Source organism: Amblyomma maculatum, chromosome 4 (genome assembly GCF_055883805.1).
Source record: "Amblyomma maculatum isolate TAMU_Amacu chromosome 4, ASM5588380v1, whole genome shotgun sequence".
In the NCBI taxonomy this organism is placed as follows: Eukaryota; Metazoa; Arthropoda; class Arachnida; order Ixodida; family Ixodidae; genus Amblyomma; species Amblyomma maculatum.
In genome coordinates, this window is record NC_139347.1 from 129923270 (window position 1) to 130187158 (window position 263889).

At 47.0% G+C, this 263889-nt stretch overlaps 11 protein-coding genes, 1 long non-coding RNA gene, 179 other non-coding genes and 2 pseudogenes across 191 annotated transcripts; 184 read left to right on the forward strand and 9 right to left on the reverse strand.

Annotated features, from left to right (window-relative positions):
- Positions 1-9440: 9440 nt before the first annotated feature.
- On the reverse strand, positions 9441-9513 carry TRNAA-AGC (transfer RNA alanine (anticodon AGC)). The gene has a single exon. It is a non-coding gene; the product is annotated as a tRNA-Ala (tRNA).
- Positions 9514-10493: 980 nt separating this feature from the next.
- TRNAY-GUA (transfer RNA tyrosine (anticodon GUA)) lies at positions 10494-10585 on the forward strand. Its single transcript is given in 2 exon segments — positions 10494-10530; positions 10550-10585. It is a non-coding gene; the product is annotated as a tRNA-Tyr (tRNA).
- Positions 10586-32449: 21864 nt separating this feature from the next.
- TRNAT-AGU (transfer RNA threonine (anticodon AGU)) lies at positions 32450-32523 on the reverse strand. Its single transcript has one exon. It is a non-coding gene; the product is annotated as a tRNA-Thr (tRNA).
- Positions 32524-32619: 96 nt separating this feature from the next.
- TRNAT-AGU (transfer RNA threonine (anticodon AGU)) lies at positions 32620-32693 on the reverse strand. Its single transcript has one exon. It is a non-coding gene; the product is annotated as a tRNA-Thr (tRNA).
- Positions 32694-32789: 96 nt separating this feature from the next.
- Positions 32790-32863, reverse strand: TRNAT-AGU (transfer RNA threonine (anticodon AGU)). The gene has a single exon. It is a non-coding gene; the product is annotated as a tRNA-Thr (tRNA).
- A 96-nt stretch (positions 32864-32959) lies between these two features.
- TRNAT-AGU (transfer RNA threonine (anticodon AGU)) lies at positions 32960-33033 on the reverse strand. Its single transcript has one exon. It is a non-coding gene; the product is annotated as a tRNA-Thr (tRNA).
- A 96-nt stretch (positions 33034-33129) lies between these two features.
- Positions 33130-33203, reverse strand: TRNAT-AGU (transfer RNA threonine (anticodon AGU)). Its single transcript has one exon. It is a non-coding gene; the product is annotated as a tRNA-Thr (tRNA).
- Positions 33204-35652: 2449 nt separating this feature from the next.
- Positions 35653-35726, forward strand: TRNAT-AGU (transfer RNA threonine (anticodon AGU)). Its single transcript has one exon. It is a non-coding gene; the product is annotated as a tRNA-Thr (tRNA).
- A 96-nt stretch (positions 35727-35822) lies between these two features.
- Positions 35823-35896, forward strand: TRNAT-AGU (transfer RNA threonine (anticodon AGU)). The gene has a single exon. It is a non-coding gene; the product is annotated as a tRNA-Thr (tRNA).
- Positions 35897-35992: 96 nt separating this feature from the next.
- Positions 35993-36066, forward strand: TRNAI-AAU (transfer RNA isoleucine (anticodon AAU)). The gene has a single exon. It is a non-coding gene; the product is annotated as a tRNA-Ile (tRNA).
- Positions 36067-36162: 96 nt separating this feature from the next.
- TRNAT-AGU (transfer RNA threonine (anticodon AGU)) lies at positions 36163-36236 on the forward strand. The gene has a single exon. It is a non-coding gene; the product is annotated as a tRNA-Thr (tRNA).
- Positions 36237-36332: 96 nt separating this feature from the next.
- Positions 36333-36406, forward strand: TRNAT-AGU (transfer RNA threonine (anticodon AGU)). Its single transcript has one exon. It is a non-coding gene; the product is annotated as a tRNA-Thr (tRNA).
- A 96-nt stretch (positions 36407-36502) lies between these two features.
- TRNAI-AAU (transfer RNA isoleucine (anticodon AAU)) lies at positions 36503-36576 on the forward strand. The gene has a single exon. It is a non-coding gene; the product is annotated as a tRNA-Ile (tRNA).
- A 96-nt stretch (positions 36577-36672) lies between these two features.
- Positions 36673-36746, forward strand: TRNAT-AGU (transfer RNA threonine (anticodon AGU)). The gene has a single exon. It is a non-coding gene; the product is annotated as a tRNA-Thr (tRNA).
- Positions 36747-36842: 96 nt separating this feature from the next.
- Positions 36843-36916, forward strand: TRNAT-AGU (transfer RNA threonine (anticodon AGU)). Its single transcript has one exon. It is a non-coding gene; the product is annotated as a tRNA-Thr (tRNA).
- Positions 36917-37075: 159 nt separating this feature from the next.
- LOC146192402 (uncharacterized) lies at positions 37076-38332 on the forward strand (annotated as a pseudogene).
- Positions 38333-42181: 3849 nt separating this feature from the next.
- Positions 42182-42255, forward strand: TRNAT-AGU (transfer RNA threonine (anticodon AGU)). The gene has a single exon. It is a non-coding gene; the product is annotated as a tRNA-Thr (tRNA).
- A 96-nt stretch (positions 42256-42351) lies between these two features.
- Positions 42352-42425, forward strand: TRNAT-AGU (transfer RNA threonine (anticodon AGU)). Its single transcript has one exon. It is a non-coding gene; the product is annotated as a tRNA-Thr (tRNA).
- A 96-nt stretch (positions 42426-42521) lies between these two features.
- TRNAT-AGU (transfer RNA threonine (anticodon AGU)) lies at positions 42522-42595 on the forward strand. Its single transcript has one exon. It is a non-coding gene; the product is annotated as a tRNA-Thr (tRNA).
- Positions 42596-42691: 96 nt separating this feature from the next.
- TRNAT-AGU (transfer RNA threonine (anticodon AGU)) lies at positions 42692-42765 on the forward strand. Its single transcript has one exon. It is a non-coding gene; the product is annotated as a tRNA-Thr (tRNA).
- A 96-nt stretch (positions 42766-42861) lies between these two features.
- TRNAT-AGU (transfer RNA threonine (anticodon AGU)) lies at positions 42862-42935 on the forward strand. The gene has a single exon. It is a non-coding gene; the product is annotated as a tRNA-Thr (tRNA).
- A 96-nt stretch (positions 42936-43031) lies between these two features.
- On the forward strand, positions 43032-43105 carry TRNAT-AGU (transfer RNA threonine (anticodon AGU)). The gene has a single exon. It is a non-coding gene; the product is annotated as a tRNA-Thr (tRNA).
- Positions 43106-43481: 376 nt separating this feature from the next.
- Positions 43482-49664, forward strand: LOC146192409 (uncharacterized). The gene is made up of 2 exons (XM_084600459.1): positions 43482-44001; positions 49169-49664. Exons 1-2 carry the CDS (start codon positions 43482-43484, stop codon positions 49621-49623), a joined length of 975 nt encoding a protein of 324 aa, XP_084456585.1. The 3' UTR covers positions 49624-49664.
- Positions 49665-51871: 2207 nt separating this feature from the next.
- On the forward strand, positions 51872-53322 carry LOC146192410 (uncharacterized). The gene has a single exon (XM_084602482.1). It carries the CDS (start codon positions 52324-52326, stop codon positions 53260-53262), a length of 939 nt encoding a protein of 312 aa, XP_084458608.1. The 5' UTR covers positions 51872-52323; the 3' UTR covers positions 53263-53322.
- Positions 53323-53368: 46 nt separating this feature from the next.
- On the forward strand, positions 53369-53442 carry TRNAT-AGU (transfer RNA threonine (anticodon AGU)). Its single transcript has one exon. It is a non-coding gene; the product is annotated as a tRNA-Thr (tRNA).
- Positions 53443-53538: 96 nt separating this feature from the next.
- TRNAT-AGU (transfer RNA threonine (anticodon AGU)) lies at positions 53539-53612 on the forward strand. Its single transcript has one exon. It is a non-coding gene; the product is annotated as a tRNA-Thr (tRNA).
- A 5167-nt stretch (positions 53613-58779) lies between these two features.
- On the forward strand, positions 58780-58853 carry TRNAT-AGU (transfer RNA threonine (anticodon AGU)). Its single transcript has one exon. It is a non-coding gene; the product is annotated as a tRNA-Thr (tRNA).
- A 96-nt stretch (positions 58854-58949) lies between these two features.
- Positions 58950-59023, forward strand: TRNAT-AGU (transfer RNA threonine (anticodon AGU)). The gene has a single exon. It is a non-coding gene; the product is annotated as a tRNA-Thr (tRNA).
- Positions 59024-59119: 96 nt separating this feature from the next.
- On the forward strand, positions 59120-59193 carry TRNAT-AGU (transfer RNA threonine (anticodon AGU)). The gene has a single exon. It is a non-coding gene; the product is annotated as a tRNA-Thr (tRNA).
- Positions 59194-59289: 96 nt separating this feature from the next.
- On the forward strand, positions 59290-59363 carry TRNAT-AGU (transfer RNA threonine (anticodon AGU)). Its single transcript has one exon. It is a non-coding gene; the product is annotated as a tRNA-Thr (tRNA).
- A 5026-nt stretch (positions 59364-64389) lies between these two features.
- TRNAT-AGU (transfer RNA threonine (anticodon AGU)) lies at positions 64390-64463 on the forward strand. The gene has a single exon. It is a non-coding gene; the product is annotated as a tRNA-Thr (tRNA).
- Positions 64464-81959: 17496 nt separating this feature from the next.
- On the reverse strand, positions 81960-82032 carry TRNAA-AGC (transfer RNA alanine (anticodon AGC)). The gene has a single exon. It is a non-coding gene; the product is annotated as a tRNA-Ala (tRNA).
- Positions 82033-87022: 4990 nt separating this feature from the next.
- On the forward strand, positions 87023-87114 carry TRNAY-GUA (transfer RNA tyrosine (anticodon GUA)). Its single transcript is given in 2 exon segments — positions 87023-87059; positions 87079-87114. It is a non-coding gene; the product is annotated as a tRNA-Tyr (tRNA).
- A 12604-nt stretch (positions 87115-99718) lies between these two features.
- LOC146192420 (uncharacterized) lies at positions 99719-100943 on the forward strand (annotated as a pseudogene).
- Positions 100944-101491: 548 nt separating this feature from the next.
- Positions 101492-106883, forward strand: LOC146192421 (uncharacterized). The gene is made up of 2 exons (XM_084600461.1): positions 101492-101510; positions 103991-106883. The coding sequence occupies exons 1-2, from the start codon at positions 101492-101494 to the stop codon at positions 105046-105048; spliced, it is 1077 nt and encodes a 358-aa protein (XP_084456587.1). The 3' UTR covers positions 105049-106883.
- A 4806-nt stretch (positions 106884-111689) lies between these two features.
- Positions 111690-111763, forward strand: TRNAT-AGU (transfer RNA threonine (anticodon AGU)). The gene has a single exon. It is a non-coding gene; the product is annotated as a tRNA-Thr (tRNA).
- A 1456-nt stretch (positions 111764-113219) lies between these two features.
- TRNAT-AGU (transfer RNA threonine (anticodon AGU)) lies at positions 113220-113293 on the forward strand. The gene has a single exon. It is a non-coding gene; the product is annotated as a tRNA-Thr (tRNA).
- A 96-nt stretch (positions 113294-113389) lies between these two features.
- On the forward strand, positions 113390-113463 carry TRNAT-AGU (transfer RNA threonine (anticodon AGU)). Its single transcript has one exon. It is a non-coding gene; the product is annotated as a tRNA-Thr (tRNA).
- Positions 113464-113559: 96 nt separating this feature from the next.
- On the forward strand, positions 113560-113633 carry TRNAT-AGU (transfer RNA threonine (anticodon AGU)). Its single transcript has one exon. It is a non-coding gene; the product is annotated as a tRNA-Thr (tRNA).
- Positions 113634-113729: 96 nt separating this feature from the next.
- On the forward strand, positions 113730-113803 carry TRNAT-AGU (transfer RNA threonine (anticodon AGU)). Its single transcript has one exon. It is a non-coding gene; the product is annotated as a tRNA-Thr (tRNA).
- Positions 113804-114069: 266 nt separating this feature from the next.
- TRNAT-AGU (transfer RNA threonine (anticodon AGU)) lies at positions 114070-114143 on the forward strand. The gene has a single exon. It is a non-coding gene; the product is annotated as a tRNA-Thr (tRNA).
- A 96-nt stretch (positions 114144-114239) lies between these two features.
- Positions 114240-114313, forward strand: TRNAT-AGU (transfer RNA threonine (anticodon AGU)). The gene has a single exon. It is a non-coding gene; the product is annotated as a tRNA-Thr (tRNA).
- A 1456-nt stretch (positions 114314-115769) lies between these two features.
- TRNAT-AGU (transfer RNA threonine (anticodon AGU)) lies at positions 115770-115843 on the forward strand. The gene has a single exon. It is a non-coding gene; the product is annotated as a tRNA-Thr (tRNA).
- A 96-nt stretch (positions 115844-115939) lies between these two features.
- Positions 115940-116013, forward strand: TRNAT-AGU (transfer RNA threonine (anticodon AGU)). Its single transcript has one exon. It is a non-coding gene; the product is annotated as a tRNA-Thr (tRNA).
- Positions 116014-116109: 96 nt separating this feature from the next.
- TRNAT-AGU (transfer RNA threonine (anticodon AGU)) lies at positions 116110-116183 on the forward strand. Its single transcript has one exon. It is a non-coding gene; the product is annotated as a tRNA-Thr (tRNA).
- A 96-nt stretch (positions 116184-116279) lies between these two features.
- TRNAT-AGU (transfer RNA threonine (anticodon AGU)) lies at positions 116280-116353 on the forward strand. The gene has a single exon. It is a non-coding gene; the product is annotated as a tRNA-Thr (tRNA).
- A 96-nt stretch (positions 116354-116449) lies between these two features.
- Positions 116450-116523, forward strand: TRNAT-AGU (transfer RNA threonine (anticodon AGU)). The gene has a single exon. It is a non-coding gene; the product is annotated as a tRNA-Thr (tRNA).
- Positions 116524-116619: 96 nt separating this feature from the next.
- Positions 116620-116693, forward strand: TRNAT-AGU (transfer RNA threonine (anticodon AGU)). Its single transcript has one exon. It is a non-coding gene; the product is annotated as a tRNA-Thr (tRNA).
- A 96-nt stretch (positions 116694-116789) lies between these two features.
- On the forward strand, positions 116790-116863 carry TRNAT-AGU (transfer RNA threonine (anticodon AGU)). The gene has a single exon. It is a non-coding gene; the product is annotated as a tRNA-Thr (tRNA).
- Positions 116864-117129: 266 nt separating this feature from the next.
- TRNAT-AGU (transfer RNA threonine (anticodon AGU)) lies at positions 117130-117203 on the forward strand. Its single transcript has one exon. It is a non-coding gene; the product is annotated as a tRNA-Thr (tRNA).
- A 96-nt stretch (positions 117204-117299) lies between these two features.
- On the forward strand, positions 117300-117373 carry TRNAT-AGU (transfer RNA threonine (anticodon AGU)). The gene has a single exon. It is a non-coding gene; the product is annotated as a tRNA-Thr (tRNA).
- A 96-nt stretch (positions 117374-117469) lies between these two features.
- Positions 117470-117543, forward strand: TRNAT-AGU (transfer RNA threonine (anticodon AGU)). Its single transcript has one exon. It is a non-coding gene; the product is annotated as a tRNA-Thr (tRNA).
- A 946-nt stretch (positions 117544-118489) lies between these two features.
- Positions 118490-118563, forward strand: TRNAT-AGU (transfer RNA threonine (anticodon AGU)). The gene has a single exon. It is a non-coding gene; the product is annotated as a tRNA-Thr (tRNA).
- Positions 118564-118659: 96 nt separating this feature from the next.
- Positions 118660-118733, forward strand: TRNAT-AGU (transfer RNA threonine (anticodon AGU)). The gene has a single exon. It is a non-coding gene; the product is annotated as a tRNA-Thr (tRNA).
- Positions 118734-118829: 96 nt separating this feature from the next.
- Positions 118830-118903, forward strand: TRNAT-AGU (transfer RNA threonine (anticodon AGU)). The gene has a single exon. It is a non-coding gene; the product is annotated as a tRNA-Thr (tRNA).
- A 483-nt stretch (positions 118904-119386) lies between these two features.
- Positions 119387-121595, forward strand: LOC146192442 (uncharacterized). The gene is made up of 2 exons (XM_084600055.1): positions 119387-119768; positions 120676-121595. The coding sequence occupies exons 1-2, from the start codon at positions 119403-119405 to the stop codon at positions 121522-121524; spliced, it is 1215 nt and encodes a 404-aa protein (XP_084456181.1). The 5' UTR covers positions 119387-119402; the 3' UTR covers positions 121525-121595.
- A 3893-nt stretch (positions 121596-125488) lies between these two features.
- LOC146192443 (uncharacterized) lies at positions 125489-129188 on the forward strand. Its single transcript, XM_084600462.1, has 2 exons — positions 125489-126364; positions 129174-129188. The coding sequence occupies exons 1-2, from the start codon at positions 125489-125491 to the stop codon at positions 129186-129188; spliced, it is 891 nt and encodes a 296-aa protein (XP_084456588.1).
- Positions 129189-130991: 1803 nt separating this feature from the next.
- TRNAT-AGU (transfer RNA threonine (anticodon AGU)) lies at positions 130992-131065 on the forward strand. Its single transcript has one exon. It is a non-coding gene; the product is annotated as a tRNA-Thr (tRNA).
- Positions 131066-131161: 96 nt separating this feature from the next.
- Positions 131162-131235, forward strand: TRNAT-AGU (transfer RNA threonine (anticodon AGU)). Its single transcript has one exon. It is a non-coding gene; the product is annotated as a tRNA-Thr (tRNA).
- Positions 131236-131501: 266 nt separating this feature from the next.
- On the forward strand, positions 131502-131575 carry TRNAT-GGU (transfer RNA threonine (anticodon GGU)). Its single transcript has one exon. It is a non-coding gene; the product is annotated as a tRNA-Thr (tRNA).
- Positions 131576-131671: 96 nt separating this feature from the next.
- TRNAT-AGU (transfer RNA threonine (anticodon AGU)) lies at positions 131672-131745 on the forward strand. The gene has a single exon. It is a non-coding gene; the product is annotated as a tRNA-Thr (tRNA).
- Positions 131746-131837: 92 nt separating this feature from the next.
- TRNAT-AGU (transfer RNA threonine (anticodon AGU)) lies at positions 131838-131911 on the forward strand. Its single transcript has one exon. It is a non-coding gene; the product is annotated as a tRNA-Thr (tRNA).
- Positions 131912-132007: 96 nt separating this feature from the next.
- On the forward strand, positions 132008-132081 carry TRNAT-AGU (transfer RNA threonine (anticodon AGU)). Its single transcript has one exon. It is a non-coding gene; the product is annotated as a tRNA-Thr (tRNA).
- Positions 132082-132179: 98 nt separating this feature from the next.
- TRNAT-AGU (transfer RNA threonine (anticodon AGU)) lies at positions 132180-132253 on the forward strand. Its single transcript has one exon. It is a non-coding gene; the product is annotated as a tRNA-Thr (tRNA).
- Positions 132254-132349: 96 nt separating this feature from the next.
- On the forward strand, positions 132350-132423 carry TRNAT-AGU (transfer RNA threonine (anticodon AGU)). The gene has a single exon. It is a non-coding gene; the product is annotated as a tRNA-Thr (tRNA).
- Positions 132424-133385: 962 nt separating this feature from the next.
- On the forward strand, positions 133386-133459 carry TRNAT-AGU (transfer RNA threonine (anticodon AGU)). Its single transcript has one exon. It is a non-coding gene; the product is annotated as a tRNA-Thr (tRNA).
- A 264-nt stretch (positions 133460-133723) lies between these two features.
- Positions 133724-133797, forward strand: TRNAT-AGU (transfer RNA threonine (anticodon AGU)). The gene has a single exon. It is a non-coding gene; the product is annotated as a tRNA-Thr (tRNA).
- A 265-nt stretch (positions 133798-134062) lies between these two features.
- On the forward strand, positions 134063-134136 carry TRNAT-AGU (transfer RNA threonine (anticodon AGU)). The gene has a single exon. It is a non-coding gene; the product is annotated as a tRNA-Thr (tRNA).
- A 96-nt stretch (positions 134137-134232) lies between these two features.
- Positions 134233-134306, forward strand: TRNAT-UGU (transfer RNA threonine (anticodon UGU)). Its single transcript has one exon. It is a non-coding gene; the product is annotated as a tRNA-Thr (tRNA).
- A 95-nt stretch (positions 134307-134401) lies between these two features.
- On the forward strand, positions 134402-134475 carry TRNAT-AGU (transfer RNA threonine (anticodon AGU)). Its single transcript has one exon. It is a non-coding gene; the product is annotated as a tRNA-Thr (tRNA).
- Positions 134476-134571: 96 nt separating this feature from the next.
- TRNAT-AGU (transfer RNA threonine (anticodon AGU)) lies at positions 134572-134645 on the forward strand. The gene has a single exon. It is a non-coding gene; the product is annotated as a tRNA-Thr (tRNA).
- A 96-nt stretch (positions 134646-134741) lies between these two features.
- On the forward strand, positions 134742-134815 carry TRNAT-AGU (transfer RNA threonine (anticodon AGU)). Its single transcript has one exon. It is a non-coding gene; the product is annotated as a tRNA-Thr (tRNA).
- Positions 134816-135081: 266 nt separating this feature from the next.
- TRNAT-AGU (transfer RNA threonine (anticodon AGU)) lies at positions 135082-135155 on the forward strand. Its single transcript has one exon. It is a non-coding gene; the product is annotated as a tRNA-Thr (tRNA).
- Positions 135156-135251: 96 nt separating this feature from the next.
- Positions 135252-135325, forward strand: TRNAT-AGU (transfer RNA threonine (anticodon AGU)). The gene has a single exon. It is a non-coding gene; the product is annotated as a tRNA-Thr (tRNA).
- A 96-nt stretch (positions 135326-135421) lies between these two features.
- Positions 135422-135495, forward strand: TRNAT-AGU (transfer RNA threonine (anticodon AGU)). The gene has a single exon. It is a non-coding gene; the product is annotated as a tRNA-Thr (tRNA).
- Positions 135496-135759: 264 nt separating this feature from the next.
- TRNAT-AGU (transfer RNA threonine (anticodon AGU)) lies at positions 135760-135833 on the forward strand. The gene has a single exon. It is a non-coding gene; the product is annotated as a tRNA-Thr (tRNA).
- A 96-nt stretch (positions 135834-135929) lies between these two features.
- On the forward strand, positions 135930-136002 carry TRNAT-AGU (transfer RNA threonine (anticodon AGU)). Its single transcript has one exon. It is a non-coding gene; the product is annotated as a tRNA-Thr (tRNA).
- A 96-nt stretch (positions 136003-136098) lies between these two features.
- On the forward strand, positions 136099-136172 carry TRNAT-AGU (transfer RNA threonine (anticodon AGU)). The gene has a single exon. It is a non-coding gene; the product is annotated as a tRNA-Thr (tRNA).
- Positions 136173-136268: 96 nt separating this feature from the next.
- On the forward strand, positions 136269-136342 carry TRNAT-UGU (transfer RNA threonine (anticodon UGU)). Its single transcript has one exon. It is a non-coding gene; the product is annotated as a tRNA-Thr (tRNA).
- Positions 136343-136437: 95 nt separating this feature from the next.
- TRNAT-AGU (transfer RNA threonine (anticodon AGU)) lies at positions 136438-136511 on the forward strand. Its single transcript has one exon. It is a non-coding gene; the product is annotated as a tRNA-Thr (tRNA).
- Positions 136512-136607: 96 nt separating this feature from the next.
- Positions 136608-136681, forward strand: TRNAT-AGU (transfer RNA threonine (anticodon AGU)). The gene has a single exon. It is a non-coding gene; the product is annotated as a tRNA-Thr (tRNA).
- A 96-nt stretch (positions 136682-136777) lies between these two features.
- On the forward strand, positions 136778-136851 carry TRNAT-AGU (transfer RNA threonine (anticodon AGU)). The gene has a single exon. It is a non-coding gene; the product is annotated as a tRNA-Thr (tRNA).
- Positions 136852-137117: 266 nt separating this feature from the next.
- TRNAT-AGU (transfer RNA threonine (anticodon AGU)) lies at positions 137118-137191 on the forward strand. Its single transcript has one exon. It is a non-coding gene; the product is annotated as a tRNA-Thr (tRNA).
- Positions 137192-137287: 96 nt separating this feature from the next.
- TRNAT-AGU (transfer RNA threonine (anticodon AGU)) lies at positions 137288-137361 on the forward strand. The gene has a single exon. It is a non-coding gene; the product is annotated as a tRNA-Thr (tRNA).
- Positions 137362-137457: 96 nt separating this feature from the next.
- TRNAT-AGU (transfer RNA threonine (anticodon AGU)) lies at positions 137458-137531 on the forward strand. Its single transcript has one exon. It is a non-coding gene; the product is annotated as a tRNA-Thr (tRNA).
- A 264-nt stretch (positions 137532-137795) lies between these two features.
- On the forward strand, positions 137796-137869 carry TRNAT-AGU (transfer RNA threonine (anticodon AGU)). Its single transcript has one exon. It is a non-coding gene; the product is annotated as a tRNA-Thr (tRNA).
- Positions 137870-137965: 96 nt separating this feature from the next.
- Positions 137966-138038, forward strand: TRNAT-AGU (transfer RNA threonine (anticodon AGU)). The gene has a single exon. It is a non-coding gene; the product is annotated as a tRNA-Thr (tRNA).
- Positions 138039-138134: 96 nt separating this feature from the next.
- On the forward strand, positions 138135-138208 carry TRNAT-AGU (transfer RNA threonine (anticodon AGU)). Its single transcript has one exon. It is a non-coding gene; the product is annotated as a tRNA-Thr (tRNA).
- A 96-nt stretch (positions 138209-138304) lies between these two features.
- On the forward strand, positions 138305-138378 carry TRNAT-UGU (transfer RNA threonine (anticodon UGU)). The gene has a single exon. It is a non-coding gene; the product is annotated as a tRNA-Thr (tRNA).
- A 95-nt stretch (positions 138379-138473) lies between these two features.
- On the forward strand, positions 138474-138547 carry TRNAT-AGU (transfer RNA threonine (anticodon AGU)). The gene has a single exon. It is a non-coding gene; the product is annotated as a tRNA-Thr (tRNA).
- A 96-nt stretch (positions 138548-138643) lies between these two features.
- Positions 138644-138717, forward strand: TRNAT-AGU (transfer RNA threonine (anticodon AGU)). The gene has a single exon. It is a non-coding gene; the product is annotated as a tRNA-Thr (tRNA).
- A 96-nt stretch (positions 138718-138813) lies between these two features.
- On the forward strand, positions 138814-138887 carry TRNAT-AGU (transfer RNA threonine (anticodon AGU)). Its single transcript has one exon. It is a non-coding gene; the product is annotated as a tRNA-Thr (tRNA).
- Positions 138888-139153: 266 nt separating this feature from the next.
- On the forward strand, positions 139154-139227 carry TRNAT-AGU (transfer RNA threonine (anticodon AGU)). The gene has a single exon. It is a non-coding gene; the product is annotated as a tRNA-Thr (tRNA).
- A 96-nt stretch (positions 139228-139323) lies between these two features.
- On the forward strand, positions 139324-139397 carry TRNAT-AGU (transfer RNA threonine (anticodon AGU)). Its single transcript has one exon. It is a non-coding gene; the product is annotated as a tRNA-Thr (tRNA).
- Positions 139398-139493: 96 nt separating this feature from the next.
- TRNAT-AGU (transfer RNA threonine (anticodon AGU)) lies at positions 139494-139567 on the forward strand. Its single transcript has one exon. It is a non-coding gene; the product is annotated as a tRNA-Thr (tRNA).
- Positions 139568-139663: 96 nt separating this feature from the next.
- On the forward strand, positions 139664-139737 carry TRNAT-AGU (transfer RNA threonine (anticodon AGU)). Its single transcript has one exon. It is a non-coding gene; the product is annotated as a tRNA-Thr (tRNA).
- A 436-nt stretch (positions 139738-140173) lies between these two features.
- On the forward strand, positions 140174-140247 carry TRNAT-AGU (transfer RNA threonine (anticodon AGU)). Its single transcript has one exon. It is a non-coding gene; the product is annotated as a tRNA-Thr (tRNA).
- A 96-nt stretch (positions 140248-140343) lies between these two features.
- On the forward strand, positions 140344-140417 carry TRNAT-AGU (transfer RNA threonine (anticodon AGU)). The gene has a single exon. It is a non-coding gene; the product is annotated as a tRNA-Thr (tRNA).
- Positions 140418-140515: 98 nt separating this feature from the next.
- On the forward strand, positions 140516-140589 carry TRNAT-AGU (transfer RNA threonine (anticodon AGU)). The gene has a single exon. It is a non-coding gene; the product is annotated as a tRNA-Thr (tRNA).
- A 96-nt stretch (positions 140590-140685) lies between these two features.
- On the forward strand, positions 140686-140759 carry TRNAT-AGU (transfer RNA threonine (anticodon AGU)). Its single transcript has one exon. It is a non-coding gene; the product is annotated as a tRNA-Thr (tRNA).
- A 792-nt stretch (positions 140760-141551) lies between these two features.
- Positions 141552-141625, forward strand: TRNAT-AGU (transfer RNA threonine (anticodon AGU)). The gene has a single exon. It is a non-coding gene; the product is annotated as a tRNA-Thr (tRNA).
- Positions 141626-141721: 96 nt separating this feature from the next.
- Positions 141722-141795, forward strand: TRNAT-AGU (transfer RNA threonine (anticodon AGU)). The gene has a single exon. It is a non-coding gene; the product is annotated as a tRNA-Thr (tRNA).
- Positions 141796-141891: 96 nt separating this feature from the next.
- Positions 141892-141965, forward strand: TRNAT-AGU (transfer RNA threonine (anticodon AGU)). Its single transcript has one exon. It is a non-coding gene; the product is annotated as a tRNA-Thr (tRNA).
- Positions 141966-142229: 264 nt separating this feature from the next.
- Positions 142230-142303, forward strand: TRNAT-AGU (transfer RNA threonine (anticodon AGU)). Its single transcript has one exon. It is a non-coding gene; the product is annotated as a tRNA-Thr (tRNA).
- Positions 142304-142399: 96 nt separating this feature from the next.
- On the forward strand, positions 142400-142472 carry TRNAT-AGU (transfer RNA threonine (anticodon AGU)). The gene has a single exon. It is a non-coding gene; the product is annotated as a tRNA-Thr (tRNA).
- A 96-nt stretch (positions 142473-142568) lies between these two features.
- On the forward strand, positions 142569-142642 carry TRNAT-AGU (transfer RNA threonine (anticodon AGU)). The gene has a single exon. It is a non-coding gene; the product is annotated as a tRNA-Thr (tRNA).
- A 96-nt stretch (positions 142643-142738) lies between these two features.
- TRNAT-UGU (transfer RNA threonine (anticodon UGU)) lies at positions 142739-142812 on the forward strand. Its single transcript has one exon. It is a non-coding gene; the product is annotated as a tRNA-Thr (tRNA).
- Positions 142813-142907: 95 nt separating this feature from the next.
- On the forward strand, positions 142908-142981 carry TRNAT-AGU (transfer RNA threonine (anticodon AGU)). Its single transcript has one exon. It is a non-coding gene; the product is annotated as a tRNA-Thr (tRNA).
- Positions 142982-143077: 96 nt separating this feature from the next.
- Positions 143078-143151, forward strand: TRNAT-AGU (transfer RNA threonine (anticodon AGU)). Its single transcript has one exon. It is a non-coding gene; the product is annotated as a tRNA-Thr (tRNA).
- A 96-nt stretch (positions 143152-143247) lies between these two features.
- On the forward strand, positions 143248-143321 carry TRNAT-AGU (transfer RNA threonine (anticodon AGU)). Its single transcript has one exon. It is a non-coding gene; the product is annotated as a tRNA-Thr (tRNA).
- A 266-nt stretch (positions 143322-143587) lies between these two features.
- Positions 143588-143661, forward strand: TRNAT-AGU (transfer RNA threonine (anticodon AGU)). The gene has a single exon. It is a non-coding gene; the product is annotated as a tRNA-Thr (tRNA).
- Positions 143662-143757: 96 nt separating this feature from the next.
- TRNAT-AGU (transfer RNA threonine (anticodon AGU)) lies at positions 143758-143831 on the forward strand. The gene has a single exon. It is a non-coding gene; the product is annotated as a tRNA-Thr (tRNA).
- A 96-nt stretch (positions 143832-143927) lies between these two features.
- Positions 143928-144001, forward strand: TRNAT-AGU (transfer RNA threonine (anticodon AGU)). The gene has a single exon. It is a non-coding gene; the product is annotated as a tRNA-Thr (tRNA).
- Positions 144002-144097: 96 nt separating this feature from the next.
- On the forward strand, positions 144098-144171 carry TRNAT-AGU (transfer RNA threonine (anticodon AGU)). Its single transcript has one exon. It is a non-coding gene; the product is annotated as a tRNA-Thr (tRNA).
- Positions 144172-144607: 436 nt separating this feature from the next.
- On the forward strand, positions 144608-144681 carry TRNAT-AGU (transfer RNA threonine (anticodon AGU)). Its single transcript has one exon. It is a non-coding gene; the product is annotated as a tRNA-Thr (tRNA).
- Positions 144682-144777: 96 nt separating this feature from the next.
- TRNAT-AGU (transfer RNA threonine (anticodon AGU)) lies at positions 144778-144851 on the forward strand. Its single transcript has one exon. It is a non-coding gene; the product is annotated as a tRNA-Thr (tRNA).
- A 98-nt stretch (positions 144852-144949) lies between these two features.
- Positions 144950-145023, forward strand: TRNAT-AGU (transfer RNA threonine (anticodon AGU)). Its single transcript has one exon. It is a non-coding gene; the product is annotated as a tRNA-Thr (tRNA).
- A 96-nt stretch (positions 145024-145119) lies between these two features.
- Positions 145120-145193, forward strand: TRNAT-AGU (transfer RNA threonine (anticodon AGU)). Its single transcript has one exon. It is a non-coding gene; the product is annotated as a tRNA-Thr (tRNA).
- Positions 145194-146155: 962 nt separating this feature from the next.
- On the forward strand, positions 146156-146229 carry TRNAT-AGU (transfer RNA threonine (anticodon AGU)). The gene has a single exon. It is a non-coding gene; the product is annotated as a tRNA-Thr (tRNA).
- A 266-nt stretch (positions 146230-146495) lies between these two features.
- TRNAT-AGU (transfer RNA threonine (anticodon AGU)) lies at positions 146496-146569 on the forward strand. Its single transcript has one exon. It is a non-coding gene; the product is annotated as a tRNA-Thr (tRNA).
- A 90-nt stretch (positions 146570-146659) lies between these two features.
- TRNAT-AGU (transfer RNA threonine (anticodon AGU)) lies at positions 146660-146733 on the forward strand. Its single transcript has one exon. It is a non-coding gene; the product is annotated as a tRNA-Thr (tRNA).
- A 96-nt stretch (positions 146734-146829) lies between these two features.
- TRNAT-AGU (transfer RNA threonine (anticodon AGU)) lies at positions 146830-146903 on the forward strand. The gene has a single exon. It is a non-coding gene; the product is annotated as a tRNA-Thr (tRNA).
- A 96-nt stretch (positions 146904-146999) lies between these two features.
- Positions 147000-147073, forward strand: TRNAT-AGU (transfer RNA threonine (anticodon AGU)). The gene has a single exon. It is a non-coding gene; the product is annotated as a tRNA-Thr (tRNA).
- Positions 147074-147168: 95 nt separating this feature from the next.
- On the forward strand, positions 147169-147241 carry TRNAT-AGU (transfer RNA threonine (anticodon AGU)). The gene has a single exon. It is a non-coding gene; the product is annotated as a tRNA-Thr (tRNA).
- Positions 147242-147337: 96 nt separating this feature from the next.
- On the forward strand, positions 147338-147411 carry TRNAT-AGU (transfer RNA threonine (anticodon AGU)). The gene has a single exon. It is a non-coding gene; the product is annotated as a tRNA-Thr (tRNA).
- A 96-nt stretch (positions 147412-147507) lies between these two features.
- Positions 147508-147581, forward strand: TRNAT-UGU (transfer RNA threonine (anticodon UGU)). The gene has a single exon. It is a non-coding gene; the product is annotated as a tRNA-Thr (tRNA).
- Positions 147582-147676: 95 nt separating this feature from the next.
- Positions 147677-147750, forward strand: TRNAT-AGU (transfer RNA threonine (anticodon AGU)). Its single transcript has one exon. It is a non-coding gene; the product is annotated as a tRNA-Thr (tRNA).
- Positions 147751-147909: 159 nt separating this feature from the next.
- On the forward strand, positions 147910-150031 carry LOC146192514 (uncharacterized). Its single transcript, XM_084600056.1, has 2 exons — positions 147910-148275; positions 149183-150031. Exons 1-2 carry the CDS (start codon positions 147910-147912, stop codon positions 150029-150031), a joined length of 1215 nt encoding a protein of 404 aa, XP_084456182.1.
- A 4030-nt stretch (positions 150032-154061) lies between these two features.
- LOC146192515 (uncharacterized) lies at positions 154062-157799 on the forward strand. The gene is made up of 2 exons (XM_084600463.1): positions 154062-154700; positions 157776-157799. Exons 1-2 carry the CDS (start codon positions 154062-154064, stop codon positions 157797-157799), a joined length of 663 nt encoding a protein of 220 aa, XP_084456589.1.
- A 1527-nt stretch (positions 157800-159326) lies between these two features.
- TRNAT-AGU (transfer RNA threonine (anticodon AGU)) lies at positions 159327-159400 on the forward strand. Its single transcript has one exon. It is a non-coding gene; the product is annotated as a tRNA-Thr (tRNA).
- Positions 159401-159665: 265 nt separating this feature from the next.
- Positions 159666-159739, forward strand: TRNAT-GGU (transfer RNA threonine (anticodon GGU)). Its single transcript has one exon. It is a non-coding gene; the product is annotated as a tRNA-Thr (tRNA).
- Positions 159740-159835: 96 nt separating this feature from the next.
- TRNAT-AGU (transfer RNA threonine (anticodon AGU)) lies at positions 159836-159909 on the forward strand. Its single transcript has one exon. It is a non-coding gene; the product is annotated as a tRNA-Thr (tRNA).
- Positions 159910-160005: 96 nt separating this feature from the next.
- TRNAT-AGU (transfer RNA threonine (anticodon AGU)) lies at positions 160006-160079 on the forward strand. Its single transcript has one exon. It is a non-coding gene; the product is annotated as a tRNA-Thr (tRNA).
- A 96-nt stretch (positions 160080-160175) lies between these two features.
- Positions 160176-160249, forward strand: TRNAT-AGU (transfer RNA threonine (anticodon AGU)). The gene has a single exon. It is a non-coding gene; the product is annotated as a tRNA-Thr (tRNA).
- A 5260-nt stretch (positions 160250-165509) lies between these two features.
- Positions 165510-165583, forward strand: TRNAT-AGU (transfer RNA threonine (anticodon AGU)). Its single transcript has one exon. It is a non-coding gene; the product is annotated as a tRNA-Thr (tRNA).
- Positions 165584-165679: 96 nt separating this feature from the next.
- Positions 165680-165753, forward strand: TRNAT-AGU (transfer RNA threonine (anticodon AGU)). The gene has a single exon. It is a non-coding gene; the product is annotated as a tRNA-Thr (tRNA).
- A 96-nt stretch (positions 165754-165849) lies between these two features.
- On the forward strand, positions 165850-165923 carry TRNAT-AGU (transfer RNA threonine (anticodon AGU)). The gene has a single exon. It is a non-coding gene; the product is annotated as a tRNA-Thr (tRNA).
- A 264-nt stretch (positions 165924-166187) lies between these two features.
- TRNAT-AGU (transfer RNA threonine (anticodon AGU)) lies at positions 166188-166261 on the forward strand. The gene has a single exon. It is a non-coding gene; the product is annotated as a tRNA-Thr (tRNA).
- Positions 166262-166357: 96 nt separating this feature from the next.
- TRNAT-AGU (transfer RNA threonine (anticodon AGU)) lies at positions 166358-166431 on the forward strand. The gene has a single exon. It is a non-coding gene; the product is annotated as a tRNA-Thr (tRNA).
- A 96-nt stretch (positions 166432-166527) lies between these two features.
- On the forward strand, positions 166528-166601 carry TRNAT-AGU (transfer RNA threonine (anticodon AGU)). The gene has a single exon. It is a non-coding gene; the product is annotated as a tRNA-Thr (tRNA).
- A 266-nt stretch (positions 166602-166867) lies between these two features.
- On the forward strand, positions 166868-166941 carry TRNAT-AGU (transfer RNA threonine (anticodon AGU)). The gene has a single exon. It is a non-coding gene; the product is annotated as a tRNA-Thr (tRNA).
- A 96-nt stretch (positions 166942-167037) lies between these two features.
- TRNAT-AGU (transfer RNA threonine (anticodon AGU)) lies at positions 167038-167111 on the forward strand. Its single transcript has one exon. It is a non-coding gene; the product is annotated as a tRNA-Thr (tRNA).
- Positions 167112-167207: 96 nt separating this feature from the next.
- TRNAT-AGU (transfer RNA threonine (anticodon AGU)) lies at positions 167208-167281 on the forward strand. Its single transcript has one exon. It is a non-coding gene; the product is annotated as a tRNA-Thr (tRNA).
- Positions 167282-167377: 96 nt separating this feature from the next.
- On the forward strand, positions 167378-167451 carry TRNAT-AGU (transfer RNA threonine (anticodon AGU)). Its single transcript has one exon. It is a non-coding gene; the product is annotated as a tRNA-Thr (tRNA).
- Positions 167452-167547: 96 nt separating this feature from the next.
- On the forward strand, positions 167548-167621 carry TRNAT-AGU (transfer RNA threonine (anticodon AGU)). Its single transcript has one exon. It is a non-coding gene; the product is annotated as a tRNA-Thr (tRNA).
- A 265-nt stretch (positions 167622-167886) lies between these two features.
- TRNAT-AGU (transfer RNA threonine (anticodon AGU)) lies at positions 167887-167960 on the forward strand. The gene has a single exon. It is a non-coding gene; the product is annotated as a tRNA-Thr (tRNA).
- A 98-nt stretch (positions 167961-168058) lies between these two features.
- Positions 168059-168132, forward strand: TRNAT-AGU (transfer RNA threonine (anticodon AGU)). The gene has a single exon. It is a non-coding gene; the product is annotated as a tRNA-Thr (tRNA).
- Positions 168133-168228: 96 nt separating this feature from the next.
- On the forward strand, positions 168229-168302 carry TRNAT-AGU (transfer RNA threonine (anticodon AGU)). Its single transcript has one exon. It is a non-coding gene; the product is annotated as a tRNA-Thr (tRNA).
- Positions 168303-168908: 606 nt separating this feature from the next.
- TRNAT-AGU (transfer RNA threonine (anticodon AGU)) lies at positions 168909-168982 on the forward strand. The gene has a single exon. It is a non-coding gene; the product is annotated as a tRNA-Thr (tRNA).
- Positions 168983-169078: 96 nt separating this feature from the next.
- On the forward strand, positions 169079-169152 carry TRNAT-AGU (transfer RNA threonine (anticodon AGU)). Its single transcript has one exon. It is a non-coding gene; the product is annotated as a tRNA-Thr (tRNA).
- Positions 169153-169248: 96 nt separating this feature from the next.
- On the forward strand, positions 169249-169322 carry TRNAT-AGU (transfer RNA threonine (anticodon AGU)). Its single transcript has one exon. It is a non-coding gene; the product is annotated as a tRNA-Thr (tRNA).
- A 266-nt stretch (positions 169323-169588) lies between these two features.
- On the forward strand, positions 169589-169662 carry TRNAT-AGU (transfer RNA threonine (anticodon AGU)). Its single transcript has one exon. It is a non-coding gene; the product is annotated as a tRNA-Thr (tRNA).
- A 96-nt stretch (positions 169663-169758) lies between these two features.
- TRNAT-AGU (transfer RNA threonine (anticodon AGU)) lies at positions 169759-169832 on the forward strand. Its single transcript has one exon. It is a non-coding gene; the product is annotated as a tRNA-Thr (tRNA).
- Positions 169833-169928: 96 nt separating this feature from the next.
- TRNAT-AGU (transfer RNA threonine (anticodon AGU)) lies at positions 169929-170002 on the forward strand. Its single transcript has one exon. It is a non-coding gene; the product is annotated as a tRNA-Thr (tRNA).
- A 96-nt stretch (positions 170003-170098) lies between these two features.
- On the forward strand, positions 170099-170172 carry TRNAT-AGU (transfer RNA threonine (anticodon AGU)). The gene has a single exon. It is a non-coding gene; the product is annotated as a tRNA-Thr (tRNA).
- Positions 170173-170268: 96 nt separating this feature from the next.
- TRNAT-AGU (transfer RNA threonine (anticodon AGU)) lies at positions 170269-170342 on the forward strand. The gene has a single exon. It is a non-coding gene; the product is annotated as a tRNA-Thr (tRNA).
- A 95-nt stretch (positions 170343-170437) lies between these two features.
- On the forward strand, positions 170438-170511 carry TRNAT-AGU (transfer RNA threonine (anticodon AGU)). The gene has a single exon. It is a non-coding gene; the product is annotated as a tRNA-Thr (tRNA).
- A 266-nt stretch (positions 170512-170777) lies between these two features.
- Positions 170778-170851, forward strand: TRNAT-AGU (transfer RNA threonine (anticodon AGU)). The gene has a single exon. It is a non-coding gene; the product is annotated as a tRNA-Thr (tRNA).
- A 159-nt stretch (positions 170852-171010) lies between these two features.
- On the forward strand, positions 171011-173201 carry LOC146192545 (uncharacterized). The gene is made up of 2 exons (XM_084600057.1): positions 171011-171376; positions 172284-173201. Exons 1-2 carry the CDS (start codon positions 171011-171013, stop codon positions 173130-173132), a joined length of 1215 nt encoding a protein of 404 aa, XP_084456183.1. The 3' UTR covers positions 173133-173201.
- Positions 173202-176198: 2997 nt separating this feature from the next.
- On the forward strand, positions 176199-192856 carry LOC146192546 (uncharacterized). The gene is made up of 3 exons (XM_084600464.1): positions 176199-176215; positions 177053-177960; positions 192849-192856. The coding sequence occupies exons 1-3, from the start codon at positions 176199-176201 to the stop codon at positions 192854-192856; spliced, it is 933 nt and encodes a 310-aa protein (XP_084456590.1).
- Positions 182425-182498, forward strand: TRNAT-AGU (transfer RNA threonine (anticodon AGU)). Its single transcript has one exon. It is a non-coding gene; the product is annotated as a tRNA-Thr (tRNA).
- TRNAT-AGU (transfer RNA threonine (anticodon AGU)) lies at positions 182595-182668 on the forward strand. Its single transcript has one exon. It is a non-coding gene; the product is annotated as a tRNA-Thr (tRNA).
- Positions 182765-182838, forward strand: TRNAT-AGU (transfer RNA threonine (anticodon AGU)). Its single transcript has one exon. It is a non-coding gene; the product is annotated as a tRNA-Thr (tRNA).
- Positions 183105-183178, forward strand: TRNAT-AGU (transfer RNA threonine (anticodon AGU)). Its single transcript has one exon. It is a non-coding gene; the product is annotated as a tRNA-Thr (tRNA).
- Positions 183275-183348, forward strand: TRNAT-AGU (transfer RNA threonine (anticodon AGU)). The gene has a single exon. It is a non-coding gene; the product is annotated as a tRNA-Thr (tRNA).
- On the forward strand, positions 183614-183687 carry TRNAT-AGU (transfer RNA threonine (anticodon AGU)). Its single transcript has one exon. It is a non-coding gene; the product is annotated as a tRNA-Thr (tRNA).
- On the forward strand, positions 188934-189007 carry TRNAT-AGU (transfer RNA threonine (anticodon AGU)). Its single transcript has one exon. It is a non-coding gene; the product is annotated as a tRNA-Thr (tRNA).
- On the forward strand, positions 189104-189177 carry TRNAT-AGU (transfer RNA threonine (anticodon AGU)). Its single transcript has one exon. It is a non-coding gene; the product is annotated as a tRNA-Thr (tRNA).
- A 1740-nt stretch (positions 192857-194596) lies between the features above and the next one.
- On the forward strand, positions 194597-194670 carry TRNAT-AGU (transfer RNA threonine (anticodon AGU)). Its single transcript has one exon. It is a non-coding gene; the product is annotated as a tRNA-Thr (tRNA).
- Positions 194671-194766: 96 nt separating this feature from the next.
- Positions 194767-194840, forward strand: TRNAT-AGU (transfer RNA threonine (anticodon AGU)). The gene has a single exon. It is a non-coding gene; the product is annotated as a tRNA-Thr (tRNA).
- A 266-nt stretch (positions 194841-195106) lies between these two features.
- TRNAT-AGU (transfer RNA threonine (anticodon AGU)) lies at positions 195107-195180 on the forward strand. Its single transcript has one exon. It is a non-coding gene; the product is annotated as a tRNA-Thr (tRNA).
- A 5294-nt stretch (positions 195181-200474) lies between these two features.
- LOC146192558 (uncharacterized) lies at positions 200475-202783 on the forward strand. The gene is made up of 2 exons (XM_084600058.1): positions 200475-200856; positions 201764-202783. Exons 1-2 carry the CDS (start codon positions 200491-200493, stop codon positions 202610-202612), a joined length of 1215 nt encoding a protein of 404 aa, XP_084456184.1. The 5' UTR covers positions 200475-200490; the 3' UTR covers positions 202613-202783.
- Positions 202784-205679: 2896 nt separating this feature from the next.
- Positions 205680-230005, forward strand: LOC146192559 (uncharacterized). The gene is made up of 4 exons (XM_084600465.1): positions 205680-205696; positions 206535-207453; positions 229205-229492; positions 229634-230005. The coding sequence occupies exons 1-4, from the start codon at positions 205680-205682 to the stop codon at positions 230003-230005; spliced, it is 1596 nt and encodes a 531-aa protein (XP_084456591.1).
- On the forward strand, positions 212081-212154 carry TRNAT-AGU (transfer RNA threonine (anticodon AGU)). Its single transcript has one exon. It is a non-coding gene; the product is annotated as a tRNA-Thr (tRNA).
- On the forward strand, positions 212251-212324 carry TRNAT-AGU (transfer RNA threonine (anticodon AGU)). The gene has a single exon. It is a non-coding gene; the product is annotated as a tRNA-Thr (tRNA).
- On the forward strand, positions 212421-212494 carry TRNAT-AGU (transfer RNA threonine (anticodon AGU)). The gene has a single exon. It is a non-coding gene; the product is annotated as a tRNA-Thr (tRNA).
- Positions 212761-212834, forward strand: TRNAT-AGU (transfer RNA threonine (anticodon AGU)). The gene has a single exon. It is a non-coding gene; the product is annotated as a tRNA-Thr (tRNA).
- Positions 212931-213004, forward strand: TRNAT-AGU (transfer RNA threonine (anticodon AGU)). Its single transcript has one exon. It is a non-coding gene; the product is annotated as a tRNA-Thr (tRNA).
- On the forward strand, positions 218599-218672 carry TRNAT-AGU (transfer RNA threonine (anticodon AGU)). The gene has a single exon. It is a non-coding gene; the product is annotated as a tRNA-Thr (tRNA).
- TRNAT-AGU (transfer RNA threonine (anticodon AGU)) lies at positions 219108-219181 on the forward strand. The gene has a single exon. It is a non-coding gene; the product is annotated as a tRNA-Thr (tRNA).
- On the forward strand, positions 224428-224501 carry TRNAT-AGU (transfer RNA threonine (anticodon AGU)). Its single transcript has one exon. It is a non-coding gene; the product is annotated as a tRNA-Thr (tRNA).
- TRNAT-GGU (transfer RNA threonine (anticodon GGU)) lies at positions 224598-224671 on the forward strand. Its single transcript has one exon. It is a non-coding gene; the product is annotated as a tRNA-Thr (tRNA).
- TRNAT-AGU (transfer RNA threonine (anticodon AGU)) lies at positions 224768-224841 on the forward strand. Its single transcript has one exon. It is a non-coding gene; the product is annotated as a tRNA-Thr (tRNA).
- Positions 228023-228096, forward strand: TRNAT-AGU (transfer RNA threonine (anticodon AGU)). Its single transcript has one exon. It is a non-coding gene; the product is annotated as a tRNA-Thr (tRNA).
- TRNAT-AGU (transfer RNA threonine (anticodon AGU)) lies at positions 228189-228262 on the forward strand. Its single transcript has one exon. It is a non-coding gene; the product is annotated as a tRNA-Thr (tRNA).
- TRNAT-AGU (transfer RNA threonine (anticodon AGU)) lies at positions 228359-228432 on the forward strand. Its single transcript has one exon. It is a non-coding gene; the product is annotated as a tRNA-Thr (tRNA).
- Positions 228527-228600, forward strand: TRNAT-AGU (transfer RNA threonine (anticodon AGU)). The gene has a single exon. It is a non-coding gene; the product is annotated as a tRNA-Thr (tRNA).
- On the forward strand, positions 228697-228770 carry TRNAT-AGU (transfer RNA threonine (anticodon AGU)). The gene has a single exon. It is a non-coding gene; the product is annotated as a tRNA-Thr (tRNA).
- A 3916-nt stretch (positions 230006-233921) lies between the features above and the next one.
- TRNAT-AGU (transfer RNA threonine (anticodon AGU)) lies at positions 233922-233995 on the forward strand. The gene has a single exon. It is a non-coding gene; the product is annotated as a tRNA-Thr (tRNA).
- Positions 233996-245935: 11940 nt separating this feature from the next.
- Positions 245936-246008, reverse strand: TRNAA-AGC (transfer RNA alanine (anticodon AGC)). The gene has a single exon. It is a non-coding gene; the product is annotated as a tRNA-Ala (tRNA).
- Positions 246009-247773: 1765 nt separating this feature from the next.
- Positions 247774-247865, forward strand: TRNAY-GUA (transfer RNA tyrosine (anticodon GUA)). Its single transcript is given in 2 exon segments — positions 247774-247810; positions 247830-247865. It is a non-coding gene; the product is annotated as a tRNA-Tyr (tRNA).
- Positions 247866-252687: 4822 nt separating this feature from the next.
- TRNAY-GUA (transfer RNA tyrosine (anticodon GUA)) lies at positions 252688-252779 on the forward strand. The gene is given in 2 exon segments: positions 252688-252724; positions 252744-252779. It is a non-coding gene; the product is annotated as a tRNA-Tyr (tRNA).
- An 8469-nt stretch (positions 252780-261248) lies between these two features.
- On the reverse strand, positions 261249-261627 carry LOC146192579 (uncharacterized). Its single transcript, XR_014706401.1, has 3 exons — positions 261530-261627; positions 261398-261457; positions 261249-261325 (listed from the first exon to the last, which is right to left on the reverse strand). It is a non-coding gene; the product is annotated as an uncharacterized LOC146192579 (long non-coding RNA).
- Positions 261628-263889: the final 2262 nt, after the last annotated feature.

A 263889-nucleotide genomic window follows, 5' to 3' on the forward strand; every position in this document is an offset into this window, starting at 1 on the left:
GCGGTAGGAAAAAACAGTCAGACGTTCCACCAATTACGAAGGACGAGGTCAAGAAAGCATTAGAAACTATGAAAAGTAGGAAATCAGCTGGAGAGGATCAGATAACTACAGATTTGCTAACGGATGGGGGGGGGGGGGGGGTATATCGTGTTAGAAAAGCTTGCCACTCTGTATACGCAGTGCCTGGTTTCATCGACGGTACCGGAACCATGGAAGAATGCAAACATTATCCTCATTCATAAGAAAGGGGACTCTAAGGACCTTAAATATTACAGACCAATCAGCTTACTGTCTGTTACGTATCAGGTAATTACTAAGGTAATCGCTAATAGAATCAGGACAACCTTAGACTGCAATCAATCAAAGGATCAAGCTGGTTTTCGGAAACGGTACTCTACTCGATCATATCCATACCATCAATCAGGTGATAGAAAAATGCTCGGAATATAACCAGCCCTTATACATAGCATTCATTGATAACAAAAAAGCATTTGACTTAGTTGAAACCTCGGCGGTGATGCAGGCACTGCGAAATAAAGTGGTAGACGAGCCGTACGTGAAAGTACTGGAAGATATATATAGTGACTGCACAGCAACCATAGTCCTGCATAAAGAAAGTAACAAAATTCCCATAAAGAAAGGTGTTAGGCAAGGCGACACAATCTACCCAGTACTATTCATAGCTTGCTTAGAGGAAGTATTCAGAGACTTGGAATGGGAGCAGTTAGGGATAAGGGTAGATGGAGAGTACCTCAGTAATTTGCGATTTGCTGATGACATTGCCTTGCTAAGCAACTCGGGGGATGAACTGCAAAAAATGATTGGTGACCTCGACAGGAAAAGTAGAAAGGTCGGCTTGAAAATGAATATGCTGAAGTCTAAGGTAATGTTCAACAGCCTCGGAAAGGAACAGCAGTTCGCATTAGGTAGCGAAGTACTGGAAGTAGTAGGCGAATATATCTACTTAGGACAGGTAGTAACCGCAGATCCGGGCCATGAAAAGGAAATAACAAGATTGGGATGGAGCGCATTTGGCAAGCACTCACAGATTATGACTAGCAGCTTACCGGTATCACTAAAGAGTAAAGTATATAACAGTTGCGTCTTACGTGTACTCACCTATGGGGCTGAAACGTGTAGGCTAACCAAGAGAGTTCTACTTAAGTTGAGGACAACTCAGAGGGCTATGGATCGAAAAATGGTATTGGTAACATTAAGAGATAGGAAGCGTGCAGAGTGGGTCAGAGAAATAACTCAGGTTACCGAGATTCTAGTGGAATTTAAGAAGAAGAAATTGGCATTGGCAGGACATGTAGGGCGAGGAGAGGATAACCGATGGTCGCTTAGGGTAACAAACTGGATTCCAAGGGAAGGAAAGCGTAGCAGGGGGCGGCAGAAAGTTAGGTGGGCGGACGAGGTTAAGAAGTTCGCAGGGGTCAAGTGGATGCAGCTAGCACAGAACCGGGTTAAGTGGAGAAATGTGGGAGAGGCCTTCGCCCTGCAGTGGTATAGCCAGGCTGATGATGATGATGATGAAGTGGCTTGTTCCATGACTAGTATGCCTATTACGCGTCAACGGTAATCGGGTCTGCATTTTATGGTGATTACGGTGAGCACATTCTGAAGCTTTAATGGTTACATGTGACCTTTGAGTGTAGTTCAGGCTGTAGTGGTCCCAAATGAAAGACTGCACAATAAGCGGGAAGCGTCGATGTGACCCTGTCCGGCAAGCAAGCTGTCGACGCCGTTTGTGGGCACCCGGCTCGGGCAACAGATTGAATCGTCCGCGCTTCTTGTAGCGCTGCTATAGCTTGTAAACAAATAAAACTGCATCTGGTTGAAACCAGAAGAAAATATGTGTGGTGTAGCTCGCTTAGCTTGCATTTTGTTTTCTGCGTGCGAACAAGCAGCATACAGTCGTTTATGTACAAAAACTATCTGAACAAAGATACTGAGGGCGAGGTCACTGTCAGCGAATTGGCGCATTCCCGCGAGAGTTTGGACGCACACACTAAACAATATTTGTCGTAGGTTTACGTTGCACTCTCGCCTTTGAACCGGCAGCAGAAAAAATCAATTGCCGGCTCGGGAACCGGTCGCAGTCGCGCGTGCGCGGCTGCTGTGGAGCTGAGACTGAGAAGGCAGCGGGAAGTGTAGCATTCGAATAGCGTTTGGCCTCGCGCTGGCTGTTCGGGAGCGGCGGCGGCGCATGCTTTCGTGCGCTGGATATGGCAAGACTGAGCATAGTCTTACATAAAGGCTTTAACCAGCCAAATGTTTAAAGGGAAACTGCAGCACTTTTTGCAAAAGTTCGGCTTTCAGCAGAAGGCCATAGTTTTTCATGCTGCGAGCTCGAATATCAGATTAAAATTAAGCAGAATAAAGCAGAAATAGCCTTTTTTCAGCAGAGATACGCAGCCCGCGCGACGGGGCTCACCGCGGTTAGCGCCGCCGCCCGGGATTGGCCAAGACGTCGGGTGACGACATTCTGAGAAGCGGAAAAGCTGCCGATGCGGGTCCTTCGCTGCGCTGGGTTGATCGCAGCTCTCTGCGGCTTTGTGAATGTCATTATGGCATGCCATTTCCACACGAATTGCCATCGGGATTTTTACCGCATATATCCGTACAAGATAAGCCCACAAACGATGCAGCACTTCTGTTGAGGGGAGCGTAGATTTGGCATGAAAACTTGCTTTAGTAACAGGCATTTTGAAAAATAGTGTGTGTCATTATTAGCAGAAACTACATGGCCCTCAGCGAAACCTCGGCCCGCATTTCCCTGAGAAGGAAGGGCAGTGAACAATGGCCTAGCCGACTACCTCCGTCTCAGGCCTCTCGCCCCGCCGGAAAGATCATTGTTGTGAAATATGAACCCAAAGCTTGGTGTACCAAATCCTGCTTTGAATGCCAGTCGTGGTACCTTGGGAAAACCAAGAATGTTATAGAAAGGGTGAAGCAGTACTCAGCTACCACCAGACAAATGAACAATAGGCGAAGCGCGGTTGCAGAGCTCGGCAATGCATGCGAGGCATTGGCGGGGCCATTGTGCTGGAGACCAAGTCAAATGCGCGCAGAATGCTGCTCGAGTCATACGACATTTAGCAGACGTTGAAAGCCTTTCCTTTTTATCGTACTGTCACAATACACGTTTAGTGAACTGACGGCTGAGGTATGTTGAAAGCCAAGCTGCAGCTCCTCAGCACTCATACCTTCATGAGAAAGCCGTGTTCCGAAATGTGTTTTCTTACAAGAGCTTCTTCGTTTTCATTTCCAACTTCATTTGGTCGTTTTCATTTCCAAACAAGACAGGGCTATGTAAAATGACGAGGCAGCAACGGGTGCAAAATCGCAAGGCCATGTATGATCAACTTTGATGATTGATTGCTTGGACGCACCGAAGGAAACTTCGCTCTTTGCGCTCCTTACCTGAATGTGCCTCTACCCATGCTGAGCGGTACTCTCCTTATCTTCTAATAATGCCCCCGTAAGGGTTCCACGAACATATCAGGCACGTGCCGTGCTGGAAAAGATCTCGCAGTCTTCACAATCTAGCTCGACACAGCAGTGGACTCTTACCAATCATCTGCTAGTTCGCAAAAATCAACAGCACGTGCTACTTATGCGTTGTTCATGTTTAGCACAGAAGCTGTAGCGCGAAGCTTTCGCGCAAAAAAAAAACATACACGCGAATACAACCATGCGCCCATGCTGTCGTATCGTCCCATCAGGAGATAGCAGTCCAAGAACGGATCGCAATTGACTGTCCCGACTGTTTTGTACAAGGAAACAGAAGGAACAGTGATGGTTCAGCTATGCCTTTTTGTCAAAGCCCTATGAAAATCGCATTACAAACAAACTTCATGTGGTCACAGTTACGAAAATGTTTCGAGTAGAATGTTTCCTTTGGTCGGCTTGAATTTATCTCTCTTCTCAGCAACACCACATTTCGCCGAGGGTTTTTAATACAATGGAAGATCACATCGTAGTGTCCTTAGCTGTTCGTGCATCCGAACACATGCAGAGCTGTGTTGTATCAGGTGCACAACACTAAGTTGACGTGCTATGTCCGTCCTTCACGTGATATGGAATTGCAAAGAGCAATTAGAGAAATATAAAGCTCGGGCGCTCAGCCAAGCGGAGTGGGAGGCAGAGCTGGCCCACACGGGTCTCTCTGAGCAGCGCAGCCTGCTCACCAGGGCCCGGGAGACAGCCCAGACCAATGGTATCCTGGACTGAGGGAACCATGCTAATCCGTCAAACAATTAAAGTTTACTCTCTCTCTCTCTCTCCGCAACGTACGCAAAATGAGGAACAGCGCCCGCCGAAAACCCCCTCCGCTGTCTCTGAATGACTCCGTCTCCTAACGGTGACGTCACGACGGACGGAGAAGCGAGGTTTCTCCCTCCGCTTTCCTCCTCTGTAGCTGTCGCACGGGGCGCGGAAATTTGAATTGCGCGCTTTTAGTCAACGATTGCGCAGGTTTTTTTATGTATAATCGAAAAAATAACTTCACAGGCATGATCAGCAAATAATCTACTTCAAAAGCCTATAGTATTGGTACATTTGAAAACCGCTGCAGTGTCCCTTTAACTAACATGCGCACACATACATCACCTATATCTTATCTAGCGAGGAAACCACTTCGCTCAAACGTTTTCTCTGCTCCTCCAATGCAGCAACGTGTGCTCACTAAGATTTATCTTTTTTGTTTTTAATTGAAAGAGCGGCGACGAATAATTCCACTCCTACCCTCTCTTCGCGGCTTAGATGGAGGGAGCAAACACTGGACGTGTTGTTTTTCATATGCGGGAGTGCTTCATCGCTAAAGCACCTTTCATAACATACGAGTAACATACGCTTTTCAAAGTTTGCAAAAATATTATAGCATGTGCACATCAATTGCTGTCTCCTCGAAAATCTCTAAACGGAAGCCGGAATGAGAAGGATTCTCCGAGGATCACTATAGGCTCGCATACTTAGTGAAGGCTCGTGAGAAAAAAATAAAATATTAAAATAAAATAACTTTGACAAAGAAAAATCTTTCTCAGTGGCCACCGTCCACGGCATACATGCAAGCACCTCAGTGAAGCGAATACCGAACAGCAGGGGGACATGGGAAGGATACGCCATTATGACTTCAGAGATCAACGGTTGCCAGACCAGCAACCTCCTTCGTAACAACCCAAAACATTCATTCTGAAAATAGCTACTGCACGGAATGAGCTGAAATTTCGAGAATTATAATATTGTCACTACCCCGTAACAATATATTGCTTGTGAGGTGAAATGCAATAGTAAACGTATGTTACAGCTGTCATATGACTGCTTTAAGAGATAGCTTTGCAGAGAGCTCCGAGTTTCACTCCTTTTATGTATAAGTCGGGATATCGCAGAATAAAAAGCCCTTGTTTCACTTCAACCGAATGAATTAAGTAATGATTCATGAATCTACCCTTGCCATTAGACTCATTATTGGGCGAACGAGTTTGTTAACTACCAAACTTTTGAAGACGCACTGATTGGTCATTTCGACTCTGCTATGAAATGTTAGCTTTCTAATTTTTCAAGCTTTAAATAACTACATGCGGTAAAACATGTAGACGATTGTCTTCGATGACCTGTAACTGCATGAGTATTCAGCTGGTTGCATGTGTGTATGTGGTCAAAAATCAAATAATAGATATCTCGGCCAATTCTATCTAATCGACCAGACCAGATAGAAGTGGCCGAGATATCTAAGCTAATCAATAAGCTCAAAGTGGCCGATATAAGAAAGTATAACATGGAGAAAATTGAGCATGCTGTAAAGAACGGGGGAAGCCTTAAAGCGGTGAAGAAGAAGAAATCGGGCGTGTGCAAAAATCAGATGTATGCACTAAGAGACAAGCAGGGCAACGTCATCGCGAATATGGACAAGATAGTCAAAGTAGCCGAGGAGTTATGTACTGATCTCTACAGTAGCCAAAGTAGTCAGGACCTTAATGAGATTGGCGGTAGGGAAAAGCAGTCAGACGTTCCACCAGTGACGACAGACGAGGTTAACAATGCAATAGAAACTATGAAAAAGGGGAAAGCAGCTGCAGACGATCAGATAACTATAGATTTGTTGAAGGACGGGGGATATATCGTGTTAGAAAAGCTGGCCACCCTGTATACGCAGTGCCTGGTGTCATCGACGGTACCGGAACCATGGAAGAATGCAAACATTACCCGCATTCACAAGAAAGGGGACGCTAGCGACCTTAAAAATTACATACCAATGAGCTTACTGTCTGTTACGTATAAGGTATTTACTAAGGTAATCGCTAATAGAATCAGAACTACCTTAGACTGCAATCATGCAAATGATCAAGCAGGTTTTCGGAAACGGTACTCTACTATCGATCATATCCACACCATCAACCAGGTGATAGAAAAATGCTCGGAATATAATCAGCCCTTATACATTGCATTAATTGATTACGAATAAGCGTTTGACTCAATAGAAACCTCGACGGTGATACAGGCATTGCGAAATCAAGGGGTAGACGAGCCGTACGTGAAAGTACTAAAAGATATATATAGTGGCTGCACAGAAACCATAGTTCTGCATAAAGAAAGTAACAAAATTCCCATAAAGAAAGGTGTTAGGCAAAGAGACATAATCTCCACAGTACTGTTCACAGCTTGCTTAGAGGAAGTATTCAGATACTTGGAATGGGAGCAGTTAGGGATAAGGGTAGGTGGAGAATACCTCAATAATCTACGATTTGGGGATGATGTTGCCTTGCTAAGTGACTCAGGAGATGACCTGCAAAGAATGATTGGTGGCCTAGACAGGAAAAGTAGAAGTTAGGCTTGAAAATCAATTTGCAGAAGACTAAGGTAATATTAAACAGCCTCGGGAAGGAACAGCAGTTTACGTTATAGGTAGCGACGCACTGGAAGTAGCAGGCAAATATGTCTACTTAGGACAGGTAGTAACCGCAGATCCGGAACATGAAAAGGAAATAACAAGAAGAATAAGATTGGGATGGAGCGCATTTGGCAAGCACTCGCAGAGTATGACTAGCAATTTACCGGTATCGCTCAAGAGGAAAGTATACAACAGTTGCATCTCACGTGTACTCACCTATGAGGCTGAAACGTGGAGGCTAACCAAGAGAGTTCTACTTAAGTTGAGGGCGACGCAGAGGGCTATGGTACGAAAAATGGTAGGAGTAGCATTAGGAGAAAGGAAGCATGCAGAGTGGGTCAGAGAAATAACTTAAGTTAATGACATTCTAGTGGAAATCAAGAAGAAATGGGCATGGGCAGGACATGTAGTGCGTATGAGAGGATAACCGATGGTCGCTTAGGGTAACAAACTGGATTTCCAGGGAAGGAAAGCGTAGCAGGGGGTGGCGGAAATTTAGGTGGGCAGATGAGGTTAAGAAGTTCGCAGGGGGTCAAGTGGATGCAGCTAGCACAGAACCGAGTTAATTGGAGAAATATGGGAGAGGCCTTCGCCCTGCAGTGGGTATAAGCTTGCTGCTGCTGCTGCTGCTCATGATGATGATGATGATGTGGTCAAATCCTCAAACCGCAGTCGTGAGTTAAGTAAATTTCCAACTGTCACAGGCCGTATTGAGGGCAAAAGTCTCTGGACCGCACATGTGGAGATTTTGGACTAGAGCTCATTTCTCTAGCAAAAATGAAATAAAAAAATTCCAACTTGTATATCGACAAGTATGGTCCGAGACGACTGACCAATGCAAACGTAATGCTCTCTGTTTGCCGTTTGCATTCTTCAAAGACTTAAGTCCCCAATAGTAGGTTATTCGCGATCTGAAATTCTTGTTCGCTTCCTTTTCTTCACCCTTATCTTCGGTTTCACATATGCTTCCTGCTGACAACAGTTGCGAAACAAGTACTGCAATTGCGCATGTCATGTCTGAAAAGAAATGGAGACAGATGGCATACCGCCTGTCTGTTTAGTAAGGGCTCTTATTTCTTTAAGAAAAAACTCTGGCTTTGCTTTACCATATGAAAAGCTTCGGACAGCAAGCACATTGCTCTGAGGGAATATAATCCTGAGTTTTTATGTCGTCGTTTAAAGTATATGGTGCGATCTAGAAAGAACACCAGTATAAACACCTGACAAGCTGCGCGTATACAGGTATCAGTCACAAATGTTGTCGACAGAGATGAATGCGACGTATGGTAGGTTTATCTAGTGTCGGGAGATGTGGGTCACATGCTCTGCATGTGTTGATGTTAGTAGAAAAACGTAGTTGATTTTAATAAACCTAGGACGCCTGTGTATTCGTATACTACATTCTCGTAGATAAAATAAAGTTGAAAGTGTGTCAGGCAGGTTGTAGCCGAGGTATAAATATATAGAAAACATTATTTCTAGCAATTCCGCTGTACTGCATGTTTAATCCCATCCGTGATGTAACCGATGTAACCGTAGAGTGCGTACTCTCACGTGAGGAGACTGCCCGATCTAGTGTGAGATGTCGCCGGTATGGACGTGTTTCAATTAATGGAGGCTTTGTTTTCATCACTTCTACCAGCTCTGCAACAGAAGACAGGGAACAAGAAGAGACGCAAGGACAAGCGCTACTAACGACTGAAAGTTTATATAAACATACATGGTAATATACTCTCATATGACCACCAGAGGCACATGCGCTACCCCTTCCCGCCCAAACCACAAAATATACTGCTTTGAATACAAATGTGAAACTTCCCAATCATAGATGATTACTGACGGTGTGCTTACACACATATCGTTTTTTTTTTAGGAATGCAATAAGCTTTACTTAGTTCCCTGGTCAATTTATCTTGATGCCTGAAAAAAAAAAGTCACTGGTAAAAGGAATGAAGATGAAGCAACCAGCTCATATTTCCGTGTCGAGGTTTTGTTTTTTGTGATTTGGTTATAAGGATTTGGGCATGATTAGAGATAGCCAATGACTGAATAACAGATTCGTAAGAACCTTACCTCCACTTGACGCTTCCTAAACGAACGGATTCTTGCTGTTAGCCTCCAAATCGACCGTCGTACTAGAAGCGGAACTTCACGTCATAAAACATTCATCGGTATCTGCGACTCCCAACGCAAGGAACCCTACACGTGGCAGTGATCTGCGATTCCTCTCTCGCCGAGAAGGTTCACTCACGCGAAGGTTTCTTGGCAAATATCACATAGATACAGCGCCGTACAGTACTCATAGTATATTTTATTTCTTACCCAGTGAACATCGTCTCGAAAGCGCGAGCATATTACAGGAACCAATCCGCGGTGTTTTGTCACGCAAAGACGCTTTCACTCTCGCTGTGCATGAAACATCCAACCTACACCGAAATATACCACTCAAACTGCAGCTCGAAACCTTTATTTCTCGAAAGAAATGAAAAAAAAAAAAAAGAAACTGCACATATTGAGCAACAGTTTACTTGAAAAACATTTTTTGTGGAGGTGCTGGGTATCGATCCCAGTACATCTCGCATGCTAAGCGAGCGCTCTACCATCTGAGCTACACCCCCTACGGAAAAGCAATTGAACAAGGCGCCATATTATACTGGGAAAGTAGCGCTAAGAATCTAGGCCGCGCGCGAGGAAACCGGAATGAGAAATGGAATCGAATTTTACTCTCCCTCTACTCTCACTCACCCGCTCTCTCTCCTTTAAGCTGCTCTAAGGCGCAATCTGCGTTTCCGATCAGAGTCACGCAGCCGGTATACCTTCACGCATTTCCCCGTTTTCCTCATTCAAGTTTCCACACCACAAATATGTCGCCTACCGAGGTGTTCGCTTTGTTTGATTACTGGTTTACTCATTCTCAGAACCGATTCAGTGGTATTCTTAACGTTATCAGTTCAAGAAATGATTAATGTTCAAGACTCCTTCGAAAAAAAAAAAAAAAACAACCGACATTATTACTAGTTTACCCAAATATTGCCATGGATAAAGAAAAAACACGACGAGAACGAACTACCTGCTCTTGGTAACTTTGCTCTGTCCTGGGCTCTCTTGAAGGGAAATGCTCTGGGACCACATCGTCATAACGCCTGTCGGGATTTGTAGCATCATTTTGTTTTAGTAGCTTTTCTGCTTACCTTTCCATATGAGTGGTCCCTCAATCGGCATGTTATCTCCATTGTATGCTCCGCTGCTTCAAGGATGTAGACATCGCATTCCAGGTCGCTAACAAATTTTATACGCTTTAAAGAACTAAAAAATCTTTATGGTGTCCCTACTTCTCATCAGTCTCTGGTCTCCTCTTGGAGTTAGCGCAGAAAGGCGATTTTAAGTTCTAAAAAAAAAAAAAACCGGCAATGAACCGCAGGTTAATATTCGAATAACGAAAAGAAACTGCTCCCTCAAATGCTCTTACGCTATTAAGAGCTATTACGTAATGCAGCAGCTGAACTACTCTTGAGCGGCGCACGGCACCATTCTAGCATTCTTTAATGTTGGCACTCGCCTCACAGCGTCAGAGACAAATCGTGCGACTGCCCAAGTTCCGTCGATAGCTCAGTTGGTAGAGCGGTGGACTGTAGAGGAATTCTCAATGCGGACATCCATAGGTCGCTGGTTCGAATCCGGCTCGACGGAGATTTTTCCTTCTTTTTTTTGTACAGCTTTAGGGTGGAGATGCCACATGGTATATCATATTAAGCTCCTTAGCGGCGTTCACTCATACATCGTGTACAAAGAGCAATTTTTAGCTCTCATAAAAACGAAACAAGCGTCTGACGTTTATTCGGCAAACTTCAAAGAAACATTCTTATTGATAACACTTTAATGTGCGAGTCATTTTCGCATCCTACTACTTTATCACTGCTGTAAGCATCTTTGTATTGTGGGTTCAAGGCAACAAGCAATGCATTAAACTGTGTTGCCTTAAATGCACATTACCCTGCCTTCAGTGTCTTAGCACCGCTAGGAAAGTACCTTCACCAATGAAGAGGCTGAAAATATTCGTTAGAGGCTTAATGCCAACTATGACACCAGAAACACAGTGGGGATGACAGCTAAGCGAGAACGTTGGGCTTTATCATGCAATCAACGTAAAAGCTAAGACTGATTGAGGCACTAGACTATCTTGCCGAACCTAAAACAAAACCCCTTTGTTTTAAATTAGGCATAGAAATTGTTTATTTATATTATACCGCCGCGGCGGCGCGCTGCCCTGGCTCCGATCGCTGGCGCGTCGCGGGGTGGAACAACTTCGTCTAGTACACATAACTCTTATCCCAACGGTTTTTTGAACACCTGCACCGCTGGGGAGCGGGCCGTCCTGGTATGCATGCTCGCGTTGTCTGTTTTTCACTTTTTTCTTATGTTAATCTGAACCTTTGCTCAATTTCTGGCTTCCTTCGAGGGAGACGTGTCTTGCTGTAGTGTCGTCTTCGTGGAAGCACGGCGCGTATGTAACATTCGTCGGCTCTCCACTTTCTCTTTTTGCCCTTTTCTCTCTCTTCCCCCCCCCCCTTTTTTTTTTCTTCTTTCTTTTCTTCTCTCTCCACCTTTGTTGCATCACCAGCCAATAATCAACGGGAGCTTTTCGCCCTTTCTATCTATTCAGTAATGTTTGCTTCTCCAAAGATGGAGAGCGAGAATTCCTTCTCCCTCTCCTAAGAGTGGCGTAATGTGCGGGCTTATTCTCCATTCTCAACTCTACCTTGAAGAAGGACAATCCACCGTCCGAATACACTGGAATGAAATAGATAACCGGGAAAGTTGTGTGACATCCTGTGTGAATTTAACTCTGGGCCCATTTGTAATAAGCAAACCATGTCTATATATATATATATATATATATATATATATATATATATATATATATATATATATATATTTATAACATGCAAGACAGCTCGGGCCTACTGCTAGTCTACCCGTTCTATAAACATGATTTCTCTTACTATTCACCAGTTCCACAAGACGTGCACATTTCTTTAAATATGACGAACCTAGAAACGCCCATATGTGTGCCATCGCATTCCTCCAATTCTTCAAGTATTTTCGCAATCGACGTAAAGGTTTGTTCATTAGTATTCATTCGTTTCGCTCTGTAACTGAAAGAGATTTTATTTAACTCCGGAATAGCTGGGAGCAAAAAGAATATCAAAGTTTTACCACTATTTTTATGAAGGTTTCATTTGCTTCTTGAAAAAAATGCTAATGGAGATGTACTTAGGGAAGTTCCAGTTCCTTCAACAGTGATGTTCACTTTTATAATGTACAGACGAAACAGTTAATCCTACGTTCTCTCTACGGTAATTGCCGTTTTGTGGCTAAACCTTGACTGGTGACCTTGCAAATCCCTATGGGTGAGGTTTCACACAGCAGAGCAAACATTCGTATGAGCAATATTGTATGCACTTCTCCGGGCGGTGCAGCTGGAATTGACTCTCTCAAACAGTGATTACAGGCCAACGCTACAGTATCTTCTCGAAACCCAGTCTAGAGAACACCATCGCTATCCTTTTCATTACCACGCGCGGTTAACGGTAACGTTGTTCCGATGGAGCTTAGTTCTGAGCGGTATTTGGTAGGAGGTAGCCGGCAAGAGGTTCTCTGCTAAATACAAGAATAAGACAGCGAAGTATGTTACCCTATAAAGAGGGAGGGGAGTGTTGCAACGAAGGCTGCATGGACGGCGTGAGCGTATAGTACGAAGCTCGCCGGTCAAGTTCTCGTTCATCCGACCTCTCCGATAGATTAGCGCAACTAATGCAATATGTGTAAGGTTTCCACGACAAAACGAGTAAGAAAGCACTGATGAGATTCGAACTTACGTTGTCCTGTTCATTAAACCGGCGTTTTAACTAACTAATCCAAGGCGTCATCGGCATAGAAGGTAACATTCTCAATATTCTCGGAAAACCGTCAGACAACCTATCAAACAGCTTTTTATGATTTAAAAAAAAAAAACGGGCCAAAGGTAGTTCTTTTAAATGCGCTAAGCCGTCCAAGAAGCGCTTCGCTCTCTATCCTTCACAGCCTTACCACCTACCGCCAAAATTGTCATCCGCACCGACGTCCTACAAGCATTACGTCTACTCCGACGCGTCAGTCGCAGCCCAGAAATCTGCCTGAATATACATCGTCTGGCGGCTCGCATCTCGCAAACCATTCGAAGTGAGAGGGTCCCACGTGGCCTACTCAGCTTGCAAACCTCTGCAGATTCCGCAGTCCGCCAGGCAACTCTACCTTCAGCAATGACACGCTTCTTCACTATGAAGGACGCCGCTCTGCTTCTCACAAGATAGGAGCGCATCCGGCACCGCAAACGTGCTCTTGTCTCACCGTGTACGGTAACCCTCCCCAGCGGTTTTAACCGCGCAGAGGAGGTTGCGCTGCGGAGAATCCGGGTCGGGGTTACCCTCACATCTACTTTAACACGAACATGCCTCAATATCTATATTTATGCCAACGTCCAGGATGTCCTGTCTGCAAGTCAGAAAATGATGAGGCAAATATTCACCACTTGTGGGTTTGCCCGGCATTGAAGCCGAATTCGGCACCTGATGGCAGTGGGCCTTTTGCCGAAAAACTCATCATCGTACATTGCCTGGACGCAAGGGCTTTATCATCAGTCTCTTTTGAACTTTATTAGAACAGCCAACCTTTTTTCTTTCATTTATTAACCCCTTAAAAATTTTTGCAATAACCCATTATGCCCTCAGGCAACAAAAAAGGTTATTAAAAAGAAAACTAAATAAGTATGATATAGTTAACGCGTTTACACTGTTAACCACTAGGCTTGGATGGGGTGATACAGACGGTAGGAAACGTGTCGATTATGAGTAACGGCAAACAGTGCTGATAATACAAATACGTCTACACGTCAATTGAGGAACGCAATTTCACAGACACCGCGTTGTCATCTCGCAAGAACAATATAGCCGGCCTATTTTTATTTTGAGTTTACAATCAACATTAATATCAATCAAATGCAGCGATGTACACGTAACGTGTTACAAGAAATTGATAATATTATTATTGCTGGTGGTATTCGCTGGTCATGCTCCAGAGGACGAAGGGCGACAGCTGCCAAAAGACGACGACGCTGAGCGTGGACATTTCTGAGCTGCGTCAATGCTAGTGGTACAGATTGTTATCGCTTGTAATGCTCCACGCAACATCTCTTGGTGGAGTTGAAATAATCAGTCCCGTACAACAAGCTGGATCTCCGCCGTGGCCGCTAGTCGCCTAGAGACGCCTACCTCTCCATGTTCGTCGCCCCAGCTGTCGTGATGTCTCAACCCCGGGGCCCTGACACCTTCTGCGTGACCGATGATGCTGATGTGGATTACTAGCTGGCCCTCTACGAGCGAGTAAGCAAGCACAACAGCTGGGATGCAACACTCATGCTGGAAAATGCCATATTTTCATATCTTATTTGGCTGGACCGCGCGCGTCTGGTCTGAAACTCACGAAGACGAGCTGACATTGCAAAAGAACTGTGAGTTGAACTAGTTGGTGCATCATTTTTGTTTAAATACACAGCGCAACAAACATAGGACAAGCGAGTAGAGGGGAACAGCGGGAATCCGTCTACTCGCTTGTCCTATGTTTGTTGCGCTGTGTATTTTTAAACAACGAGCTGACGTCTTTGGACGTATGAAAGCAAAAGCTCCGCAAACCTATTGGACGCAAACTTAGCTGCAAGAAAGACCCGGCATCTTACACCCAAACTTCGTCCGAATCCTATAAGCTTACATACAAGATGTCCAGTTCCTGTGTCGGAAAGTTGACACGGCCATGACTGAAGCTGCCAAAGTATAGCCACATACTAAAGCGTATTGCCGACGACGCTTTCCACCTCCTCTTGTGTAAAGACTGTTCTACTGTGGGCTCTGTTATTCAGGTGGGTCGGCGCTTCGAGCAGGCGAAACAAACACATATGTCACCGTTTTGACTACCTGCCGAGTTCCAGTTTAAGATTTTATTAATACTGGCACCAAACTGTCCGTTGTCAGCTCCTCATTTTGCCGTCGCCTCAAGAAAGTCCTCACGCCAGCCATCTCGTTCACAGTTTGCGTCGCCAATGGCAGCCCTGCTGCTGTGGTTTGCACGCGTGCAGCGCGAGTTACAATGGCTGGGCGTTATGCCCCACTGTTGGTCACCATCCTGCAGGAATGCCCCCATGACATTATTCTTAGGATTTACTTTTTAACGAACCACTCTGCCCTTATTTGACTGCTCAACAGCTCTACTTCGCTTTGGCCTTCCACTCTGCTCTGAAGACGGCGCCTGATCACCCCGCTTTCGCTCAGCACAGTTCTGCCGCCTGCCTCCTGAAGGTGCCATTTGCGTCCCTATGTCACCATTATCACCCGTCCCAGACGGCGACTATCTCGCTTGTCTCGCTTGTCCCGTTACTGATGTCATCCAGCAGCGGCACGCCACCTTTCCTCATCTAATTTTACATATCTCCCAGAACCGCACCACTCTCCCTGTCCTTAGCTTCAGCTTGTCAACTCGAGTTCTGCCCGAAGGAATTTCAGTAGCTGCGCAGTTCCCGCTGGCCGATTAGGCCATTTCAGTTCTGACTACAGATCATCCAACTGCCATACTTGTATCCCATCCCTCGTCCTCCACATCGCGTTCTGATCCTGTTAACAGCATGGTTGCAGCTCATCTTCAACCTTCAGTCCCCGCGGAGTTACAAAAGCTTTTTCTCACCTATAGTGACCCGCCCATTGGGTCAAACTACAGTTGTCACCCACCGCATCGACGCCGCTGACGCCAGTCCGTCCTATTCACATGCGGGTCTACCGTGTTTCGCTTGCTGAGCGATGCGTCATTCAAACGGAGGCCTAGAAGACGTTGGCGAATGACATAACCGAGCCTTCCAGTAGCCCCTGGGCATGCCCTGTCATGTAGATTCTGCGTTGATTACCGCAATTTGAATAAGATAACCATAAGAGATGTGCATCCTTTTCCGTGTATCGACGATGCGCTTGATAGTTTGCACGGAGTCAGCTACTTCTCATCCATCGACCTTCGTTCCGGCTACTGGAAGATCTCTGTCGACAAGAGACAATGAAAAAACAGCTTTCATCATCACTGACGGCCGCTATCAATTTTGTATTACCTTGACGACGTAATTGTTTTCTCCTCTACATTGGACAACCACCTCCATCTGCTTTCTACAATTCTAGCGCTTTTTCGTCGAGCCAGACCTCATCTAAGCTCCAAGAAGTACAGCTTCGGTCACCGAGAAATCAAAGTTCTTGGTTACTTGGTTAATGCTGCCAGCGTTCAGCCTGACCCTGACAAGATTCGCGCTGCCAGAGATTTTCCGACTCTGAGTTCGTCCAGCAATGTTCGAAGCTTAATTGGCTCCGACGATTCATTCCAAACGTCGCAGCCCTTGCTCATCATCTCACTCACCTCTTGAAGATGTTTCATTCTCTTGGTGGCCGGAACAAGTTGCAGCTTTCTCGGAGCTTATTGCTGATCTCACTACTCCATCCGTCTTGGCCAATTGGAACCCACCCGCCCGTACTAAACTCCGCACCGAAGCAAGTGGTCATGACATTGGAGCTATACTCGCTCAGCGACAACACGACCACACAAAGGTGACTGCGTATGCGAGCAGCCTCCTATCTACGCCCGAACAAAATTATTCTATTACAGAGCGAGTTTGTCTGGTGCTTGTTTGGTCTATTACAAAAATCCACCCCTATCTGTTTGGCCGCCCCTTTACTGTTACAACAGACTATCATGCATTGTGCTCGCTTTCCTCCCTTAAATATCCTGCTGGCCACTTAGCACGCTGGGTGCTACGATTGCACGAATATACATTTTCCGTCATCTACAAGTCCGAACGGCTTTACCAAGATGCAGACTGCTTTTCTCGTCATCCCGCCGACTCCCCTAGTCCTACCGACTCTGACGATGACGCATGTGTTTTGTCTGTCTCGGCCTTTCCTTACATTGCCCACAAAGAACACTGAGATCCTTCGCTACATTCCCCTATCCTCCGTCTCACCTCCGACCGCCCTGATCCATCTCCCGCCTTAATTTATACTCAACGAGAACACCCTATACCGGCGCAATGTGCGACTAGACGGCGGAGATCTTTTGCTCGTCGTTCCTCAACATCTGCGTTCCAGAATCATTGACCACTTCCATGATGCTCCCCCGGCTGGCCACCAGGGTGTGTCTCGCACATACAAAAGCCTGCGCCGACGTTTTTACTGGCCGGTGCTCTACCGCTCCGTCCAGCAGTACCTTTCTGCATGTTAATTGTGTCAGCGTCGAACAAAGCCCACAATTTCGCCTTCAGGCCATTTGCAGCCGATCCCCATACCTACTGACCTGTTTTCCCGTGTAGGCGTTTACCTTCTTGGGCCCTTCCCTGTTTCTGCCTCAGGGTATAAATGGATTGCCGCCACCACCGATTACGCTACGCGGTACTATTACCCGAGCCATCCCGACCAGCTGCGCCACAGACGTCGCTGCCATTCTTCTGTAACGTCTAAATTGCACGCTGACAGACATGCTTTCTATGTATGTGTCTGACGATCACCGGGATTGAGACGTTCATCTACCATTTCTGACATTCGCCTACAACTCGTCTCTTCATTCTACAGCTTGATATTCTCCATTTACCTGCTATTTTGTCGCTACCCGTTGCTGCCCTTCGACACCTCACTACTTCCCGTGGTAGACGTCACCGGTACTTACGCCTGTGATGCCGTCGCCCACGCTTATGATGCTCACCGCATTGCTCATGCGAGGCTCTCTGCATCCCAAGAATCCCAAAAATGCCGGCACAGCAGTCGCCACCGGGAATGCACTACAATCCTGGATCTTTAGTCTTGCTGTGGCCCTTGTGCCGTCGAGTGGGGTTGCGAGAAAAACGTTTTCCACCGTTACACCAGCCCTCACCGTGTTGTGCGCTACGTGACTGACGTCACATAAGAAATTGAACCTGTGCATCCGAAGTCCTCGTCTGCAGTGCCATCCTTCGAAAATGTGCATGTGTCCCGTATCAAGCCCTACAAATCACGTTGTATTGCCCTTATGTACAAAGCACCGGAACTGTGCTTTTCCCTTTTGGGGGTTACTAGTGGTATTCGCTGGTCATGCTCCAGGGGATGAAGAGCACGCTGAGTGTGGATAGATCTGAGCCGTGTCAACGCTAGTGGTGCGCAGGCTGCTATCGTTTGTGAATCTCCGCCGTAACAATATTAACGAAATCAATTTTTTAATATTATCGCTTGTCTTATCTTTTTTAAACGGCAACATTCCGGATAATTGAGTTCCTCCTTCCTTTCATCCATTACATTTAATCAGTTATTTTTTACTACAATACAAGGTGTAACTTAAAATCCTCTTTTGAGAAACTCAAATAGGCGTAAAGGATTGGTGCCAATTGGTGCAAAGTTGCAAACTGGTATGTTCTCTTCGTTACAAAGGTACAACGGAGCAACTTGGGAGGAGCTGCACCGTCGAAATCATCTTTGAGTCACGCCAAGGAAGCCATAGTCCTCGACCAGTTCCTGTCCCGGTAATTATCTGCCGTTGGTTTCGTAGGGAGCCCCGTAGTGCAACTTACATTCCAGAGCATCCAACTAGACTGCAGCTTCCACACTGATGGTCTAATCCTCAGGTAAATTTCAACGCGCAAAGCAAAAATTCTGTTAAAACTAGCACTATTATATAACCGGATAAAACTCGTCTGCAAAAGCAACACACAATTCCTTCGTTACTTAAAGTAGTCAGCTGTTAAGGCTTTTCTGGGTACCTAAATGAAGGTAGAAAAATTGCCAGCGCACACAGGACAGGGGCTGGGAAGAGAACACTGCAAGAGCTGACTTGGAACTAAGCGTTTATTCGCAAACGCAGAAAATATATGCTCAAAGCAAAAGCAAAAACATACAAACTTATGCAACCACGGAGGCGCGTTCAGAAATGCGTGGGTATGCTTTGAGTATATATTTTCTGCGTTTGCGAATAAACGCTTAGTTGCGAGTCAGGCTTGTGGAGTTTTCTTCCTTGTGCGCTGGTAATTTTCCAACATGCTGCACCAGCTTTCTCGAATGTCAGTTTGAAATAAAGCTAATCATGAGATCACATTATCAGCACTAAATTTTAATTGCTCGGGTCTGTTACGAAGAGCAATCTGTTTGCTATTCAGCGATGTAGTATGCACGCCGTGTATCACTGTCGTAGTTAGCAACTGCAGTTTTTAAGTTGAATCCTAATACAGTTGTGTTTTTGTTTTTTGTACAAGTTGGTACCTAAGGCATACATACTTTATTATATTGCTCTATCCACAAGTGCGTACATTGAGAGATTATTGAAAGTAGCAGCTAATCTTTTGACAAGGTGGCGCGGAAAAAATTAGGGATGTGTTTATATATGGAACGTAAAAATCTTATATGGAACCTAAAACTGTATCAAATGTCGAGCAAGCCACACTAGTTCTTTGTAATCCAAGAAACATTTATTACGGTAATGATTAAAGGTTAAAAATAAATGAATGCAATAGTAATCGATAAATTTTCTGCTATTTTTCTGCTACTTCAGTAAGTTACTGTTAGCAAGTTACATTCTACATGGACTTATTATAATCATTCACAGATATATTTGGCTACGTATTCGTCGCGTAGACACGAAATACGAGCATTCAGGCGTTTCGTTCTCGGCAGAGACTCTGCAGACTAGCCTTGCCCCTGTAACCTGAAGATCCGTGTCCAAATCAGATCGTGCCTTATATGCCTTGGCTCTCGCTAGGCGAATAAGTGGTTTGAGCGGTCGCCGCCGTAGCGTTAAAACGTTGTCCTCGCTGCGGAGGGCATTGGTCCAGGTTAGTCCTATCACATACAGTATATATTTCGAGAACAGTTCTAGCCAGCGCGAGACATAACACTGGGAAACCACGCCGCAGTTTTCTTGTATTGAGGAACGAAAGCTAAGCTCGTGCCAGGTCCTTGCGAGTTTGCGCATAAAATTTCTAACAAAAATAGAAATTATTCGAAAGGTTGTTGTTCATGTGTGCTCGAATCTCCAACAGGGCCAAACTACCGGCTTCAGGGCTTTGTAGACTGCAGTTAAAATTATGCTGCGAGTTTCAGTACGCTTGTCAAGCGCAGCTCAATTCCTTCGCTCTGAACCCGTGCAAGCTTTGCGATATCGCCAGAAATCTAGAACGTGCCTGGTCACTGCGGTGGCTCCGATTGAAACCACAGTTTTGTATGACAACAGCCAAGACACATCGGACTTGGACAGGCACCCTCAAACTTGCTGGCCGACGTATAGGCTGCCTCTGACTGTGCAGAATGCTTCGTGCTTCGTTGTTCGCTTTTCTTTTCAGCCTCTAGTATACAACGTAAGGTAGTCAAGAGTATAGGCAATACAATATGTCGATAATTGTTTGCCCCTGGTAGGATTCACATGCCACTTCACCTCAATGTCGTACCGACGATTGCCTCTCATATTCCACCTTAACTGTTCTATGTAGACATAGGCTACTAGATTTCTAATCCGGAGGAATACACCACCACCCACGATCTGTACAACGCTAGCGTAGATAAACGCCTCTCAGGCGGTCTGAATTAATTGCACCACGTTCCTCAAAGTAAATGCCGCACTTTGGCAAGTTAAATGCCACATACTTACCTTAACTGCCGAATACTTTACAGATAAGATACGATTGTCATTATCGGCTCCCACAGTGTCCTGAAGCGGTGCATTGTTCGCACTAGAAAGGGGCTCTAAATCTTCGAAAAAGAGCCCGATTTTTGCTCCAAGCAATGACGACAGCATTAAGAGAGACATGGCACATGGTGAGACCCTAAATCAAGAACTTAGTTTAGCACGCGAAGAAGTTTGGAATCGATATTTAAGCTCTTGCTATATATATAACCTGTTATTCAGGAAAATAATAAAAAACACGAGCAGTAAACACTAAACAATAGTACAGCTCTACGGAGCAGAACGGCACAAGTTAACGTGAAGAAACTTCATTGTTTCGGAAGGAAAATGAGAAACGCTGAAAAAACAAGCTCACAAGGGGTGAAAAATGTACTGCTGTGTCGCCATTGAACGTGCTGACAGAAGCTGCTATGACTTTTTGCCGGCAAAACAACAGTCAATACCACGCCCGCGCGCGTGTGTGTGTTCGTGTGTGTGTGTGCGTGCGCGTATGTGTATGTGTATGTGAGTGTGTATGCGTGTGCGTGTGTGTGGGTCTGTGGGTGTGTGTGCGCATGGTTTGGGTTATTGCATTTAACGTCCCAAAGTGAGTCAGGTTTTGAGAGGCGCCATAGGGGAGGGCTCCGGATATTTCGACCGCCCAGGACTTTTTTGCGTGCACTGACGCCGCACAGCACACGGACGCGCATCTCTGTTTCGCCTCCATCCAAAGCGGCTGTCGCGGCCTGGATTCGATCCCGCATCCTTGGGTCGCCTTATCAGCTGCACCATCGCGGGCGGGTACAAATGAATGATTACACGGCAGAGAAAGAACACTTGTGTATAGACATCACGTGGCTATAATACACCGTAGTTAAAAAGCACCTGAAGTCTTTCTCCCTTCGAAGCTGGCAGAACCCACTGAATACACTACATTCGTAAGCCCCTGATTATGCTGTAATTGAAAAAAAAAATGTACAGTGGAGGAGCTGGGTATCGCTCTGAGTACGTCTCGCATGCTAAGCGAGCGCTCTATCATCTGAGCTACACCCCCCTATTAATTTTTTTTACGATGCTTGTGTGTGCCATGCTTTAGTTAAATCAGGGAGGTGTCTTCTCCGAAACTCAATTGGCATTAACATGGAGAGTGTGACAGTATGTCAAAGTGCCGCTTTATAGTTTGTGACTTTACCTGTTCTGGTTCCCAGTGGAGGGTTGTTTGTGTGTATGCGTCGAACAGAAAGCAGGAACGCAAAGAGCTGTTCGAGCGGAATGCTCCTTATGGGAGCATTATAGGAAGAGTGATTGGAATGTGATCTTCCTTGCAGATTTCAATTGTGTTCGTGCGTCAGAGGATAGAGTTAAAAAACAACCTGTTCGTGACAGCAGTACTCATTTTTTTAAACGAGCTTGTCCAAGAGTGTTACCTCGAGGATGCTGCTAATTTATTGTCGAATTTTGATGTGCCGCAATTCACATATTGCCAGAAAGACAGTCAGGCAAGGTTAGAGCATATGCGTCTGCTCAGCTTGCGGCTCTCTGCAACAACTATATGATAAAGCCTGTTTCTTTTAGTGACCATAGCCTGGTTGTGTGTACCACTGGATCCCAAGAAGCAAAGCCGCGGTTTAGCTGGTAGTTATGGAAGCTTAACGACAATCTACTCACAAATTACAGTTTTGTAGATACTGTGCAGCGACGCATAAAACCCTTGTTAGAAGTGGAACCTTAAACAGTACTTGAATCATGGGAGAAATTTAAGGAGGACTTTTAGATACACGCAATTGATTGGTCCGGTTCCTTATATAGAGAACAAAGAAGTAACGAGAAAGAATTGCAAGCAGAGCTTGACATTTAGTTAAGCTTAGAAAGAGTACAACCAGGGCAATATATGAAGAAAACCAGAATGCTTAAAAACTACCTAGAGGCTATCGATATACGCAAGTACAAAGGGGCTGCGTCCGAGCACGTGAAGAAAGATTATTTTCTCAAGAACCGCCCGCCAAGCGTGCATTAGGAGAGGAAAAAATGATACGCGATGTAGAATGAAATAAAAGAGATAACACTAGCAACGCGATCACAAATGACAGGATGGAAATACAACAAGCGTTCGTAGAATATTTTCGCTCTCTGATAGGCCACGCAAGGCGAGTGGAGGAAGGATTTGAAAAGACGTTTTGCCACTGATGCCAAGATTCGATGACACCGTGAAAGCAAGCTTGTAGAAGCTCATCAGCATGCGAGAGATAGAAATTGCTATAGATTACCTGATCGCTGGAAAGTCGCCTGGTCCTGATAGATTGGGCGAAGCTTTTTATAAAGCTTTCAAGGAGCAAGTAGCGCAGGCATTTCATCGACTTTTGAGCGAGGCATATGATAAAGAAGACACGCCACCGTCATTTAGAAGGACGCACGTGGTATTGATACCAAAGTGCGGTAACCCCGTCAAATTGCTCTCAGTGATGTCACCGGCCTATAACACTTGTGAATGTGGATTACAAAATATTCATTAAGGTCCTAGCGAAATGATTGCAGAACGTAATTAGAGATATTGTTGGGCTACATAAAACATGTGGAGTTAAAGGGAGAAGCATATATATAAACATTCACGTAGCTAGAAACATTTTGGAACGTTGTGACGTGTTTGAAGGTCACGTTGCAATGTTGCAACTAGACCTGCGGAGAAAGCTTTTGACCACGTTAGTCACGAAATGTTATTTTTATTACTAGATCATTGAAATGTAGGCTCAGTTATATTAGAGGGAGTTAAAATGGCATATGCAAACTCCTTCACTAACGGTCTTGTAAATAAGAAAGTCGCAGAGAGCTTTCAAATAATATCGTCCGTAAAACAACGATGTCCACTTTCTCCTCTGTTATTTGCCAATTATATAAAACCGTTTTGCTTAAAAGTGAATAAAAGTAAAAAGGTCTGAGAATTATGGAACTTATGAAAAGCGAAACAAAGATATTGGCATATGCTGACGACATAGCCGTTTTCTGTCAAGATCAAGACAGCGTTGCAGAAGCAATCAAGGATGCTAGTCGATTTTGTAGGCAAACGGTCAGCGAAGTCAACTGGAACAAATGTTTGGGGCTGTGGCATCGGGTTTGGTGCTACGCACCTTCCCTTTTCGAAAATGTTTTTTGGTCTCTCACACCTGCGAGGTACCTTAGAGTGCCGCTGGAACACTACAAGATTACGAACGATTACTGGAATGCTGTACGTGAACGTGTGCAATATAAAAAACAACAAAGTGGGGTGGCCTTCATTTATCAATGTTTGCGCGTTAAACTGTATGCCGTTTGTTCACAGTCGCGAAAGTCTGGTATGTTTTGCAACCATTGCCTATGTCAAGGCGTCCAGAAATTTCACCGATTGCTGGCGGTTTTCGTCTGGGGTTCACTTTTGGAGAGAACAAGTCGTACAAATTTGTTTCGCTCGGTAAAAAGTGGAGGAATTGGTCTGGCCCATATATTTTTACGACACATAGTATCCCGGTTTATGCTCTTACGGAACCAAACGGACCCTTTCTGCATAGAGTTTTTCAACCAAGACTGAGTTAAGACTTTCCCGTATTTTTGGTATCCCCTAGCAACTTTAAACACAGATGACTGAGTGTTTTCTTCGTGAGGTTGTGGCTTCCTTTGACATTTTAAAAGTGAGATTCTCAATGAAATACCTAAGCGCTGTATCCCAAAAAGCAACTGTATAAGGACCTGCTTGATTTAATGATGTCAATGCCGCTGTATCGATCACTACACTGTAGAGGGGAAGGTAAGGTTGTCATAAAAAGAGTTAAAAAGGTGTGAGCAGGATCATTAGCAAAAAGTTTGTTCTTCCTATTACACAGTGGTACGTTAGATGTTAAACCGTGGTTGAGGGAAAAAGGTGTCTTCGTTCTGTGGTTGGTGGACTGCTCGATTTTCTATAAGCCGGAAAATATAGACCATATTTTTCTTGTTTTTCCTAACTGCTGGGATGCAGTCTTTCTGTGGGATATCCTGTAGAGGACTTTCAAAAAGGACTTGCCGAAACACCTTGTGGTATACGGTTCCTGCTGGTCCATAATCAAGGGGGTGTGCCATATGACTTATTCATGTTGCTTTGCCTCCACAGAGTATGGAAAAAGAGAATGGCTGTGAGGCACGCGGACGTGGATGCTCGCTCAGCGAGGGAGTATTTCATTGAGAGTATCAGCAACCTGACCGCTATCTATAATACCCAAAGTGAGAAACCTGAGTGGATGCCAGTTTTGAGTGAACTGGCCAACCTAAAGCGTTTTTGAAACTTTGTGAACCTTTACTTTTGCTAGAGCTCTTTGTGGTATTATACTTTTACTTTGCCCCACTGTAAATGTCATTGTTAACAGGAAATAAAGAAAAAAAAACTGAGCGACAACCCCGGACGCGGTTTTGCGGAGGAAAGGCAGCAAGCCAAGAGCGACGACCAACATATCTAGGTCAGACGGTGGCACTCGAAGAAATCAATAGAAACCGGTTGCCACCGGAATCCCCAGTCGCGTTCGAGCGCAATTCGTTGAGCATTTATTCTGTACTCATTAAGTGCGGCAACTGACAATACAGGTCGAGTCCATAATATGATGCATTGAGGCCAATTGTCCAGATATTTTCGTCCAGGTGTATGGCCTAGCCTTAATGATGTGCTCTAATAAAGACCCCGAGAGTAATTTAGAACAACGGGTCATTCGACATTGCCGAGGACATACAGAAAAAAGACACATGTGACATCAATAACATGAGAAAATAAAAGACAAGCATTGACTTAAAGCTTCAGCCTTCCTTAGCTGAAGTTGTCGGATTAAAAATCCCTCATATGTGACAACCCTTCAAAACTAACTAACCATTCTGGCTCTAGTTTTAAAGCTTTCTGTTCGTCCACATATGCCCGTATGCTCTCTCTACAGAGCTGTCTCGCTGAACGTGCATCGAAGTCACCGTGCTCTACAGCCATTCTGCTTTTCCATATGCTGTGGAGAGCCAGTAGCATCAAAAGATCCAACGGTGTATCATTGTTCGCTTCTACTGGCAAGAATCGGATACCATGTGGGCTTATGGGTAGTTCTTTTTTAAGCGTCCTCTGGAGCACGTCCCATAAAAATACGGCATCCCAGCATTCGAGAAACACGTGTTCAATCGTCTCCTCTTTCCTGCAAATTATGCAGTGGACACCCCAGGGTACAAAAAGCCCTTTCTGTTCCTTCCATTTCTTTAACTCCAATGTTCCAGTGTGCAGCTTAAAAAAGAACGTTTTCACCCCTGCCAGCACCATCATCCTCTTCACTCTTTTAAGAACATTTTTGCCCCCTGTGGACGAGTACACAGCTCTGTACAACGGTTCTGGAAGCACCACATCGCACACGTCTTTATACAGTTTTTTCCGGTTTACACTCCACAAATAGTCTAAAGTAAACCGCACCATCAAGAACCTGTACGCCAAGACCACTTCCCTTAGATACCCGTGGACACCCCCTGACATGCGGTCAGAAGAAACGACAATTCCCGGGAGAGCTTGACCCAGGCGTAACTGACAGACCGTACGAAGAAATGGATTTTTCACATTCCTCAAAAACATGAAACGATTGACTAACTGGCGCAGAAACAGATGTACCAAACCAAGCCCGCCGTCCTTCACCCGACGGAAGAGATTTGTCCGACTTGTCCGTTCCCACGAAGACACCCACACAAAGACGGCAAAGATACGATGCATCTTTTGGACATTAGCTCTTGAACAATATAACACTTGAAGCACATACCAAACTTTTGTCACTAAAAACAAATTACAGATCGTGGCCTTAGCAAACACCGACCACTGCCATCCATTCCATTTGTCCACTCTATCTTTCAATTTACCGACTTGGTTTTTCCAGTATGGGTCACTGTCCCGATGCGATTCAAGAGGGGCACCAAGGTAGCTGACAGGGTTGGTAACAAATTTCATGTTAGCAAAAATGCCTGGGGTCGCTGGCCAGTCACCGTGCCAGAAGCCCAGGCACTTGCCCCAGTTAACAGCACTGCCGCTTACAGCGCAAAAATCTTTTACAGTTTTCACAACTTCTACGATGCTTTCGTAGTCTACACAAAACATCGCGACATCATCGGCATAAGCCAAAAGCTTCACTTCTGCTTGATGCAGCTTGAAGCCCCGCATTTTCTCATGCTTGATAATGCTTAAACATAAACGTTCACGATAGATACAAAAGAGAAGAGGTGAAAGGGGGCAACCTTGACGAACTGAGCGTTGGACAGCAATACTGTCACCGACAGATTTGTTCACAATTAGCCTAGTTGTACAAGCACTGTAAGCCATAGCCACTCCTTCTCTGATGACGCATCCGACCTTGACATAGTCTAATATACACAAAAGCAAGTCGTGGGGCACTCTATCAAAAGCCTTTTCAAGAACTATTTGGAGCATTGCTACTCCAAGTCCACCAGCATCGCAAACATTCAAGAATGGCCCTCGCGATGTGAATGTTCGTAAAAATGGACCTGTCTTTAATACCGCATGTTTGGTGGTCTCCAACAATATCTTTAATAACTGTTTGCAGTCTTTTAGCTAGTATTTTCATAAAAAATTTATAGTCGACATTGGTTAAACATTGGTTAAATGAAAGTAAAAAGGCACCGGTGAGAAATGAACTCACGATCTCCTGTTTACTAGACAGGCGCTTTAACCAACTAAGCCACGGCTTTTTTTTTTTTTTTTTCTTTATTGCCGTGAAACACAAAACAAAATACACATGATAAAACACGTCAACTACACTTGAGCTAACGCGTACGCGGCTAAAATCTTTTCAGGTTCACCAACTCATCAAATAGACATTGCCATTGTGGTGGATCCTGCTGCATCCTGAAAGATTCGCGTATATACACCGCACTTTCAATGAAGTTTTCACGCGCAGATCGTGTATTTATATCTGCGTGACGCACCTGCATTCGTGTTTTCCACAAACTATGGAGGCCAAGAAGCATAATTAAATCATAAGGTGCATCATCGTTCTGCACTGGTAGAAATCTGATACCGTACGGAGTTAGGGGAAGTTCCTTTTTAATTGTCCTTTGGAGGACGTCCCATAGAAAAACAGCATCCCAACACTGTAAGAAGACGTGTTCAATTGTCTCCGGTTTTTTGCACAACAGGCAGTTCGTTGTCCATGGGACGAAGATACCTTTTTCATTCAGCCAGGTTTTAACAGGGAGCGTATTAGAGTGAAGTTTGAAAAGGAACGTTTTAGCAGATGGCCTCAAGGGCATCTTCTTGACTCTTTTCAAAACGTCCTGCCCTGGGCCTCCACAGTGTAATGCCCGGTAAAAAGGCACCGGCAGCATCACGTCAATGAGATCTTTATACAGTTTTTTTTTTTGGGAACATTGAAAAGGTAATCAAAAGAAAACCGCACTTCCAGCAACTTGCACGAAAAAACAACCTCGCGCAGGTAGCCAGTCACAGTACCAGGCATGCTTTCACATGACACTATCCATTCAGGGAGCAACCTCTGCAATCGCACTTGCATCACAGTTCTTAGAAAGATATCTTTTTGATCACGCAGGAATATAAATCGCGAAACCACTTGACGCAAGAACAAATGGACAAGGCCAAGCCCGCCCCTTTTAACAGAAATAAACAAATTCGTCCGGGCGGTTTTTTCCCATGTGGATGCCCAAATAAAAACAGCAAAAACGCGGTGCATTTTCTGAATTGAGGTTCGTGAGACACACAACGCATTCATGAGGTACCACAGCCTCGAAATAAGAAAAACATTGCAAATAGAAGCGCGCGAAAACATTGAGAGTTGCCTTCCTTGCCACGCATCCGCTTTTTCTTTCGCTCTGGATGTTTCTTCCATCCAGTGCACGTTGGGATCTCGATAACAATCTAAAGGCACTCCTAGATATCGCGTTGGGAGAGCAGACCATCGCAGCTTACAGAAGAAATCAGGTGTAACGTCCCAATCACCGTGCCAAAACCCAGAGCTTTTCTCCCAATTGATCTTACATCCGGTTTGATCACAAAATGTTTGAACGACACCCGTGACTTCACAGATGCTCTTTCTGGTTGCACAAAAGACTGCAATGTCATCAGCGTATGCTAGCATTTTCACGTGTGCTGATTGCAGCTTGAATCCTAAAATGCGATCGCTATCAATGATAGCCAAGCAAAGTGGCTCTAAGTACAGTGCAAAAAGCAGGGGTGAGAGCGGGCAGCCCTGCCTTACTGATGACCGTACTGCAATGCTGTCAGTCAGTTCACCATTCACTATAATACGGGTCGTGCAGTTCGCATAAGCCATTTTAAACCCCTCCACTATGACTTCACCAAGGTTAGAATGCTCTAAAATGGAAAAAAGAATTTCGTGAGAAACACGGTCAAAGGCTTTCGCCAAATCTAATTGCATCATGGCTATCTGACCCCCGAGTGCATCAACGCATTCTAATACGGTTCTTGCGACATGTATATTCGTGGCAATGGATCGACCCTTGATGCCGCACGTTTGATGAGGCCCAACCAAAGTTTTTATTGCGCTTTGCAGTCTTTTTGCTAAAACCTTCATGTGCACCTTATAGTCAACATTGGTGAGGCTTATCGGTCGATATGACCCCACCAACTGTCGTTTCTCCGGATCATCTGTCTTGGGTATTAGAACAATGTGCGATGTAGAGAAAGACAATGGAACAGTATTACGTTCATAAGCTTCAGTGATTACATCGAGCATAAACTGAGCCACATACTGCTGAAAGGTTTTAAAGAAGGCAGCGCTTAGACCATCCGGCCCAGGGGCCTTCCCAGGTGTCAGGTCATCTATTGCAGATTCTATCTCCTGCAACGTTACCGGTGTTTCTAGGCGCGCTTTACTTTCGTCATCCAGTGCAGGCATCAGTCTTAGAAAATCTTTTCGAAAGCCACCTACAGTCTCAAGCTTAGCGCTAAGCAGTTCTTCGAAGTGCTCTGTTACCGCACGCTGAATATCTTTAGCATCTTCAGTGATATGGCCGGCATATCTTATACTCCTTATTTCTTTCTGGCAGGCGTATCTTTTCTCGTCTGCTAGCGCTCGTTTTGTCGGTACTTCTCCAGCCCAAAGTTTTTCAGCCCTTGCACGTATAACAGCCGCTGTGTATCTTTCACTGTCGATTGTTTCCAACTCACTTTTTATCTCTCGTATTTTACTGGAGAAATGCCCTGGCACTGAACTTTCCATGCTCAAAAGAAACTGGAGTCGTTCATTCAGTTCCCTTTCTTTTTCTTTCTCTTTATGCCGCACCTTACTGCTCTTTTCTATAGATTTCAATTTGACCCACTCTTTGAAGCTGTCCCATTCCGCTGCAAAACTTACTGGTCGCATAGCAAGACGATTTTCAAACTCGGTCTTAACTTCCATAAGGAACTCTTCATCGGCGAGAAGCTTGGCATTCAGTTTCCATAGGTGCCAGTTAAAGCGCGATATCTTTCCTTTCCTACCAAACACTGCACTCACGAGACAATGATCACTGAAAGACACAGGCTTGACCTCATATGCAGTACATAGGGAAACAAGATCAACCGAGGCATACACCCTGTCCAATATAGCATGGCTATCTCGCTGAAAGTGCGTGAACTCTGGCTGGTTTCCAGTGGAGAACACACTGCCAACATCCTGAAGGCCATACTCATGCACAAGTGCATTCAACAGGTCGGAGCTTCTGTCTGTTCGAGGTTTACACTTCGCCGCTCGGTCCACAGCTGAGCACACACAGTTGTAGTCACCAAGTACAAGCAAGATTTTGTCAGTCTTCAGCCACAATTCAATAGACTCAAAAAACGATTCACGTTCGCATTTTGAATTGGGAGCATACACACACACAACACGCCAGCATAAATTACAGTAGGTAAAATCAGTAACCAAAAGCCGACCACTTGGACAGGCAAAAACGGACTCTACGCTTACTCTCAGCGTGTTACGTATAAATAAAAGGCATCCACCCGATACACCAACAGAATGGCATACACACACATAAAAGTTTGCTTGAAAAGAAGCCACCATACGGTCAGTGCTTTCTTGGCTCTCAATCTTTGACTCTTGCACAGCTGCTATATCTATGTCATTATCCAAAAGGAGGCGACTGAGCTGGCATTGTCGCCTTCTCGCTCCCAGCCCTCTGACATTCAAAGTAGCTACGTGTAACGGCGAATTAAGCTTAAGAGTCATGAATTAGAAAGAGACGCCCGTACCAGCATGGTGCCTACCTTCATGGTTGCGTGGCCTCCGCTTCTGAAGAACAGCGGCGTATGTGTGCATGTAATGTCCTCCCAGCAGAACATCGGGCTGCATTCAAACGAAGTCCAAGCACCGTCTGTCATTTTTGCTCACACACGCCCCTCTTGGTTGCAGAATGTTCCTGACGCTGGTCGGTAGGCAGCCGACCCACAAATCGTTCAGGACACCACAAAACTACGGAGGCGGTTTCCCCGCCTGCCGCGTGTCGGCCGAGAAGTTCGGCTTCGGTCGCAAAGTTGCTCTTCGGATGCCCGCAGTTTTCGGAGGCGGCTCACCACAAACACCGCCTGGCAGCTGAGTCTCCTCGACGCTCTCCTCGTGCGGACGTTTCGCGGCAATTAAGGCTGCTGTCTCCGGCCCAACCTCCATGGCATCAGTACAGGAAGGCTCAGTACTGAGATGGTCCTCAGCAACAGAAAATTTGATTACGTCTTCTGACGCTTCCTTTGACGCGCTTTCATGGTCCTGGGATGAAACGTTCAAGACATGCAGAGTTTCATTCTGTTCATTAGAGACCGCCACCTTATTCTTCTTTAAAACCGTCATTGAAGGCGCGTCCTGTTTCGTTGACTGACCTCTAATGTCAGCAGCCTCCTCCGCATCCGCCTCGTCCATAATTAACTCGGACGAGTCTTCGCTGGTCCCAGGTCCGGCAATGCTAGCGTAGGTTCGTGCACACTGGCTGTCTTCATGCCCGAACCGTCGACAGGTTCCGCAGCGAGGAACCCGGCACTCTTTGCGGATGTGACCCGTACTCCGGCAGCGTAGGCACAACGGGGGTCTGCCTGGCACAATCACTAGCGCCAGCTCGCCGCTAACATTCAACTGATGCGGCAGGTCGTCGAGCTTCAAGCCAGCTTTCAGCTTCAGCGTGACGAGTCTAGTGGTGGAGCCCTTTTCTAGCATACCTTTAACACGCCAGCGCTCCCGGGAAACCTCCGACACCTTTCCGTACGGCGCAAATGCAGCGCGAACATCCTCGTCTGGCACGTTGTGTAGCAGCCAGTGGAGTTTCAGCCGCACGTCCTGGTTCGCCGGGTCAATCACCAAGCAGCGACCGTTTTTTACACACAGCTCACCTACACTTACAATCTTGTTCACCGCTTCAGTATCTTTGAGGGTGACGGCCCAGACGTGGCTCATCCGATACGCCCCCATTGCGATAACGTCGGGGATTAGCGAGTGTTGCGCCAAAGCATCCCGGAAATCTTCCACCCGGTACGGGCGGGCCCTGATATCGGCATGCAAAAAAACAGTATTCAAAACAAACCGACCTGTTGGCAGTGCAGGCAAAACAACCTGGTAAGTATTGTCCTGTTCAGCAGTCCTGTTACCGCGGCCTGACATGGCCGCTGAAGCCGCTCCTGAGGAGCCCTGCATCCTGCGTCCGTTCACTGGCGTGGCCGGAAGCAGAATCCAACTCCAACTAAGCCACGGCGCCGACTGGAACAATTAGAAACAACGAGTTTCTACGAGCAGTCAAGGCTATGAATGCAGTTAACGAACGATGGGGTAGGAAAGAAAAATGAAAGTAAAAAGGCACCGGTGAGATTCGAACTCACGATCTCCTGTTTACTAGACAGGCGCTTTAACCAACTAAGCCACGGCGCCGACTGGAACAATTAGAAACAACGAGTTTCTACGAGCAGTCAAGGCTATGAATGCAGTTAACGAACGATGGGGTAGGAAAGAAAAATGAAAGTAAAAAGGCACCGGTGAGATTCGAACTCACGATCTCCTGTTTACTAGACAGGCGCTTTAACCAACTAAGCCACGGCGCCGACTGGAACAATTAGAAACAACGAGTTTCTACGAGCAGTCAAGGCTATGAATGCAGTTAACGAACGATGGGGTAGGAAAGAAAAATGAAAGTAAAAAGGCACCGGTGAGATTCGAACTCACGATCTCCTGTTTACTAGACAGGCGCTTTAACCAACTAAGCCACGGCGCCGACTGGAACAATTAGAAACAACGAGTTTCTACGAGCAGTCAAGGCTATGAATGCAGTTAACGAACGATGGGGTAGGAAAGAAAAATGAAAGTAAAAAGGCACCGGTGAGATTCGAACTCACGATCTCCCGTTTACTAGACAGGCGCTTTAACCAACTAAGCCACGGCGCCGACTGGAACAATTAGAAACAACGAGTTTCTACGAGCAGTCAAGGCTATGAATGCAGTTAACGAACGATGGGATAGGAAAGAAAAATGAAAGTAAAAAGGCACCGGTGAGATTCGAACTCACGATCTCCTATTTACTAGACAGGCGCTTTAACCAACTAAGCCACGGCGGCTTTTTTTTTTCTTTATTTCCTGACCGAGGACGTTTAGAAAAAAGACACATGTGACATCAATAACATGACAAAATAAAAGATCAAGCATTGACTTAAAGCTTCAGCCTTCCTTAGCTGAAGTTGTCGGATTAAAAATCCCTCATATGTGACAACCCTTCAAAACTAACTAACCATTCTGGCTCTAGTTTTAAAGCTTTCTGTTCGTCCACATATGCCCGTATGCTCTCTCTAAAGAGCTGTCTCGCTGAACGTGCATCGACGTCACCGTGCTCTACAGCCATTCTGCTTTTCCATATGCTGTGGAGAGCCAGTAGCATCAAAAGATCCAAGGGTGTATCATTGTTCGCTTCTACTGGCAAGAATCGGATACCATGTGGGCTTATGGGTAGTTCTTTTTCTGCCGAAGTCCCTGCCGAAGTCAGGCAATAAAGAAAAAAAAAACGTTGGTTAAAGCGCCTGTCTAGTAAACAGGAGATCGTGAGTTCGAATCTCACCGGTGCCTTTTTACTTTCATTTAACCAATGTTTAACTAATGTCGACTATAAATTTTTTATGAAAATACTAGCTAAAAGACTGCAAACAGTTATTAAAGATATTGTTGGAGACCACCAAACATGCGGTATTAAAGACTGGTCCATTTTTACGAACATTCACATCGCGAGGGCCATTCTTGAATGTTGCGATGCTGGTGGACTTGGAGTAGCAATGCTCCAAATAGTTCTTGAAAAGGCTTTTGATAGAGTGCCCCACGACTTGCTTTTGTGTATATTAGACTATGTCAAGGTCGGATGCGTCATCAGAGAAGGAGTGGCTATGGCTTACAGTGCTTGTACAACTAGGCTAATTGTGAACAAATCTGTCGGTGACAGTATTGCTGTCCAACGCTCAGTTCGTCAAGGTTGCCCCCTTTCACCTCTTCTCTTTTGTATCTATCTTGAACCTTTATGTTTAAGCATTATCAAGCATGAGAAAATGCGGGACTTCAAGGTGCATCAAGCAGAAGTGAAGCTTTTGGCTTATGCCGATGATGTCGCAATGTTTTGTGTAGACTACGAAAGCATCGTAGAAGTTGTGAAAACTGTAAAAGATTTTTGCGCTGTAAGCGGCAGTGCTGTTAACTGGGGCAAGTGCCTGGGCTTCTGGCACGGTGACTGGCAAGCGACCCCAGGCATTTTTGCTAACATGAAATTTGTTACCAACCCTGTCAGCTACCTTGGTGCCCCTCTTGAATCGCATCGTGACAGTGACCCATACTGCAAAAACCAAGTCGGTAAATTGAAAGATAGAGTGGAGAAATGGAATGGATGGCAGTGGTCGGTGTTTGCTAAGGCCACGATCTGCAATTTGTTTTTAGTGACAAAAGTTTGGTATGTGCTTCAAGTGTTATATTGTTCAAGAGCTAATGTCCAAAAGATGCATCGTATCTTTGCCGTCTTTGTCTGGGTGTCTTCGCGGGAACGGACAAGTCGGACAAATCTCTTCCGCCGGGTGAAGGACGGCGGGCTTGGTTTGGCACATCTGTTTCTGCGCCAGTTAGTCAATCGTTTCATGTTTTTGAGGAATGTGAAAAATTCATTTCTTCGTACGGTCTGTCAGTTACGCCTGGGTCAAGCTCTCCCGGGAATTGTCGTTTCTTCTGACCGCATGTCAGGAGTTGTCCACGGGTATCTAAGGGAAGTGGTCTTGGCGTACAGGTTCTTGATGGTGCGGTTTACTTTAGACTATTTGTGGAGTGTAAACCGGAAAAAACTGTATAATGACGTGTGCGATGTGGTGCTTCCAGAACCGTTGTACAGAGCTGTGTACTCGTCCACAGGGGGCAAAAATGTTCTTAAAAGAGTGAAGAGGATGATGGTGCCGGCAGGGGTGAAAACGTTCTTTTTTAAGCTGCACACTTGAACATTGGAGGTAAAGAAATGGAAGGAACAGAAAGGGCTTTTTGTACCCTGGGGTGTCCACTGCATAATATGCAGGAAAGAGGAGACGATTGAACACGTGTTTCTCGAATGCTGGGATGCCGTATTTTTATGGGACGTGCTCCAGAGGACGCTTAAAAAAGAACTACCCATAAGCCCACATGGTATCCGATTCTTGCCAGTAGAAGCGAACAATGATACACCGTTGGATCTTTTGATGCTACTGGCTCTCCACAGCATATGGAAAAGCAGAATGGCTGTAGAGCACGGTGACGTCGATGCACGTTCAGCGAGACAGCTCTTTAGAGAGAGCATACGGGCATATGTGGACGAACAGAAAGCTTTAAAACTAGAGCCAGAATGGTTAGTTAGTTTTGAAGGGTTGTCACATATGAGGGATTTTTAATCCGACAACTTCAGCTAAGGAAGGCTGAAGCTTTGTGTCAATGCTTGATCTTTTATTTTGTCATGTTATTGATGTCACATGTGTCTTTTTTCTGTACGTCCTCGGTCAGGAAATAAAGAAAAAAAAAGCCGCCGTGGCTTAGTTGGTTAAAGCGCCTGTCTAGTAAACAGGAGATCGTGAGTTCGAATCTCACCGGTGCCTTTTTACTTTCATTTTTCTTTCCTACCCCATCGTTCGTTAACTGCATTCATCGCGTCGACTGCTCGTAAAAACTCGTTGTTTCTAGTTGTTCCAGTCGGCGCCGTGGCTTAGTTGGTTAAAGCGCCTGTCTAGTAAACAGGAGATCGTGAGTTCGAATCTCACCGGTGCCTTTTTACTTTCATTTTTCTTTCCTACCCCATCGTTCGTTAACTGCATTCATCGCCTTGACTGCTCGTAGAAACTCGTTGTTTCTAATTGTTCCAGTCGGCGCCGTGGCTTAGTTGGTTAAAGCGCCTGTCTAATAAACAGGAGATCGTGAGTTCGAATCTCACCGGTGCCTTTTTACTTTCATTTTTCTTTCCTACCCCATCGTTCGTTAACTGCATTCATCGCCTCGACTGCTCGTAAAAACTCGTTGTTTCTAGTTGTTCCAGTCGGCGCCGTGGCTTAGTTGGTTAAAGCGCCTGTCTAGTAAACAGGAGATCGTGAGTTCGAATCTCACCGGTGCCTTTTTACTTTCATTTTTCTTTCCTACCCCATCGTTCGTTAACTGCATTCATCGCCTTGACTGCTCGTAGAAACTCGTTGTTTCTAATTGTTCCAGTCGGCGCCGTGGCTTAGTTGGTTAAAGCGCCTGTCTAGTAAACAGGAGATCGTGAGTTCGAATCTCACCGGTGCCTTTTTACTTTCATTTTTCTTTCCTACCCCATCGTTCATTAACTGCATTCATCGCCTCGACTGCTCGTAAAAACTCGTTGTTTCTAGTTGTTCCAGTCGGCGCCGTGGCTTAGTTGGTTAAAGCGCCTGTCTAATAAACAGGAGATCGCGAGTTCGAATTTCACCAGTGCCTTTTTACTTTCATTTTTCTTTCCTACCCCATCGTTCGTTAACTGCATTCATGGCCTTGACTGCTCGTAAAAACTCGTTGTTTGTAATTGTTCCAGTCGGCGCCGTGGCTTAGTTGGTTAAAGCGCCTGTCTAGTAAACAGGAGATCGTGAGTTCGAATCTCACCGGTGCCTTTTTACTTTCATTTTTCTTTCCTACCCCATCGTTCGTTAACTGCATTCATCGCCTTGACTGCTCGTAGAAACTCGTTGTTTCTAATTGTTCCAGTCGGCGCCGTGGCTTAGTTGGTTAAAGCGCCTGTCTAGTAAACAGGAGATCGTGAGTTCGAATCTCACCGGTGCCTTTTTACTTTCATTTTTCTTTCCTACCCCATCGTTCGTTAACTGCATTCATCGCCTCGACTGCTCGTAAAAACTGGTTGTTTCTAGTTGTTCCAGTCGGCGCCGTGGCTTAGTTGGTGGGGATTCTACTTCCGGCCGCCGAGGCGAACGGACGTGCCATCATGTGCTCCGACGGAGCGGTAACAGCGGCCCAGCTGGGTCGCGGAAACAGGATTGCGGACTTACCGGACCAGGATTATCAAGTCATTTTGCCTCAACTGCCATCAGGTCGGAATGTTTTAAATACTGTTTTTCTGCATGCCGATGTGAGATGTCGGCCGTATCGCGTGGAAGACTTCCGCGATGCGTTGGATAGTCTGGATATGCTCCCCGAGGTGATTGCCTTGGGGGCGTACCAGATGAATCACGTCTGGGCGCTTACATTCAAGAGCGGAGACGGGATGAAGAAAATGTTGGCCCTGCGTGATTTCAAGGTGAAGGAACGACGATGCGTCATCATCGACCCAATGAACCAGGACGTAAGGCTGAAGTTGCACTGGCTTGTCTACGGTGTCCATGACGACGACGTGCGATCTGCCCTGGCACCTTTTGGGAAGGTAACGGACATTTCGAAAGAAAAGTGGCGTGTCAGTGGCGTTGCGGACAAAGCATCAACGACAAGAGTAATTGGGCTCAAGCTGAAATCCGGTGTTTCGGTGGATGACCTCCCGCACCAGCTCCGCGTAGCAGGCGAGTTGGCTCTGGTTGTAGTGCCGGGCAGAGCTCCGCTTTGTCTCCGGTGCCGGACTGCGGGGCACATTAGACGCGAGTGTCGTGTTCCTCGTTGCACCCGATGCAGGCGCTTTGGTCATCGGGAGGACATGTGCGTTAAAACTTACGCGAGTGTTACTGGACCACTGCAACAATAGGACGCTTCAGACCTCATTATGGATGAAGCCGACGCCGAGGAAGCAGCGAAAGGGAGGCTAGAAGTGTCCACGCGATGCCCTAACGCGTCTTCCGAAAATTCTGAAGGCTCCACGCAGGCCGCAAGCCGCGACACGAAAAGCCAGTCACTTGCTACACAAGTAAAGACGCCTTCGGAGGCTGCTGAGAAGTCCTCCGAGAGCACCTTGTCGGAGGGCCAGCCAGACGAACACACCCAGGACGGCATGCAGTCACCTGAAGTTACGAAGGCTGCGTCTAGTAGTGACCGAAGAGCAGCGTCAGCCGCAGGCAATGGAAGTCAGCGGGAGCCGATGGAATTAACTGTGAACTCAAAAAGAACGCACGGGGACAGCGTGGGAGCAGGAGACGGCCTTGACTACACTAACAACGAGGGACCGCCCCCCAAAGCCGTCATGCCACGGCGACCTAGCTTCAGACCGAAGCCAAACATCTCCCTCGACCGGAATACGGTCGGGACACCGCCCTCGTAGCAAAGAGCGATTGTGAAGTTTGTGCTCAAGGAACTGGACAAACCCTTCAAGGTGCTTCGACCGAGAAGCAAGGCCTCTTCGCAGTGGCTACGGGCTCAACCAAAAAAGCAAGTGCACATGCTCAACTGCTTCCCAGACTGCCGTGGTAAGCGCTGTGCGGTCCTTTTGTTTTTCAATTAAATGGCAGTAAACCTCCAGTCTGCGTTACGTATAGCCACCTTAAACGTTCGCGGAATGACAGCGAGGCGGCGGCAATATCAAGTTAGTCGGCTATTTCTTGAAAACGAATTGGACTTGGTCGCTATACAAGAAACGAAGGTAGAAAGTGAAGAACAAACGGACCGCATGGTGCAACCATTCAGAGATAGGTACAATGTATGTGTGTGTCATGCTGTTGGCAATTCGGCAGGATGTGTTATTTTTATTCGCAACAGTCTGGGCATTGTCGAGGAGGCAGTCACAGTGTGCCCTTCTGGACGCCTGATTGTTGTTGACTTTTCCTTCTCTAATTTGAAATGGCGTATGATATGCGTCTATGCACCTAATAAGGAAGAGGAGCGTAGGTTGTTCTTCGAGCAGCTCGAACAGCATTTGAAGGGTGAAAGATGTGTTGTTATGGTGGGTGACTTCAATTGTGTATGTATGCCTGAAGATCGCGTAAAACTTCAGCCTGTGAAGGACCCCAGCGCACACTTATTAAGGACGTTAACCACAGAGTATCATCTAGAAGATGTTGGTTGGCTTCTGTCACCTAATGGACAATGCCAGTACACCCATTTCCAAAGAGAAAGCCATGCGAGGCTAGATCGTGCATACATTTCCCTAGAACTCGCGCCTCTGTGCCGAAGTTATGAAGTTAAGCACGTGTCTTTTACAGATCACAGCCTAGTAGTTTTTTGCATAGGAGCAAAGGAAAATAAATCTAAATTTAACTGGGAGCTTTGGAAATTTAATTCTAAACTTTTGGATGATGAGAGCTATGTGAACGAAGTAAAGGAAATGTTCAACGCACTGTTTGCGACGAAATCAGGGGACTGGATGAGTGAGTGGGAAAGTTTTAAGAACAATATAAAAATGAAAGCAATAGAAAGAGCAACCATTTTACGACATGTCAGTAAAGAGAACGAGCAAGATCTGCACCGTCAACTCAACTTGTTGCTGAACCTAGATAGCGGGACGCCTGGATTGTGGTCGAAGCAGATTAAAGAAGTTAAGAATAAACTTGAGCTTATCGATGAAGAAAGATATAGGGGAGCTATTGTGCGAGCACGAGCAGAGCGATTATGGGTTGGCGAGACACCGAACAAGCGCTCACTCGGAGACGAGAAAAGATACGCGGAAAAAAACAAAATTAAAAAGATACTTCACCATAACGAAGTTGCAACAGAATGCGAGGTTATCAAAGAAGCGTTTGCAGAGTACTATAGTGAGCTACTTGGGCGGGCTAAGCAAAGGAAAGAACAATTCGAAAGTCAGTTTTTGCAGACCATGCCCAGGCTTGAGGATGAAGTTAAAGCCAGGCTTGAGCAACCAATCAGTGTACTTGAAATTGAGCAGGCTATAGAAGAAATAAGCGCTGGAAAATCACCCGGTCCTGACGGATTAGGGGCTGCTTTTTACAAGAAATTCAAATCAGAAGCCAGCAGGGCATTGTACTGCGTAATAAAGGAAGCATACCATGTTAAACAAATGCCGCCATCTTTCAAAGCGTCACATATTGTCTTAATTCCTAAATCAGATGACGCAGTCAAACTTCTATCGGTGGAGTCCTATCGGCCTATAAGCCTCACAAATGTGGATTATAAATTGTTTATGAAAGTGTTGGCAAGGAGGGTGCAAGGGGTCATTAAACAGTTGGTAGGTCCACACCAAACGTGCGGCATTAAGGGCCGCACTATCTGTACGAATGTACACACAGCAAGATGCGTTTTAGAGTGTTGCGATGCAGACGGAAGACATGTAGCAATGATGCAGCTTGACTTGTCAAAAGCATTTGACAACGTTTCACATGACGTCCTTTTCACCATTTTAGAGCATGTAAATATCGGAAGCGTTATCGTAGATGGAGTCAAAATGGCATACGCTGGGTGCTCTACCCGTATTATTGTAAATAAAAGTCTTACTGACGCAATAGCCGTGCGATCGTCAGTGAGGCAAGGATGTCCATTGTCCCCTCTTCTATTTGCCTTGTATCTAGAGCCCTTTTGTTTAAGCCTGATTAATAATGAAAGAATCCGTGGATTCAAGCTACAAGCATCTGAAGTGAAAGTACTTGCGTACGCGGATGATATAGCCATTTTCTGTGTGAACCGACAAAGCGTAAGTGAGGCAGTCGAGGTTGCTGGCGGTTTTTGCACCGCAACTGGCTGTGAGATTAACTGGGAAAAATCGGCTGGCTTTTGGCATGGTAACTGGTACGAAAGACCGGAAACGTTTGCAAACATGCGATGGACATCGTTGCCTACGAAGTATCTAAGTATGCCACTTGATAGCTATCAAGATAGCGAACAGTACTGGCGTCAAGAGACAGAAAGGGTCAGGGAAAAGGCGCAAGGCTGGCAAGGCCGTAATTTGTCCATGTTTGCCCGCGCGACTGTCTGCAATCTTTTTTTGATATCCAAGGTGTGGTTCGTACTCCAATTTTTGTTCATGAAACGCACAAATCTGCAAAAAATTCACAGAGTGTTCGCGGTTTTCATTTGGGGGGCAAGTTGGGAACGTACTAGTAGGACGAATTTGTTTCATTCTGTTTGTAATGGTGGATTAGGCCTGTCTCACCTGTTTTTAAGACAAATTGTGTCGCGATTTATTTTTCTGCGGGACCAGAAAGACTACTTTTTGCGCACAGTAATGCAAGTGCACTTAGGCAATGCCTTACCTGAATTTATTGTTTCATCATGCAATGACGGTGGACGCGCAGTAACTGGGTTTTGGCGAGAAGTTGTACTTGCAGTACAAATCTTAAAGGCTCGATTTTCCCTTGAGTACTTAAGTTCAGTGCAAAGGAAAAAACTGTACAGAGACCTACTGGATACAATGTTGCCAACACCCAGGTACCGAACAATATACTGTGGAAGCCCAGGAAATGATGTTTTAAAGAGAGTTAAAAAGATGAATATTAAGCCCAGCATTAAAACCTTCTTCTTTAAACTTCATACAGGCACGCTCCCAGTTAAGACTTGGTTAGAGGAAAAGGGAATATTCGTTCCATGGACAACTAACTGTATATTATGCAAGAAACCAGAAACAATAGATCATGTATTTATTGATTGCTGGGATCCAGTCTTCTACTGGGACATCTTGCAAAGGACTCTAAAGAAAGACCTACCAATAACACCGTACGGAATCCGTTTTCTACCAATTGAAAACGATGGAGACATTCCTTATGATCTAATCATGGTTCTGGGGCTCCACAGCATATGGCGAACAAGGATGGCTGTTAGGCACGCCGATGTAAACGTCCGTCCAGTCAAGGAGAATTTCATTGAAAGCATTTTGTACTTACGAGATGTTTACCGTACATTGCCAGAACCTCCAGACTGGATTGGCGTCCTAGATGAACTTGTTCATTTTAAGAAGTTTTAAGCATTCACGCTGACCACGGCATGGTCACCGTGTTTTATCTGTATATATTTGCAGTGTATTTGTCAAAGCAGGCAATAAAAAAAAAAAAAAAAAAAAAGCCGTGGCTTAGTTGGTTAAAGCGCCTGTCAAGTAAACAGGAGATCGTGAGTTCGAATCTCACCGGTGCCTTTTTACTTTCATTTTTCTTTCCTACCCCATCGTTCGTTAACTGCATTCATCGCCTTGACTGCTCGTAGAAACTCGTTGTTTCTAATTGTTCCAGTCGGCGCCGTGGCTTAGTTGGTTAAAGCGCCTGTCTAGTAAACAGGAGATCGTGAGTTCAAATCTCACCGGTGCCTTTTTACTTTCATTTTTCTTTCCTACCCCATCGTTCGTTAACTGCATTCATCGCCTTGACTGCTCGTAGAAACTCGTTGTTTGTAATTGTTCCAGTCGGCGCCGTGGCTTAGTTGGTTAAAGCGCCTGTCTAGTAAACAGGAGATCGTGAGTTCGAATCTCACCGGTGCCTTTTTACTTTCATTTTTCTTTCCTACCCCATCGTTCGTTAACTGCATTCATCACCTTGACTGCTCGTAGAAACTCGTTGTTTGTAATTGTTCCAGTCGGCGCCGTGGCTTAGTTGGTTAAAGCGCCTGTCTAGTAAACAGGAGATCGTGAGTTCGAATCTCACCGGTGCCTTTTTACTTTCATTTTTCTTTCCTACCCCATCGTTCGTTAACTGCATTCATCGCCTTGACTGCTCGTAGAAACTCGTTGTTTGTAATTGTTCCAGTCGGCGCCGTGGCTTAGTTGGTTAAAGCGCCTGTCTAGTAAACAGGAGATCGTGAGTTCGAATCTCACCGGTGCCTTTTTACTTTCATTTTTCTTTCCTACCCCATCGTTCGTTAACTGCATTCATCGCCTTGACTGCTCGTAGAAACTCGTTGTTTGTAATTGTTCCAGTCGGCGCCGTGGCTTATTTGGTTAAAGCGCCTGTCTAGTAAACAGGAGATCGTGAGTTCGAATCTCACCGGTGCCTTTTTACTTTCATTTTTCTTTCCTACCCCATCGTTCGCTAACTGCATTCATCGCCTTGACTGCTCGTAGAAAGTCGTTGTTTCTAATTGTTCCAGTCGGCGCCGTGGCTTAGTTGGTTAAAGCGCCTGTCTAGTAAACAGGAGATCGTGAGTTCGAATCTCACCGGTGCCTTTTTACTTTCATTTTTCTTTCCTACCCCATCGCTCGTTAACTGCATTCATCGCCTTGACTGCTCGTAGAAAGTCGTTGTTTCTAATTGTTCCAGTCGGCGCCGTGGCTTAGTTGGGGGATTCTGCTTCCGGCCACGCCAGTGAACGGACGCAGGATGCAGGGCTCCTCAGGAGCGGCTTCAGCGGCCATGTCAGGCCGCGGTAACAGGACTGCTGAAAAGGACAACACTTACCAGGTCGTTTTGCCTGCATTTCCGACAGGTCGGTTTGTTTTGAATACCGTTTTTTTGCACGCCGATATCAGGGCCCGCCCGTACCGGGTGGAAGATTTCCGGGATGCTTTAGCACAACACTCGCTAATCCCCGATGTTATCGCTATGGGGGCGTATCGGATGAGCCACGTCTGGGCCGTCACTCTCAAGGATACTGAAGCCGTCAACAAGATTGTCAGTGTAGGTGAGCTGTCTGTGAAAAACGGTCGCTGCTTGGTGATTGACCCGGCGAACCAGGACGTGCGACTCAAGCTTCACTGGCTACTTCACAACGTGCCAGATGAAGATGTTCGTGCTGCATTTGCGCCGTACGGAAAGGTGTCAGACGTTTCCCGGGAGCGCTGGCGTGTTAAAGGTATGCTGGAAAAGGGCTCTACAACCAGACTCGTCACGCTGAAGCTGAAAGCTGGCATGAAGCTCGACGACCTGCCGCATCAGCTCAATGTTAGCGGTGAGCTCGCGCTCTTCATTGTGCCAGGCAGACCCCCGTTGTGCCTACGCTGCCGGAGTACGGGTCACATCCGCAAAGAGTGCCGGGTTCCTCGCTGCGGAACCTGCCGACGGTTCGGGCATGAAGACAACCAGTGTGCACGAACCTACGCTAGCATTGCCGGACCTGGGACCAGCGAAGACTCGTCCGAGTTAATTATGGACGAGGCGGATGCGGAGGAGGCTGCTGACATTAGAGGTCAGTCAACGAAACAGGACGCGCCTTCCATGACGGTTTTAACAAAGGGTAAGGTGATGGTCTCAAATGAAAAGAATGAACCTCGGCATGTCTTGAACGTTCCATCCCAGGACCATGAAAGCGAGTCAAAGGAAGGGTCAGAAGACTTAACCAAATTTTCTGACGCTGAGGATCATCTCAGTACTGAGCCTTCCTGTACTGATGCCATGGAGGTTGGGCCGGAGACAGCAGCCTTAATTGCCGCGAAACGTCCGCATGAGGAAAGCGTCGAGGAGACTCAGCTGCCAGGCGGTGTTTGTGGTGAGCCGCCGCCGAAAACTTCTGGCATCCGAAGAGCCACGTTAAGACCGAAGCCGAACTTCTCGGCTGACACGCGGCAGGCGGGGAAACCGCCTCCGTAGTTTTTGTGGAGACCTGAACGATTTGTGGGTCGGCTGCCTACCGACCAGCGTCACGAACCTTCTACAACCAAGTGGTGCGTGTGTTAGCAAAAATGAAACAATGGGCTTGGACTTCGTTTGAATGCATCCCGACATTCTGCTGGCAGGACATTACATGCATGCATACGCCGCTGTTTGTCAGAAGCGGAGGCCACGCAATTATGAAGGTAGGCACCATGCCGGTACTGGCGTCTCTCTCTAGTACATGACTCTCAAGCTTAATTCGCCGTTACACGTAGCTACTTTGAATGTTAGAGGACTGGGAGCGAGAAGGCGACAATGCCAGCTCAGTCGCCTCCTTGTGGATAATGATATAGATATAGCAGCTGTGCAAGAGTCAAAGATTGAGAGCCAAGAAAGCACTGACCGTATGGTGGCTTCTTTTCAAACAAACTTTTATGTGTGTGTATGCCATTCTGTTGGTGTATCGGGTGGGTGCCTTTTATTTATACGTAACACGCTGGGAGTAAGCGTAGAGTCCGTTTTTGCCTGTCCAAGTGGTCGGCTTTTGGTTACCGATTTTACCTACTCTAATTTATGCTGGCGTGTTGTGTGTGTGTATGCTCCCAATTCAGGGCGTGAGCGTGAATTGTTTTTTCAGTCTATTGAGTTGTGGTTGAAGGTCGACAAAATCTTGCTTGTACTTGGTGACTACAACTGTGTGTGCGCAGCTGTGGACCGAGCGGCCAAGTGTAAACCTCGAAGAGACAGGAGCTCCGAGCTGTTGAATGCACTTGTACATGAGTATAGCCTTGATGATGTTGGTAGTGTGTTCTCCACTGGAAACCAGCCAGAGTTCACGCACTTTCAGCGAGATAGCCATGCCAGATTGGACAGGGTGTATGCCTCGGTAGATCTTGTTTCCCTATGTGCTGCATATGATGTCAAACCTGTGTCTTTCAGCGATCATTGTCTCGTGAGTGCAGTGTTTGGTCGCAAAGGAAAGAAATCGCGATTTAACTGGTACCTATGGAAACTGAATGCCAAACTTCTTGCCGATGAAGAGTTCCTTACTGAAGTTAAGACAGAGTTTGAAAATCGTCTTGCTATGCGACCAGTAAGTTTTGCAGTGGAATGGGACAGCTTCAAAGAGTGGGTCAAATTGAAAGCAATAGAAAAGAGTAGTAAGCTGCGATACAAAGAGAAAGAAAAAGAAAAAGAACTGAATGAACAACTTGCTCTTTTTTTGAGCATGGAAAGTACTGTGCCAGGGCATTTCGCCAGTAAAATACGAGAGCTTAAAAGTGAGCTGGAAACAATCGACAGCGAAAGATACACAGCGGCTGTCATACGTGCAAGGGCTGAAAAACTTTGGGCTGGAGAAGTGCCGACAAAACGAGCCCTAGCAGACGAGAAAAGATACGCCTGCCAGAAAGAAATTAGGAGTATAAGGTATGGCGGCCATATCACAGAAGATGCTAAAGATATTCAGCATGCGGTAGCAGAGCACTTCGAAGAACTGCTTAGCGCTAAGCTTGAGACTGTAGGCGGCTTTCAAACAGACTTTCTAAGACTGATGCCTGCACTGGATGACGAAAGTAAAGCGCGCCTAGAAACACCGATAACGTTGCAGGAGATAGAATCTGCAATAGATGACCTGACACCTGGGAAGGCCCCTGGGCCGGATGGTCTAAGCGCTGCCTTCTTTAAAACTTTTCTGCAGTATGCGGCTCAGTTTATGCTCGATGTAATCACTGAAGCTTATGAACGTAATACTGTTCCATTGTCTTTCGCTACATCGCACATTGTGCTAATACCTAAGACAGATGATCCGGAAAAACGACTGTTGGTGGGGTCATATCGACCGATTAGCCTCACCAATGTTGACTACAAGGTGTATATGAAGGTTTTAGCAAAAAGACTGCAAAGCGTAATAAAAAAACTGGTTGGATCTCATCAAACGTGCGGCATCAAGGGTCGATCCATTGCCACGAATATACATGTCGCAAGAACCGTACTAGAATGTGTTGATGCACTCGGTGGTCAGATAGCCATGATGCAGTTAGATTTGGCGAAAGCCTTTGACCGTGTTTCTCACGAAATTCTTTTTTCCATTTTGGAGCATTCTAACCTTGGAAAAGTCATAGTGGAGGGTGTTAAAATGGCTTACGCGAACTGCACGACCCGTATTATAGTGAATGGTGAACTGACTGACAGCATCGCAGTACGTTCATCGGTAAGGCAGGGCTGCCCACTCTCACCCCTGCTTTTTGCACTGTATTTAGAGCCACTTTGCTTGGCTATCATTGATAGCGATCGCATTTTAGGGTTCAAGCTGCAATCAGCACACGTGAAAATGCTGGCATATGCTGATGACATAGCAGTGTTTTGTGCAACTAGAAAGAGCATCTGTGAAGTTACGGGTGTCGTCCAAACATTTTGTGATCAAACCGGATGTAAGATCAATTGGGAGAAAAGCTCTGGGTTTTGGCACGGTGATTGGGACGTGACACCTGATTTCTTCTGTAAGCTGCGATGGTCTGCTCTCCCAACGCGATATCTAGGCGTGCCTTTAGATTGTTATCGAGATGCCAACATGCACTGGATGGAAGAAACATCCAGAGCGAAAGAAAAAGCGGATGCGTGGCAAGGAAGGCAAGTCTCAATGTTTTCGCGCGCTTCCATTTGCAATGTTTTTCTTATTTCAAGGCTGTGGTACCTCATGAATGTGTTGTGTGTCTCACGAACCTCAATTCAGAAAATGCACCGCATTTTTGCTGTTTTTATTTGGGCATCCACATGGGAAAAAACCGCCCGGACGAACTCGTTTATTTCTGTTAAAAGGGGCGGGCTTGGCCTTGCTCATTTGTTCTTGCGACAAGTGGTTTCGCGATTTATATTCATGCGTGATCAAAAAGATACCTTTCTAAGAACTGTGATGCAAGTGCGATTGCAGAGGCTGCTCCCTGAATGGATTGTGTCATGTGAAAGCATGCCTGGTACTGTGACTGGCTACCTGCGCGAAGTTGTTTTTTCGTGCAAGTTGCTGGAAGTGCGGTTTTCTTTTGATTACCTTTTCAATGTTCCCAGAAAAAAACTGTATAAAGATCTCATTGACGTGATGCTGCCGGTGCCTTTTTACAGGGAAATACACTGTGGAGGCCCATGGCAGGATGTTTTGAAAAGAGTAAAGAAGATGCCCGTGAGGCCATCTGCTAAAACGTTCCTTTTCAAACTTCACTCTAATACGCTCCCTGTTAAAACCTGGCTGAATGAAAAAGGTATCTTCGTCCCATGGACAACGAATTGCCTGTTGTGCAAAAAACCGGAGACAATTGAACACGTCTTCTTACAGTGTTGGGATGCTGTTTTTCTGTGGGACGTCCTCCAAAGGACAATTAAAAAGGAACTTCCCCTAATTCCGTACGGAATCAGATTCCTACCAGTGCAGAACGATGATGCACCTTATGATTTAATTATGCTTCTTGGTCTCCATAGTTTGTGGAAAACACGAATGCAGGTGCGTCACGCAGATATAAATACACGATCTGCGCGTGAAAACTTCATTGAAAGTGCGGTGTATATACGCGAAACTTTCAGGATGCAGCAGGATCCACCACATTGGCAATGTCTATTTGATGAGTTGGTGAACCTGAAAAGATTTTAGCCGCGTACGCGTTAGCTCAAGTGTAGTTGACGTGTTTTATCATGTGTATTTTTGTTTTCTGTTTCACGGCAATAAAGAAAAAAAAAAAAAAAAAGCCGTGGCTTAGTTGGTTAAAGCGCCTGTCTAGTAAACAGGAGATCGTGAGTTCGAATCTCACCGGTGCCTTTTTACTTTCATTTTTCTTTCCTACCCCATCGTTCGTTAACTGCATTCATCGCCTTGACTGCTCGTAGAAACTCGTTGTTTGTAATTGTTCCAGTCGGCGCCGTGGCTTAGTGGATTCCACTTCCGGCCACCACTGTGAACGGACGTGTTATCATGAGCTCCGTCGGAGCGGTGTTAGCGGCTCAGCCGAGCCGCGGAAACAGGTTTGCTGCTGAAGATAACGACACAGGCTACGAAGTTATGCTGCCCCACCTCCCAACAGGTCGTATTGTTTTTAATACCGTATTTTTGCACGGCGACGTTCGAGCGCGGCCGTATAGGGTCGAGGACTACAGGGATGCCCTTGCCCGTTTGGAATTGCTTCCCGAGGTTGTGGCCTTGGGAGCATTCCAAATGAATCATGTGTGGGCAGTCACGTTTAAGAACACGGAAGCCGTTAAGAAAGTTCTTGCTGCCGGGAGCATGACTGTGAAGGAGCACCGGTGTCTTGTGGTTGACCCCAACAAGCAAGAGGTTCGCATTAAAGTGCACTGGGTCCTTCACAACGTGACTGATGAAGAAGTGCGTGCGGCCTTCCTTCCGTACGGCGAGGTGACCGAGTGTTCGAAGGAGCGCTGGCGTGTGCACGGCGTCACAGAAAAAGGGTCAACGACCCGTGTACTAAGCCTGAAGCTGAAATCCAACGTGACAGTTGAAGACATACCTCATCAACTGCGAATAGCCGGTGAACCTGCACTTTTGGTTGTAGCTGGGAGGCCTCCGCTCTGCCTCCGCTGCCAAGGGAAAGGCCACATTCGCCGCGACTGTCGGGTACCTCGGTGCTCGCGCTGTCGCCGGTTTGGTCACGACGAAAGCGAGTGTGTACCTACGTACGCAAGCAAGACCGGACCAGGAAGGAACGCCGATGTGACTGAACACGTTATGGACGAGGTGGAGGCTGAGGAAGCATCAAGGGCAGCTGGAGGCAAAACAGCAACCGTCGAGAAGGGCACGCAGCCTTCAAGTGTTGGGCCTAGCGCCACAAGTCCGGCCGAGGCACCTCCAGTACCACAACGCGTCTCGGAGGAAAAGACGAGCCAAGAAAAGCAGCCGCCTACTCTCAGAGCCCCTGCTAGAACACTTGACGAACCGCACGTCGAACACCCCCATAATGAGGTCTCATTGGAGGAAGCTGCTGTCACGGCCACAAAACGCGCTTACCTCGAAACTGTGAAAGATGACCGACAAATTGATGGAGCACCCGCGGAGGAGCCGCCCACCAAGGCGGTAATGACGCGACGGTCTCCCTACAGGCCAAGACCAAATATTCCACCAGACATACGACCTGTGGTAGAGGCGCCTGAATAGCGCTTCTACAGCTGTAATGTGCTGCCGTCGCTTTCCGGATCAGCGTGCCATGGTGGAGACGATTACCATGGAAGGGAACTGTGAGCTTGACCGTCAAACTTTGGCCATGGACTGTGAAAGTGCGTGTGATCGTTGCGAGGCGGTGCACTTTGTGGAGCTCCAGCACACGGAATCCCCTTCAGCGCCACGGTACCCTGAGGTGAGCACTGCGCGAGCAGTGGGTGCCTTTAAAAATGAACAAAAGGTTCAACTGCCACTACGCGTAGCCACACTGAACGTGCGTGGACTGGCGGCGAGGAAGCGCCAGTGTCAGGTCAACCGCCTCTTTTTAGAAAATGAATTGGATGTAATCGCATTACAAGAAACTAAGATTGAGAGCGAGGAGCACAAAGATCGCATGGTTGAAATTTTTCGGTCCCGATACAATGTCTGCGTATGTCACGCGGTTGGAAAGTCCGGAGGTTGCGCGTTATTTTTGAGAAATAATCTTGGAATTGGGAATGAAACCATTGTCACATCCGAAGAGGGTCGATTACTGGTTGTCGATTTCACTCTTTCTGGATGCTCATGGAGAGTGATTTGTGTGTATGCCCCTAACAACTACAAGGAACGTGTTAGTTTTTTTTGAAAAGGTCGAAGTGTTTTTGAACTGCGAGAGAAGCGTCGTTTTGATGGGTGATTTTAACTGTGTCTGCATGCCAGAGGATCGAGTGCCGATCACCCCTGTGCGTGATCAGAGTGCGCAGTATCTCGATGCAATAATTCAAGAACACGACATGGAAGATCTGGGCTGGGTGTTGCTTCAAGGCTCGCAGCCATGTTTTACGCACTTCCAACGCGGTAGCAATGCAAGACTAGATAGAGTATACGCAAGCATAGGATTTGTGACAATGTGTTCCAAACATGAAGTGAAACATGTTTCTTTCAGCGATCACAGCCTTGTTATTGTAAGCTTTGGGAAGAAACACAGTAGGACTCGTTTCAACTGGAAACTTTGGAAATTTAATGTTAAACTGCTGGAGGATGAAACCTTTGTTAAACAAATTATAGACTTAATCAAAATGCCTTGCGTCGAATCAGCAAGCTGCGCAGATAAGTGGGAAAATTTTAAGAACACAGTCAAGATGAAAGCGATAGAACGAGGAACTATCTTTCATCAAAGCGAAAAGAAACGAATCAAAGAATTGGAGTGCAAATTAGACTTTTTGACAAGTATGGAAACAGCAGTGCCCGGTTTGTACATGAAAGAAATCCGAGAAGTCAAAAGCCAGCTAGAAGCTCTGGAGGCAGATAAGTACCGAGCGGCTGTGATAAGGGCGCGCGCCGAAAAGTTGTGGGCTGGTGAAGTGCCGAATAAGCGTGCATTGTGTGATGAAAGAAGATATGCAGCACAAAATGAAATTCAACAGATCCGCTACCGCAACAGAATAACGACCGACCGCGAGGAAATCGAGCGAGTGTTTGTTGAGCATTACGAAGGACTGATAGGGAATGACAGAAGCGCAAAGGGCAGTCTGTGGGACGAATTTTTGCACCTCATGCCTCGATTAGACGAAGAGAAACGTGCGCGCTTAGAACAGCCTATTAGCTTAGAGGAAGTTCAGAAGGCTATTGAGGACCTGCCACTTGGGAAAACACCAGGACCGGATGGGTTATGCGCTGCTTTCTATAAAACATTCAGGGAAGAAGTCAGCCTGCTGCTATATGATATGATTGCAGAAGCATACAATGTAAAACAAATGCCACCTTCCTTCTCTACTGCCCACATTGTGCTTATCCCCAAAACATGTGACCGAGAAAAAATGCTATCTGTGGGGGATTATCGCCCGATAACCCTCACAAATGTCGACTACAAGATCTATATGAAGATCCTTGGTACACGTTTACAGAGTGTCATCACGGACCTAGTTGGACCGCACCAAACGTGCGGAGTGAAAGGGCGTACCATCTGCACAAATGTGCACATCGCTCGAAGTATCCTTGAGTGCTGTGATGTGTTCGGTGGCCGAGTTGCAATGGTACAGCTAGACCTGTCGAAGGCGTTTGATCGCGTGGCGCACGATGTCTTGTACTCAGTTTTGGAACATGTAAATGTGGGCAGCATAATACAAGACGGGCTTAAAATGGTTTACAGCAGCTGTACAGTTCAAATAATTGTCAATAAGAACCTGTGTGAACCCATCCCTGTGCGGTCCTCCGTACGGCAGGGATGTCCGCTTTCACCATTGCTTTTTGCACTTTACCTTGAACCCTTCTGTTTAAGTCTTATTAACAACGACCGAATAAATGGCTTCAGGTTTCAGTCATCTAATGTTAAAATTCTTGCGTATGCGGACGACATTGCTGTATTCTGCAGTGACCGCGAGAGTGTACAAGAAAGTGTTGACGTCGCCAAGCGGTTTTGCCAGCAAACTGGGGCTGAGATCAATTGGGAAAAGAGTGTGGGCTTTTGGCACGGAAGCTGGGGAATTACACCACCGTTGTTCGCGAATCTGCAGTGGACAAACATGCCGTTGAACTACTTGGGTGTGCCTCTTGAGCACTATAACAAGAGCGCAGATTACTGGAACGAGGCGACGTCAAAAGTGAGCGAGAAAGCAAGGGCATGGCAAGGACGAGACTTGTCGATGTTTGCGAGAGCAACAGTATGCAACATTTTTTTTAATTGCCAAAGTGTGGTATGTTTTGCAGTTTCTGGCTATGTCGCGTGTAAATGTGCAAAAAATGCATAGGGTATTTGCTGTGTTTATCTGGAATTCAAGTTGGGAGAGGATCAGAAGAACCAATTTGTTTCGAACAGTTCAAGATGGTGGTCTGGGTCTCGCACATTTGTTTGTTCGCCAGGTTGTGTCTCGTTTTATGTTTATGAGGGATCAGAAAGACCCCTTCCTGCGCTCAATGATGCAGGTGCGTCTGAGCAGAACTCTTCCTGATTTTATAGTGTCCACTGTGAGATTGTCAACTTGTGGCGCTAGAGGTTATTTGAAGGAAGTTGTCGACTCTGTGCAATTTCTCAAGGTTCGGCTTTCACAAGAGTATCTCAGCACTGTAAAGAGGAAAAGACTGTACAAAGATCTTATAGATCTAATCATGCCAGTGCCTCTGTACCGTATAATAAACTCTGGAGGCCTAGGTCAAGATGTTCATAAAAGAATTCAAAGGATGCCAGTTAAAGCAAGTACAAAAACATTCTTTTTCAAACTGCACACGGGAACCTTGCCGGTTAAGACATGGCTATCTGACAAAGGCATTTTTGTACCATGGACAACGAACTGCTTGCTGTGCAAAAAGCCAGAAACCATTGAACATGTGTTCATTGAATGTTGGGACGCGATCTTCTATTGGGATGTCCTGCAACGTACACTAAAAAAGGAACTACATTTAACACCGATTGGAATCCGCTACTTACCAACAGACACAGATGACACAGGTGTCCCTTATGACATGATTATGCTCCTCGGCCTCCATAGTTTATGGAAAACACGTATGGCGGTGCGCAATGCAGATGTAAACGTCCGAACTACAAAGGAAAACTTTGTGGAAAGTGTATGTTATATACGTGATGTGTACCGAGTGCAGAAAGACCCACCAGCGTGGATGTGTGTGCTTGACGATTTAGTTCAAATCAAGTCATTTTAACTTTTGACCGGCTGAAGCAGCCGGGGTGCTTTTAACAATGTATCGTGCTTGTCTCAATAAAAAGGTATTAAAAAAAAAAAACTCGTTGTTTCTAATTGTTCCAGTCGGCGCCGTGGCTTAGTTGGTTAAAGCGCCTGTCTAGTAAACAGGAGATCGTGAGTTCGAATCTCACCGGTGCCTTTTTACTTTCATTTTTCTTTCCTACCCCATCGTTCGTTAACTGCATTCATCGCCTTGACTGCTCGTAGAAACTCGTTGTTTCTAATTGTTCCAGTCGGCGCCGTGGCTTAGTTGGTTAAAGCGCCTGTCTAGTTAACAGGAGATCGTGAGTTCGAATCTCACCGGTGCCTTTTTACTTTCATTTTTCTTTCCTACCCCATCGTTCGTTAACTGCATTCATCGCCTTGACTGCTCGTAGAAACTCGTTGTTTCTAATTGTTCCAGTCGGCGCCGTGGCTTAGTTGGTCATTCTACTTCCGGCCACCGGCGTGTACGGACGAAGAATGATGAGCTCCGGCGGAGCGGCGATTGCGGCCTAGGCTGGCCGCGGTAACAGGCTTGAGGAAAACGACGATAAGGAATGTCAGATTATTTTGCCGCATCTGCCCACCGGACGTGTTGTTTTCAACACAGTTTTTTTGCACGGTGACGTACGAGTGCGACCCTTCAGGGTTGAAGATTTCCGGGACGCCCTGGCCAAGATTGGTACGCTCCCAGACGTGGTGGCCTTGGGGGCTTACCAAATAAACCATGTCTGGGCGGTGACTTTGAACAGCACGGAAGCAACCAAGCGGCTGCTAGCATTCAAGGAGCTTCAAGTGAAAGGTCGACGGTGTATCGTCATTGACCCGGAGGACCAACAGGTGAAGCTACGGCTCCACTGGATGTTGCACGGCGTGGCGGATGAAGATATCCGAACAGCTTTTGCGGCGTTCGGCGAGGTGACGGAAGTGACCCGTGAGCGGTGGCGAGTCCAGGGAGTGCACGAAAAGGGCTCAACAACGAGAACCGTGCTTCTGAAGTTGAAGCCTGGGATGAAGATAGAAGACCTGCCTCACCAGATAAGAGTAGCAGGGGAGTTGGCCCTTGTTGTGGTGCCTGGGCGGCCCATGCAGTGCCTGCGCTGCCGCGGGACCGGTCATGTGCGCCGGGAATGTAAGATTCCGCGGTGTGCGACGTGTAAGCGGTTTGGCCACTCGGAGGAAGACTGCGTACGAACGTATGCAGTGGCTACTGCACCAACAGCGATGGCGGACATGACGGAACACCGAATGGATGTCGCAGAGACGGAGGATGCCGCAAAAGGGGTCGGAGAGGACGAGAGGGTGACAGCAACGACAGGCATGTTAGTGCCCCCGGGGGGTGGTGACAAGATGCTCGGTGGACCAGACAGGGAAGTGACACTGCCAAGCAACGGACCGTCGGAAGAAGAAAAGGTGAGCGATGCCGAGAGCTCAAAAATTGAACTTCCGGAGTCTGCGGGCAGAAGGGGGACCCTCGAAGGGAGCAGCGGCCGAGCGACCAACGTCCAGGGCCCTGCGAAGCGTGCCCACGACGGGAGCGCCAGTGAGACGAATGAGGCAGATACAGCTAGCAACGACGAGCCGCCGATAAAAACGCCAATAGGGAGGAGGGCGACCTTCAAACCAAGACCGAATGTCTCGACGGACAGGAGAGCTGCCGAAAAGCCGCCCCCGTCACAAGGTCTGCCAGTCCAACCTCATGGCTCTGGCGTCAACGAAAGCGTCTAGCGCCATGCTAGACGTGAAGGGTAAGCACCATTCTCTTGGCCTCTTTTCACTCTAAGAAAATGGCTTATGTACTGTCACTAAAGGTTGCGACCCTTAACGTGAGAGGTCTAGCAGCAAAAAGGAAGCAGAGCCAGGTCCTGCGCCTTTTAAATGAAAATGACATCGATATACTTGGAGTTCAAGAGACAAAAGTCGAGGGTGAACAAGAGACCGAGAGCATGGTGCAACGTTTCACGTCGCGGTTTTACGCAGTTGTCAGCCATGCAGTCGGTACATCTGCTGGATGCGTCCTGTTTGTGAAGAGGTTGCCGGGTCTTGTAGTGCAGTCGCATGCTTCTTTTCCGTCGGGTCGGGGCGTGGTCCTCGATTTTAGTTTTTGCTCGGCTGAGTGGCGTGCTGTTTGTATATATGCGCCTACGGTAGTTGATGAGAGGGCTGCTTTGTTTGATTTTGTTGAAGATTATTTAAACACGGATAAGCAACTTGTCTTTCTGGGAGATTTCAATTGTGTACTGAGCTCCGGTGACAAAACTAGCCATCGTACATTTAGGGATCGTAGCACAGAGGTACTTTCGCGCTTGATTGACGAGTTTGCACTGGAAGACGTTGCAGAGTGTCTCACGAGCGAGCGACGGGTTCAGTATACGCATTTTCAGGGTGCTAGCCACGCCCGCCTTGACAGAATTTATGTGGCCGCAGAACTGGCTCCAAAATGTCAGGATTATTATGTTTCGGCGGTAACGTACTCAGATCACTGCATGGTTCAGTGTACAATTGGAACAAGAAATAGAGGTAGCGGTTTTAGTTGGGAATTGTGGAAGTTAAATAATAAGCAGCTGAATGACGAGCAATTCACCAGACTAGTAGAAGAAGAAATTGGTAGGATTTGTCAGGAGGACAGCCACGAACTGGGTCAAGAATGGGAACTGTGTAAGCAACAAATAAAAATCAAAGCTATAGAAAAGGCCAGCTGCATAAGGTTTCAAGAAAAACAAAATGAAATGCATTTAAGATCTTTGCTAGATAAATTGTTAGGCCGGGAGTGTAACACGCCAGGGTTATACATGGACGATATTAGAAAAATAAAACAAAGACTTCAACTGAATGACGAAGACCGTTATCGCGGAGCACTGGTGCGTGCGAGAGCGGAAAAACTTGCCATGGATGAGACGCCGACAAAAAGATCGTTGGGAATAGAAAAAGCAAATGCAAGGCGAAATCACGTGGAAGAGGTAGATTGGGCAGGACACACAGAGACCGATAACGAAGGAATCGCGAAAGCTTTCCGGGAGTATTATGAAGAGCTATTTTCGTCCCGAGAGGTTAATTTGGACCGTTTCAAAGAATCCTTTCTTGACGCGATGACAAAAATTGATGACGAACAAAAAGAAAGACTGGAGCGGCCAATAAGCGAAAAAGAAGTGCAGCAGGCAATAGAAAATTTAAACCCTGGGAAATCACCCGGGCCTGATGGCCTGAGTGAGGCTTTTTATAAAGCGTTCAAGGAACAGCTATCTCCTTTGTTGTGTGCCTTATTTAATGAAGCGTATGAACTGAAGGCACTGCCTGCGTCTTTCGGATCGTCGCACACAGTACTTATTCCGAAAACTGACCAACCAGATAAGCTTAGGCAGTTGTCGTCTTACAGGCCCATTGCTCTGACAAACGTTGATTACAAGATTTATATGAAGGTGCTTGCTGGCAGACTACAAACGGTTATATGCGAACTAGTGGGCCCTCACCAAACGTGCGGTATCAAAGGGCGATCCATCTTTCAGAACATTCACAAAGCGAGAAGTGTGCTCGAATGCTGCGATGCAAATCATGCGTGTGTTGCTTTACTGCAGTTGGACTTGGAGAAAGCTTTTGAATGTGTGGCGCATACTATTCTGTTCAGCATATTAGACCATGTTAATGTCGGCTCTGTTATTCGAGAGGGAGTGGCCTTGGCGTACCGTAACTGCACTACGAGATTAATTGTCAATAAGTCACTGGGGGCCCCCATCAACGTACGACGTTCGGTGCGCCAAGGTTGCCCCCTCAGCCCTCTTTTGTTCGGCATTTATATTGAAACATTGTGTTTAAGCATCCTACAAAACAATGACATTGATGGTTTTCGACTGCAGGAGTCAGAAGTCAAATTGCTGGCTTACGCAGACGACGTTGCGGTTTTTTGTGTGAATAAGGAGAGTATAAAGAGGACAGTGGATGTGGTAAAACATTTTAGCAAAGTCACAGGGAGTAAAGTTAACTGGGGTAAGTGCCTGGGATTTTGGCACGGAGAATGGCAGCTGACCCCCGACACTTACGCTAATGTGTCGTGGGTTACAACGCCTGCAAAGTACTTGGGTGTGCCCTTGGAATTTTACAAGGAAAGCGAGCCATACTGGCTAGAGCAGGTCAGAGAAACCCGTGAAAAAGCGGAGAAATGGAAAAGCGCTCAATTATCAATATTTGCAAGAGCCGCAGTTTGCAACCTTTTTTTAATTAGTAAGTTATGGTATGTAATGCAAGTGTTGCATTGCTCCCGTGTAAATGTGCAAAAATTGCATCGAGTTTTTGCGGTGTTTGTTTGGGCCTCGAGTTGGGAGAGGTGCAGTCGGACAAATTTGTTCCGGCAGGTGAAGCATGGGGGGCTTGGTCTGGGTCATTTGTTTGTGCGACAGATTGTAAACCTGTTTATGTTTTTTAGGGATGCCAGTGATCCATTCCTGCGCACAGTGTGTCAACAAAGACTTGGTCGAGCGTTGCCTGATTTCGTAGTTTATACTCAATGTATGCCGGGCTCTCTTTTTGGATTCTTTAGGGAAATTGTTGTGAGCGTGAAATTCTTAAGCACACGTTTTTCGAAAGAGTATTTAAGTAATGTTAAAAGGAGAACATTATACAAGGATGTTTGTGAAGTGGTGTTCCCGGTGCCCTTGTACCGAGCTTTATACTATGGAGGCACAGGAAGTAATGTATTAAAACGCGTAAAAAAAATGCAAGTTGCTACGGGAGCTAAAACGTTTTTCTTTATGCTACATACCGGTACTTTGAGTGTAAAATCATTTATGGAGGAAAAGGGTATTTTCCTACCGTGGGGGGCCCAATGTCTCATCTGCAAACAGCCAGAGACAATAGATCACGTGTTTTTGCATTGCTGGGAGGGGGTATATTTGTGGGATGTTCTGCAAAGGACAATAAAAAAACAGTTGCCACTTGATTCCCATGGCATTAGGTATTTGCCATTGGAAAACCACGATGATATGCCGTTAGACCAGGTTATGTTAATGTGCCTCCACAGTATATGGCGCGCACGAATGGCTGGTTATCACTGCGATCCAGATGCACGGCCAGCCCGCATGTATTTCCGTGAAAGTGTGCAGCGATGGCTCGACGTGCTTAAATTGCAACCATGTGCTCCTGAGTGGCTGTCAAAGCTGGAACCTTTAACGGTGCTCAAGGAATTTTAAAATGACAATGCCTGCCTCTCAGTGGGGGATAGGCAACGCGAACTAGCTTTGTGTACATATATTATTCCTTTGTTCCTGTTGTTTTGTTTTCCAGTGCGTTGTATTTGTGTCAAAGTCAGGCAATAAAGAAAAAAAAAAAAAAAAGCCGTGGCTTAGTTGGTTAAAGCGCCTGTCTAGTAAACAGGAGATCGTGAGTTCGAATCTCACCGGTGCCTTTTTACTTTCATTTTTCTTTCCTACCCCATCGTTCGTTAACTGCATTCATCGCCTTGACTGCTCGTAGAAACTCGTTGTTTCTAATTGTTCCAGTCGGCGCCGTGGCTTAGTTGGTTAAAGCGCCTGTCTAGTAAACAGGAGATCGTGAGTTCGAATCTCACCGGTGCCTTTTTACTTTCATTTTTCTTTCCTACCCCATCGTTCGTTAACTGCATTCATCGCCTTGACTGCTCGTAGAAACTCGTTGTTTCTAATTGTTCCAGTCGTCGCCGTGGCTTAGTTGGTTAAAGCGCCTGTCTAGTAAACAGGAGATCGTGAGTTCGAATCTCACCGGTGCCTTTTTACTTTCATTTTTCTTTCCTACCCCATCGTTCGCTAACTGCATTCATCGCCTCGACTGCTCGTAAAAACTCGTTGTTTCTAGTTGCTCCAGTCGGCGCCGGGGCTTAGTTGGTTAAAGCGCCTGTCTAGTAAACAGGAGATCGTGAGTTCGAATCTCACCGGTGCCTTTTTACTTTCATTTTTCTTTCCTACCCCATCGTTCGCTAACTGCATTCATCGCCTCGACTGCTCGTAAAAACTCGTTGTTTCTAGTTGTTCCAGTCGGCGCCGTGGCTTAGTTGGTTAAAGCGCCTGTCTAGTAAACAGGAGATCGTGAGTTCGAATCTCACCGGTGCCTTTTTACTTTCATTTTTCTTTCCTACCCCATCGTTCGTTAACTGCATTCATCGCCTCGACTGCTCGTAAAAACTCGTTGTTTCTAGTTGTTCCAGTCGGCGCCGTGGCTTAGTTGGGATTCCACTTCCGGCCACCGAGCGTGACGGACGTGATTATCATGGGCTCCCAAGGAGCGGATTCAGCGGCCCAGCTGGGCCGTGGTATCAGGAGCACGGAAAGGCCTACCAAGGATTATGAACTGGTTCTGCCGCATCTGCCTACAGGTTCGAGTGTTTTACATACTGTTTTTTTGCATGGCGACATAAAAGCCAGGCCGTACCGGGTGGAGCACTTTCGAGACTCCCTCGCTCGTCTTTCACTGCTGCCGGAAGTGGTTGCCCTCGGGGCATACCAAATGAATCACGTGTGGGCGGTAACGTTTAAAGGTGAAGAGGCGAAAGCGAAGATTTTGGAAGCCCAAGCTATTGAAGTTAAGGAACACCGCTGCGTAGTAATTGACCCCTGTAACCAAGGCATCAGGTTGAAGCTTTTCTGGCTGCTTCACGGCGTGCAAGACGATGATGTGCGAGCGGCGTTGGCAGCCTTTGGAAAAGTGACTGAAATTTCAAGAGACAAGTGGAAGGTGCAAGGATGCGTCGACAAGGCTTCAACGACACGAACGGTCACGCTGAAGCTAAAAGTGGGCGTTACCATTGAGGACCTGCCTCATCAGCTTCGGGTCGCCGAGGACGTCGCACTCGTCCACGTCCCAGGCAGAGCCCCGCTTTGCCTCCGGTGCCGCGGGAAGGGCCATTTACGGCGTGAGTGTCGTGTGCCGCGCTGCGGGCTGTGTCGTCGCTACGGCCATGACGAGTCCCAGTGTGTGCGCACGTATGCCAACGTTGCAGGCCCCGTGCCGAGTGAAGTGGCAGGCGAGCACTTGATGGACGCAGTGGACGCCGAGGAAGCGAGCAGTGGAATCACTGAGGAGGCAGAACAGAACGAACAGTCCTCTGAGAAGACCCCTGCCCCTAAAGAACACTGTGAATCAGAGTTGATAGTTCCGTTGTCGAATGTCGCTGGGACCGAGACACCCCCGAAAGAAAACGGCAATGCCAGTGCAGCAAGCCCAGCGTCGGCTTCGCAACACAGTGAGGAACAGGGGGACACTGAAGCTGAGATGCCAGCTGCTTCTACCTTGCCTGTGAAGCGGGTGCACGAAGACAGTGTCAACGGGGAATCAACCCAAGGAGGAGCGGAAAACGGACAGCCTCCACTGAAGGCGGCGCCCCTTCGCCGGGCGTCCTTCAAGCCAAGGCCAAACGTGCCCCCAGACCGGAGAACTGTGTCACCTGTGCCTCCGCCATAGCGGGGGTACCCTTTCCGGTCGAGACGTTACAAGCCCGGTCCATGATCGGGAGCAGCGCTTGGAACGACGGACGGACTCGCCAAAAAGGAAGAATGGTCATCCCATGCAACAGTTGAACCGCAATGCTGTCTTTCTGCAGAAGAGATGTGAGTGAAATGTTTCGCGATTTATAATTTCTTGAGATGGCGACCAATTTATCCACTAGCTTGCGCGTAGCCACGCTAAATGTGAGGGGGCTGTCAACGCGTCGGAGACAACTGCAGCTGAACCGCATTCTGCTGGAAAATGAAATTGATGTGCTAGCAGTTCAAGAGAGCAAAATGGAAAGCGAACAACAAACAGATAAAATGGCTGAAATATATCGTTCTAGATATAATGTTTGCGTTTGTCATGCTGTTGGAAGATCGGGGGGATGTGTCATTTTCATCCGAAATTGCATAGAGTGTGTACAGTCTGTGTTCTCGTGTGAGAGTGGACGGCTTTTGATATGTGATTTCAGTTTTTCTGGATTGGACTGGAGAGTGATCTGCGTTTATGCACCGACTAGAACGTTTGAGCGCGAAGAGTTCCTTCACTATATGAAATCCTTCTTAATACTTGAGAGGCGTGTTCTCCTGCTTGGAGACTTCAACTGTGTCTGTAGACCGGAAGATAGAACAACAGACCGTGTCCTTCGTGACAAGAGTGCAGAGTTACTTATTGACATTGTTATTGAGGCAGAGCTTGAAGATGCTGGCTGTATAATGACGCATGAAGGCCAAGCAAAGTTCACGCACTTTCAAGGTAGCTGTCATGCAAGGTTGGATCGAATATATGTTCCCATTGATTGTGTGCCCTTGTGCTCGGAATATCAAACACTTCCCATGAGCTTTAGTGACCACTCCCTCGTAATGATTACTCTAGGCATGAAAAGTAAGGCAACAACGTTCAATTGGGAGTTATGGAAATTTAATGAAAAACTGCTGCTGGATGAAGAGTTTACCACTAAAGTTAAAGAATATATTAAGCATATGTTACAAAATGACTAATTTTATACAAGCATGGGAGCAGTTTAAGTGCGAGATAAAGATAGCTGCTATTGACCGAGCATGCACTCTCCGACGTAAAGAAAGAGAACAAGAAAAAGAACTTCGTAGCACACTTGAATACATGCTTAGCATGGAGAGCGTTAAGCCTGGCTTGTTCGCCCAAGATATTAAAAAGATAAAAACCAAACTTGAGGTGATGGACGAAGAGAAGTATCGCGGTGCGGTGATAAGGGCACGCAGCGAAAAATTGTGGCTCGGAGAGACGCCCACGAAAAGGGCACTTAGTGACGAAAAAAGGTACGCAGTGTCAAAAGAGATAAAAGAAATCTGCTATCAGAACGTAGTTACCCTTGAAAAAAGAAAACGATTGAACGGGCGTTTGTAGAATTTTACAGCGAATTGTTTAGCCTGAAAACACCGGACATTGAACGCTTCAGAAAAGACTTTCTGTCGCTGATGCCAAGAGTAGAAGACGAAGTGGCGCAGACACTTGAAGCAAGTATTACTTCTGAGGAAATTGAGGCCGCTATCGGGGAATTAAATTCCAGTAAGTCACCCGGACCAGATGGTCTTGGTGCTGCCATATACAAGGCCTTTCCAGCTGAAATGGCTGTTTTACTGGAAAGAGTTATTAGTGAATGCTACGAAAAGAACGTACCTCCTCCGTCTTTTCGAATGTCACACATTGTATTAATCCCGAAATCAGATGAGCATGTTAAGCTTCAGTCTGTAGCGTCTTACCGACCTATAAGTCTAACGAATCTTGACTATAAAATTTACATGAAAGTATTAGGGCGATGACTCCAACGTGTAATTACTTCTCTTGTAGGCCCACATCAGACATGCGGTATAAAAGGAAGGACCATTTTTACTAACATACACGCAGCAAGGAGTGTACTAGAATGTTGTGACGCGATGCATGACCACGTAGCCATGATGCAATTAGACCTCCACAAAGCATTTGATAAAGTGGTACATGAAATTTTGTTCTCTGTTTTAGAGTATGTCAATGCTGGTTCCGTGATTACAAAGGGCGTGAAAATGGTTTACGAGTGCTGTTCAGCGAGACTGGTCGTGAATAAGCAGTTAACTGATCGTATACCTTTTCAGTCGTCAGTAAGGCAGGGCTGTCCTCTGTCTCCCCTTTTGTTTGCGCTTTATCTGGAGCCTTTCTGTCTAAGATTGCTTACAAGGCCAAACATACGCGGTTATAGATTTTTTCAAAGTGAAGTTCGGGTTTTGGGCATACGCGGACGATATTGCGGTTTTTTGTACTGACCATGAGAGCGTGCAAGAAGTTGTAAAAGAAGCCACTGCTTTTTGCCCTGCAAGTGGAAGTGAAATTAGTTGGGCAAAGTGTTTAGGATTTTGGCACGGAAACTGGCAATACGCGCCTGCATTATTCTCCAGTATGCAATGGACAACAACGCCAGGCAATTACCTTGGTGTGCCACTAAAGCATTACCGTGAAAGCAAGGAATGTTGGGCCGGTGAAGTTGAGCAAGTGAAAACCCAAACAAACAAATGGGGAGGACATAACTTTTCTATGTTCGCAAGAGCTACCGTTTGCAATATGTTCCTAGTTGCAAAAATTTTTTACATCCTGCAAGTGTTATCTATGTCAAGAATCTCTGTTCAAAAACTGCATAGGGTATTTGCCACGTTTGTGTGGGCTTCAACATGGGAGCGTACCAGTCGATGCAATCTTTTTCATACGGTGCATAACGGTGGACTGGGCTTGTCACATTTATACTTAAAGCAGATTGTAACAAGGTTCTTTTTTTTGCGCGAACAAAGCGATGTTTTTCTTAGAACGGTAATCCAAGTGCGATTGCGGGATTCACTGAATGAATATGTAGTTTCCACTATGTCTACAGGGACAATGGCTCTAAGTGCTTTTCTTCGCGAAGTTGCCGCGTCCTTCCAAATAGTGAAGGCGAGATTTTCAAATGAGTATATGTGTACTGTTACGCGAAAACGGCTTTACAAAGATTTATTGGAAACCTTTTTACCTGTGCCTCTTTATCGCGCTGTATATGCTTTGGGTCCGGAGCGGGACGTGTTGAAGAGAGTGAAAAGAATGCCCATCAGATCGTCCGCTAAATCTTTCTTTTTTCAATTGCATACCGGCACTCTTCCGGTGAAGCCATGGCTGGAAAGCAAAGGCCTTTTCGTGCCTTGGTCTGCTGACTGTTTAATTTGCAAAAAGCTGGAAACCATAGAGCATATTTTCCTTGATTGTCACGATGCAGTTTTTTTGTGGGACGTGCTACAGCGTACTATTAAAAAGGACTTACCAATAACGCCGTTTGGCATACGCTACCTTCCATGCGCCCAGCCAGGAGAAGTGCCCAGGGATTTATTAATGGTCTTGTGTATGCACAGCATATGGAGAACGCGCATGGATGTTCGCCATGAGCATGTTGTCGTACACCCAGCCCATCAATACTTTGTTGAAAGTGTAATGTACACGCGTGATGTTTTCGGAGGGCAATCTGAACCCCCAGATTGGCTGCCAGTCTTGGACAAGCTCATGTCACCTAATCCATTCTACCACAAGAAACCTGTAAGAAAGTGACTTGTGTTTTTAATTCCATGCGACTTTTCATCGTTCTTTGTAGTTGCCAAGTCGGTAATAAAGAAAAAAAAAAGCCGCCGTGGCTTAGTAGGTTAAAGCGCCTGTCTAGTAAACAGGAGATCGTGAGTTCGAATCTCACCGGTGCCTTTTTACTTTCATTTTTCTTTCCTACCCCATCGTTCGTTAACTGCATTCATCGCCTCGACGGCTCGTGGGAATGAGAGCAACACATTCTACTTCCGGCCACCGGCGTGTACGGACGAAGCCTGTTACCGCGGCCCAGGCTGGCCGCGGTAACAGGCTTGACGGAAACGACGATAAGGAATATCAGATCATTTTGCCACATCTGCCCACCTGACGTGTTGTTTTCAACACAGTTTTTTTTTTGCACTGCCACGTACGAGTGCGACCCTTCAGGGTTGAAGATTTCCGGGACGCCCTGGCCAAGACTGGTACGCTCCCAGACGTAGTGGCCTTGGGGGCTTACCAAATAGACCATGTCTGGGCGGTGACTTTGAGCAGCACTGAAGCAACCAAGCGGCTGCTAGCCTTCAAGGAGCTTCAAGTGAAAGGTCGACGGTGTATCATCATTCACCCGTAGGATCAACAGGTGAAGCTACGGCTCCACTGGATGTTGCAAGGCGTGGCGGATGAGGATATCCGAAATGCTTTTGCGGCTTTCGGTGAGGTGACCGAAGTGACCCGTGAGCGGTGGCGAGCCCAGAGCGTTCACGAAAAGGGCACAACAACGAGAACCGTGCTCCTGAAGTTGAACCCCGGATGAAGATAGAAGACCTGCCTCCCCAGATAAGAGTAGCAGGGGAATTGGCCCTTGTGGTGCCTGGGCAGCCAATGCAGTGCCTGCGCTGCCGCGGGACCGGTCATGTGCGCCGGGAATGTAAAATCCCGCGTTGTTCGACGTGTAAGCGTTTTGGCCACTCCGAGGAAGATAGCGTACGAACGTATGCAGTGGCTACTGCACCAACAGCGAGGGCGGACATGACGGAGCACCAAATGGATGTCGCAGAGACAGAAGAGGCCGCAAAAGGGGTCGGAGAAGCTGAAAAGCTAGCAGCAACGACAGGCATGTTAGTGCCCCCGGAGGGTGGTGACGAGATACTCAGTAGGCCAGACAAGGAAGTGACACTACCAAACAAAGGACCGTCAGAAGAAGGACGAGTGATGCCGATAGCTCAAAAATTGAACTTCCGGAGTCTGCGGGCAGACAGGAAAGCCTCGAAAAGAGCAGCGGCCGAGCGACCAGCGTCGAAGGTCCTGCGAAGCGTGCCCACGACGAGAGCATAAGTGAGACAAACCAGGCAGAGGCAGCTAGTAACGACGAGCCGCCGATAAAAACGCCAATAGAGAGGAGGGCGACCTTCAAACCAAGACCGAATGTCTCGACGGACAGGAGAGGTGCCGAAGAGCCGCCCCTGTCACAAGGTCTGCCAGTCCAACCTCATGGCTCTGGCGTCAATGAAAGCGTCTAGCGCCATGCTAGACATGAAAGGTAAGCACCATGCTCATGGCCTCTTTTCACTCTAAAAAATGGCTTATGTACTGTCACTAAAGATTGCGACCCTGAACGTGAGAGGTCTAGCAGCGAAAAGGAAGCAGAGCCAAGTCCTGCGCCTTTTAAATGAAAATGACATCGATATACTTGGAGCTTAAGAGACAAAAGTCGAGGGTGAACAAGAGACCGAGAGCATAGTGCATCGTTTGACGTCGTGGTTTTACGCAGCTGTCAGTCATGCAGTCGGTACTTTTGCTGGGTGCGTCCTGTTTGTGAAGAGGTTGCCGGGTCTTGTAGTGCAGTCGCATGCTTCTTCTCCGTCGGGTCGGGGTGTGGTCCTCGATTTCAGTTTTTGCTCAGCTGAGTGGCGTGCTGTTTGTATATATGCACCTACGGTAGTTGATGAGAGGGCTGCTTTGTTTGATTTTGTTGAGGAGTATTTAAACACGGATAAGCAACTTGTCGTTCTGGGGGATTTCAATTGTGTACTGAGCTCCGGTGACAAAACTAGCCATCGTACATTTAGGGATCGTAGCACAGAGGTACTTTCGCGCTTGATTGACGAGTTTGCACTGGAAGACGTTGCAGAGTGTCTCACGAGCGAGCGACGGGTTCAGTATACTCATTTTCAGGGTGCTAGCCACGCCCGCCTTGACAGAATCTGTGTCCGCAGAACTGGCTCCAAAATTCCAGGATTATTATGTTTTGGCGGTAACGTACTCAGATCACTGCATGGTTCAGTGTACAATTGGAACAAGAAAGGGAGGTAGCGGTTTTAATTGGGAATTGTGGAAGTTAAATAATAAGCAGCTGAATGACGAGCAATTCACCAGACTAGTAGAAGAAGAAATTGGTAGGATTTGTCAGGAGGACAGCCACGAACTGGGTCAAGAATGGGAACTGTGTAAGCAACAAATAAAAATCAAAGCTATAGAAAAGGCCAGCTGCATAAGGTTTCAAGAAAAACAAAATGAAATGCATTTAAGATCTTTGCTAGATAAATTGTTAGGCCGGGAGTGTAACACGCCAGGGTTATACATGGACGATATTAGAAAAATAAAACAAAGACTTCAACTGAATGACGAAGACCGTTATCGCGGAGCACTGGTGCGTGCGAGAGCGGAAAAACTTGCCATGGATGAGACGCCGACAAAAAGATCGTTGGGAATAGAAAAAGCAAATGCAAGGCGAAATCACGTGGCAGAGGTAGATTGGGCAGGACGCACAGAGACCGATAACGAAGGAATCGCGAAAGCTTTCCGGGAGTATTATGAAGAGCTTTTTTCGTCCCGAGAGGTTAATTTGGACCGTTTCAAAGAATCCTTTCTTGACGCGATGACAAAAATTGATGACGAACAAAAAGAAAGACTGGAGCGGCCAATAAGCGAAAAAGAAGTGCAGCAGGCAATAGAAAATTTAAACCCAGGGAAATCACCCGGGCCTGATGGCCTGAGTGCGGCTTTTTATAAAGCGTTCAAGGAACAGCTATCTCCTTTGTTGTGTGCCTTATTTAATGAAGCGTATGAACTGAAGGCACTGCCTGCGTCTTTCGGATCGTCGCACACAGTACTTATTCCGAAAACTGACCAACCAGATAAGCTTAGGCAGTTGTCGTCTTACAGGCCCATTGCTCTGACAAACGTTGATTACAAGATTTATATGAAGGTGCTTGCTGGCAGACTACAATCGGTTATATGCGAACTAGTGGGCCCTCACCAAACGTGCGGTATCAAAGGGCGATCCATCTTTCAGAACATTCACAAAGCGAGAAGTGTGCTCGAATGCTGCGATGCAACTCATGCGTGTGTTGCTTTACTGCAGTTGGACTTGGAGAAAGCTTTTGATTGTGTGGCGCATACTATTCTGTTCAGTATATTAGACCATGTTAATGTCGGCGCTGTTATTCGAGAGGGAGTGGCCTTGGCGTACCGTAACTGCACTACGAGATTAATTGTCAATAAGTCACTGGGGGCCCCCATCAACGTACGACGCTCGGTGCGCCAAGGTTGCCCCCTCAGCCCTCTTTTGTTCGGCATTTATATTGAAACATTGTGTTTAAGCATCCTACAAAACAATGACATTGATGGTTTTCGACTGCAGGAGTCAGAAGTCAAATTGCTGGCTTACGCAGACGACGTTGCGGTTTTTTGTGTGAATAAGGAGAGTATAAAGAGGACAGTGGATGTGGTAAAACATTTTAGCAAAGTCACAGGGAGTAAAGTTAACTGGGGTAAGTGCCTGGGATTTTGGCACGGAGAATGGCAGCTGACCCCCGACACTTACGCTAATGTGTCGTGGGTTACAACGCCTGCAAAGTACTTGGGTGTGCCCTTGGAATTTTACAAGGAAAGCGAGCCATACTGGCTAGAGCAGGTCAGAGAAACCCGTGAAAAAGCGGAGAAATGGAAAAGCGCTCAATTATCAATATTTGCAAGAGCCGCAGTTTGCAACCTTTTTTTAATTAGTAAGTTATGGTATGTAATGCAAGTGTTGCATTGCTCCCGTGTAAATGTGCAAAAATTGCATCGAGTTTTTGCGGTGTTTGTTTGGGCCTCGAGTTGGGAGAGGTGCAGTCGGACAAATTTGTTCCGGCAGGTGAAGCATGGGGGGCTTGGTCTGGGTCATTTGTTTGTGCGACAGATTGTAAACCGGTTTATGTTTTTTAGGGATGCCAGTGATCCATTCCTGCGCACAGTGTGTCAACAGAGACTTGGTCGAGCGTTGCCTGATTTCGTAGTGTATACTCAATGTATGCCTGGTTCTCTGTTTGGCTTCTTTAGGGAAATTGTTTTGAGTGTGAAATTCTTAAGCGCACGTTTTTCGAAAGAGTATTTAAGTAATGTTAACAGGAGAACATTATACAAGGATGTTTGTAAAGTGGTGTTACCGGTGCCCTTGTACCGAGCTTTATACTATGGAGGCACAGGAAGTAATGTACCAAAACGCGTAAAGAAAATGCAAGTTGCTACGGGAGCTAAAACGTTTTTCTTTATGCTACATACCGGTACTTTGTGTGTAAAATCATTTATGGAGGAAAAGGGTATGTTCCTACCGGGGGGGGGGGCCCAATGTCTCATCTGCAAACAGCCAGAGACAATAGATCACGTGTTTTTGCATTGCTGGGAGGGGGTATATTTGTGGTATCTACTGCAAAGGACAATAAAAGAACAGTTGCCACTTGATTCCCATGGCATTAGGTATTTGCCATTGGATAACCATGATGATATGCCGTTAGATCAGGTTATGTTAATGTGCCTCCACAATATATGGCGCTCACGAATGGCTGGTTATCACTGCGATCCAGATGCGCGGCCAGCCCGCATGTAATTCCGCGAAGGCGTGCAGCGATGGCTTGATATGCTTAAATTGCAACCATGTGCTCCTGAGTGGCTGTCAAAGCTGGAACCTTTGACGGTGCTCAAAAAATTTTAACATGACAATGCTTCTCCCTCAGTGGGTGTTAGGCAATGCGAACTAGCTTTGTGTACATATATTATTCCTTTGTTCCTGTTGTTTTGAGTTCCAGTGCGGTGTATTTGGGTCAAAGTCAGGCAATAAAGAAAAAAAAAGGAACGAGAGCAGTTACGGAGTCTTGATTCCACTTCCGGCTTCGCTAGCGAGCGGACGTGTATTCATGGGCTCCCACGGAGCGGTGTCAGCGGCCCAGCAGGGCCGCGGTAACAGGTTTTTGTCCTCTGACAGTGAGTACCAGGTTATTTTGCCCAGTCTTCCCACAGGTCGGTTCGTTTTAAATACCGTATTTTTGCACGCTGACATAACTGCCCGGCCGTATAGGGTTGATGATTTTTGAGACGCCCTCGCTCAGCTTGCGGTGCTCCCCGAAGTTATCGCTTTGGGGGCGTATCGAATGAGCCATGTGTGGGCTGTTACACTCAAGGATGCCGAAGCAGTCAAGAAGGTGGTCAGCATTGGCGAACTGCAAGTGAAGAAGAAGCGATGCCTTGTCATTGACCCGGCCAACAGGGATATACGCATGAAGGTGCACTGGCTCCTGCACAGTGTACCAGACGAGGACGTGCGTATCGCCTTCGCTCCTTTCGGCAAGATCAGTGACATCTCTCGAGAGCGGGTGGCGTGTTCAAGGAGTGACAGACAAAGGCTCTACCACGAGAAACATGACCTTGAAGCTGAACGTCGGTGTGAAGATTGACGATCTACCTCATCAACTGAGCGTGTCCGGTGAGCTAGCTCTTGTTGTTGTGCCGGGCAAGGCTCCACTCTGCCACAGGCCATATTCGCCGTGAGTGCCGTATCCCGCGGTGCTGTGTCTGTCGTCGCTTCGGCCACGACGAGAGCCAATGTTCGCGGACCTATGCCAGCTTAACCGGACCCGTGGGCAGTGAGGATGTATCTGACCTGCTCATGGACGAGGCAGACGTGGAGGAATCATCAGCTGCAGCAAGTGCGCGAACCACTGTGGCGACGTCGAATAAACCTATACCGCAAGCGGGGTACAACACTGTACAAGAAGCCGTGGTTGAAGAACCGCAACAAGTGCCTTCACGAGACGTCGCGGAGACGCCGAAGGGCACGGTCGAAAAGCCTGCAGACACCGACGTGGCCGTCAGCCAAGCAGACGCCGACAGCATGGACACTGCGTTCGGAGTGGCTAACCTCCCGGCAGGGAAACGGCCGCACGGTGATACCGACAGCAAGCAATTGGATCAGGAAGGACCTGGTGGAGACGAATCACTAGCGAAAACGCCAGGACCAGGGATGCGGCGACCATCCTTCAAGCCACGACCGAGCATTCCCGTCGAGGCTCGGCAGGCAAGTAAGCCGCCTCCGTAGTTTTTTTGCTGTCAGGGTCGTAAAAGGGTTGGGGGAGAAGGGGGGATATTGGTGACAACAATGGCTGAAAAACTGTATAAATTAGCATTTGAACGGATGCAGGATAAAGGCGTTTACGTTCCATTTAAATCCAAGGCAGAATTTTGGTTGAGAAGCCTGCGGTTTCAATGGTATCGCAAATGTATCAAAAGAGAAGCATTTGCATTGTGATGGGCACCATTCTTTCGTGTAGCCATGGGAAGCATTCTTGAAACAGCGTTACGGGTAGCCACTCTAAACATAAGAGGGCTTTGTGCAAGGAGACAGCAGTGCCAACTTAGTCGCGTTCTTCTTGACAATGACCTACATGTAGTTGCCGTCCAGGAGACAAAAATTGAAAACGAAGAAGCGACTGATCGAATATTGTCCAATTTCCGTATGCAGTTTCATGTATGTGTATGCCATGCAGATGGTGGATCAGGTGGTTGTGCCCTATTCATACGCAATAACATTGGGATTTGTGTGGAATCAGTGCTTTCTTGTTAAGTGGGCGCCTTTTAGTCGTTGATTTCACCTATTCTGGTCTGTATTTCCGTGTCATTTGTGCCTATGCACCGAATGTTGAAATAGAGCGTCGATACTTCTTTGAGCGTTTTGATGCTTACATACACTGTGACAGAGTGATAGTACTGTTGGGAGATTTCAACTGCGTGTGCTCAGCTTGGGATCGCCCTAAGCGTGCACGTGTCCGAGACAAAAGTGCAGAGGTGCTAAATGCAGTGGTACATGAATGCAATCTCGAAGACATAGGAAGCGTGCTGACCGCGAAAATTGTCCGCAGCACACTCATTTCCAAAGTGAAATTCACGCGAGACTAAACAGAATATATGTATTCACTTGAGTTGGTGTCCTTGTGTACTGCCTACAAAGTCAAGCCCGTCCAGTTTAGTGATCATTGCTTGGTGATGGCAACGTTTGGGGAAAGACAGAGGAATGTTCGATTCAACTGGGACCTATGGAAATTAAATGTGAGGCTGTTGGAGGATGAGGTCTTCGTTAACGCAGTAACGGAAGAATTCGAAAAGTTACTTGAAATGCAACCCCCTGTTTTGCAATCGAATGCGAGGAATTTAAACAGAGAGTTAAAATGAAAGCTATCGAAAGAAGTAGCCTCATAGCATACCAGCAAAGAAAGAACGAAACAAAACTTCAGCAAGAACTGGAGTTCTTGATAAGCATGGAAAACATTCAGCCAGGTAATTACACGAAAGAAATAAGGGAAGTTAAAAGCCAGCTGGAAGGTGTGCATGCAAAAATATACAAAGCGGCCATTGTATGCGCTAGATGAGAGAAGCTCTGGGCAGGAGAAACGCCAACTAAGCGAGCGCTATCTGACGAAAAACGATATGCATGTCAGAAAGAAATACGCCAGTTAGCAACCGGGAACGCAATCACATCGGATAACATCGTTATCAAGAAAATAGTTGCCGATCATTTTAAGGATCTGTTTAGTTGCTCACGCGAGGTAAAAGACGGATTCCAGGAATTTCTTTCGCTTATGCCACGTCTGGACGAAACAGTCAAGAAGCAACTGGAGCAGCCAATTACTGAGGGCGAAATAGAATGCGCAATCGATGGCCTCGCCCTAGGTAAAGCACCCGGGCCTGACGGTCTAGGAGCGGCTTTTTACAAAGTTTTCAGAACGAAGGCAGCCCGCATGTTGCATAAGGTACTGGGTGAAGCTTACGAAATAAAAAGAGTGTCCTTGTCGTTTGCAACTTCGCACATTGTGCTCATACCAAAGAGTGATGATGCGGATAAACGTTTGTTTGTAGGGTCCTATCGTCCGATCACTCTTACCAACGTAGATTACAAGATTTTTATAAAAGCTCTGGCCAAACGCTTGCAGTCAGTATTAACAACTTTAGTTGGACCGCACCAGACTTGTGGCATAAAAGGCAGAAGTATAGCAACTAATGTCCATGTTGCTCGAAGTATTCTTGAGTGTTGCGATGCATTTGGTGACCGCGTGGCTATAATGCAGCTCGACCTGGCGAATGCGTTCGACCGTGTATCGCACGAGGTTCTGCTATGCGTTTTGGAGCATTCGAACGTTGGTACTGTTATAACCGAGGAAGTGAGAATGGCCTACACGAACTGCTCAACGCGAGTCATAGTAAACAGAGAACTCACTGGCAGCCGGCCAGTTTTGTCGTCCGTGAGGCAAGGATGTCCGCTGTCACCCTTGCTGTTCGCTGTTTACCTCGAGCCACACTGTTTAGCCATTGCAAATAGCCAACTTATAACAGGTTATAGACTACAGGCGGCCCATGTTAAAATCTTGGCTTACGCCGATGATATTGCCATTTTTTGTTTAGACAGAGACAGTATTCAGCATGCCACAACTGTTGTACAACAATTTTGTGAGTGCACCGGGGCCCAGATAAACTGGGAAAAGTCATGGCGTTTAGCATGGGGACTGGGGAGCCACGTCATCTGTTCCAAGACGTTATCTTGGTGTACCGCTTGATGCCTATCGCTACCCAGATCCATATTGGGCTAACCAAGCATTGTTTGCAAAAGAAAAGGCTGACGCGTGGCAAGGAAGGCAATTGTCGTTGTTTTCCCGAGCCACAATCTGCAATCTCTTCCTTGTATCTAAGATATGGTATGTCATGAATGTGTTGGGTGCCATGAGGATCAGTGTACAAAAACTTCGTGTTTTTCCTGCATTCATTTGGGCGTCGACATGGGAGAGAACAAGTCGAACCAATCTTTTCCTTCCTGCCAAGAAGGGAGGACTAGGGCTTGTGTATTTATTTCTGCGCCAGGTTGTATCGCGCTTTATTTATCTACGCGATCAAAACAATCCATTTCTCCGGACAATGATTCAAGTCAGGCTCAGCAGACTCCTTCCAGGGTTCGTGGTGTCATCATGCCAAAATATGTGCAGTGCCGTGACTGGATATCTGCGTGAAGTTATGCTTGCTTATATGTTGTCAAATGTGCGTTTCTCTCATGAGTATCTGTGCAATGTCACCAAGAAGAAACTCTATAGAGACTTCACTGACATCACGCTTCCCCAGCCATTGTACCGTTTGCCATACCGTGGAGGCCCCGGACAAGACGTCCTTAAAAGAGTTAAAAGATTGCCGGTATTATCTTCAGTCAAAACATTTTTCTTTAAATTGCACACTAACACGCTACCCGTTAAGACATGGATTCATAGCAAAGTCATTTTCATACCCTGGACTACCAATTGTTTTTTATGCAAAAACCCTGAAACAATAGAACATGTTTTTTTTTTGACTGCTGGGACCCAATATTTCACTGGGATGTTTTACAGCGCACGCTTAAGAAACAGTTACCACTCGATCCATATGGAATAAGGTTCTTGGCGATAGAAACTTCACAGGATATACCATATGATTTGATTATGCTTCTGGGCCTGCACTCAATATGAAAAACGAGGATGCAATTCGAACATGCTGACCTTGTCGTGCGTCCTGTTCGCGAGCATTTTGTTGAAAGTGTCGTTTCACTAAGAGAGTGTTACCGAGCACTCCCTGATCAACCAGAATGGATTACCTTGCTTGATGTTCTGGCGCCGCTGAGAGAATTTTAATCTGTGTTTGCCGAAGCCTGGCTTACGCGTTTTATGCACTGTATCTCAGATTTCACTTTCATATGTCAAAGTCGGCAATAAAGAAAAAAACAACTACGGAGTCTATTACAAGTTCAGTGCGGACTGCTTAGCGACTTTTCTATGCGATCAATTTCTGCAACAAAAGAAAAGAGAGGAACGTGGGAGTCCTATCATTGTATTCCCACTCATAACCTTCTACCTCTTCTTTTTTTTTTGCTTACACTAAACAGCATGCCTCTTAAATCTATTCTGTACGTGAAAAATATACCGTTTGCTGTATTGGAACATACCTGCAAAAAAGAGTGGTGGCTCTAAGGACAATGCTTACTAGAGTTTCCCTTTATAGAAAACGAGAGCATGGAGCACCTTTCGTTAACGCTATTGCTCCGCAGAAGTCGGATGGACTCGTGGTGGTTCACAGGCTGCCCATTAATCATGATCCTGCCAGGACAGTTCACGTTGTGACGTCACCAGTCTGTCAACCAATCAGGAAATTTCGTCCCCGGTTTGAAAGAGGTCTGACAATTAGCATGTGATAACGGCAGTGTTGGTGGCTGCGGAGTGTAGACTGAAGCCAAACAGCATTTACGAACACAGCACAAACAAAAGAAGTACTTTATATAAAACAGGATGCGGCCAAGAGCAACATTACATTCACGCCTTGAGATGCTAGCCGGGGGCGCTAATTATACACAGTCGAGGAGCTCTCGTTCAGCTTAACACTTGATAATTCACATGATGTCGCCTTATGCCGTACGCAGAGCTGACGGAACACATTATATGACAACACTCTATTTAGTACTACTACGCAAGCCCCTAAGACGAACAAATGCTTAGTCTATACTATTTAGCAGCCATTCGATTCAGCGCGGCAACAAAATGCTGTATATTAGCATTAATAACTGAATACCACCCATTTCAAATAATAACGTCCATAACTAAGCAACAACGTGCACGAGAATGCTCCTGCATCCGATGTAATAGATACTACTCAACCTTTAGGTTTGTCCTATCATACCAAATCACACGTTACATGTCGCATCAGATGACAGAGCATACGTTATCAAAACCATACCGTTGACATCCCCAATGAGCCACTGCAGAAGGGTTCTTTCAACCAACGAAAAAAGCTGACTGTGCGAGCTTACTGCCATTAGTGCCTTGCTAAGATGAAGTAAGAAAAAATACGCGGCAAATGCACTAGTACGAACATTTTGCAATTTTCGTTCTTGATTGTCCTTGCAAAATATATGCCTGCAAACAGATAATGTCCCTCCTCCAGTGCGAATTGTTTTATACGTCGTACTAGCAGTACTTCATGCTTGCGAGCGAAAATTGGTAACGTCCCAAAACAATTATTTTTTGTGCAAGTCAACAGAGCGCGTCATCAACTTTAAAAAAATAGGTCATACCTCACCGAAAGTTGCAATAACCGTTACTTAACTTTGCTCTAAACAGCGCTTTTAGCAATAATCCCTCTTAAAGGGCTTAGACTAAGATGCTAAATGAAGATCAGCCTATTTCTCCAAATTCCGCAATAATGATCAGTAATAAATCATGCAACGTTTGGTTGATACGCCCATAAAACGGTAAACCCATCGATCACACGTATTGTGCATGTGAGGGTTTATGATCTCAATCGTGCGGTATCTCCCTACCTTAGCTGATTCTGGATGTGCACTGTGGATATCTGGAACATGAATCTATCGCCGGGAACAAGACCCCAACGCAAAGCTGTTGACTCCTCTTAATCGGCGCAAAGTGAGAAAGCGACATCTGCTCCTCGTTCCGTTTTTCTACTAGCAATCTGGGGTGACCTTCAAAAACGGACAGTTTCTCGACGCCAAGTAAGAGCTCTCAAAATTACTGATAGGAAAATATTTCCAATTTCTGCTTCTTCAGAGCTAATACACCCAATCATCGTTGAAGCAGGGAAACAAATCTACTCTTCCGAAGTAAGGCTGCAAATTCTTGAAATACGTGATGTCACACTCTGGATGGCCGTAATGATTGACTGTATGTAAATACTGACTGACAGCATACAGTTCGCCCAGAACGCATTTGCAAGATTTCAGTATGCCTTGGCACTTCGACTTGAAATGGAAGGACACCTACCCACAAGTGTGGCGAAAAGAAATAAGAACTGGGCCAGCCAGATGAAAAAGCTCTATTCTGCATCACAGAGTGCAGCAGCAAGAGACGACCGAAAACATCGAAATAAAGAATACCGTGGACGTGAGACGTGCCACGAACCAAACACAATTTTTCGGATGAATGAATGTGAATCGGGCTATGCGTGCTGGTGGTAAGAAGAGCAATTACGCTGGAGAAAACTGTGCACACACAAAAATGTCCTCCAGCAACATGGAGCCGTTTTCAACAGGAGCAAGGACTATGTCTAAGCGTTTGCCAACAAAGTCCTGAAAGCACGTACGTAGCATATACCATGGTAATGGTGTTATTCAAGGAAATGCATGAATCTATTAATGGCCGTACTTGATGCTTCCAGATCACGTCTTTTCTGGGACGTCTTGCAACCATGACATGGCGATATAGTCTCCATTCTTGGGAAGCGTCGATTCTGGGACTTTCTTGTGACCAAGCAGAATTGCCTGCGAAAGCGCTTGACGTTTGCAAATTTTATGATAACCGCTTGCGGGGCACTCATATTAGCCTTGGTGATGATAACTACTTGGCAAAGATAATTTCTAAAACTAGCTGGAGAGAATTTTGATATGCGTTCACGAATAGGACGCAGAGGTTCCTTTCCATACGTTCCATTAGTATTTCCAATGAAGCTCTCTCATTTTTTGGCCAAGGGAAGAAGTCGGGCGCGAACATGATCTTCGCTTGGTAGTGAAACTGGTAGCAGTCGTCCTCAGATGTGCCAGAGAGCCCAGAATGTGGCGCATAAAATAAAACATGTACTCGCAGATTAGCGAATTACATGACGAACTAATACGTTTTAGCGGAATCGGTAGATGTTTAATACCGACTCTAAGATGAGACACGTAAGATTTTCTGCATATCAGTATTATCTGGGCATGGAAGAACTTTGAGGCAGCCACGATGTCCAGGACTAACGGATGCAGGCACCCGACACATAATGCAGCAAAATGTTAGCAATGCCGCGAGAAAAACTAATGAAATATTAACCCACTGACAAGAGCCGTTACGCAAACTGCTTGAGAGGTGCTCTCCTCTGCATATTAGAAAAGGATAGCTTTAGAATTCAAATGCTGAACAAACAGATGTTACCGCCTTCGATCTGTACGTCGACCCTCAATTTGTGGAATGCTGCCTTTAACAAGCCTCATCACGGATTATTCTTACGAAACCGCGCTACATTCGCAAAGCAGAGATGTCGCCAATGCTTGGAAACGATGGAAGTTGTGCGCGCCAAGTGACAAGAAGGAAAAGTTTGGCTCGGATATGCCCGATGTACAAAGTTAGACAAAAAGTATAATTTTTTTCTCCAAACAATGGTGGCAGAACTAAATGCATGGCACCAGCGGATACATGCAAATTCATGCTCGCATTTCACAACGCGAATAATTGATAAGGCGTACGAATTCAGGTAGTGTACTGGAGAAAAAAAGACAATAACGAGAAAATACTCCGTATGTGACACCTAGCACCAAAAAAAAAACAATAAAAAGATGTAGATGGCTCAGAGTGTCAGAGTTCATGGCAATGAAGCCTTGTGTTTGCTGGCCCCCGTGTTTGCATTATAAGCCTTGTGGTTGCTATAAAAAATGAGCACGAATTCGGAAGCAAAGGGGCCTCAGACAAAATAACAAAATAAAGAATCGGGGAAGACCGCTTTGGATGACGCTGTTATCAGTGTTTTTTGGCAAACAAAAACAGAGCAAGCGAAAAACAAAATACTGGGCGTACATACATTGGTGAAGAATACGATATTTTAAAATTCGTGCAAATTGAATGTATATAAAATAAACTACCATTTCACTATTTCTGTGTACATTTTGGCGCAATAATACTCTTTTGTTCTTAAAAGACTAGTTTGGGGATTGATTTTATGTCTTTTTTTTTTTGTTGGCGTCTTTTCAAGGGTACTTGCAACTGTATTCATTACTCGGTTTTCCTAAATTAGCATTTAACTGCCGCCACTTGCGAGTTATACGTATGCGGTACTAGCATCAATGCATATTTTTATTAGCACGAGACTCGAAATAGAGTCTCTAAGACTGCTCAAATGACAATATCCGGAACCACAGCTTATTGTGAAACACTATCAGCTTTCGGTCTTTTCATGGTACCACTGTCGGGAATATTTTCATGATTTGACGGTATAGAGACCCATATAAAGTTTTGTTTTTTTCAGCTTCTCCGTGGCAGGCCATAGTTACAGAGTAAGTTGCCAAAAAAAGACGTTTATGGGAACTGAGAGAACTCACAGCTCTCGATTATTGACGCTTACGAAGCTGTTTTACTGAAGTCAAGATCTAAATTGGCCCTTTGGGCAGTGAGATCTTACCGTCAACAGCGAATGAAATGAGGATCAGCTGAGTGTCTCTACACTTGCGGAAATAATCGGGATTCGGGGATGTCATAAAGAAATGCAGACCTGGTGTCAGTGGTCAGTGGTGTCAGTGGATATTTTTCTATGCTTCAGATTTTGCATGTGTAAATGCCGCTGTTCTTTTATAGTTTTTCCAAAATAATTGTTTTTGAACCTCGTCATCAACTCTCCGCATTTGATCATAGAGGTGTCAACGTTACGGCATGGGATTGGTTCACTTGTCAGGCAGTTGGAGTCCTTCGCTAAAATCGGTGTGGAATAGTCAAAGTTGATCAGAACAATTTGTTAGAAGTAATGATTTTATAAGTATACTGTGTGCAAGATTCTGAGATTTGGAAAAAAGCCTAAGCATACCAGGGACCTGAAGAATGTAAAATGAGAGGAGAGTTGACCGTATGAATTGGTGAATCCAGTGTGCTGAAAGTATTCGAATAAGGTATACTTTTTGCATAGGCTTTGTAGGTCGTTTGCGGTACAAGAGCAAGCACAGTAGAAGAGAACGCTGATCAGCAGCTGTAAAAGCGATGAAAGATACTAGATGCACTTTTAAAGCTTCCTGGACTCAATGCCTCGGCTATGTCAAGTACTGATCAGCAGTACGGCAAGCGCTCTACGCATGGACGGCGGTACCTTACTATGAAAAGTTAGCAGTTTTCGAATTGATGCTTTCTTTAGCAATCAAAACACAAATCATAGCCAATATTTTCACTCTGTGCCGCAGTTGTTGCCTTAATTTACTGTGAGAACAAAATCTGGCTTAATATGATGATAAATTTTGTGGCATGTTGTGAGAAATATATTTGACGCTGTCTTCCATTTGGTTCGTGCTCCCATTTGAGTGTGATAAAAAAAGCTGAAAAACTGAAATATCTTTGTGTTCACCACTGTGAATGAAGCGTGCGTTCCCAACAGGAGACAAATATATAATGCAAATACAATATGGTCATTTCGAAGAGATATTGGTAGTGTTATTATAAAAACATTTACAATTGGCCAGCATACTTACCATTTTTGTTTAGTTTCTAGAAACAAAGTGCATGTTTTGTATTTTTGACCAGAATTGGATACAAAAATGTCATCTGCTGAACTACAAGCTATTGGTTTAGTGTCCAGGGTTTAACGCCCAAAAGCGAATCAGACTATTAGTGACGTCGTATTAGAAAGCTACAGAAAATGGTTGACCAGCGGGTGTTACTTAGAGAGACACGCACGCTTTGCAAAAATCAGGGTTTCTGCACAAAATCGCACAGTTTCAGGATGCGAACTCGAATATCAGAGTGAAATAACCAGAAAAAAAAGCAGTAAATATAGTTTCTTATTTCAGCAAAAATAGGTAGCCCGCGCGATGAAGCTCATCACGGGGTGCACCGTCTCCTGTGATTGACTAAGACGTTGCGTGACAATATTTTTAGGCCCGGGCAAGCTGCTGATGAGACTCCGTTGTGTTACGTGGTGATCGCAGCTCCTTGCGGCTTTGTGAAAGTCATTTGTCACGCCGTTTCCACTAGAATGACCGTTGGGGATTTCACCACATAAACCCGTGTCAGATGGGCCTACAAACGATGCAGCACTTCCGTTGTTGGGAGCGGAGGCTTTAAATGAAAACTTGCTGTGGTATAGAGTAAGGCATTTTGAAATGTAGTGCGTGTTATTATTAGCAGAAACTATATGGTTCTTTCGTTCGGAACCCGCCGCCGGTCACTCACCGGTAAAAAAATGGGTACAAGCATCCCCATGCCTGGCGCCCGGCTATCACAGGGGTGTGCGTTTGGAAGAGCCTACGCAAACCCCGCTGCGCTCCTTTTGGGGAAAAATAGTTGCGAACACTTCAGCCTGCAAAGGTGGTTCGAGTTACCGTGTTTCACGGGGTTCGGAACTGAAAAAAGGGCCACATAATGGGCTTTTGCCGCGCCAGGCGGACTTATTGTTGTACGATGGCGGAACTGATCACTGCCACATCGGAGCAACTGTTTGAGACCTATGACCCCTTTCCCAAACATCATCATCATCATCATCATCAGCCTGATTATACCCACTGCATGGCGAAGGCCTCTCCCATATCTCTCCACTTAACCCGGTTCTGTGCTAGCTGCATCCACTTGACCCCTGCGAACTTCTTAATCTCATCCGCCCACCTAACTTTCTGCCGCCCCCTGCTACGCTTTCCTTCCCTTGGAATCCAGTTTGTTACCCTCAGCGACCATCGGTTATCCTCTCTTCGCACTACATGTCCTGCCCATGTCCATTTCTTCTTCTTAATTTCCACTAGAATGTCGTTAACTTGAGTTATTTCTCTGACCCACTCTGCACGCTTTCTATCTCTTAATGTTACCCCTACCATTTTTCGTTCCATAGCCCTCTGGGTTGTCCTCAACTTAAGTAGAACTCTCTTGGTTAGCCTCCACGTTTCAGCCCCATAGGTGAGTACAGGCAAGATGCAACTGTTGTATACTTTCCTCTTGAGCGATACCGGTAAGCTGATAGTCATAATCTGCGAGTGCTTGCCAAATGCGCTCCATCCCAATCTTATTCTTCTTGTTATTTCCTTTTCATGATCCGGATCTGCGGTTACTACCTGTCCTAAGTAGATATATTCGCCTACTACTTCCAGTATTTCGCTACCTAATGTAAACTCCTGTTCCTTCCCGAGGCTGTTGAACATTACCTTAGTCTTCTGCCTTTCCCAAACATTTCACCCCAAAGAGCCGAGCACCAGGCCATGGGAAAGCTGGTACCCATTGAAAAGCCGGTGGGTATCCGGCGGCACTAGGGATCGATCCCGGTATCTCCTGAATGCGGTTTTCGAATTCGAATATTCAGCGGTTTTCGACACCCTCGAGATAGGCAACTGAATCTGTGGCGATTATCTGAGATCCTCTGTCCCCGATAAATTTCCCTCACACGAAGTTTTCTTGGCTATTACAAATAACGTTTCCTCTCACACCAAGTGCGCATCGTCTGGAACTTACAAGTCAATGTTGGATTCATTGACGGTGTTCCAGCAAAGCGCGGGCTATGCCGTTATTGTAGTGCATCAAAACCTCCGAACTACATCGAAAGGAAAGTTTTTTTTTTTTTTTTTTTTTGCCGTAAAGGCTATTTTCATAAAACATTGGCTTCCTTAAGAAATGATTGTATTGAATAAAAATGTGGAGGTGCTGGGTATCGATCCCAGTACCTCTCGCATGCTAAGCGAGCGCTCTACCATCTGAGCTACACCCCCTTTTTTTTTTTTTTTTTCTTTATTGCCTGACTTTGACACAAATACAACGCACTGGAAAACAAAACAACAGGAACAAAGGAATAATATATGTACACAAAGCTAGTTCGCGTTGCCTATCCCCCACTGAGAGGCAGGCATTGTCATTTTAAAATTCCTTGAGCACCGTCAAAGGTTCCAGCTTTGACAGCCACTCAGGAGCACATGGTTGCAATTTAAGCACGTCGAGCCATCGCTGCACACTTTCACGGAAATACATGCGGGCTGGCCGTGCATCTGGATCGCAGTGATAACCAGCCATTCGTGCGCGCCATATACTGTGGAGGCACATTAACATAACCTGGTCTAACGGCATATCATCGTGGTTTTCCAATGGCAAATACCTAATGCCATGGGAATCAAGTGGCAACTGTTTTTTTATTGTCCTTTGCAGAACATCCCACAAATATACCCCCTCCCAGCAATGCAAAAACACGTGATCTATTGTCTCTGGCTGTTTGCAGATGAGACATTGGGCCCCCCACGGTAGGAAAATACCCTTTTCCTCCATAAATGATTTTACACTCAAAGTACCGGTATGTAGCATAAAGAAAAACGTTTTAGCTCCCGTAGCAACTTGCATTTTTTTTACGCGTTTTAATACATTACTTCCTGTGCCTCCATAGTATAAAGCTCGGTACAAGGGCACCGGGAACACCACTTCACAAACATCCTTGTATAATGTTCTCCTTTTAACATTACTTAAATACTCTTTCGAAAAACGTGTGCTTAAGAATTTCACGCTCACAACAATTTCCCTAAAGAATCCAAAAAGAGAGCCCGGCATACATTGAGTATAAACTACGAAATCAGGCAACGCTCGACCAAGTCTTTGTTGACACACTGTGCGCAGGAATGGATCACTGGCATCCCTAAAAAACATAAACCGGTTTACAATCTGTCGCACAAACAAATGACCCAGACCAAGCCCCCCATGCTTCACCTGCCGGAACAAATTTGTCCGACTGCACCTCTCCCAACTCGAGGCCCAAACAAACACCGCAAAAACTCGATGCAATTTTTGCACATTTACACGGGAGCAATGCAACACTTGCATTACATACCATAACTTACTAATTAAAAAAAGGTTGCAAACTGCGGCTCTTGCAAATATTGATAATTGAGCGCTTTTCCATTTCTCCGCTTTTTCACGGGTTTCTCTGACCTGCTCTAGCCAGTATGGCTCGCTTTCCTTGTAAAATTCCAAGGGCACACCCAAGTACTTTGCAGGCGTTGTAACCCACGACACATTAGCGTAAGTGTCGGGGGTCAGCTGCCATTCTCCGTGCCAAAATCCCAGGCACTTACCCCAGTTAACTTTACTCCCTGTGACTTTGCTAAAATGTTTTACCACATCCACTGTCCTCTTTATACTCTCCTTATTCACACAAAAAACCGCAACGTCGTCTGCGTAAGCCAGCAATTTGACTTCTGACTCCTGCAGTCGAAAACCATCAATGTCATTGTTTTGTAGGATGCTTAAACACAATGTTTCAATATAAATGCCGAACAAAAGAGGGCTGAGGGGGCAACCTTGGCGCACCGAGCGTCGTACGTTGATGGGGGCCCCCAGTGACTTATTGACAATTAATCTCGTAGTGCAGTTACGGTACGCCAAGGCCACTCCCTCTCGAATAACAGCGCCGACATTAACATGGTCTAATATACTGAACAGAATAGTATGCGCCACACAATCAAAAGCTTTCTCCAAGTCCAACTGCAGTAAAGCAACACACGCATGAGTTGCATCGCAGCATTCGAGCACACTTCTCGCTTTGTGAATGTTCTGAAAGATGGATCGCCCTTTGATACCGCACGTTTGGTGAGGGCCCACTAGTTCGCATATAACCGATTGTAGTCTGCCAGCAAGCACCTTCATATAAATCTTGTAATCAACGTTTGTCAGAGCAATGGGCCTGTAAGACGACAACTGCCTAAGCTTATCTGGTTGGTCAGTTTTCGGAATAAGTACTGTGTGCGACGATCCGAAAGACGCAGGCAGTGCCTTCAGTTCATACGCTTCATTAAATAAGGCACACAACAAAGGAGATAGCTGTTCCTTGAACGCTTTATAAAAAGCCGCACTCAGGCCATCAGGCCCGGGTGATTTCCCTGGGTTTAAATTTTCTATTGCCTGCTGCACTTCTTTTTCGCTTATTGGCCGCTCCAGTCTTTCTTTTTGTTCGTCATCAATTTTTGTCATCGCGTCAAGAAAGGATTCTTTGAAACGGTCCAAATTAACCTCTCGGGACGAAAAAAGCTCTTCATAATACTCCCGGAAAGCTTTCGCGATTCCTTCGTTATCGGTCTCTGTGCGTCCTGCCCAATCTACCTCTGCCACGTGATTTCGCCTTGCATTTGCTTTTTCTATTCCCAACGATCTTTTTGTCGGCGTCTCATCCATGGCAAGTTTTTCCGCTCTCGCACGCACCAGTGCTCCGCGATAACGGTCTTCGTCATTCAGTTGAAGTCTTTGTTTTATTTTTCTAATATCGTCCATGTATAACCCTGGCGTGTTACACTCCAGGCCTAACAATTTATCTAGCAAAGATCTTAAATGCATTTCATTTTGTTTTTCTTGAAACCTTATGCAGCTGGCCTTTTCTATAGCTTTGATTTTTATTTGTTGCTTACACAGTTCCCATTCTTGACCCAGTTCGTGGCTGTCCTCCTGACAAATCCTAACAATTTCTTCTTCTACTAGTCTGGTGAATTGCTCGTCATTCAGCAGTTTATTATTTAACTTCCACAATTCCCAACTAAAACCGCTACCTCTCTTTCTTGTTCCAATTGTACACTGAACCATGCAGTGATCTGAGTACGTTACCGCCAAAACATAATAATCCTGACATTTTGGAGCCAGTTCTGCGGCCACATAAATTCTGTCAAGGCGGCCGTGGCTAGCACCCTGAAAATGCGTATACTGAACCCGTCGCTCGCTCGTGAGACACTCTGCAACGTCTTCCAGTGCAAACTCATCAATCAAGCGCGAAAGTACCTCTGTGCTACGATCCCTAAATGTACGATGGCTAGTTTTGTCACCGGAGCTCAGTACACAATTGAAATCTCACAGAAAGACAAGTTCCTTATCCGTGTTTAAATAATCTTCAACAAAATCAAACAAAGCAGCCCTCTCATCAACTACCGTAGGTGCATATATACAAACAGCACGCCACTCAGCCGAGCAAAAACTAAAATCGAGGACCACGCCCCGACCCGACGGAAAAGAAGCATGCGACTGCACTACAAGACCCGGCAACTTCTTCACAAACAGGACGCATCCAGCAGATGTACCGACTGCATGGCTGACAACTGCGTAAAACCGCGACGTGAAACGTTGCACCATGCTCTCGGTCTCTTGTTCACCCTCGACTTTTGTCTCTTGAACTCCAAGTATATCGATGTCATTTTCATTTAAAAGGCGCAGGACCTGGCTCTGCTTCCTTTTTGCTGCTAGACCTCTCACGTTAAGGGTCGCAACCTTTAGTGACAGTACATAAGCCATTTTCTTAGAGTGAAAAGAGGCCAAGAGAATGGTGCTTACCCTTCACGTCTAGCATGGCGCTAGACGCTTTCGTTGACGCCAGAGCCATGAGGTTGGACTGGCAGACCTTGTGACGGGGGCGGCTTTTCGGCAGCTCTCCTGTCCGTCGAGACATTTGGTCTTGGTTTGAAGGTCGCCCTCCTCCCTATTGGCGTTTTTATCGGCGGCTCGTCGTTGCTAGCTGCCTCTGCCTTGCTTAACTCACTTGTGCTCTCGTCGTGGGCACGCTTCGCAGGGCCTTGGACGTTGGTCGCTCGGCCGCTGCTCTTTTCAAGGGTTTCCTGTCGGCCCGCAGACTCCGGAAGTTCAGTTTTTGAGCTCTCGGCATCGCTCACCCTTTCTTCCTCTGACGGTCCGTTGTTCGGTAGCGTGACTTCCTTGTCTGGCCTACTGATTATCTCGTCACCGCCCCCCGGGGGCACTAACATGCCTGTAGTTGCTGTTAGCTTTTCAGCTTCTCCGACCCCCTTTGCGGCCTCTTCTGTCTCTGCGACATCCATTTGGAGCTCCGTCATGTCCGCCCTCGCTGTCGGTGCAGTGGCCACTGCATACGTCCGTACGCAATTTTCCTCGGAGTGGCCAAAACGCTTACATGTCGAACACCGCGGAATTTTACATTCCCGGCGCACATGACCGGTCCCGCGGCAGCGCAGGCACTGCATTGGCCGCCCAGGCACCACAACAAGGGCCAACTCCCCTGCAACTCTTATCTGATGAGGTAGGTCGTCTATCTTCATCCCTGGCTTCAACTTCAGGAGTACGGCTCTCGTTGTTGAGCCCTTTTCGTGAACGCCCTGGACGCGCCACCGCTCACGGGTAACTTCGGTCACCTCACCGAAAGCCCCAAAAGCAGTTCTGATATCCTCATCCGCCACGCCATGCAACATCCAGTGGAGCCGTAGCTTCACCTGTTGATCCTCCGGGTCAATGATGATGCACCGTCGGCCTTTCACTAGAAGCTCCTTGAAGGCTAGCAGCCGCTTGGTTGCTTCAGAGCTGCTCAAGGTCACCGCCCAGACATGGTTTATTTGGTAGGCCCCCAAGGCCACCACGTCTGGGAGCGTACCAGTCTTGGCCAGGGCGTCCCGGAAATCTTCAACCCTGAAGGGTCGCACTCGTACGTCGCCGTGCAAAAAAACTGTGTTGAAAACAACACGTCCGGTGGGCAGATGCGGCAAAATGAGCTGATATTCCTTATCATCGTTTGCGTTAAGCCTGTTACCGCGGCCTGCCTGGGCCGCAATCGCCGCTCCGCCGGAGCTCATGATTCACCGTCCGTACACGCAGGTGGCCGGAAGTAGAATGATCTGAGCTACACCCCCAGCGGTAGAGCACGCTAACAAAACCCCATATTGCGCGGGGTCCGCGCAATATGGGTCCGCGCCCGTTCCTCAGGGGTCCGCGCCCGTTCCGTCGATAGCTCAGTTGGTAGAGCGGTGGACTGTAGAGGCTCCCTGACTGCGGACATCCATAGGTCGCTGGTTCGAATCCGGCTCGACGGAGTGTTTTTTTTTTTTTTGAGTGAAGAAGCATTCGTTAGTAGTTTATTTACTGAGGCTGCAGATGCCACATCGGTATAATAAGCTCCTGAACTTCTGAAATTGTTTATGTGAAGTAGTAGTTCCAACACATTACCTGTTAAAACCTGGTTACATGAAAGAGGCTTATTCGTTCCCTGCACAACAGACTGTCTCCTTTGCAAAAAAACAGAGACAATCGAGCACGTCTTTCTGGATTGCTGGGACCCAGTCTTTCACTGGGATGTTCTCCAGAGAACACTAAAGAAAGACCTTCCGTTAGATTCGTACGGCATACGGTTCCTTCCAGTCGAGAGTGAGGGTATTCCTTTGGATTTAGTCATGGTCTTGGGCCTCCACAGCCTGTGGAAAACAAGGATGCAAGTGCAACATGCAGATGTCAACACGCCTTCTGCACGCGAGAACTTTATCGAGAGTGTGCTGCTCCTTAAAGAAACGTACCGGGTGCTTTCTGATCCACCTGACTGGATCAGTGTGCTCGATGAACTGGCTGTCCTCAAGAAATTTTGAACCTTTCGTGACAGCCGAAGTCTGGTTGTTGCGAGTTTTACCATTATTGTGGATCTTTTTTGAATTGATGTCAACTCAAAACAGGCAATAAAGAAAAAAAAAAGGGAAAATAATAAGCTTCTTAACTGCGCTCAGTAAGGAAGTGCACGCTGCTCAAAACTACACCCTTGTGCGAAATTGAAATTCAAGCAGCGGCGGGCGTTAACTAAAAAGTTGCGACGAAACGTACATATATAAAGAAAGGTAATGACCGAGCCCTTTTTCTCTATGCTACATTTTCTGCGCTCGAAGCTCAGTTCTATGTTTGCGTTTGCAGCAACAAGCGTCGTCATGTGATGCCTCCCATTACAGCCACAGGTAGGCATATTATTCTGATTTTCACAGTCATTGGGTTGCAATGAACGTAGCTTGACTCGAGAAGACGCTGGTTACGACTGCCAGAAGTGGCTCAGTCCAGAAGAAAAAACGGCGTCACAGCCCAAGCAAAAACACATGACATTAGTTTAAGGTATGCGTTACAGTAAAGGCTACTTCAAGCAGTAGGCTCGTTTGCTCAGCCTAAAAATCTTTGCAGCCTCTTACAAAGCTCCAGTGGTTTGAAGCAGCTGTGGGTATTTTTCATAGAAATGAAAGATTCTGGATAGCTCTAAATATGTGGTTGTCTAATCTTTATAAACAGCTCGCAAGATTCGTTGGGAACAAGCCATTATCCCCCTATACTCTATTGACACAATGCAGGCTGAGCATTTCAAACATAATGAACATAGCATTGGTAGTGTAATTGTTTATTAATTAGGGGAATATATAGATCATTCAGACAGCTTTTGCGCCACAAGTGTTCGTACGTTTTGCTGTACTGTTCAAAAAAAAAGTTTTTTACTCGTAAATAGCAAGCAGTAAATAGGAAAACCACAGTTGTCCACTCTATTTTTGCCGGTATTCTTAGTTTATTGCACAACGAATAAAGGATGTATATTTAAATGCGCTCTATAGGCGCTGAAAACATTTACAAATTTCTCCTTTTTTTTTTTTTTTTCAAAGAGCACAATACTTCTCTCTGAAGTGTAAAACACGCAGATATTATCATCTTTATAGCTCGTTCTTCAGCTTCCGCTGGGGCAGCATCATGGCAAGTGGAAGGAAGGCTATACTTAACGAAGTACTTAGTGTGATCGCAATGTAGACGACATATGACAGAGCAGCTGAATATTCTTGGAGGTGCGGTGGTGGAGCCATTGCAGCATGGGGATAGTTAACTCTAAGCCACTCAGTCACGAGAAGGATTAGTAGCGACAACGGCTTAGCGAAAGCATTTGGCTTGACCTGAGGAAAAATATTGCAGTAAAAGACTCCTGAAGTGGTTGCCACATCGCTGATCCCAAAGCCTATTGTCGACTCTCTGAAATCTCACGCTTTTTTCGTATTTTCTTTTATGGCGGATTGTTTCGGCACAGGAGAGCAAGCTCACTTCAATGCGGATTATTGGTTGCTACTGCCATCTCTTTTTCAGTGCGTTCACTGGTCGTTAAGTCAGTTTGCAGATTTTCACTCTGCATATTCCTCTCACTTCAAGACAAGTGTTAACGATAACTCTGATCAGCGCTAGATTTCGATGGACGAACCGATCGTTTTTATCCTTGGCGAGGACTCTTGTTTCGTCTCCAGACATGAAGTGCTCGGGTGTGTATGCTTTATCCGTCCAAAGTTTCTCTTGGTCTCTATTCTTTCGCAATCATTGTTCACGAACTCAAACAGCAATGCAATTTATGCTCGATGAAGAGCGGTGATTTGTTAAAAACTATGATTTCGTTTCTTAAACAGGAATTTCGCACAATATCAAAAGGTCCGTATTGCGTTCTCGGTTGCGTCCGATATAATAAAAGTGGGAATTATTTTTTCGTGTATTTGAAAGCCGCGATTAGAATCCAAAATGGCGATCGTTTGTATAGACCAGTAATTTACTTTTTGTATAATATTTAACATACCTCTGAACTGAACTCACAACTGAGGGCCTCCTTAGAAGAACTGTCGCTGTTTACTAAGTAAGCGGCCCTTTTGGTTTTCAATGGTAATTCCATACCATGACATTTTCAGCGGATTTTCACATCCACGAGACAGGGAACTCAGTCGGTGACAATGAAATAGGATTCTCACTCACCGATAAATTTCCCCTGCACAAAGTTTCCTTGGCTATTGCGAGTAATGATTTATCTCACACCCAGTGAGAATCATTTGGAACTTAGAATTCCATCTAGGATTACTTGTGTGCTGTTCTGTCAGCGCTCAGTCTGTGCCATTCTTGTAGGATATCAAAACCTCCGAACTACATCGAAAAGTAACTTTTCTTTTTGCAAAATAAGCTTTCGTTAAAAAAAAAACATTGGTTTGGTTTAGAAATGACTGCATTCAATAAAAATAAAAAAGCCTCTCGCATGCTAAGCGAGCGCTCTACCATCTGAGCCACACCCTCTACGGTACAGCACGCTAACAAAATGCGATATTGAGCTGGAAGAGGTGCGACAAGAATCTAGGCCGCAGCTGAGGAAACCGGACTGGACCGAGAAATGGAACCTCCTTTTATTCGCCCTCCACTCGCAGTCACCCGCTCTCTAATTGGGTCGTTAGACATCGAAGGCACAATCTACATTTCCTATGGGAATCACGTAATTCTATGCCTTCATACACGGCGGACCTTTCCTGGTATAAGTTGCCGCTGCACTCATATATCTCCTACTGAGTCATTAGCTTTCTTCAGGTATTGGTTAACTCATTGTCAAAACGCATTCGGTGGTAATCTACGAACCAATTCAAGCAGACGAAATAATTACAAGTGAAGGCTCATCTAAGAAAGAATTTCCGACATTTGTACCAGCTAAGCAAAAATTGCCACCTATAAGGAAACAATGAGAACGTAGTTCCTGGTCTTAGAGTCCTCGCCCTGTCATGTACTGTCAGGGAGGTCAGTGCTCTTTGTACACTTCTTCACGGTGCCTACGCTCCTTCGTTCAGCTCATCATTGTTGGTTAACCAGTTAGCTTCTTACCTTCTCAATAATATCAAGCTGGCTCATTTGAATGCCATATTGGCGTACAAATTTGCAGTGCTTTTCGAAAACTGTTTCACCGAAGTTAAACTAATAACATGTAGTCATTTCTCCTAATAGTACTTTTTCCTAAAGGCGCTTGTGGCATCTGGCAAAAACGTAAGCAAAATTTAATGTCCAACAACGTGCTCATGAACCTCAGGCATCAAGCAGCCACCCTGTAAACTTTAGCCTCGTAGGAATTTTTCCTAGCTTTCTTAAGCTTATCTGCTTATTAAGTCTTATGAGACATGATAGTGAATATACCATAGTACTTACCCAGATTAGGACCGGTGGTGAAAATTTTTGAAGGGAGTTCAATGGGCGCGTCTTTTCAATATATATGCCTGCTTTAAGAATGCAGACCATTGAATCCATAGACAGCGCCTAAAATTCCTGTAGGCTTTTCAATAACTGAGGATGCGTAGTGGGGTCATTCCTTATTAGCCGCTTTTTGATATCTCTTGGAGTTGGTTTTAGGTGAAAAGCGCATTTTAGCAGTGAGCTCGAGATAATTTTCTACCAAGTGATGAAAAAGGAATTGAAGGATGTAATCGGTTTCAAAGTTGAAAGAGGAAAACTGACTTTGCAGTTGCGAAAAGAAATGACGCGCTACAGCCACAATCCCGTTCGGCAAAAATCGACGACATCAGCCTTTGAGGATGCTATTTTTTTGTGCGGCACATGTTCACAACACCTGAAATTCGTAAATGTAGACATCGGGCGCTGATTACCAGTGTACATTACATTGCTGGCCATGCAGGTTCCGTCGAAAGCTCAGTAGTTAGAGCGGTGGACTGTAGAGGTTCCCTGACTGCGGACATCCATAGGTCGCTGGTTCGAATCCGACTCGACGGAGGTTTTTCTTTTTTTGTGTAGCAATCCTTTGTACTTTATTGATTCTGGATGCCTATGCCACAGCGTTTTAATATGTTCCTAAACTTCTCGAATTGTTTTAGGAAACTAGCGTTGCCTAATCCTTCACTGAGGAGACAGACAACTCAGACGTAAAAATATTGTTACCGGGAAACGCGGGACCAAAGTGATGTGCTCACAGACAAAGACGACGATCGAGGAACGCGGGCACGACAAAGCGTTGAGAAAAAGGACGACGCTGAAAGAGTGGATTCTGCACGGCTGCTGAAGTCTTAGCATCGAGTTCAGTCCATTGCAGTGCCGTCATATTAAGTACACCCCCTAACATCTTGGTGGAGGTGAAATCTTCAGTCGACACTGAAGCTCCTTGCATTCCTCCAGACTCTGAGGGCATGGACATTCTTCCCGGTGCGGCTACCTTGGTGGCCGGAAAACGCCCCCACGACGCCGTTGACAGCGGGACGCTTCAACAGGACCACAACGGATTAGACAGACCGCCGCCCAAAACTCCAGGTTTGAGGCGGTCTACCCTGAAGCCGCGGCCGAACATTTCGGTCGATTCAAGGCAGGCGGGGAAACCGCCTCCATAGTTTGTTGTGCAAAGTGTCATTTTGGGCTAAGGGTATTGGGGTGTGGCGCGAGGGCAGACACCATTTTATAAGGCGTTTTTTTTTTCTTTTGGATATGGCGATCACAATAAGTGAAGCACTGCGTGTAGCATCTATTAACGTGAGAGGCCTTGGAGGAAGAAGGCGACAGTGTCAGCTCAGTCGCCTTCTTCTAGATAACGACCTACATGTAGTCGCCGTGCAAGAATCGAAAATTGAGAGTCAAGTTGCTACAGACCGAATGGTGTCCGCTTTCCGTAGGAATTTTGATGCATGTGTCTGCTATTCTGTAGGTGCCTCTGACGGTTGTATACTTTTTCTTCGCAATAATCTTGGTATTATGGTACAGTCGATTTTCTCGTGTCAAAGCGGCCGTCTCCTTGTCGTTGATTTTTTGCACTGCGGCCTTGATTTCCTAGTTATTTGTGTGTATGCACCAAACGCAGAGACTGAGCGAAAATTATTTTTTGAAGGATTGGAGTCATATTTAAACAGTGACAAAGTGATAATCTTACTGGGCGATTTCAATTGCGTTTGCCAAGCTTCAGATCGCGCCATTAAGTCAATTGTACGTGATACAAGTGCTGATGTTTTGAATGAAATGGTCCATGGCCATGATTTTGAAGATATTGGAAGTTTATTTACTAATGGCACCTATACGCAGTATACCCATTTTCAGGGCAACAGCCATGCTCGATTAGACAGATTGTATGTCGCAGCTGAACTTGTACCACTTTGCACCTTGTACGAAGTTAGACCTGTGGCTTTCAGTGATCATGCCTTAGTGATTGCAACCTTTGGAAGAAAACAAAGCCAGAATCGGTTTAATTGGCATTTATGGAAACATAATAATACGTTGTTGGAGGACGAGAGCTTTTTTAACGAAACAGACCAATAATTAAATATTTCACTTACAGCGAAAATGTTGAGCTTCGCTGTAAAATGGGAGGATATTAAGCAGGGGGTGAAAATGAGAGCGATAGAAAAAAGCACGAAATTAAGATACGCAGAGAAGCAAAAAGAAGCAGAGCTTCGTAAACATCTCGAATTTCTGACGTGTATAGAAAACGCCCAACCAGGCGCATGATTTAATGAGATCAGGGGTGTCAAAGCCCAACTTGAAAAAATGGACACAGATAAGTATAGTACGGCAGTTAATCGGGCGCGGACGGAACAGCTGTGGGCGGGAGAAACACCAACAAAGCGTGCGTTATCAGACGAGAAACGATACGCTTGCCGAAAGGAAAGACGAGAAATAAGAACTTGCACAGGTATTTCGGCGGACAGTAGTGTAATCAGGAACGCAATCTGTGATCATTTTGAAGATACGCTTTGTCAGTCGCGAAAAACTGAACTGGGCTTCTGTAGTGAATTCCTTCCACTTATGCCGAAACTTGAGGAAGAAGTTAAAACCCGGCTTGAGCAGCCAATTTCCGTGAAAGATATTGAGGCTGCAATAGATGCCCTGCCAGCAAGTAAAGCCCCTGGCCCTGACGGACTGGGTGCAGCTTTCTACAGTGTTCAAACCTGCAATAGCCCAGGCTCTGCTGAAGGTTGTTGACGAAAGCTATGAGAAAAAACGTGTTCCGCTGTCTTTCACAACATCCCACATAGTGCTAATTCCTAAAACCGAAGACCCTGATAAGCGCCTGTTGGTGGGGTCTTATCGCCCGATAAGCCTCACCAACGTCGACTACAAAATTTTCATGAAGGTGCTAGCGAAAAGACTGCAGGGTGTTATAACAACGCTCGTAGGCACGCACCAAACATGCGGCATAAAAGGGCGAAGTATCGCCACTAACATACACGTGGCACGATCCATACTAGAATGCTGTGACTCATTTGATGATCGAGTGGCGATGATACAACTAGACCTGGCAAAAGCCTTTGACCGCATTTCTCACGATGTTTTGTTTGCCGTACTAGACCATGCTAATGTCGGCCGAATAATATTAGATGGTGTTAGAATGGCATACGAAAACTGTACCACACGGATTGTTGTGAATGGAGAACTCACTGAAAGCCTCCAAGTGCGATCTTCTGTGAGGCAGGGTTGTCCACTGTCGCCATTGTTATTCGCAGCATACCTTGAACCGCTTTGCTTTGCCATCCGGAATAATGAATGCATAACGGGCTTCACGCTACAATCAGTGCATCTGAAAATCCTGGCTTCTGCCGACGACATCGCTGTCTTTTGTGCAAATAGAGAAAGTAGTACAGAAATTTTGCAGCTGCACAGGTGCCCAGATAAACTGGGAAAAAAGCTGCGGTTTCTGGCATGATAGCTGGGAGGTCACACCCGAACACTATTCTCAGATGCGCTGGTCAGTCACTCCAGCATTGTATCTAGGAGTGCCCCTTGATTCTTACCGGGACCCAGATCCGTTCTGGCATGACCAAGCATCGAGGGCCAAGGAAAAAAGTGATGCGTGGCAAGGAAGGCAGTTATCCATGTTCTCGCGTGCCATTATATGTAATCTGTTCCTTACTACTAAAGTGTGGTACGTGATGAATGTGCTCAGTGCTTCGAGGACAAACATACAAAAACTTCACCGTGTTTTTGCCGTTTTCATTTGGGCGTCAACCTGGGAAAGGACGAGCCGAACAAATTTGTTTCTCTCCGTACAAAAAGGAGAGCTTGGTCTGGCGCATTTATTTTTGCGACAAGTTGTCTCGCGTTTCATGTACCTTCGTGACGAAAATGATGTCTTCCTCAGAACAGTAATCCAAGTTCGGCTTGGTCGACTCCTTCCTAATTTTCTTGTCAGTTCGTGTCTCAATGTAGGTGGTACAGTAAGAGGGTACTTGCGAGAAGTGGTGCTCGCGTACAGATTGCTGCATGTGCGCTTTTCCATGGAGTATTTGTGCAATGTTAAGCGGAAAAAATTGTATGCGGAGCTAATGGACACAGTGCTTCCTGTACCTATATACCGTTTGTCGCACTCTCCAGGCCCATGAGATGATGTACTCAAGGGAGTTAAGAAGATGCCAATATCTCCACCAGTCAAATAATTTTTCTTTAAACTCCACACTAGCACATTATCAGTCAAAACATGGATGCATGCTACAGGCCTGTTCGTCCCTTGGTCAACAAAATGTTTCTTGTGTAACAGACCTGAGACGATAGAACACGTGTTTTTGGACTGTTGGGGTGCCATTTTTTCTGGGATGTGCTTCAGAGAACTTTAAAAAAAGAGCTACCTCTAGATGCATATGGCATACGATTTTTACCATTTCCTAATACAGAGGAGTTTTCCTTTGATACAGTAATGCTCATGGCCCACCACAGCTCGTGGAAAACCAGAATGCAGTTTAACAATGCAGATATACAAGTCAACCCTGTACGAGAACACTTCATACACTGACACTCCCCGAGCAGCCACAATGGATTCATGTGCTTGACAGTTTGCTAAAACTGAAAAAGTTTTAACCCTCCGTGTCACGCGAAAGTGTGCTGGCATGTTTTATTGTTAATCGTCTTGTTTCGAATGTCTAAGTCAGCAATAAAGTTATAATTTCTTGAGATGGCGACCTATTTATCCACTAGCTTGCGTGTAGCCACGCTAAATGTGAGGGGGCTGTCAACGCGTCGGAGACAACAGCAGGTGAACCGCCTTCTGCTGGAAAATGAAATTGATGTGCCAGCAGTCCAAGAGAGCAAAATGGAAAGCGAACAACAAACAGATAAAATGGCTGAAATATATCGTTCTAGATATAATGTTAGTGTTTGTCATGCGGTTGGAAGATCGGGGGATGTGTCATTCTCATTCGAAATTGCATAGAGTGTGTACAGCCGCCCTGATTTTTAACAATATAGCGCGAGCATCGACTAAACTGCTGGTCAGCGCCTTATAACGGCGATAACCATGCAACACGGCGAGAGTTCGTGCATGCACAAGAATGTGGAAAGTCGCAATCAGATATTGTGACAGGGCGTGTGTCTTTGTGATCCGAACAGCGTAGCAGAAGACGCTCTCTCTTCGTGCGCCTGCGCGAACTCTCGCCGTGTTACACGCTTATCGCCGTTACAAGGCGCTGAGCAGCAATTTGGTCGACGCTCGCGCTATGTTGTTAAAAATCAGCGAGGCTGTACAGTCTGTGTTCTCGTGTGAGAGTGGTCGGCTTTTGATATGCGATTTCAGTTTTTCTGGATTGGACTGGAGAGTGATCTGTGTCGTTTGAGCGGGAAGAGTTTTTTCACTATATGAAATCCTTCCTAATACATGAGAGACGTGTTCTCCTGCTTGGAGACTTCAACTGTGTCCGTATACCGGAAGATAGAACAACAGACCGTGTCCTTCGTGACAAGAGTGCAGAGTTGCTTATTGACATTGTTAATGAGGCAGAGCTTGAAGATGCTGGCTGTATAATGACGCATGAAGGCCAAGCAAAGTTCACGCACTTTCAAGATAGCATTCATGCAAGGTTGGACCGAATATATGTTCCCATTGATTGTGTGCCCTTGTGCTCGGAATATCAAACACTTCCCATGAGATTTAGTGACCACTCCCTCGTAATGATTACTCTAGGCATGAAAAGTAAGGCAACAAAGTTCAATTGGGAGCTATGGAAATTTAGTGAAAAACTGCTGCTGGATGAAGAATTTACCACTAAAGTTAAAGAATATATTAAGCATATGTTACAAAATGACTCTAATTTTATACAAGCATGGGAGCAGTTTAAGTGCGATATAAAGATAGCTGCTATTGACCGAGCATGCACTCTCCGACGTAAAGAAAGCGAACAAGAAAAAGAACTTCGTAGCACACTTGAATACATGCTTAGCATGGAGAGCGTTCAGCCTGGCTTGTTCGCCCAAGATATAAAAAAGATAAAAACCAAACTTGAGGTGATAGACGAAGAGAAGTATCGCGGTGCGGTGATAAGGGCACGCAGCGAAAAATTGTGGCTCGGAGAGACGCCCACGAAAAGGGCACTTAGTGACGAAAAAAGGTACGCAGTGTCAAAAGAGATAAAAGAAATCTGCTATCAGAACGTAGTTACCTCGGAAAAAAAAAACGATTGAACGGGCTTTTGTAGAATTTTACAGCGAATTGTTTAGCCTGAAAACACCGGATATTGAACGCTTCAGAAAAGACTTTCTGTCGCTGATGCCAAGAGTTGAAGACGAAGTGGCGCAGACGCTTGAAGCAAGTATTACTTCCGAGGAAATTGAGGCCGTTATCGGGGAATTAAATTCCAGTAAGTCACCCGGACCAGATGGTCTTGGTGCTGCCATATACAAGGCCTTTCCAACTGAAATGGCTGTTTTACAGGAAAGAGTTATTAGTGAATGCTACGAAAAGAACGTACCTCCTCCGTGTTTTCGAATGTCACACGTTGTACTAATCCCGAAAACAGATGACCCAATTAAGCTTCAGTCTGTAGCGTCTTACCGTCCTATAAGTCTAACGAATGTTGACTATAAAATTTACATGAAAGTATTAGGGCGACGACTCCAACGTGTAATTACTTCTCTCGTAGGCCCACATCAGACATGCGGTATAAAAGGAAGGGCCATTTTTACTAACATACACGCAGCAAGGAGTGTATTCGAATGTTGTGACGCGATGCATGACCACGTAGCCATGATGCAATTAGACCTCCACGAAGCATTTGATAAAGTGGTACATGAAATTTTGTTCTCTGTTTTAGAGTATGTCAATGCTGGTTCCGTGATTACAAAGGGCGTGAAAATGGTTTACGAGTGCTGTTCAGCGAGACTGGTCGTGAATAAGCATTTAACCGATCGTATACCTGTTCAGTCGTCAGTAAGGCAGGGCTGTCCTCTGTCTCCCCTTTTGTTTGCGCTTTATCTAGAGCCTTTCTGTTTGAGATTGCTTACAAGGCCAAACATACGCGGTTATAGATTTTTTCAAAGTGAAGTTCGGGTTTTGGCATACGCGGACGATATTGCGGTTTTTTTTACTGACCATGAGAGCATGCAAGAAGTTGTAAAAGAAGCCACTGCTTTTTGCACTGCAAGTGGAAGTGAAATTAGTTGGGCAAAGTGTTTAGGATTTTGGCACGGAAACTGGCAATACGCGCCTGAACTGTTCTCCAGTATGCAATGGACAATAACGCCAGGCAATTACCTTGTGTGCCACTAAAGCATTACCTTGAAAGCAAGGAATGTTGGGCCGGTGAAGTTGAGCAAGTGAAAATCCAAACAAACAAATGGGGAGGACATAACTTCTCTATGTTCGCAACAGCTACCGTTTGCAATATGTTCCTAGTTGCAAAAATTTTTACATGCTGCAAGTGTTATCTATGTCAAGAATCTCTGTTCAAAAACTGCATAGGGTATTTGCCACGTTTGTGTGGGCTTCAACATGGGAGCGTACCAGTCGATGCAATCTGTTTCATACCGGTGCATAATGGTGGACTGGGATTGTCACATTTATACTTAAAGCAGATTGTAACCAGGTTCTTTTTTTTGCGCGAACAAAGCGATGTTTTTCTTAGAACGGTAATCCAAGTGCGATTGCGTGATTCACTGCCGGAATATGTAGTTTCGACTATGTCTACAGGGACTATGGATCTAAGTGCTTTTCTTCGCGAAGTTGTCGCGTCCTTCAAATAGTGAAGGCGAGATTTTCAAATGAGTATATGTGTACTGTTACGCGAAAACGGCTGTACAAAGATTTATTGGAAACCTTTTTACCTGTGCCTCTTTATCGCGCTGTATATGCTTTGGGTCCGGAGCGGGACGTGTTGAAAAGAGTGAAAAGAATGCCCATCAGATCGTCCGCTAAATCTTTCTTTTTTCAATTGCATACCGGCACTCTTCCGGTGAAGCCATGGCTGGAAAGCAAAGGCCTTTTTGTGCCTTGGTCTGCTGACTGTTTAATTTGCAAAAAGCTGGAATCCATAGAGCATATTTTCCTTGATTGTCACGATGCGGTTATTTTGTGGGACGTGCTACAGCGTACTATTAAAAAGGACTTACCAATAACGCCGTTTGGCATACGCTACCTTCCATGCGCCCAGCCAGGAGAAGTGCCCAGTGATTTATTAATGGTCTTGTGTATGCACAGCATATGGAGAACGCGGATGGATGTTCGCCATGAGCATGTCGTACACCCAGCCCATCAGTATTTTGTTGAATATGTAATGTACACGCGTGATGTTTTCGGAGGGCAATCGGAAACCCCGGAATGGCTGCCAGTCTTGGACAAGCTCATGTCACCTAATCCATTCTATCACAAGAAACCTGTCAGAAAGTGACTTGTGTTTTTAATTCCATGCGACTTTTCATCGATATTTGTAGTTGCCAAGTCGGTAATAAAGAAAAGAAAAAGCCGTGGCTTAGTTGGTTAAAGCGCCTGTCTAGTAAACAGGAGATCTTGAGTTCGAATCTCACCGGAGCCTTTTTACTTTCATTTTTCTTTCCTACTCCATCTTTCGTTAACTGCATTCATCGCCTCGACAACTCGTAGAAGCTTGCTGTTTCTAGTTGTTTCTGTCGGCGCCGTGGCTTAGTTGGATTCCACTTCCGGCCACCGAGCGTGACGGACGTGATTATCATGGGCTCCCAAGGAGCGGATTCAGCGGCCCAGCTGGGCCGTGGTATCAGGAACACGGAAAGGCCTGCCAAGGATTATGAACTGGTTCTACCGCATCTGCCTACAGGTTCGAGTGTTTTGCATACTGTTTTTTTGCACGGCGACATAAAAGCCAGGCCGTAGCGAGTGGAGCACTTTCGAGACTCCCTCGCTCGTCTTTCACTGCTGCCGGAAGTGGTTGCCCTTGGGGCATATCAAATGAATCACGTGTGGGCGGTAACGTTTAAAGGTGAAGAGGCGAAAGCGAAGATTTTGCAAGCCCAAGCTCTTGAAGTGAAGGAACACCGATGCGTGGTCATTGACCCTTGTAACCAAGGCATCTGGTTGAAACTTTTCTGGCTGCTACACGGCGTGCAAGACGATGATGTTCGAGCGGCGTTCGCGGCTTTTGGAAAAGTTACTGAAATTTCGAGAGACAAGTGGAAAGTGCAAGGGTGTATCGACAAGGCTTCAACGACTCGAACGGTCACGCTGAAGCTCAAAGTGGGCGTGATCATTGAGGACCTGCCGCATCAGCTTCGGATCGCCGAGGACGTCGCACTCGTCCACGTCGCAGGCAGAGCCCCGCTTTGCCTCCGGTGCCGCGGGAAAGGTCATATACGGCGTGAGTGTCGTGTGCCGCGCTGCGGGCTGTGCCGTCGCTGCGGCCATGACGAGTCCCAGTGTGTGCGCACGTATGCCAACGTTGCAGGCCCCGTGCCGAGTGAAGTGGCAGGCGAGCACTTGATGGACGCAGTGGACAACGAGGAAGCGAGCAGTGGAATCACTGAGGAGTCAGAACAGAACGAACAGTCCTCTGAGAAGACCCCTGCCCTTAAAGAACACTGTGAGTCAGATGTGAGTGTTCCGTTGCCGAATGTTGCTGGGACCGACACACCCACGAAAGAAGACGGCAATGCCAGTGCTGCAAGCCCAGCTTCGGCTACGCAACACAGTGAGGAACAGGGGGACACTGAAGATGAGATGCCAGCTGCTTCTACCTTGCCTGTGAAGCATGTGCACGAAGACAGTGTCAACGAGGGATCAACCCAAGGAGGAGCGGAAAACGGACAGCCTCCACTGAAGGCGGCCCCCCTTCGCCGGGCGTCCTTCAAGCCAGGGCCAAACGTGCCCCCAGACCGGAGAACTGTGTCACCTGTGCCTCCGCCATAGCGGGGGTACCCTTTTCGGTCGAGACGTCGCAAGCCCGCTCCATGATCGGGAGCAGCGCTTGGAACGATGGACAGACTCGCCAAAACGGAAGAATGGTCATCCCATGCAACAGTTCAACCGCAATGCTGTCTTTCTGCAGAAGAGATGTGAGTGAAATGTTTCGCGATTTATAATTTCTTGAGATGGCGACCAATTTATCCACTAGCTTGCGTGTAGCCACGCTAAATGTGAGGGGGCTGTCAACGCGTCGGAGACAACAGCAGCTGAACACCCTTCTGCTGGAAAATGAAATTGATGTGCTAGCAGTTCAAGAGAGCAAAATGGAAAGCGAACAACAAACAGATAAAATGGCTGAAATATATCGTTCTAGATATAATGTTAGTGTTTGTCATGCGGTTGGAAGATCGGGGGATGTGTCATTCTCATTCGAAATTGCATAGAGTGTGTACAGCCGCCCTGATTTTTAACAATATAGCGCGAGCATCGACTAAACTGCTGGTCAGCGCCTTATAACGGCGATAAGCGTGCAACACGGCGAGAGTTCGTGCATGCACAAGAATGTGGAAAGTCGCAATCAGATATTGTGACAGGGCGTGTGTCTTTGTGATCCGAACAGCGTAGCAGAAGACGCTCTCCCTTCGTGCGCCTGCGCGAACTCTCGCCGTGTTACACGCTTATCGCCGTTACAAGGCGCTGAGCAGCAATTTGGTCGACGCTCGCGCTATGTTGTTAAAAATCAGGGCGGCTGTACAGTCTGTGTTCTCGTGTGAGAGTGGTCGGCTTTTGATATGCGATTTCAGTTTTTCTGGATTGGACTGGAGAGTGATCTGTGTCGTTTGAGGGGGAAGAGTTTTTTCACTATATGAAATCCTTCCTAATACATGAGAAACGTGTTCTCCTGCTTGGAGACTTCAACTGTGTCTGTAGACCGGAAGATAGAACAACAGACCGTGTCCTTCGTGACAAGAGTGCAGAGTTACTTATTGACATTGTTAATGAGGCAGAGCTTGAAGATGCTGGCTGTATAATGACGCATGAAGGCCAAGCAAAGTTCACGCACTTTCAAGGTAGCTGTCATGCAAGGTTGGACCGAATATATGTTCCCATTAATTGTGTGCCCTTGTGCTCGGAATATCAAACACTTCCCATGAGCTTTAGTGACCACTCCCTCGTAATGATTACTCTAGGCATGAAAAGTAAGGCAACAAAGTTCAATTGGGAGCTATGGAAATTTAATGAAAAACTGCTGCTGGATGAAGAATTTACCACTAAAGTTAAAGAATATATTAAGCATATGTTACAAAATGACTCTAAATTTATACAAGCATGGGAGCAGTTTAAGTGCGATATAAAGATAGCTGCTATTGACCGAGCATGCACTCTCCGACGTAAAGAAAGAGAACAAGAAAAAGAACTTCGTAGCACACTTGAATACATGCTTAGCATGGAGAGCGTTCAGCCTGGCTTGTTCGCCCAAGATATAAAAAAGATAAAAACCAAACTTGAGGTGATAGACGAAGAGAAGTATCGCGGTGCGGTGATAAGGGCACGCAGCGAAAAATTGTGGCTCGGAGAGACGCCCACGAAAAGGGCACTTAGTGACGAAAAAAGGTACGCAGTGTCAAAAGAGATAAAAGAAATCTGCTATCAGAACGTAGTTACCTCGGAAAAAAAAAACGATTGAACGGGCTTTTGTAGAATTTTACAGCGAATTGTTTAGCCTGAAAACACCGGACATTGAACGCTTCAGAAAAGACTTTCTGTCGCTGATGCCAAGAGTTGAAGACGAAGTGGCGCAGACACTTGAAGCAAGTATTACTTCCGAGGAAATTGAGGCCGTTATCGGGGAATTAAATTCCAATAAGTCACTGCCATATACAATAAGGTGCTGCCATATACAAGGCCTTTCCAACTGAAATGGCTGTTTTACTGGAAAGAGTTATTAGTGAATGCTACGAAAAGAACGTACCTCCTCCGTCTTTTCGAATGTCACACGTTGTACTAATCCCGAAAACAGATGACCCAGTTAAGCTTCAGTCTGTAGCGTCTTACCGTCCTATAAGTCTAACGAATGTTGACTATAAAATTTGCATGAAAATATTAGGGCGACGACTCCAACGTGTAATTACTTCTCTTGTAGGCCCACATCAGACATGCGGTATAAAAGGAAAGACCATTTTTACTAACATACACGCAGCAAGGAGTGTACTCGAATGTTGTGACGCAATGCATGACCACGTAGCCATGATGCAATTAGACCTCCACAAAGCATTTGATAAAGTGGTACATGAAATTTTGTTCTCTGTTTTAGAGTATGTCAATGCTGGTTCCGTGATTACAAAGGGCGTGAAAATGGTTTACGAGTGCTGTTCAGCGAGACTGGTCGTGAATAAGCATTTAACCGATCGTATACCTGTTCAGTCGTCACTAAGGCAGGGCTGTCCTCTGTCTCCCCTTTTGTTTGCGCTTTATCTAGAGCCTTTCTGTTTGAGATTGCTTACAAGGCCAAACATACGCGGTTATAGATTTTTTCAAAGTGAAGTTCGGGTTTTGGCATACGCGGACGATATTGCGGTTTTTTGTACTGACCATGAGAGCGTGCAAGAAGTTGTAAAAGAAGCCACTGCTTTTTGCACTGCAAGTGGAAGTGAAATTAGTTGAGCAAAGTGTTTAGGATTTTGGCACGGAACTGGCAATACGCGCCTGAACTGTTCTCCAGTATGCAATGGACAATAACGCCAGGCAATTACCTTGGTGTGCCACTAAAGCATTACCTTGAAAGCAAGGAATGTTGGGCCGGTGAAGTTGAGCAAGTGAAAACCCAAACCCAAACGCCTACTGCATCGACGGTTTTCTACAAGCGGCAACATCAAGCATCGGATATGTGACGACATCAAAGACACAGGCTATAAAATCAGGACTGCATTCTTGGGACTTCAGTAGGCTCGGCGAAAGAGGACCGGACGGTGTGCTAAGCATGCCTCTCATGTTATTGCAGGCGATCGTGCTATCTACAGCCGGACTGCTTTGAACATTTCAACCCCAAGGCGAAGGGCTCAGAGAGCAAGCAGCAACATTCGGCAGCAAGTGGGACAACGCCTACTGCATCGACGGTTTTCTACAAGCGGCAACATCAAGCATCGGATTTGTGACATCATCAAAGACACAGGCTATAAAATCAGGACTGCATTCTTGGAACTTCAGTGGGCTCGGCGAAAGAGGACCGGACGGTGTGCTAAGCATGCCTCCCATCTTATTGCAGGTTAGTTATACTGGCTTTTTTAGAAGTGATGAAAGAACGCTTGTTGTTGTGCCGAGCCCACACACTCTCCTATTTATTGCTGCTGACTGCTTTCATGTTTGTAAGTTATTGCTTTGTGGCGATATAGAGGAAAACCCTGGTCCTTCTGTTGCGGAAATGTTAGAGCAACTAGTGGAAGGTCAGAAAATAATTCGCAGCGATCTAGTAGATATTAAGCAAAGACTGGAGAATACCGAGAAAGCTGTGTTTGAATTTGGTGTGCGCATGGAGACGGTAGAAGAGAATATTAAGGAAGTACACAAAAATTCGCAGCAGATAAAAAGGCTGCAAGAAATTGTTGCAAAATACCAAGAAGAACTTAACTCGCAGAGGTCACGTCTAGCGGATTTGGAAGATCGCAGTCGAAGAAATAACTTAGTTGTGTTTGGCATTACCGAACAGGATGATGAAACGGAAGATGACCTGCGACGGAAGGTAATTGATGAGGTCTCTAATCAAAAATTGGGTGTTGATTGCTTGTCTGTAGCACGCATTCACAGAATGGGGCGAGGAGCCTCTATTCGCCCAGTTATTCTCTACTTCCAGTACTACCTTGAGAAGCAAATGGTTTGGCGTAACGTTCGGAAGCTAAAAGATTCTGGTATTTCTATTCAAAATGACTTCTCACCAGAAACTTTAAGAAAGCGCAAATTACTTTGGCAAAGCGGAAAAGCAGAGAAGGACGCTGGCAAAAAAGTTAATCTAGTTGGAGACAAACTACGTGTTGATAAAGCCTTTTACGTTTGGGATGATTCGTGCAACATGCGAATGCCGGCTCGACAGACCGTTCAATCAGATAGATAGCGGTCACAGACTCTGCAGCGTCAACTACGCATGCTCTCGCTCAACGTCAGGAGTATCGTGAATGAAACTGATAGCCTGGAATGCCTGCTTCTTTCATATGACCCTCATATAGTCATCCTTACAGAAACTTGGTTACATGATGGCATCTCTAGCGATACAATTGTTCCAACTGGTTACAAAGTATACAGGCATGACCGGTGTTCTCGTGGTGGAGGGGTTGCCGTTATAGTGAAGTCTTCTGTTGCCGTTACTGTATTGGACCAAATACCTGACCACGAAAGCTTATTTTTGAATGTATCTCTTTGGGGCACTTCCTTTCTACTATGTTCAGTTTATCGTCCACCCAACTCTGCAAATTCGTACCTTCAAAAACTGTATGATCACCTGCTGGCAAAGCGTTATTGTAATACCATATTAACTGGCGATTTCAACCTGCCAAACGTGAATTGGCCATGTCTGGCTTATGGACAATGTGATGACAATAATACTGTCTTGGATATCATGTTAGCTCTGAATTTAGATCAAATGGTTAGAGAACCCACCCGTGACAGTGCCCTTCTTGATTTGTTTTTTGTCAGTGAAATTTTTTCCAATGGCTTTTTGAGTGTTGAGCGTGGCATTTCAGATCATGACTTGTTATCGTTTTGTTGGTCTTGTAACTATGAACGGTTGTCCGAGAATGTACCACCTGTACGTATTCGAGACTTTAATCGATCAGACGACACTGCCATAATAGACTACCTAGAAACGTCTTTAGTTATTAACGAGAGCGATGATATTCATGTTTTGTGGAATAGATTTAAAGAATTAATACTTTCTGCTATTGAAACTTTTGTTCCTCTGAAAAAAAATAAAACCTAATCGAAGGAATCCTTGGGTCACCCGGGAAATTATACACCTGAAACGCAAAATAAAACGACATCATAGGCAACTTAAGGCTCCTACTGCAACCTTTCAAGAATTAAAGCACGCGTTAGCACGGAAGTTAATGATGGCAAAGAATCATTACTACGAAGTTATTCTTCCTTCATATTTAAATACTTATCCTAGCAGATTTTGGAGACATCTAAGTAAGAGAAAGGAAGTGATAGAGTGGAAACGGATGAAACTGTGTTACTTGATAGCCAGAAAATTGCGGATTCTTTTAATCATTACTTTAAAAGCGTTTTCACATTGAAACCTGTCCTTACTAAACCGAAAGAATGTATAGATCCTAGTAGTATTCCTTCCATCTCAACAGAAGGCGTATTATCATTGCTACGCCAAATTGACACAAAGAAAGGCTGTGGAGTGGACGGCATTCCAAACACTTTTTTAAAACGCTATGGTTCAAAGATTGCTGAGTATTTAGCCAACATGTTTTCAGTTTCCTTCCGTACAAGCGATTTACCTTTTGACTGGAAAGTAGCACGTGTAGTGCCTATTCACAAATCAGGTGATCGATCAATACTATCCAATTACCGTCCTGTATCAATAAATAGCAGCTGTTGCAAAATTATAGAACACATTCTGGCGGGTATCGTTAGGGATTTTCTCAGTGACAAAAACATTTTATCACCTTTCCAACATGGATTCCGAAAAGGAATGTCAACAGTTACCCAACTTGTGTCAACTGTTCATGAATTATCCTCTGCCCTTGACAATTCCGGCCAAATGGACATATTGTTCTTGGATTTTGCCAAGGCCTTCGATACGGTCCCACACAATAAACTTATTCATAAATTAGAGCTAATATGTCTTCCACAATATATAGTTCAATGGATAGAGGCATACTTGGAAAAGAGGAGTCAGTTTGTTGAGGTGAATGGTGCCATTTCGGAATCACTGTGTGTCACTTCGGGTGTACCGCAGGGAAGCGTGTTGGGTCCATTACTGTTTCTTATATATACCCAAGTAGCACAAAGTGGTCTATGAAGTGGGGCCCGCGTTGGGCCCGTGAGGGCAGCCCATACGGGCCCCGTGCGGGATTTGCAACACGTACCCAGAGGGGCCCCGCGCGGGCTGCCCAATTTTGCCGCGATCGGTGCCAATCTGTATCCGTGTGGGCAGCCCAAATAGGGCTGCCCGCATTCAGCCCAGGTAGACGAATGTGGGCAGCACATCAGAATCATTAATGGGTCCCACATTTGTGCAGGCAATGTCATCCCATTGATCAAGGTTTTAATTTTTAAGTCGATTAATCCCTCCAATACCTGAATTATATATACGCGGGATTTGCGAAAGCCAGTCCGTTTTGAGCTGGCCCACGTGCTGCCCTGATGGGTTGAATCTGGCATTTCCGGGGCTGCCCAAATTCCAGTAATCATCAATTGCGAAACATTATGCGCTATTTTTTTGCTTGTATGCGACGCTCAGTAACATGAGAGAAATTTATTCCCAACACTACAATAATGTGGGCTGGCCCACATCAACCCCAACATGTTGGTCTGAATATTTATTTCGGTGGTGCGTGTAGAATAGTAATGCCGCAGGAAACATTTGGAGGTCGTTCAGTGCATACTCGTAAAGCGGAACAGTTATACTGTTGCATATTTTCTGTCGACACTGCATAATTAACGTAGTTGTTAGAGTAAAAATAAATAGTCTTTATTCATAGCAGGGATATGCTTAGGACAGTTATGTGAAACCTCCAGAAGAGGCAATTAGTAGCCGGTATAACATGATTTACATAAATAAAATGGTGCCTTAAAGATAGGGTGGAGACGTTTCAGAGCGGTAAGCCCGCCTACGGCCAATTTGGGGCCCACTGCGGCATTTCATGGGCCGCCCCAATTGGGCTGATCTTGATTTTACCGCATGGACTACGAATATATATTGCATTTTCCCGCAAGTACCCAAAGAAATACCCGTGTGGGCAGCGTGGCGGTGTGGTCGCTTTTCAGCCCGGCCGCAAACCATGCGGGACCTATTCAGTTTTTGCGTGGGGAGCCCCAATCGGACTAGCCCGTCTTCTATTCGCTTTAGGCCCACATTTACATCGCGTCTGCCCTAAATTGCCCCGAAAGAGACCGATGCGGCCAGAAGTGGGAAGGAGCAATTGCCTGCCCCGCTACCGCCCACGCGGAAATTATCTAGGTTTTTGGTGGGCAAACCTATATGGGGCAGCCCAGGAAGTTTCTGCATGAATTCCAGATTTTCGTCTGACCTTCCCTCAAGAACCCCTCAAGGGTCCCATGTAGGCAATGTGCGGGCATACCCGTATTTAGCCCCGCCGCGGCCCATGCGGGACCTATTCGGCTTTTGAGTGGGCAACCCCAATTAGATCAGCCCATGCGTTTCCTACACAAAGCCCAAATTTCATTTGCATCGGCCCTAAAATTTCCCAAACGGGACCCTGGAGGGCCAGATGTGGGAATATGTACTTAGTTAGCCCTTTCCACGCCTATATAATGCCCAAATGGAAAAAACAGGGGCAAGCCCAATTTGGGCTTGCCCGCTTGATCCCTAAAGCGGGCCTTCGTGGGTGTTATTGTGGTTGCCCAAGCCCAACTTGCCCATACGGGCCCCCGGTGGGCCATGTAATGTGTGCTACTTGGGTATAAATGATTTGCCTGATGTTATTCCAAATTCTGTATCCATACGATTATTTGCAGATGATTGCATAGTGTTTAAGCAGATAAGGGAAACTTCTGATCATGGTATTCTTCAAGCCTCTTTGACAGCTATTGACAAATGGTGTGTGCAATGCAGCATAAACTTAATGTCAAGAAAACTGTACTCCTACGTGTAACAAGGAAAAACATTTTAGCCCATTTACTTATTCCCTGCAAGGCTCCGATATTAAAGAAGTAACAAGCCATAAGTATTTAGGGCTGACACTTACCAATCAATTGGACTGGTCACCGCATATCTCACAAATTTGTTCTTCGGCATTCTCGACACTCTGCTTCCTAAAACGCAAACTTAATCGCGCCCCCTCTAATATCAAACTTTTGGCATACAACACATTCATCCGAACTAAGCTCGAGTACGCCTCTATCATTTGGGACCCTCACACAAAAAAGAACATAACTGCTCTTGAAATGATACAAAGGAAAGCAGTCAGGTTTATTTTCCACAAGTACAGCAGATCTGATTCTCCCACACAGCTGATGGTAGAAAATGACATCCCGCTCCTTTCAGTCCGCCGCAAAATGAACAGAATTTTGTTTCTTCGTAAGATTCTGTCACAGAAAGTTAATATTCCATTACCTAACTTTGTCCAACCTTCTACTGCCAGACGAACACGACACACTAGGGAACATATGCTGCAACCTGTCTTTGCCTGAACAAATTCATTTAAGTACAGTTTTTTCCCACGGACCATCTCTGATTGGAATTTGCTTCCTGAATTTCTTTTCCAAAGCAGTAATTTTAACAAGGCACTGGAAGGTCATTTGTTTGGTTAGGCTGCTCAACTTTTCAGTACTTTATATCTGTTTCCTTTGTTCATGCCGAATTGTGCTGTGTGTTATTGCCTACTTTTATTTGTTAGACTGTCAAGTTTTTTAATAATTACTATTACTATTATGATTCCTTTTTTTCACGCCGAATTGTAGTGTGTATTGTATTTTTGTTTTTTTCTGTGTGTGATTGTTACCTGGTATGCCCCTCCTGCTTGGGCCATAAGGCCTGCAGTATTATGAAATAAATAAATACATAAATAAATAAATAAATAAATAAATAAATAAATAAATAAATGGGGAGGACATAACTTCTCTATGTTCGCAAGAGCTACCGTTTGCAATATGTTCCTAGTTGCAAAAATTTTTTACATGCTGCAAGTGTTATCTATGTCAAGAATCTCTGTTCAAAAACTGCATAGGGTATTTGCCACGTTTGTGTGGGCTTCAACATGGGAGCGTACCAGTCGATGCAATCTGTTTCATACAGTGCATAATGGTGGACTGGGATTGTCACATTTATACTTAAAGCAGATTGTAACCAGGTTCTTTTTTTTGCGCGAACAAAGCGATGTTTTTCTTAGAACGGTAATCCAAGTGCGATTGCGTGATTCACTGCCGGAATATGTAGTTTCGACTATGTCTACAGGGACAATGGCTCTAAGTGCTTTTCTTCGCGAAGTTGTCGCGTCCTTCCAAATAGTGAAGGCGAGATTTTCAAATGAGTATATGTGTACTGTTACGCGAAAACGGCTGTACAAAGATTTATTGGAAACCTTTTTACCTGTGCCTCTTTATCGCGCTGTATATGTTTTGGGTCCGGAGCGGGACGTGTTGAAAAGAGTGAAAAGAATGCCCATCAGATCGTCCGCTAAATCTTTCTTTTTTCAATTGCATACCGGCACTCTTCCGGTGAAGCCATGGCTGGAAAGCAAAGGCCTTTTTGTGTCTTGGTCTGCTGACTGTTTAATTTGCAAAAAGCTGGAATCCATAGAGCATATTTTCCTTGATTGTCACGATGCGGTTATTTTGTGGGACGTGCTACAGCGTACTATTAAAAAGGACTTACCAATAACGCCGTTTGGCATACGCTACCTTCCATGCGCCCATTCAGGAGAAGTGCCCAGTGATTTATTAATGGTCTTGTGTATGCACAGCATATGGAGAACGCGGATGGATGTTCGCCATGAGCATGTTGTCGTACACCCAGCCCATCAGTATTTTGTTGAAAGTGTAATGTACACGCGTGATGTTTTCGGAGGGCAATCTGAACACCCGGAATGGCTGCCAGTCTTGGACAAGCTCATGTCACCTAGTCCATTCTATCACAAGAAACCTGTCAGAAAGTGACTTGTGTTTTTAATTCCATGCGACTTTTCATCGATATTTGTAGTTGCAGAGTCGGTAATAAAGAAAAAAAAAAGCCGTGGCTTAGTTGGTTAAAGCGCCTGTCTAGTAAAAAGGAGATCGTGAGTTCGAATCTCACCGGTGCCTTTTTACTTTCATTTTTTTTCCCTGCCCCATCGTTCGTTAACTGCAATCATCGCCTCGACGGCTCGTAGAAACTTGATGTTTCTAGCTGTTTCTAGTGTAAAATTGTACTCAGATTTATTGGATGCAATGATTCCGGTTCCACTTTACCGTTTGCCATTATGTGGAGGCCCAGGAGGAGATGTTTTGCACAGAGTGAAGAGAATGCCGGTGTTACCCTCGGTCAAATCCTTTTTCTTTAAACTTCATACTAACACGTTATCAGTAAAAACATGGCTTCATGATAAAGGTCTTTTTGTACCCTGGACAACTAACTGTTACCTATGTAAGAAAGCTGAAACCATAGAACACGTATTCCTGGATTGTTGGGATCCCATCTTTTTCTGGGATGTGCTTCAAAGGACTTTGAAAAAAGATTTACCCCTAGATATGTACGGCATAAGATTCCTTCCGGTTTTACACGCTGACAATAGTCCGCTGGATACGATTATGCTCCTCGGCCTCCACAGCTTGTGGAAAACGCGAATGCAGTTCAACAATGCAGATGTTGATGTGCGCCCTGTGCGGGAACATTTTATAGAAAGTGTTGTACGTTTGAGGGAAGTGTATCGAACACTCCCCGAACCACCAGAAGACCAGCTTAACAGCTTGGTTGAGATGAATAAATTTTAACGCGTCGTGTCCGATAAAGGTTTGCTGACACGTTTTAAACACTTCTGTATGTTGTGTATTGTGTGTCGAAGCCGGCAATAATAATATTAAAAAAAAGGCGCCGTGGCTTAGTTGGGTAAAGCGCCTGTCTAGTAAACAGGAGATCGTGAGTTCGAATTTCACCGGTGCCTTTTTACTTTCAGTTTTCTTCCCTGCCCCATCGTTCGTTAACTGCATTCATCGCCTCGACGGCTCGTAGAAACTTGATGTTTCTAGCTGTTTCCGTCGGCGCCGTGGCTTAGTTGGTTAAAGCGCCTCTCTAGTAAACAGGAGGTCATGAGTACGAATCTCACCGGTGCCTTCTTACTTTCATTTTCCTTTCCTGCCCCGTCGTACGTTAACTGCATTCATCGCCTCGACGGCTCGTAGAAACTTGCTGTTTCTAGCTGTTTCCGTCGGCGCCGTGGCTTAGTTGGTTAAAGCGCCTGTCTAGTAAACACGAGATCATGAGTACGAATCTCACCGGTGCCTTCTTACTTTCATTTTCCTTTCCTGCCCCGTCGTACGTTAACTGCATTCATCGCCTCGACGGCTCGTAGAAACTTGCTGTTTCTAGCTGTTTCCGTCGGCGCCGTGGCTTAGTTGGTTAAAGCGCCTGTCTAGTAAACAGGAGATCATGAGTACGAATCTCACCGGTGCCTTCTTACTTTCATTTTCCTTTCCTGCCCCGTCGTACGTTAACTGCATTCATCGCCTCGACGGCTCGTAGAAACTTGCTGTTTCTAGCTGTTTCCGTCGGCGCCGTGGCTTAGTTGGTTAAAGCGCCTGTCTAGTAAACAGGAGATCATGAGTACGAATCTCACCGGTGCCTTCTTACTTTCATTTTCCTTTCCTGCCCCGTCGTACGTTAACTGCATTCATCGCCTCGACGGCTCGTAGAAACTTGCTGTTTCTAGCTGTTTCCGTCGGCGCCGTGGCTTAGTTGGTTAAAGCGCCTGTCTAGTAAACAGGAGATCATGAGTACGAATCTCACCGGTGCCTTCTTACTTTCATTTTCCTTTCCTGCCCCGTCGTACGTTAACTGCATTCATCGCCTCGACGGCTCGTAGAAACTTGCTGTTTCTAGCTGTTTCCGTCGGCGCCGTGGCTTAGTTGGTTAAAGCGCCTGTCTAGTAAACAGGAGATCATGAGTACGAATCTCACCGCTGCCTTCTTACTTTCATTTTCCTTTCCTGCCCCGTCGTACGTTAACTGCATTCATCGCCTCGACGGCTCGTAGAAACTTGCTGTTTCTAGCTGTTTCCGTCGGCGCCGTGGCTTAGTTGGTTAAAGCGCTTGTCTAGTAAACAGGAGATCATGAGTACGAATCTCACCGGTGCCTTCTTACTTTCATTTTCCTTTCCTGCCCCGTCGTACGTTAACTGCATTCATCGCCTCGACGGCTCGTAGAAACTTGCTGTTTCTAGCTGTTTCCGTCGGCGCCGTGGCTTAGTTGGTTAAAGCGCCTGTCTAGTAAACAGGAGATCATGAGTACGAATCTCACCGGTGCCTTCTTACTTTCATTTTCCTTTCCTGCCCCGTCGTACGTTAACTGCATTCATCGCCTCGACGGCTCGTAGAAACTTGGTGTTTCTAGCTGTTTCCGTCAGCGCCGTGGCTTAGTTGGTTAAAGCGCCTGTCTAGTAAACAGGAGGTCGTGAGTTCGAATCTCACCGGTGCCTTCTTACTTTCATTTTCCTTTCCTGCCCCGTCGTACGTTAACTGCATTCATCGTCTCGACGGCTCGTAGAAACTTGCTGTTTCTAGCTGTTTCCGTCGGCGCCGTGGCTTAGTTGGTTAAAGCGCCTGTCTAGTAAACAGGAGATCGTGAGTTCGAATCTCACCGGTGCCTTCTTACTTTCATTTTCCTTTCCTGCCCCGTCGTACGTTAACTGCATTCATCGCCTCGACGGCTCGTAGAAACTTGCTGTTTCTAGCTGTTTCCGTCGGCGCCGTGGCTTAGTTGGTTAAAGCGCCTGTCTAGTAAACAGGAGATCGCGAGTTCGAATCTCACCGGTGCCTTCTTACTTTCATTTTCCTTTCCTGCCCCGTCGTACGTTAACTGCATTCATCGCCTCGACGGCTCGTAGAAACTTGCTGTTTCTGGCTGTTTCCGTCGGCGCCGTGGCTTATTTGGTTAAAGCGCCTGTCTAGTAAACAGGAGATCGTGAGTTCGAATCTCACCGGTGCCTTCTTAATTTCATTTTCCTTTCCTGCCCCGTCGTACGTTAACTGCATTCATCGCCTCGACGGCTCGTAGAAACTTGCTGTTTTTTGCTGTTTCCGTCGGCGCCGTGGCTTAGTTGGTTAAAGCGCCTGTCTAGTAAACAGGAGATCATGAGTACGAATCTCACCGGTGCCTTCTTACTTTCATTTTCCTTTCCTGCCCCGTCGTACGTTAACTGCATTCATCGCCTCGACGGCTTGTAGAAACTTGCTGTTTCTAGCTGTTTCCGTCGGCGCCGTGGCTTAGTTGGTTAAAGCGCCTGTCTAGTAAACAGGAGATCGTGAGTTCGAATCTCACCGGTGCCTTTTTACTTTCATTTTCCTTTCCTGCCCCGTCGTACGTTAACTGCATTCATCGCCTCGACGGCTCGTAGAAACTTGATGTTTCTAGCTGTTTCCGTCGGCGCCGTGGCTTAGTTGGTTAAAGCGCCTGTCTAGTAAACAGGAGGTCATGAGTACGAATCTCACCGGTGCCTTCTTACTTTCATTTTCCTTTCCTGCCCCGTCGTACGTTAACTGCATTCATCGCCTCGACGGCTCGTAGAAACTTGCTGTTTCTAGCTGTTTCCGTCGGCGCCGTGGCTTAGTTGGTTAAAGCGCCTGTCTAGTAAACAGGAGATCATGAGTACGAATCTCACCGGTGCCTTCTTACTTTCATTTTCCTTTCCTGCCCCGTCGTACGTTAACTGCATTCATCGCCTCGACGGCTCGTAGAAACTTGCTGTTTCTAGCTGTTTCCGTCGGCGCCGTGGCTTAGTTGGTTAAAGCGCCTGTCTAGTAAACAGGAGATCATGAGTACGAATCTCACCGGTGCCTTCTTACTTTCATTTTCCTTTCCTGCCCCGTCGTACGTTAACTGCATTCATCGCCTCGACGGCTCGTAGAAACTTGCTGTTTCTAGCTGTTTCCGTCGGCGTCGTGGCTTAGTTGGTTAAAGCGCCTGTCTAGTAAACAGGAGATCATGAGTACGAATCTCACCGGTGCCTTCTTACTTTCATTTTCCTTTCCTGCCCCGTCGTACGTTAACTGCATTCATCGCCTCGACGGCTCGTAGAAACTTGCTGTTTCTAGCTGTTTCCGTCGGCGCCGTGGCTTAGTTGGTTAAAGCGCCTGTCTAGTAAACAGGAGATCATGAGTACGAATCTCACCGGTGCCTTCTTACTTTCATTTTCCTTTCCTGCCCCGTCGTACGTTAACTGCATTCATCGCCTCGACGGCTCGTAGAAACTTGCTGTTTCTAGCTGTTTCCGTCGGCGCCGTGGCTTAGTTGGTTAAAGCGCCTGTCTAGTAAACAGGAGATCCTGAGTACGAATCTCACCGCTGCCTTCTTACTTTCATTTTCCTTTCCTGCCCCGTCGTACGTTAACTGCATTCATCGCCTCGACGGCTCGTAGAAACTTGCTGTTTCTAGCTGTTTCCGTCGGCGCCGTGGCTTAGTTGGTTAAAGCGCTTGTCTAGTAAACAGGAGATCATGAGTACGAATCTCACCGGTGCCTTCTTACTTTCATTTTCCTTTCCTGCCCCGTCGTACGTTAACTGCATTCATCGCCTCGACGGCTCGTAGAAACTTGCTGTTTCTAGCTGTTTCCGTCGGCGCCGTGGCTTAGTTGGTTAAAGCGCCTGTCTAGTAAACAGGAGATCATGAGTACGAATCTCACCGGTGCCTTCTTACTTTCATTTTCCTTTCCTGCCCCGTCGTACGTTAACTGCATTCATCGCCTCGACGGCTCATAGAAACTTGCTGTTTCTAGTTGTTTCCGTCGGCGCCGTGGCTTAGTTGGTTAAAGCGCCTGTCTAGTAAACAGGAGATCATGAGTACGAATCTCACCGGTGCCTTCTTACTTTCATTTTCCTTTCCTGCCCCGTCGTACGTTAACTGCATTCATCGCCTCGACGGCTCGTAGAAACTTGCTGTTTCTAGCTGTTTCCGTCGGCGCCGTGGCTTAGTTGGTTAAAGCGCCTGTCTAGTAAACAGGAGATCGTGAGTTCGAATCTCACCGGTGCCTTTTTACTTTCATTTTTCTTTCCTACCTCATCGTTCGTTAACTGCATTCATCGCCTCGACGGCTCGTAGAAACTTGATGTTTTTAGCTGTTTCTGTCGGCGCCGTGGCTTAGTTGGTTAAAGCGCCTGTCTAGTAAACAGGAGATCGTGAGTTCGAATCTCACCGGTGCCTTTTTACTTTCATTTTCCTTTCCTGCCCCGTCGTACGTTAACTGCATTCATCGCCTCGACGGCTCGTAGAAACTTGCTGTTTCTAGCTGTTTCCGTCGGCGCCGTGGCTTAGTTGGTTAAAGCGCCTGTCTAGTAAACAGGAGATCGTGAGTTCGAATCTCACCGGTGCCTTCTTACTTTCATTTTCCTTTCCTGCCCCGTCGTACGTTAACTGCATTCATCGCCTCGACGGCTCGTAGAAACTTGGTGTTTCTAGCTGTTTCCGTCAGCGCCGTGGCTTAGTTGGTTAAAGCGCCTGTCTAGTAAACAGGAGGTCGTGAGTTCGAATCTCACCGGTGCCTTCTTACTTTCATTTTCCTTTCCTGCCCCGTCGTACGTTAACTGCATTCATCGTCTCGACGGCTCGTAGAAACTTGCTGTTTCTAGCTGTTTCCGTCGGCGCCGTGGCTTAGTTGGTTAAAGCGCCTGCCTAGTAAACAGGAGATCGTGAGTTCGAATCTCACCGGTGCCTTCTTACTTTCATTTTCCTTTCCTGCCCCGTCGTACGTTAACTGCATTCATCGCCTCGACGGCTCGTAGAAACTTGCTGTTTCTAGCTGTTTCCGTCGGCGCCGTGGCTTAGTTGGTTAAAGCGCCTGTCTAGTAAACAGGAGATCGTGAGTTCGAATCTCACCGGTGCCTTCTTACTTTCATTTTCCTTTCCTGCCCCGTCGTACGTTAACTGCATTCATCGCCTCGACGGCTCGTAGAAACTTGCTGTTTCTGGCTGTTTCCGTCGGCGCCGTGGCTTATTTGGTTAAAGCGCCTGTCTAGTAAACAGGAGATCGTGAGTTCGAATCTCACCGGTGCCTTCTTAATTTCATTTTCCTTTCCTGCCCCGTCGTACGTTAACTGCATTCATCGCCTCGACGGCTCGTAGAAACTTGCTGTTTTTTGCTGTTTCCGTCGGCGCCGTGGCTTAGTTGGTTAAAGCGCCTGTCTAGTAAACAGGAGATCATGAGTACGAATCTCACCGGTGCCTTCTTACTTTCATTTTCCTTTCCTGCCCCGTCGTACGTTAACTGCATTCATCGCCTCGACGGCTCGCAGAAACTTGCTGTTTCTAGCTGTTTCCGTCGGCGCCGTGGCTTAGTTGGTTAAAGCGCCTGTCTAGTAAACAGGAGATCGTGAGTTCGAATCTCACCGGTGCCTTTTTACTTTCATTTTCCTTTCCTGCCCCGTCGTACGTTAACTGCATTCATCGCCTCGACGGCTCGTAGAAACTTGCTGTTTCTAGCTGTTTCCGTCGGCGCCGTGGCTTAGTTGGTTAAAGCGCCTGTCTAGTAAACAGGAGGTCGTGAGTACGAATCTCACCGGTGCCTTCTTACTTTCATTTTCCTTTCCTGCCCCGTCGTACGTTAACTGCATTCATCGCCTCGACGGCTCGTAGAAACTTGCTGTTTCTAGCTGTTTCCGTCGGCGCCGTGGCTTAGTTGGTTAAAGCGCCTGTCTAGTAAACAGGAGATCGTGAGTTCGAATCTCACCGGTGCCTTTTTACTTTCATTTTTCTTTCCTGCCCCGTCGTTCGTTAACTGCATTCATCGCCTCGACGGCTCGTAGAAACTTGCTGTTTCTAGCTGTTTCCGTCGGCGCCGTGGCTTAGTTGGTTAAAGCGCCTGTCTAGTAAACAGGAGATCATGAGTACGAATCTCACCGGTGCCTTCTTACTTTCATTTTCCTTTCCTGCCCCGTCGTACGTTAACTGCATTCATCGCCTCGACGGCTCGTAGAAACTTGCTGTTTCTAGCTGTTTCCGTCGGCGCCGTGGCTTAGTTGGTTAAAGCGCCTGTCTAGTAAACAGGAGATCATGAGTACGAATCTCACCGGTGCCTTCTTACTTTCATTTTCCTTTCCTGCCCCGTCGTACGTTAACTGCATTCATCGCCTCGACGGCTCGTAGAAACTTGCTGTTTCTAGCTGTTTCCGTCGGCGCCGTGGCTTAGTTGGTTAAAGCGCCTGTCTAGTAAACAGGAGATCTTGAGTACGAATCTCACCGGTGCCTTCTTACTTTCATTTTCCTTTCCTGCCCCGTCGTACGTTAACTGCATTCATCGCCTCGACGGCTCGTAGAAACTTGCTGTTTCTAGCTGTTTCCGTCGGCGCCGTGGCTTAGTTGGTTAAAGCGCTTGTCTAGTAAACAGGAGATCATGAGTACGAATCTCACCGGTGCCTTCTTACTTTCATTTTCCTTTCCTGCCCCGTCGTACGTTAACTGCATTCATCGCCTCGACGGCTCGTAGAAACTTGCTGTTTCTAGCTTTTTCCGTCGGCGCCGTGGCTTAGTTGGTTAAAGCGCCTGTCTAGTAAACAGGAGATCATGAGTACGAATCTCACCGGTGCCTTCTTACTTTCATTTTCCTTTCCTGCCCCGTCGTACGTTAACTGCATTCATCGCCTCGACGGCTCATAGAAACTTGCTGTTTCTAGCTGTTTCCGTCGGCGGCGTGGCTTAGTTGGTTAAAGCGCCTGTCTAGTAAACAGGAGGTCGTGAGTACGAATCTCACCGGTGCCTTCTTACTTTCATTTTCCTTTCCTGCCCCGTCGTACGTTAACTGCATTCATCGCCTCGACGGCTCGTAGAAACTTGCTGTTTCTAGCTGTTTCCGTCGGCGCCGTGGCTTAGTTGGTTAAAGCGCCTGTCTAGTAAACAGGAGATTGTGAGTTCGAATCTCACCGGTGCCTTTTTACTTTCATTTTTCTTTCCTGCCCCATCGTTCGTTAACTGCATTCATCGCCTCGACGGCTCGTAGAAACTTGATGTTTTTAGCTGTTTCCGTCGGCGCCGTGGCTTAGTTGGTTAAAGCGCCTGTCTAGTAAACAGGAGATCGTGAGTTCGAATCTCACCGGTGCCTTTTTACTTTCATTTTTCTTTCCTGCCCCGTCGTACGTTAACTGCATTCATCGCCTCGACGGCTCGTAGAAACGTGATGTTTTTAGCTGTTTCCGTCGGCGCCGTGGCTCAGTTGGTTAAAGCGCCTGTCTAGTAAACAGGAGATCGTGAGTTCGAATCTGACCGTTGCCTTTTTACTTTCATTTTTCTTTCCTGCCCCATCGGTCGTTAACTGCATTCATCGCCTCGACGGCTCGTAGAAACTTGATGTTTTTAGCTGTTTCCGTCGGCGCCGTGGCTTATTTGGTTAAAGCGCCTGTCTAGTAAACAGGAGATCGCGAGTTCGAATCTCACCGGTGCCTTTTTACTTTCATTTTTCTTTCCTACCTCATCGTTCGTTAACTGCATTCATCGCCTCGACGGCTCGTAGAAACTCGCTGTTTCTAGCTGTTTCCGTCGGCGCCGTGGCTTAGTTGGAGAAAGTGCACTTCCGGCTTCGCTAGCGAGCGGACGTGTGCGAAATGAGCTCCGTCGGAGCGGCTTCAGCGGCCCAGGAGGGCCGCGGTAACAGGTTTTTTGCCGCTGTTTCTTCAGCAGGGTGTGATTACCAGGTAGTTTTACCGAGTTTGTCTACAGGGCGTTTTGTTGTGAAAACTGTTTTTTTGCACTGTGATATCAGGGCCCGCCCTTACCGGGTGGAAGATTTCCGCGATGCGCTCGAGGAATTATCGCTCCTACCGGAAGGCATCGCCATCGGAGCCTACAGGATGAGCCATGTGTGGGCGGTTACCTTCAAGGATGAAGACGCCGTGAAGAAAATTGTCAGTTCTGGTGAGCAGGTAGTGAAAAAGTGTCGGTGTCTTGTTATCGACCCAGCTAACCAGAATGTACAGTGGTGAGCAGCCTTGTCTAGAGCGCGCTGACGGGGCTCTGCGGAGCAAGTCAGCGACATCTAGCGTTAGGCTCTGGGTTTGAGCTATGCGTCCTATGCGCATGCGCGGCAAACCAGAAGGATGCCTGCTCATCACTTCCTCATCCAGCTCTGCCTTGCGAGTACCTTTCTTGCCGCTAGGGTCGCATTGCCTGCATTTGTGATAGGGTGCCTCGATTCGCGCCTGCTCTCCGCATCGAGGCACCCTAATTGGTGAGGTTGTGACGGTCGCCAGAGTGTCGCGATGACACAGTGTTTCTCGAGTGCGACGAGACGACCAAGCAAGCAAGCACGACTGATAGCGAATTAATGCACGTTCCTGCATACGCACCACTCATCGCCCCTGTACTCTATTGTGGAGGCATTCAACTTCCTATATCTGTAAAGGTGCCAAATGCTGTGTCTTTTATAGCTTATAACCCGGCCCAAAAACACGCCATCAAACGAGACGCCTGCAACCCATGGTGTGTGGTCGTAACCTTATACGAACAGGACGAAAACAGACACCAAACAACCAACTAGGCCCGATTCTCGCACTATTTGCTATGGTGTTTGAAAGCGCGATCATCCGCTATCACTCGCAATTGATTTTGAACCGAGCGATCACCCGATATCACATTCCACTTGCCTAGCCGATTCGTGATTCGCACGAAACGCGTTGGTTTGCAGGACACTGTTACATATCATTAAGCGCGTACCTGGCGGCATGAAGCGCAATCATTGAATGAAAATGAGGCCGGGAACCCACGACCAGGCACTGCTTAATTTTGGCCGCGCATGCGCGATGGACGCATAACTCAAACCCACAGCCTAGCGTTAGATGGCGTTGATTTGCTCTGCGGAGCACTGTCGGCGCGCTCTAGACAAGGCTGCTCACGACTGTACGCCTGAAAGTACACTGGCTTCTACACAGTGTACCGGACGAAGACGTAAAGCTCGCCTTTGCGGCATATGGCAAGGTCACCGATGTCGCCCGCGAGCGGTGGCGCGTGCAGGGCATGGTGGACAAAGGGTCTACTACACGGCATATGACCCTGAATCTGAAGCCAGGTGTAAAGCTCGACGACATCCCCCACCAGGTGAGCGTCGCCGGCGAGCTGGCCCTTGTGGTCGTGCCAGGGAGAGCTCTGCTCTGCCTACGCTGCAGCGGCACCGGCCACATTCGCCGAGAGTGCCGTATACCAAGGTGTGGTGCCTGTCGACGGTTCGGTCACGAGGAGGGCCAGTGCGAGCGGACCTACGCAAAAGTGACAGGGCCCGAGAACGCTCAGGACGCATCCGCCTTGTTCATGGACGAGGCGGATATGGAAGAGGCATCTTCCGCTGCGACTGAGAACGCTGCAGGTGAGAGGGAGACTGCCTTGGGGGTGCCGCCTCAGGAGAAAACCGTGGTTGAGGCGGATGTCACCACACGTGAACCAGCGCCTCACCAGGACGTCAGGCCCAAGTCGCAGGGCGAGGCGAAATCTTCAGTCGACACTGAAGCTCCTTGCATTCCTCCAGACTCTGAGGGCATGGACATTCTTCCCGGTGCGGCTACCTTGGTGGCCGGAAAACGCCCCCACGGCGCCGTTGACAGCGGGACGCTTCAACAGGACCACAGCGGATTAGACAGACCGCCGCCCAAAAGTCCAGGTTTGAGGCGGTCTACCCTGAAGCCGCGGCCGAACATTTCGGTCGATTCAAGGCAGGCGGGGAAACCGCCTCCATAGTTTGTTGTGCAAAGTGTCATTTTGGGCTAAGGGTATTGGGGTGTGGCGCGAGGGCAGACACCATTTTATAAGGCGTTTTTTTTTCTTTTGGATATGGCGATCACATTAAGTGAAGCACTGCGTGTAGCATCTATTAACGTGAGAGGCCTTAGAGGAAGAAGGCGACAGTGTCAGCTCAGTCGCCTTCTTCTAGATAGCGACCTACATGTAGTCGCCGTGCAAGAATCGAAAATTGAGTCAAGTTGCTACAGACCGAATGCCGTCCGCTTTCCGTACGAATTTTGATGCATGTGTCTGCCATTCTGTAGGTGCCTCTGGTGGTTGTGTACTTTTTCTTCGCAATAATCTTGGTATTATGGTACAGTCGATTTTCTCGTGTCAAAGCGGCCGTCTCCTTGTCGTTGATTTTTTGCGCTGCGGCCTTGATTTCCGAGTATTTGTGTGTATGCACCAAACGCAGAGACTGAGCGAAAATTATTTTTTGAAGGATTGGAGTCATATTTAAACAGTGACAAAGTGATAATCCTACTGGGCGATTTCAATTGCGTTTGCCAAGCTTCAGATCGCGCCAATAAGTCAATTGTACGTGATACAAGTGCTGATGTTTTGAATGAAATCGTCCATGGCCATTATTTTGAAGATATTGGAAGTTTATTTACAAATGGCACCTATACGCAGTATACCCATTTTCAGGGCAACAGCCATGCTCGATTAGACAGATTGTATGTCGCAGCTGAACTTGTACCACTTTGCACCTTGTACGAAGTTAGACCTTTGGCTTTCAGTGATCGTGCCTTAGTGATTGCAACCTTTGGAAGAAAACAAAGCAAGAATAGGTTTAATTGGCATTTATGGAAACATAATAATACGTTGTTGGAGGACGAGAGCTTTTTTAACGAAACAGACCAATAATTAAATATATCACTTACAGCGAAAATGTTGAGCTTCGCTGTAAAATGGGAGGATTTTAAGCAGGGGGTGAAAATGAGAGCGATAGAAAAAAGCACGAAATTAAGATACGCAGAGAAGCAAAAAGAAGCAGAGCTTCGTAAACAGCTCGAATTTCTGACGTGTGTAGAAAACGCCCAACCAGGCGCATGCTTTAATGAGATCAGGGGTGTCAAAGCCCAACTTGAAAAAATGGACACAGATAAGTATAGTACGGCAGTTAATCGGGCGCGGAAGGAACAGCTGTGGGCGGCGGAAACACCAACAAAGCGTGCGTTATCAGACGAGAAACGATACGCGTGCCGAAAGGAAATACGAGAAATAAGAACTAGCACAGGTATTTCGGCGGACAGTAGTGTAATCAGGAACGCAATCTGTGATCATTTCGCAGATATGCTTTGTCAGTCGCGAAAAACTGAACGGGGCTTCTGCAGTGAATTCCTTCCACTTATGCGAAACTTGAGGAAGAAGTTAAAACCCGGCTTGAGCAGCCGATTTCCGTGAAAGATATTGAGGCTGCAATAGATGCCTTGCCAGCAGGTAAAGCCCCTGGCCCTGACGGACTGGGTGCAGCTTTCTACAAAGTGTTCAAACCTGCAATAGTCCAGGCTCTGCTGAAGGTTGTTGACGAAAGCTATGAGAAAAAACGTGTTCCGCTGTCTTTCACAACATCCCACATAGTGCTAATTCCTAAAACCGAAGATCCTGATAAGCGCCTATTGGTGGGGTCTTATCGCCCGATAAGCCTCACCAACGTCGACTACAAAATTTTCATGAAGGTGCTAGCGAAAAGATTGCAGGGTGTTATAACAACGCTCGTAGGCACGCACCAAACATGCGGCATAAAAGGGCGAAGTATCGCCACTAACATACACGTGGCACGATCCATTCTAGAATGCTGTGACTCATTTGATGATCGAGTGGCGATGATACAACTAGACCTGGCAAAAGCCTTTGACCGCATTTCTCACGATGTTTTGTTTGCCGTATTAGATCATGCAAATGTCGGCCGAATAATATTAGATGGCGTTAGAATGGCATACGGAAACTGTACCACACGGATTGTTGTGAATGGAGAACTCACTGAAAGCCTCCAAGTGCGATCTTCTGTGACACAGGGTTGTCCACTGTCGCCATTGTTATTCGCAGCCTACCTTGAACCGCTTTGCTTGGCCATCCGGAATAATGAATGCATAACGGGCTTCACGCTACAATCAGTGCATCTGAAAATCCTGGCTTATGCCGACGACATCGCTGTCTTTTTTGCAAATAGAGAAAGTAGTACAGAAATTTTGCAGCGGCACAGGTGCCCAGATAAACTGGGAAAAAAGCTGCGGTTTCTGGCATGGTAGCTGGGAGGTCACACCCGAACACTATTCTCAGATGCGCTGGTCAGCCACTCCAGCATTGTATCTAGGAGTGCCCCTTGATTCTTACCGGGACCCAGATCCGTTCTGGCATGACCAAGCATCGAGGGCCAAGGAAAAAAGTGATGCGTGGCAAGGAAGGCAGTTGTCCATGTTCTCGCGTGCCATTATATGTAATCTGTTCCTTACTGCTAAAGTGTGGTACGTGATGAATGTGCTCAGTGCTTCGAGGACAAACATACAAAAACTTCACCGTGTTTTTGCCGTTTTCATTTGGGCGTCGACCTGGGAAAGGACGAGCCGAACAAATTTGTTTCTCTCCGTACAAAAAGGAGAGCTTGGTCTGGCGCATTTATTTTTGCGACAAGTTGTCTCGCGTTTCATGTACCTTCGTGACCAAAATGATGTCTTCCTCAGAACAGTAATCCAAGTTCGGCTTGGTCGACTCCTTCCTAATTTTCTGGTCAGTTCGTGTCTCAATGTAGGTGGTACCGTAAGAGGGTACTTGCGAGAAGTGGTGCTCGCGTACAGATTGCTGCATGTGCGCTTTTCCATGGAGTATTTGTGCAATGTTAAGCGGAAAAAATTGTATGCGGACCTAATGGACACAGTGCTTCCTGTACCGATATACCGTTTGTCGCACTGTCCAGGCCCAGGAGATGATGTACTCAAGGGAGTTAAGAAGATGCCAATATCACCACCATTCAAATCATTTTTCTTTAAACTCCACACTAGCACATTATCAGTCAAGATGGATGCACGCTACAGGCCTGTTCGTCCCTTGGTCAACAAACTGTTTCTTGTGTAACAGACCTGAGACGATAGAACACGTGTTTTTGGACTGTTGGGGTGCCATTTTTTCTGGGATGTGCTTCAGAGAACTTTAAAAAAAGAGCTACCTCTAGATGCATATGGCATATGATTTTTACCATTTCCTAATACAGAGGAGTTTTCCTTTGATACAATAATGCTCATGGGCCTCCACAGCTCGTGGAAAACCAGAATGCAGTTTAACAATGCAGATATACAAGTCAACCCTGTACGAGAACATTTCATACACAGTGTTGTGCGGTTCAGGGAAGTGCATATGACACTCCCCGAGCAGCCACAATGGATTCATGTACTTGACAGTTTGCTAAAACTGAAAAAGTTTTAACCCGCCGTGTCACGCGAAAGTGTGCTGGCATGTTTTATTGTTAATCGTCTTGTTTCGAATGTCCAAGTCAGCAATAAAGAAAAAAATAGAAAAAAAGGCGTGGCTTAGTTGGTTAAAGCGCCTGTCTAGTATACAGGAGATCGTGAGTTCGAATCTCACCGGTGCCATGTTTACTTTCATTTTTCTTTCCTACCTTATCGTTCGTTAACTGCATTCATCGCCTGGACTGTTCGTAGAAACTTGCTGTTTCTAGCTGTTTCGGTCGGCGCCGTGGCTTAGTTGGTTAAAGCGCCTATCTAGTAAACAGGAGGTCTTGAGTTCGAATCTCACCGGAGCCTTTTTACTTTCAATTTTCTTTCCTACCCCATCTTTCGTTAACTGCATCCATCGCCTCGACAACTCGTAGAAGCTTGCTGTTTCTAGTTGTTTCTGTCGGCGCCGTGGCTTAGTTGGATTCCACTTCCGGCCACCGAGCGTGACGAACGTGATTATCATGGGCTCCCAAGGAGCGGATTCAGCGGCCCAGCTGGGCCGTGGTATCAGGAACACGAAAAGGCCTGCCAAGGATTATGAACTGGTTCTACCGCATCTGCCTACAGGTTCGAGTGTTTTGCATACTGTTTTTTTGCACGGCGACATAAAAGCCAGGCCCTACCGAGTGGAGCACTTTCGAGACTCCCTCGCTCGTCTTTCACTGCTGCCGGAAGTGGTTGCCCTTGAGGCATATCAAATGAATCACGTGTGGGCGGTAACGTTTAAAGGTGAAGACGCGAAAGCGAAGATTTTGCAAGCCCAAGCTCTTGAAGTGAAGGAACACCGATGCGTGGTCATTGATCCTTGTAACCAGGGCATCAGGTTGAAACTTTTCTGGCTGCTACACGGCGTGCAAGACGATGATGTTCGAGCGGCGTTCGCGGCTTTTGGAAAAGTTACTGAAATTTCGAGAGACAAGCGGAAAGTGCAAGGGTGTATGGACAAGGCTTCAGCGACTCGAACGGTCACGCTGAAGCTCAAAGTGGGCGTGACCATTGAGGACCTGCCGCATCAGCTTCGGATCGCCGAGGACGTCGCACTCGTCCACGTCGCAGGCAGAGCCCAGCTTTGCCTCCGGTGCCGCGGGAAAGGTCATATACGGCGTGAGTGTCGTGTGCCGCGCTGCGGGCTGTGCCGTCGCTACGGCCATGACGAGTCCCAGTGTGTGCGCACGTATGCCAACGTTGCAGGCCCCGTGCCGAGTGAAGTGGCAGGCGAACACTTGATGGACGCAGTGGACGACGAGGAAGCGAGCAGTGGAATCACTGAGGAGTCAGAACAGAACGAACAGTCCTCTGAGAAGACCCCTGCCCTTAAAGAACACTGTGAGTCAGATGTGAGTGTTCCGTTGCCGAATGTTGCTGGGACCGACACACCCACGAAAGAAGACGGCAATGCCAGTGCTGCAAGCCCAGCTTCGGCTACGCAACACAGTGAGGAACAGGGGGACACTGAAGCTGAGATGCCAGCTGCTTCTACCTTGCCTGTGAAGCGTGTGCACGAAGACAGTGTCAACGAGGGATCAACCCAAGGAGGAGCGGAAAACGGACAGCCTCCACTGAAGGCGGCCCCCCTTCGCCGGGCGTCCTTCAAGCCAAGGCCAAACGTGCCCCCAGACCGGAGAACTGTGTCACCTGTGCCTCCGCCATAGCGGGGGTGCCCTTTCCGGTCGAGACGTCACAAGCCCGGTCCATGATCGGGAGCAGCACTTGGAACGACGGACAGACTCGCCAAATCGGAAGAATGGTCATCCCATGCAACAGTTCAACCGCAATGCTGTTTTTCTGCAGAAGAGATGTGAGTGAAATGTTTCGCGATTTATAATTTCTTGAGATGGCGACCTATTTATCCACTAGCTTGCGTGTAGCCACGCTAAATGTGAGGGGGCTGTCAACGCGTCGGAGACAACAGCAGCTGAACACCCTTCTGCTGGAAAATGAAATTGATGTGCTAGCAGTTCAAGAGAGCAAAATGGAAAGCGAACAACAAACAGATAAAATGGCTGAAATATATCGTTCTAGATATAATGTTAGTGTTTGTCATGCGGTTGGAAGATCGGGGGATGTGTCATTCTCATTCGAAATTGCATAGAGTGTGTACAGCCGCCCTGATTTTTAACAATATAGCGCGAGCATCGACTAAACTGCTGGTCAGCGCCTTATAACGGCGATAACCATGCAACACGGCGAGAGTTCGTGCATGCACAAGAATGTGGAAAGTCGCAATCAGATATTGTGACAGGGCGTGTGTCTTTGTGATCCGAACAGCGTAGCAGAAGACGCTCTCTCTTCGTGCGCCTGCGCGAACTCTCGCCGTGTTACACGCGTATCGCCGTTACAAGGCGCTGAGCAGCAATTTGGTCGACGCTCGCGCTATATTGTTAAAAATCAGGGCGGCTGTACAGTCTGTGTTCTCGTGTGAGAGTGGTCGGCTTTTGATATGCGATTTCAGTTTTTCTGGATTGGACTGGAGAGTGATCTGTGTTTATGCGCCGACTAGAACGTTTGAGCGGGAAGAGTTTTTTCACTATATGAAATCCTTCCTAATACATGAGAGACGTGTTCTCCTGCTTGGAGACTTCAACTGTGTCTGTAGACCGGAAGATAAAACAACAGACCGTGTCCTTCGTGACAAGAGTGCAGAGTTACTTATTGACATTGTTAATGAGGCAGAGCTTGAAGATGCTGGCTGTATAATGACGCATGAAGGCCAAGCAAAGTTCACGCACTTTCAAGGTAGCTGTCATGCAAGGTTGGACCGAATATATGTTCCCATTGATTGTGTGCCCTTGTGCTCGGAATATCAAACACTTCCCATGAGCTTTAGTGACCACTCCCTCGTAATGATTACTCTAGGCATGAAAAGTAAGGCAACAAAGTTTAATTGGGAGCTATGGAAATTTAATGAAAAACTGCTGCTGGATGAAGAATTTACCACTAAAGTTAAAGAATATATTAAGCATATGTTACAAAATGACTCTAATTTTATACAAGCATGGCAGCAGTTTAAGTGAGATATAAAGATAGCTGCTATTGACCGAGCATGCACTCTCCGACGTAAAAAAAGAGAACAAGAAAAAGAACTTCGTAGCACACTTGAATGCATGCTTAGCATGGAGAGCGTTAAGCTTGGCTTGTGCGCCCAAGATATGAAAAAGATAAAAACCAAACTTGAGGTGATAGACGAAGAGAAGTATCGCGGTGCGGTGATAAGGGCACGCAGCGAAAAATTGTGGCTCGGAGAGACGCCCACGAAAAGGGCACTTAGTGACGAAAAAATGTACGCAGTGTCAAAAGAGATAAAAGAAATCTGCTATCAGAACGTAGTTACCTCGAAAAAAAAAACGATTGAACGGGCGTTTGTAGAATTTTACAGCGAATTGTTTAGCCTGAAAACACCGGACGTTGAACGCTTCAGAAAAGACTTTCTGTCGCTGATGCCAAGAGTTGAAGACGAAGTGGCGCAGACACTTGAAGCAAGTATTACTTCCGAGGAAATTGAGGCCGTTATCGGGGAATTAAATTCCAATAAGTCACCCGGACCAGATGGTCTTCGTGCTGCCATATACAAGGCCTTTCCAACTGAAATGGCTGTTTTACTGGAAAGAGTTATTAGTGAATGCTACGAAAAGAACGTACCTCCTCCGTCTTTTCGAATGTCACACGTTGTACTAATCCCGAAAACAGATGACCCAGTTAAGCTTCAGTCTGTAGCGTCTTACAGTCCTATAAGTCTAACGAATGTTGACTATAAAATTTACATGAAAGTATTAGGGCGACGACTCCAACGTGTAATTACTTCTCTTGTAGGCCCACATCAGACATGCGGTATAAAAGGAAGGACCATTTTTACTAACATACACGCAGCAAAGAGTGTACTCGAATGTTGTGATGCGATGCATGACCACGTAGCCATGATGCAATTACACCTCTACAAAGCATTTGATAAAGTGGTACATGAAATTTTGTTCTCTGTTTTAGAGTATGCCATTGCTGGTTCCGTGATTACAAAGGGCGTGAAAATGGTTTACGAGTGCTGTTCAGCGAGACTGGTCGTGAATAAGCATTTAACCGATCGTATACCTGTTCAGTCGTCAGTAAGGCAGGGCTGTCCTCTGTCTCCCCTTTTGTTTGCGCTTTATCTAGAGCCTTTCTGTTTGAGATTGCTTACAAGGCCAAACATACGCGGTTATAGATTTTTTCAAAGTGAAGTTCGGGTTTTGGCATACGCGGACGATATTGCGGTTTTTTGTACTGACCATGAGAGCGTGCAAGAAGTTGTAAAAGAAGCCACTGCTTTTTGCACTGCAAGTGGAAGTGAAATTAGTTGGGCAAAGTGTTTAGGATTTTGGCACGGAAACTGGCAATACGCGCCTGAACTGTTCTCCAGTATGCAATGGACAACAATGCCAGGCAATTACCTTTGTGTGCCACTGAAGCATTACCTTGAAAGCAAGGAATGTTGGGCCGGTGAAGTTGAGCAAGTGAAAACCCAAACAAACAAATGGGGAGGACATAACTTTTCTATGTTCGCAAGAGCTACCGTTCGCAATATGTTCCTAGTTGCAAAAATTTTTTACATGCTGCAAGTGTTATCTATGTCAAGAATCTCTGTTCAAAAACTGCATAGGGTATTTGCCACGTTTGTGTGGGCTTCAACATGGGAGCGTACCAGTCGATGCAATCTGTTTCATACGGTGCATAATGGTGGACTGGGATTGTCACCTTTATACTTAAAGCAGATTGTAACCAGGTTCTTTTTTTTGCGCGAACAAAGCGATGCTTTTCTTAGAACGGTAATCCAAGTGCGATTGCGTGATTCACTGCCGGAATATGTAGTTTCGACTATGTCTACAGGGACAATGGTTCTAAGTGCTTTTCTTCGCGAAGTTGTCGCGTCCTTCCAAATAGTGAAGGCGAGATTTTCAAATGAGTATATGTGTACTGTTACGCGAAAACGACTGTACAAAGATTTATTGGAAACCTTTTTACCTGTGCCTCTTTATCGCGCTGTATATGCTTTGGGTCCGGAGCGGGACGTGTTGAAAAGAGTGAAAAGAATGGCCATCAGATCGTCCGCTAAATCTTTCTTTTTTCAATTGCATACGGGCACTCTTCCGGTGAAGCCATGGCTGGAAAGCAAAGGCCTTTTTGTGCCTTGGTCTGCTGACTGTTTAATTAGCAAAAAGCTGGAATCCATAGAGCATATTTTCCTTGATTGTCACGATGCGGTTATTTTGTGGGGCGTGCTACAGCGTACTATTAAAAAGGACTTACCAATAACGCCGTTTGGCACACGCTACCTTCCATGCGCCCAGCCAGGAGAAGTGCCCAGTGATTTATTAATGGTCTTGTGTATGCACAGCATATGGAGAACGCGGATGGATGTTTGCCATGAGCATGTCCTACACCCAGCCCATCAGTATTTTGTTGAAAGTGTAATGTACACGCGTGATGTTTTCGGAGAGCAATCTGAACCCCCGGAATGGCTGCCAGTCTTGGACAAGCTCATTTCACCTAATCCATTTTATCACAAGAAACCTGTCCGAAAGTGACTTTTGTTTTTAATTCCATGCGACTTTTCATCGATATTTGTAGTTGCCAAGTCGGTAATAAAGAAAAAAAAAGCCGTGGCTCAGTTGGTTAAAGCGCCTGTCTAGTAATCAGGAGATCGTGAGTTGGAATCTCACCGGTGCCTTTTTACTTTCATTTTTCTTTCCTGCCCCATCGTTCGTTAACTGCATTCATCGCCTCGACGGCTCGTAGAAACTTGATGTTTCTAGCTGTTTCCGTCGGCGCCGTGGCTTAGTTGGTTAAAGCGCCTGTCTAGTAAAGAGGTGATCGTGAGTTGGAATCTCACCGGTGCCTTTTTACTTTCATTTTTCTTTCCTGCCCCATCGTTCGTTAACTGCATTCATCGCCTCGACGGCTCGTAGAAACTTGATGTTTCTAGCTGTTTCCGTCGGCGCCGTGGCTTAGTTGGTTAAAGCGCCTGTTTAGTAAACAGGAGATCGTGCGTTCGAATCTCACCGGTGCCTTTTTACTTTCATTTTTCTTTCCTGCCCCATCGTTCGTTAACTGCATTCATCGCCTCGACGGCTCGTAGAAACTTGATGTTTCTAGCTGTTTCCGTCGGCGCCGTGGCTTAGTTTGTTAAAGCGCCTGTCTAGTAAACAGGAGATCGTGAGTTCGAATCTCACCGGTGCCTTTTTACTTTCATTTTTCTTTCTTGCCCCATCGTTCGTTAACTGCATTCATCGCCTCGACGGCTCGTAGAAACTTGCTGTTTCTAGCTGTTTCCGTCGGCGTCGTGGCTTAGTTGGCTAAAGCGCCTGTCTAGTAAACAGGAGATTGTGAGTTGGAATCTCACCGGTGCCTTTTTACTTTCATTTTTCTTTCCTGCCCCATCGTTCGTTAACTGCATTCATCGCCTCGACGGCTCGTAGAAACTTGATGTTTCTAGCTGTTTCCGTCGGCGCCGTGGCTTAGTTCGTTAAAGCGCCTGTCTGGTAAACAGGAGATCATGAGTTCGAATCTCACCGGTGCCTTCTTAGTTTCATTTTTCTTTCCTGCCCCATGGTTCGTTAACTGCATTCATCGCCTCGACGGCTCGTAGAAACTTGCTGTTTCTAGCTGTTTCCATCGGCGCCGTGGCTTAGTTGGTTAAAGCGCCTGTCTAGTAAACAGGAGGTCATGAGTTCGAATCTCACCGGTGCCTTCTTTCATTTTTCTTTCCTGCCCCATCGTTCGTTAACTGCATTCATCGCCTCGACGGCTCGTAGAAACTTGCTGTTTCTAGCTGATTCCGTAGGCGCCGTGGCTTAGTTGGTTAAAGCGCCTGTCTAGTAAACAGGAGATCGTGAGTTGGAATCTCATCGGTGCCTTTTTACTTTCATTTTTCTTTCCTGCCCCATCGTTCGTTAACTGCATTCATTGCCTCGACGGCTCGTAGAAACTTGCTGTTTCTAGCTGTTTCCATCGGCGCCGTGGCTTAGTTGGTTGAAGCGCCTGTCTAGTAAACAGGAAATCGTGAGTTCGAATCTCACCGGTGCCTTTTTACTTTCATTTTTCTTTCCTGCCCCATCGTTCGTTAACTGCATTCATCGCCTCGACGGCTCGTAGAAACTTGATGTTTTTTTAGCTGTTTCCGTCGGCGCCGTGGCTTAGTTGGTTAAAGCGCCTGTCTAGTAAACAGGAGATCGTGAGTTCGAATCTCACCGGTGCCTTTTTACTTTCATTTTTCTTTCCTACCTCATCGTTCGTTAACTGCATTCATCGCCTCGACGGCTCGTAGAAACTCGCTGTTTCTAGCTGTTTCCGTCGGCGCCGTGGCTTAGTTGGTTAAAGCGCCTGTCTAGTAAACAGGAGGTCGTGAGTTCGAATCTCACCGGTGCCTTTTTACTTTCATTTTTCTTTCCTGCCCCATCGTTCGTTAACTGCATTCATCTCCTCGACGGCTCGTAGAAACTTGCTGTTTCTAGCTGTTTCTGTCGGCGCCGTGGCTTAGTTGGTTAAAGCGCCTGTGTAGTAAACAGGAGATCATGAGTACGAATCTCACCGGTGCCTTCTTACTTTCATTTTCCTTTCCTGCCCCGTCGTACGTTAACTGCATTCATCGCCTCGACGGCTCGTAGAAACTTGCTGTTTCTAGCTGTTTCCGCCGGCGCCGTGGCTTAGTTGGTTAAAGTGCCTGTCTAGTAAACAGGAGATCATGAGTACGAATCTCACCGGTGCCTTCTTACTTTCATTTTCCTTTCCTGCCCCGTCGTACGTTAACTGCATTCATCGCCTCGACGGCTCGTAGAAACTTGCTGTTTCTAGCTGTTTCCGTCGGCGCCGTGGCTTAGTTGGTTAAAGCGCCTGTCTAGTAAACAGGAGATCATGAGTACGAATCTCCATGAGTACGAATCTCACCGGTGCCTTCTTACTTTCATTTTCCTTTCCTGCCCCGTCGTACGTTAACTGCATTCATCGCCTCGACGGCTCGTAGAAACTTGCTGTTTCTAGCTGTTTCCGTCGGCGCCGTGGCTTAGTTGGTTAAAGCGCCTGTCTAGTAAACAGGAGATCATGAGTACGAATCTCACCGGTGCCTTCTTACTTTCATTTTCCTTTCCTGCCCCGTCGTACGTTAACTGCATTCATCGCCTCGACGGCTCGTAGAAACTTGCTGTTTCTAGCTGTTTCCCTCGGCGCCGTGGCTTAGTTGGTTAAAGCGCCTGTCTAGTAAACAGGAGATCATGAGTACGAATCTCACCGGTGCCTTCTTACTTTCATTTTCCTTTCCTGCCCCGTCGTACGTTAACTGCATTCATCGCCTCGACGGCTCGTAGAAACTTGCTGTTTCTAGCTGTTTCCGTCGGCGCCGTGGCTTAGTTGGTTAAAGCGCCTGTCTAGTAAACAGGAGGTCGTGAGTACGAATCTCACCGGTGCCTTCTTACTTTCATTTTCCTTTCCGCCCCGTCGTACGTTAACTGCATTCATCGCCTCGACGGCTCGTAGAAACTTGCTGTTTCTAGCTGTTTCCGTCGGCGCCGTGGCTTAGTTGGTTAAAGCGCCTGTCTAGTAAAGAGGAGATCGTGAGTTCGAATTCACCGGTGCCTTTTTACTTTCATTTTTCTTTCCTGCCCCGTCGTACGTTAACTGCATTCATCGCCTCGACGGCTCGTAGAAACTTGCTGTTTTTAGCTGTTTCCGTCGGCGCCGTGGCTTAGTTGGTTAAAGCGCCTGTCTAGTAAACAGGAGATCGTGAGTTCGAATCTCACCGGTGCCTTTTTACTTTCATTTTTCTTTCCTGCCCCATCGTTCGTTAACTGCATTCATCGCCTCGACGGCTCGTAGAAACTTGCTGTTTCTAGCTGTTTCCGTCGGCGCCGTGGCTTAGTTGGTTAAAGCGTCTGTCTAGTAAACAGGAGATCGTGAGTTCGAATTCACCGGTGCCTTTTTACTTTCATTTTTCTTTCCTGCCCCATCGTTCGTTAACTGCATTCATCGCCTCGACGGCTCGTAGAAACTTGATGTTTTTAGCTGTTTCCGTCGGCGCCGTGGCTTAGTTGGTTAAAGCGCCTGTCTAGTAAACAGGAGATCGTGAGTTCGAATCTCACCGGTACCTTTTTACTTTCATTTTTCTTTCCTGCCCCGTCGTACGTTAACTGCATTCATCGCCTCGACGGCTCGTAGAAACTTGATGTTTTTAGCTGTTTCCGTCGGCGCCGTGGCTTAGTTGGTTAAAGCGCCTGTCTTGTAAACAGGATATCGTGAGTTCGAATCTCACCGGTGACTTTTTACTTTCATTTTTCTTTCCTGCCCCATCGTTCGTTAACTGCATTCATCGCCTCGACGGCTCGTAGAAACTTGATGTTTTAGCTGTTTCCGTCGGCGCCGTGGCTTAGTTGGTTAAAGCGCCTGTCTAGTAAACAGGAGATCGTGAGTTCGAATCTCACCGGTGCCTTTTTACTTTCATTTTTCTTTCCTACCTCATCGTACGTTAACTGCATTCATCGCCTCGACGGCTCGTAGAAACTTGCTGTTTCTAGCTGTTTCCGTCGGCGCCGTGGCTTAGTTGGTTAAAGCGCCTGTCTAGTAAACAGGAGGTCGTGAGTACGAATCTCACCGGTGCCTTCTTACTTTCATTTTCCTTTCCTGCCCCGTCGTACGTTAACTGCATTCATCGCCTCGACGGCTCGTAGAAACTTGCTGTTTCTAGCTGTTTCCGTCGGCGCCGTGGCTTAGTTGGTTAAAGCGCCTGTCTAGTAAACAGGAGATCGTGAGTTCGAATCTCACCGGTGCCTTTTTACTTTCATTTTTCTTTCCTGCCCCATCGTTCGTTAACTGCATTCATCGCCTCGACGGCTCGTAGAAACTTGCTGTTTCTAGCTGTTTCCGTCGGCGCCGTGGCTTAGTTGGTTAAAGCGCCTGTCTAGTAAACAGGAGATCATGAGTACGAATCTCACCGGTGCCTTCTTACTTTCATTTTCCTTTCCTGCCCCGTCGTACGTTAACTGCATTCATCGCCTCGACGGCTCGTAGAAACATGCTGTTTCTAGCTGTTTCCGTCGGCACCGTGGCTTAGTTGGTTAAAGCGCCTGTCTAGTAAACAGGAGATCATGAGTACGAATCTCACCGGTGCCTTCTTACTTTCATTTTCCTTTCCTGCCCCGTCGTACGTTAACTGCATTCATCGCCTCGACGGCTCGTAGAAACTGGCTGTTTCTAGCTGTTTCCGTCGGCGCCGTGGCTTAGTTGGTTAAAGCGCCTGTCTAGTAAACAGGAGATCGTGAGTTCGAATCTCACCGGTGCCTTCTTAATTTCATTTTCCTTTCCTGCCCCGTCGTACGTTAACTGCATTCATCGCCTCGACGGCTCGTAGAAACTTGCTGTTTCTAGCTGTTTCCGTCGGCGCCGTGGCTTAGTTGGTTAAAGCGCCTGTCTAGTAAACAGGAGGTCGTGAGTACGAATCTCACCGGTGCCTTCTTACTTTCATTTTCCTTTCCGCCCCGTCGTACGTTAACTGCATTCATCGCCTCGACGGCTCGTAGAAACTTGCTGTTTCTAGCTGTTTCCGTCGGCGCCGTGGCTTAGTTGGTTAAAGCGCCTGTCTAGTAAAGAGGAGATCGTGAGTTCGAATTCACCGGTGCCTTTTTACTTTCATTTTTCTTTCCTGCCCCGTCGTACGTTAACTGCATTCATCGCCTCGACGGCTCGTAGAAACTTGCTGTTTTTAGCTGTTTCCGTCGGCGCCGTGGCTTAGTTGGTTAAAGCGCCTGTCTAGTAAACAGGAGATCGTGAGTTCGAATCTCACCGGTGCCTTTTTACTTTCATTTTTCTTTCCTGCCCCATCGTTCGTTAACTGCATTCATCGCCTCGACGGCTCGTAGAAACTTGCTGTTTCTAGCTGTTTCCGTCGGCGCCGTGGCTTAGTTGGTTAAAGCGCCTGTCTAGTAAACAGGAGATCGTGAGTTCGAATTCACCGGTGCCTTTTTACTTTCATTTTTCTTTCCTGCCCCATCGTTCGTTAACTGCATTCATCGCCTCGACGGCTCGTAGAAACTTGATGTTTTTAGCTGTTTCCGTCGGCGCCGTGGCTTAGTTGGTTAAAGCGCCTGTCTAGTAAACAGGAGATCGTGAGTTCGAATCTCACCGGTACCTTTTTACTTTCATTTTTCTTTCCTGCCCCGTCGTACGTTAACTGCATTCATCGCCTCGACGGCTCGTAGAAACTTGATGTTTTTAGCTGTTTCCGTCGGCGCCGTGGCTTAGTTGGTTAAAGCGCCTGTCTTGTAAACAGGATATCGTGAGTTCGAATCTCACCGGTGACTTTTTACTTTCATTTTTCTTTCCTGCCCCATCGTTCGTTAACTGCATTCATCGCCTCGACGGCTCGTAGAAACTTGATGTTTTAGCTGTTTCCGTCGGCGCCGTGGCTTAGTTGGTTAAAGCGCCTGTCTAGTAAACAGGAGATCGTGAGTTCGAATCTCACCGGTGCCTTTTTACTTTCATTTTTCTTTCCTACCTCATCGTACGTTAACTGCATTCATCGCCTCGACGGCTCGTAGAAACTTGCTGTTTCTAGCTGTTTCCGTCGGCGCCGTGGCTTAGTTGGTTAAAGCGCCTGTCTAGTAAACAGGAGGTCGTGAGTACGAATCTCACCGGTGCCTTCTTACTTTCATTTTCCTTTCCTGCCCCGTCGTACGTTAACTGCATTCATCGCCTCGACGGCTCGTAGAAACTTGCTGTTTCTAGCTGTTTCCGTCGGCGCCGTGGCTTAGTTGGTTAAAGCGCCTGTCTAGTAAACAGGAGATCGTGAGTTCGAATCTCACCGGTGCCTTTTTACTTTCATTTTTCTTTCCTGCCCCATCGTTCGTTAACTGCATTCATCGCCTCGACGGCTCGTAGAAACTTGCTGTTTCTAGCTGTTTCCGTCGGCGCCGTGGCTTAGTTGGTTAAAGCGCCTGTCTAGTAAACAGGAGATCATGAGTACGAATCTCACCGGTGCCTTCTTACTTTCATTTTCCTTTCCTGCCCCGTCGTACGTTAACTGCATTCATCGCCTCGACGGCTCGTAGAAACTTGCTGTTTCTAGCTGTTTCCGTCGGCACCGTGGCTTAGTTGGTTAAAGCGCCTGTCTAGTAAACAGGAGATCATGAGTACGAATCTCACCGGTGCCTTCTTACTTTCATTTTCCTTTCCTGCCCCGTCGTACGTTAACTGCATTCATCGCCTCGACGGCTCGTAGAAACTGGCTGTTTCTAGCTGTTTCCGTCGGCGCCGTGGCTTAGTTGGTTAAAGCGCCTGTCTAGTAAACAGGAGATCGTGAGTTCGAATCTCACCGGTGCCTTCTTAATTTCATTTTCCTTTCCTGCCCCGTCGTACGTTAACTGCATTCATCGCCTCGACGGCTCGTAGAAACTTGCTGTTTCTAGCTGTTTCCGTCGGCGCCGTGGCTTAGTTGGTTAAAGCGCCTGTCTAGTAAACAGGAGGTCGTGAGTACGAATCTCACCGGTGCCTTCTTACTTTCATTTTCCTTTCCGCCCCGTCGTACGTTAACTGCATTCATCGCCTCGACGGCTCGTAGAAACTTGCTGTTTCTAGCTGTTTCCGTCGGCGCCGTGGCTTAGTTGGTTAAAGCGCCTGTCTAGTAAAGAGGAGATCGTGAGTTCGAATTCACCGGTGCCTTTTTACTTTCATTTTTCTTTCCTGCCCCGTCGTACGTTAACTGCATTCATCGCCTCGACGGCTCGTAGAAACTTGCTGTTTTTAGCTGTTTCCGTCGGCGCCGTGGCTTAGTTGGTTAAAGCGCCTGTCTAGTAAACAGGAGATCGTGAGTTCGAATCTCACCGGTGCCTTTTTACTTTCATTTTTCTTTCCTGCCCCATCGTTCGTTAACTGCATTCATCGCCTCGACGGCTCGTAGAAACTTGCTGTTTCTAGCTGTTTCCGTCGGCGCCGTGGCTTAGTTGGTTAAAGCGCCTGTCTAGTAAACAGGAGATCGTGAGTTCGAATTCACCGGTGCCTTTTTACTTTCATTTTTCTTTCCTGCCCCATCGTTCGTTAACTGCATTCATCGCCTCGACGGCTCGTAGAAACTTGATGTTTTTAGCTGTTTCCGTCGGCGCCGTGGCTTAGTTGGTTAAAGCGCCTGTCTAGTAAACAGGAGATCGTGAGTTCGAATCTCACCGGTACCTTTTTACTTTCATTTTTCTTTCCTGCCCCGTCGTACGTTAACTGCATTCATCGCCTCGACGGCTCGTAGAAACTTGATGTTTTTAGCTGTTTCCGTCGGCGCCGTGGCTTAGTTGGTTAAAGCGCCTGTCTTGTAAACAGGATATCGTGAGTTCGAATCTCACCGGTGACTTTTTACTTTCATTTTTCTTTCCTGCCCCATCGTTCGTTAACTGCATTCATCGCCTCGACGGATCGTAGAAACTTGATGTTTTAGCTGTTTCCGTCGGCGCCGTGGCTTAGTTGGTTAAAGCGCCTGTCTAGTAAACAGGAGATCGTGAGTTCGAATCTCACCGGTGCCTTTTTACTTTCATTTTTCTTTCCTACCTCATCGTACGTTAACTGCATTCATCGCCTCGACGGCTCGTAGAAACTTGCTGTTTCTAGCTGTTTCCGTCGGCGCCGTGGCTTAGTTGGTTAAAGCGCCTGTCTAGTAAACAGGAGGTCGTGAGTACGAATCTCACCGGTGCCTTCTTACTTTCATTTTCCTTTCCTGCCCCGTCGTACGTTAACTGCATTCATCGCCTCGACGGCTCGTAGAAACTTGCTGTTTCTAGCTGTTTCCGTCGGCGCCGTGGCTTAGTTGGTTAAAGCGCCTGTCTAGTAAACAGGAGATCGTGAGTTCGAATCTCACCGGTGCCTTTTTACTTTCATTTTTCTTTCCTGCCCCATCGTTCGTTAACTGCATTCATCGCCTCGACGGCTCGTAGAAACTTGCTGTTTCTAGCTGTTTCCGTCGGCGCCGTGGCTTAGTTGGTTAAAGCGCCTGTCTAGTAAACAGGAGATCATGAGTACGAATCTCACCGGTGCCTTCTTACTTTCATTTTCCTTTCATGCCCCGTCGTACGTTAACTGCATTCATCGCCTCGACGGCTCGTAGAAACTTGCTGTTTCTAGCTGTTTCCGTCGGCACCGTGGCTTAGTTGGTTAAAGCGCCTGTCTAGTAAACAGGAGATCATGAGTACGAATCTCACCGGTGCCTTCTTACTTTCATTTTCCTTTCCTGCCCCGTCGTACGTTAACTGCATTCATCGCCTCGACGGCTCGTAGAAACTGGCTGTTTCTAGCTGTTTCCGTCGGCGCCGTGGCTTAGTTGGTTAAAGCGCCTGTCTAGTAAACAGGAGATCGTGAGTTCGAATCTCACCGGTGCCTTCTTAATTTCATTTTCCTTTCCTGCCCCGTCGTACGTTAACTGCATTCATCGCCTCGACGGCTCGTAGAAACTTGCTGTTTCTAGCTGTTTCCGTCGGCGCCGTGGCTTAGTTGGTTAAAGCGCCTGTCTAGTAAACAGGAGGTCGTGAGTACGAATCTCACCGGTGCCTTCTTACTTTCATTTTCCTTTCCTGCCCCGTCGTACGTTAACTGCATTCATCGCCTCGACGGCTCGTAGAAACTTGCTGTTTCTAGCTGTTTCCGTCGGCGCCGTGGCTTAGTTGGTTAAAGCGCCTGTCTAGTAAACAGGAGATCGTGAGTTCGAATCTCACCGGTGCCTTTTTACTTTCATTTTTCTTTCCTGCCCCATCGTTCGTTAACTGCATTCATCGCCTCGACGGCTCGTAGAAACTTGCTGTTTCTAGCTGTTTCCGTCGGCGCCGTGGCTTAGTTGGTTAAAGCGCCTGTCTAGTAAACAGGAGATCATGAGTACGAATCTCACCGGTGCCTTCTTACTTTCATTTTCCTTTCCTGCCCCGTCGTACGTTAACTGCATTCATCGCCTCGACGGCTCGTAGAAACTTGCTGTTTCTAGCTGTTTCCGTCGGCGCCGTGGCTTAGTTGGTTAAAGCGCCTGTCTAGTAAACAGGAGATCATGAGTACGAATCTCACCGGTGCCTTCTTACTTTCATTTTCTTTTCCTGCCCCGTCGTACGTTAACTGCATTCATCGCCTCGACAGCTCGTAGAAGCTTGCTGTTTCTAGCTGTTTCCGTCGGCGCCGTGGCTTAGTTGGTTAAAGCGCCTGTCTAGTAAACAGGAGATCGTTAGTTCGAATCTCACCGGTGCCTTTTTACTTTCATTTTTCTTTCCTGCCCCATCGTTCGTTAACTGCATTCATCGCCTCGACGGCTCGTAGAAACTTGCTGTTTTTAGCTGTTTCCGTCGGCGCCGTGGCTTAGTTGGTTAAAGCGCCTGTCTAGTAAACAGGAGATCGTGAGTTCGAATCTCACCGGTGCCTTTTTACTTTCATTTTTCTTTCCTGCCCCATCGTTCGTTAACTGCATTCATCGCCTCGACGGCTCGTAGAAACTTGATGTTTTTTTAGCTGTTTCCGTCGGCGCCGTGGCTTAGTTGGTTAAAGCGCCTGTCTAGTAAACAGGAGATCGTGAGTTCGAATCTCACCGGTGCCTTTTTACTTTCATTTTTCTTTCCTACCTCATCGTTCGTTAACTGCATTCATCGCCTCGACGGCTCGTAGAAACTCGCTGTTTCTAGCTCTTTCCGTCGGCGCCGTGGCTTAGTTGGTTAAAGCGCCTGTCTAGTAAACAGGAGGTCGTGAGTTCGAATCTCACCGGTGCCTTTTTACTTTCATTTTTCTTTCCTGCCCCATTGTTCGTTAACTGCATTCATCTCCTCGACGGCTCGTAGAAACTTGCTGTTTCTAGCTGTTTCCGTCGGCGCCGTGGCTTAGTTGGTTAAAGCGCCTGTGTAGTAAACAGGAGATCATGAGTACGAATCTCACCGGTGCCTTCTTACTTTCATTTTCCTTTCCTGCCCCGTCGTACGTTAACTGCATTCATCGCCTCGACGGCTCGTAGAAACTTGCTGTTTCTAGCTGTTTCCGCCGGCGCCGTGGCTTAGTTGGTTAAAGCGCCTGTCTAGTAAACAGGAGATCATGAGTACGAATCTCACCGGTGCCTTCTTACTTTCATTTTCCTTTCCTGCCCCGTCGTACGTTAACTGCATTCATCGCCTCGACGGCTCGTAGAAACTTGCTGTTTCTAGCTGTTTCCGTCGGTGCCGTGGCTTAGTTGGTTAAAGCGCCTGTCTAGTAAACAGGAGATCATGAGTACGAATCTCCATGAGTACGAATCTCACCGGTGCCTTCTTACTTTCATTTTCCTTTCCTGCCCCGTCGTACGTTAACTGCATTCATCGCCTCGACGGCTCGTAGAAACTTGCTGTTTCTAGCTGTTTCCGTCGGCGCCGTGGCTTAGTTGGTTAAAGCGCCTGTCTAGTAAACAGGAGATCATGAGTACGAATCTCACCGGTGCCTTCTTACTTTCATTTTCCTTTCCTGCCCCGTCGTACGTTAACTGCATTCATCGCCTCGACGGCTCGTAGAAACTTGCTGTTTCTAGCTGTTTCCGTCGGCACCGTGGCTTAGTTGGTTAAAGCGCCTGTCTAGTAAACAGGAGATCATGAGTACGAATCTCACCGGTGCCTTCTTACTTTCATTTTCCTTTCCTGCCCCGTCGTACGTTAACTGCATTCATCGCCTCGACGGCTCGTAGAAACTGGCTGTTTCTAGCTGTTTCCGTCGGCGCCGTGGCTTAGTTGGTTAAAGCGCCTGTCTAGTAAACAGGAGATCGTGAGTTCGAATCTCACCGGTGCCTTCTTAATTTCATTTTCCTTTCCTGCCCCGTCGTACGTTAACTGCATTCATCGCCTCGACGGCTCGTAGAAACTTGCTGTTTCTAGCTGTTTCCGTCGGCGCCGTGGCTTAGTTGGTTAAAGCGCCTGTCTAGTAAACAGGAGGTCGTGAGTACGAATCTCACCGGTGCCTTCTTACTTTCATTTTCCTTTCCGCCCCGTCGTACGTTAACTGCATTCATCGCCTCGACGGCTCGTAGAAACTTGCTGTTTCTAGCTGTTTCCGTCGGCGCCGTGGCTTAGTTGGTTAAAGCGCCTGTCTAGTAAAGAGGAGATCGTGAGTTCGAATTCACCGGTGCCTTTTTACTTTCATTTTTCTTTCCTGCCCCGTCGTACGTTAACTGCATTCATCGCCTCGACGGCTCGTTGAAACTTGCTGTTTTTAGCTGTTTCCGTCGGCGCCGTGGCTTAGTTGGTTAAAGCGCCTGTCTAGTAAACAGGAGATCGTGAGTTCGAATCTCACCGGTGCCTTTTTACTTTCATTTTTCTTTCCTGCCCCATCGTTCGTTAACTGCATTCATCGCCTCGACGGCTCGTAGAAACTTGCTGTTTCTAGCTGTTTCCGTCGGCGCCGTGGCTTAGTTGGTTAAAGCGCCTGTCTAGTAAACAGGAGATCGTGAGTTCGAATTCACCGGTGCCTTTTTACTTTCATTTTTCTTTCCTGCCCCATCGTTCGTTAACTGCATTCATCGCCTCGACGGCTCGTAGAAACTTGATGTTTTTAGCTGTTTCCGTCGGCGCCGTGGCTTAGTTGGTTAAAGCGCCTGTCTAGTAAACAGGAGATCGTGAGTTCGAATCTCACCGGTACCTTTTTACTTTCATTTTTCTTTCCTGCCCCGTCGTACGTTAACTGCATTCATCGCCTCGACGGCTCGTAGAAACTTGATGTTTTTAGCTGTTTCCGTCGGCGCCGTGGCTTAGTTGGTTAAAGCGCCTGTCTTGTAAACAGGATATCGTGAGTTCGAATCTCACCGGTGACTTTTTACTTTCATTTTTCTTTCCTGCCCCATCGTTCGTTAACTGCATTCATCGCCTCGACGGCTCGTAGAAACTTGATGTTTTAGCTGTTTCCGTCGGCGCCGTGGCTTAGTTGGTTAAAGCGCCTGTCTAGTAAACAGGAGATCGTGAGTTCGAATCTCACCGGTGCCTTTTTACTTTCATTTTTCTTTCCTACCTCATCGTACGTTAACTGCATTCATCGCCTCGACGGCTCGTAGAAACTTGCTGTTTCTAGCTGTTTCCGTCGGCGCCGTGGCTTAGTTGGTTAAAGCGCCTGTCTAGTAAACAGGAGGTCGTGAGTACGAATCTCACCGGTGCCTTCTTACTTTCATTTTCCTTTCCTGCCCCGTCGTACGTTAACTGCATTCATCGCCTCGACGGCTCGTAGAAACTTGCTGTTTCTAGCTGTTTCCGTCGGCGCCGTGGCTTAGTTGGTTAAAGCGCCTGTCTAGTAAACAGGAGATCGTGAGTTCGAATCTCACCGGTGCCTTTTTACTTTCATTTTTCTTTCCTGCCCCATCGTTCGTTAACTGCATTCATCGCCTCGACGGCTCGTAGAAACTTGCTGTTTCTAGCTGTTTCCGTCGGCGCCGTGGCTTAGTTGGTTAAAGCGCCTGTCTAGTAAACAGGAGATCATGAGTACGAATCTCACCGGTGCCTTCTTACTTTCATTTTCCTTTCCTGCCCCGTCGTACGTTAACTGCATTCATCGCCTCGACGGCTCGTAGAAACTTGCTGTTTCTAGCTGTTTCCGTCGGCACCGTGGCTTAGTTGGTTAAAGCGCCTGTCTAGTAAACAGGAGATCATGAGTACGAATCTCACCGGTGCCTTCTTACTTTCATTTTCCTTTCCTGCCCCGTCGTACGTTAACTGCATTCATCGCCTCGACGGCTCATAGAAACTGGCTGTTTCTAGCTGTTTCCGTCGGCGCCGTGGCTTAGTTGGTTAAAGCGCCTGTCTAGTAAACAGGAGATCGTGAGTTCGAATCTCACCGGTGCCTTCTTAATTTCATTTTCCTTTCCTGCCCCGTCGTACGTTAACTGCATTCATCGCCTCGACGGCTCGTAGAAACTTGCTGTTTCTAGCTGTTTCCGTCGGCGCCGTGGCTTAGTTGGTTAAAGCGCCTGTCTAGTAAACAGGAGGTCGTGAGTACGAATCTCACCGGTGCCTTCTTACTTTCATTTTCCTTTCCTGCCCCGTCGTACGTTAACTGCATTCATCGCCTCGACGGCTCGTAGAAACTTGCTGTTTCTAGCTGTTTCCGTCGGCGCCGTGGCTTAGTTGGTTAAAGCGCCTGTCTAGTAAACAGGAGATCGTGAGTTCGAATCTCACCGGTGCCTTTTTACTTTCATTTTTCTTTCCTGCCCCATCGTTCGTTAACTGCATTCATCGCCTCGACGGCTCGTAGAAACTTGCTGTTTCTAGCTGTTTCCGTCGGCGCCGTGGCTTAGTTGGTTAAAGCGCCTGTCTAGTAAACAGGAGATCATGAGTACGAATCTCACCGGTGCCTTCTTACTTTCATTTTCCTTTCCTGCCCCGTCGTACGTTAACTGCATTCATCGCCTCGACGGCTCGTAGAAACTTGCTGTTTCTAGCTGTTTCCGTCGGCGCCGTGGCTTAGTTGGTTAAAGCGCCTGTCTAGTAAACAGGAGATCATGAGTACGAATCTCACCGGTGCCTTCTTACTTTCATTTTCTTTTCCTGCCCCGTCGTACGTTAACTGCATTCATCGCCTCGACAGCTCGTAGAAGCTTGCTGTTTCTAGCTGTTTCCGTCGGCGCCGTGGCTTAGTTGGTTAAAGCGCCTGTCTAGTAAACAGGAGATCGTTAGTTCGAATCTCACCGGTGCCTTTTTACTTTCATTTTTCTTTCCTGCCCCATCGTTCGTTAACTGCATTCATCGCCTCGACGGCTCGTAGAAACTTGCTGTTTTTAGCTGTTTCCGTCGGCGCCGTGGCTTAGTTGGTTAAAGCGCCTGTCTAGTAAACAGGAGATCGTGAGTTCGAATCTCACCGGTGCCTTTTTACTTTCATTTTTCTTTCCTGCCCCATCGTTCGTTAACTGCATTCATCGCCTCGACGGCTCGTAGAAACTTGATGTTTTTTTAGCTGTTTCCGTCGGCGCCGTGGCTTAGTTGGTTAAAGCGCCTGTCTAGTAAACAGGAGATCGTGAGTTCGAATCTCACCGGTGCCTTTTTACTTTCATTTTTCTTTCCTACCTCATCGTTCGTTAACTGCATTCATCGCCTCGACGGCTCGTAGAAACTCGCTGTTTCTAGCTCTTTCCGTCGGCGCCGTGGCTTAGTTGGTTAAAGCGCCTGTCTAGTAAACAGGAGGTCGTGAGTTCGAATCTCACCGGTGCCTTTTTACTTTCATTTTTCTTTCCTGCCCCATTGTTCGTTAACTGCATTCATCTCCTCGACGGCTCGTAGAAACTTGCTGTTTCTAGCTGTTTCCGTCGGCGCCGTGGCTTAGTTGGTTAAAGCGCCTGTGTAGTAAACAGGAGATCATGAGTACGAATCTCACCGGTGCCTTCTTACTTTCATTTTCCTTTCCTGCCCCGTCGTACGTTAACTGCATTCATCGCCTCGACGGCTCGTAGAAACTTGCTGTTTCTAGCTGTTTCCGCCGGCGCCGTGGCTTAGTTGGTTAAAGCGCCTGTCTAGTAAACAGGAGATCATGAGTACGAATCTCACCGGTGCCTTCTTACTTTCATTTTCCTTTCCTGCCCCGTCGTACGTTAACTGCATTCATCGCCTCGACGGCTCGTAGAAACTTGCTGTTTCTAGCTGTTTCCGTCGGTGCCGTGGCTTAGTTGGTTAAAGCGCCTGTCTAGTAAACAGGAGATCATGAGTACGAATCTCCATGAGTACGAATCTCACCGGTGCCTTCTTACTTTCATTTTCCTTTCCTGCCCCGTCGTACGTTAACTGCATTCATCGCCTCGACGGCTCGTAGAAACTTGCTGTTTCTAGCTGTTTCCGTCGGCGCCGTGGCTTAGTTGGTTAAAGCGCCTGTCTAGTAAACAGGAGATCATGAGTACGAATCTCACCGGTGCCTTCTTACTTTCATTTTCCTTTCCTGCCCCGTCGTACGTTAACTGCATTCATCGCCTCGACGGCTCGTAGAAACTTGCTGTTTCTAGCTGTTTCCGTCGGCGCCGTGGCTTAGTTGGTTAAAGCGCCTGTCTAGTAAACAGGAGATCATGAGTACGAATCTCACCGGTGCCTTCTTACTTTCATTTTCCTTTCCTGCCCCGTCGTACGTTAACTGCATTCATCGCCTCGACGGCTCGTAGAAACTTGCTGTTTCTAGCTGTTTCCGTCGGCGCCGTGGCTTAGTTGGTTAAAGCGCCTGTCTAGTAAACAGGAGATCATGAGTACGAATCTCACCGGTGCCTTCTTACTTTCATTTTCCTTTCCTGCCCCGTCGTACGTTAACTGCATTAATTGCCTCGACGGCTCGTAGAAACTTGCTGTTTCTAGCTGTTTTCGTCGGCGCCATGGCTTAGTTGGTTAAAGCGCCTGTCTAGTAAACAGGAGATCATGAGTACGAATCTCACCGGTGCCTTCTTACTTTCATTTTCCTTTCCTGCCCCGTCGTACGTTAACTGCATTCATCGCCTCGACGGCTCGTAGAAACTTGCTGTTTCTAGCTGTTTCCGTCGGCGCCGTGGCTTAGTTGGTTAAAGCGCCTGTCTAGTAAACAGGAGATCATGAGTACGAATCTCACCGGTGCCTTCTTACTTTCCTTTCCTGCCGCGTCGTACGTTAACTGCATTCATCGCCTCGACGGCTCGTAGAAACTTGCTGTTTCTAGCTGTTTCCGTCGGCGCCGTGGCTTAGTTGGTTAAAGCGCCTGTCTAGTAAACAGGAGATCATGAGTACGAATCTCACCGGTGCCTTCTTACTTTCATTTTCCTTTCCTGCCCCGTCGTACGTTAACTGCATTCATCGCCTCGACGGCTCGTAGAAACTTGCTGTTTCTAGCTGTTTCCGTCGGCGCCGTGGCTTAGTTGGTTAAAGCGCCTGTCTAGTAAACAGGAGATCATGAGTACGAATCTCACCGGTGCCTTCTTACTTTCATTTTCCTTTCCTGCCCCGTCGTACGTTAACTGCATTCATCGCCTCGACGGCTCGTAGAAACTTGCTGTTTCTAGCTGTTTCCGTCGGCGCCGTGGCTTAGTTGGTTAAAGCGCCTGTCTAGTAAACAGGAGGTCGTGAGTACGAATCTCACCGGTGCCTTCTTGCTTTCATTTTCCTTTCCGCCCCGTCGTACGTTAACTGCATTCATCGCCTCGACGGCTCGTAGAAACTTGCTGTTTCTAGCTGTTTCCGTCGGCGCCGTGGCTTAGTTGGTTAAAGCGCCTGTCTAGTAAACAGGAGATCGTGAGTTCGAATTCACCGGTGCCTTTTTACTTTCATTTTTCTTTCCTGCCCCATCGTTCGTTAACTGCATTCATCGCCTCGACGGCTCGTAGAAACTTGATGTTTTTAGCTGTTTCCGTCGGCGCCGTGGCTTAGTTGGTTAAAGCGCCTGTCTAGTAAACAGGAGATCGTGAGTTCGAATCTCACCGGTACCTTTTTACTTTCATTTTTCTTTCCTGCCCCGTCGTACGTTAACTGCATTCATCGCCTCGACGGCTCGTAGAAACTTGATGTTTTTAGCTGTTTCCGTCGGCGCCGTGGCTTAGTTGGTTAAAGCGCCTGTCTTGTAAACAGGATATCGTGAGTTCGAATCTCACCGGTGACTTTTTACTTTCATTTTTCTTTCCTGCCCCATCGTTCGTTAACTGCATTCATCGCCTCGACGGCTCGTAGAAACTTGATGTTTTAGCTGTTTCCGTCGGCGCCGTGGCTTAGTTGGTTAAAGCGCCTGTCTAGTAAACAGGAGATCGTGAGTTCGAATCTCACCGGTGCCTTTTTACTTTCATTTTTCTTTCCTACCTCATCGTTCGTTAACTGCATTCATCGCCTCGACGGCTCGTAGAAACTCGCTGTTTCTAGCTGTTTCCGTCGGCGCCGTGGCTTAGTTGGAGAAAGTGCACTTCCGGCTCCGCTAGCGAGCGGACGTGTGCGAAATGAGCTCCGTCGGAGCGGCTTCAGCGGCCCAGGAGGGCCGCGGTAACAGGTTTTTTGCCGCTGTTTCTTCAGCAGGGTGTGATTACCAGGTAGTTTTACCGAGTTTGTCTACAGGGCGTTTTGTTGTGAAAACAGTTTTTTTGCACTGTGATATCAGGGCCCGCCCTTACCAGGTGGAAGATTTCCGCGATGCGCTCGAGGAATTATCGCTCCTACCGGAAGGCATCGCCATCGGAGCCTACAGGATGAGCCATGTGTGGGCGGTTACCTTCAAGGATGAAGACGCCGTGAAGAAAATTGTCAGTTCTGGTGAGCAGGTAGTGAAAAAGTGTCGGTGTCTTGTTATCGACCCAGCTAACCAGAATGTACAGTGGTGAGCAGCCTTGTCTAGAGCGCGCCGACGGGGCTCTGCGGAGCAAGTCAGCGACATCTAGCGTTAGGCTCTGGGTTTGAGCTATGCGTCCTATGCGCATGCGCGGCAAACCAGAAGGATGTCTGCTCATCACTTCCTCATCCAGCTCTGCCTTGCGAGTACCTTTCTTGCCGCTAGGGTCGCATTGCCTGCATTTGTGATAGGGTGCCTCGATTCGCGCCTGCTCTCCGCATCGAGGCACCCTAATTGGTGAGGTTGTGACGGTCGCCAGAGCGTCGCGATGACACAGTGTTTCTCGAGTGCGACGAGACGACCAAGCAAGCAAGCACGACTGATAGCGAATTATTGCGCGTTCCTGCATACGCACCACTCATCGCCCCTGTACTCTATTGTGGAGGCATTCAACTTCCTATATCTGTAAAGGTGCCAAATGCTGTGTCTTTTATAGCTTATAACCCGGCCCAAAAACACGCCATCAAACGAGACGCCTGCAACCCATGGTGTGTGGTCGTAACCTTATACGAACAGGACGAAAACAGACACCAAACAACCAACTAGGCCCGATTCTCGCACTATTTGCTATGGTGTTTGAAAGCGCGATCATCCGCTATCACTCGCAATTGATTTTGAACCGAGCGATCACCCGATATCACATTCCACTTGCCTAGCCGATTCGTGATTCGCACGAAACGCGTTGGTTTGCAGGACACTGTTACATATCATTAAGCGCGTACCTGGCGGCATGAAGCGCAATCATTGAATGAAAATGAGGCCGGGAACCCACGACCAGGCACTGCTTAATTTTGGCCGCGCATGCGCGATGGACGCATAACTCAAACCCACAGCCTAGCGTTAGATGGCGTTGATTTGCTCTGCGGAGCACTGTCGGCGCGCTCTAGACAAGGCTGCTCACGACTGTACGCCTGAAAGTACACTGGCTTCTACAGAGTGTACCGGACGAAGACGTAAAGCTCGCCTTTGCGGCATATGGCAAGGTCACCGATGTCGCCCGCGAGCGGTGGCGCGTGCAGGGCATGGTGAACAAAGGGTCTACTACACGGCATATGACCCTGAATCTGAAGCCAGGCGTAAAGCTCGACGACATCCCCCACCAGGTGAGCGTCGCCGGCGAGCTGGCCCTTGTGGTCGTGCCAGGGAGAGCTCCGCTCTGCCTACGCTGCCGCGGCACCGGCCACATTCGCCGAGAGTGCCGTATACCAAGGTGTGGTGCCTGTCGACGGTTCGGTCACGAGGAGGGCCAGTGCGAGCGGACCTACGCAAAAGTGACAGGGCCCGAGAATGCTCAGGACACATCCGCCTTGTTCATGAACGAGGCGGATATGGAAGAGGCATCTTCCGCTGCGACTGAGAACGCTGCAGGTGACAGGGAGACTGCCTTGGGGGTGCCGCCTCAGGAGAAAACCGTGGTTGAGGCGGATGTCACCACACGTGAACCAGCGCCTCACCAGGACGTCAGGCCCAAGTCGCAGGGCGAGGCGAAATCTTCAGTCGACACTGAAGCTCCTTGCATTCCTCCAGACTCTGAGGGCATGGACATTCTTCCCGGTGCGGCTACCTTGGTGGCCGGAAAACGCCCCCACGGCGCCGTTGACAGCGGGACGCTTCAACAGGACCACAGCGGATTAGACAGACCGCCGCCCAAAAGTCCAGGTTTGAGGCGGTCTACCCTGAAGCCGCGGCCGAACATTTCGGTCGATTCAAGGCAGGCGGGGAAACCGCCTCCATAGTTTGTTGTGCAGTGTCATTTTGGGCTAAGGGTATTGGGGTGTGGCGCGAGGGCAGACACCATTTTATAAGGCGTTTTTTTTTCTTTTGGATATGGCTATCACATTAAGTGAAGCACTGCGTGTAGCATCTATTAACGTGAGAGGCCTTAGAGGAAGAAGGCGACAGTGTCAGCTCAGTCGCCTTCTTCTAGATAACGACCTACATGTAGTCGCCGTGCAAGAATCGAAAATTGAGTCAAGTTGCTACAGACCGAATGCCGTCCGCTTTCCGTACGAATTTTGATGCATGTGTCTGCCATTCTGTAGGTGCCTCTGGTGGTTGTGTACTTTTTCTTCGCAATAATCTTGGTATTATGGTACAGTCGATTTTCTCGTGTCAAAGCGGCCGTCTCCTTGTCGTTGATTTTTTGCGCTGCGGCCTTGATTTCCGAGTATTTGTGTGTATGCACCAAACGCAGAGACTGAGCGAAAATTATTTTTTGAAGGATTGGAGTCATATTTAAACAGTGACAAAGTGATAATCCTACTGGGCGATTTCAATTGCGTTTGCCAAGCTTCAGATCGCGCCAATAAGTCAATTGTACGTGATACAAGAGCTGATGTTTTGAATGAAATCGTCCATGGCCATTATTTTGAAGATATTGGAAGTTTATTTACTAATGGCACCTATACGCAGTATACCCATTTTCAGGGCAACAGCCATGCTCGATTAGACAGATTGTATGTCGCAGCTGAACTTGTACCACTTTGCACCTTGTACGAAGTTAGACCTGTGGCTTTCAGTGATCGCGCCTTAGTGATTGCAACCTTTGGAAGAAAACAAAGCAAGAATCGGTTTAATTGGCATTTATGGAAACATAATAATACGTTGTTGGAGGACGAGAGCTTTTTTAACGAAACAGACCAATAATTAAATATATCACTTACAGCGAAAATGTTGAGCTTCGCTGTAAAATGGGAGGATTTTAAGCAGGGGGTGAAAATGAGAGCGATAGAAAAAAGCACGAAATTAAGATACGCAGAGAAGCAAAAAGAAGCAGAGCTTCGTAAACAGCTCGAATTTCTGAAGTGTGTAGAAAACGCCCAACCAGGCGCATGCTTTAATGAGATCAGGGGTGTCAAAGCCCAACTTGAAAAAATGGACACAGATAAGTATAGTACGGCAGTTAATCGGGCGCGGACGGAACAGCTGTGGGCGGCGGAAACACCAACAAAGCGTGCGTTATCAGACGAGAAACGATACGCGTGCCGAAAGGAAATACGAGAAATAAGAACTAGCACAGGTATTTCGGCGGACAGTAGTGTAATCAGGAACGCAATCTGTGATCATTTCGCAGATATGCTTTGTCAGTCACGAAAAACTGAACGGGGCTTCTGCAGTGAATTCCTTCCACTTATGCGAAACTTGAGGAAGAAGTTAAAACCCGGCTTGAGCAGCCGATTTCCGTGAAAGATATTGAGGCTGCAATAGATGCCCTGCCAGCAGGTAAAGCCCCTGGCCCTGACGGACTGGGTGCAGCTTTCTACAAAGTGTTCAAACCTGCAATAGCCCAGGTTCTGCTGAAGGTTGTTGACGAAAGCTATGAGAAAAAACGTGTTCCGCTGTCTTTCACAACATCCCACATAGTGCTAATTCCTAAAACCGAAGATCCTGATAAGCGCCTGTTGGTGGGGTCTTATCGCCCGATAAGCCTCACCAACGTCGACTACAAAATTTTCATGAAGGTGCTAGCGAAAAGATTGCAGGGTGTTATAACAACGCTCGTAGGCACGCACCAAACATGCGGCATAAAAAGGCGAAGTATCGCCACTAACATACACGTGGCACGATCCATACTAGAATGCTGTGACTCATTTGATGATCGAGTGGCGATGATACAACTAGACCTGGCAAAAGCCTTTGACCGCATTTCTCACGATGTTTTGTTTGCCGTATTAGATCATGCAAATGTCGGCCGAATAATATTAGATGGCGTTAGAATGGCATACAGAAACTGTACCACATGGATTGTTGTGAATGGAGAACTCACTGAAAGCCTCCAAGTGCGATCTTCTGTGACGCAGGGTTGTCCACTGTCGCCATTGTTATTCGCAGCCTACCTTGAACCGCTTTGCTTGGCCATCCGGAATAATGAATGCATAACGGGCTTCACGCTACAATCAGTGCATCTGAAAATCTTGGCTTATGCCGACGACATCGCTGTCTTTTTTGCAAATAGAGAAAGTAGTACAGAAGTTTTGCAGCGGCACAGGTGCCCAGATAAACTGGGAAAAAATCTGCGGTTTCTGGCATGGTAGCTGGGAGGTCACACCCGAACACTATTCTCAGATGCGCTGGTCAGCCACTCCAGCATTGTATCTAGGAGTGCCCCTTGATTCTTACCGGGACCCAGATCCGTTCTGGCATGACCAAGCATCGAGGGCCAAGGAAAAAAGTGATGCGTGGCAAGGAAGGCAGTTGTCCATGTTCTCGCGTGCCATTATATGTAATCTGTTCCTTACTGCTAAAGTGTGGTACGTGATGAATGTGCTCAGTGCTTCGAGGACAAACATACAAAAACTTCACCGTGTTTTTGCCGTTTTCATTTGGGCGTCGACCTGGGAAAGGACGAGCCGAACAAATTTGTTTCTCTCCGTACAAAAAGGAGAGCTTGGTCTGGCGCATTTATTTTTGCGACAAGTTGTCTCGCGTTTCATGTACCTTCGTGACCAAAATGATGTCTTCCTCAGAACAGTAATCCAAGTTCGGCTTGGTCGACTCCTTCCTAATTTTCTGGTCAGTTCGTGTCTCAATGTAGGTGGTACCGTAAGAGGGTACTTGCGAGAAGTGGTGCTCGCGTACAGATTGCTGCATGTGCGCTTTTCCATGGAGTATTTGTGCAATGTTAAGCGGAAAAAATTGTATGCGGACCTAATGGACACAGTGCTTCCTGTACCGATATACCGTTTGTCGCACTGTCCAGGCCCAGGAGATGATGTACTCAAGGGAGTTAAGAAGATGCCAATATCACCACCATTCAAATCATTTTTCTTTAAACTCCACACTAGCACATTATCAGTCAAGATGGATGCACGCTACAGGCCTGTTCGTCCCTTGGTCAACAAACTGTTTCTTGTGTAACAGACCTGAGACGATAGAACACGTGTTTTTGGACTGTTGGGGTGCCATTTTTTCTGGGATGTGCTTCAGAGAACTTTAAAAAAAGAGCTACCTCTAGATGCATATGGCATACGATTTTTACCATTTCCTAATACAGAGGAGTTTTCCTTTGATACAATAATGCTCATGGGCCTCCACAGCTCGTGGAAAACCAGAATGCAGTTTAACAATGCAGATATACAAGTCAACCCTGTACGAGAACATTTCATACACAGTGTTGTGCGGTTCAGGGAAGTGCATGTGACACTCCCCGAGCAGCCACAATGGATTCATGTACTTGACAGTTTGCTAAAACTGAAAAAGTTTTAACCCGCCGTGTCACGCGAAAGTGTGCTGGCATGTTTTATTGTTAATCGTCTTGTTTCGAATGTCCAAGTCAGCAATAAAGAAAAAAATAGAAAAAAAGGCGTGGCTTAGTTGGTTAAAGCGCCTGTCTAGTATACAGGAGATCGTGAGTTCGAATCTCACCGGTGCCATTTTTACTTTCAATTTTCTTTCCTACCCCATCTTTCGTTAACTGCATCCATCGCCTCGACAACTCGTAGAAGCTTGCTGTTTCTAGTTGTTTCTGTCGGCGCCGTGGCTTAGTTGGATTCCACTTCCGGCCACCGAGCGTGACGAACGTGATTATCATGGGCTCCCAAGGAGCTGATTCAGCTTCCCAGCTGGGCCGTGGTATCAGGAACACGGAAAGGCCTGCCAAGGATTATGAACTGGTTCTACCGCATCTGCCTACAGGTTCGAGTGTTTTGCATACTGTTTTTTTTGCACGGCGACATAAAAGCCAGGCCCTACCGAGTGGAGCACTTTCGAGACTCCCTCGCTCGTCTTTCACTGCTGCCGGAAGTGGTTGCCCTTGGGGCATATCAAATGAATCACGTGTGGGCGGTAACGTTTAAAGGTGAAGACGCGAAAGCGAAGATTTTGCAAGCCCAAGCTCTTGAAGTGAAGGAACACCGATGCGTGGTCATTGACCCTTGTAACCAGGGCATCAGGTTGAAACTTTTCTGGCTGCTACACGGCGTGCAAGACGATGATGTTCGAGCGGCGTTCGCGGCTTTTGGAAAAGTTACTGAAATTTCGAGAGACAAGCGGAAAGTGCAAGGGTGTATCGACAAGGCTTCAGCGACTCGAACGGTCACGCTGAAGCTCAAAGTGGGCGTGACCATTGAGGACCTGCCGCATCAGCTTCGGATCGCCGAGGACGTCGCACTCGTCCACGTCGCAGGCAGAGCCCCGCTTTGCCTCCGGTGCCGCGGGAAAGGTCATATACGGCGTGAGTGTCGTGTGCCGCGCTGCGGGCTGTGCCGTCGCTACGGCCATGACGAGTCCCAGTGTGTGCGCACGTATGCCAACGTTGCAGGCCCCGTGCCGAGTGAAGTGGCAGGCGAACACTTGATGGACGCAGTGGACGACGAGGAAGCGAGCAGTGGAATCACTGAGGAGTCAGAACAGAACGAACAGTCCTCTGAGAAGACCCCTGCCCTTAAAGAACACTGCGAGTCAGATGTGAGTGTTCCGTTGCCGAATGTTGCTGGGACCGACACACCCACGAAAGAAGACGGCAATGCCAGTGCTGCAAGCCCAGCTTCGGCTACGCAACACAGTGAGGAACAGGGGGACACTGAAGCTGAGATGCCAGCTGCTTCTACCTTGCCTATGAAGCGTGTGCACGAAGACAGTGTCAACGAGGGATCAACCCAAGGAGGAGCGGAAAACGGACAGCCTCCACTGAAGGCGGCCCCCCTTTGCCGGGCGTCCTTCAAGCCAAGGCCAAACGTGCCCCCAGACCGGAGAACTGTGTCACCTGTGCCTCCGCCATAGCGGGGGTGCCCTTTCCGGTCGAGACATCACAAGCCCGGTCCATGATCGGGAGCAGCACTTGGAACGACGGACAGACTCGCCAAAATGGAAGAATGGTCATCCCATGCAACAGTTCAACCGCAATGCTGTCTTTCTGCAGAAGAGATGTGAGTGAAATGTTTCGCGATTTATAATTTCTTGAGATGGCGACCTATTTATCCACTAGCTTGCGTGTAGCCACGCTAAATGTGAGGGGGCTGTCAACGCGTCGGAGACAACAGCAGCTGAACACCCTTCTGCTGGAAAATGAAATTGATGTGCTAGCAGTTCAAGAGAGCAAAATGGAAAGCGAACAACAAACAGATAAAATGGCTGAAATATATCGTTCTAGATTTAATGTTAGTGTTTGTCATGCGGTTGGAAGATCGGGGGATGTGTCATTCTCATTCGAAATTGCATAGAGTGTGTACAGCCGCCCTGATTTTTAACAATATAGCGCGAGCATCGACTAAACTGCTGGTCAGCGCCTTATAACGGCGATAACCATGCAACACGGCGAGAGTTCGTGCATGCACAAGAATGTGGAAAGTCGCAATCAGATATTGTGACAGGGCGTGTGTCTTTGTGATCCGAACAGCGTAGCAGAAGACGCTCTCTCTTCGTGCGCCTGCGCGAACTCTCGCCGTGTTACACGCGTATCGCCGTTACAAGGCGCTGAGCAGCAATTTGGTCGACGCTCGCGCTATATTGTTAAAAATCAGGGCGGCTGTACAGTCTGTGTTCTCGTGTGAAAGTGGTCGGCTTTTGATATGCGATTTCAGTTTTTCTGGATTGGACTGGAGAGTGATCTGTGTTTATGCGCCGACTAGAACGTTTGAGCGGGAAGAGTTTTTTCACTATATGAAATCCTTCCTAATACATGAGAGACGTGTTCTCCTGCTTGGAGACTTCAACTGTGTCTGTAGACCGGAAGATAAAACAACAGACCGTGTCCTTCGTGACAAGAGTGCAGAGTTACTTATTGACATTGTTAATGAGGCAGAGCTTGAAGATGCTGGCTGTATAATGACGCATGAAGGCCAAGCAAAGTTCACGCACTTTCAAGGTAGCTGTCATGCAAGGTTGGACCGAATATATGTTCCCATTGATTGTGTGCCCTTGTGCTCGGAATATCAAACACTTCCCATGAGCTTTAGTGACCACTCCCTCGTAATGATTACTCTAGGCATGAAAAGTAAGGCAACAAAGTTCAATTGGGAGCTATGGAAATTTAATGAAAAACTGCTGCTGGATGAAGAATTTACCACTAAAGTTAAAGAATATATTAAGCATATGTTACAAAATGACTCTAATTTTATACAAGCATGGCAGCAGTTTAAGTGAGATATAAAGATAGCTGCTATTGACCGAGCATGCACTCTCCGACGTAAAAAAAGAGAACAAGAAAAAGAACTTCGTAGCACACTTGAATACATGCTTAGCATGGAGAGCGTTAAGCTTGGCTTGTTCGCCCAAGATATAAAAAAGATAAAAACCAAACTTGAGGTGATAGACGAAGAGAAGTATCGCGGTGCGGTGATAAGGGCACGCAGCGAAAAATTGTGGCTCGGAGAGACGCCCACGAAAAGGGCACTTAGTGACGAAAAAATGTACGCAGTGTCAAAAGAGATAAAAGAAATCTGCTATCAGAACGTAGTTACCTCGAAAAAAAAACGATTGAACGGGCGTTTGTAGAATTTTACAGCGAATTGTTTAGCCTGAAAACACCGGACGTTGAACGCTTCAGAAAAGACTTTCTGTCGCTGATGCCAAGAGTTGAAGACGAAGTGGCGCAGACACTTGAAGCAAGTATTACTTCCGAGGAAATTGAGGCCGTTATCGGGGAATTAAATTCCAATAAGTCACCCGGACCAGATGGTCTTTGTGCTGCCATATACAAGGCCTTTCCAACTGAAATGGCTGTTTTACTGGAAAGAGTTATTAGTGAATGCTACGAAAAGAACGTACCTCCTCCGTCTTTTCGAATGTCACACGTTGTACTAATCCCGAAAACAGATGACCCAGTTAAGCTTCAGTCTGTAGCGTCTTACAGTCCTATAAGTCTAACGAATGTTGACTATAAAATTTACATGAAAGTATTAGGGCGACGACTCCAACGTGTAATTACTTCTCTTGTAGGCCCACATCAGACATGCGGTATAAAAGGAAGGACCATTTTTACTAACATACACGCAGCAAAGAGTGTACTCGAATGTTGTGATGCGATGCATGACCACGTAGCCATGATGCAATTAGACCTCTACAAAGCATTTGATAAAGTGGTACATGAAATTTTGTTCTCTGTTTTAGAGTATGTCAATGCTGGTTCCGTGATTACAAAGGGCGTGAAAATGGTTTACGAGTGGTGTTCAGCGAGAATGGTCGTGAATAAGCATTTAACCGATCGTATACCTGTTCAGTCGTCAGTAAGGCAGGGCTGTCCTCTGTCTCCCCTTTTGTTTGCGCTTTATCTAGAGCCTTTCTGTTTCAGATTGCTTACAAGGCCAAACATACACGGTTATAGATTTTTTCAAAGTGAAGTTCGGGTTTTGGCATACGCGGACGATATTGCGGTTTTTTGTACTGACCATGAGAGCGTGCAAGAGGTTGTAAAAGAAGCCACTGCTTTTTGCACTGCAAGTGGAAGTGAAATTAGTTGGGCAAAGTGTTTAGGATTTTGGCACGGAAACTGGCAATACGCGCCTGAACTGTTCTCCAGTATGCAATGGACAACAACGCCAGGCAATTACCTTTGTGTGCCACTGAAGCATTACCTTGAAAGCAAGGAATGTTGGGCCGGTGAAGTTGAGCAAGTGAAAACCCAAACAAACAAATGGGGAGGACATAACTTTTCTATGTTCGCAAGAGCTACCGTTCGCAATATGTTCCTAGTTGCAAAAATTTTTTACATGCTGCAAGTGTTATCTATGTCAAGAATCTCTGTTCAAAAACTGCATAGGGTATTTGCCACGTTTGTGTGGGCTTCAACATGGGAGCGTACCAGTCGATGCAATCTGTTTCATACGGTGCATAATGGTGGACTGGGATTGTCACATTTATACTTAAAGCAGATTGTAACCAGGTTCTTTTTTTTGCGCGAACAAAGCGATGCTTTTCTTAGAACGGTAATCCAAGTGCGATTGCGTGATTCACTGCCGGAATATGTAGTTTCGACTATGTCTACAGGGACAATGGTTCTAAGTGCTTTTCTTCGCGAAGTTGTCGCGTCCTTCCAAATAGTGAAGGCGAGATTTTCAAATGAGTATATGTGTACTGTTACGCGAAAACGACTGTACAAAGATTTATTGGAAACCTTTTTACCTGTGCCTCTTTATCGCGCTGTATATGCTTTGGGTCCGGAGCGGGACGTGTTGAAAAGAGTGAAAAGAATGGCCATCAGATCGTCCGCTAAATCTTTCTTTTTTCAATTGCATACCGGCACTCTTCCGGTGAAGCCATGGCTGGAAAGCAAAGGCCTTTTTGTGCCTTGGTCTGCTGACTGTTTAATTAGCAAAAAGCTGGAATCCATAGAGCATATTTTCCTTGATTGTCACGATGCGGTTATTTTGTGGGGCGTGCTACAGCGTACTATTAAAAAGGACTTACCAATAACGCCGTTTGGCACACGCTACCTTCCATGCGCCCAGCCAGGAGAAGTGCCCAGTGATTTATTAATGGTCTTGTGTATGCACAGCATATGGAGAACGCGGATGGATGTTTGCCATGAGCATGTCGTACACCCAGCCCATCAGTATTTTGTTGAAAGTGTAATGTACACGCGTGATGTTTTCGGAGGGCAATCTGAACCCCCGGAATGGCTGCCAGTCTTGGACAAGCTCATGTCACCTAATCCATTTTATCACAAGAAACCTGTCCGAAAGTGACTTGTGTTTTTAATTCCATGCGACTTTTCATCGATATTTGTAGTTGCCAAGTCGGTAATAAAGAAAAAAAAAGCCGTGGCTCAGTTGGTTAAAGCGCCTGTCTAGTAATCAGGAGATCGTGAGTTGGAATCTCACCGGTGCCTTTTTACTTTCATTTTTCTTTCCTGCCCCATCGTTCGTTAACTGCATTCATCGCCTGGACGGCTCGTACAAACTTGATGTTTCTAGCTGTTTCCGTCGGCGCCGTGGCTTAGTTGGTTAAAGCGCCTGTCTAGTAAAGAGGTGATCGTGAGTTGGAATCTCACCGGTGCCTTTTTACTTTCATTTTTCTTTCCTGCCCCATCGTTCGTTAACTGCATTCATCGCCTCGACGGCTCGTAGAAACTTGATGTTTCTAGCTGTTTCCGTCGGCGCCGTGGCTTAGTTGGTTAAAGCGCCTGTTTAGTAAACAGGAGATCGTGTGTTCGAATCTCACCGGTGCCTTTTTACTTTCATTTTTCTTTCCTGCCCCATCGTTCGTTAACTGCATTCATCGCCTCGACGGCTCGTAGAAACTTGCTGTTTCTAGCTGTTTCTATCGGCGCCGTGGCTTAGTTGGTTGAAGCGCCTGTCTAGTAAACAGGAGATCGTGAGTTGGAATCTCACCGTGCCTTTTTACTTTCATTTTTCTTTCCTGCCCCATCGTTCGTTAACTGCATTCATCGCCTCGACGGCTCGTAGAAACTTGATGTTTCTAGCTGTTTCCGTCGGCGCCGTGGCTTAGTTCGTTAAAGCGCCTGTCTGGTAAACAGGAGATCATGAGTTCGAATCTCACCGGTGCCTTCTTAGTTTCATTTTTCTTTCCTGGCCCATGGTTCGTTAACTGCATTCATCACCTCGACGGCTCGTAGAAACTTGCTGTTTCTAGCTGTTTCCATCGGCGCCGTGGCTTAGTTGGTTAAAGCGCCTGTCTAGTAAACAGGAGGTCATGAGTTCGAATCTCACCGGTGCCTTCTTACTTTCATTTTTCTTTCCTGCCCCATCGTTCGTTAACTGCATTCATCGCCTCGACGGCTCGTACAAACTTGCTGTTTCTAGCTGTTTCCGTAGGCGCCGTGGCTTAGTTGGTTAAAGCGCCTGTCTAGTAAACAGGAGATCGTGAGTTGGAATCTCATCGGTGCCTTTTTACTTTCATTTTTCTTTCCTGCCCCATCGTTCGTTAACTGCATTCATCGCCTCGACGGCTCGTAGAAACTTGCTGTTTCTAGCTGTTTCCATCGGCGCCGTGGCTTAGTTGGTTGAAGCGCCTGTCTAGTAAACAGGAAATCGTGAGTTCGAATCTCACCGGTGCCTTTTTACTTTCATTTTTCTTTCCTGCCCCATCGTTCGTTAACTGCATTCATCGCATCGACGGCTCGTAGAAACTTGATGTTTCTAGCTGTTTCCGTCAGCGCCGTGGCTTAGTTGGTTAAAGCGCCTGTCTAGTGAACAGGAGATCGTGAGCTCGAATCTCACCGGGGAGTTTCTGCTTCCGGCCACGCCAGTGAATGGACGCAGGATGCAGGGCTCCTCAGGAGCGGCTTCAGCGGCCATGTCAGGCCGCGGTAACAGGACTGCTGATCAGGATAGTACTTACCATGTTGTTTTGCCTGCACTGCCAACAGGTCGGTTTGTTTTGAATACGGTTTTTTTGCATGCCGATATCAGGGCCCGCCCGTACCGGGTGGAAGATTTCCGCGACGCTTTGGCACAGCATTCGCTGATCCCCGATGTTGTTGCGATGGGGGCGTATCGGATGAGCCATGTCTGGGCTGTCACTCTCAAGGATTCCGAAGCGGTGGCGAAGGTTGTTAGTGTAGGCGAGTTGTGTGTGAGAAACGGTCGCTGCTTGGTAATTGACCCGGCGAACCAGGATGTGCGGCTGAAACTTCACTGGCTGCTACACAACGTGCCAGACGAGGATGTCCGTGCTGCCTTTGCGCCGTACGGAAAGGTATCCGAAGTTACACGGGAGCGCTGGCGAGTTAAAGGTATGTTAGAAAAGGGCTCAACTACTAGACACGTCACGCTGAAGCTGAAAGCTGGCATGAAGCTCGACGACCTGCCGCATCAGCTGAATGTTAGCGGTGAGCTGGCGCTCGTTATTGTGCCAGGCAGACCCCCGCTGTGCCTACGCTGCCGGAGTACGGGTCACATCCGCAAAGAGTGCCGGGTTCCTCGCTGCGGAACCTGTCGACGGTTCGGGCATGAAGAGAGCCAGTGTGCTCGTACCTACGCTAGCATTGCCGGACCTGGGACCAGCGAAGACTCGTCGGAGTTAATAATGGACGAGGTGGATGCGGAGGAGGCTGCTGACATTAGAGGTCAGTCAACAAAACAGGACGCGCCTTCCATGACTGTTTTAACAAAGCATAAGGTGACGGTGCCCAGTCAAGAGAGTGAAACTCGGCAAGCCTTGCAAGATCCGTCACAGGACCATGAAGGCGAGTCAAAGGAAGCATCAGAAGATGTAATCAATTTTTCTGACGCTGAGGAGCATCTCAGCACTGAGCCTTCCTTTACTGATGCCATGGAGGTTGGGCCGGAGACAGCAGCCTTTATTGCCGCGAAACGTCCACACGAGGAAAGCGTCGAGGGGACTCAGCTGCCAGGTGGTGTTTGTGGTGAGCCGCCGCCGAAAACTTCGGGCATCCGAAGAGCAACGTTAAGACCGAAGCCGAACTTCTCGGCCGACACGCGGCAGGCGGGGAAACCGCCTCCGTAGTTTTGTGGTGTCCTGAACGATTTGTGGGTCGGCTGCCTACCGACCAGCGTCAGGAACATTCTGCAACCAAGCGGGGCGTGTGTGAGCAAAAATGACAGACGGTGCTTGGACTTCGTTTGTATGCAGCCCGACGTTCCGCTGGGAGGACAATACATGCACACATATGCCACTGTTCTTCAGAAGCGGAGGCCACGCAATCATGATGGTAGGCACTATGCGGGTACGGGCGTCTCTCGCTAATACATGACTCTCAAGCTTAATTCGCCGTTACACGTAGCTACTTTGAATGTCAGAGGGCTGGGAGCGAGAAGGCGACAATGCCAGCTCAATCGCCTCTTTTTAGATAATGATATAGATGTAGCAGCTGTGCAAGAGTCAAAGATTGAGAGCCAAGAAAGCACTGACCATATGGTGGCTTCTTTTCAAACAAACTTTTATGTGTGTGTATGCCATTCTGTTGGTGTATCGGGTGGATGCCTTTTATTTATACGTAACACGCTGGGAGTAAGCGTAGAGTCCGTTTTTGCCTGTCCAAGTGGTCGGCTTTTGGTTACTGATTTTACCTACTGTAATTTATGCTGGCGTGTGTTGTGTTTGTATGCTCCCAATTCAGAACGCGAACGTGAAGTGTTTTTTGAGTCTATTGAATCGTGGTTGAAGGTCGACAAAATTTTGCTTGTACTTGGTGACTACAACTGTGTGTGCTCAGCTGTGGACCGAGCGGCGAAGTGTAAACCTCGAAGAGACAGAAGCTCCGAGCAGTTGAATGCACTTGTGCATGAATACGGCCTTGAGGATGTTGGTAGTGTGTTCTCCACTGGAAACCAACCAGAGTTCACGCACTTTCAGCGAGATAGCCATGCTCGATTGGACAGGGTGTATGCCTCGGTTGATCTTGTTTCTCTACGTACTGCATATGAGGTCAAACCTGTGTCTTTCAGCGATCATTGTCTCGTGAGTGCAGTGTTCGGTAGGGCAGGAAAGAAATCGCGCTTTAACTGGCACCTATGGAAACTGAATGCCAAACTTCTCGCCGATGAAGAGTTCCTTACGGAAGTTAAGACCGAGTTTGAAAGTCGTCTGACTAGGCGACCAGTAAGTTTTGCAGCGGAATGGGACAGCTTCAAAGAATGGGTCAAATTGAAATCCATAGAAAAGAGCAGTAAGGTGCGGCATAAAGAGAAAGAAAAAGAAAAAGAACTGAATGAACAACTCCAGTTTCTTTTGAGCATGGAATGTTCAGTGCCAGGGCATTTCGCCAGTAAAATACGAGAGATAAAAAGTGAGTTGGAAACAATCGACAGTGAAAGATACACAGCGGCTGTTATACGTGCAAGGGCTGAAAAACTTTGGGCTGGAGAAGTGCCGACAAAACGAGCCCTAGCAGACGAGAAAAGACACGCCTGCCAGAAAGAAATAAGGAGTATAAGATATGCCGGCCATATCACTGAAGATGCTAAAGATATTCAGCGTGCGGTAACAGAGCACTTCGAAGAACTGCTTAGCGCTAAGCTTGAGACTGTAGGCGGCTTTCGAACAGATTTCCTAAGACTGATGCCTGCACTGTATGACGAAAGTAAAGCGCGCCTAGAAACACCGGTAACGTTGCAGGAGATACTATCTGCAATAGATGACCTGACACCTGGGAAGGCCCCTGGGCCGGATGGTCTAAGCGCCGCATTCTTTAAAACTTTTCAGCAGTATGCGGCTCAGTTTATGCTCTGTGTAATCACTGAAGCTTATGAACGTAATACTGTTCCATTGTCTTTTTCTACATCGCACATTGTTCTAATACCCAAGACAGATGATCCGGAGAAACGACTGTTGGTGGGGTCCTACCGACCGATTAGCCTCACCAATGTTGACTACAAGGTGTACATGAAGGTTTAAGCAAAACGACTGCAAAGCGTAATAAAGAAATTGGTTGGGCCTCATCAAACGTGCGGCATCAAGGGTCGATCCATTGCCACGAATATACATGTCGCAAGAACCGTACTAGAATGTGTTGATGCACTCGGTGGTCAGATAGCCATGATGCAATTAGATTTGGCGAAAGCCTTTGACCGTGTTTCTCACGAAATTCTTTTTTCCATTTTGCAGCATTCTAACCTTGGTGACGTCATAGTGGAGGGTGTTAAAATGGCTTATGCGAACTGCACGACCCGTATTATTGCGAATGGTGAACTGACTGACAGCATCGCAGTACGGTCATCAGTAAGGCAGGGCTGCCCGCTCTCACCCCTGCTTTTTGCACTGTATTTAGAGCCACTTTGCTTGGGTATCATTGATAGCGATCGCATTTTAGGATTCAAGCTGCAATCAGCACACGTGAAAATGCTAGCATACGCTGATGACATTGCAGTCTTTTGTGCAACTAGAAAGAGCATCTGTGAAGTCACTGGTGTCGTCCAAACATTTTGTGATCAAACCGGATGCAAGATCAATTGGGAGAAAAGCTCTGGGTTTTGGCATGGTGATTGGGACGTGACACCTGATTTATTCTGTAAGCTGCGATGGTCTGCTCTCCCAACACGATATCTAGGCGTGCCTTTAGAATGTTATCAAGATCCCAACGTGCACTGGGTGGAAGAAACATCCAGAGTGAAAGAAAAAGCGGATGCGTGGCAAGGAAGGCAACTGTCAATGTTTTCGCGCGCTTCTATTTGCAATGTTTTTCTTATTTCGAGGCTGTGGTACCTCATAAATGTGTTGTGTATCTCACGAACCTCAATTCAGAAAATGCACCGCGTTTTTGCTGTTTTTATTTGGGCATCCACATGGGAAAAAACCGCCCGGACGAATTTGTTTATTTCTGTAAAAAGGGGCGGGCTTGGCATTGCACATCTGTTCTTGCGTCAGGTGGTCTCGCGATTTATATTCCTCCGTGATCAAAAAGATACCTTTCTAAGAACGGTGATGCAAGTGCGATTGCAGAGGCTGCTCCCTGAATGGATTGTGTCATGTGAAAACATGCCTGGTACTGTGACTGGCTACCTGCGCGAGGTTGTTTTTTCGTGCAAGTTGCTAGAAGTGCGGTTTTCTTTTGATTATCTTTGCAATGTTCCCAAAAAAAAACTGTATAAAGATCTCATTGACGTGATGCTGCCGGTGCCTTTTTACCGGGCATTACACTGTGGAGGCCCAGGGCAGGACGTTTTGAAAAGAGTTAAGAAGATGCCCGTGAGGCCATCAGCTAAAACGTTCCTTTTCAAACTTCACTCCAATACGCTCCCTGTTAAAACCTGGCTGAATGAAAAAGGTATCTTCGACCCATGGACAACAAATTGCCTGTTGTGCAAAAAACCGGAGACAATTGAGTACGTCTTCTTACAGTGTTGGGATGCTGTCTTTCTATGGGACGTCCTCCAAAGGAGAATTAAAAAGGAACTTCCCCTAACTCCGTACGGTATCAGATTCCTACCAGTGCAGAACGATGATGCACGTTATGATTTAATTATGCTTCTTGGCCTCCATAGTTTGTGGAAAACACGAATGCAGGTGCGTCACGCAGATATAAATACACGATCTGCGCGTGAAAACTTCATTGAAAGTGCGGTGTATATACGCGAATCTTTCAGGATGCAGCAGGATCCACCACAATGGCAATGTCTATTTGATGAGATGGTGAACCTGAAAAGATTTTAGCCGCGTACGCGTTAGCTCAAGTGTAGTTGACGTGTTTTATCATGTGTATTTTGTTTTTGCGTTTCACGGCAATAAAGAAAAAAAAAAAGCTCGAATCTCACCGGTGCCTTTTTACTTTCATTTTCTTTCCTGCTCCATCGTTCGTTAACTGCATTCATCGCCTCGACGGCTCGTAGAAACTTGCTGTTTCTAGCTGTTTCCGTCGGCGCCGTGGCTTAGTTGGTTAAAGCGCCTGTCTAGTAAACAGGAGATCGTGAGTTCGAATCTCACCGGTGCCTTCTTACTTTCATTTTCCTTTCCTGCCCCGTCGTACGTTAACTGCATTCATCGCCTCGACGGCTCGTAGAAACTTGCTGTTTCTAGCTGTTTCCGTCGGCGCCGTGGCTTAGTTGGTTAAAGCGCCTGTCTAGTAAACAGGAGATCGTGAGTTCGAATCTCACCGGTGCCTTCTTACTTTCATTTTCCATTCCTGCCCCGTCGTACGTTAACTGCATTCATCGCCTCGACGGCTCGTAGAAACTTGCTGTTTTTAGCTGTTTCCGTCGGCGCCGTGGCTTAGTTGGTTAAAGCGCCTGTCTAGTAAACAGGAGATCGTGAGTTCGAATCTCACCGGTGCCTTTTTACTTTCATTTTTCTTTCCTGCCCCATCGTTCGTTAACTGCATTCATCGCCTCGACGGCTCGTAAAAACTTGATGTTTTTAGCTGTTTCCGTCGGCGCCGTGGCTGTTGGTTAAAGCGCCTGTCTAGTAAACAGGAGATCGTGAGTTCGAATCTCACCGGTGCCTTTTTACTTTCATTTTCCTTTCCTGCCCCGTCGTACGTTAACTGCATTCATCGCCTCGACGGCTCGTAGAAACTTGCTGTTTCTAGCTGTTTCCATCGGCGCCGTGGCTTAGTTGCTTAAAGCGCCTGTCTAGTAAACAGGAGATCGTGAGTTCGAATCTCACCGGTGCCTTCTTACTTTCATTTTCCTTTCCTGCCCCGTCGTACGTTAACTGCATTCATCGCCTCGACGGCTCGTAGAAACTTGCTGTTTCTAGCTGTTTACGTCGGCGCCGTGGCTTAGTTGGTTAAAGCGCCTGTCTAGTAAACAGGAGGTCGTGAGTACGAATCTCACCGGTGCCTTCTTACTTTCATTTTCCTTTCCTGCCCCGTCGTACGTTAACTGTATTCATCGCCTCGACGGCTCGTAGAAACTTGCTGTTTCTAGCTGTTTACGTCGGCGCCGTGGCTTAGTTGGTTAAAGCGCCTGTCTAGTAAACAGGAGATCGTGAGTTCGAATCTCACCGGTGCCTTTTTACTTTCATTTTTCTTTCCTGCCCCATCGTTCGTTAACTGCATTCATCGCCTCGACGGCTCGTAGAAACTTGCTGTTTCTAGCTGTTTCCGTCGGCGTCGTGGCTTAGTTGGTTAAAGCGCCTGTCTAGTAAACAGGAGATCATGAGTACGAATCTCACCGGTGCCTTCTTACTTTCATTTTCCTTTCCTGCCCCGTCGTACGTTAACTGCATTCATCGCCTCGACGGCTCGTAGAAACTTGCTGTTTCTAGCTGTTTCCGTCGGCGCCGTGGCTTAGTTGGTTAAAGCGCCTGTCTAGTAAACAGGAGATCGTGAGTTCGAATCTCACCGGTGCCTTCTTACTTTCATTTTCCTTTCCTGCCCCGTCGTACGTTAACTGCATTCATCGCCTCGACGGCTCGTAGAAACTTGCTGTTTCTAGCTGTTTCCGTCGGCGCCGTGGCTTAGTTGGTTAAAGCGCCTGTCTAGTAAACAGGAGGTCGTGAGTACGAATCTCACCGGTGCCTTCTTACTTTCATTTTCCTTACCTGCCCCGTCGTACGTTAACTGCATTCATCGCCTCGACGGCTTGTAGAAACTTGCTGTTTCTAGCTGTTTCCGTCGGCGCCGTGGCTTAGTTGGTTAAAGCGCCTGTCTAGTAAACAGGAGATCGTGAGTTCGAATCTCACCAGTGCCTTTTTACTTTCATTTTTCTTTCCTGCCCCATCGTTCGTTAACTGCATTCATCGCCTCGACGGCTCGTAGAAACTTGCTGTTTCTAGCTGTTTCCGTCGGCGCCGTGGCTTAGTTGGTTAAAGCGCCTGTCTAGTAAACAGGAGATCATGAGTACGAATCTCACCGGTGCCTTCTTACTTTCATTTTCCTTTCCTGCCCCGTCGTACGTTAACTGCATTCATCGCCTCGACGGCTCGTAGAAACTTGCTGTTTCTAGCTGTTTCCGTCGGCGCCGTGGCTTAGTTGGTTAAAGCGCCTGTCTAGTAAACAGGAGATCATGAGTACGAATCTCACCGGTGCCTTCTTACTTTCATTTTCTTTTCCTGCCCCGTCGTACGTTAACTGCATTCATCGCCTCGACGGCTCGTAGAAACTTGCTGTTTCTAGCTGCTTCCGTCGGCGCCGTGGCTTAGTTGGTTAAAGCGCCTGTCTAGTAAACAGGAGATCGTTAGTTCGAATCACACCGGTGCCTTTTTACTTTCATTTTTCTTTCCTGCCCCATCGTTCGTTAACTGCATTCATCGCCTCGACGGCTCGTAGAACTTGATGTTTTTAGCTGTTTCCGTCGGCGCCGTGGCTTAGTTGGTTAGAGCGCCTGTCTAGTAAACAGGAGATCGTGAGTTCGAATCTCACCGGTGCCTTTTTACTTTCATTTTTCTTTCCTGCCCCATCGTTCGTTAACTGCATTCATCGCCTCGACGGCTCGTAGAAACTTGATGTTTTTTTAGCTGTTTCCGTCGGCGCCGTGGCTTAGTTGGTTAAAGCGCCTGTCTAGTAAACAGGAGATCGTGAGTTCGAATCTCACCGGTGCCTTTTTACTTTCATTTTTCTTTCCTACCTCATCGTTCGTTAACTGCATTCATCGCCTCGACGGCTCGTAGAAACTCGCTGTTTCTAGCTGTTTCCGTCGGCGCCGTGGCTTAGTTGGTTAAAGCGCCTGTCTAGTAAACAGGAGGTCGTGAGTTCGAATCTCACCGGTGCCTTTTTACTTTCATTTTTCTTTCCTGCCCCATCGTTCGTTAACTGCATTCATCTCCTCGACGGCTCGTAGAAACTTGCTGTTTCTAGCTGTTTCCGTCGGCGCCGTGGCTTAGTTGGTTAAAGCGCCTGTGTAGTAAACAGGAGATCATGAGTACGAATCTCACCGGTGCCTTCTTACTTTCATTTTCCTTTCCTGCCCCGTCGTACGTTAACTGCATTCATCCCCTCGACGGCTCGTAGAAACTTGCTGTTTCTAGCTGTTTCCGTCTACGCCGTGGCTTAGTTAGTTAAAGCGCCTGTCTAGTAAACAGGAGATCATGAGTACGAATCTCACCGGTGCCTTCTTACTTTCATTTTCCTTTCCTGCCCCGTCGTACGTTAAATGCATTCATCGCCTCAACGGCTCGTAGAAACTTGCTGTTTCTAGCTGTTTCCGTCGGCGCCGTGGCTTAGTTGGTTAAAGCGCCTGTCTAGTAAACAGGAGATCATGAGTACGAATCTCACCGGTGAGATCTTACTTTCATTTTCCTTTCCTGCCCCGTCGTACTTTAACTGCATTCATCGCCTCGACGGCTCGTAGAAACTTGCTGTTTCTAGCTGTTTCCGTCGGCGCCGTGGCTTAGTTGGTTAAAGCGCCTGTCTAGTAAACAGGAGATCATGAGTACGAATCTCACCGGTGCCTTCTTACTTTCATTTTCCTTTCCTGCCCCGTCGTACGTTAACTGCATTCATCGCCTCGACGGCTCGTAGAAACTTGCTGTTTCTAGCTGTTTCCGTCGGCGCCGTGGCTTAGTTGGTTAAAGCGCCTGTCTAGTAAACAGGAGATCATGAGTACGAATCTCACCGGTGCCTTCTTACTTTCATTTTCCTTTCCTGCCCCGTCGTACGTTAACTGCATTCATCGCCTCGACGGCTCGTAGAAACTTGCTGTTTCTAGCTGTTTCCGTCGGCGCCGTGGCTTAGTTGGTTAAAGCGCCTGTCTAGTAAACAGGAGATCATGAGTACGAATCTCACCGGTGCCTTCTTACTTTCATTTTCCTTTCCTGCCCCGTCGTACGTTAACTGCATTCATCGCCTCGACGGCTCGTAGAAACTTGCTGTTTCTAGCTGTTTCCGTCGGCGCCGTGGCTTAGTTGGTTAAAGCACCTGTCTAGTAAACCGGAGATCATGAGTACGAATCTCACCGGTGCCTTCTTACTTTCATTTTCCTTTCCTGCCCCGTCGTACGTTAACTGCATTCATCGCCTCGACGGATCGTAGAAACTTGCTGTTTCTAGCTGTTTCCGTCGGCGCCGTGGCTTAGTTGGTTAAAGCGCCTGTCTAGTAAACAGGAGATCATGAGTACGAATCTCACCGGTGCCTTCTTACTTTCATTTTCCTTTCCTGCCCCGTCGTACGTTAACTGCATTAATCGCCTCGACGGCTCGTAGAAACTTGCTGTTTCTAGCTGTTTCCGTCGGCGCCGTGGCTTAGTTGGTTAAAGCGCCTGTCTAGTAAACAGGAGATCATGAGTACGAATCTCACCGGTGCCTTCTTACTTTCATTTTCCTTTCCTGCCCCGTCGTACGTTAACTGCATTCATCGCCTCGACGGCTCGTAGAAACCTGCTGTTTCTAGCTGTTTCCGTCGGCGCCGTGGCTTAGTTGGTTAAAGCGCCTGTCTAGTAAACAGGAGATCATGAGTACGAATCTCACCGGTGCCTTCTTACTTTCATTTACCTTTCCTGCCGCGTCGTACGTTAACTGCATTCATCGCCTCGACGGCTCGTAGAAACTTGCTGTTTCTAGCTGTTTCCGTCGGCGCCGTGGCTTAGTTGGTTAAAGCGCCTGTCTAGTAAACAGGAGATCATGAGTACGAATCTCACCGGTGCCTTCTTACTTTCATTTTCCTTTCCTGCCCCGTCGTACGTTAACTGCATTCATCGCCTCGACGGCTCGTAGAAACTTGCTGTTTCTAGCTGTTTCCGTCGGCGCCGTGGCTTACTTGGTTAAAGCGCCTGTCTAGTAAACAGGAGGTCGTGAGTACGAATCTCACCGGTGCCTTCTTACTTTCATTTTCCTTTCCTGCGCGTCGTACGTTAACTGCGTTCATCGCCTCGACGGCTCGTAGAAACTTGCTGTTTCTAGCTGTTTCCGTCGGCGCCGTGGCTTAGTTGGTTAAAGCGCCTGTCTAGTAAACAGGAGATCATGAGTACGAATCTCACCGGTGCCTTCTTACTTTCATTTTCCTTTCCTGCCTCGTCCTACGTTAACTGCATTCATCGCCTCGACGGCTCGTAGAAACTTGCTGTTTCTAGCTGTTTCCGTCGGCGCCGTGGCTTAGTTGGTTAAAGCGCCTCTCTAGTAAACAGGAGATCATGAGTACGAATCTCACCGGTGCCTTCTTACTTTCATTTTCCTTTCCTGCCCCGTCGTACGTTAACTGCATTCATCGCCTCGACGGCTCGTAGAAACTTGCTGTTTCTAGCTGTTTCCGTCGGCGCCGTGGCTTACTTGGTTAAAGCGCCTGTCTAGTAAACAGGAGGTCGTGAGTACGAATCTCACCGGTGCCTTCTTACTTTCATTTTCCTTTCCTGCCCCGTCGTACGTTAACTGCATTCATCGCCTCGACGGCTCGTAGAAACTTGCTGTTTCTAGCTGTTTCCGTCGGCGCCGTGGCTTAGTTGGAGAAAGTGCACTTCCGGCTTCGCTAGCGAGCGGACGTGTGCGAAATGAGCTCCGTCGGAGCGGCTTCAGCGGCCCAGGAGGGCCGCGGTAACAGGTTTTTTGCCGCTGTTTCTTCAGCAGGGTGTGATTACCAGGTAGTTTTACCGAGTTTGTCTACAGGGCGTTTTGTTGTGAAAACAGTTTTTTTGCACTGTGATATCAGGGCCCGCCCTTACCAGGTGGAAGATTTCCGCGATGCGCTCGAGGAATTATCGCTCCTACCGGAAGGCATCGCCATCGGAGCCTACAGGATGAGGCATGTGTGGGCGGTTACCTTCAAGGATGAAGACGCCGTGAAGAAAATTGTCAGTTCTGGTGAGCAGGTAGTGAAAAAGTGTCGGTGTCTTGTTATCGACCCAGCTAACCAGAATGTACAGTGGTGAGCAGCCTTGTCTAGAGCGCGCCGACGGGGCTCTGCGGAGCAAGTCAGCGACATCTAGCGTTAGGCTCTGGGTTTGAGCTATGCGTCCTATGCGCATGCGCGGCAAACCAGAAGGATGCCTGCTCATCACTTCCTCATCCAGCTCTGCCTTGCGAGTACCTTTCTTGCCGCTAGGGTCGCATTGCCTGCATTTGTGATAGGGTGCCTCGATTCGCGCCTGCTCTCCGCATCGAGGCACCCTAATTGGTGAGGTTGTGACGGTCGCCAGAGCGTCGCGATGACACAGTGTTTCTCGAATGCGACGAGACGACCAAGCAAGCAAGCACGACTGATAGCGAATTAATGCGCGTTCCTGCATACGCACCACTCATCGCCCCTGTACTCTATTGTGGAGGCATTCAACTTCCTATATCTGTAAAGGTGCCAAATGCTGTGTCTTTTATAGCTTATAACCCGGCCCAAAAACACGCCATCAAACGAGACGCCTGCAACCCATGGTGTGTGGTCGTAACCTTATACGAACAGGACGAAAACAGACACCAAACAACCAACTAGGCCCGATTCTCGCACTATTTGCTATGGTGTTTGAAAGCGCGATCATCCGCTATCACTCGCAATTGATTTTGAACCGAGCGATCACCCGATATCACATTCCACTTGCTTAGCCGATTCGTGATTCGCACGAAACGCGTTGGTTTGCAGGACACTGTTACATATCATTAAGCGCGTACCTGGCGGCATGAAGCGCAATCATTGAATGAAAATGAGGCCGGTAACCCACGACCATACACTGCTTAATTTTGGCCGCGCATGCGCGATGGACGCATAACTCAAACCCACAGCCTAACGTTAGATGGCGTTGATTTGCTCTGCGGAGCACTGTCGGCGCGCTCTAGACAAGGCTGCTCACGACTGTACGCCTGAAAGTACACTGGCTTTTACACAGTGTACCGGACGAAGACGTAAAGCTCGCCTTTGCGGCATATGGCAAGGTCACCGATGTCGCCCGCGAGCGGTGGCGCGTGCAGGGCATGGTGGACAAAGGGTCTACTACACGGCATATGACCCTGAATCTGAAGCCAGGTGTAAAGCTCGACGACATCCCCCACCAGGTGAGCGTCGCCGGCGAGCTGGCCCTTGTGGTCGTGCCAGGGAGAGCTCCGCTCTGCCTACGCTGCCGCGGCACCGGCCACATTCGCCGAGAGTGCCGTATACCAAGGTGTGGTGCCTGTCGACGGTTCGGTCACGAGGAGGGCCAGTGCGAGCGGACCTACGCAAAAGTGACAGGGCCCGAGAACGCTCAGGACGCATCCGCCTTGTTCATGGACGAGGCGGATATGGAAGAGGCATCTTCCGCTGCGACTGAGAACGCTGCAGGTGAGAGGGAGACTGCCTTGGGGGTGCCGCCTCAGGAGAAAACCGTGGTTGAGGCGGATGTCACCACACGTGAACCAGCGCCTCACCAGGACGTCAGGCCCAAGTCGCAGGGCGAGGCGAAATCTTCAGTCGACACTGAAGCTCCTTGCATTCCTCCAGACTCTGAGGGCATGGACATTCTTCCCGGTGCGGCTACCTTGGTGGCCGGAAAACGCCCCCACGGCGCCGTTGACAGCGGGACGCTTCAACAGGACCACAGCGGATTAGACAGACCGCCGCCCAAAAGTCCAGGTTTGAGGCGGTCTACCCTGAAGCCGCGGCCGAACATTTCGGTCGATTCAAGGCAGGCGGGGAAACCGCCTCCATAGTTTGTTGTGCAAAGTGTCATTTTGGGCTAAGGGTATTGGGGTGTGGCGCGAGGGCAGACACCATTTTATAAGGCGTTTTTTTTTCTTTTGGATATGGCTATCACATTAAGTGAAGCACTGCGTGTAGCATCTATTAACGAGAGAGGCCTTAGAGGAAGAAGGCGACAGTGTCAGCTCAGTCGCCTTCTTCTAGATAACGACCTACATGTAGTCGCCGTGCAAGAATCGAAAATTGAGACAAGTTGCTACAGACCGAATGCCGTCCGCTTTCCGTACGAATTTTGATGCATGTGTCTGCCATTCTGTAGGTGCCTCTGGTGGTTGTGTACTTTTTCTTCGCAATAATCTTGGTATTATGGTACAGTCGATTTTCTCGTGTCAAAGCGGCCGTCTCCTTGTCGTTGATTTTTTGCGCTGCGGCCTTGATTTCCGAGTATTTGTGTGTATGCACCAAACGCAGAGACTGAGCGAAAATTATTTTTTGAAGGATTGGAGTCATATTTAAACAGTGACAAAGTGATAATCCTACTGGGCGATTTCAATTGCGTTTGCCAAGCTTCAGATCGCGCCAATAAGTCAATTGTACGTGATAAAAGTGCTGATGTTTTGAATGAAATCGTCCATGGCCATTATTTTGAAGATATTGGAAGTTTATTTACAAATGGCACCTATACGCAGTATACCCATTTTCAGGGCAACAGCCATGCTCGATTAGACAGATTGTATGTCGCAGCTGAACTTGTACCACTTTGCACCTTGTACGAAGTTAGACCTGTGGCTTTCAGTGATCGTGCCTTAGTGATTGCAACCTTTGGAAGAAAACAAAGCAAGAATCGGTTTAATTGGCATTTATGGAAACATAATAATACGTTGTTGGAGGACGAGAGCTTTTTTAACGAAACAGACCAATAATTAAATATATCACTTACAGCGAAAATGTTGAGCTTCGCTGTAAAATGGGAGGATTTTAAACAGGGGGTGAAAATGAGAGCGATAGAAAAAAGCACGAAATTAAGATACGCAGAGAAGCAAAAAGAAGCAGAGCTTCGTAAACAGCTCGAATTTCTGACGTGTGTAGAAAACGCCCAACCAGGCGCATGCTTTAATGAGATCAGGGGTGTCAAAGCCCAACTTGAAAAAATGGACACAGATAAGTATAGTACGGCAGTTAATCGGGCGCGGACGGAACATCTGTGGGCGGCGGAAACACCAACAAAGCGTGCGTTATCAGACGAGAAACGATACGCGTGCCGAAAGGAAATACGAGAAATAAGAACTAGCACAGGTATTTCGGCGGACAGTAGTGTAATCAGGAACGCAATCTGTGATCATTTCGCAGATATGCTTTGTCAGTCGCGAAAAACTGAACGGGGCTTCTGCAGTGAATTCCTTCCACTTATGCGAAACTTGAGGAAGAAGTTAAAACCCGGCTTGAGCAGCCGATTTCCGTGAAAGATATTGAGGCTGCAATAGATGCCCTGCCAGCAGGTAAAGCCCCTGGCCCTGACGGACTGGGTGCAGCTTTCTACAAAGTGTTCAAACCTGCAATAGCCCAGGCTCTGCTGAAGGTTGTTGACGAAAGCTATGAGAAAAAACATGTTCCGCTGTCTTTCACAACATCCCACATAGTGCTAATTCCTAAAACCGAAGATCCTGATAAGCGCCTGTTGGTGGGGTCTTATCGCCCGATAAGCCTCACCAACGTCGACTACAAAATTTTCATGAAGGTGCTAGCGAAAAGATTGCAGGGTGTTATAACAACGCTCGTAGGCACGCACCAAACATGCGGCATAAAAGGGCGAAGTATCGCCACTAACATACACGTGGCACGATCCATACTAGAATGCTGTGACTCATTTGATGATCGAGTGGCGATGATACAACTAGACCTGGCAAAAGCCTTTGACCGCATTTCTCACGATGTTTTGTTTGCCGTATTAGATCATGCAAATGTCGGCCGAATAATATTAGATGGCGTTAGAATGGCATACAGAAACTGTACCACACGGATTGTTGTGAATGGAGAACTCACTGAAAGCCTCCAAGTGCGATCTTCTGTGACGCAGGGTTGTCCACTGTCGCCATTGTATTTCGCAGCCTACCTTGAACCGCTTTGCTTGGCCATCCGGAATAATGAATGCATAACGGGCTTCACGCTACAATCAGTGCATCTGAAAATCTTGGCTTATGCCGACGACATCGCTGTCTTTTTTGCAAATAGAGAAAGTAGTACAGAAATTTTGCAGCGGCACAGGTGCCCAGATAAACTGGGAAAAAATCTGCGGTTTCTGGCATGGTAGCTGGGAGGTCACACCCGAACACTATTCTCAGATGCGCTGGTCAGCCACTCCAGCATTGTATCTAGGAGTGCCCCTTGATTCTTACCGGGACCCAGATCCATTCTGGCATGACCAAGCATCGAGGGCCAAGGAAAAAAGTGATGCGTGGCAAGGAAGGCAGTTGTCCATGTTCTCGCGTGCCATTATATGTAATCTGTTCCTTACTGCTAAAGTGTGGTACGTGATGAATGTGCTTAGTGCTTCGAGGACAAACATACAAAAACTTCACCGTGTTTTTGCCGTTTTCATTTGGGCGTCGACCTGGGAAAGGACGAGCCGAAAAAATTTGTTTCTCTCCGTACAAAAAGGAGAGCTTGGTCTGGCGCATTTATTTTTGCGACAAGTTGTCTCGCGTTTCATGTACCTTCGTGACCAAAATGATGTCTTCCTCAGAACAGTAATCCAAGTTCGGCTTGGTCGACTCCTTCCTAATTTTCTGGTCAGTTCGTGTCTCAATGTAGGTGGTACCGTAAGAGGGTACTTGCGAGAAGTGGTGCTCGCGTACAGATTGCTGCATGTGCGCTTTTCCATGGAGTATTTGTGCAATGTTAAGCGGAAAAAATTGTATGCGGACCTAATGGACACAGTGCTTCCTGTACCGATATACCGTTTGTCGCACTGTCCAGGCCCAGGAGATGATGTACTCAAGGGAGTTAAGAAGATGCCAATATCACCACCATTCAAATCATTGTTCTTTAAACTCCACACTAGCACATTATCAGTCAAGATGGATGCACGCTACAGGCCTGTTCGTCCCTTGGTCAACAAACTGTTTCTTGTGTAACAGACCTGAGACGATAGAACACGTGTTTTTGGACTGTTGGGGTGCCATTTTTTCTGGGATGTGCTTCAGAGAACTTTAAAAAAAGAGCTACCTCTAGATGCATATGGCATACGATTTTTACCATTTCCTAATACAGAGGAGTTTTCCTTTGATACAATAATGCTCATGGGCCTCCACAGCTCGTGGAAAACCAGAATGCAGTTTAACAATGCAGATATACAAGTCAACCCTGTACGAGAACATTTCATACACAGTGTTGTGCGGTTCAGGGAAGTGCATGTGACACTCCCCGAGCAGCCACAATGGATTCATGTACTTGACAGTTTGCTAAAACTGAAAAAGTTTTAACCCGCCGTGTCACGCGAAAGTGTGCTGGCATGTTTTATTGTTAATCGTCTTCTTTCGAATGTCCAAGTCAGCAATAATAAAAAAATAGAAAAAAAAGGCGTGGCTTAGTTGGTTAAAGCGCCTGTCTAGTATACAGGAGATCGTGAGTTCGAATCTCACCGGTGCCATTTTTACTTTCATTTTTCTTTCCTACCTTATCGTTCGTTAACTGCATTCATCGCCTGGACTGTTCGTAGAAACTTGCTGTTTCTAGCTGTTTCGGTCGGCGCCGTGGCTTAGTTGGTTAAAGCGCCTATCTAGTAAACAGGAGATCTTGAGTTCGAATCTCACCGGAGCCTTTTTACTTTCAATTTTCTTTCCTACCCCATCTTTCGTTAACTGCATCCATCGCCTCGACAACTCGTAGAAGCTTGCTGTTTCTAGTTGTTTCTGTCGGCGCCGTGGCTTAGTTGGATTCCACTTCCGGCCACCGAGCGTGACGAACGTGATTATCATGGTCTCCAAGAAGCGGATTCAGCGGCCCAGCTGGGCCGTGGTATCAGGAACACGGAAAGGCCTGCCAAGGATTATGAACTGGTTCTACCGCATCTGCCTACAGGTTCGAGTGTTTTGCATACTGTTTCTTTGCACGGCGACATAAAAGCCAGGCCCTACCGAGTGGAGCACTTTCGAGACTCCCTCGCTCGTCTTTCACTGCTGCCGGAAGTGGTTGCCCTTGGGGCATATCAAATGAATCACGTGTGGGCGGTAACGTTTAAAGGTGAAGACGCGAAAGCGAAGATTTTGCAAGCCCAAGCTCTTGAAGTGAAGGAACACCGATGCGTGGTCATTGACCCTTGTAACCAGGGCATCAGGTTGAAACTTTTCTGGCTGCTACACGGCGTGCAAGACGATGATGTTCGAGCGGCGTTCGCGGCTTTTGGAAAAGTTACTGAAATTTCGAGAGACAAGCGGAAAGTGCAAGGGTGTATCGACAAGGCTTCAGCGACTCGAACGGTCACGCTGAAGCTCAAAGTGGGCGTGACCATTGAGGACCTGCCGCATCAGCTTCGGATCGCCGAGGACGTCGCACTCGTCCACGTCGCAGGCAGAGCCCCGCTTTGCCTCCGGTGCCGCGGGAAAGGTCATATACGGCGTGAGTGTCGTGTGCCGCGCTGCGGGCTGTGCCGTCGCTACGGCCATGACGAGTCCCAGTGTGTGCGCACGTATGCCAACGTTGCAGGCCCCGTGCCGAGTGAAGTGGCAGGCGAACACTTGATGGACGCAGTGGACGACGAGGAAGCGAGCAGTGGAATCACTGAGGAGTCAGAACAGAACGAACAGTCCTCTGAGAAGACCCCTGCCCTTAAAGAACACTGTGAGTCAGATGTGAGTGTTCCGTTGCCGAATGTTGCTGGGACCGACACACCCACGAAAGAAGACGGCAATGCCAGTGCTGCAAGCCCAGCTTCGGCTACGCGACACAGTGAGGAACAGGGGGACACTGAAGCTGAGATGCCAGCTGCTTCTACCTTGCCTATGAAGCGTGTGCACGAAGACAGTGTCAACGAGGGATCAACCCAAGGAGGAGCGGAAAACGGACAGCCTCCACTGAAGGCGGCCCCCCTTTGCCGGGCGTCCTTCAAGCCAAGGCCAAACGTGCCCCCAGACCGGAGAACTGTGTCACCTGTGCCTCCGCCATAGCGGGGGTGCCCTTTCCGGTCGAGACGTCACAAGCCCGGTCCATGATCGGGAGCAGCACTTGGAACGACGGACAGACTCGCCAAAACGGAAGAATGGTCATCCCATGCAACAGTTCAACCGCAATGCTGTCTTTCTGCAGAAGAGATGTGAGTGAAATGTTTCGCGATTTATAATTTCTTGAGATGGCGACCTATTTATCCACTAGCTTGCGTGTAGCCACGCTAAATGTGAGGGGGCTGTCAACGCGTCGGAGACAACAGCAGCTGAACACCCTTCTGCTGGAAAATGAAATTGATGTGCTAGCAGTTCAAGAGAGCAAAATGGAAAGCGAACAACAAACAGATAAAATGGCTGAAATATATCGTTCTAGATATAATGTTAGTGTTTGTCATGCGGTTGGAAGATCGGGGGATGTGTCATTCTCATTCGAAATTGCATAGAGTGTGTACAGCCGCCCTGATTTTTAACAATATAGCGCGAGCATCGACTAAACTGCTGGTCAGCGCCTTATAACGGCGATAACCATGCAACACGGCGAGAGTTCGTGCATGCACAAGAATGTGGAAAGTCGCAATCAGATATTGTGACAGGGCGTGTGTCTTTGTGATCCGAACAGCGTAGCAGAAGACGCTCTCTCTTCGTGCGCCTGCGCGAACTCTCGCCGTGTTACACGCTTATCGCCGTTACAAGGCGCTGAGCAGCAATTTGGTCGACGCTCGCGCTATATTGTTAAAAATCAGGGCGGCTGTACAGTCTGTGTTCTCGTGTGAGAGTGGTCGGCTTTTGATATGCGATTTCAGTTTTTCTGGATTGGACTGGAGAGTGATCTGTGTTTATGCGCCGACTAGAACGTTTGAGCGGGAAGTTTTTTCACTATATGAAATCCTTCCTAATACATGAGAGACGTGTTCTCCTGCTTGGAGACTTCAACTGTGTCTGTAGACCGGAAGATAAAACAACAGACCGTGTCCTTCGTGACAAGAGTGCAGAGTTACTTATTGACATTGTTAATGAGGCAGAGCTTGAAGATGCTGGCTGTATAATGACGCATGAAGGCCAAGCAAAGTTCACGCACTTTCAAGGTAGCTGTCATGCAAGGTTGGACCGAATATATGTTCCCATTGATTGTGTGCCCTTGTGCTCGGAATATCAAACACTTCCCATGAGCTTTAGTGACCACTCCCTCGTAATGATTACTCTAGGCATGAAAAGTAAGGCAACAAAGTTCAATTGGGAGCTATGGAAATTTAATGAAAAACTGCTGCTGGATGAAGAATTTACCACTAAAGTTAAAGAATATATTAAGCATATGTTACAAAATGACTAATTTTATACAAGCATGGCAGCAGTTTAAGTGAGATATAAAGATAGCTGCTATTGACCGAGCATGCACTCTCCGACGTAAAAAAAGAGAACAAGAAAAAGAACTTCGTAGCACACTTGAATACATGCTTAGCATGGAGAGCGTTAAGCTTGGCTTGTTCGCCCAAGATATAAAAAAGATAAAAACCAAACTTGAGGTGATAGACGAAGAGAAGTATCGCGGTGCGGTGATAAGGGCACGCAGCGAAAAATTGTGGCTCGGAGAGACGCCCACGAAAAGGGCACTTAGTGACGAAAAAATGTACGCAGTGTCAAAAGAGATAAAAGAAATCTGCTATCAGAACGTAGTTACCTCGAAAAAAAAACGATTGAACGGGCGTTTGTAGAATTTTACAGCGAATTGTTTAGCCTGAAAACACCGGACGTTGAACGCTTCAGAAAAGACTTTCTGTCGCTGATGCCAAGAGTTGAAGACGAAGTGGCGCAGACACTTGAAGCAAGTATTACTTCCGAGGAAATTGAGGCCGTTATCGGGGAATTAAATTCCAATAAGTCACCCGGACCAGATGGTCTTTGTGCTGCCATATACAAGGCCTTTCCAACTGAAATGGCTGTTTTACTGGAAAGAGTTATTAGTGAATGCTACGAAAAGAACGTACCTCCTCCGTCTTTTCGAATGTCACACGTTGTACTAATCCCGAAAACAGATGACCCAGTTAAGCTTCAGTCTGTAGCGTCTTACAGTCCTATAAGTCTAACGAATGTTGACTATAAAATTTACATGAAAGTATTAGGGCGACGACTCCAACGTGTAATTACTTCTCTTGTAGGCCCACATCAGACATGCGGTATAAAAGGAAGGACCATTTTTACTAACATACACGCAGCAAAGAGTGTACTCGAATGTTGTGATGCGATGCATGACCACGTAGCCATGATGCAATTAGACCTCTACAAAACATTTGATAAAGTGGTACATGAAATTTTGTTCTCTGTTTTAGAGTATGTCAATGCTGGTTCCGTGATTACAAAGGGCGTGAAAATGGTTTACGAGTGGTGTTCAGCGAGACTGGTCGTGAATAAGCATTTAACCGATCGTATACCTGTTCAGTCGTCAGTAAGGCAGGGCTGTCCTCTGTCTCCCCTTTTGTTTGCGCTTTATCTAGAGCCTTTCTGTTTCAGATTGCTTACAAGGCCAAACATACACGGTTATAGATTTTTTCAAAGTGAAGTTCGGGTTTTGGCATACGCGGACGATATTGCGGTTTTTTGTACTGACCATGAGAGCGTGCAAGAAGTTGTAAAAGAAGCCACTGCTTTTTGCACTGCAAGTGGAAGTGAAATTAGTTGGGCAAAGTGTTTAGGATTTTGGCACGGAAACTGGCAATACGCGCCTGAACTGTTCTCCAGTATGCAATGGACAATAACGCCAGGCAATAACCTTTGTGTGCCACTGAAGCATTACCTTGAAAGCAAGGAATGTTGGGCCGGTGAAGTTGAGCAAGTGAAAACCCAAACAAACAAATGGGGAGGACATAACTTTTCTATGTTCGCAAGAGCTACCGTTCGCAATATGTTCCTAGTTGCAAAAATTTTTTACATGCTGCAAGTGTTATCTATGTCAAGAATCTCTGTTCAAAAACTGCATAGGGTATTTGCCACGTTTGTGTGGGCTTCAACATGGGAGCGTACCAGTCGATGCAATCTGTTTCATACGGTGCATAATGGTGGACTGGGATTGTCACATTTATACTTAAAGCAGATTGTAACCAGGTTCTTTTTTTTTCGCGAACAAAGCGATGTTTTTCTTAGAACGGTAATCCAAGTGCGATTGCGTGATTCACTGCCGGATTATGTAGTTTCGACTATGTCTACAGGGACAATGGATCTAAGTGCTTTACTTCGCGAAGTTGTCGCGTCCTTCCAAATAGTGAAGGCGAGATTTTCAAATGAGTATATGTGTACTGTTACGCGAAAACGGCTGTACAAAGATTTATTGGAAACCTTTTTACCTGTGCCTCTTTATCGCGCTGTATATGCTTTGGGTCCGGAGCGGGACGTGTTGAAAAGAGTGAAAAGAATGGCCATCAGATCGTCCGCTAAATCTTTCTTTTTTCAATTGCATACCGGCACTCTTCCGGTGAAGCCATGGCTGGAAAGCAAAGGCCTTTTTGTGCCTTGGTCTGCTGACTGTTTAATTAGCAAAAAGCTGGAATCCATAGAGCATATTTTCCTTGATTGTCACGATGCGGTTATTTTGTGGGGCGTGCTACAGCGTACTATTAAAAAGGACTTACCAATAACGCCGTTTGGCACACGCTACCTTCCATGCGCCCAGCCAGGAGAAGTGCCCAGTGATTTATTAATGGTCTTGTGTATGCACAGCATATGGAGAACGCGGATGGATGTTCGCCATGAGCATGTCGTACACCCAGCCCATCAGTATTTTGTTGAAAGTGTAATGTACACGCGTGATGTTTTCGGAGGGCAATCTGAACCCCCGGAATGGCTGCCAGTCTTGGACAAGCTCATGTCACCTAATCCATTTTATCACAAGAAACCTGTCAGAAAGTGACTTGTGTTTTTAATTCCATGCGACTTTTCATCGATATTTGTAGTTGCCAAGTCGGTAATAAAGAAAAAAAAAAGCCGTGGCTCAGTTGGTTAAAGCGCCTGTCTAGTAAACAGGAGATCGTGAGTTGGAATCTCACCGGTGCCTTTTTACTTTCATTTTTCTTTTCTGCCCCATCGTTCGTTAACTGCATTCATCGCCTCGACGGCTCGTAGAAACTTGATGTTTCTAGCTGTTTCCGTCGGCGCCGTGGCTTAGTTGGTTAAAGCGCCTGTTTAGTAAACAGGAGATCGTGTGTTCGAATCTCACCGGTGCCTTTTTACTTTCATTTTTCTTTCCTGCCCCATCGTTCGTTAATTGCATTCATCGCCTCGACGGCTCGTAAAAACTTGATGTTTCTAGCTGTTTCCGTCGGCGCCGTGGCTTAGTTGGTTAAAGCGCCTGTCTAGTAAACAGGAGATCGTGAGTTCGAATCTCACCGGTGCCTTTTTACTTTCATTTTTCTTTCTTGCCCCATCGTTCGTTAACTGCATTCATCGCCTCGACGGCTCGTAGAAACTTGCTGTTTCTAGCTGTTTCCGTCGGCGCCGTGGCTTAGTTGGCTAAAGCGCCTGTCTAGTAAACAGGAGATCGTGAGTTGGAATCTCACCGGTGCCTTTTTACTTTCATTTTTCTTTCCTGCCCCATCGTTCGTTAACTGCATTCATCGCCTCGACGGCTCGTGGAAACTTGATGTTTCTAGCTGTTTCCGTCGGCGCCGTGGCTTAGTTCGTTGAAGCGACTGTCTGGTAAACAGGAGATCATGAGTTCGAATCTCACCGGTGCCTTCTTAGTTTCATTTTTCTTTCCTGCCCCATCGTTCGTTAACTGCATTCATCGCCTCGACGGCCCGTAGAAACTTGCTGTTTCTAGCTGTTTCCATCGGCGCCGTGGCTTAGTTGGTTAAAGCGCCTGTCTAGTAAACAGGAGGTCATGAGTTCGAATCTCACCGGTGCCTTCTTACTTTCATTTTTCTTTCCTGCACCATCGTTCGTTAACTGCATTCATCGCCTCGACGGCTCGTAGAAACTTGCTGTTTCTAGCTGTTTCCGTAGGCGCCGTGGCTTAGTTGGTTAAAGCGCCTGTCTAGTAAACAGGAGATCGTGAGTTGGAATCTCATCGGTGCCTTTTTACTTTCATTTTTCTTTTCTGCCCCATCGTTCGTTAACTGCATTCATCGCCTCGACGGCTCGTAGAAACTTGCTGTTTCTAGCTGTTTCCATCGGCGCCGTGGCTTAGTTGGTTGAGCGCCTGTCTAGTAAAGAGGAAATCGTGAGTTCGAATCTCACCGGTGCCTTTTTACTTTCATTTTTCTTTCCTGCCCCATCGTTCGTTAACTGCATTCATCGCATCGACGGCTCGCAGAAACTTGATGTTTCTAGCTGTTTCCGTCGGCGCCATGGCTTAGTTGGTTAAAGCGCCTGTTTAGTAAACAGGAGATCGTGAGTTCGAATCTCACCGGTGTCTTTTACTTTCAGTTTTCTTTCCTGCCCAATCGTTCGTTAACTGCATTCATCGCCTCGACGGCTCGTAGAAACTTGATGTTTCTAGCTGTTTCCGTCGGCGCCGTGGCTTAGTCATTCTGCTTCCGGCCACGCCAGTGAACGGACGCAGGATGCAGGGCTCCTCAGGAGCGGCTTCAGCGGCCATGTCAGGCCGCGGTAACAGAACTGCTGAACAGGATAGTACTTATCAAGTTGTTTTGCCTGCACTGCCAACAGGTCGGTTTGTTTTGAATACCGTTTTTTTTGCATGCCGATATCAGGGCCCGCCCTTACCGGGTGGAAGATTTCCGCGACGCTTTGGCACAGCATTCGCTGATCCCCGATGTTGTTGCGATGGGGGCGTATCGGATAAGCCACGTCTGGGCCGTCACTCTCAAAGATACTGAAGCGGTGAACAAGCTTGTTAGTGTAGGCGAGTTGTGTGTGAAAAACGGTCGCTGCTTGGTAATTGACCCGGCGAACCAGAATGTGCGGCTGAAACTTCACTGGCTGCTACACAACGTGCCAGACGAGGATGTCCGTGCTGCCTTTGCGCCGTACGGAAAGGTATCCGAAGTTACACGGGAGCGCTGGCGAGTTAAAGGTATGTTAGAAAAGGGCTCAACTACTAGACACGTCACGCTGAAGCTGAAAGCTGGCATGAAGCTCGACGACCTGCCGCATCAGCTGAATGTTAGCGGTGAGCTGGCGCTCGTTATTGTGCCAGGCAGACCCCCGCTGTGCCTACGCTGCCGGAGTGCGGGTCACATCCGCAAAGAGTGCCGGGTTCCTCGCTGCGGAACCTGTCGACGGTTCGGGCATGAAGAGAGCCAGTGTGCTCGTACCTACGCTAGCATTGCCGGACCTGGGAGCAGCGAAGACTCGTCGGAGTTAATAATGGACGAGGTGGATGCGGAGGAGGCTGCTGACATTAGAGGTCAGTCAACAAAACAGGACGCGCCTTCCATGACTGTTTTAACAAAGCATAAGGTGACGGTGCCCAGTCAAGAGAGTGAAACTCGGCAAGCCTTGCAAGATCCGTCACAGGACCATGAAGGCGAGTCAAAGGAAGCATCAGAAGATGTAATCAATTTTTCTGACGCTGAGGAGCATCTCAGCACTGAGCCTTCCTTTACTGATGCCATGGAGGTTGGGCCGGAGACAGCAGCCTTTATTGCCGCGAAACGTCCACACGAGGAAAGCGTCGAGGGGACTCAGCTGCCAGGTGGTGTTTGTGGTGAGCCGCCGCCGAAAACTTCGGGCATCCGAAGAGCAACGTTAAGACCGAAGCCGAACTTCTCGGCCGACACGCGGCAGGCGGGGAAACCGCCTCCGTAGTTTTGTGGTGTCCTGAACGATTTGTGGGTCGGCTGCCTACCGACCAGCATCAGGAACATTCTGCAACCAAGCGGGGCGTGTGTGAGCAAAAATGACAGACGGTGCTTGGACTTCGTTTGTATGCAGCCCGATGTTCCGCTGGGAGGACAATACATGCACACATATGCCACTGTTCTTCAGAAGCGGAGGCCACGCAATCATGAAGGTAGGCACCATGCGGGTACGGACGTCTCTCGCTAATACATGACTCTCAAGCTTAATTCGCCGTTACACGTAGCTACTTTGAATGTCAGAGGGCTGGGAGCGAGAAGGCGACAATGCCAGCTCATCGCCTCTTTTTAGATAATGATATAGATGTAGCAGCTGTGCAAGAGTCAAAGATTGAGAGCCAAGAAAGCACTGACCGTATGGTGGCTTTTTTCAAACAAACTTTTATGTGTGTGTATGCCATTCTGTTGGTGTATCGGGTGGATGCCTTTTATTTATACGTAACACGCTGGGAGTAAGCGTAGAGTCCGTTTTTGCCTGTCCAAGTGGTCGGCTTTTGGTTACTGAATTTACCTACTGTAATTTATGCTGGCGTGTGTTGTGTTTGTATGCTCCCAATTCAGAACGCGAACGTGAAGTGTTTTTTGAGTCTATTGAATCGTGGTTGAAGGTCGACAAAATCTTGCTTGTACTTGGTGACTACAACTGTGTGTGCTCAGCTGTGGACCGAGCGGCGAAGTGTAAACCTCGAAGAGACAGAAGCTCCGAGCAGTTGAATGGACTTGTGCATGAATACGGCCTTGAGAATGTTGGTAGTGTGTTCTCCACTGGAAACCAACCAGAGTTCACGCACTTTCAGCGAGACAGCCATGCTCGATTGGACAGGGTGTATGCCTCGGTTGATCTTGTTTCTCTATGTACTGCATATGAGGTCAAACCTGTGTCTTTCAGCGATCATTGTCTCGTGAGTGCAGTGTTCGGTAGGGCAGGAAAGAAATCGCGCTTTAACTGGCACCTATGGAAACTGAATGCCAAACTTCTCGCCGATGAAGAGTTCCTTACGGAAGTTAAGACCGAGTTTGAAAGTCGTCTGACTATGCGACCAGTAAGTTTTGCAGCGGAATGGGACAGCTTTAAAGAATGGGTCAAATTGAAATCCATAGAAAAGAGCGGTAAGGTGCGGCATAAAGAGAAAGAAAAAGAACTGAATGAACAACTCCAGTTTCTTTTGAGCATGGAAAGTTCAGTGCCAGGGCATTTCGCCAGTAAAATACGAGAGATAAAAAGTGAGTTGGAAACAATCGACAGTGAAAGATACACAGCGGCTGTTATACGTGCAAGGGCTGAAAAACTTTGGGCTGGAGAAGTACCGACAAAACGAGCGCTAGCAGACGAGAAAAGATACGCCTGCCAGAAAGAAATAAGGAGTATAAGATATGCCGGCCATATCACTGAAGATGCTAAAGATATTCAGCGTGCGGTAACAGAGCACTTCGAAGAACTGCTTAGCGCTAAGCTTGAGACTGTAGGCGGCTTTCGAACAGATTTTCTAAGATTGATGCCTGCACTGGATGACGAAAGCAAAGCGCGTCTAGAAACACCGGTAACGTTGCAGGAGATACTATCTGCAATAGATGACCTGACACCTGGGAAGGCCCCTGGGCCGGATGGTCTAAGCGCCGCATTCTTTAAAACCTTTGAGCAGTATGCGGCTCAGTTTATGCTCTGTGTAATCACTGAAGCTTATGAACGTAATACTGTTCCATTGTCTTTCTCTACATCGCACATTGTTCTAATACCCAAGACAGATGATCCGGAGAAACGACAGTTGGTGGGGTCATATCGACCGATAAGCCTCACCAATGTTGACTTTAAGGTGTACATGAAGGTTTTAGCAAAAAGACTGCAAAGTGTAATAAAAACATTGGTTGGGCCTCATCAAACGTGCGGCATCAAGGGTCGATCCATTGCCACGAATATACATGTCGCAAGAACCGTATTAGAATGCGTTGATACACTCGGTGGTCAGATAGCCATGATGCAATTAGATTTGGCGAAAGCCTTTGACAGTGTTTCTCACGAAAATCTTTTTTCCATTTTGGAGCATTCTAACCTTGGTGACGTCATAGTGGAGGGTGTTAAAATGGCTTATGCGAACTGCACGACCCGTATTATTGTGAATGGTGAACTGACTGACAGCATCGCAGTATGGTCATCAGTAAGGCAGAGCTGCCCGCTCTCACCCCTGCTTTTTGCACTGTATTTAGAGCCACTTTGCTTGGCTATCATTGATAGCGATCGCATTTTAGGTTTCAAGCTGCAATCAGCACACGTGAAAATGCTAGCATACGCTGATGACATTGCAATCTTTTGTGCAACTAGAAAGAGCATCTGTGAAGTCACTGGTGTCGTCCAAACATTTTGTGATCAAACCGGATGCAAGATCAATTGGGAGAAAAGCTCTGGGTTTTGGCATGGTGATTGGGACGTGACACCTGATTTCTTCTGTAAGCTGCGATGGTCTGCTCTCCCAACACGATATCTAGGCGTGCCTTTAGAATGTTATCAAGATCCCAACGTGCACTGGGTGGAAGAAACATCCAGAGTGAAAGAAAAAGCGGATGCGTGGCAAGGAAGGCAACTGTCAATGTTTTCGCGCGCTTCTATTTGCAATGTTTTTCTTATTTCGAGACTGTGGTACCTCATAAATGTGTTGTGTATCTCACGAACCTCAATTCAGAAAATGCACCGCGTTTTTGCTGTTTTTATTTGGGCATCCACATGGGAAAAAACCGCCCGGACGAATTTGTTTATTTCTGTTAAAAGGGGCGGGCTTGGCCTTGCACATCTGTTCTTGCGTCAGGTGGTCTCGCGATTTATATTCCTCCGTGATCAAAAAGATACCTTTCTAAGAACTGTGATGCAAGTGCGATTGCAGAGGCTGCTCCCTGAATGGATTGTGTCATGTGAAAACATGCCTGGTACTGTGACTGGCTACCTGCGCGAGGTTGTTTTTTCGTGCAAGTTGCTAGAAGTGCGGTTTTCTTTTGATTATCTTTGCAATGTTCCCCAAAAAAAAGCTGTATAAAGATCTCATTGACGTGATGCTACCGGTGCCTTTTTACCGGGCACTACAATGTATAGGCCCAGGGCAGGACGTTTTGAAAAGAGTTAAGAAGATGCCCGTGAGGCCATCAGCTAAAACGTTCCTTTTCAAACTGCACTCCAATACGCTCCCTGTTAAAACCTGGCTGAATGAAAAAGGTATCTTCGTCCCATGGACAACAAATTGCCTGTTGTGCAAAAAGCCGGAAACAATTGAACACGTTTTCTTACAGTGTTGGGATGCTGTCTTCCTATGGGACGTCCTCCAAAGGACAATTAAAAAGGAACTTCCATTATCTCCTTACGGTATAAGATTCCTACCAGTGCAGACCGATGATGCACCTTATGATTTAATTATGCTTCTTGGCCTCCATAGTTTGTGGAAAACACGAATGCAGGTGCGTCATGCAGATATAGATACACGATCTGCGCGTGAAAACTTTATTGAAAATGCTGTGTATATACGCGAAACTTTCAGGATGCAGCAGGATCCGCCACAATGGCATTCTCTGTTTGATGAGTTGGTGAACATGAAAAGATTTTAGCCGCGTACGCGTTAGCTCAAGTGTAGTTGACGTGTTTTATCATGTGTATTTTCTTTTGTGTTTCACGGCAATAAAGAAAAAAAAAAGCCGTGGCTTAGTTGGTTAAAGCGCCTGTCTAGTAAACAGCAGATCATGAGTTCGAATCTCACCGGTGCCTTCTTAGTTTCATTTTTCTTTCCTGCCCCATCGTTCGTTAACTGCATTCATCGCCTCGACGGCCCGTAGAAACTTGCTGTTTCTAGCTGTTTCCATCGGCGCCGTGGCTTAGTTGGTTAAAGCGCCTGTCTAGTAAACAGGAGGTCATGAGTTCGAATCTCACCGGTGCCTTCTTACTTTCATTTTTCTTTCCTGCACCATCGTTCGTTAACTGCATTCATCGCCTCGACGGCTCGTAGAAACTTGCTGTTTCTAGCTGTTTCCGTAGGCGCCGTGGCTTAGTTGGTTAAAGCGCCTGTCTAGTAAACAGGAGATCGTGAGTTGGAATCTCATCGGTGCCTTTTTACTTTCATTTTTCTTTTCTGCCCCATCGTTCGTTAACTGCATTCATCGCCTCGACGGCTCGTAGAAACTTGCTGTTTCTAGCTGTTTCCATCGGCGCCGTGGCTTAGTTGGTTGAGCGCCTGTCTAGTAAAGAGGAAATCGTGAGTTCGAATCTCACCGGTGCCTTTTTACTTTCATTTTTCTTTCCTGCCCCATCGTTCGTTAACTGCATTCATCGCATCGACGGCTCGCAGAAACTTGATGTTTCTAGCTGTTTCCGTCAGCGCCGTGGCTTAGTTGGTTAAAGCTCCTGTCTAGTAAACAGGAGATCGTGAGCTCGAATCTCACCGGGGAGTTTCTGCTTCCGGCCACGCCAGTGAACGGACGCAGGATGCAGGGCTCCTCAGGAGCGGCTTCAGCGGCCATGTCAGGCCGCGGTAACAGGACTGCTGATCAGGATAGTACTTATCAAGTTGTTTTGCCTGCACTGCCAACAGGTCGGTTTGTTTTGAATACGTTTTTTTGCATGCCGATATCAGGGCCCGCCCGTACCGGGTGGAAGATTTCCGCGACGCTTTGGCACAGCATTCGCTGATCCCCGATGTTGTTGCGATGGGGGCGTATCGGATGAGCCATGTCTGGGCTGTCACTGTCAAGGATTCTGAATTGGTGGCGAAGGTTGTTAGTGTAGGCGAGTTGTGTGTGAAAAACGGTCGCTGCTTGGTAATTGACCCGGCGAACCAGGATGTGCGGCTGAAACTTCACTGGCTGCTACACAACGTGCCAGACGAGGATCTCCGTGCTGCCTTTGCGCCGTACGGAAAGGTATCCGAAGTTACACGGGAGCGCTGGCGAGTTAAAGGTATGTTAGAAAAGGGCTCAACTACTAGACACGTCACGCTGAAGCTGAAAGCTGGCATGAAGCTCGACGACCTGCCGCATCAGCTGAATGTTAGCGGTGAGCTGGCGCTCGTTATTTTGCCAGGCAGACCCCCGCTGTGCCTACGCTGCCGGAGTACGGGTCACATCCGCAAAGAGTGCCGGGTTCCTCGCTGCGGAACCTGTCGACGGTTCGGGCATGAAGAGAGCCAGTGTGCTCGTACCTACGCTAGCATTGCCGGACCTGGGACCAGCGAAGACTCGTCGGAGTTAATAATGGACGAGGTGGATGCGGAGGAGGCTGCTGACATTAGAGGTCAGTCAACAAAACAGGACGCGCCTTCCATGACTGTTTTAACAAAGCATAAGGTGACGGTGCCCAGTCAAGAGAGTGAAACTCGGCAAGCCTTGCAAGATCCGTTACAGGACCATGAAGGCGAGTCAAAGGAAGCATCAGAAGATGTAATCAATTTTTCTGACGCTGAGGAGCATCTCAGCACTGAGCCTTCCTTTACTGATGCCATGGAGGTTGGGCCGGAGACAGCAGCCTTTATTGCCGCGAAACGTCCACACGAGGAAAGCGTCGAGGGGACTCAGCTGCCAGGTGGTGTTTGTGGTGAGCCGCCGCCGAAAACTTCGGGCATCCGAAGAGCAACGTTAAGACCGAAGCCGAACTTCTCGGCCGACACGCGGCAGGCGGGGAAACCGCCTCCGTAGTTTTGTGGTGTCCTGAACGATTTGTGGGTCGGCTGCCTACCGACCAGCGTCAGGAACATTCTGCAACCAAGCGGGGCGTGTGTGAGCAAAAATGACAGACGGTGCTTGGACTTCGTTTGTATGCAGCCCGACGTTCCGCTGGGAGGACAATACATGCACACATATGCCACTGTTCTTCAGAAGCGGAGGCCACGCAATCATGAAGGTAGGCACCATGCGGGTACGGGCGTCTCTCGCTAATACATGACTCTCAAGCTTAATTAGCCGTTACACGTAGCTACTTTGAATGTCAGAGGGCTGGGAGCGAGAAGGCGACAATGCCAGCTCAATCGCCTCTTTTTAGATAATGATATAGATGTAGCAGCTGTGCAAGAGTCAAAGATTGAGAGCCAAGAAAGCACTGACCGTATGGTGGCTTTTTTTCAAACAAACTTTTATGTGTGTGTATGCCATTCTGTTGGTGTATCGGGTGGATGCCTTTTATTTATACGTAACACGCTGGGAGTAAGCGTAGAGTCCGTTTTTGCCTGTCCAAGTGGTCGGCTTTTGGTTGCTGATTTTACCTACTGTAATTTGTGCTGGCGTGTGTTGTGTTTGTATGCTCCCAATTCAGAACGCGAACGTGAAGTGTTTTTTGAGTCTATTGAATCGTGGTTGAAGGTCGACAAAATTTTGCTTGTACTTGGTGACTACAACTGTGTGTGCTCAGCTGTGGACCGAGCGGCGAAGTGTAAACCTCGAAGAGACAGAAGCTCCGAGCAGTTGAATGCACTTGTGCATGAATACGGCCTTGAGGATGTTGGTAGTGTGTTCTCCACTGGAAGCCAACCAGAGTTCACGCACTTTCAGCGAGATAGCCATGCTCGATTGGACAGGGTGTATGCCTCGGTTGATCTTGTTTCTCTATGTACTGCATATGAGGTCAAACCTGTGTCTTTCAGCGATCATTGTCTCGTGAGTGCAGTGTTCGGTAGGGCAGGAAAGAAATCGCGCTTTAACTGGCACCTATGGAAACTGAATGCCAAACTTCTCGCCGATGAAGAGTTCCTTACGGAAGTTAAGACCGAGTTTGAAAGTCATCTGACTAGGCGACCAGTAAGTTTTGCAGCGGAATGGGACAGCTTCAAAGAATGGGTCAAATTGAAATCCATAGAAAAGAGCAGTAAGGTGCGGCATAAAGAGAAAGAAAAAGAACTGAATGAACAACTCCAGTTTCTTTTGAGCATGGAATGTTCAGTGCCAGGGCATTTCGCCAGTAAAATACGAGAGATAAAAAGTGAGTTGGAAACAATCGACAGTGAAAGATACACAGCGGCTGTTATACGTGCAAGGGCTGAAAAACTTTGGGCTGGAGAAGTGCCGACAAAACGAGCCCTAGCAGACGAGAAAAGATACGCCTGCCAGAAAGAAATAAGGAGTATAAGATATGCCGGCCATATCACTGAAGATGCTAAAGATATTCAGCGTGCGGTAACAGAGCACTTCGAAGAACTGCTTAGCGCTAAGCTTGAGACTGTAGGCGGCTTTCGAAGATTTCCTAAGACTGATGCCTGCACTGGATGACGAAAGTAAAGCGCGCCTAGAAACACCGGTAACGTTGCAGGAGATACTATCTGCAATAGATGACCTGACACCTGGGAAGGCCCCTGGGCCGGATGGTCTAAGCGCCGCATTCTTTAAAACTTTTCAGCAGTATGCGGCTCAGTTTATGCTCTGTGTAATCACTGAAGCTTATGAACGTAATACTGTTCCATTGTCTTTTTCTACATCGCACATTGTTCTAATACCCAAGACAGATGATCCGGAGAAACGACTGTTGGTGGGGTCCTACCGACCGATTAGCCTCACCAATGTTGACTACAAGGTGTACATGAAGGTTTTAGCAAAACGACTGCAAAGCGTAATAAAGAAATTGGTTGGGCCTCATCAAACGTGCGGCATCAAGGGTCGATCCATTGCCACGAATATACATGTCGCAAGAACCGTACTAGAATGTGTTGATGCACTCGGTGGTCAGATAGCCATGATGCAATTAGATTTGGCGAAAGCCATTGACCGTGTTTCTCACGAAATTCTTTCTTCCATTTTGCAGCATTCTAACCTTGGTGACGTCATAGTGGAGGGTGTTAAAATGTCTTATGCGAACTGCACGACCCGTATTATTGTGAATGGTGAACTGACTGACAGCATCGCAGTACGGTCATCAGTAAGGCAGGGCTGCCCGCTCTCACCCCTGCTTTTTGCACTGTATTTAGAGCCACTTTGCTTGGGTATCATTGATAGCGATCGCATTTTAGGATTCAAGCTGCAATCAGCACACGTGAAAATGCTAGCATACGCTGATGACATTGCAGTCTTTTGTGCAACTAGAAAGAGCATCTGTGAAGTCACTGGTGTCGTCCAAACATTTTGTGATCAAACCGGATGCAAGATCAATTGGGAGAAAAGCTCTGGGTTTTGGCATGGTGATTGGGACGTGACACCTGATTTATTCTGTAAGCTGCGATGGTCTGCTCTCCCAACACGATATCTAGGCGTGCCTTTAGAATGTTATCAAGATCCCAACGTGCACTGGGTGGAAGAAACATCCAGAGTGAAAGAAAAAGCGGATGCGTGGCAAGGAAGGCAACTGTCAATGTTTTCGCGCGCTTCTATTTGCAATGTTTTTCTTATTTCGAGGCTGTGGTACCTCATAAATGTGTTGTGTATCTCACGAACCTCAATTCAGAAAATGCACCGCGTTTTTGCTGTTTTTATTTGGGCATCCACATGGGAAAAAACCGCCCGGACGAATTTGTTTATATCTGTTAAAAGGGGCGGGCTTGGCCTTGCACATCTGTTCTTGCGGCAGGTGGTCTCGCGATTTATATTCCTCCGTGATCAAAAAGATACCTTTCTAAGAACTGTGATGCAAGTGCGATTGCAGAGGCTGCTCCCTGAATGGATTGTGTCATGTGAAAACATGCCTGGTACTGTGACTGGCTACCTGCGCGAGGTTGTTTTTTCGTGCAAGTTGCTAGAAGTGCGGTTTTCTTTTGATTATCTTTGCAATGTTCCCAAAAAAAAACTGTATAAAGATCTCATTGACGTGATGCTGCCGGTGCCTTTTTACCGGGCATTACACTGTGGAGGCCCAGGGCAGGACGTTTTGAAAAGAGTTAAGAAGATGCCCGTGAGGCCATCAGCTAAAACGTTCCTTTTCAAACTTCACTCCAATACGCTCCCTATTAAAACCTGGCTGAATGAAAAAGGTATCTTCGTCCCAAGGACAACAAATTGCCTGTTGTGCAAAAAACCGGAGACAATTGAACACGTCTTCTTACAGTGTTGGGATGCTGTCTTTCTATGGGACGTCCTCCAAAGGACAATTAAAAAGGAACTTCCCCTAACTCCGTACGGTATCAGATTCCTACCAGTGCAGAACGATGATGCACCTTATGATTTAATTATGCTTCTTGGCCTCCATAGTTTGTGGAAAACACGAATGCAGGTGCGTCACGCAGATATAAATACACGATCTGCGCGTGAAAACTTCATTGAAAGTGCGGTGTATATACGCGAATCTTTCAGGATGCAGCAGGATCCACCACAATGGCAATGTCTATTTGATGAGATGGTGAACCTGAAAAGATTTTAGCCGCGTACGCGTTAGCTCAAGTGTAGTTGACGTGTTTTATCATGTGTATTTTGTTTTTGTGTTTCACGGCAATAAAGAAAAAAAAAAGCTCGAATCTCACCGGTGCCTTTTTACTTTCATTTTTTTTCCTGCCCCATCGTTCGTTAACTGCATTCATCGCCTCGACGGCTCGTAGAAACTTGATGTTTCTAGCTGTTTCCGTCGGCGCCGTGGCTTAGTTGGTTAAAGCGCCTGTTTAGTAAACAGGAGATCGTGAGTTCGAATCTCACCGGTGTCTTTTTACTTTCATTTTTCTTTCCTGCCCCATCGTTCGTTAACTGCATTCATCGCCTCGACGGCTCGTAGAAACTTGATGTTTCTAGCTGTTTCCGTCGGCGCCGTGGCTTAGTTGGTTAAAGCGCCTGTCTAGTAAACAGGAGATCGTGAGTTGGAATCTCACCGGTGCCTTTTTACTTTCATTTTTCTTTCCTGCCCCATCGTTCGTTAACTGCATTCATCGCCTCGACGGCTCGTAGAAACTTGCTGTTTCTAGCTGTTTCCGTCGGCGCCGTGGCTTAGTTGGTTAAAGCGTCTGTCTAGTAAAGAGGTGATCGTGAGTTGGAATCTCACCGGTGCCTTTTTACTTTCATTTTTCTTTCCTGCCCCATCGTTCGTTAACTGCATTCATCGCCTCGACGGCTCGTAGAAACTTGATGTTTCTAGCTGTTTCCGTCGGCGCCATGGCTTAGTTGGTTAAAGCGCCTGTTTAGTAAACAGGAGATCGTGAGTTCGAATCTCACCGGTGTCTTTTACTTTCAGTTTTCTTTCCTGCCCAATCGTTCGTTGACTGCATTCATCGCCTCGACGGCTCGTAGAAACTTGATGTTTCTAGCTGTTTCCGTCGGCGCCGTGGCTTAGTCATTCTGCTTCCGGCCACGCCAGTGAACGGACGCAGGATGCAGGGCTCCTCAGGAGCGGCTTCAGCGGCCATGTCAGGCCGCGGTAACAGAACTGCTGAACAGGATAGTACTTATCAAGTTGTTTTGCCTGCACTGCCAACAGGTCGGTTTGTTTTGAATACCGTTTTTTTTGCATGCCGATATCAGGGCCCGCCCTTACCGGGTGCAAGATTTCCGCGACGCTTTGGCACAGCATTCGCTGATCCCCGATGTTGTTGCGATGGGGGCGTATCGGATAAGCCACGTCTGGGCCGTCACTCTCAAAGATACTGAAGCGGTGAACAAGCTTGTTAGTGTAGGCGAGTTGTGTGTGAAAAACGGTCGCTGCTTGGTAATTGACCCGGCGAACCAGAATGTGCGGCTGAAACTTCACTGGCTGCTACACAACGTGCCAGACGAGGATGTCCGTGCTGCCTTTGCGCCGTACGGAAAGGTATCCGAAGTTACACGGGAGCGCTGGCGAGTTAAAGGTATGTTAGAAAAGGGCTCAACTACTAGACACGTCACGCTGAAGCTGAAAGCTGGCATGAAGCTCGACGACCTGCCGCATCAGCTGAATGTTAGCGGTGAGCTGGCGCTCGTTATTGTGCCAGGCAGACCCCCGCTGTGCCTACGCTGCCGGAGTACGGGTCACATCCGCAAAGAGTGCCGGGTTCCTCGCTGCGGAACCTGTCGACGGTTCGGGCATGAAGAGAGCCAGTGTGCTCGTACCTACGCTAGCATTGCCGGACCTGGGAGCAGCGAAGACTCGTCGGAGTTAATAATGGACGAGGTGGATGCGGAGGAGGCTGCTGACATTAGAGGTCAGTCAACAAAACAGGACGCGCCTTCCATGACTGTTTTAACAAAGCATAAGGTGACGGTGCCCAGTCAAGAGAGTGAAACTCGGCAAGCCTTGCAAGATCCGTCACAGGACCATGAAGGCGAGTCAAAGGAAGCATCAGAAGATGTAATCAATTTTTCTGACGCTGAGGAGCATCTCAGCACTGAGCCTTCCTTTACTGATGCCATGGAGGTTGGGCCGGAGACAGCAGCCTTTATTGCCGCGAAACGTCCACACGAGGAAAGCGTCGAGGGGACTCAGCTGCCAGGTGGTGTTTGTGGTGAGCCGCCGCCGAAAACTTCGGGCATCCGAAGAGCAACGTTAAGACCGAAGCCGAACTTCTCGGCCGACACGCGGCAGGCGGGGAAACCGCCTCCGTAGTTTTGTGGTGTCCTGAACGATTTGTGGGTCGGCTGCCTACCGACCAGCATCAGGAACATTCTGCAACCAAGCGGGGCGTGTGTGAGCAAAAATGACAGACGGTGCTTGGACTTCGTTTGTATGCAGCCCGATGTTCCGCTGGGAGGACAATACATGCACACATATGCCACTGTTCTTCAGAAGCGGAGGCCACGCAATCATGAAGGTAGGCACCATGCGGGTACGGACGTCTCTCGCTAATACATGACTCTCAAGCTTAATTCGCCGTTACACGTAGCTACTTTGAATGTCAGAGGGCTGGGAGCGAGAAGGCGACAATGCCAGCTCATCGCCTCTTTTTAGATAATGATATAGATGTAGCAGCTGTGCAAGAGTCAAAGATTGAGAGCCAAGAAAGCACTGACCGTATGGTGGCTTTTTTTCAAACAAACTTTTATGTGTGTGTATGCCATTCTGTTGGTGTATCGGGTGGATGCCTTTTATTTATACGTAACACGCTGGGAGTAAGCGTAGAGTCCGTTTTTGCCTGTCCAAGTGGTCGGCTTTTGGTTACTGAATTTACCTACTGTAATTTATGCTGGCGTGTGTTGTGTTTGTATGCTCCCAATTCAGAACGCGAACGTGAAGTGTTTTTTGAGTCTATTGAATCGTGGTTGAAGGTCGACAAAATCTTGCTTGTACTTGGTGACTACAACTGTGTGTGCTCAGCTGTGGACCGAGCGGCGAAGTGTAAACCTCGAAGAGACAGAAGCTCCGAGCAGTTGAATGGACTTGTGCATGAATACGGCCTTGAGAATGTTGGTAGTGTGTTCTCCACTGGAAACCAACCAGAGTTCACGCACTTTCAGCGAGACAGCCATGCTCGATTGGACAGGGTGTATGCCTCGGTTGATCTTGTTTCTCTATGTACTGCATATGAGGTCAAACCTGTGTCTTTCAGCGATCATTGTCTCGTGAGTGCAGTGTTCGGTAGGGCAGGAAAGAAATCGCGCTTTAACTGGCACCTATGGAAACTGAATGCCAAACTTCTCGCCGATGAAGAGTTCCTTACGGAAGTTAAGACCGAGTTTGAAAGTCGTCTGACTATGCGACCAGTAAGTTTTGCAGCGGAATGGGACAGCTTTAAAGAATGGGTCAAATTGAAATCCATAGAAAAGAGCGGTAAGGTGCGGCATAAAGAGAAAGAAAAAGAACTGAATGAACAACTCCAGTTTCTTTTGAGCATGGAAAGTTCAGTGCCAGGGCATTTCGCCAGTAAAATACGAGAGATAAAAAGTGAGTTGGAAACAATCGACAGTGAAAGATACACAGCGGCTGTTATACGTGCAAGGGCTGAAAAACTTTGGGCTGGAGAAGTACCGACAAAACGAGCGCTAGCAGACGAGAAAAGATACGCCTGCCAGAAAGAAATAAGGAGTATAAGATATGCCGGCCATATCACTGAAGATGCTAAAGATATTCAGCGTGCGGTAACAGAGCACTTCGAAGAACTGCTTAGCGCTAAGCTTGAGACTGTAGGCGGCTTTCGAACAGATTTTCTAAGACTGATGCCTGCACTGGATGACGAAAGCAAAGCGCGCCTAGAAACACCGGTAACGTTGCAGGAGATACTATCTGCAATAGATGACCTGACACCTGGGAAGGCCCCTGGGCCGGATGGTCTAAGCGCCGCATTCTTTAAAACCTTTGAGCAGTATGCGGCTCAGTTTATGCTCTGTGTAATCACTGAAGCTTATGAACGTAATACTGTTCCATTGTCTTTCTCTACATCGCACATTGTTCTAATACCCAAGACAGATGATCCGGAGAAACGACAGTTGGTGGGGTCATATCGACCGATAAGCCTCACCAATGTTGACTATAAGGTGTACATGAAGGTTTTAGCAAAAAGACTGCAAAGTGTAATAAAAACATTGGTTGGGCCTCATCAAACGTGCGGCATCAAGGGTCGATCCATTGCCACGAATATACATGTCGCAAGAACCGTATTAGAATGCGTTGATACACTCGGTGGTCAGATAGCCATGATGCAATTAGATTTGGCGAAAGCCTTTGACAGTGTTTCTCACGAAAATCTTTTTTCCATTTTGGAGCATTCTAACCTTGGTGACGTCATAGTGGAGGGTGTTAAAATGGCTTATGCGAACTGCACGACCCGTATTATTGTGAATGGTGAACTGACTGACAGCATCGCAGTATGGTCATCAGTAAGGCAGAGCTGCCCGCTCTCACCCCTGCTTTTTGCACTGTATTTAGAGCCACTTTGCTTGGCTATCATTGATAGCGATCGCATTTTAGGTTTCAAGCTGCAATCAGCACACGTGAAAATGCTAGCATACGCTGATGACATTGCAATCTTTTGTGCAACTAGAAAGAGCATCTGTGAAGTCACTGGTGTCGTCCAAACATTTTGTGATCAAACCGGATGCAAGATCAATTGGGAGAAAAGCTCTGGGTTTTGGCATGGTGATTGGGACGTGACACCTGATTTCTTCTGTAAGCTGCGATGGTCTGCTCTCCCAACACGATATCTAGGCGTGCCTTTAGAATGTTATCAAGATCCCAACGTGCACTGGGTGGAAGAAACATCCAGAGTGAAAGAAAAAGCGGATGCGTGGCAAGGAAGGCAACTGTCAATGTTTTCGCGCGCTTCTATTTGCAATGTTTTTCTTATTTCGAGACTGTGGTACCTCATAAATGTGTTGTGTATCTCACGAACCTCAATTCAGAAAATGCACCGCGTTTTTGCTGTTTTTATTTGGGCATCCACATGGGAAAAAACCGCCCGGACGAATTTGTTTATTTCTGTTAAAAGGGGCGGGCTTGGCCTTGCACATCTGTTCTTGCGTCAGGTGGTCTCGCGATTTATATTCCTCCGTGATCAAAAAGATACCTTTCTAAGAACTGTGATGCAAGTGCGATTGCAGAGGCTGCTCCCTGAATGGATTGTGTCATGTGAAAACATGCCTGGTACTGTGACTGGCTACCTGCGCGAGGTTGTTTTTTCGTGCAAGTTGCTAGAAGTGCGGTTTTCTTTTGATTATCTTTGCGATGTTCCCAAAAAAAAAGCTGTATAAAGATCTCATTGACGTGATGCTACCGGTGCCTTTTTACCGGGCACTACAATGTATAGGCCCAGGGCAGGACGTTTTGAAAAGAGTTAAGAAGATGCCCGTGAGGCCATCAGCTAAAACGTTCCTTTTCAAACTGCACTCCAATACGCTCCCTGTTAAAACCTGGCTGAATGAAAAAGGTATCTTCGTCCCATGGACAACAAATTGCCTGTTGTGCAAAAAGCCGGAAACAATTGAACACGTTTTCTTACAGTGTTGGGATGCTGTCTTCCTATGGGACGTCCTCCAAAGGACAATTAAAAAGGAACTTCCATTATCTCCTTACGGTATAAGATTCCTACCAGTGCAGACCGATGATGCACCTTATGATTTAATTATGCTTCTTGGCCTCCATAGTTTGTGGAAAACACGAATGCAGGTGCGTCATGCAGATATAGATACACGATCTGCGCGTGAAAACTTTATTGAAAATGCTGTGTATATACGCGAAACTTTCAGGATGCAGCAGGATCCGCCACAATGGCATTCTCTGTTTGATGAGTTGGTGAACATGAAAAGATTTTAGCCGCGTACGCGTTAGCTCAAGTGTAGTTGACGTGTTTTATCATGTGTATTTTCTTTTGTGTTTCACGGCAATAAAGAAAAAAAAAAGCCGTGGCTTAGTTGGTTAAAGCGCCTGTCTAGTAAACAGGAGATTGTGAGTTCGAATCTCACCGGTGCCTTTTTACTTTCATTTTTCTTTCCTGCCCCATCGTTCGTTAACTGCATTCATCGCCTCGACGGCTCGTAGAAACTCGCTGTTTCTAGCTGTTTCCGTCGGCGCCGTGGCTTAGTTGGAGAAAGTGCACTTCCGGCTTCGCTAGCGAGCGGACGTGTGCGAAATGAGCTCCGTCGGAGCGGCTTCAGCGGCCCAGGAGGGCCGCGGTAACAGGTTTTTTGCCGCTGTTTCTTCAGCAGGGTGTGATTACCAGGTAGTTTTACCGAGTTTGTCTACAGGGCGTTTTGTTGTGAAAACAGTTTTTTTGCACTGTGATATCAGGGCCCGCCCTTACCAGGTGGAAGATTTCCGCGATGCGCTCGAGGAATTATCGCTCCTACCGGAAGGCATCGCCATCGGAGCCTACAGGATGAGGCATGTGTGGGCGGTTACCTTCAAGGATGAAGACGCCGTGAAGAAAATTGTCAGTTCTGGTGAGCAGGTAGTGAAAAAGTGTCGGTGTCTTGTTATCGACCCAGCTAACCAGAATGTACAGTGGTGAGCAGCCTTGTCTAGAGCGCGCCGACGGGGCTCTGCGGAGCAGGTCAGCGACATCTAGCGTTAGGCTCTGGGTTTGAGCTATGCGTCCTATGCGCATGCGCGGCAAACCAGAAGGATGCCTGCTCATCACTTCCTCATCCAGCTCTGCCTTGCGAGTACCTTTCTTGCCGCTAGGGTCGCATTGCCTGCATTTGTGATAGGGTGCCTCGATTCGCGCCTGCTCTCCGCATCGAGGCACCCTAATTGGTGAGGTTGTGACGGTCGCCAGAGCGTCGCGATGACACAGTGTTTCTCGAGTGCGACGAGACGACCAAGCAAGCAAGCACGACTGATAGCGAATTAATGCGCGTTCCTGCATACGCACCACTCATCGCCCCTGTACTCTATTGTGGAGGCATTCAACTTCCTATATCTGTAAAGGTGCCAAATGCTGTGTCTTTTATAGCTTATAACCCGGCCCAAAAACACGCCATCAAACGAGACGCCTGCAACCCATGGTGTGTGGTCGTAACCTTATACGAACAGGACGAAAACAGACACCAAACAACCAACTAGGCCCGATTCTCGCACTATTTGCTATGGTGTTTGAAAGCGCGATCATCCGCTATCACTCGCAATTGATTTTGAACCGAGCGATCACCCGATATCACATTCCACTTGCTTAGCCGATTCGTGATTCGCACGAAACGCGTTGGTTTGCAGGACACTGTTACATATCATTAAGCGCGTACCTGGCGGCATGAAGCGCAATCATTGAATGAAAATGAGGCCGGTAACCCACGACCATACACTGCTTAATTTTGGCCGCGCATGCGCGATGGACGCATAACTCAAACCCACAGCCTAACGTTAGATGGCGTTGATTTGCTCTGCGGAGCACTGTCGGCGCGCTCTAGACAAGGCTGCTCACGACTGTACGCCTGAAAGTACACTGGCTTTTACACAGTGTACCGGACGAAGACGTAAAGCTCGCCTTTGCGGCATATGGCAAGGTCACCGATGTCGCCCGCGAGCGGTGGCGCGTGCAGGGCATGGTGGACAAAGGGTCTACTACACGGCATATGACCCTGAATCTGAAGCCAGGTGTAAAGCTCGACGACATCCTCCACCAGGTGAGCGTCGCCGGCGAGCTGGCCCTTGTGGTCGTGCCAGGGAGAGCTCCGCTCTGCCTACGCTGCCGCGGCACCGGCCACATTCGCCGAGAGTGCCGTATACCAAGGTGTGGTGCCTGTCGACGGTTCGGTCACGAGGAGGGCCAGTGCGAGCGGACCTACGCAAAAGTGACAGGGCCCGAGAACGCTCAGGACGCATCCGCCTTGTTCATGGACGAGGCGGATATGGAAGAGGCATCTTCCGCTGCGACTGAGAACGCTGCAGGTGAGAGGGAGACTGCCTTGGGGGTGCCGCCTCAGGAGAAAACCGTGGTTGAGGCGGATGTCACCACACGTGGACCAGCGCCTCACCAGGACGTCAGGCCCAAGTCGCAGGGCGAGGCGAAATCTTCAGTCGACACTGAAGCTCCTTGCATTCCTCCAGACTCTGAGGGCATGGACATTCTTCCCGGTGCGGCTACCTTGGTGGCCGGAAAACGCCCCCACGGCGCCGTTGACAGCGGGACGCTTCAACAGGACCACAGCGGATTAGACAGACCGCCGCCCAAAAGTCCAGGTTTGAGGCGGTCTACCCTGAAGCCGCGGCCGAACATTTCGGTCGATTCAAGGCAGGCGGGGAAACCGCCTCCATAGTTTGTTGTGCAAAGTGTCATTTTGGGCTAAGGGTATTGGGGTGTGGCGCGAGGGCAGACACCATTTTATAAGGCGTTTTTTTTTTCTTTTGGATATGGCTATCACATTAAGTGAAGCACTGCGTGTAGCATCTATTAACGTGAGAGGCCTTAGAGGAAGAAGGCGACAGTGTCAGCTCAGTCGCCTTCTTCTAGATAACGACCTACATGTAGTCGCCGTGCAAGAATCGAAAATTGAGACAAGTTGCTACAGACCGAATGCCGTCCGCTTTCCGTACGAATTTTGATGCATGTGTCTGCCATTCTGTAGGTGCCTCTGGTGGTTGTGTACTTTTTCTTCGCAATAATCTTGGTATTATGGTACAGTCGATTTTCTCGTGTCAAAGCGGCCGTCTCCTTGTCGTTGATTTTTTGCGCTGCGGCCTTGATTTCCGAGTATTTGTGTGTATGCACCAAACGCAGAGACTGAGCGAAAATTATTTTTTGAAGGATTGGAGTCATATTTAAACCGTGACAAAGTGATAATCCTACTGGGCGATTTCAATTGCGTTTGCCAAGCTTCAGATCGCGCCAGTAAGTCAATTGTACGTGATACAAGTGCTGATGTTTTGAATGAAATCGTCCATGGCCATTATTTTGAAGATATTGGAAGTTTATTTACAAATGGCACCTATACGCAGTATACCCATTTTCAGGGCAACAGCCATGCTCGATTAGACAGATTGTATGTCGCAGCTGAACTTGTACCACTTTGCACCTTGTACGAAGTTAGACCTGTGGCTTTCAGTGATCGTGCCTTAGTGATTGCAACCTTTGGAAGAAAACAAAGCAAGAATCGGTTTAATTGGCATTTATGGAAACATAATAATACGTTGTTGGAGGACGAGAGCTTTTTTAACGAAACAGACCAATAATTAAATATATCACTTACAGCGAAAATGTTGAGCTTCGCTGTAAAATGGGAGGATTTTAAACAGGGGGTGAAAATGAGAGCGATAGAAAAAAGCACGAAATTAAGATACGCAGAGAAGCAAAAAGAAGCAGAGCTTCGTAAACAGCTCGAATTTCTGACGTGTGTAGAAAACGCCCAACCAGGCGCATGCTTTAATGAGATCAGGGGTGTCAAAGCCCAACTTGAAAAAATGGACACAGATAAGTATAGTACGGCAGTTAATCGGGCGCGGACGGAACATCTGTGGGCGGCGGAAACACCAACAAAGCGTGCGTTATCAGACGAGAAACGATACGCGTGCCGAAAGGAAATACGAGAAATAAGAACTAGCACAGGTATTTCGGCGGACAGTAGTGTAATCAGGAACGCAATCTGTGATCATTTCGCAGATATGCTTTGTCAGTCGCGAAAAACTGAACGGGGCTTCTGCAGTGAATTCCTTCCACTTATGCGAAACTTGAGGAAGAAGTTAAAACCCGGCTTGAGCAGCCGATTTCCGTGAAAGATATTGAGGCTGCAATAGATGCCCTGCCAGCAGGTAAAGCCCCTGGCCCTGACGGACTGGGTGCAGCTTTCTACAAAGTGTTCAAACCTGCAATAGCCCAGGCTCTGCTGAAGGTTGTTGACGAAAGCTATGAGAAAAAACATGTTCCGCTGTCTTTCACAACATCCCACATAGTGCTAATTCCTAAAACCGAAGATCCTGATAAGCGCCTGTTGGTGGGGTCTTATCGCCCGATAAGCCTCACCAACGTCGACTACAAAATTTTCATGAAGGTGCTAGCGAAAAGATTGCAGGGTGTTATAACAACGCTCGTAGGCACGCACCAAACATGCGGCATAAAAGGGCGAAGTATCGCCACTAACATACACGTGGCACGATCCATACTAGAATGCTGTGACTCATTTGATGATCGAGTGGCGATGATACAACTAGACCTGGCAAAAGCCTTTGACCGCATTTCTCACGATGTTTTGTTTGCCGTATTAGATCATGCAAATGTCGGCCGAATAATATTAGATGGCGTTAGAATGGCATACAGAAACTGTACCACACGGATTGTTGTGAATGGAGAACTCACTGAAAGCCTCCAAGTGCGATCTTCTGTGACGCAGGGTTGTCCACTGTCGCCATTGTATTTCGCAGCCTACCTTGAACCGCTTTGCTTGGCCATCCGGAATAATGAATGCATAACGGGCTTCACGCTACAATCAGTGCATCTGAAAATCTTGGCTTATGCCGACGACATCGCTGTCTTTTTTGCAAATAGAGAAAGTAGTACAGAAATTTTGCAGCGGCACAGGTGCCCAGATAAACTGGGAAAAAATCTGCGGTTTCTGGCATGGTAGCTGGGAGGTCACACCCGAACACTATTCTCAGATGCGCTGGTCAGCCACTCCAGCATTGTATCTAGGAGTGCCCCTTGATTCTTACCGGGACCCAGATCCGTTCTGGCATGACCAAGCATCGAGGGCCAAGGAAAAAAGTGATGCGTGGCAAGGAAGGCAGTTGTCCATGTTCTCGCGTGCCATTATATGTAATCTGTTCCTTACTGCTAAAGTGTGGTACGTGATGAATGTGCTTAGTGCTTCGAGGACAAACATACAAAAACTTCACCGTGTTTTTGCCGTTTTCATTTGGGCGTCGACCTGGGAAAGGACGAGCCGAAAAAATTTGTTTCTCTCCGTACAAAAAGGAGAGCTTGGTCTGGCGCATTTATTTTTGCGACAAGTTGTCTCGCGTTTCATGTACCTTCGTGACCAAAATGATGTCTTCCTCAGAACAGTAATCCAAGTTCGGCTTGGTCGACTCCTTCCTAATTTTCTGGTCAGTTCGTGTCTCAATGTAGGTGGTACCGTAAGAGGGTACTTGCGAGAAGTGGTGCTCGCGTACAGATTGCTGCATGTGCGCTTTTCCATGGAGTATTTGTGCAATGTTAAGCGGAAAAAATTGTATGCGGACCTAATGGACACAGTGCTTCCTGTACCGATATACCGTTTGTCGCACTGTCCAGGCCCAGGAGATGATGTACTCAAGGGAGTTAAGAAGATGCCAATATCACCACCATTCAAATCATTGTTCTTTAAACTCCACACTAGCACATTATCAGTCAAGATGGATGCACGCTACAGGCCTGTTCGTCCCTTGGTCAACAAACTGTTTCTTGTGTAACAGACCTGAGACGATAGAACACGTGTTTTTGGACTGTTGGGGTGCCATTTTTTCTGGGATGTGCTTCAGAGAACTTTAAAAAAAGAGCTACCTCTAGATGCATATGGCATACGATTTTTACCATTTCCTAATACAGAGGAGTTTTCCTTTGATACAATAATGCTCATGGGCCTCCACAGCTCGTGGAAAACCAGAATGCAGTTTAACAATGCCGATATACAAGTCAACCCTGTACGAGAACATTTCATACACAGTGTTGTGCGGTTCAGGGAAGTGCATGTGACACTCCCCGAGCAGCCACAATGGATTCATGTACTTGACAGTTTGCTAAAACTGAAAAAGTTTTAACCCGCCGTGTCACGCGAAAGTGTGCTGGCATGTTTTATTGTTAATCGTCTTCTTTCGAATGTCCAAGTCAGCAATAATAAAAAAATAGAAAAAAAAAGGCGTGGCTTAGTTGGTTAAAGCGCCTGTCTAGTATACAGGAGATCGTGAGTTCGAATCTCACCGGTGCCATTTTTACTTTCATTTTTCTTTCCTACCTTATCGTTCGTTAACTGCATTCATCGCCTGGACTGTTCGTAGAAACTTGCTGTTTCTAGCTGTTTCGGTCGGCGCCGTGGCTTAGTTGGTTAAAGCGCCTATCTAGTAAACAGGAGATCTTGAGTTCGAATCTCACCGGAGCCTTTTTACTTTCAATTTTCTTTCCTACCCCATCTTTCGTTAACTGCATCCATCGCCTCGACAACTCGTAGAAGCTTGCTGTTTCTAGTTGTTTCTGTCGGCGCCGTGGCTTAGTTGGATTCCACTTCCGGCCACCGAGCGTGACGAACGTGATTATCATGGTCTCCAAGAAGCGGATTCAGCGGCCCAGCTGGGCCGTGGTATCAGGAACACGGAAAGGCCTGCCAAGGATTATGAACTGGTTCTACCGCATCTGCCTACAGGTTCGAGTGTTTTGCATACTGTTTTTTTGCACGGCGACATAAAAGCCAGGCCCTACCGAGTGGAGCACTTTCGAGACTCCCTCGCTCGTCTTTCACTGCTGCCGGAAGTGGTTGCCCTTGGGGCATATCAAATGAATCACGTGTGGGCGGTAACGTTTAAAGGTGAAGACGCGAAAGCGAAGATTTTGCAAGCCCAAGCTCTTGAAGTGAAGGAACACCGATGCGTGGTCATTGACCCTTGTAACCAGGGCATCAGGTTGAAACTTTTCTGGCTGCTACACGGCGTGCAAGACGATGATGTTCGAGCGGCGTTCGCGGCTTTTGGAAAAGTTACTGAAATTTCGAGAGACAAGCGGAAAGTGCAAGGGTGTATCGACAAGGCTTCAGCGACTCGAACGGTCACGCTGAAGCTCAAAGTGGGCGTGACCATTGAGGACCTGCCGCATCAGCTTCGGATCGCCGAGGACGTCGCACTCGTCCACGTCGCAGGCAGAGCCCCGCTTTGCCTCCGGTGCCGCGGGAAAGGTCATATACGGCGTGAGTGTCGTGTGCCGCGCTGCGGGCTGTGCCGTCGCTACGGCCATGACGAGTCCCAGTGTGTGCGCACGTATGCCAACGTTGCAGGCCCCGTGCCGAGTGAAGTGGCAGGCGAACACTTGATGGACGCAGTGGACGACGAGGAAGCGAGCAGTGGAATCACTGAGGAGTCAGAACAGAACGAACAGTCCTCTGAGAAGACCCCTGCCCTTAAAGAACACTGTGAGTCAGATGTGAGTGTTCCGTTGCCGAATGTTGCTGGGACCGACACACCCACGAAAGAAGACGGCAATGCCAGTGCTGCAAGCCCAGCTTCGGCTACGCAACACAGTGAGGAACAGGGGGACACTGAAGCTGAGATGCCAGCTGCTTCTACCTTGCCTATGAAGCGTGTGCACGAAGACAGTGTCAACGAGGGATCAACCCAAGGAGGAGCGGAAAACGGACAGCCTCCACTGAAGGCGGCCCCCCTTTGCCGGGCGTCCTTCAAGCCAAGGCCAAACGTGCCCCCAGACCGGAGAACTGTGTCACCTGTGCCTCCGCCATAGCGGGGGTGCCCTTTCCGGTCGAGACGTCACAAGCCCGGTCCATGATCGGGAGCAGCACTTGGAACGACGGACAGACTCGCCAAAACGGAAGAATGGTCATCCCATGCAACAGTTCAACCGCAATGCTGTCTTTCTGCAGAAGAGATGTGAGTGAAATGTTTCGCGATTTATAATTTCTTGAGATGGCGACCTATTTATCCACTAGCTTGCGTGTAGCCACGCTAAATGTGAGGGGGCTGTCAACGCGTCGGAGACAACAGCAGCTGAACACCCTTCTGCTGGAAAATGAAATTGATGTGCTAGCAGTTCAAGAGAGCAAAATGGAAAGCGAACAACAAACAGATAAAATGGCTGAAATATATCGTTCTAGATATAATGTTAGTGTTTGTCATGCGGTTGGAAGATCGGGGGATGTGTCATTCTCATTCGAAATTGCATAGAGTGTGTACAGCCGCCCTGATTTTTAACAATATAGCGCGAGCATCGACTAAACTGCTGGTCAGCGCCTTATAACGGCGATAACCATGCAACACGGCGAGAGTTCGTGCATGCACAAGAATGTGGAAAGTCGCAATCAGATATTGTGACAGGGCGTGTGTCTTTGTGATCCGAACAGCGTAGCAGAAGACGCTCTCTCTTCGTGCGCCTGCGCGAACTCTCGCCGTGTTACACGCTTATCGCCGTTACAAGGCGCTGAGCAGCAATTTGGTCGACGCTCGCGCTATATTGTTAAAAATCAGGGCGGCTGTACAGTCTGTGTTCTCGTGTGAGAGTGGTCGGCTTTTGATATGCGATTTCAGTTTTTCTGGATTGGACTGGAGAGTGATCTGTGTTTATGCGCCGACTAGAACGTTTGAGCGGGAAGTTTTTTCACTATATGAAATCCTTCCTAATACATGAGAGACGTGTTCTCCTGCTTGGAGACTTCAACTGTGTCTGTAGACCGGAAGATAAAACAACAGACCGTGTCCTTCGTGACAAGAGTGCAGAGTTACTTATTGACATTGTTAATGAGGCAGAGCTTGAAGATGCTGGCTGTATAATGACGCATGAAGGCCAAGCAAAGTTCACGCACTTTCAAGGTAGCTGTCATGCAAGGTTGGACCGAATATATGTTCCCATTGATTGTGTGCCCTTGTGCTCGGAATATCAAACACTTCCCATGAGCTTTAGTGACCACTCCCTCGTAATGATTACTCTAGGCATGAAAAGTAAGGCAACAAAGTTCAAGTGGGAGCTATGGAAATTTAATGAAAAACTGCTGCTGAATGAAGAATTTACCACTAAAGTTAAAGAATATATTAAGCATATGTTACAAAATGACTCTAATTTTATACAAGCATGGCAGCAGTTTAAGTGAGATATAAAGATAGCTGCCATTGACCGAGCATGCACTCTCCGACGTAAAAAAAGAGAACAAGAAAAAGAACTTCGTAGCACACTTGAATACATGCTTAGCATGGAGAGCGTTAAGCTTGGCTTGTTCGCCCAAGATATAAAAAAGATAAAAACCAAACTTGAGGTGATAGACGAAGAGAAGTATCGCGGTGCGGTGATAAGGGCACGCAGCGAAAAATTGTGGCTCGGAGAGACGCCCACGAAAAGGGCACTTAGTGACGAAAAAATGTACGCAGTGTCAAAAGAGATAAAAGAAATCTGCTATCAGAACGTAGTTACCTCGAAAAAAAAAAACGATTGAACGGGCGTTTGTAGAATTTTACAGCGAATTGTTTAGCCTGAAAACACCGGACGTTGAACGCTTCAGAAAAGACTTTCTGTCGCTGATGCCAAGAGTTGAAGACGAAGTGGCGCAGACACTTGAAGCAAGTATTACTTCCGAGGAAATTGAGGCCGTTATCGGGGAATTAAATTCCAATAAGTCACCCGGACCAGATGGTCTTTGTGCTGCCATATACAAGGCCTTTCCAACTGAAATGGCTGTTTTACTGGAAAGAGTTATTAGTGAATGCTACGAAAAGAACGTACCTCCTCCGTCTTTTCGAATGTCACACGTTGTACTAATCCCGAAAACAGATGACCCAGTTAAGCTTCAGTCTGTAGCGTCTTACAGTCCTATAAGTCTAACGAATGTTGACTATAAAATTTACATGAAAGTATTAGGGCGACGACTCCAACGTGTAATTACTTCTCTTGTAGGCCCACATCAGACATGCGGTATAAAAGGAAGGACCATTTTTACTAACATACACGCAGCAAAGAGTGTACTCGAAAGTTGTGATGCGATGCATGACCACGTAGCCATGATGCAATTAGACCTCTACAAAACATTTGATAAAGTGGTACATGAAATTTTGTTCTCTGTTTTAGAGTATGTCAATGCTGGTTCCGTGATTACAAAGGGCGTGAAAATGGTTTACGAGTGGTGTTCAGCGAGACTGGTCGTGAATAAGCATTTAACCGATCGTATACCTGTTCAGTCGTCAGTAAGGCAGGGCTGTCCTCTGTCTCCCCTTTTGTTTGCGCTTTATCTAGAGCCTTTCTGTTTCAGATTGCTTACAAGGCCAAACATACACGGTTATAGATTTTTTCAAAGTGAAGTTCGGGTTTTGGCATACGCGACGATATTGCGGTTTTTTGTACTGACCATGAGAGCGTGCAAGAAGTTGTAAAAGAAGCCACTGCTTTTTGCACTGCAAGTGGAAGTGAAATTAGTTGGGCAAAGTGTTTAGGATTTTGGCACGGAAACTGGCAATACGCGCCTGAACTGTTCTCCAGTATGCAATGGACAATAACGCCAGGCAATAACCTTTGTGTGCCACTGAAGCATCACCTTGAAAGCAAGGAATGTTGGGCCGGTGAAGTTGAGCAAGTGAAAACCCAAACAAACAAATGGGGAGGACATAACTTTTCTATGTTCGCAAGAGCTACCGTTCGCAATATGTTCCTAGTTGCAAAAATTTTTTACATGCTGCAAGTGTTATCTATGTCAAGAATCTCTGTTCAAAAACTGCATAGGGTATTTGCCACGTTTGTGTGGGCTTCAACATGGGAGCGTACCAGTCGATGCAATCTGTTTCATACGGTGCATAATGGTGGACTGGGATTGTCACATTTATACTTAAAGCAGATTGTAACCAGGTTCTTTTTTTTTTCGCGAACAAAGCGATGTTTTTCTTAGAACGGTAATCCAAGTGCGATTGCGTGATTCACTGCCGGAATATGTAGTTTCGACTATGTCTACAGGGACAATGGATCTAAGTGCTTTACTTCGCGAAGTTGTCGCGTCCTTCCAAATAGTGAAGGCGAGATTTTCAAATGAGTATATGTGTACTGTTACGCGAAAACGGCTGTACAAAGATTTATTGGAAACCTTTTTACCTGTGCCTCTTTATCGCGCTGTATATGCTTTGGGTCCGGAGCGGGACGTGTTGAAAAGAGTGAAAAGAATGCCCATCAGATCGTCCGCTAAATCTTTCTTTTTTCAATTGCATACCGGCACTCTTCCGGTGAAGCCATGGCTGGAAAGCAAAGGCCTTTTTGTGCCTTGGTCTGCTGACTGTTTAATTAGCAAAAAGCTGGAATCCATAGAGCATATTTTCCTTGATTGTCACGATGCGGTTATTTTGTGGGGCGTGCTACAGCGTACTATTAAAAAGGACTTACCAATAACGCCGTTTGGCACACGCTACCTTCCATGCGCCCAGCCAGGAGAAGTGCCCAGTGATTTATTAATGGTCTTGTGTATGCACAGCATATGGAGAACGCGGATGGATGTTCGCCATGAGCATGTCGTACACCCAGCCCATCAGTATTTTGTTGAAAGTGTAATGTACACGCGTGATGTTTTCGGAGGGCAATCTGAACCCCCGGAATGGCTGCCAGTCTTGGACAAGCTCATGTCACCTAATCCATTTTATCACAAGAAACCTGTCAGAAAGTGACTTGTGTTTTTAATTCCATGCGACTTTTCATCGATATTTGTAGTTGCCAAGTCGGTAATAAAGAAAAAAAAAAGCCGTAGCTCAGTTGGTTAAAGCGCCTGTCTAGTAAACAGGAGATCGTGAGTTGGAATCTCACCGGTGCCTTTTTACTTTCATTTTTCTTTTCTGCCCCATCGTTCGTTAACTGCATTCATCGCCTCGACGGCTCGTAGAAACTTGATGTTTCTAGCTGTTTCCGTCGGCGCCGTGGCTTAGTTGGTTAAAGCGCCTGTCTAGTAAAGAGGTGATCGTGAGTTGGAATCTCACCGGTGCCTTTTTACTTTCATTTTTCTTTCCTGCCCCATCGTTCGTTAACTGCATTCATCGCCTCGACGGCTCGTAGAAACTTGATGTTTCTAGCTGTTTCCGTCGGCGCCGTGGCTTAGTTGGTTAAAGCGCCTGTTTAGTAAACAGGAGATCGTGTGTTCGAATCTCACCGGTGCCTTTTTACTTTCATTTTTCTTTCCTGCCCCATCGTTCGTTAATTGCATTCATCGCCTCGACGGCTCGTAAAAACTTGATGTTTCTAGCTGTTTCCGTCGGCGCCGTGGCTTAGTTGGTTAAAGCGCCTGTCTAGTAAACAGGAGATCGTGAGTTCGAATCTCACCGGTGCCTTTTTACTTTCATTTTTCTTTCTTGCCCCATCGTTCGTTAACTGCATTCATCGCCTCGACGGCTCGTAGAAACTTGCTGTTTCTAGCTGTTTCCGTCGGCGCCGTGGCTTAGTTGGCTAAAGCGCCTGTCTAGTAAACAGGAGATCGTGAGTTGGAATCTCACCGGTGCCTTTTTACTTTCATTTTTCTTTCCTGCCCCATCGTTCGTTAACTGCATTCATCGCCTCGACGGCTCGTAGAAACTTGATGTTTCTAGCTGTTTCCGTCGGCGCCGTGGCTTAGTTCGTTGAAGCGACTGTCTGGTAAACAGGAGATCATGAGTTCGAATCTCACCGGTGCCTTCTTAGTTTCATTTTTCTTTCCTGCCCCATCGTTCGTTAACTGCATTCATCGCCTCGACGGCCCGTAGAAACTTGCTGTTTCTAGCTGTTTCCATCGGCGCCGTGGCTTAGTTGGTTAAAGCGCCTGTCTAGTAAACAGGAGGTCATGAGTTCGAATCTCACCGGTGCCTTCTTACTTTCATTTTTCTTTCCTGCACCATCGTTCGTTAACTGCATTCATCGCCTCGACGGCTCGTAGAAACTTGCTGTTTCTAGCTGTTTCCGTAGGCGCCGTGGCTTAGTTGGTTAAAGCGCCTGTCTAGTAAACAGGAGATCGTGAGTTGGAATCTCATCGGTGCCTTTTTACTTTCATTTTTCTTTTCTGCCCCATCGTTCGTTAACTGCATTCATCGCCTCGACGGCTCGTAGAAACTTGCTGTTTCTAGCTGTTTCCATCGGCGCCGTGGCTTAGTTGGTTGAGCGCCTGTCTAGTAAAGAGGAAATCGTGAGTTCGAATCTCACCGGTGCCTTTTTACTTTCATTTTTCTTTCCTGCCCCATCGTTCGTTAACTGCATTCATCGCATCGACGGCTCGCAGAAACTTGATGTTTCTAGCTGTTTCCGTCAGCGCCGTGGCTTAGTTGGTTAAAGCTCCTGTCTAGTAAACAGGAGATCGTGAGCTCGAATCTCACCGGGGAGTTTCTGCTTCCGGCCACGCCAGTGAACGGACGCAGGATGCAGGGCTCCTCAGGAGCGGCTTCAGCGGCCATGTCAGGCCGCGGTAACAGGACTGCTGATCAGGATAGTACTTATCAAGTTGTTTTGCCTGCACTGCCAACAGGTCGGTTTGTTTTGAATACGTTTTTTTGCATGCCGATATCAGGGCCCGCCCGTACCGGGTGGAAGATTTCCGCGACGCTTTGGCACAGCATTCGCTGATCCCCGATGTTGTTGCGATGGGGGCGTATCGGATGAGCCATGTCTGGGCTGTCACTGTCAAGGATTCTGAATTGGTGGCGAAGGTTGTTAGTGTAGGCGAGTTGTGTGTGAAAAACGGTCGCTGCTTGGTAATTGACCCGGCGAACCAGGATGTGCGGCTGAAACTTCACTGGCTGCTACACAACGTGCCAGACGAGGATCTCCGTGCTGCCTTTGCGCCGTACGGAAAGGTATCCGAAGTTACACGGGAGCGCTGGCGAGTTAAAGGTATGTTAGAAAAGGGCTCAACTACTAGACACGTCACGCTGAAGCTGAAAGCTGGCATGAAGCTCGACGACCAGCCGCATCAGCTGAATGTTAGCGGTGAGCTGGCGCTCGTTATTTTGCCAGGCAGACCCCCGCTGTGCCTACGCTGCCGGAGTACGGGTCACATCCGCAAAGAGTGCCGGGTTCCTCGCTGCGGAACCTGTCGACGGTTCGGGCATGAAGAGAGCCAGTGTGCTCGTACCTACGCTAGCATTGCCGGACCTGGGACCAGCGAAGACTCGTCGGAGTTAATAATGGACGAGGTGGATGCGGAGGAGGCTGCTGACATTAGAGGTCAGTCAACAAAACAGGACGCGCCTTCCATGACTGTTTTAACAAAGCATAAGGTGACGGTGCCCAGTCAAGAGAGTGAAACTCGGCAAGCCTTGCAAGATCCGTTACAGGACCATGAAGGCGAGTCAAAGGAAGCATCAGAAGATGTAATCAATTTTTCTGACGCTGAGGAGCATCTCAGCACTGAGCCTTCCTTTACTGATGCCATGGAGGTTGGGCCGGAGACAGCAGCCTTTATTGCCGCGAAACGTCCACACGAGGAAAGCGTCGAGGGGACTCAGCTGCCAGGTGGTGTTTGTGGTGAGCCGCCGCCGAAAACTTCGGGCATCCGAAGAGCAACGTTAAGACCGAAGCCGAACTTCTCGGCCGACACGCGGCAGGCGGGGAAACCGCCTCCGTAGTTTTGTGGTGTCCTGAACGATTTGTGGGTCGGCTGCCTACCGACCAGCGTCAGGAACATTCTGCAACCAAGCGGGGCGTGTGTGAGCAAAAATGACAGACGGTGCTTGGACTTCGTTTGTATGCAGCCCGACGTTCCGCTGGGAGGACAATACATGCACACATATGCCACTGTTCTTCAGAAGCGGAGGCCACGCAATCATGAAGGTAGGCACCATGCGGGTACGGGCGTCTCTCGCTAATACATGACTCTCAAGCTTAATTCGCCGTTACACGTAGCTACTTTGAATGTCAGAGGGCTGGGAGCGAGAAGGCGACAATGCCAGCTCAATCGCCTCTTTTTAGATAATGATATAGATGTAGCAGCTGTGCAAGAGTCAAAGATTGAGAGCCAAGAAAGCACTGACCGTATGGTGGCTTTTTTTCAAACAAACTTTTATGTGTGTGTATGCCATTCTGTTGGTGTATCGGGTGGATGCCTTTTATTTATACGTAACACGCTGGGAGTAAGCGTAGAGTCCGTTTTTGCCTGTCCAAGTGGTCGGCTTTTGGTTACTGATTTTACCTACTGTAATTTGTGCTGGCGTGTGTTGTGTTTGTATGCTCCCAATTCAGAACGCGAACGTGCAGTGTTTTTTGAGTCTATTGAATCGTGGTTGAAGGTCGACAAAATTTTGCTTGTACTTGGTGACTACAACTGTGTGTGCTCAGCTGTGGACCGAGCGGCGAAGTGTAAACCTCGAAGAGACAGAAGCTCCGAGCAGTTGAATGCACTTGTGCATGAATACGGCCTTGAGGATGTTGGTAGTGTGTTCTCCACTGGAAGCCAACCAGAGTTCACGCACTTTCAGCGAGATAGCCATGCTCGATTGGACAGGGTGTATGCCTCGGTTGATCTTGTTTCTCTATGTACTGCATATGAGGTCAAACCTGTGTCTTTCAGCGATCATTGTCTCGTGAGTGCAGTGTTCGGTAGGGCAGGAAAGAAATCGCGCTTTAACTGGCACCTATGGAAACTGAATGCCAAACTTCTCGCCGATGAAGAGTTCCTTACGGAAGTTAAGACCGAGTTTGAAAGTCGTCTGACTAGGCGACCAGTAAGTTTTGCAGCGGAATGGGACAGCTTCAAAGAATGGGTCAAATTGAAATCCATAGAAAAGAGCAGTAAGGTGCGGCATAAAGAGAAAGAAAAAGAAAAAGAACTGAATGAACAACTCCAGTTTCTTTTGAGCATGGAATGTTCAGTGCCAGGGCATTTCGCCAGTAAAATACGAGAGATAAAAAGTGAGTTGGAAACAATCGACAGTGAAAGATACACAGCGGCTGTTATACGTGCAAGGGCTGAAAAACTTTGGGCTGGAGAAGTGCCGACAAAACGAGCCCTAGCAGACGAGAAAAGATACGCCTGCCAGAAAGAAATAAGGAGTATAAGATATGCCGGCCATATCACTGAAGATGCTAAAGATATTCAGCGTGCGGTAACAGAGCACTTCGAAGAACTGCTTAGCGCTAAGCTTGAGACTGTAGGCGGCTTTCGAAGATTTCCTAAGACTGATGCCTGCACTGGATGACGAAAGTAAAGCGCGCCTAGAAACACCGGTAACGTTGCAGGAGATACTATCTGCAATAGATGACCTGACACCTGGGAAGGCCCCTGGGCCGGATGGTCTAAGCGCCGCATTCTTTAAAACTTTTCAGCAGTATGCGGCTCAGTTTATGCTCTGTGTAATCACTGAAGCTTATGAACGTAATACTGTTCCATTGTCTTTTTCTACATCGCACATTGTTCTAATACCCAAGACAGATGATCCGGAGAAACGACTGTTGGTGGGGTCCTACCGACCGATTAGCCTCACCAATGTTGACTACAAGGTGTACATGAAGGTTTTAGCAAAACGACTGCAAAGCGTAATAAAGAAATTGGTTGGGCCTCATCAAACGTGCGGCATCAAGGGTCGATCCATTGCCACGAATATACATGTCGCAAGAACCGTACTAGAATGTGTTGATGCACTCGGTGGTCAGATAGCCATGATGCAATTAGATTTGGCGAAAGCCATTGACCGTGTTTCTCACGAAATTCTTTTTTCCATTTTGCAGCATTCTAACCTTGGTGACGTCATAGTGGAGGGTGTTAAAATGTCTTATGCGAACTGCACGACCCGTATTATTGTGAATGGTGAACTGACTGACAGCATCGCAGTACGGTCATCAGTAAGGCAGGGCTGCCCGCTCTCACCCCTGCTTTTTGCACTGTATTTAGAGCCACTTTGCTTGGGTATCATTGATAGCGATCGCATTTTAGGATTCAAGCTGCAATCAGCACACGTGAAAATGCTAGCATACGCTGATGACATTGCAGTCTTTTGTGCAACTAGAAAGAGCATCTGTGAAGTCACTGGTGTCGTCCAAACATTTTGTGATCAAACCGGATGCAAGATCAATTGGGAGAAAAGCTCTGGGTTTTGGCATGGTGATTGGGACGTGACACCTGATTTATTCTGTAAGCTGCGATGGTCTGCTCTCCCAACACGATATCTAGGCGTGCCTTTAGAATGTTATCAAGATCCCAACGTGCACTGGGTGGAAGAAACATCCAGAGTGAAAGAAAAAGCGGATGCGTGGCAAGGAAGGCAACTGTCAATGTTTTCGCGCGCTTCTATTTGCAATGTTTTTCTTATTTCGAGGCTGTGGTACCTCATAAATGTGTTGTGTATCTCACGAACCTCAATTCAGAAAATGCACCGCGTTTTTGCTGTTTTTATTTGGGCATCCACATGGGAAAAAACCGCCCGGACGAATTTGTTTATATCTGTTAAAAGGGGCGGGCTTGGCCTTGCACATCTGTTCTTGCGGCAGGTGGTCTCGCGATTTATATTCCTCCGTGATCAAAAAGATACCTTTCTAAGAACTGTGATGCAAGTGCGATTGCAGAGGCTGCTCCCTGAATGGATTGTGTCATGTGAAAACATGCCTGGTACTGTGACTGGCTACCTGCGCGAGGTTGTTTTTTCGTGCAAGTTGCTAGAAGTGCGGTTTTCTTTTGATTATCTTTGCAATGTTCCCAAAAAAAACTGTATAAAGATCTCATTGACGTGATGCTGCCGGTGCCTTTTTACCGGGCATTACACTGTGGAGGCCCAGGGCAGGACGTTTTGAAAAGAGTTAAGAAGATGCCCGTGAGGCCATCAGCTAAAACGTTCCTTTTCAAACTTCACTCCAATACGCTCCCTATTAAAACCTGGCTGAATGAAAAAGGTATCTTCGTCCCATGGACAACAAATTGCCTGTTGTGCAAAAAACCGGAGACAATTGAACACGTCTTCTTACAGTGTTGGGATGCTGTCTTTCTATGGGACGTCCTCCAAAGGACAATTAAAAAGGAACTTCCCCTAACTCCGTACGGTATCAGATTCCTACCAGTGCAGAACGATGATGCACCTTATGATTTAATTATGCTTCTTGGCCTCCATAGTTTGTGGAAAACACGAATGCAGGTGCGTCACGCAGATATAAATACACGATCTGCGCGTGAAAACTTCATTGAAAGTGCGGTGTATATACGCGAATCTTTCAGGATGCAGCAGGATCCACCACAATGGCAATGTCTATTTGATGAGATGGTGAACCTGAAAAGATTTTAGCCGCGTACGCGTTAGCTCAAGTGTAGTTGACGTGTTTTATCATGTGTATTTTGTTTTTGTGTTTCACGGCAATAAAGAAAAAAAAAGCTCGAATCTCACCGGTGCCTTTTTACTTTCATTTTTTTTTCCTGCCCCATCGTTCGTTAACTGCATTCATCGCCTCGACGGCTCGTAGAAACTTGCTGTTTCTAGCTGTTTCCGTCGGCGTCGTGGCTTAGTTGGTTAAAGCGCCTGTCTAGTAAAGAGGTGATCGTGAGTTGGAATCTCACCGGTGCCTTTTTACTTTCATTTTTCTTTCCTGCCCCATCGTTTGTTAACTGCATTCATCGCCTCGACGGCTCGTAGAAACTTGATGTTTCTAGCTGTTTCCGTCGGCGCCGTGGCTTAGTTGGTTAAAGCGCCTGTTTAGTAAACAGGAGATCGTGAGTTCGAATCTCACCGGTGTCTTTTTACTTTCATTTTTCTTTCCTGCCCCATCGTTCGTTAACTGCATTCATCGCCTCGACGGCTCGTAGAAACTTGATGTTTCTAGCTGTTTCCGTCGGCGCCGTGCTTAGTTGGTTAAAGCGCCTGTCTAGTAAACAGGAGATCGTGAGTTGGAATCTCACCGGTGCCTTTTTACTTTCATTTTTCTTTCCTGCCCCATCGTTCGTTAACTGCATTCATCGCCTCGACGGCTCGTAGAAACTTGCTGTTTCTAGCTGTTTCCGTCGGCGCCGTGGCTTAGTTGGTTAAAGCGTCTGTCTAGTAAAGAGGTGATCGTGAGTTAGAATCTCACCGGTGCCTTTTTACTTTCATTTTTCTTTCCTACCCCATCGTTCGTTAACTGCATTCATCGCCTCGACGGCTCGTAGAAACTTGATGTTTCTAGCTGTTTCCGTCGGCGCCATGGCTTAGTTGGTTAAAGCGCCTGTTTAGTAAACAGGAGATCGTGAGTTCGAATCTCACCGGTGTCTTTTACTTTCAGTTTTCTTTCCTGCCCAATCGTTCGTTAACTGCATTCATCGCCTCGACGGCTCGTAGAAACTTGATGTTTCTAGCTGTTTCCGTCGGCGCCGTGGCTTAGTCATTCTGCTTCCGGCCACGCCAGTGAACGGACGCAGGATGCAGGGCTCCTCAGGAGCGGCTTCAGCGGCCATGTCAGGCCGCGGTAACAGGACTGCTGAACAGGATAGTACTTATCAAGTTGTTTTGCCTGCACTGCGAACAGGTCGGTTTGTTTTGAATACCGTTTTTTTTGCATGCCGATATCAGGGCCCGCCCTTACCGGGTGGAAGATTTCCGCGACGCTTTGGCACAGCATTCGCTGATCCCCGATGTTGTTGCGATGGGGGCGTATCGGATAAGCCACGTCTGGGCCGTCACTCTCAAAGATACTGAAGCGGTGAACAAGCTTGTTAGTGTAGGCGAGTTGTGTGTGAAAAACGGTCGCTGCTTGGTAATTGACCCGGCGAACCAGAATGTGCGGCTGAAACTTCACTGGCTGCTACACAACGTGCCAGACGAGGATGTCCGTGCTGCCTTTGCGCCGTACGGAAAGGTATCCGAAGTTACACGGGAGCGCTGGCGAGTTAAAGGTATGTTAGAAAAGGGCTCAACTACTAGACACGTCACGCTGAAGCTGAAAGCTGGCATGAAGCTCGACGACCTGCCGCATCAGCTGAATGTTAGCGGTGAGCTGGCGCTCGTTATTGTGCCAGGCAGACCCCCGCTGTGCCTACGCTGCCGGAGTACGGGTCACATCCGCAAAGAGTGCCGGGTTCCTCGCTGCGGAACCTGTCGACGGTTCGGGCATGAAGAGAGCCAGTGTGCTCGTACCTACGCTAGCATTGCCGGACCTGGGAGCAGCGAAGACTCGTCGGAGTTAATAATGGACGAGGTGGATGCGGAGGAGGCTGCTGACATTAGAGGTCAGTCAACAAAACAGGACGCGCCTTCCATGACTGTTTTAACAAAGCATAAGGTGACGGTGCCCAGTCAAGAGAGTGAAACTCGGCAAGCCTTGCAAGATCCGTCACAGGACCATGAAGGCGAGTCAAAGGAAGCATCAGAAGATGTAATCAATTTTTCTGACGCTGAGGAGCATCTCAGCACTGAGCCTTCCTTTACTGATGCCATGGAGGTTGGGCCGGAGACAGCAGCCTTTATTGCCGCGAAACGTCCACACGAGGAAAGCGTCGAGGGGACTCAGCTGCCAGGTGGTGTTTGTGGTGAGCCGCCGCCGAAAACTTCGGGCATCCGAAGAGCAACGTTAAGACCGAAGCCGAACTTCTCGGCCGACACGCGGCAGGCGGGGAAACCGCCTCCGTAGTTTTGTGGTGTCCTGAACGATTTGTGGGTCGGCTGCCTACCGACCAGCATCAGGAACATTCTGCAACCAAGCGGGGCGTGTGTGAGCAAAAATGACAGACGGTGCTTGGACTTCGTTTGTATGCAGCCCGATGTTCCGCTGGGAGGACAATACATGCACACATATGCCACTGTTCTTCAGAAGCGGAGGCCACGCAATCATGAAGGTAGGCACCATGCGGGTACGGACGTCTCTCGCTAATACATGACTCTCAAGCTTAATTCGCCGTTACACGTAGCTACTTTGAATGTCAGAGGGCTGGGAGCGAGAAGGCGACAATGCCAGCTCATCGCCTCTTTTTAGATAATGATATAGATGTAGCAGCTGTGCAAGAGTCAAAGATTGAGAGCCAAGAAAGCACTGACCGTATGGTGGCTTTTTTTCAAACAAACTTTTATGTGTGTGTATGCCATTCTGTTGGTGTATCGGGTGGATGCCTTTTATTTATACGTAACACGCTGGGAGTAAGCGTAGAGTCCGTTTTTGCCTGTCCAAGTGGTCGGCTTTTGGTTACTGAATTTACCTACTGTAATTTATGCTGGCGTGTGTTGTGTTTGTATGCTCCCAATTCAGAACGCGAACGTGAAGTGTTTTTTGAGTCTATTGAATCGTGGTTGAAGGTCGACAAAATCTTGCTTGTACTTGGTGACTACAACTGTGTGTGCTCAGCTGTGGACCGAGCGGCGAAGTGTAAACCTCGAAGAGACAGAAGCTCCGAGCAGTTGAATGGACTTGTGCATGAATACGGCCTTGAGAATGTTGGTAGTGTGTTCTCCACTGGAAACCAACCAGAGTTCACGCACTTTCAGCGAGACAGCCATGCTCGATTGGACAGGGTGTATGCCTCGGTTGATCTTGTTTCTCTATGTACTGCATATGAGGTCAAACCTGTGTCTTTCAGCGATCATTGTCTCGTGAGTGCAGTGTTCGGTAGGGCAGGAAAGAAATCGCGCTTTAACTGGCACCTATGGAAACTGAATGCCAAACTTCTCGCCGATGAAGAGTTCCTTACGGAAGTTAAGACCGAGTTTGAAAGTCGTCTGACTATGCGACCAGTAAGTTTTGCAGCGGAATGGGACAGCTTTAAAGAATGGGTCAAATTGAAATCCATAGAAAAGAGCAGTAAGGTGCGGCATAAAGAGAAAGAAAAAGAACTGAATGAACAACTCCAGTTTCTTTTGAGCATGGAAAGTTCAGTGCCAGGGCATTTCGCCAGTAAAATACGAGAGATAAAAAGTGAGTTGGAAACAATCGACAGTGAAAGATACACAGCGGCTGTTATACGTGCAAGGGCTGAAAAACTTTGGGCTGGAGAAGTACCGACAAAACGAGCGCTAGCAGACGAGAAAAGATACGCCTGCCAGAAAGAAATAAGGAGTATAAGATATGCCGGCCATATCACTGAAGATGCTAAAGATATTCAGCGTGCGGTAACAGAGCACTTCGAAGAACTGCTTAGCGCTAAGCTTGAGACTGTAGGCGGCTTTCGAACAGATTTTCTAAGACTGATGCCTGCACTGGATGACGAAAGTAAAGCGCGCCTAGAAACACCGGTAACGTTGCAGGAGATACTATCTGCAATAGATGACCTGACACCTGGGAAGGCCCCTGGGCCGGATGGTCTAAGCGCCGCATTCTTTAAAACCTTTGAGCAGTATGCGGCTCAGTTTATGCTCTGTGTAATCACTGAAGCTTATGAACGTAATACTGTTCCATTGTCTTTCTCTACATCGCACATTGTTCTAATAACCAAGACAGATGATCCGGAGAAACGACAGTTGGTGGGGTCATATCGACCGATAAGCCTCACCAATGTTGACTATAAGGTGTACATGAAGGTTTTAGCAAAAAGACTGCAAAGTGTAATAAAAACATTGGTTGGGCCTCATCAAACGTGCGGCATCAAGGGTCGATCCATTGCCACGAACATACATGTCGCAAGAACCGTATTAGAATGCGTTGATACACTCGGTGGTCAGATAGCCATGATGCAATTAGATTTGGCGAAAGCCTTTGACAGTGTTTCTCACGAAAATCTTTTTTCCATTTTGGAGCATTCTAACCTTGGTGACGTCATAGTGGAGGGTGTTAAAATGGCTTATGCGAACTGCACGACCCGTATTATTGTGAATGGTGAACTGACTGACAGCATCGCAGTATGGTCATCAGTAAGGCAGAGCTGCCCGCTCTCACCCCTGCTTTTTGCACTGTATTTAGAGCCACTTTGCTTGGCTATCATTGATAGCGATCGCATTTTAGGTTTCAAGCTGCAATCAGCACACGTGAAAATGCTAGCATACGCTGATGACATTGCAATCTTTTGTGCAACTAGAAAGAGCATCTGTGAAGTCACTGGTGTCGTCCAAACATTTTGTGATCAAACCGGATGCAAGATCAATTGGGAGAAAAGCTCTGGGTTTTGGCATGGTGATTGGGACGTGACACCTGATTTCTTCTGTAAGCTGCGATGGTCTGCTCTCCCAACACGATATCTAGGCGTGCCTTTAGAATGTTATCAAGATCCCAACGTGCACTGGGTGGAAGAAACATCCAGAGTGAAAGAAAAAGCGGATGCGTGGCAAGGAAGGCAACTGTCAATGTTTTCGCGCGCTTCTATTTGCAATGTTTTTCTTATTTCGAGACTGTGGTACCTCATAAATGTGTTGTGTATCTCACGAACCTCAATTCAGAAAATGCACCGCGTTTTTGCTGTTTTTATTTGGGCATCCACATGGGAAAAAACCGCCCGGACGAATTTGTTTATTTCTGTTAAAAGGGGCGGGCTTGGCCTTGCACATCTGTTCTTGCGTCAGGTGGTCTCGCGATTTATATTCCTCCGTGATCAAAAAGATACCTTTCTAAGAACTGTGATGCAAGTGCGATTGCAGAGGCTGCTCCCTGAATGGATTGTGTCATGTGAAAACATGCCTGGTACTGTGACTGGCTACCTGCGCGAGGTTGTTTTTTCGTGCAAGTTGCTAGAAGTGCGGTTTTCTTTTGATTATCTTTGCAATGTTCCCAAAAAAAAGCTGTATAAAGATCTCATTGACGTGATGCTACCGGTGCCTTTTTACCGGGCACTACAATGTATAGGCCCAGGGCAGGACGTTTTGAAAAGAGTTAAGAAGATGCCCGTGAGGCCATCAGCTAAAACGTTCCTTTTCAAACTGCACTCCAATACGCTCCCTGTTAAAACCTGGCTGAATGAAAAAGGTATCTTCGTCCCATGGACAACAAATTGCCTGTTGTGCAAAAAGCCGGAAACAATTGAACACGTTTTCTTACAGTGTTGGGATGCTGTCTTCCTATGGGACGTCCTCCAAAGGACAATTAAAAAGGAACTTCCATTAACTCCTTACGGTATAAGATTCCTACCAGTGCAGACCGATGATGCACCTTATGATTTAATTATGCTTCTTGGCCTCCATAGTTTGTGGAAAACACGAATGCAGGTGCGTCATGCAGATATAGATACACGATCTGCGCGTGAAAACTTTATTGAAAATGCTGTGTATATACGCGAAACTTTCAGGATGCAGCAGGATCCGCCACAATGGCATTCTCTGTTTGATGAGTTGGTGAACATGAAAAGATTTTAGCCGCGTACGCGTTAGCTCAAGTGTAGTTGACGTGTTTTATCATGTGTATTTTCTTTTGTGTTTCACGGCAATAAAGAAAAAAAAAAGCCGTGGCTTAGTTGGTTAAAGCGCCTGTCTAGTAAACAGGAGATCGTGAGTTCGAATCTCACCGGTGCCTTTTTACTTTCATTTTTCTTTCCTGCCCCATCGTTCGTTAACTGCATTCATAGCCTCGACGGCTCGTAGAAACTTGCTGTTTCTAGCTGTTTCCGTAGGCGCCGTGGCTTAGTTGGTTAAAGCGCCTGTCTAGTAAACAGGAGATCGTGAGTTGGAATCTCACCGGCGCCTTTTTACTTTCATTTTTCTTTCCTGCCCCATCGTTCGTTAACAACTTTCATCGCCTCGACGGCTCGTAGAAACTTGATGTTTCTAGCTGTTTCTCTCGGCGCCGTGGCTTAGTTGGTTAAAGCGCCTGTCTGGTAAACAGGAGATCATGTGTTCGAATCTCACCGGTGCCTTCTTACTTTCATTTTTCTTTCCTGCCCCATCGTTCGTTAAATGCATTCATCGCCTCGACGGCTCGTAGAAACTTGCTGTTTCTAGCTGTTTCCATCGGCGCCGTGGCTTAGTTGGTTAAAGCGCCTGTCTAGTAAACAGGAGATCGTGAGTACGAATCTCACCGGTGCCTTTTTACTTTAATTTTTCGTTCCTGCCCCATCGTTCGTTAACTGCATTCATCGCCTCGACGGCTCGTAGAAACTTGATGTTTCTAGCTGTTTCCGTCAGCGCCGTGGCTTAGTTAACCAGCACACGCGGATTCAGAGACAAGAGCACTAAAATGTTATGCCAGGTAATAAGCGAATGGAATATGGAGGATGTGGCTGATTGCTTGGAAGGACCGCGTGCCGTTCAGTACACGCACTTCCAAGGTTCTAGCCACGCGCGTCTGGACAGAATTTACGCGTCGCTGGATTTGATTCATTCATGCAATGAATACCGAGTGGTGCCTATGACATTCACGGATCACTGTTTGGTGCAATGCTTATTCGGCACCAAAAAACGGAGCAATGCATTTAGCTGGGAGTTATGGAAATTCAACAACAAATTGCTTAAGGATGATGCCTTTAGACGCGTGGTATTGAATGAATTGATTAAAGTGAGGCCAGGGACTTGGCTCGAAATCTGGAAACAGTGGGAGTTGTGCAAGGAACAGATTAAAATTAAAGCCATTGACAGATCCAGTTGCCTGGTGTACGAGAAGAAAATTACAGAAACCCAGCTTAAGGCTTTGCTCGCAAAACTACACGAACAGGAATGTAAGGCACCCGGCAGATGGATAGAGGATATTCGAAAAATAAAAGAACAGATTAACTTGATAGAAGAAGACAGATACCAAAGAGCGTTAGTGCGTGCAAGAGCGGAAAAATTGGCCATGGATGAGACGCCGACAAAAAGATCGTTGGGAATAGAAAAAGCAAATGCAAGGCGAAATCACGTGGCAGAGGTAGATTGGGCAGGACGCACAGAAACTGATAACGAAGGAATCGCGAAAGCTTTCCGGGAGTATTATGAAGATCTATTTTCGTCCCGAGAGGTTTATTTGGACCGTTTTAAAGAATCCTTTCTTGACGCGATGCCAAAAATTGACGAGGAACAAAAAGAAAGACTGGAGCGGCCAATAAGCGAAAAAGAAGTGCAGCAGGCAATAGAAAATTTAAACCCAGGGAAATCACCCGGGCCTGATGGCCTGAGTGCGGCTTTTTATAAAGCGTTCAAGGAACAGCTATCACCTTTGTTGTGTGCCTTATTTAATGAAGCGTATGAACTGAAGGCACTGCCTGCGTCTTTCGGATCGTCGCACACAGTACTTATTCCGAAAACTGACCAACCAGATAAGCTTAGGCAGTTGTCGTCTTACAGGCCCATTGCTCTGACAAACGTTGATTACAAGATTTATATGAAGGTGCTTGCTGGCAGACTACAAACGGTTATATGCGAACTAGTGGGCCCTCACCAAACGTGCGGTATCAAAGGGCGATCTATCTTTCAGAACATTCACAAAGCGCGAAGTGTGCTCGAATGCTGCGATGCAACTCATGCATGTGTTGCGTTACTGCAGTAGGACTTGGAGAAAGCTTTTGATTGTGTGGCACATACTATTCTGTTAAGTATATTAGACTATGTTAATGTCGGCTCTGTTATTCGAGAGGGAGTGGCTTTGGCGTACCGTAACTGCACTACGAGATTAATTGTCAATAAGTCACTGGGGGCCCCCATCAACGTACGACGTTCGGTGCGCCAAGGTTGCCCCCTCAGCCCTCTTTTGTTCGGCATTTATATTGAAACGTTGTGTTTAAGCATCCTACAAAACAATGACATTGATGGTTTTCGACTGCAGGAGTCAGAAGTCAAATTGTTGGCTTACGCAGACGACGTTGCGGTTTTTTGTGTAAATAAGGAGAGTATAAAGAGGACAGTGGATGTGGTAAAACATTTTAGCAAAGTCACAGGGAGTAAAGTTAACTGGGGTAAGTGCCTGGGATTTTGGCACGGAGAATGGCGGCCGACCCCCGACACTTTCGCTAATGTGTCGTGGGTTACAACGCCTGCAAAGTACTTGGGTGTGCCCTTGAAATTTTACAAGGAAAGCGAGCCATACTGGCGAGAGCAGGTCAAAGAAACCAGTGAAAAAGCGGAGAAATGGAAAAGCGCTCAATTATCAATATTTGCAAGAGCCGCAGTTTGCAACCTGTTTTTAATTAGTAAGTTATGGTATGTTATGCAAGTGTTGCATTGCTCCCGTGTAAATGTGCAAAAATTGCATCGAGTTTTTGCGGTGTTTGTTTGGGCCTCGAGTTGGGAGAGGTGCAGTCGGACAAATTTGTTCCGGCAGGTGAAGCATGGGGGGCTTGGTCTGGGTCATTTGTTTGTGCGACAGATTGTCAACCGGTTTATGTTTTTTAGGGATGCCAGTGATCAATTCCTGCGCACAGTGTGTCAACAGAGACTTGGTCGAGCGTTGCCTGATTTCGTAGTGTATACTCAATGTATGCCTGGTTCTCTGTTTGGCTTCTTTAGGGAAATTGTTTTGAGTGTGAAATTCTTAAGCGCACGTTTTTCGAAAGAGTATTTAAGTAATGTTAACAGGAGAACATTATACAAGGATGTTTGTGAAGTGGTGTTCCCGGTGCCCTTGTACCGAGCTTTATACTATGGAGGCACAGGAAGTAATGTACCAAAACGCGTAAAGAAAATGCAAGTTGCCCCGGGAGCTAAAACGTTTTTCTTTATGCTGCATACCAGTACTTTGAGTGTAAAATCATTTATGGAGGAGAAGGGTATGTTCCTACCGTGGGGGGCCCAATGTCTCATCTGCAAACAACCAGAGACAATAGATCACGTGTTTTTGCATTGCTGGGAGGGGGTATATTTGTGGGATGTTCTGCAAAGGACAATAAAAAAACAGTTGCCACTTGATTCCCATGGCATTAGGTACTTGCCATTGGATAACCACGATGATATGCCGTTAGACCAGGTTATGTTAATGTGCCTCCACAGTATATGGCGCGCACGAATGGCTGGTTATCACTGCGATCCAGATGCACGGCCAGCCCGCATGTATTTCCGTGAAAGTGTGCAGCGATGGCTCGACGTGCTTAAATTGCAACCATGTGCTCCTGAGTGGCTGTCAAAGCTGGAACCTTTGACGGTGCTCAAGGAATTTTAAACGTGACAATGCCTGCCCCTCAGTGGGTGTTAGGCAACGCTAGCTACCTTTGTGTACATATATTATTCCTTTTTTTCCTGTTGTTTTGAGTTCCAGTGCGGTGTATTTGTGTCAAAGCCAGGCAATAAAAAAAAAAAAAAAAAGCGCCGTGGCTTAGTTGGTTAAAGCGCCTGTCTAGTAAATAGGAGATCGTGAGTTCGAATCTCACCGGTGCCTTTTTACTTTCATTTTTCTTTCCTGCCCCATCGTTAACTGCATTCATCGCCTCGACGGCTCGTAGAAACTTAATGTTTCTAGCTGTTTCCGTCGGCGCCGTGGCTTAGTTGGTTAAAGCGCCTGTCTAGTAAGCAGGAGATCGTGAGTTGGAATCTCACCGGTGCCTCTTTACTTTCATTTTTCTTTCCTGCCCCATCGTTCGTTAACTGCATTCATCGCCTCGACGGCTCGTAGAAACTTGCTGTTTCTAGCTGTTTCCGTCGGCGCCGTGGCTTAGTTGGCTAAAGCGCCTGTCTAGTAAACAGGAGATCGTGAGTTGGAATCTCACCGGTGCCTTTTTACTTTCATTTTTCTTTCCTGCCCCATCGTTCGTTAACTGCATTCATCGCCTCGACGGCTCGTAGAAACGATGTTTCTTGCTGTTTCCGTCGGCGCCGTGGCTTAGTTGGTTAAAGCGCCTGTCTAGTAAACAGGAGATCGTGAGTTCGAATCTCACCGGTGCCTTTTTACTTTCATTTTTCTTTCCTACCTCATCGTTCGTTAACTGCATTCATCGCCTCGACGGCTCGTAGAAACTTGCTGTTTCTAGCTGTTTCCATCGGCGCCGTGGCTTAGTTGGTTAAAGCGCCTGTCTAGTAAACAGGAGATCATGAGTTCGAATCTCACCGGTGCCTTTTTACTTTCATTTTTCTTTCCTACCTCATCGTTCGTTAACTGCATTCATCGCCTCGGCGGCTCGTAGAAACTCGCTGTTTCTAGCTGTTTCCGTCGGCGCCGTGGCTTAGTTGGAGAAAGTGCACTTCCGGCTTCGCTAGCGAGCGGACGTGTGCGAAATGAGCTCCGTCGGAGCGGCTTTAGCGGCCCAGGAGGGCCGCGGTAACAGCTTTTTTTGCAGCTGTTTCTTCAGCAGGGTGTGATTACCAAGTAGTTTTACCGAGTTTGTCTACAGGAAGTTTTGTTGTGAAAAGTTTTTTTGCACTGTGATATCAGGGCCCGCCCTTACCGGGGGGAAGATTTCCGCGATTCGCTCGAGGAATTATCGCTTCTACTGGAAGGCATCGCCATCGGAGCCTACAGGATGAGCCATGTGTGGGCGGTTACCTTCAAGGATGAAGACGCCGTGAAGAAAATTGTCAGTTCTGGTGAGCTGGTAGTGAAAAAGTGTCGGTGTCTTGTTATTGACCCAGCTAACCAGGATGTACGCCTGAAAGTACACTGGCTTTTACACAGTGTACCGGACGAAGACGTGAAGCTCGCCTTTGCGGCATATGGCAAGGTCACCGATGTCGCCCGCGAGCGGTGGCGCGTGCTGGGCATGGTGGACAAAGGGTCTACTACACGTCATGTGACCCTGAATCTGAAGCCGGGTGTAAAGCTCGACGACATCCCCCACCAGGTGAGCGTCGCTGGCGAGCTGGCCCTTGTGGTCGTGCCAGGAAGAGCTCCGCTCTGACTACGCTGCCGCGGCACAGGCCACATTCGCCGAGAGTGCCGTATACCAAGGTGTCGTGCCTGTCGACGGTTCGGTCACGAGGAGGGCCAGTGCGAGCGGACCTACGCAAAAGTGACAGGGCCCGAGAACGCTCAGGACGCAACCGCCTTGTTCATGGACGAGGCGGATATGGAAGAGGCATCTTCCGCTGCGACTGAGAACGCTGCAGGTGAGAGGGAGACTGCCTTGGGGGTGCCGCCTCGGGAGAAAACCGTGGTTGAGGCGGATGTCACCACACGTGAACCAGCGCCTCACCAGGACGTCGGGCCCAAGTCGGAGGGCGAGGCGAAATCTTCAGTCGACACTGAAGCTCCTTGCATTCCTCCAGACCCTGAGGGCATGGACATTCTTCCCGGTGCGGCTACCTTGGTGGCCGGAAAACGCCCCCACGACGCCGTTGACAGCGGGACGCTTTAACAGGACCGCAGCGGGGGAGACAGACCGCCGCCCAAAACTCCAGGTTTGAGGCGGTCTACCCTGAAGCCGCGGCCGAACATTTCGGTCGATTCAAGGCAGGCGGGGAAATCGCCTCCATAGTTCGTTGTGCAAAGTGTCATTTTGGGCTAAGGGTATTGGGGTGTGGCGCGAGGGCAGACACCATTTTATAAGGCGTTTTTTTTTTCTTTTGGATATGGCGATCACAATAAGTGAAGCACTGCGTGTAGCATCTATTAACGTGAGAGGCCTTGGAGGAAGAAGGCGACAGTGTCAGCTCAGTCGCCTTCTTCTAGATAACGACCTACATGTAGTCGCCGTGCAAGAATCGAAAATTGAGAGTCAAGTTGCTACAGACCGAATGGTGTCCGCTTTCCGTACGAATTTTGATGCATGTGTCTGCTATTCTGTAGGTGCCTCTGGTGGTTGTGTACTTTTTCTTCGCAATAATCTTGGTATTATGGTACAGTCGATTTTCTCGTGTCAAAGCGGCCCTCTCCTTGTCGTTAATTTTTTGCACAGCGGCCTTGATTTCCGAGTTATTTGTGTGTATGCACCAAACGCAGAGACTGAGCGAAAATTATTTTTTGAAGGATTGGAGTCATATTCAAACAGTGACAAAGTGATAATCCTACTGGGCGATTTCAATTGCGTTTGCCAAGCTTCAGATCGCGCCCATAAGTCAATTGTACGTGATACAAGTGCTGATGTTTTGAATGAAATCGTCCATGGCCATGTTTTGAAGATATTGGAAGTTTATTTACTAATGGCACCTATACGCAGTATACCCATTTTCAGGGCAACAGCCATGCTCGATTAGACAGATTCTATGTCGCAGCTGAACTTGTACCACTTTGCACCTTGTACGAAGTTAGACCTGTTTCTTTCAGTGATCATGCCTTAGTGATTGCAACCATTGGAAGAAAACAAAGCAAGAATCGGTTTAATTGGCATTTATGGAAACATAATAATACGTTGTTGGAGGACGAGAGCTTTTTTAACGAAACAGACCAAGAATTAAATTTATCACTTACAGCGAAAACGTTGAGCTTCGCTGTAAAATGGGAGGATTTTAAGCAGGGGGTGAAAATGAGAGCGATAGAAAAAAGCACGAAATTAAGATACGCAGAGAAGCAAAAAGAAGCAGAGCTTCGTAAACAGCTCGAATTTCTGACGTGTATAGAAAACGCCCAACCAGACGCATGCTTTAATGAGATAAGGGGTGTCAAAGCCCGACTTGAAAAAATGGACACAGATAAGTATAGTCTGGCAGTTAATCGGGCGCGGACGGAACAGCTGTGGGCGGCGGAAACACCAACAAAGCGTGCGTTATCAGACGAGAAACGATACGCGTGCCGAAAGGAAATACGAGAAATAAGAACTAGCACAGGCATTTCGGCGGACAGTAGTGTCATCAGGAACGCAATCTGTGATCATTTCGCAGATATGCTTTGTCAGTCTTGAAAAACTTAACGGGGCTTCTGTAGTGAATTCCTTCCACTTATGCGAAACTTGAGGAAGAAGTTAAAACCCGGCTTGAGCAGCCGATTTGCGTGAAAGATATTGAGGCTGCAATAGATACCCTGCCAGCAGGTAAAGCCCCTGGCCCTGACGGACTGGGTGCAGCTTTCTACAAAGTGTTCAAACCTGCAATAGCCCAGGCTCTGCTGAAGGTTGTTGACGAAAGCTATGAGAAAAAACGTGTTCCGCTGTCTTCCACAACATCCCACATAGTGCTAATTCCTAAAACAGATGACCCTGATAAGCGCCTGTTGGTGGGGTCTTATCGCCCGATAAGCCTCACCAACGTCGACTACAAAAGTTTCATGAAGGTGCTAGCGAAAAGATTGCAGGGTGTTATAACAACGCTCGTAGGCACGCACCAAACATGGGGCATAAAAGGGTGAAGTATCGCCACTAACATGCACGTGGCACGATGCATACTAGAATGCTGTGACTCATTTGATGACCGAGTGGCGATGATACAACTAGACCTGGCAAAAGCCTTTGACCGCATTTCTCACGATGTTTTGTTTTCCGTATTAGATCATGCAAATGTCGGCCGAATAATATTAGATGGCGTTAGAATGGCATACCAAAACTGTACCACACGGATTGTTGTGAATGGAGAACTCACTGAAAGACTCCAAGTGCGATCTTCTGTGAGGCAGGGTTGTCCACTGTCGCCATTTTTTATTCGCAGCCTACCTTGAACCGGTTTGCTTGGCCATCCGGAATAATTAATGCATAACGGGCTTCACGCTACAATCAGTGCATGTGAAAATCATGGCTTATGCCGACGACATCGCTGTCTTTTGTGCAAATAGAGAAAGTAGTACAGAAATTTTGCAGCTGCACAGGTGCCCAGATAAACTGGGAAAAATGCTGCGGTTTCTGGCATGGTAGCTGGGAGGTCACACCCGAACACTATTCTCAGATGCGCTGGTCAGCCACTCCAGCATTGTATCTAGGAGTGCCCCTTGATTCTTACCGGGACCCATATCCGTTCTGGCATGACCAAGCATCGAGGGCCAAGGAAAAAAGTGATGCGTGGCAAGGAAGGCAGTTGTCCATGTTCTCGCGTGCCATTATATGTAATCTGTTCCTTACTGCTAAAGTGTGGTACGTGATGAATGTGCTCAGTGCTTCGAGGACAAACATACAAAAACTTCACCGTGTTTTTGCCGTTTTCATTTGGGCGTCGACCTGGGAAAGGACGAGCCGAACAAATTTGTTTCTCTCCGTACAAAAAGGAGAGCTTGGTCTGGCGCATTTATTTTTGTGACAAGTTGTCTCGCGTTTCATGTACCTTCGTGACTAAAATGATGTCTTCCTCAGAACAATAATCCAAGTTCGGCTTGGTCGACTCTTTCCTAATTTTCTTGTCAGTTCGTGTCTCAATGTAGGTGGTACAGTAAGAGGGTACTTGCGAGAAGTGGTGCTCGCGTACAGATTGCTGCATGTGCGCTTTTCCATGGAGTATTTGTGCAATGTTAAGCGGAAAAAATTGTATGCGGACCTAATGGACACAGTGCTTCCTGTACCGATATACCGTTTGTCGCACTGTCCAGGCCCAGGATATGATGTACTCAAGGGAGTTAAGAAGATGCCAATATCACCACCATTCAAATCATTTTTCTTTAAACTCCACACTAGCACATTATCAGTCAAAACATGGATGCACGCTACAGGCCTGTTCGTCCCTTGGTCAACAAACTATTTCTTGTGTAACAGACCTGAGACAATAGAACAAGTGTTTTTGGACTGTTGGGATGCCATTTTTTCTGGCATGTGCTTCAGAGAACTTTAAAAAAAGAGCTACCTCTAGATGCATATGGCATACGATTTTTACCATTTCCTAATACAGAGGAGTTTTCCTTTGATACAATAATGCTCATGGGCCTCCACAGCTCGTGGAAAACCAGAATGCAGTTTAACAATGCAGATATACAAGTCAACCCTGTACGAGAACATTTCATACACAGTGTTGTGCGGTTCAGGGAAGTGCATATGACACTCCCCGGGCAGCCACAATAGATTCATGTGCTTGACAGTTTGCTAAAACTGAAAAAGTTTTAACCCGCCGTGTCACGCGAAAGTGTGCTGGTATGTTTTATTGTTAATCGTATTGTTTCGAATGTCCAAGTCAGCAATAAAGAAAAAAAAGAAGAGAAAAGAGAGAAAAAAGAAGAGAAGAAAAAAAAGAAGAGAAAGAAGAGAGAGAGAAGAGAAAGAGAGAGAGTTGGTTAAAGCGCCTGTCTAGTAAACAGGAGATCGTGAGTTCGAATCTCACCGGTGCCATTTTTACTTTCATTTTGCTTTCCTACCTTATCGTTCGTTAACTACATTCATCGCCTGGACTGCTCGTGGAAACTTGATGTTTCTAGCTGTTTCCGTCGGCGCCGTGGCTTAGTTGGTTAAAGCGCCTGTTTAGTAAACAGGAGGTCGTGAGTTCGAATCTCACCGGTGCCTTTTTTTCATTTTTCTTTCCTACCCTATCTTCCTTTAACTGCATTCATCGCCTCGACAACTCGTGGGAACGAGAGCAACTACGGAGTCTTGATTCCATTTCCGGCTTCGCTAGCGAACGGACGTGTATTCTGGGGCTCCCACGGAGCGGTGTCAGCGGCCCAGCAGGGCCGCGGTAACAGGTTTTTGTCCTCTGACAGTGAGTACCAGGTTGTTTTGCCCAATCTTCCCACAGGTCGATTCGTTTTAAATACCGTATTTTTGCAGGCTGACATAACTGCCCGGCCGTATAGGGTTGAGGATTTTTGAGACGCCCTCGCTCAGCTTTCGGTGCTTCCCGAAGTTATCGCTTTGGGGGCGTATCGAATGAGCCATGTGTGGGCCGTTACACTCAAGGATGCCGAAGCAGTAAAGAAGGTGGTCAGCATTGGCGAACTGCAAGTGAAGAAGAAGCGATGCCTCCTCATTGACCCGGCCAACAGGGATACACGCATGAAGGTGCACTGGCTCCTGCACAGTGTACCAGACGAGGACGTGCGTCTCGCCTTCGCTCCTTTCCGCAAGGTCAGTGTCATCTCTCGAGAGCTGTGGCGTGTTCAAGGAGTGACAGACAAAGGCTCTACCACGAGAAACGTGACCTTGAAGCTGAACGTCGGTGTGAAGGTTGACGATCTACCTCATCAACTGAGCGTGTCCGGTGAGCTAGCTCTTGTTGTTATGCCGGGCAGGGCTCCACTCTGCCTTCGCTGCCGAGCCACAGGCCATATTCGCCGTGAGTGCCGTATCCCCCGGTGTGGTGCCTGTAGCCACGACGAGAGCTAATGTTCGCGGACCTATGCCAACGTAACCGGACCCGTGGGCTGTGAGGATGTACCTGACCTGCTCATGGACGAGGCAGACGTGGAGGAAGCATCAGCTGCAGCAAGTGCGCGAACCACTGTGACGACGTCGAATAAACTTATACCGCAAGCGGGGTACAACACTGTACAAGAAGCCGTGTTGAAGAACCGCAACAAGTGCCTTCACGAGACGCCGCGGAGACGCCGAAGGGCACGGACGAAAAGCCTGCAGACACCGCCGTGGCCGTCAGCCAAGCAGACGCCGACAGCATGGACACTGCGTACTGAGTGGCTAACCTCCCGGCATGGAAACGGTCGCACGGTGATACCGACAGCAAGCAATTGCATCAGGAAAGAACTGGTGGAGACGAACCACCAGCGAAAACGCCAGGGATGCGGCGATCATCCTTCAAGCCGCGACCGAGCATTCCCGTCGATGCTCGGCAGGTGGGTAAGCCGCCTCCGTAGTTTTTTGCTGACAGGGTCGTAAAAGGGTTGGGGGGCATATTGGTGACAACAATGGCTGAAAAACTGTATATATTAGTATTTGAACAGATGCAGGATAAAGGCGTTTCCGTTCCTTTTAAACCCAAAGCAGAATTTTGATTGGGAAGCCTGCGGTTCCAATGGTATCGCAAATGTATCAAAAGAGAAGCATATTTCATTGTGATGGGCACCATTCGTTCGTGTAGCCATGGCAAGCATTCTTGAAACAGCGTTACGGGTTGCCACTCTAAACGTAAGAGGGCTTGTGCAAGGAGACGGCAGTGCCAACTTAGTCGCGTTCTTCTTGACAATGACCTACATGTAGTTGCGTCCAGGAGACAAAAATTGAAAACGAAGAAGCGACTGATCGAATGGTGTCCAATTTCCGTATGCAGTTTCATGTATGTGTATGCCATGCAGATGGTGGATCAGGTGGTTGTGCCCTATTCATGCGCAATAACATTGGGATTTGTGTGGAATCAGTGCTTTCTTGTCAAAGTGGGCGCCTTTTAGTCGTTGATTTCACCTATTCTGGTCTGTCTTTCCGTGTCATTTGTGCCTATGCACCGAATGTTGAAACAGAGCGTCGATACTTTTTTGAGCGTTTTGATGCTTACATACACTGTGACAGAGTGATAGTACTGTTGGGAGATTTCAACTGCGTGTGCTCAGCTTGGGATTGCGCTAAGCGTGCACGTGTCCGAGAGAAAAGTGCAGAGGTGCTAAATGCAGTGGTACATGAATGCAATCTCGAAGACATAGGAAGCGTGCTGTCCGGCGAAAATTGTCCGCAGTACACTCATTTCCAAAGTGAAAGTCACGCGAGACAGAATATATGCATCACATGAGTAGGTGTCCTTATGTACTGCCTACGAAGTCAAGCCCGTCCAGTTTAGTGATCATTGCTTGGTGACGGCAACGTTTGGAGAAAGACAGAGGAATATTCGATTCAGATGGGACCTATGGAAATTAAATGTGAGGCTGTTGCAGGATGAGGTCTTCGTTAACGCAGTAACGGAAGAATTCGAAAAGTTACTTGAAATGCAGCCCCCTGTTTTGCAGTCGAATGGGAGGAATTTAAACAGCGAATTAAAATGAAAGCCATCGAAATAAGCAGCCTCATAGCATATCCACAAAGAGAGAACGAAACAAAACTTCAGCAAGAACTGGAGTTTTTGATAAGCATGGAAAACATTCAGCCTGGTAATTACACGAACGAAATGAGAGAAGTTAAAAGCCAGCTGGAAGGTGTGGATGCGACAAAATACAAAGCGGCGATTGTACGCGCTAGATCAGAGAAGCTCTGGGCAGGAGAAACGCCAACTAAGCGAGCGCTTTCTGACGAAAAAAGATTTGCATGTCAGAAAGAAATACGTCAGTTAGCAACCGGGAACGCAATCACCTCGGATAACACCGTTGTCAAGAAAGTGGTTGCCGATCATTTAAAAGACCTGTTTAGTAGCCCACGCGAGGCAAAAGAAGGATTCCAGGAATTCCTTTCACTTATGCCACGTCTGGACGAAACAGTCAAGAAGCAACTGGAGCAGCCAATTACTGAGGGCGAAATAGAATGCGCAATCGCCGCCCTCGTCCTAGGTAAATCACCTGGGCCTGACGGTCTAGAAGCGGCTTTTTACAAAGTTTTCAGAACGAAGGCAGCCCGCATGTTGCATAAGGTACTGGATGAAGCTTACGAAATAAAAAGAGTGCCCTTGTCTTTTACAACTTCGCACATTGTGCTCATACCAAAGAGTGATGATGCGGATAAACGTTTGTTTGTAGGGTCCTATCGTCCAATCACTCTTACCAACGTAGATTACAAGATTTTTATGAAAGCTCTGGCCAAACGCTTGCAGTCAGTGATAACAACTTTAGTTGGACCGCACCAGACTTGTGGCATAAAAGGCAGAAGTAGAGAAACTAATGTCCATGTTGCTCGGAGTATTTGGAGCGTTGCGATGCATTTGGTGACCGCGTGGCTATGATGCAGCTCGACCTGGCGAAGGCGTTCGACCGTGTCTCGCACGAGGTTCTGCTTTGCGTTTTGGAGCATTCGAATGTTGGTACTGTTATAACCGAGGAAGTGAGAATGGCCTACACGAACTGCTCAACGCGAGTCATAGTAAACAGAGAGCTCACTGGCAGCCTGCCAGTTTTGTCGTCCGTGAGGCAAGGATGTCCGCTGTCACCCTTGCTGTTCGCTGTTTACCTCGAGCCACTCTGTTTGGCCATTGCAAATAGCCAACTTATAACAGGTTATAGAATACATGCGGCCCATGTTAAAATCTTGGCTTACGCCGATGATATCGCCATTTTTTACTCAGACAGAGACAGTATTCAGCATGCCACAACTGTTGTACAACAATTTTGTGAGTGCACCGGGGCCCAGATAAACTGGGAAAAGAGTTATGGCTTTTGGCATGGGGACTGGGGAGCCACGTCGGACAAATTTTGTCGGCTCAATTGGTCATCTGTTCCAAAACGTTGTCTTGGTGTACCGCTTGATGCCTATCGCGACCCAGAGCCATATTAGGTTAACCAAGCATTGTTTGCAAAAGAAAATGCTGACGCGTGGCAAGGAAGGCAATTGTCGTTGTTTTCCCGAGCCACAATCTGCAATCCCTTCCTTGTATCTAAGATCTGGTATGTAATGAATGTGTTGGGTGCCATGAGAATCAGTGTACAAAAACTTCATCATGTTTTTGCTGTATTCATTTGGGCTTCGAGATGGGAGAGAACAAGTCGAACCATTCTTTTCCTTCCTGCCAAGAAGGGAGGACTAGGGCTTGTGCATTTATTTCTGCGCCAGGTTGTATCGCGCTTTATTTATCTACGCGACCAAAACAATCCATTTCTCCGGACAGTGATTCAAGTCAGGCTCAGCAGACTCTTTTCAGGGTTCGTGGTGCCATCATGTCACAATATGTGCTGTGCCGTGACTGGATATCTGCGTGAAGTTATGCTTGCTTATAAGTTGTTAAATGTGCGTTTCTCTCATGAGTATCTGTGCAATGTCACCAAGAAGAAACTCTATAGAGACCTCACTGACATCATGCTTCCCCAGCCATTGTACCGTTTGCCATACCGTGGAGGCCCCGGACAAGACGTCCTTAAAAGAGTTAAAAGATTGTCGGTAATATCTTCAGTCAAAACATTTTTCTTTAAATTGCACACTAACACGCTACCCGTTAAGACATGGCTTCATAGCAAAGTCATTTTCATACCCTAGACTACCAATTTTTTTTTATGCAAAAAACCTGAAACAATAGGACATGTTTTCTTGACTGCTGGGACCCAATATTTCACTGGGATGTTTTACAGCGCACGCTTAAGAAACAGTTACCACTCGATCCATATGGAATAAGGTTCTTGGCGATAGAGACTTCACAGGATATACCATATGATTTGATTATGCTTCTGGGCCTGCACTCAATATGAAAAACGAGGATGCAATTCGAACATGCTGACCTTGTCGTGCGTCCTGTTCGCGAGCATTTTGTTGAAAGTGTCGTTTCACTAAGAGAGTGTTACCGAGCACTCCCTGATCCACCAGAATGGATTACCTTGCTTGATGTTCTGGCGTCGCTGAGACAATTTTAATCCGTGTTTGCCGAAGCCTGGCTTACGCGTTTTATGCACTGTATCTCAGATTTCAATTTCAAATGTCGAAGTCGGCAATAAAGAAAAAAAAAACAACAGCGGAGTCTTATTGCAAGTTCTGTGCGGACTGCTTAGTGACTTTTCTATTCGATCAATTTCTGCAGCAAAAGAAAAGAGAGGAACGTGGGAGTCCCATCATTGTATTCCCACTCATAACCTTCTACCTCTTATTTTTTTTTTTGCTCACACTAAACAGCATGCCTCTTCAACCTATACTGTACGTGAAAAATATACCATTTGCTGTATTGGAACATACCTGCAAAAAAGAGTGGTGGCTCTGAGGACAATGCTTACTAGAGGGTCCCTTTATAGAAAACGAGAGCATGGAGCACCTTTCGTTAACGCTATTGCTCCGCAGAAGTCGGATGGACTCGTGGTGGTTCACAGGCTACCCATTAATCATGATCCTGCCAGGACAGTTCACGTTGTGACGTCACCTGTCTGTCAACCAATCAGAAAATTTCGCCCCCAGTTTGAAGGAGGTCTGACAATTAGCATGTGATAACGGCAGTGTTGGTGGCTGCGGAGTGTAGACTGAAGCCAAACAGCATTTACGAACACAGCACAAACAAAAGAAGTACTTTATATAAAACAAGATGCGGCCAAGAGCAACATTACATTCACGCTTTGGGATGCTAGCCAGGGGCGCTAATTATACATAGTCGAGGAGCTCTCGTTCAGCTTAACACTTGATAATCCACATGCTGTCGCCTTGTGCCGTACGTAGAGCTGACGGAACACATTATATGACAACAACGCTTCCTTAAAATCTTGACCACTATTTAGCACTACTACGCAAGCCCCTGAGACGAACAAATGCTTAGTCTATACTATTTAGCAGCCATTCGATTCAGCGCGGCAAGAAAATGCTGTATATTAGCATTAATAACTGAATACCACCCATTTCAAATAATAACTTCCATAACTAAGCAGCAACGTGCACGACAATGCTCCTGCATCCGATGTAATAGATACTACTCAACCCTTAGGTTTGCCCTATCATACCAAATCACACGTGACACGTCGCATCAGATGACAGAGCATACCTTACCAAAACCATACCGTTGACATCCCCAATGAGCCACTGCAGAAGGGTTCTTTCCACGAACGAAAAAATCTGACTGTGCGAGCTTACTGCCATTACTGCCTTGCTAAGATGAAGTAGGATAAAATACGCGGCAAATGCACTAGTACGAACATTTTGCAATTTTCGTTCTTGATTGTCCTTGCAAAATATATGCCTGCAAACAGATAATGTCCCTCCTCCAGTACGAATTGTTTTATACGTCGTATTAGCAGTACTTCATGTTTGCGAGCGAAAATTGGTAACGTCCCAAAACAATTATTTTTTGTGCAAGTCAACAGAGCGCGTCATCAACTTTAAAAAAAGAGGTCATACCTCACCGAAAGTTGCAATAACCGTTACTTCACCTTGCTCTAAACAGCGCTTTTAGCAATAATCCCTCTTGAAGGGCTTAGACTAAGATGCTAAATGAAGATCAGCCTATTTCTCCAAATTCCGCAATAATGATCATGCAACGTTTGGTTGATACGCCCAAAAAACGGTAAACCCATCGATCACACGTATTGTGCATGTGAGGGTTTATGATCTCAATCGTGCGGTATCTCCCTACCTTAGCTGATTCTGGATGTGCACTGTGGATATCTGGAACATGAATCTATCGCCGGGAACAAGGCCCCAACGCAAAGCTGTTGACTCCTCTTGGTCGGCGCAAAGTGAGAAAGCGACATCTGCTCCTCGTTCCGTTTTTCTACTAGCATTCTGGGGTGACCCTCAAAAACGGACAGTTTCTTTCTCGACGCCGCGTAAGAGCTCGCAAAATTACTGATAGGAAAATATTTCGGATTCCTGCTTCTTCAGAGCTAATACACCCAATCATCGTTGAAGCAGGGAAACAAATCTACTCTTGCGAAGTAAGGCTGCAAATTCTTGAAATACGTGATGTCGGTAGTGACTCTTGTCACACTCTGGATGGCCGTACTGGTTGACTGTATATAAATACTGAGTGACAGCATACAGTTCGCCCAGAACGCATATGCAAGATTTCGGTATGCCTTGGCACTTCGACTTGAAATGGAAAGACACCTACCCACAAGTGTGGCGAAAAGAAATAAGAACTGGGCCGGCCAGATGAAAAAGCTCTATTCTGCATCACAGAGTGCAGCAGCAAGAGACGACCGAAAACATCGAAATAAAGAATACCGTGGACGTGAGAAGTGCCACGAACCAAACACAATTTCTCGGATGAATGAATGTGAATCGGGCTATGCGTGCTGGTGGTAAGACGAGCAATTACGCTGGAGAAAACTGTGCACACACAAAAATGTCCTCCAGCAACATGGAGCTGTTTTCAACAGGAGCAAGGACTATGTCTAAGCGTTTGCCAACAAAGTCCTGAAAGCACGTACGTAGCAATACCATGGTAATGGTGTTATTCAAGGAAATGCATGAATCTATTAATGGCCGTACTTGATGCTTCCAGATCACGTCTTTTCTGGGACGTCTTGCAACCATGACATGGCGATATAGTCTCCATTCTTGGGAAGCGTCGATTCTGGGACTTTTTTGTGACCAAGCAGAATTGCCGGCGAAAGCGCTTGACGTTTGCAAATTTTATGATAACCGCTTGCGGGTGCACTCATATTAGCCTTGGTGATGATAACTACTTGGCAAAGTTAATTTCTAAAACTAGCTGGAGAGAATTTTGATATGCGTTCGCGAATAGGACGCAGAGGTCCCTTTCCATACGTTCCATTAGTATTTTCAATGAAGCTCTCATTTTTTTAGCCAAGGGAAGAAGTCAGGCACGAACAAGATCTTCGCTTGGTAGTAAAAATGGTAGCAGTCGTCCTCAGATGTGCCACAGAGCCCAGCATGTGGCGCTTAAACTAAAACATGTACTCGTAGATTAGCGAATTGCATGACGAACTAATACGTTTCAGCGGAATCGGTAGATGTTTAATACCGACGCTAAGATGAGACACGTAAGATGTTCTGCATATCAGTATTATCTGGGCATGGAAGAACTTCGAGGCAGCCGTGATGTCCAGGACTAACGGATGCAGGCACCCGACACATAATGCAGCAAAAGGTTAGCAATGCCGCTAAAAAAACTAATGAAATATTAACCCACTGACAAGAGCCGTTACGCAAACTGCTTGAGAGGTGCTCTCCTCTGCATATTAGAAAGGGATAACTTTATAATTCAAATGCTGAAAAACGGATGTTACCGCCTTCGAGCTGTACATCGACGCTCAATTTGTGGAATGCTGCCCTTAACATGCCTCCGCACGGATTGTTCTTACGATACCGCGCTACATTCGCAAAGCAGAGATGTCGCCAATGCTTGGAAACAATGAAAGTTGTGCGCGCGCAAATGGCAAGAAGGAAAAGTTTGGCTCGGATATGCCCGATGTACAAAGTTAGACAAAAAGGGTAATTTGTTTTCTCCAAATAATGGTGGCAGAACTAAATGCATGGCACGAGCGGATACATGCAAATTCATGCTCGTATTTCACAACGTGAATAATTGATATGGCGTACGAATTCAGGAAGTATACTGGAGGAAAAAGACAATAACGATAAAATACTCCGCATGTGACACCTGACATGAAAAAAAAAAAAGCGTAGATGGCTCAGAGTGGCAGAGTTCAACGCAATGAAGCCTTGTGGTTGCTATTAGAAAATTAGCACCAATTCGGAAGCAACGGGACCTCAGAGAAAATAGCAAAATATAGAAAGAATCGGGGGAGTCCGCTTTGGATGACGCTGCTATCAGTGTTCTTCGGCAAAAAAAAAAAAAAACGAGCAAGCGAAAAACAGAATACTGGGCATACATTGGTGAACAATACGATATTTTAAAATTCGTGCAAATTGAATGTATATAAAATAAACTACCATTTCACTATTTCTGTGTACATTTTGGCGCAATAATACGCTTTTGTTCTTAAAGGACTAGTTTGGGGCTTGATTTTTTTTTTTCTTTTTTTTTGTTGGCGTTTTTTCAAGGGTACTTGCAACTGTATTCATTACTCGGCTTTCCTATATTAGTGTTTAACTGCCGCAACTTGCGAGTGATACGTATGCGGTACTAGCATCAATGCATATTTTTATTAGCACGAGACTCGAAATAGAGTCTCTAAGACTGCTCAAATGACAATGTCCGGAACCACAACTTATTGTGAAACACTATCAGCTTTCGGTCTTTTTATGGTACCACTGTCGGGAATATTTGCATGATTTGACGGTATAGAGACCCAGATAAAGTTTTGTTTTTTTGAGCTTCTCCGTGGCAGGCCATAGTTACAGAGTAAGTTGCCAAAAAAAGACGTTTATGGGAACTGAGAGAACTCACAGCTCTCCATTATTGACGCTTACGAAGCTGTTTTACTGAAGTCAAGATCTAAATTGGCCCTTTGGGCAGTGAGATCTTACCGTCAACAGCGAATGAAATGAGGATCAGCTCAGTGTCTCTACACTTGCGGAAATAATCGGGATTCGGGGATGTCATAAAGAAACGCAGACATGGTGTCAGTGGTACACGTATAGAAAATAGATATTTTTCTATGCTTCAGATTTTGCATGTGAAAATGCCGGTGTTCTTTTATAGTTTTTCCAAAATAATTGTTTTTGAACCTCGTCATCAACTCTCCGCATTTGATCATAGAGGTGTCAACGTTACGGCATGGGATTGGTTCACTTGTCAGGCAGTTGGAGTCCTTCGCTAAAGTCGGTGTGGAATAGTCAAAGTTGATCAGAACAATTTGTTAGAAGTAATGATTTTATAAGTATACTGTGTGCAAGATTCTGAGATTTGGAAAGAAGCCTAAGCATACCAGGGACCTGAAGAATGTAAAATGAGAGGAGAGCTGACCGTATGAAGTAGTGAATCCAGTGTGCTGAAAGTATTCGAATAAAGTATACTTTTTGCATAGGCTTTGTAGGTCGTCTGCGGTACAAGAGCAAGCACAGTAGAAGAGAACGTTGATCAACAGCTGTAAAAGCGATGAAAGATACTAGATGCACTTTTAAAGCTTCCTGGACTCGATGCCTCGGCTATGTCAAGTACTGATCAGCAGTACGGCAAGCGCTCTACGCATGGACGGCGGTACCTTACTATGAAAAGTTAGCAGTTTTCGAATTGATGCTTTCTGTAGCAATCAAAACACAAATCATAGCCAATATTTTCACTCTGTGCCGCAGTTGTTGCCTTAATTTACTGTGAGAACAAAATCTGGCTTAATATGATGATAAATTTTGTGGCATGTTGTATGAAATATATTTGACGCTGTCTTCCATTTGGTTCGTGCTCACATTTGAGTGTGATCAAAAAAGCTGAAAAACTGAAATATCTTTGTGTTCACCACTGTGAATGAAGCGTGCGTTCCCAACAGGAGACAAATATGTAATACAAATACAATATGGTCATTTCGAAGAGATATTGGGAGTGTTATTATAAAAACATTCACAATTCGCAAGCATACTTACCATTTTTGTTTAGTTTCTAGAAGCAAAGTGCATGTTTGGTATTTTTGACCAGAACTGGATACAAAAATGTAATCTGCTGAGCTACAAGCTATTGGTTTAGTGTCCAGGGTTTAACGCCCAAAAGCGAATCAGACTATTAGTGACGTCGTATTAGAAAGCTCTAGAAAATGGTTGACCAGCGGATGTTACTTAGAGAGACACGCACGCTTTGCAAAAATCAGGGTTCCTGAAGAAAATCGCACAGTTTCAGGATGTGAACTCGCATATCAGATTGAAATAACCAGAAAGAAAAGCAGTAAATATAGTTTCTTATTTCAGCAAGAATAGGTAGCCCGCGCGATGAAGCTCATCATGGGGTGCACCGTCTCCTGTGACTGACTAAGACGTTGCGTGACAATATTTTTAGGCCCGGGGAAGCTGCTGATGAGACTCCGTTGTGTTACGTGGTGATCGCAGCTCCTTGCGGCTTTGTGAAAGTCATTTGTCAAGCCGTTTCCACTAGAATGACCGTTGGGGATTTCACCACATATACCCGTGTCAGATGGGCCTACAAACGATGCAGCACTTCCGTTGTGGGGAGCGGAGGCTTTAAATGAAAACTTGCTGTGGTATAGAGTAAGGCATTTTGAAATGTAGTACGTGTTATTATTAGCAGAAACTATATGGTTCTTTCGTTCGGAACCCGCCGCCGGTCACTCACCGGTAAAAAAATTGGTACAAGCATCCCCCTGCCTGGCCCCCGGCTATCACAGGGGTTTACGTTTGGAAGAGCCTTCGCAAACCCCGCTGCGCTCCTTCTGGGGCAAAATAGTTTCGAACACTTCAGCCTGCAAAGGTGGTTCGAGTTACCGTGTTTCACGGGGTTCGGAACTGAAAAAAGGGCCACATAATGGGCTTTTGCCGCGCCAGGCGGACTTATTGTTGTACGATGGCGGAACTGATCACTGCCACATCGGAGCAACTATTTGAGACCTATGACCCCTTTCCCAAACATTTCCCCCCAAAGAGCCGAGCACCAGGCCACGGGAAAGCTTGTACCCATTGAAAAGCACGTGGGTACCCGGCGGCACCAGGGATCGATCCCGGTATCTCCCGAATGCGGTTTTCGAATTCGAATATTCAGCGGTTTTCGACACCCTTGAGATAGGCAACTGAATCTGTGGCGATTATCTGAGATCCTCTGTCCCCGATAAATTTCCCTCACAAGAAGTTTTCTTGGCTATTACAAATAACGTTTTCTCTCACACCAAGTGCGCATCGTCTGGAACTTACAAGCCAATGTTGGATTCATTGACGGTGTTCCAGCAAAGCGCGGGCTATGCCGTTATTGTAGTGCATCAAAACCTCCGAACTACATCGAATGGAAAGTTTTTTTTTTTTTTTTTGCCGTAAAGGCTATTTTCATAAAACATTGGCTTCCTCAAGAAACTATTGTATTGAATAAAAATATGGAGGTGCTGGGTATCGATCCCAGTACCTCTCGCATGCTAAGCGAGCGCTCTACCATCTGAGCTACACCCCTTTTTTTTTTCTTTATTGCCAGCGGTAGAGCACGCTAACAAAACCCCATATTGCGCGGGAAGGGCTGTGCACAAAATTTAGGTCGCACCCAAGTAAACCGGACTCGGAGGAGAAAGTGAACTGCCTTTCACTCTTCCCTCACTCACAGACACCAGCTCTCTGATTTGGTCGTAAGAACCTTGCAGGTACAATCTCATTTTCCTATTCGAATCACGTAGCCGCTGTGCCTTCATACATGACCAAAGTTTCCTCATTCATTCTTCCGTAGCACTCGCCGAATCAGACCGTATCTTTCTTAATGTATATGGTAAGTCATTTTCAAATCGTTTTGGGTGATTTTATTGGCCGTAATTCAAACAGAAGATATAAATACTATTGAAGAGTCACCTGAGAAGGAATGGTTAGCATCTGTGCCTTGCAGCTTAGCAAACTATTGGTGCCTATGAAGGCAACTATGAGAACGGAGTTCCTGGCCTTGGCATCCCCGCCCTGTAATGTGTTCTCGCGAAGGACAGTGCGCTTTGTACACTTCCTCCTTGAGCCTGCCTTCCTTTTTACTCATCAGCATTGTTGGTCGAGCAGCTTTGCGCTTTGCCTACTCAATACCTTTAGGGATTGGAATGTCATAATGGCGTAAAAAATCGGGGTGCTTACTTGAAACTTCTTTGCCGAAAATAATATACAGTGAAGAAATAACAACGAGTAGCCCTTTTTCTTTCAGGCATGTGCGGCATCTGGCCGAAACACAAACGCAATTTTGTGTCAACCTAAAGATTATGAGCCTCTCGCATCGAGGCTCCGCACTGTAAACTTTAGCCTAGCAGAAATGTTTCCTAGAATATCACTGACTTCCCTCCCCTGGTATGTTATGTGAAGCCTTATGAAGCGCGTTACTAAATATGCTATAGAGCTTAGCCAGATTAGGTTTGGTTGCCGGGGGAGCGCATAATCTCTGTGAACATCTTGGTTTAATTCTCCTGTGTGTGTGTTGCGTTTGTGTATAGCCATGCAGCGCCAGAGGTCGTCGGAGTCGTATATATAGCCAACTAGACCGCTCGCAAGTAATACTCAGGTTTGCTTTGGTATGGTTTATGGGGTTTAACGTCTCGAAGTGACTCAGGCTATCAAAGACGCTATAGTGGAGGACGCCGGAAATTTCGAGCTTCTGGGATTATTCAACGTGCACTGACATTGCACAGGACGCGGTCGCCTTGCTTTTCGCCTACAAAGCAAAGCGGCCGCCGAGGCCGGGATTCGATTCCGCATCCTGGGACACAGTATTCGGGCGCCGTAACTAGGACCAGCGGCGAAACTTGTTAAAAGTGTTCAACACGTATCTCTTCTCAATGTACACCTCAGTTTCAATCCTGTAAGCGACTCAATCCTTATGCGGCGCTTACAAATATTGTAGTCTTTTTACAAAACCAAGAACAAATGGTGGAGGCATTGCTTATTATCCGCTTTTTTTTTTGTCGTCTGGAAGTTAGTTTCTGCACAAAAAACGCCTTTTTGCAGCAAGTTCAAGGTGAAATTTCTACCAAACAATCGAACAGGATTGGAAGGAAGGGAATGCACTGGCATTTGAATGAGACCAGACAATGAGGTACAGACTGACTGAAATACTCTTCCCGTGGAGAGATGACGCCAAGCTGTGCAAGCTGTGAGGGAGCTAATTTTTGTGCGGCGCGCGTTCAAAATACCTGCGATTCGCTAATGTAGGCTTTCGGCGCACATTGCCAGGGGCTACTCAGGCGTCCGTGTACGTTCCGTCGATAGCTCAGTTGGTAGAGCGGTGGACTGTAGAGGTTCCCTGACTGCGGACATCCATAGGTCGCTGGTTCGAATCCGGCTCGACGGAGTGTTTTTTTTTTTTGAGTGCAGAAGCATTCGTTAGTAGTTTATTTACTGAGGCTGCAGATGCCACATCGATATAATAAGCTCCTGAACTTCCGAAATTGTTTATGTGAAGTAGTAGTTCCAACACATTACCTGTTAAAACCTGGTTACATGAAAGAGGCTTATTCGTTCCCTGGACAACAGACTGTCTCCTTTGCAAAAAAACAGGGACAATCGAGCACGTCTTTCTGGATTGCTGGGACCCAGTCTTTCACTGGGATGTTCTCCAGAGAACACTAAAGAAAGACCTTCCGTTAGATCCGTACGGCATACGGTTCCTTCCAGTCGAGAGTGAGGGTATTCCTTTGGATTTAGTCATGGTCTTGGGCCTCCACAGCCTGTGGAAAACAAGGATGCAAGTGCAACATGCAGATGTCAACACGCGTTCTGCACGCGAGAACTTTATCGAGAGTGTGCTGCTCCTTAGAGAAACGTACCGGGTGCTTTCTGATCCACCTGACTGGATCAGTGTGCTCGATGAACTGGCTGTCCTCAAGAAATTTTAAACCTTTCGTGACAGCCGAAGTCTGGTTGTTGCGAGTTTTACCATTATTGTGGATCTTTTTTGAATTGATGTCAACTCAAAACAGGCAATAAAGAAAAAAAAAAAAGGGAAACTAATAAGCTTCTTAACTGCGCTCAGTAAGGAAGTGCACGCTGCTCAAAACTACACCCTTGTGCGAAATTGAAATTCAAGCAGCGGCGGGCGTTAACTAAAAAGTTGCGACGAAACGTACATATATAAAGAAAGGTAATGACCGAGCCCTTTTTCTCTATACTACATTTTCTGCGCTCGAAGCTCAGTTCTATGTTTGCGTTTGCAGCAACAAGCGTCGTCATGTGATGCCTCCCATTACAGCCACAGGTAGGCATATTATTCTGATTTTCACAGTCATTGGGTTGCAATGAACGTAGCTTGACTCGAGAAGACGCTGTTATGACTGCCAGAAGTGGCTCAGTCCAGAAGAAAAAACGGCGTCACAACCCAAGCAAAAACACATGACATTAGTTTAAGGTATGCGTTACAGTAAAGGCTACTTCAAGCAGTAGGCTCGTTTGCTCAGCCTAAAAATCTTTGCAGCCTCTTACAAAGCTCCAGTGGTTTGAAGCAGCTGTGGGTATTTTTCATAGAAATGAAAGATTCTGGATAGCTCTAAATATGTGGTTGTCTAATCTTTATAAACAGCTCGCAAGATTCGTTGGGAACAAGCCATTATCCCCCTATACTCTATTGACACAATGCAGGCTGAGCATTTCAAACATAATGAACATAGCATTTGTAGCGTAATTGTTTATTAATTAGGGGAATATATAGATCATTCAGACAGCTTTTGCGCCACAAGTGTTCATACGTTTTGCTGTACTGTTCAAAAAAAAAGTTTTTTACTCGTAAATAGCAAGCAGTAAATAGGAAAACCACAGTTGTCCACTCTATTTTTGCCAGTATTCTTAGTTTATTGCACAAAGAATAAAGGATCTATATTTAAATGCGCTCTATAGGCGCTGAAAACATTTACAAATTACTCCTTCTTTTTTTTTTTTTCAAAGAGCACAATACTTCTCTCTGAAGTGTAAAACACGCAGATATTATCATCTTTATAGCTCGTTCGTCAGCTTCCGCTGGGGCAGCATCATGGCAAGTGTAAGGAAGGCTATACTTAACGAAGTACTTAGTGTGATCGCAATGTAGACGACATATGACAGAGCAGCTGAATATTCTTGAAGATGCGGTGGTGGAGCCATTGCAGCATGGGGATAGTTAACTCTAACCCACTCAGTCACGAGAAGGATTAGTAGCGACAACGGCTTAGCGAAAGCGTTTGGCTTGACCTGAGGAAAAATATTGCAGTAAAAGACTCCTGAAGTGGTTGCAACATCGCTGATCCCAAAGCCTATTGTCAACTCTCTGAAATCTCCCGCTTTTTTCGTATTTTCTTTTATGGCGGATTGTTTCGGTACAGGAGAGCAAGCTCACTTCAATGCGGATTATTGGTTGCTACTTCCATCTCTTTTTCAGTGCGTTCACTGGTCGTTAAGTCAGTTTGCAGATTTTCACTCTGCATATTCCTCTCACTTCAAGACAAGCGTTAACGATAACTCTGATCAGCGCTAGATTTCGATGGACGAACCGATCGTTTTTATCCTTGGCGAGGACTCTTGTTTCGTCTCCAGACATGAAGTGCTCGGGTGTGTATGTGTTATCCGTCCAAAGTTTCTCTTGGTCTCTATTCTTTCGCAATCATTGTTCACGAACTCAAACAGCAATGCAATTTATCCTCGATGAAGAGCGGTGATTTGTTAAAAACTATGATTTCGTTTCTTAAACAGGAATTTCGCACAATATCAAAATGTCCGTATTGCGTTCTCGGTTGCGTCCGATATAATAAAAGTGGGAATTATTTTTTCGTGTATTTGAAAGCCGCGATTAGAATCCAAAATGGCGATCGTTTGTATAGACCAGTAATTTACTTTTTGTATAATATTTAACATACCTCTGAACTGAACTCACAACTGAGGGCCTCCTTAGAAGAACTGTCGCTGTTTACTAAGTAAGCGGCCCTTTTGGTTTTCAATGGTAATTCCATACCATGACATTTTCAGCGGATTTTCACATCCACGAGACAGGGAACTCAGTCGGTGACAATGAAATAGGATTCTCACTCCCCGATAAATTTCCCGCGCACAAAATTTCCTTGGCTATTGCGAGTAATGATTTATCTCACACCCAGTGAGAATCATTTGGAAGTTAGAATTCCATCTAGGATTACTTGTGTGCTGTTCTGTCAGCGCTCAGTCTGTGCCATTCTTGTAGGATATCAAAACCTCCGAACTACATCGAAAAGTAACTTTTCTTTTTGCAAAATAAGCTTTCGTTAAAAAAACATTGGTTTGGTTTAGAAATGACTGCATTCAATAAAAATAAAAAAGCCTCTCGCATGCTAAGCGAGCGCTCTACCATCTGAGCCACACCCTCTACGGTACAGCACGCTAACAAAATGCGATATTGCGCTGGAAGAGGTGCGACAAGAATCTAGGCCGCAGCTGAGGAAACCGGTCTGGACCGAGAAATGGAACCTCCTTTTATTCGCCCTCCACTCGCAGTCACTCGCTCTCTAATTGGGTCGTTAGACATCGAAGGCACAATCTACATTTCCTATGGGAATCACGTAATTCTATGCCTTCATACACGGCGGACCTTTCCTGGTATAAGTTGCCGCCGCACTCATATATCTCCTACTGTGTCATTGGCTTTCTTCAGGTATTGGTTAACTCATTGTCAAAACGCATTCGGTGGTAATCTACGAACCAATTCAAGCAGACGAAATAATTACAAGTGAAGGCTCATCTAAGAAAGAATTTCCGACATTTGTACCAGCTAAGCAAAAATTGCCACCTATAAGGAAACAATGAGAACGTTGTTCCTGGTCTTAGAGTCCTCGCCCTGTCATGTACTGTCAGGGAGGTCAGTGCGCTTTGTACACTTCTTCACGGTGCCTACGTTCCTTCGTTCAGCTCATCATTTTTGGTTAACCAGTTAGCTTCTTACCTTCTCAACAATATCAAGCTGGCTCATTTGAATGCCATATTGGCGTACAAATTTGCAGTGCTTTTCGAAAACTGTTTCACCGAAGTTAAACTAATAACATGTAGTCGTTTCTCCTAATAGTAAGTTAAATTGGTTCACAGGAAGGGAAAGGCGCAGTAACTGTCACACTTGCTCTGTGGACACCCGAACCGCGCCGTAAGGGAAGGGAGGAAGGTGGGAATGAAAGTGGAAAGAGAGAAGGAGGAGCCGTAGTGGAGGGCTACGGAGTAATTTCGACCACCTGGGGATCTTTAACGTGCGCTGACATCGCACAGCACACGGACGCCACTTCGTTTCGCCTCCATCGAAACGCAGCCGCCGCGGTCGGGTTCGAACCCGGGAACTCCGGCACAGTAGTCGGGCGTCTTACCACTGCACCACCCCGGCGGGGCTCTCCTAATAGTACTTTTTCCTAAAGGCGCTTGTGGCATCTGGCAAAAACGTAAGCAAAATTTAATGTCCAACAACGTGCTCATGAACCTCAGGCATCAAGCAGCCATCCTGTAAACTTTAGCCTCGTAGGAATTTTTCCTAGCTTTCTTAAGCTTATCTGCTTATCAAAGTCTTATGAGACATGACAGTGAATATACCATAGTACTTACCCAGATTAGGACCGGTGGTGAAAATTTTTGAAGGGTGTTCAATGGGCGCGTCTTTTCAATATATATGCCTGCTTTAAGAATGCAGACCATTGAATCCATAGACAGCGCCTAAAATTCCTGTAGGCTTTTCAATAACTGAGGATGCGTAGTGGGGTCATTCCTTATTAGCCGCTTATTGATATCTCTTGGAGTTGGTTTTAGGTGAAAAGCGCATTTTAGCAGTGAGCTCGAGATAATTTTCTACCAAGTGATGAAAAAGGAATTGAAGGAAGTAATCGGTTTCAAAGTTGAAAGAGGAAAACTGACTTTGCAGTCGCGAAAAGAAATGACGCGCTACAGCCACAATCCCGTTCGGCAAAAATCGACATCAGCCTTTAAGTTAAGTTAAATTGGTTCACAGAAAGGGAAAGGCGCAGTAACTGTCACACTTGCTCTGTGGACACCCGAACCGCGCCGTAAGGGAAGGGAGGAAGGTGGGAATGAAAGTGGAAGGATGCTATTTTTTGTGCGGCACATGTTCAAAACACCTGAACTTCGTAAATGTAGACATCGGGCGCTCATTACCAGTGTACATTACATTGCTGGCCATGCAGGTTCCGTCGAAAGCTCAGTAGTTAGAGCGGTGGACTGTAGAGGTTTCCTGACTGCGGACATCCATAGGTCGCTGGTTCAAATCCTGCTCGACGGAGGTTTTTCTTTTTTTGTGTAGCAATCCTGTGTACTTTATTGATTCTGGATGCCTATGCCACAGCGTTTTAATATGTTCCTAAACTTCTCGAATTGTTTTAGGAAACTAGCGTTGCCTAATCCTTCACTGAGGAGACAGACAACTCAGACGTAAAAATATTGTTACCGGGAAACGCGGGACCAAAGTGATGTGCTCACAGACAAAGACGACGATCGAGGAACGCGGGCACGACAAAGCGTTGAGAAAGAGGACGACGCCGAGAGAGTGGATTCTGCACGGCTGCTGAAGTCTTAGCGTCGAGTTCAGTCCATCGCAGTGCCGTCATATTAAGTACATCCCCGTAACATCTTGGTGGAGGTCGCGGGTTCGACACAATCTGACTCTGGATCTCCGCAGTGGCCGTCACCTCGGAACCGTCACGATGACAACCGACGCGGCTCCATCTACCTCAACTCCAACTGTCGTCGTAGCCCACCCCCGTGATCCTGGCTCATTCTGCGGTACAGATGAGGTCGATGTCGAGGACTGGCTTTCGCTTTATGAGCGTGTTAGCCAGCACAACAGGTGGGACGCCACGCTGATGCTGGCCAATGTCATATTCTACCTTACTGGCACGGCACGCGTGTGGTTCGAAACTCACGAAGCAGATATACCCTCTTGGGATGTTTGCAAACAAAAACTCAATGACCTGTTCGGAAAACCGGTTGGCCGTCAACTCGCCGCCAAGGGGGACCTCGCCACACGTGCCCAAACATCTACCGAGCCTTATATTACGTATATACAAGACATTCTGGCCCTCTGCCGAAAAGTCGACAAAGACATGACAGAACCTGATAAGGTGGGGCACATCCTCAAAGGCATAGACGACGATGCCTTCAATCTTATACTCTGTCGGGACTTCTCTACGGTTGACTCCGTTCTGCAGGTTTATCGACATTTCGAGCAGGCCAAACACAAACGCATTGCGCATCGCTTCAATCGGCTCCCCAACACTGCCCCTAGCTCCACGTGCGAGGATCTGCCAACCCTAAGGCAGCCTTCCAACACTGAAAATGTGACCCGCATCGTGCGTCGTGAACTGGAAGCGCTCGCTCCTGCTGCATCCAACCCGCCCTCCTCGGACGGCAACCTAGCGACGATATCCCTCATTCAAGCCGTCGTTCGTCAAGAGGTTGCTAACTTGGGTGTCCCCTATAGCCACACCGTGGAACACCACAGTTCGAGCCCCATCCCTCCCATGGTCGCCACCGTTACGCCCCGCAACACCTACACGCCACGCTACCGATACCGCAATCCAGATGATGAGTGGCGCACCCCTGACGACAGGCCGATCTGTTTCACGTGCTCGCGTATTGGCCACATCTCTCGCCACTGCCGCAGCCGCTGGACATCACCACCTCGACGTTTTCCTTACGTTGACCGCTACTCCGATTACGGTCACTGCCATTTCACGCCTCGTTATGAGCCGCCCCGCACCGATACCACTCCTCCCCCTCCTGTGTCCAGACGCTCTCCTTCCCCGCCAGCCCTCCGTTCCCGTTCACCTTTTCCTAGTCGCAGTTCCTAGCCTTCCTCTGCCGGCCGCTTCACGGAAAACTAGCCAATGCAGCTCCCGGAGGTGACGCTGCATTGGTACCCCGACCTGGAAATCCTCTAATGGCCATTTCTTCGCCCTGTAACCTCCTCTCCCTGCTCGTGGATGGTGTTCCCGTCTCTGCCCTCATTGACACTGGTGCCCAAGTCTCGATCATGAGCTCATCGTTTTGCCGCCGCCTCAAGAAAGTACAGACCCCCGCCGCTTCGCCCACCGTTCGTGTTGCCGATGGCAGTACTGCTGCCGTCACTGGGCTGTGCACTGCCCGAGTCACCCTTGCCGGTCATCACATCCCTGTTTTTTTCACCGTCCTCAACCAGTGCCCTCACAATGTGATCCTCGGCCTTGACTTTTTAACGACCCACTCTGCCCTTATCGACTGCTCCAGCGGCCTTCTTCGTTTGGACCTACCTGTCTGCTCAGAGCATCCTCCATCTACACCCCACCTTCGCTCCACCGAGTTCGCTCGCCTGCCCCCTGACTCTGCTGTTTACCTACCTCTGTCACCTTTCCCGCCTGTGCCTGACGGTGACTATGTTGCTTGCCCTATCACCGAGGCCTTTCTTGACCGCAACGTCATTCTTCCTCATCTCATCATACGCGTTACACAGAACAGCACCTACCTTCCTATTCTGAACTTGAGTCCGAACCTGTTCAAGACAACAACGACTACTCGAGCTTGAGTCTACGGAGTTAAGACTGTCACCCCAAGTTCTCCCCGAAGGAATATCCCTTGCTACCTTGTCCCCTCTCACAGACTGCACCATTTGTGCACTCACTCCTGGCCCACATTCAAGCGTCCTTCCAACACCCGTACTCCCCACCACAACTACCAACCCTATTTCCGTAATGATTTCCTCTGATCTCAGCCCCGAACACGCTCAGGACCTGCACAACGTTTTGTTATCCTTCTCCGACATTTTTTACTTTGCTGCCGGTTCTCTGGGCCAAACACATCAGTTGTGACTCACCGCATTGACACCGGCGATGCAATGCCTGTACATCGGAGGCCTTATCGTGTGTCCATTTCTGAGCGCCAAGTCATCCAGCAGGAGGTCGGCAAGATGTTGGCCAACGATATCATCGAACCTTCGAACCTGGGCATCTCCTGTCGTGCTCGTTAGAAAAAAAGACAACAGTTGGCGCTTTTGCGTCGACTATCGACATCTGAACAAGATTACAAGGAAAGATGTTTACCCGCTGCCGCGAATAGACGATGCCTTGGACTGTTTACATGGAGCCAGCTACTTTTCCTCCATCGACCTTCGTAGCGGCTACTGGCAGATTTCTGTTGACGAACAAGACCGCGAAAAGACAGCTTTTGTCACACCCGATGGACTTTACCAATTTAAGGTTATGCCTTTTGGACTTTTCAACGCCCTGCTACGTTTGAACGAATGATGGACTCCTTACTCTGCGGCTTCAGATGGACGACTTGTCTATGTTACTTGGATGACGTGATTGTCTTCTCGCCCTCGTTCGAAAGCCATCTTCGTCGCCTTTCTTCCATCTTCGCACTTTTCCGCCGTGCCGGACTTCAACTGAACTCAAAGAAGTGCAGTTTTGGTCGCCGCGAACTTAAAGTGCTTGGCCATTTGGTGAATGCCACCGGCGTGCAACCCGATCCCGACAAAGTTCGCGCTGTCAGTGCATTTCCATCTCCCCGTTCACCCCGTGATGTCCGCAGCTTTATAGGGCTGTGCTCTTATTTTCGCCGGTTCGTCCCAAACTTGGCCGCTGTGGCTCGTCCTCTCACAAATCTCCTGAAGAAAGGCGTTCCTTTCTCATGGGGACCGGAGCAGGCTAACGCATTCTCCACCCTCATCGCTGTTCTCACCAATCCTCCTGTGTTGGCCCATTCCAACCCGTCTGCCCCGACGGAACCTCGCACCGACGCCAGTGGCCACGGGATTGGTGCCATTCTTGCACAGCGACAACGCGGCCAACACTGCGTGATTGCCTACGCCAGTCGCCTCCTGTCATCAGCGGAACAAAACTATTCTATTACGGAACGGGAGTGCCTGGCTCTCGTCTGGGCCGTTGGAAAATTCAGACCCCAGTTGTTTGGCCGACCATTCACTGTAATTACAGATCACCAAGCCTTATGTTCGCTTTCTTCCCTCAAGGATCCTGCTGGCCGCCTCGACCGCTGGGCACTGCGCTTGCAGTGCCCTTTGTATACCTTTTCCGTTGTATACAAATCAGGTCGGCTCCACCAGGATGCAGACTGTCTGTCCCGTTATCCCGTCGATCCCCCTTCCTCTACTGACCACGAGTCAGACCCCTGTGTCTTCTCTATATCGGACTTTTCCCACATAGCCGACGAACAGCGCTTGGACCCAACCCTTAGTTCTTTTAGCGACCGCCTCTGCACACACAGCCGTGACTCTTCCCTCGTCCTGTTCTTCCTTCATGGGAATACGCTATACCGCCGCAACATGCAACCTGATGGCGCTGAGCACTTGCTGGTCGTTCCCCAACACCTACGCTCTGCGGTTATAGAACAAATGCACGACGCCCCTACAGCTGGTCACCTTGGCCTCTCACGCACATACGACCGCGTGCGCCGGCGTTTCTTCTGGCCTGGACTCTACCGCTCTGTCCAACGTTATGTAGCCGCTTGCGACCTCTGTCAACGCCGGAAGAAACCCCCTGTGCTACCACCTGGACACCTGCAGGCGATTGCTATCCCGACTGAGCCATTTTCTCGTGTTGGCCTTGACCTCCTAGGGCCCTTCCCCGAGTCCTTGTCAGAAAACAAATGGATCGCTGTGGCCACCGATTATGCCACGCGGTACGGGATCACTCGCGCCATTCCAACCAGCTGCGCCACAGACGTTGCTGACTTCCTTTTGTACGACGTCATACTTCACCATGGTGCTCCCCATCAACTACTTACCGACCGCGGCCGCTGTTTCCTTTCCCGAGTTGTTGAGGAAATACTTCGTTCTTGCTCCGTTCGGCACAAGTTCACCACTGCGTACCACCCTCAGACGAACGGCCTTACGGAGCGTATTAACCGCACACTCACCGACATGCTCGCAATGTACGTATCCGACAGTCATCGTGACTGGGATATTAGTCTGCCATTTGTCACCTTTGCATATAACTCTTCGCGTCATGACACTGCTGGGTACTCTCCATTCTGTCTTCGCTTTAGAAGAGACCCCTTACTGCCCTTCGACACTTTGCTTCCCGCTGCTGGCTCCGTCACAACCTATGCCCGCGATACCATCGCCCGAGCCGACGCTGCTCGCCAGATTGCTCGTCACAATCTCACCGTCTATCAAGAAGCTCAAAAACGCCGCTACGACGCTCACCACCGCGATGTGCACTATCCTCCCGGATCTCTGGTGTTGCTCTGGCTTCCGTGCCGTCGTGTGGGGTTGTGTCAAAAACTTCTGCCCCACTAGACGGGTCCTTACCGTGTACTACGCCCAGTGACCGACGTGACCTATGAGATTGTACCACTCCACCCAAAGTCACCGACTGCTACACCCACTTCCGAAATCGTACATGTCGCCCGCCTCAAGACATATTACTCCCCTTCCACACCGCACGCCTAATACGCACCGGGACGTTGCCTTTTGCCGAGGGGGGTAGTGTTACCGGGAAACGCGGGACCAAAGTGATTTGCTCACTGACAAAGACGACGATCGAGGAACGCGGGCACGACAAAGCGTTGAGAAAGAGGACGACGCTGAGAGAGTGGATTCTGCACGGCTGCTGAAGTCTTAGCATCAAGTTCAGTCCATCTCAGTGCCGTCATGTTAAGTACATCCCCGTAACAATATTAGGCTTCTTAACAACGCTCACTAATAAAGTGTACGCTGTGCAAACTACATTTTGTGCGCCATTGAAATGCAAGAAGCACCCTGCGTTGACTGAAAATATTGTGATCAAACGTACTGAAAATTGTTTGTTTGTCCAAGCCCTTTTTTTCTCTGCACTACTTTTTGAACCCTCGAAGCGATGGTCTATGGTGGCATTCGCAGAAACAAGCATCGTCATATCCCGCCTCTTTACAGCCCCAGGGGCGCATATTCTTGTGATTTGCAATGTTATTTTGCGTCAATGAACGTACCTTGAAAGCTGTTGGCGATTGTCGGAAGCAGCTATTGCACGAGAAGGAACAACGGCTACAACATCTAAACAAAAATATCTCGATAAACGTCAAGTTAAGTGCTATAGAAAAAACTAATAGAAGCATGGGCTATCCTGCTAATAAGAGCGAGTTGGCGGCCTGGTTAGTTTTGCATAATTAAGGAATAGCGCAAAGGACGGAACAAAGAGAGTTCGTGCTTTCTTGTGTCTCTGTGTCCCGTCCCTTGCGCTGTTCCTTAATTATCCTGCTAAGCATAGTCTAAAGAACCATTGGGATGAAGTTATTCAAGGATAGGTTAGATGTAGAAAAGCGCTTTTCTTAGTCGCAACTTTAAAACCTCATTTCATACGCACAAACACACGTATACGCACAAACACCCACACAAATAAACAAATGAATAGCACAGTGCAGGCAATCGTCAGGTCAGACGGCATTGAAAATACCGAAGAGAAGGCTGCATGGGCAGCACGTGCGCGTAGCTCAACGCCAGTGGTATTCCTTGCTAGCATGTGTGAGCTGCCCAGCAGATGAGCGCCATTGACGGACTGCGTAAGATTTGTAAAAAAATATAAGAGGCACCGGTCAGATTCGAACTGATGATGTTCTGTTTACTATACAGGCGCTTTAACCAACAACGCCAAGGCGTTTTTTTTAATTGATGTAAGGCACGGCGCAGACGGAAAAACTGTGAATATTTACCCCCCTAATATTTCTCTTTCTCTGTAAAACAGCACGCTAATTCAATATGAATTGTAAAAATGCAGATATCATTGATGTAGCGCGTTCATCAGCTTCCAGTGGGGTAGCTACAAGGCACGGACGGGAGGCAGAATATATATATATATATATATATATATATATATATATATATATATATATATATATATATATATATATATATAATCGTAGGGACTGGATACTTATGCTATCTCTAACAAGTGTAATTTGTGGAGAATGGATCTTATTACCTCTAAATTTAAATTCTTACGCGTCTCCAGAATTTCAGCAATTCCTACGCTCTATTTTCTAAATAACACGGTTCTCGAATCCGATACCTCCTACCGTTACCTAGGCGTTGAAATCTCTTCAGGTCTCACTCCGTCACTTCACATTAACACGATAATTAACAATGCTAATCGCATGCTCGGTCATCTCCTTCCTAATGTTTCTTCCGCCCCTAGCTGTCTTAAACTCCTCTTGTACAAAACACTTGTCCGTACTAAACCTGCAGTGAAGCAATGGTCGCTCCCTGTATATATCCTGTATAATACCTCCAGATTCGGTCCGAGCTTCTCGAATGTCGGTCAAGGAATGCGACGCTTGTATGGCGTATCCCGTGTCGGTCGGAGAACGCTTCTCGTTTTGGGACGCAATTCGGGAGCAGTATGTGCTGCGATCTTCGTCTCCCAAATGGTACAGCAAAAGTGTCTTCTTGCTATCGGTGGGCTCTGAAGGCCTACCTGCCTGTCACACTAAAAAAAGACCAAAATTTCGTATCCACTGAATGAGCGAAATTGCGGGTGACCCATGCGCTGAAGAAAAGGGTTCGGTGCGTGGTGAACACCATCCGAACAAGTTTAAAGAGGCATTGTAATAATTTGCGTAAGATTCACTATTCTATATTGCAGCGGATTCTTCGGGAATGAGCGATTCGAGCCAAATTTCAAAATTACCTGTAGTGACACCATGTCACCCCTGAACCAGATTCAAGGTCGCTACCCAATTACGCAGCATGGTGAGCGGCCTCCCCGACTAGAAGCGTACACAAGGCGGCTCGGCTTTGTCAGCAGCGGGGTTGAATATAGAGGAAGGAACAATAAGCGGCGAAACTCTCTAACTTTCCATTTAGGTACTGTGACGGGGCCCGGTACTCTAACAACGGTGTTGCAGTGACGGGGCCCGGCACTATATAGTAGCTCTATGCTATATAGTATAGTGTACCTGGTGCTGCGCAATTAAAGCAATATATGTATCACTGTACAAATATATTTGTTTCAATTGCATAAATTTTTAACACTTGGTAGCGGCCGGCAGATTAAAACCTTTTATATTTAATTCATGTTAATGCATATCTGTATCTTACCTTGATAGAATGTTTCAACGGTACACTTCATATGCTTGGCAAATGAAGGCTTCAAGTCATGCCTAGTCGAAAGGAGAAAAAATCATTTACACCAATTTATTAAAAGATGAGACGAGGGCCGAGGGGTATACAATTCAATATACAATTCTCTGTGCATGCATGTATGAAGAGAACAAAGCTGGCATTTCCCAGTTTATACACTAAGCATACGACAAAATATCAACAGGAAACATTGCATATTTTGAGACAAAAAATTAATGTATAACAATTTCGACAAAACCACACCTTACTTCTTGGCGCAGATGTGACAGATGCACATTTAAAGTGAAGCCAATGCAAGCATGCGTCACACCCAATGGCGTTGTCGTCAACCTTTTGCTGACACGCACTACATGTCCATAAGCCAAGGTTACGCTTATGAGCAACTGTTGCAGTAAGCGCTGCCCAACCATCATCAGTGAAATAGTTGCGGATTCCATCTATTTGAACTCTGTCATCCAGAACTGCTGAAGGGACTTTCTCAGGGGCGACTTCAATTTCCGCTTCACCAATCCTGTGTCCCCCATTGATAGCTTTTTCTGCTACATCGACTTCAACAAACCACTGCAGCATCATCATGGCACGTTCAAGGGGTGCCTTCATTAAAAATGGTGTCGGTATTAGACATTTTCTCTTCTTTGGAAGGCCAACAACTGTCTGACCTCTCCCTTTTGGTCGACCACGATGTTTTATTCTGGTGGGCAGAATAACAGCTTCAAGCGCACCTGGAGAAAAAGGGACACACGAACTGTGTGGAACCTCTAACGAGGAGATGAGGATGCGTGCAAGCGGCTTACCTGCAGGTGATAGATCTGCAGCAGACGTGTTGTATTGGGATGGTTGCTGTTGGTGTCCATCTGAAGGGAAATGGGCACATGTATAACTGTGTGGAACCCATAATAAGAAGAGTATGCATGCAAACGGCTTACCTGCAGGTGAAGGATCTGCAACAGGCATGCCGTATTGGGATGGCTGCTCTTGTTGTCCATCTGGAGGAAAGCGCGCAGATGTATAACTATGTGGAACCCCTAATGAGGCGGTGAGGACGCATGCAAATGGCTTACCAGCAAACGAAGGAGCTGCAGCAGGTGTATCCCGTTGGGTACATGTAGTGGGAACTGATTTTGATGCATCTTCTTGCTCTGGGCATTCGACAATAACAACTGCTGACCCATTTTCCACAGCAGTAATGAACTCCTTTACAGCTGACATCAGAGCTTCAAACCTGGACATTGGCTGCTCAGCAATGCGTGATGCCAATTGCTGCAATGCTTCACTGCTTTTCCTGTATTTTTGAACCTCGGACAAAATTTGCGGTCTTGTACTGCTTTTGAAGCCAAAGACAGCTGTAGTCCCAGGTGAATCTTCAGACGAAGCTGCAACTCTGGAGGTCTTGGCATAGTACCCTTTTGTCCAGCGTTCAGCAATACCAGACACTGAAAATGCTGGTAGGCCTTCCAATCTTCGTGTGTAGAATATATGTTTACAGGGCATTCCAAGAGCGCTATATGTGGGGCATGTGCAATGGTCAGTACTTGCAGTCACTGAAGGGGAAACATTGTTCATGTTCTCAGATGCCCTCAGCTGTTCACGTACCCTCTTAAAGCAATATGGTGTGAGAAGCTGTGCAAACTTGCTCTCGTCTTCTGTTAAATTCTTAATTGCAGGTGCTTTCAACAAAGACTCTACAGCACGCTGGTCCCTTTCAACACGGAAGCTGGTTAACAGCGCCATCAGATCACTGAAAAGCCGAGGCAGACTTTCGTACCTTGAAATAACTTGCATTACTTTCTGGTTGATAGATTCAACCCTATTGTTTGTTCTGTTACCTAAGGTTAGTGACCCTTGCATACCTGACACCCACTCGTGTCTGATTGGGTGCCAGTTTTTCATTATGTAAGCCATCACTAGAGGACATTCCATATCTTGAATGCTCTGCAGCAGTTGCGAGTACTGTTCATTTGTACTTGCGTAGCACATTGACTGCAGCTTTTCTAGGATCGCAATTCGAAGAGCTGGTGTTATGGACATTTTCTGTGGCGTGATTTCCCTCTTAAAAGTACACAGGACATGAAACAGGCAAATGTAAAAATTTGCATTCGGGAATATTTCACCAAGTATCTTCTTCTCTGTAAAATTCTTGTCAGTCATCACTGCAGATGTTCTGAGCATCTGTTCGCTTCCAGAGTGCACAACAAATCGCTGAAACAGTGACCGCACTGTGTCCTCGTCTTCAGACACACACAGGAAGAATCCGGCAACCTCTGTGTGCCCATTTGAATCCTCTACACAGATAAAGTATAGTGGCAACCTCCTGTCATTAGTCTTGTGAATAGCATCCACGAATACTATCTCAGGGTAGTTTTGAAGTGCACTTCTCATGTCTTGATCTTGATAAAACAGCCCAACAAGCTGGTTGTCTTCCTCTCTCGCCAAAATGTCAAGGGTCCCTCCAGCTTGTCTGGCAATAGCTGCTATTGACTGCAGTGTTCCTGTAGCATGAATTTCTTTGCTTGCTCCTGCTGCCTGCACATTACGAAGATCTCGAAGCAGCACAATCTTGCCACTGTTCCGCAAGTTAGCTTGGATAAGCTTTTTGTTCCCACCAAGGGAGAGAACCTTCTCAGTGTCGCTGAGCTGTTGCCCAGTTAGCTTACGCTGCCGTGGCAGCTGTGCATAGCACCCCTGCAATAAAATTTTTACACTTGCGTTAGTTTATTACATGTCCTAGCAATACACGAATGAACGATAGCACGCTACTGACCTTACTAACAATGTGGTTATGCACTGTCTCGACTGCCTTAACTTGAAGGGTGCGACCGTCCTGAGATGTCAGCAACTTCATTCTGGCTTTACAGCCAATCTTCGACGTCCTGCAATAAGATAAAATGCAAATAAAAAGTACCACGCACTAAGCAAATCGTTCAAATTTACAGGTCATTAGGCAAAATGCTCACTTTTGATTTGGACGTCCAGCTGTTGATCTTGATGTGAATTTCCGACCACCATTAGTACAAACGTACTCGATCTCAGCAAACTTGAGAGCCGAGTCCACATCTCTTGTCAATCCTTTCTTTTTCGCTGCTGCAATTGTTCTCGACGAATTCACCCAAAACTGCACGTAATTGTCGTCTTCATATTTGCGGATGGCAGCTTGCAAGCCTTCGTATGACGAAAACGTCGCTCCCACGTCGAACGGGCCATTCGGCAAAACAGCGAGGTTTTCCATACGATCACGGCAAGCGCCACAAAAAAAAAGGAGTACCGCAATGCTTCGGTACAACGACTG

Excerpts from the sequence above, each read along its gene's own strand:
- LOC146192410 (XM_084602482.1), top strand. The coding sequence starts at position 52,324 with ATGTCGCGTGTAAATGTGCAAAAAATGCATAGGGTATTTGCTGTGTTT.
- LOC146192545 (XM_084600057.1), top strand. The coding sequence starts at position 171,011 with ATGAGCTCCGTCGGAGCGGCTTCAGCGGCCCAGGAGGGCCGCGGTAAC. Across the intron at positions 171,377-172,283 it reads TCGACCCAGCTAACCAGAAT|ACAAGGCTGCTCACGACTGT; the intron begins GTACAGTGGTGA and ends GGCGCGCTCTAG.
- LOC146192514 (XM_084600056.1), top strand. The coding sequence starts at position 147,910 with ATGAGCTCCGTCGGAGCGGCTTCAGCGGCCCAGGAGGGCCGCGGTAAC. Across the intron at positions 148,276-149,182 it reads TCGACCCAGCTAACCAGAAT|ACAAGGCTGCTCACGACTGT; the intron begins GTACAGTGGTGA and ends GGCGCGCTCTAG.
- LOC146192559 (XM_084600465.1), top strand. Across the intron at positions 207,454-229,204 it reads AAGAACACTGTGAGTCAGAT|GATGAAGACGCCGTGAAGAA; the intron begins GTGAGTGTTCCG and ends GTTACCTTCAAG. Across the intron at positions 229,493-229,633 it reads TCGACGACATCCCCCACCAG|GGCCAGTGCGAGCGGACCTA; the intron begins GTGAGCGTCGCT and ends GGTCACGAGGAG.
- LOC146192442 (XM_084600055.1), top strand. The coding sequence starts at position 119,403 with ATGAGCTCCGTCGGAGCGGCTTCAGCGGCCCAGGAGGGCCGCGGTAAC. Across the intron at positions 119,769-120,675 it reads TCGACCCAGCTAACCAGAAT|ACAAGGCTGCTCACGACTGT; the intron begins GTACAGTGGTGA and ends GGCGCGCTCTAG.
- LOC146192409 (XM_084600459.1), top strand. The coding sequence starts at position 43,482 with ATGGGGGCGTATCGGATGAGCCACGTCTGGGCCGTCACTCTCAAGGAT. Across the intron at positions 44,002-49,168 it reads CATTGCCGGACCTGGGACCA|GAAGGAACGCCGATGTGACT; the intron begins GCGAAGACTCGT and ends AGACCGGACCAG.
- LOC146192443 (XM_084600462.1), top strand. The coding sequence starts at position 125,489 with ATGGGCTCCCAAGGAGCGGATTCAGCGGCCCAGCTGGGCCGTGGTATC.
- LOC146192558 (XM_084600058.1), top strand. The coding sequence starts at position 200,491 with ATGAGCTCCGTCGGAGCGGCTTCAGCGGCCCAGGAGGGCCGCGGTAAC. Across the intron at positions 200,857-201,763 it reads TCGACCCAGCTAACCAGAAT|ACAAGGCTGCTCACGACTGT; the intron begins GTACAGTGGTGA and ends GGCGCGCTCTAG.
- LOC146192515 (XM_084600463.1), top strand. The coding sequence starts at position 154,062 with ATGAATCACGTGTGGGCGGTAACGTTTAAAGGTGAAGACGCGAAAGCG. Across the intron at positions 154,701-157,775 it reads AAGAACACTGCGAGTCAGAT|GCAATTACCTTTGTGTGCCA; the intron begins GTGAGTGTTCCG and ends CAACAACGCCAG.